Genomic DNA, 284,133 nt, shown 5'->3' on the forward strand with positions numbered 1-284,133 from the left:
AGATGACGTATAAATCAGGTTCAGAGTCACATATACATTAAACATGAATATGATTAGGCCTACACATTACCATGAATTTAAATTCTAAGCATGCAGACAGGTTACATGCTCTAAATAGTTAATATTGATACACTATGATGCTTGCAAATGAGACCGTGAAACAATAATAATATTACAAAAATGATTAGTTAGATAAATATTGCAAAAATTGGTACCTGAAGGCCATCTTTCAATCGGGTTGCCGCATAAACGGTTCCAAAGCCTCCTTGACCCAGCTGAGTGCCGATTTCATAGCTCTCTGAATTGATTTCTGTGAAAAGATAAAGAAGAGACATAAAATGTCAAGCAGTGATCTAAAACTATTAAAAAATAGTTATTCTAATATTACTAAATTGAATATGTGTGCCTTTAAATAAATAATTTGCTTTAAACTGGCTTTAATATGCACTTCGTTTAGTGTGACAAAGTGTTTCAGGTTATATTAGGATTATGATAGCAAACTTACCGATAATTTTCAAATTATTATTCTGCAGCTGGTTGGACTGAGGTGAAACTGAGGTGTCCTCTGTCTCACAGACTGGAGCTTGGGGGACAGCAGCATTACGGCCGGGCTCAGCACAGAATACAGCCGGAGGAGCGTCATCCGCACTGCCGAGCTCAGAATAGAATTTGGATGGAGGGGCCTCATCCTCACTTTCAGGCTCGGCATGGAACTACAACCCGGGGCCTCACAGACTGTAGTTTTTTGGGCAACAGAACAATCAGTTGTAGGACAGACAACCGGAGGGGCCTCATCTATGCTTTTGGGCTCAGCATAGAATTCAACCAGAGGGGCCTCATCCTGACTGTCGGACTCAGCATAGAATTCAGCCGGAGGAACAACATCCTCACTGTCGGGCTCAACATAGAATTCAGCTGGAGGGGCAACATCCTCACTGTCGGATGTGGCATAGACCGCAGCTTGGGAAAAATCAACACAGACAGTTTCGGGGACGTCAACACTACAGTCCGGCGCGACACAGACTGTAGTCTTTGGGACGTCAACAGTACAATCGGTTGTGGGACAGACAGTTTTGGGGACGTCGACACTACAGTCCGGCGTGACACAGACTGTAGTTTTTCGGACGTCAACGGAATAATCGGTTGTCGGGTCGACAGTTTTGGGGACGTCGACACTACAGTCCGGCGCGACACAGACTGTAGTTTTTGGGACGTCATCAGTACAATCAGATGTGGGACAGACAGTTTCGGGGACGTCAACACTACAGTCCGGCGCGACACAGACTGTAGTTTTTGGGACGTCAACAGTACAATCAGATGTGGGACAGACAGTTTTGGGGACGTCGACACTACAGTCCGGCGTGACACAGACTGCAGTTTTTCGGACGTCAACATTACTATCGGTTGTGGGGTAGACAGTTTTGGGGACGTCAACACTACAGTCCGACGTGACACAGACTGCAGTTTTCGGGACGTCAACAGTACAATCGGTTGTAGGGCAGATAGTTTCGGGGACGTCAACACTACAGTCGGGCGTGACACAGACTGTATTTTTTGGGAAGTCATTGACTCCACACTCAACAGCTGCATGGACTGGAACTTGAGGGACGTCGACACTCAAGTCAGATGCAACATGGGCTGGAGTTTGAAGGGAGTCATCCTTAAATTTAGACATAACACCGTTGAGAGCATGCAGAACGTCAGCTCTCCATTCTGACAAATCACCAAGGATGACGTTGTCACTCCAGTCATCACTGGAGTGACTGGTGATTGGTTCTTCCGGTGATGAGTCGACAAGCGGGTCACCATCGTCGACTTCTCGACCTAAACGGGGAAATGACAAGAACCGAAAAATTAAATTATTCAAATAACAGTTATTAAATATTGCAACCATATTATGGACACTCATTTTACTGCACCACCTACTGAACTATTCAAGTTATTATACTGATTTTTTTATTTCAGTTGTTGGTCAATGTGCATATACAATGTATGCGTTGTTCTATTGTTTTTTGTTTATACCGCAAGCAAAGATATGTGTAGACAGCCCCTATATTAAGTTTCATTAACTTATACTGACTTGTATTGTTTAAATATTGTGTGACTAAGTTACATCTTGACATCTTCCTTTCAGCTATTAAATTAGTTATCATGTCATTACATTGAAATTAAAAGCAAAATCGACTTGTAAGGAATTAAATATTAGTTTCTGTGTGAATGTATTTATTCATGAAAATCTGTTATTTCATGCGTATGTTGTTTTGTGTTGTGTTCAGTTACAGTTTCAGTTATAAAAGTGAACTTGAGCTGTGCCCCTAAATTCTTGAGTGTGTCTCCAAAAAATCATTTGACATAAAATATAGAAAGCTGTGACATATTTATTTATTTATTTATTTTTTATTTTTTTCATAACATGGACATCTCATTTACCGTCAGAATCACTCTGGTCCACTTTTCCATCTTGACCTGAGTGGGTGTTGTTGTTTTTCCTCCTCTCCCTCTGAATTAGGGCAATTACTCCGAGTAAAGTAAACAGCACCATTTCTAATAACTACCGTAGACTGCAATATGAGAAAAGGTTAAAAACACCAAAATGAGCAAAGTTAGAAACAACAAAACGAGCAACTAACTTCAAGCAATCTAGCAACGGTTATGCGCAGCGAGCGTAAGTTCGACGTTATAATCCAATTAACTGCCATTCCACTGTTGCTATGGCGCCCGTTGGTTAGCTGATTAGGCCGTTGTGCGTGGTGGGCGGGGCTTCAGCGTGGTCAATTAAAAACTCGTAGCTTACGTCTTTTGCTGTGCTTGTAGGAAGAGCAGAAATAAAACAGATTCATTTAGGAAATTATCATAAAATGCTGTTTGTTTGGTTTATAATTTATTTGTTATTATTCCACCGATGTTCGTCGTTTACAGGTAAAAACGCTCTAATATTGGCATGTATTTTGCTGTGAATGTAAGTCGTTGTGATTCAAAAATGAATTAACGCTTATTTTACTTATCGCTAGCACTTTTATTCTCATTAAAACACCTGATATGACCATTTATTCTTTAATAAGTCTATTTAAGAGTACTTAATTTAAGCTTCATTAAGCTCTTTTTCGTTTTTTTGCAGTGTTATAATTGTTTCTGATCTAATGATTATATTTAGCTTGTTCATTCGTTGAAGATCATACAAAAACATTCATATTGTCATTTGTCTATTTATAACAAAATTGTTATTTGTCTATTTCATTTGTCTATAACAGCATTGTCCTAGTTTTGAAGTACTGTGTTGTTGTTTTCACTGTCAAACAGCACATATATCTGAATCTGTGCAGATGTATTGACTGACATGTACAGTTGCATGTAATGTTAGTATAGACAACATATAATAAATGTGAGTTTAAATGTAATAATAATGATTTTTATAAAGTCTAAATACAAAAGAATTATAAAATGAGTACAGTAATCCAATGAGAGATCCTTGGCTGCCATCTTGTGGCTATAATTGCAAAAAAGTGTTTTTAACCTTCATGCCCATTGAAGTGTCAAATTTTGCATGCTTGTTTAGAATCACGTGATGCATTTTAATGAGTTTTACATAGTTTTGAGTTTTCCTCACACTAGATCAAGTAGTGTTTTTAAATGACCCTGTTACAAAACCAGTCAAAAGTTTTTGAACACTAAGATTATTTATGTTTTTTTTTAAAGTCGCTCTTCTGCTCGCCAAGCCTGCAATTGTTTGATCCAAAGTATAATTTTGAATTTTTTTTTTTTTTGCTATTTAACTGTTTTCTATGTGAATATATTTTAAAATGTAATTTATTCCTGTGAAAAGCTAAATTTTCAGCATCATTACTCCAGTGTTCAGTGTCACATGATCCTTCAGAAATCATTCTCTGATGATTTCAAGAAACAATTATTATTATTATTATTATTATTGTTGTTGTTGTTGTTGTTGTTGTTGTTGTTAATGTTGTTGTTGTCAATATTTAAAACATTTGATTTGATTTTTTCAGGATTCTTTGATGAACAGAAAAGATCCAAAGATCAGTATTTATCCGAAATAAAAAGCTTTTGTGACATTATGCACTATAGCATTTTTTTTAGAAAAAGAAATGATAGAAATTAATACTTGTTTTTTTAGCAAGGATGCTTAAAAATTGATCAGAAGTGATGATAAAGACATTTATAATGTTACAAAAGATATCTATTTCAGATAAATGCTGTCCTTCTGAACTTACTATTCATCAAAGAATCCTGAAAAATTCTACTCAGCTGTTTTAACTTAATAATAATAATAATAATAATAATAATAATAATATGATAATAATAATTGTTTTTTGAGCAGCAAATCAGAACATTAGAATGTTTTCTGAAGGATCATGTGACTGGAGTAATGATGCTAAAAATTCAGCTTTGAAATCAGAGGAATAAATTACATTTTTAAATATATTCATATAAAAAAGTGTTATTTTAAATAGTAAAAATATTAGAAAAGGAAAAATTGTACTGTTTTTGCTGTACTTTCGATCAAATAAATGCAGGCTTGGTGTACTGTGCAAACACTTTTGACTGGGAGCAGATATCTGTCCAAATTCAAAGGTTTCTGAGTTAAAAACCTATGACTAGTTCGCCAAAGTGCTTTTTTTGTTTGTTTGTTTGTTTGTTTATTTGGGGTCATTTACCATAGAAATACTGTGTTGATTTAAGCCTTTTTAACTGGTATAGTCCCACCAATGGTCCGATCTTCATAAAACTTTGCATCACCTAGTGCTCTCCTAGTTTCGTTGTGAGCCAAAGATTCCATCAATATGAGACAATAGAATGGTTTAGGAGTTATAAGCAATTACGTACTTTTGATCGCTATAGAGTCTCTGTTAGGCCAATTGGGCCGAGCCTTGGTGACGTTGTAGACTGAGTGAGTAGACTCCATTTCAAGTCTCTGGGACGTACGGTTTGGTCCTTTTAGATGGAGAATGCTGATCCTTGGCCTTTCTAACAATTACAATAGGGTTTCAGCGCTACGCACTTGAACCCCTAGTGAAAAAGTTCTAGAAAAGGCCTTTAAAAAAGGCTGCATGTGTTCATCAGAGAAGAAAAAGACCACTTTTTGCACTTTCAAGTCATGTATCACGGAAAGAGTTTTTTTAAACCTTTGGTAGTGAAATAGCTCTAATTATGGGCCGATCTCCATAAAAGTTTGCATGCTTCTTTAAATTCATATGGCGCATATACTCACCTAATTTTGTTAAGTTCTGTGTAAAGCAGGCAATTTTTTCAGTCATTTAAATTTAATTTTCCATAGGAAAAAATGTGCTACATGTGCTCACCTAGTTTCATCAAGCTTTGAGTTTAGGATTTTAGGATTTATAGGCTTTTGGATACAGTAGATCATGACCATATTGTTAAATGGTCCTGTTATAACTGTCCAAATGCAGTTTTTGTGTGTGTGATAATTATTTACCTAGAGAGTCTAGAAAGTTGTGCTGCAGTGGTTTTATTGTATAAAAAGGAACTCAAACTTCATTGGCCGATGGCAGCCATATTTTTTGAGATACACAAATCTCCTCATAGACACTTGTGACACATTGGACAAAGACACGGCATTTTAATTTTCAAACAGATCAGACTGACAGGTGAATAGTTATAGCTGTTTTCACTGTTTTTTTTTTCCATGTTATAGCCACCAAGTGGTTAAACGCATTTTTTCCGCATTGAGCTTCATGTTCCAGGTTTGGCAAAAATGTCTCTTTCCGTTCAAGAGTTATAGACATTTTAGTAAAAGCAGAGTTATGAATTACATTGCCTTGCAAAAGTATTCATACCCCCTTCATTTTTTTCACGTTATGTTAAACTTGGGTTAAACTGCTTTAAATTACTTTTTTCCCACATCAGTCTACACTCCATACACCATAATGACAAAGCAAAAAACAGATTTGTGACAACTTTGTAAATTTATTAAAAATAAAGCTTACATTGCATAAGTATTCATACTCTTAACTCAGTACTTAGTTTAGACGGTAGCAAGTTTATTTATATAGAACATTTCATACACAATGGTAATTTAAAGTGTTGTACATAAAAGAAATTAAAACAATCATAAAAATAATCACAACAATAAAAACAGGAATCATTTAAAATTATTTAAAAATTGATTTAAAATGAATTAAAACAGTTAAGAATAAAAATGATCATATATAAAATATAGTGCAATCAGTTCGGACGTAGCACAGTGCTCTTCAGTAAACGCACAACTAAACAGATGAGTTTTGAGTCTGGATTTAATTGTGGCTGATGTTTTAGCACATTTGATCTCTTCTGGAAGCTGATTCCAATTGCGGGCAGCGTAATAGCTAAAAGCAGATTCCCCTTGTTCTGTGTGAACCCTTGGTATTTCTAATAGACAAGATGAGTGTTTGAGATTAAAAAGTATTTAAATTGTATTATTTTTATGAAAATAACAGATCGTTACGCTAGATAAGACCCTTCTTCCACGGCTTCCTTTACAACCGCATTTGGGATCATTTGAAGCCGCATTTAAACTGCATTTTGGAAGTTCAAACTCTGGACACCATATCAGTCCATTATATGGAGAAAAATTTTGAAATGTTTCCCTCAAAAAACATCATTTCTTTACGGCTAAAGAAAGAAAGACATGAACATCTTGAATGACAAGGGGGTGAGTACATTATCTGTACATTTTTGTTCTGGAAGTGAACTTCTACTTTAAGGGTGAGCTTTCCTTCTACTGACGAGAATTGTTTCTCACAGTCTGAGGTGCCTTTAGGTGCTTTGTTGCAAATTTGAAGTGTGTTTTCATGTGTCTTCACTAAGGAGAGGATTGAGTTTGGCCACACCATAAAGCCCAGATTGGTGGAGGACCATAAGTGTGCTTCGCCTCTTCAGCTCCTGGGTTTCTGCAGCTTTTATGAGGGTAAATTTAAGACTTTAAGACCTTTTTAAGACCAACTAAAGAAAATTTAAGGGGAAAAAAAAAAAAACAAAGGTAAAAAATACAGCAGTATGTTCCCTAAGTATAGTTTGAGTTTTACTTTCACTTTCAAATTAGCAGCAATTCAACGTCTAGCAATTGTTTGTTTTTAGTTCGTTTGAATTTTCCCTCTTTTCCTTGCTTTCCTTCTGTAAAAGGGCAGTGTACATTTTATTTACACTTTCAAAGTAGTGGCAATTCGGCATCAAGCAGTTGTTTGTTTTTAGTTTGAGTTTTCCCTCTTTTCTTCACTTTCCTTCCGTTTTAGTAGCTTGTAAACAGGGCCGCTGCTGCCCAAATTGGTGCCCTAAGCAGAACTTAATTGTTGTGACCCTCCCTCATTATGGTCAAAAAAAACAAAAAACAACAAAAAAACACACCTATTATACAGGGTCAAAACAGAACTTTAATAACATATAAAAGTAAATGAATGAATTGCAATTAAATTAAACACATATACAATTTCATATTAATGAACTTAGAAGTAGTATACAGAACTATATAGTAAACTATAGAAATATATAATAATCTATATAATAGAACTAAAGTAAAAACCCTTACAAAATAAGGCTACCACCTTTTTCAGTGTACTCTGATAAATTTGTGAAAAATAAACTTAATGAACCCGACTCACACAGGTGTAATCTGTTCTAAGATGAGATATAAATCTGAAAAGTGTGCAGCAAATTTAAACATTTTATGACTACTGAATCCAACTGTCACAGGTATAATAATAATAATCCTATGTGTTAATCACTTCAGACTTTATGGTAGACAAAGAAAGTGTGGATAGTCTTTTTAGAGTCATTGTTGTCCTCAGCTCATTCTTCATTTACTTATATTTAATTTGCAAAATAATTTTTGAACGTATTACTGCTTTCAAAGAGAGGTGTAAAAAGTGCATGGTCTTGTTTTCAATTACTTATACTGTGCGTAACACATTTATTAGACCATTACCCATTGTAAGTTTTGTGCCACAGCTGCCCTAAACCAAAGCTATGTTTGTTTCTGTAATGATTAGATCTTTCGTCACAGTAGTGTTTTGAATGCTAAAATACAATTAGCTGTTGTTGGGACTGAACAGATATCTGAAAAGATAGGTTGCACAAAAGTTTAATCAAAAGCAAGTCTTTGGGAACAACTAGAAACTATTTGGAAGCCAGTAACAATGGAGACTGTGGAAAAGTGCATAAAAATTATGCTAGCAAGAATGCATGGTTTTATCAAGGCCAAAGGAGGCCATACAAAATAAAAATCAAACATTTATTTATTTCTATTTTTTTATTTATTATTATTTCTATATCTATATTTCTCGGTTCTATATGATGGTTTTGTTGTTATCAGTTCAATCTTTTGGCGCCGAATTGCCGCTAATTCTCAGTGAAAGTAAAATGTGCATTTACACATTTAGAATGCACAGGCATTTACAAGTTATTTAAAAGATTTGTTTCCTTTTACAGTCCGAAGTCTGCATGGTTATACTAGGAGTTTTGCGCCCATACATGTCAAGGGATGAGCGCCCCCTGCTGATCGGCATAAAACCAGCACCAGCATCACACTAAGCCTTCTCTAATTGATCTCCCATCAACAGACCAGGCAGGGGCCTGCTCAGCTTTACTGAGAAACCAGACTCCAGCTACTGCAGGCAAAGGACATGCTTTTGCTCTGGGCCTTTGAATACGGCTGCTCTTATAAAGGGGTAGCGCATCCTAGGCCAAGTTGATTACATATATGTCAGTGAATGAGCACCCCCTGCTGGTCGGCCAAACTGGCCCCAGCAGCATGCTAGGTCTTCTCATATTGGTCAGCCACCCAAGATCAGACCAGGCTCTGGTGTCCTTAGCTTTTAGTGAGGAACCAGACTCTGTCTACTGCATGCAAAGACATACTTGCTATCTGTAACTTCATAAAGCTGCTCCAACAGAGGGGTAGAGCATGCTGACAAGCTCAATACCTGCTGTCAGGGTGCGCTACCATCCTTAACACTAGGCCAAGATGATTATTAAGGTGGTGATTAAGGACAACAGTTTGTCAGGAAGCCAGTATGTTTCCTCACCTGAAGGATGCTCCTTCTTACAAGGACTGTGTGCTCGTTTGATCAAAAGGTCGTTTCATTTTACAGTCTGAAGTCCGCATGGTTATACTAGGAATTTTGCGCCCATAAATGTCAGGGGATGAGCGCCCCCTGCTGATCGGCAAAAAAACCAGCACCAGCAGCACCCTAAGACTTGTCTAATTGGTCTCCCATCCAAGGACAGACTAGGCAAGGCCTGCTTAGCTTTACTGAGAAACCAGACTCTGGCTACCAAAGGCAAAGGACATATTTTTACACTGGTCCCTTGAAAACAGCTGCTCTAATAGAGGGGTAGCGCATCCTGATGCCTCAATATGGCCGTCAGGATGCGCTACCATCTTAAACAATAGGCCAAGTTGATTGCGTACTTTTCAGTGAATGAGCGGCCCCTGCTGGTCGGCCAGCAGCATGCTAGGTCTTCTCGTATTGGTCAGCCACCCAAGATCAGACCAGGCTCTGGTCTCCTTATCTTTTAGTGAGGAACCAGACTCTGGCTACTGCATGCAAAAGACATGCTTGCTGTTGGTACCTTAATAAAGCTTCTCCAACAGAGGGGTAGAGCATGCTGACAAGCTCAATACCCACCATCAGGATGCGCTACCATCCTTAACACTAGGCCAAGTTGATTATTAAGGTGGTGATTAAGGACAACAGTTAGTCAGGAAGCCAGTTTATTTCCTCACCTGAAGGATGCTCCTTCTTAAAAGGACCGTTTGTCCTTTTGTCGCTTGATCGCAAAAGTCTTTAGTCTGTATGGTTATACTAGGAATTTTGCACCCATAATTGTAGGGGATGAGCGCCCCTGCTAATCGGCATAAAAACAGCACTAACAGCACCCTAAGCCTTCTCTAATCGATCTCCCATCCAAGGACAGACCAGGTATGGGCCTGCTCAGCTTTACTGAGAAACCAGACTCTGGCTACTGCAGACAAAGGACATGCTCTTGCTTTGGGCCCTTGAATACAGCTGCTCTAATAGAGGGGTAGCGCATCCTGATAGCCTCAATATGGCCATCAGTTAGTTAAATTAAGGACATGCATCAGAAAATTGGGAATGTTAGACAATAAATATATATAACAGCTTCACCGTAAACTGTTTTTGCAGTATTGTCTTATATCAATGTCTGTTAAAGCCTGACTGTAAACAAAAAGTGTTGATGTAAAAAATAGCCACTGTCTCCAAAATTATTTATTCAGTTATGACAGACACAGCAATGCATCATGTTCTGTAAGATCATCGCGTTTGTAGTGTGTTCCAGGGAATTAAAACGTACAATATAATACGATATAATGTAGAGTGACTTTTCTCACTTTTTCGTGTCACACACTACTTCCCTGCAGTCATTGCGCTCGTTTATTTCGACTTTGACGTCTCTTTCGTTGTCATTCTGTCTGATTCTGTGCTGTTGTCCAGTTGGCATTTTCACTCCAATATGGCGGCCGCGCTACCGAAGCTCCACCTAGTGGCTATTACCAAAAAAGCATCAGAGTTTGGCCTCTTGGTATTCTATACTCTTTTTTGATTCTACTGTCAAATAATTTCTATGCTAGGTGATTGGTCCGTTTTGCGTAGTGGGCGGGGCTTCTGTGTATTCGATTAATAACTCATAGCCTTGGAGCGTTTTATGTATTTATTTATTTAGGAAATCATCATTAAAATGCTGTCTACTTGGTGAATAAATGCTTTGTTATTATTCCGCGTGGATTTAAGTAGTTTATAGATTAAAGTGGTGTAATATTGGCTGTATTTTGCTAAGTTAGCTAAATGTAAATTGTTGTGAGCATGAATTAGGGCGCATTTTATTGATCGCTAGGACTTTTATTCTCATTAAAACATCAGATATGACTATTCATTCCTTAATATGTGTAACTTAGGGTATTTACTTAAAGCTTTATTTAAGCTCTTTGTCATTTTAGAAGTGTTATAAATGTTTCTGTGATCTAATGATCATATCTAGCTTGTTCATTCGTGGAAGACAATAACATTCATATTGTTGTCTGCCCATTAACAACAGTATTGTCACTGTTATAGTTATTTTAAAGTACAGTATTATTGTTTTCACTGTCAAACAGCACATACATCTTAATCTGTCCAGATGTATTGACAGGTAATTACAGTAAAACAGCTGCCAAACTGCATTAGCAATGCTGTAAGGCTGCATAATGATCAGAATAATCGTCCGATTACTCATTTATCAAAATAATCCTAAGTGACAGCCCTAATATATATGTATGTGTGTTAACATATGATATATCTGGGGTGTAAAAGGTGTGCCTACCTATTTTTAAAGTTGCATTTCGATAAGTGTTTATAATTAGCTGTATAAAAAAAGTCTAAATAATATCCCATTTAAAAACGAAGTAAGCCTCTTTGTATATGAATTAAATGTTTTTGTGCAGTTATTAATGGAATGCAGTAAATAAATGACTTTTACTGATATTCCATTAATTAATGATTATTTTGACCTTTTTTTTTTTTTTTTTTTAAAGATCTGCTTTCATACTTTGGAACAAAATTACCATTTAATATTTGATTTCACTGGAATTGCTAAGAGATGGCATCCATAAACATTTTTCATGTTTAAAGCACAGTAGTCAACTTCTGTATTAACTATTAGATGTTTCCAAATGAATCAGATGCTTCCAAATAAAATTATTAGTAGTATAAACTTTTACATGAACTTGCAATGCCATGGGTAGTATAGGATTTAAACATTTAAAATAAAAAAATCTGTAAAAAGAAGCAAGCCAGCTGTCTCAATTTGTTTTTAATAAAACTGCAAAACAGTCAGATTTACAGTACAATCTCAATTATTGAGACAGTACACAGATTGCATAAAAACCCAAAGTTTTAGAGCAAGCCTCCAAACTTTTCTGCAGCCATTTGCAACATTGCTCAAAACACTTACTAACAGAATGATAGCTGGCTGAGACTGTGATTAAAAAAAAAAAAGATGATTACAAAAATAACACATTCCCTTTATTATAGCCTGACCTTTTTTTTTGTTGTTTTTGTTTTTTTACACACATCAGATCCTGTTTCTTTTGCCGCATTATCTGAAAAGATGTCTTCAACATGTACAACAAAGACAGGCAGCATTATTATGAAACAAACATAAGTCAAGATTTAATCGTAAATTTCCAATTGAATTCCAAATACTAAATCAAAGGAAGTGTTAAAATAAAAATTCATTGCAACTCTTTTATCATGTTACCTTGTTATCAAACTTCATCTGCAGAAATGTCATCATAACGTAAATCACTGAAGATTCACAGAAAATAAATTGAAATGCAGAGGAGTTGGGATAATCGTAAACATCATATATCTTAAAAATCAAAAAAATAATGCCAAATTGATAGCATAACTTAAGCACGGTGCACTGGAAATGACAAGCTCGCCGCTATTCTTCACTAAAGCATAAAACACGCGTTTCATTTCATGAAGCTAGTTTACCATTAAAACTGGAGACATAAAAGGGGAAAGCCCTATTGCACTCTGCTCTGTCATGATTACAAATATGTAATAACATTAAAATACATGTGACAAAAATAAACAACAAAAACATGGCTGTAAACCAGATCTGTTAGGACTGGCCAAATATATGCACAACTGGTCCAGGAATGATGGCTTGAGGGGTTTGAGAATACTTGTTGGTTCGAGTGTGTCATAGACAGTGGATATCAAACACCCAGTTTGTTGGCCTGTGTCAGCACCACCTTCAGGACGGGCATGAAAGCGGACGTCTCGCTGAAGTTGCTGTTGCTCACGATGTGTGTGTGGATGTTCAGTCCGTCGGTGTAGGAGCGGCACTCGATGCTGCGGGCCATATTGTGAAGACCGCCGACAATAGCTGGAGACAGCTGGAGAGAAGAAAACACGTCTGAGTTTGCCAATCATTTAAACACCAGTTTTTACCGTGGAATAACTGCTGGATGAAATGAAGTGCTCGTTAATAGTAAAACACTCACTGTTTGTTCTCTCAGCTTGTCATAGAGATACTCCATCCTCTTATGAGCATCATCAAGCTTCCTCTTGGTTTGCTGTTAGGATGAGAAACAAACTTGGTTATTTGGAATGTTAGGAATTTGAAACAGAATACAGACCGAAGTTGCAAGAGATTATTAAAGGGGTCATCGGATGCTAAGTTCACTTTTTCATGTTGTTTGAACATTAATGTGTGTTGGCAGTGTATGTACAAATCTACCCTATAATGATAAAAATACATGCAGTGGTTTTTAATTAATCTGTAAAAATAATATCCCCTTTTTTCAAATCAAGCCGTTCTCAGATGCCTGTCGTTTTTGTATGAATCTTTGCAATCGCCTTTCCTTATAACGTGGTAGTTAGGAAGTTTAGCGGCTAAACGCAGCTACATGCGGCTAATGTAAACAAGATCGTCACTCCACAGAGAGAAGAGACGGGCAGGCGAGCAGAACTTTTGCATTTAAAGGAACAACCCCTTAAAATGAGATGATTTTTGCTGAGCTGATTTTGACAAGGTAAAAAGGGTGTTGTTTTACAAAACCATTGAGAATTTTTAATCAATGTATATTAGAGACTTTTCATTAAGACCCTAAAGAATCATATCAACTTGTGGAAAATGGGCATCCGATGACCCCTTTAAAACAAGTAGTACTACTAGTAGTAGCATTTATTATGGGTGGTAACTTGTAGGTCAATACACTTTTGAAAAGGAGCTTGAATAAATAAGTTTTTCTATTGGTAAAATTAATCTCAAATTAGCATTGGCTGAAATTTGACTATTTTGAGATAATGGTATCTTTAGTCAATAGATAATGTGAAGTATTTGTAAACAATGTAACTCAGGAAAGCCATTAAACATCCATAGCTTATATGTTAGCTAAAAAATATAACTCTAGAGACACATTTTGCTAAATATATGCGCTGCATCAGTGTTGCCAAGTCTGCGGTTTTCCCACAATTTTGCTTTCCTGCGAGTTGATTATTAATTATTTCTTAAGAGAAACAGCAAGTGAATTTAATAGTTTGGTTTCTGTTGCTAGTTTTAACTTCTATTATAGTAAAGTATCAGCTCACTGGATTCCCTGTATATTTTTTACTGTTGTAGTTAAGATTTTTTGACGTGCACTGTACTGGATATTTAGTTAATTGAATCGCTATTGAATTTCGATCATAATCGAATCAAGAGCTTATGAATTAGAATCGAACGGATTTGTGCAATGTGTCAATACCAAGCCCTAATGTAAAAAGTTTTGCAAATTGCAATAAATTGCATGTATTTTATGGAACATTTGTAAATGAAAAATTTTTTTAAAATAAAATAAATAAGAGCCAATACAGCAAGGATTTTTTTTTAGTTTTTCTTTGTTTGTTTTTTAAAATAATTAATACTTTTATTCAGCAAGGACAGTAAATTATTTTTTTTATATAACTGTGTGTGTGTGTGTGTATATATATATATATATATATATATATATATATTTATTTATTTATTTATTTAATATAATTAATTATATATTTAATTATATTTTTAATTATATTTGCTGAATAAAAGTATTAATTATTCATGATTTTTTTATTTTAAAACCAATTATTCATTATTTCTTTCTTTCTTTTTTTTCTTTTTTAGCACTTTTAAAGCCTGGCATTAGTTTACTGTTTAAAACGGAAACAAGTAAAGTCAACGTTATCTGCTTCCAATAACTAATAATGACATGCATATCTGTTTTTTTTAGCTTTGGGAGAGCAAGAAATCATAAAATAAGTAATTGCTTTAATTAGTGTCATTTCATTGTACACAAACCGGGTCTGAAGCAGCAGCCAAGCATTTTTGGATCAGTCCCTCAAAAGTGGTCTTCAGCACCATGTGCTCCTCAGGGATTGGCTTCTTAGTGATCTTCTCAGTCGGTATGGACTGAAGTGGCTAAGGGACACGGCAGTAGAAAGTAAAACTCAAAGCGCACAACCACAAAATTTATCTTTAAAGGTTTTTAACTGAACATCAACTAATACCTTTATGACATCTCCAATTGGAGCTCCGGGTGCACCCTCCATGTTGACTTGAGGCATGTTGGGGTTTCTGCCCGGGGGTCCCAGTGGCTGCTGCTGGATGGGGGTGAAGGTGGCTGGACCCACAGGCTGATCTGGAACCTGTTGTTGCGGTTGAAGGGTCTGCATGGTCTGGGGAGCAGGGACCTGAGGCTCTCCTAGAGGGGCCATGATGGGTGCTGTAATGGGTGCTGGTGGAGTGAAGTGTTCTGGCATCTGGAGACAGGACGTTTTTATGAAAATCAAGCCTAATCCATGGATATTATGAGAAAGCAGATGATCTTCAAACTCACCTTCTTCTTTTTGGGAGCTCTGTTGAGTGTGGGAGGATCGTTCCAGCCGTTCTGAGGTCCTGCAGAGAAACAGAAGAGTTCAGCTCATTTCAATTTCGATTGGTGGAACTGCACAATCCAACCTGCTGGACCTCTAAGAGGTTCAAGTCCACTTCCAGAACAAAAATGTACAGATAATGTACTCACCTCCTTGTCATCCAAAATGTTCATGTTTTTCTTTCATCAGTCGTAAAGAAATTTTGTTTTTTGAGAAAAACTTTTCAGGAATGTTCTCCATATAGTGGACTTCAATGGTGCCCACAAGTTTGAACATCCAAAATGCAGTTTAAATGCAAAGTTTAATGCTTCAAAGGGCTCCAAACAATCCCAGCCAAGCAAGAAGGGTCTTATCTAGCAAAACGATTGGTCATTTTCTAGGGAAAAAAAAAAAAATAGGGTAGGTAGAAAAACTCCCATCTCATTTTCTCCCTAAACTTCAAAATTGTCCTACGTCGCTGTTTTACCTTTTTGTTGTAAAGGGCGTTTGACCTTCTTTGTGCGTTACTTTGTAAACACTGGGTCGGTACTTATGCAAAATTCCATACTTTTCCAGACTCAAATTTTCAAACCCAAATAAATGGCTCATACAGCACTATTTTCAGCTTTATATTTGGCATATAGTACAGTCGTCTGTAAATATTTTTTATTTTTTTCAGGGTTTTTTCTTAGATTTTCTTGAAGTGACAACATACAGAGGCCCTAAAATAAAATAATAATAATAATAGTAATAAATACTTTTGCATACACACAAGAAACTTTTTTGTGCCCTCAAGAAACTACTTTTGCATGTTTGAGCAGTACAGTTTCTAGTTTTATATAACATATTTCCTTTGTGCATCACTGCCATCTTACTACGAATAAAGTGTGAGCGTGGATGCACATGAATTAACAGGGATTTGGCTTTCCTTGTGGTAGTACCTCTAATATCAAGGCCTAATGTCCAATTTAGCACATCCTCCACGGCGGTGGAAAAACCATGACATGGGCTGATGGGATAATATGGCTGTGTGTTTTATCCTATTTACCAAGTTCAAAGGTCTAAAAAAAAGGGTTCAAATTTTGGCTTTCGTTAGGGCAGTATGTCATATTTCAAGGCCTCAGGTCTCTTTAACGCATACTCTGTGGCAGCCAGTGCATTGTCCTTATGCTAAGTTAAATGGTTTCTTAAGCACACAAAGAAGCCTGTATATCTTTTTTATTTTAGCAAAGGTCCTTAAGGCTATGTGATACAGTGCTAAGAATATCATGAAAAGAAACAAAATATTTGCAAACTGAAAAAGTGCACCTTGAATTCATTTAGTCATGCTTGACAATCACTAAAGTAAGGCTGAAACGATTCCTCGAGTAACTCGAATACAAAAAAATCAATTATTTGCCTGTTTTTGCTCTATTTCGCCAACAAATAACTATTGCAAACACAGCCACAGCACTGTTTTGCGTCTTTGAGCAACATGACGGTGTTTCGTTCTTGAATGAATCACGCGTTAAATGCAACGACTCACTTACTTAACAGTGACTTGCTGACACCTATTGGCGGTTTTGATTTTATATTTAAAGTATCTTCATTTTAAAAATACATGTAAATATCAGTATTCAATTTTTTGTTTGAAAATAACAAAATATTATGTATGCATATTTAACTGCAAGATAAATGCATTCATGCCCCTCTGAGCTGAATTAAATAGTGGGTAGATAGGCCTACATCTAAATGCCTCAATTTCTTGATTTATGCCTTCGTTTTAGGTTGTAATGTTTAGCTTTTTCTAAAGTAATGTGAAACTGATTTTTGTATTTTGATTTAGGGTTAGGGTTAGTTTTCATGGTTATTATTGTATGCCATTTCAGCAATAAAAATGTTAATTTTTCTAAAAAGGAAACAAATTAGTTGTTTGTTTTAAGAGAACCATCTTATTTTCTCATGTATATTTAATTATGCTCTTTAATAAAGAAAAATGACTTCTTATTCGATTACTCGATTAATCAATGGAATATTCGTCAGAATACTCAATTACTAAAATTATCAATCGCTACAGCCCTACACTAAAGAATCACTAAAACGCTGCCATGAAAATACACTTTGTATGATAAACCTACTTTCATTAAATTCATTTTCTATAATAAAAAACTAAATAGTGCATTAACTAAATAATGCAATTACAGCATTTGCATTTTTAAAGTTCAAAATCACGGGCACCATTGAAGTCTACAATATGGAGAAAAATCCTGAAATGTTTTCCCTAAAAAAAACAATTTCTTTATGACTGAAGAACAAAAGACTTGAACATCTTGGATGACAGGGGGGTGAGTACATTATCTGTAAATTTTTGTTCTGCAAGTGGACTTCTCCTTTAATGCCATCAAATTGGACATCAGTTTAACTCTCACAATGATAGCTCTTATTGAATATAACATCATGCTGATTGTAAGTAGGTTCTTAATCACAACTATTGCAGGACTCAACAGTTAAAAGATTTGTTCTGCATGCACCATTAAACACGAAAACAATCAATTATCCTGTACAAACAAAATACAAAATATTTTCAAGTTAATACAGCCACAGAGACGTTTACCACACTAAACATGCAACTGCAGAGCAAAATGATCACTTATGTCCTTGAATCTATTTTCAGCCAATACTTGATTATTATATATCTAAATGAGCGATTATGCATTTTAGAATTATGTCAGAAAAACAAAACAATCACTGCATAAAATTCTTGTTAAATCTCACTGATTTGTGATATGTCATTTATTAATAATCCAAAATGGACAATTGCAGTCCTTCATGTTAAGACTGTTGTAACTTTATAAATTCACCTTCCAAACACCAGGCAAAGTCTTGATTTAATCCTCCTGTAAATACACAAGGTAGCTGACACATAACCTGTCCATCAACTTATTTTAAGCATCATGGGTTTTTTAGATTAAAGCTAAAATTAACTTATGTAATAAACATGTAATAAACAGCACCAGTTCACCACTGGTAATAATTTTTAACTGTGTGTACAACTCAACTGATTACCAATATGTTTATGTTTACTAGTTCAAAAATAAACCTGCAAACAGCCAATCAGAGCTTGTTTAAATAAGTCTGTGACCATACACTCTAAAAAAACAAAAAATGCTGGGTTATTTTTTAAATCCAAATGCTGGGTTCAGCCCGTTGGGTAATTTTAATGGGTTATTTTGAATATTTTTTACCCAGCTGCTGGGTTATTTTTTTTTAACCCACATGCTGGGTTCAACTTCTTGGTTCATTATACTGGGTTATTTTTAATATTATTTACCCAAGTGCTGGGTAGCTTTTCTGTAACTAAGTTGCTGGGTTATTTTTTGTACTCAACTGCTGAGTTAAGGCTGTGTCTGACAAAACAACCCAGCTGCTGTGTTACAGTCAGAGCACAGGCTTTTTGAGTCCTCTACAGGAGAGAGCGCTTCTCAGTGCTGCCAATTTGCACTTCTTCAGCAAAAAAAAAAAGGTTTGTGTGTATGTATGTATGTATATATATATATATATATATATATATATATATACATACATATACACACATACACATATACATACATATATATATATATATATATATATATACACACACACACACATACACACATATACATACATATATATATATATATATATATATATATATATATATATACACACACACACACACATATATATATATATATGATTTTTCTGTCAAATATATTTATATATATATTTATGATTTTTTCTGTCAAAATTTGGTTATTACATTTTGAATTATTATTCTGTAACATCTTGTTTATCATCTCTGAAAAAATCTCAGCTAAATTCACGTTTAGTGCAGAAAAATAGCCATTTATTGCAGCAAGTAGAAATGACTGTCTTTCTCCTATGCTAAGAATGCACTGCGGAGGTGCTTTCCCTTAACACCACAAAAACAGTTAACCTATCAAAAAAAAACCCACGTAACATATTTAGTAAAGGTGTACCAATTCACATTCTCCGCCAGTCCTGTGTAAACTACAATACGCAGTTTTTTATTTATTTATTAATATTGTGAAATGGTGGAGCGCAACAGTGCAGTCTGAAGTACTGCAGCTGCTCACTTAAGCGATTTTACTCGTCTCAATCTGCTCAGTCTTGGTGATGTCAGTGCCCTAAACAATGTTTTAATGGACTATTTCACATCCAGAGATGAAGGATCGAATGATAAAGTTACTAAAGAGGAGGAGTCCGGTGACAGTCTGTTTTATGCACAGTGTGTGCACAGTTGTGCTGCAACTGTTTTTTTCTTTTTTCTCAAAATTCCATTCCTGAAAATAATCGCTATCAGCTGAATTCAGATAGCCATAACTTTAGTTACGTTCAAGCAAAAGACGAAATAAAAACAGTTTTGGGAAGGGCTTGAACAGCTTGAACCAGCTGTCATATGATATCAAAACCTTCAAAAAATGTCACCATGTGTTGGGTTTTCCTAGATCGTATCACATTTTATTTTATTTATAAAGTCTTTACTGTGCTGTAAATTGTATTATTTTACGCAACACAACATAAGGACAAGATGTCAGTCAGCTGCATCAGCTGTGGTTGTTTCGCAGGATGGAAATGTCTTTTACCTTGCATAAAAAAAATGGATTTTATTCATTATTGTACTGAGTTTAATCTTAAAGTATGTTCTCTAATGTCAGTACTGTTTGTTTATGGGCAGTTTTTGGAGTCAGTCACGGCATCTTTCAGCTACAAGTGAAACGTGAGGCCACGGTTTGAAGTTCACAGTTAACCCGGCAAACAGCAGCCCTTCACCAACACATCGGCACAAGAATTAGCGCTATTTCGGTAAAAAGCGATTACAGGGAAAGGTTGAATGCACTAAAAATAAAATTCTACTTTTAAATGTTCCCTTTTTTATGTCTAAAATGCTTAAATGTATTAAAGGAGTTTAAATGTATGTAATATTGTAAAGTATGCTGTGTTTCCCCAAATAAATTCATTGTGTCTTGTATTTTGTCCATGTGTTCATACTTAATAATAAATGTTCATCTTTCGATTATTGCTCTTTCCTCTAGTAATTCTGTGTGTGTTTTATAAGTTCCATTCCATTCTAAACCAGCAATATAATCATTTTTAAACAATAGTTGATAGTTGAAAATAACCCAGCTGAGTCAAAATAACCCAGCATGTGTTCTGTCCAATATTTACCCAGCGCTGGGTTGCCAAATAACCGGCATTTTTCAGAGTGTACCTGCAACAACTGCTATAATGAGCAAGAACTACTATCTATAATATACACGTCAAAAGTTTAAAAAATGTAAAATGTTTCATGTTTTTGAAAAAAGTCTCTTACACTATATTATAATATTGTGAAATATTATTACAATTTAAAATGTTTTCTATGTGAATGTGTTAAAATAACTTATTTCTGTGATCAAAGCTGAATTTTCAGCATCATTACTTCAGTCTTCAGTATCGCATGATCCTTCAGAAATCATTCTAATATATTGATTTACTAGAAATGTTGAAAATAGTTGTGGTGCTTAATATTTTTATAATCTGTGATACTTTATAATCTGTGATTCAGCAGACTAGAGTGATTTCTTTATGATCATGTGACACTTAAGACTGGAGTAATGATGCTGAAAATTCAGCTTTGACTCATAGGAATAAATTCTGTTTTAGAATATATTCAAATAGAAAAGTCTTACTTTAAACTGTAATATTTCACAAAATTACTGATGTTGTTTTTTTGTTTGCTGAGCAAAAAAGGCTTTTGACCAATAATGTTTTTAAAATATATGAAACTCTTGATGATATTCTTCAGTCACGGCTTATGTGTGTGCAGACCTGTTCTCTGGGAGGCTGGAATCAGTGCGGGATCATTCTGAGTACCTGGAGCTCTGGCGACTGGAGGAGGAAGATAAGCCGTGGGCGACCCCGGCCCACCATGCTGGAAAGACATGCCAGAAGAGAGGGCTGGAGAGGAAAAAGGCTGACCTCCCTGAGGAGGCCCAGAAATCACAGCTGGCTGAGAGGAGGCAGGATGCATGAACTGCGGAGGATAGACAGCAGCTGCGGAAGAGGAGGAGGAGAGTGGAGGAGGAAGAGGAGAGGCTGTAGAAGAAGAGTATGAAAGAGGCTGATAGATGCCAGGAGTCCCGGCGGCAGGTGTGAACTGCTGGACAGGATGATAGTCTGAAGATCGTGAGGAGAGGAGACAACATTTATAGAGTTATTTCACATTACCGCCAGTTATGAGCATGCAATTATTAATAAACAGCTCTAGAGAAATAATCTTTAACTGGTATGAATACATACTGAGCACTACGTTCATGCAAAGATTATACAACAGCCAGCATCCATACAGAACATCATGCATTGCTTAAGTTTAAACTTGTAGGTGAACTCTGTTTGAAACCAAACAGAACTGAAAAATAACAAGAGTGTCGCCTGCCTGTGCAAATCTAGCTGTTGTAGGTGAGTTATGATGTGTTTTTAATGGATTTCAACTTTTTTTTTTTTTTTGCACCCTCAGATTTTCAAATAGTTGTATCTCAGTCAAATATTGTCCTATCCTAACCATACATTAATGGAAAGCGTATTTATTCAGCTTTCAGATGATGCATAAACCTCAGTTTCAAAAAATTGACTGGTTTTGTGGTCCAGGCTCACATATTTGACAAGTGATAGGAGAAAGCATTTTAATGTGTCACCATTAAACTCATTTGGGGAGATGAAACAAAACTTTTTTAATGTTTAGTGCTATGAATGAGGAACACAGTCATGATTTCTGTGATCATACACTTACTCTGGTACTGCTGGGAGTACATGAACGGATTGGAGGCAGGAACGGACCCACTCGCTGGAGCCTGAAGGCCAAAGGCTGGAGGTGTGGACTCCACCTGAGGACAGAAGGACACAAATGTGTTTAGACTGACTTCTGACACGTTATGTGTTGAGGGGAACAAAGCGAGATCCAGCCTGAGAGATGTGCAAAACTACATCTGTTTATATTTAATGTTAATGTTATCGCACTAGTGCTACACTATCACTCAAATATCTGATTTTATTCAAGTCTCTTCTGCTCACCAAGGCTGCAGTTATTTGGTCAAAAATAGAGTAAAAACTGTAATATTGTGAAATATTATTACAATTTAAAATAGTTGTTTTCTATGTGAATCTATAGTAAAATGTAATTTATTCCTCCAGTGATGTAAAGCTGAATTTAAAGAGTTCATTTGATTTACTGATTTACACGCTTTTGAATGAATCACGTGAGTCAATGATTCAGAAACCCATTCACAAAAGACAGTCACTTGCCTCTGAATGAATCTGCCGTTCGAACGAATCGGTTGAATCAATGACTAAATGACTCACAGTCATTTGCTGCCACCTACTGGTGGTTTGATTTATATTTAAAAGTATCATTGCATTTCTTATTTGCATGTTTAAAATTTTTTTTAAAACTAATCTTATAAAATTATTTATGCATTTGAAATTTTGCAGTGTAAATGCATTTATAGACAATATCTGTAACTTTGTTCAGGGAAATTGTAATGTTTAATAAATTTTTATTATGTAAATATATATATTATAAATATACAAAGCCACAATTTTTTGCATTGAAAAAATTTTATATTTGTATATGCTCTTAATTATAGTTCTTAGAAAGAAATTGGCAAAAATCAGTATCCGCAGGTAAAAAAAATAAAAAGGAAACTGCAATTGGTGCATCTCTAAAATATCTAAAATATCATAAGTCTAATTTATTGCTGTAACGCAAAACTGAATTTTAGCATCATTACTCCAGTCTTCAGTGTCACAAGATCCTTCAGTAATCATTATAATATGTTGTTTAAGAAACATTTCTGATTATTATCAATGTTGAAAACAGTTGTGCTGCCCAATATTTGTGGAAATGATGATAAATTTTGTTTTTAGGATAGTATGATGAATAGAAAATTCAAAAGAACAGATTTACTTCAAAAAGAAATCTTCTGCAACATTATAAATGTCTTTACTGTCACTTCTGACATTTTATTACTGACCCCAAACTTCTGAACAATAGTGTACATATTATATTATATTATATTATTATAGTATCATTATTATGCAAAATGCATATATAGTATTTACATGGAGATCCCAAAAAACTAGTGCCTTTTGTTATGAATTACACATGGCATATGTTGATTCTGACACACAGATGTTCAACATTTCTAAAGTCTAACGATACAAGACATTAACTAAGACAAAACAGGATACTCTGACATCTGACTCAGGCTTTGTGGAGTACAGAACAAAACAGCTTAAGCATAAGTAATCATGTAAACAGATGTGAAGAGTTGTAAAATTATTGTACTTGGAGGGAGACAAAAAACAACTCTTGAGAAGCTGTCCAGCTGCTAATGAAATGCACTGTGTAGTTTAGGACAAAAGACAAACATGCAGGACACAGTCTGGGGTTTAAAGGTTGGATGGGGTGTGTGTCATGTTGTAATCCTCGCACAACTGCACTGCGTCGGGACAACGTAAGAGATTTGATTGTAATCATCAGTGATATTAGGAACTTATTAGATACATAAACAATGGCGTTATATCATACCACAGGAGCAAGTGAGACTGTTTGCAGACACAGAGAGTGATGGGCATTCAGTGGTACCGTATTTTACAGAATATAAATAGTTTTATCATTTGTATCTTTAAGCGCACAAAATGTGCAAAATGCACATATTTGGATTTATGCAGAATGAGAGATGAACATGAGCCTAAGTTTATTTATATATTGATTTCAGTTTCTGTTTCACTTTAAATAAATTTGTTTTGGCTTGACGTTTATAAGAAGTGTTTTTTATAATGAACGCCACTTATGTGTTTTATACACTTGCATTTTAGTTTCTTTCACTCCACAACAAATCCTTCGGATTTAACAGCACTAAATCCAGAACTGGAAAAATATATGTTTCGTGTTTACAGTGTTCGATGTTTGTCAGTATTTTACAATATTTCTGAATGTAATCATAAAATGCGATTTATACACAAATGCAACTTGGTTTTTTGTTCATTTGTTTACAAGTTTGACCTGGTGCAACTAACTTTCCGGAAAATACGGTAGGTGAAAGTCCACATTAGATAACATAAAAAGATGTGATATGAAAGAAATTGATTATTTGTGTGACAAAACAAACATCTGCATTAATGTATAAATAAAGAGAAGCCACAGAAAACAAGAAACCTTCACACCTGCAAACTCTAGACTGATGGAAAAGAAGCTCAATTATATAAAATAACATTCTTAATACTCTTTAAATTCTTCTAAAAATTATTGGAACTTATTGGAATCAGACAGTTTTGATATTACAAAAGAAATAGTTTTTAGAAAATAAACTGGTTTTAAAAAAACTCTTAACTCATTTATTTGCTAAAAAAACAAAAACAAAACAGTGATATTGTGTAATATTATTGCAATTTAAATAATGACTTTCTATTTTAATCAGAGATGCACCGATCGACTGGCCAGGGACTGGAATTAGCCGGTTTTCCACATGAACGGCCCGGACCAGTTCATATTATAATAGGCCGATATAATTTGGGTACGCAGCACTGCACGACCAAGATTGCAATGTGACACTGATTTTATACAATAGTAGTTCAATAAGCAAACCGTTAAAATTAAGTGACTTACATTTTAGACACAATATTGACTATTTTTGCTCAATTTCGCTGACGAAAATAGCTCCAATCAAAGCCACAGCAGAACTGCTGCGTCTACTGTGTTCGTTACACATGAAAAGCAAATGAATCCACGCTTTTGAATGAATCAAGCAAGTTAATGATTCAAAACTCCATTCACAAAAGACAGTTACTTGCCTCATTTCTAAATGAATCTGCCGTTTGAACGAAATCGGTTGAATGAATGAATAAATGACCCACAGTCATTTGCTGCCACCTACTGGTGGTTCGGTTTCATATTTAAAAGTATCATTGTATTTTCCCCAACATTTATTTGAATACATTTAAAAAATTTGAAATATTTGAAAAAATTGAAAACATTAATCTTATAAAATCATTTATGCATTTGAAATGTTGCAGTGTAAATGCATTTATAGAGAATATCTGTAATTGTTTAATCAATTTTTATTATGAAATTTGTTTTTGCATTGAAAAAAATTTGTTTGTATATGCTCTCAATTATAGTTCTTAGTAAGAATATCAGAATTTGTAAAAAAAAAAATCAGTATCGACAGGTCACACACAAAAAATAAATAAATAAATAAATAAGGATTTGACAAGAAAATTGCAATCAGTGCATCTCTAATTTTAATATACTTTTAAGTCTAATTTATTGCTGTAACACAAAGCTGAATTTTCAGCATCATTACTCCAGTCTTCAGTGTCCCATGATCCTTCAGAAATCATTCTAATATGCTGATTTATTGCCAATGTTTTTTTTTATACCTGTGATTCTTTGATGAACATAATGTTAATCAACATTTATTTAAAATAGAAATCTTTTGTAACAATATACACTACCGTTCAAAAGTTTAGAGTCAGTCAATTCTTTTCTTTTCCTTTTTTTTTGAATGCAGTTAATACTTTTATTGAGCAAGAATGTATTAAACTGATTGATTAAGTTATAGTAAAGACTTAAACTGTGAGGAAAGATTTTTATTTTGAATAACTGCTGTTCTTCTAAACTTTTTATTCATCAAACAATCCTGAAAAAGCAGCAAAAACTGTTTCCAACACTGACAATAAATCAGCATATTAGAATGATTTTTGAAGGATCACGTGACGCTGAAGACTGGAGTAATGATGCTGAAAATTCAGCTTTGATCACAGCGATAAATTATGTTTTAAAATATATTAGAAAACAGTTATTTTAAATTGCAATATTTCACAATATTGCTGTATTTTTGATTAAATAAATGCAAACTTGATAAACATAAGTGCCTTACGTTAAAATTCTTACGGATCCTAAACTTTTGAACAGCAGTGTGTAAATATAGAGACGAGTTTGCAGGTATGAGTCTTGTTCCTCAGATTAGAAAAGCAAACAAAATGTGACTTAAACACACTGATAATGAAAGTCACTGGAGTAAACTACAAAAGACACATTCTTGATTAGACCCAAATCCAGCTCACATGGAGCAAACCCCACTAGAAATCAATCAATCAAAAAAACCACAAAATTTAAAATATGTTATTAAATGAGCAGTTTAAAGAGGTTTTGCTCATGCGGTATGTGACGTTTGTATCTGTCAGTGTGAGCAGCGCGGCACAGCTCTGTCTGTCTGTACCTGCGGGTCAGCGGCAGGCACTAGCGGGCGAGGGACACTGGGCAGAGCTGTAGGGGTTTGGTTACTCCAGGACGTGACAGTAGTGGCGGATCTACCCTGAACACAACACAAACACAAACACACGCTGGTATCGGCCGCCGCGCGGCCACTGGTGAGTCAAATAATGTACCCGCGGGTTTTATTCCGCCGTGTGTGGGCGTATCTGGTACCTGTTGGTAATACTGAGGAGGCGCGGCGGGCTGCGCGGGGACCTGTGGAGGTTGAGGTTGTGCGTATGTCTGCGCTGGTACAGCGGCGGGAAGCGTCTGGCGCATGTTTTGCATTCCAGTCACTGCTCCAGGCTGCCTGGCTGCTGCTGCTGACCCAGAGCTCTGCTCAGACGATCACGCAACTGCTGCACAGCAACCTACAGAACAATAAAATTCATTAAACTCACAGAGCTGACATTATACCTAACAGACACAACTAAAAATCGCAAAAAGCAACAAAAAAATAGATTGTGCATGAGAGATTTTGTTTGTGAGACACTATTCAATATGTGATTTAAATAAAATTCAGGAATTTTCATTATTGTTGTCATTAAAATTAATTTACTAATAGATGATTAGTTAGCATTAATATAGCAAAACACAGGCAACCTATTTTAATTATTAATAAATAATTAATAAATGACAGCTAATTACTAATACATAATTAATACTTATTTATTTTTTATTTTATTTTAATAATAAATATATTTAGGAAGTGCACCTGTATTTGTTTCTGACCATTTAAACATTTTCAGTCCAAAATATTTATGAATGTAACAGTGATTTTTAAAATGATTTAATTATATAATTTTTGAGCATGCCATTAGATGAGTTTTGAATCTATTACCTGAAGCCGTCAAGTTGAACTGATTAATGGAAATAAATCAAACTTTCTCAATCTGTAACTATTTCTTATAGCTCTCAAACTGCAAGACAAACATCACAAAATTAAAACAAAAACAAAACAAAACAAAAAAAAAAAAACATTTTTTTTAGGAAATTGAATAGCCTCATAAAAATGCATTAAAATCATGCAACATTGATTAATTTTATAATATACTCTACGCTACTGTAATATTTATTTATATTTTAAATTAGCTTTTATTTAAATATTTTTATTTTAATTTCAGTTTAACTTTTAATTATTTTATGTGCTTTTAAATTTTTAATTAATTTTTTTAAAGCTATATAGCTTTGATTTTTCTTTCAGTTTTAGCTTTAGTAATTTTAGCAATTTAACTTAAACTACATTTACTTGAATTTTTAAATATTAGTTTTTCATTTAATATTTATATTTTGTTTTATTTCAGCTCTATTCAAATTAACAAAAAAAGTTTTTTTAATCATTTTAGTTGTAGTTTTAGTTAAGAATAACAACACTGACCCAACCAGAAAAAATTTGAAATCCTTGTTTTAGCACAATAACTGCATGTTGCACATTGTTTTCCAGGATGCATCAGGACACATTAGTATTTACCCAACAAATACAGCCACACGTGCAATCAGATCATTTTAGACCACGTTTACACCTGTTTTTAGTGCTGACCACTTATGCGAAAAATAATACCAGGTGTGACTGAGGTCATTATCATTTGATATAGAGTTTAAATATGTTTATTTATAATTAAACAGATAATTTGTAAAGCAACAGTAGTTCACCATCTGGTAAACTTTTCTTGTGCGATCCCCTACATCACAGTTTGTGATGGTCACCTGTTGAGTGTTGGTGGGCAGGTAGGATATGGCCGTCTGTAAGCTGCCCTGTGATGCCAGCAGACTGGCGTACTGATTCATCTTCTCTGCCAGCAGTGCACCCATATCAGGAGGAACACCACCCTGAGCTTTCACCACAGCTCTCTGCAGGACCACCACCTTCTCAACCAGCTCCTACAAACACACATTTGAAAATAGTCACAAACAAGCTCAATAAAAAACATGATGGACTGCAGTCTTGGAGCAGTGGTCTGCTGGAGTCCCGTCTCACCTGCAATGACAGCGGGCTGCAGGAGTCCTGAGCTTTGGCCCAGTAGGCGACCAGCTGCTCTACTGTGCCTGCGCAGATGTAGCAGAGACAGGCCTGAGCCTGCAGTGCCGCTTCCTCAGCAGCCTCCAGCCTGGAGCCCAGCAGACCTGCACAAAATAAATCAGACATTCACATTCAATCAAACATTAACACTAGGCTTGGGAGGATTACTTAAAAAATGTATTCTGTTACAGTTACAAATTACTTGATGAAAAAAGTATTCAGTAATGTAATCCAAGCACCACAATATGAAAGCAACTCCGTGATTAGTCGTAAATCTCCATCACCTGCTGTCAGATGGAACTGCATATACTACAAAGAGCCGTAGTTCACTGGCAAGTTACGCAATATCGCGTTCATCATCGCAGGCAGTACATCTCCGATAATGGACGCGATATTGCGCAGCTTGTCAGCGAACTACCGCTCTGTGTACCGAGTGCCGCTCCATCTGACTGCACGTGATTGAAATTTACGACTAATCATGGAACAAGCATTACTGACGAGATGTGCATGATAATCGCATCGGATTATTTGCACAGCCTTAATGGCATGTAGTTGTAACTATACTGTAACTATATGTTCTGCTCATACAAAACGAGAATACAACAGAAAAACAAAAATGTTTCCACAACAGAAAAAGATTAAATGTGCATTCAGACTGTTCATTCTTGTCGTCAATTATTCCTTACTTAAAGTGCTCCTATTATGCCTTTTCAAATATGACCTTTCTTGCAGTGTGTCATGTAGCTGTATGTGAACATAAACGTTCTACGTCGCCCGCCCACAAACAGTAAAATTTCCATGTGGTTTACGTCATGTCGAGAAGACGCTGTATCCTACGCTGTGAGAGTAAAACTGTTTTCTATTCACTTCCAAAAGATGAATCTGTATTTATATTACATACATAGTTGTGTATGTAATGTTGTGTAACAACCCCGCACATGTCTTGCTAACCGGTTAAATCACACTTCTGTAGTTCTGTTGTTCAGCTGTGGACCCGCTGTAGTCTAAAAACTTGTGATTGATGCAGCTTGACTGTCTGTCTGTCTCATTAGTTGGAGTAATGACAAAGGATGGTGCACAAAGTGGCTTTCACACCGAATTCGGAAACCCATTCATTTCAATTGCTTGCACCGCACGAGGACAGCTTGCTTCTGTGTCGACCAAAGCGCACGCGCAGTGGACAGCACCCGCCACGCTCAAAGTGCGAACTAGTTGAACTATTGCGGCCCAGTGCAGCGCTTTCCACGATCGGTGTGAAAGCCGCCTTAATGCATTATACAATGTTGCCGTTTACAACACAGAGGTGTACCCGGTTCGCTTACATAAGCCGATTGGCAGCACTTTCCACAGTAGTCTGTGCTAACCTGTCGATCAGCCACTTCAACTGTTTCATTGTCAGACTCCGGCTCGAATTGGTATGGTAAAAATCAATGCCATCTTTTCTATGTACTGACAAGTATCCAGAGATGTCAATCAGTTATGGCAAAGGGGGCTCATGGAAAGGAGGGGTTTGGAGAGACTGATTCTTCGAACTGCTTCGCACGAGTCGTTTACGAATCATTTAGAAATGAGGTAAAATTAAATCTATTTTTGGAGAAAACTAAAGTGTTTTTTGACGTTGCACACATGTAAACCTGTTTTAGGAGACTCATAAAGCAATATTAGCAACCTTTAAAATGGCATAATAGGAGCACTTTAAATAAAAACAAAAAAACAAAAAAACATTGTAATCCTGAAAGTATTCCTGTTGTTTTTTTTACAAAATGTAACTGTAATCTAACTACTTTTTTGCGTTTTTTGACATAACTGTAACGAATTACAGTTACCTGATTACGTTTCCTGCATGTATTCAATTACTCCCAAAACCTGATTAATACCTACCCTCAATGTGCCTGTACCTTGACCTAAATATTTAAATGGTGTAATCAAAAACATGGCTGGACAATATAGCAAGCAAAAATATATATTGTAATATTTTTCAATCTTGACAACATTCAACATATATAATTTGATATTAATGTATTTGCTCTGAAATGACCTAGTATATAATACTTAACACAATAAAATAACAGTCATTGTTTTCTTTGTTTTTAACCCGTGTAACCTTGTGTTCTATTTCAAAACCACAACAAAAACTACTAGCCCAACTAATATTAACATCAAACATTATTAAATACAAGTAAACAGTTATAAAAAATAAGAACAAATAACACATTATAGCACAGATAAATACAACAGTCAAATTAAATAGTGCTTTACATTTTTTCTGGAAGGTCTAACAGCAGACAAACTGCATAGTCTTCACTGTATAAATTATAGTGTGTTAAAGTTATTCAGTCAAGAGCAGTGACTGATTTTCTTATTTTTGGTTGTATGATTAACATTAATGACACAGACAGCAGCAGGTTTATTAGGCTGCTGTCACTTTAAGACCAAATGCACCGACCCAATATGCTGACACACATCTGATTTCTTTCTGAACTGTTTATGTTCCCTTGCCAAAACAAAATAATTTTGTGTGTATCTGTCAATTCAAGAGCAAAAAGATGTGAAAGAGAACTTAATTTGGCACTCGGCTCTCTCTGCATGCTTTGATTTGTGCACACAGAAAACACAAGTACCGAATTGAATGATAAACTTGATCAGACCAGTGACAATTCTGTCAACTGTCTAGAGCGCCTTTAACATTGGTAACAGGCCATTGGGCAATCCTTATTGCTAAGCCCTGATACTATATAATTGTTCAATATTATCGATTCAATATTCATAGATTCTGGATACACAACTCACCACACAGTGAGGAGAACTCCTCTGGCTTGGCGTAAGTCATTACTGCAGCCAGAGCTTCCTTCCAGTTCTGCAGGTCACATGTCTCCAAAATGTCCAACCAGTCCTTCATCACCACGGCACTAATGAGCTAAAACAGAAGGACAGATCTCTCATTTATAATAACTCTTATAACAGAGGACACAGTAAATGGCAACACATTAGAAGCATGCCTACTGTGGTACTACATAACCTCACCTTGGAGATTTTGCTCTGAGTTTTGCTGAAGTATTTTTTCTGAGTCTTTGCCAGAAGCTCAGGTCCGCCAGCAATAGCCAGGATGATGCCGTCAGCCATCCGGTTATCATGCAGACAGAGGTTAACAGCAGCTTCATAATCACCAGTCAGCAGTGCTTGTGTGATCAGCCCATCAATATCTGAAAGATGAAGTACGCATGAAATTTTTAGTAAACATTCCTTTAGAGGAACTTGACTCCCAATTTTCAACTTTTGTTATATCAGTGAAGGTTCCTATGTGATGAGCATCCAAAAGGAAACTTGCCCTGGCTAACTTTGAGGTTAACGGTGTCTGAAGTAGGGGCTGGAGTAATGTCTGTGTTGGACGTCTCCTCAGCAGCAGGTTCTTCATCTTCAAAAGGAATCTCATCGAGGTCTGATGTCTCCGTGGCAGGCGGTTCTGCTTCTTCCTCTACAGGGCTTTTCTTCTCAACCTTGATAATAAAAATACATATATATTAATGACAGTGAAAAACTTTTATTTAAAATTTTTTATTTAAAAAAAGCAAAAACTCAAACGCAAACAAAACTAAAAGCAACAAACCAACAACTGCCTATTTGCAAACACTCAGACAATAAGAACACTAATAACCAGAGTAAGAAATTTCTTGGATTAAAATGTTGCCATGCCATATACAGATTGCTTTCAAACTTATTTACATGCCATTTTTAAATTATTAGATAAAAATACAGTCGTTTGTACTAGGGGTGTCCCCTAATAGTCGACTAGAGAAGAGGCACGGTCGACTAAAATTTTATTAGTCGCTTAGTTGCAGAAAAAAAAAAAATCTACAAGAAGTGGCAAGTCACGCAGTCGATGACAGATTGTTAACAGCTGGTCTGAGTGGTAATGTAGTACACTGGGCAGGACATCCAAATGCTCACCTATCATTTATCGACCTCAAATATGGCTTTTCATCTGAAAAATGGCTGCTCAATCTAATGATAACCTAAAAAAATGTTCGCTATTGAATTGTCTGTGTGGAGTGTGGAAGCTGAACAGTAGCGCTCTCACTTCATGTGCGGTCAATTGCACTTAAAATACCTCGTCATTTCTAGTCATGCAGATAAAAGTAATACATCTTTTGTATCTGTAAAGACTCTACATTTATTTGTATGCATTCACAACAACAACAAAACTTTGCGCTTTTGTAAAATAATTAAAGCAAACAGGATGCACTTTTCTGCCATTTCGGTCTCTGTGAAATTAAATGCGAAACTTCAAAACTCTGTGAAATCTCTGCCTTTAAATGAACCATTTCATTTAGAAAACAAATATTCTCAGATTACATAATCTGTATGAAAAATGCATAAAGGTGCATCCACTATTGCGGAGATGTCATCCTGCAACTTCATCTCTTAAGGCGAAAACAAAGAAAGCACTAGTGTATCAATAAATTATTATAACGTTAATGCAGTCTCCATGCATTCATAATTATTATATCTGTGGCAAGCTTTTCTGTGTGCGCTTGAGCGCTTATTAGGCTATGTAGGCAGTTAAAGACTCATTATGATTTATATGGTTTATTAACAAACGTGTGACTAATAGTCAACTAATGCTTAAAATAAACAACTAGTCGACCAGAAAAATCTTTAGTTGAGGACAGCCCTAGTTTTTACCACCCATTTATATGTGTCCCAACCTTCAACACAAAACATTCCATTCAAACAGGCCTGTTTGTTGTAGTTATGCTTTTTCTTGCCTCATTTAAAAAATGTTCACCAGGGTATCCATAATTTCTCAGAAACACAACTAAAATGCCTTTATTCTGGTGTTTCAAACTATTTATAAAATGCATGATGTTCATGTCTTGTAAAACTGTAAGCAAAAACTCTAATATGTCCAGAAGTGCATTTATTTTTAAGTTTTCCAACTGCCTAAATGCATGTTCTACTGGAAGATTGAGTTATGACATTCTGATTACGAATTACATGGCCAATTAAAAAAATTATAAAAATAATAATTAAACACATGCAGGACTTCTACAACTATTTATTAAGCTTAAGCACCATTCCTTTCTTACAACTGACTGCAAGAAATGTTTAATGAAAAAAAAAAACTTGTAAAGCTAATTTAAAAAAGTGTTAAGCTAATGACACCTATGTGGAGCAATGGGAAAACAACAAAACATAATGATCCTACAATGCTCAAATGACTACATTTGTTAGTCATCTAATAGCCGGTTTAATAAAATCATGCTGGTTCTCTGTTGTGTACACAACAATTCCCAAGGTGGTTGAAAAAGTGCATGCATTTTACCACAAGACTATGCCTACTACATTTCAAGGCTTGGTTAAGGTTAGTCGCAACACTCAAATCTACCACAAAAAGCTACCATGCCAGCATTCCTGTGTGAGATTTCAGAAAGTAGTTTAATTTTCCCTCTATATTTTTCTCCCTCTGTCATGTCCAGTTTAATTAACTCAAGTCCAATAATATTTTACTTAGTTATGAGGTAATTCTATCACACAGGGATGCAGCAACAGGAGGTTCTAACTGGCCAGGGTGAAGGTACCTCATCCAGTGTTGTTTCCTCTTTAGCCCTGGATTTATTTGGGTCACCACTACCAGAAACCTCCTCTGGCTGGCAATCACTGGTATTCAGAAGATCAGAAACAGGATGTTGTGTCGTCAAATCAGATTCTGGTGCAGGTGGTTGGGAGTCAGCTAGAGCTTGCAAGCACATGGCTTCTCGAGGTAAGATATCTGGAGAAAGGCCAAGAGTGGCCAGCGGCTGAGAGCTACATGGTGGCATCACATAAGATTCTGGCTGTTGTAAATCAACAGTGCCTTCTTGTACAGACTCAGAAGGTCCAGCTGGTAAAGGTAGCACTGGTTCAGAATGCATTGCACTGGACGCTTGGTTCTTAAGTGGCACAGGCTGCTGAAACTCAACTGGTGGTTGAGGAAGAGACTCTTCTGGCACCACTGCAGCAGTAGATTCAGCTGGTAACAGTAGATCTGAAGATCCCAGGTGACAAGTTGAAGGAGCGAAAAGTTGCACAGACTCTGACTTCACTTGAGGTGTGAGGATCATATGACCAGAAGAATCAACCTGTGATGTGATATCAGCAGGAAAAGCAATGTCCACTGGAGGAGTCTGGACAAAGGAGTAGGTGAGATCGACTGGAGGTGTCGGGTCAAAGAAGGTGGTGAGATCTACTGGAGGGGTGAAGTCCACTGAGGGCTGTGATTGAGATTTCTGGGTTGTGAGTTCAAGCAAAGGTTCGTGCACAGAATGAAGGTTTAACTCAAGGTTTGAAGGATTTTTTGGCTCGAGCTGAGGATGAGCCGGCACACCAGTGGGTTTAGTTTCAAGGACTAGTTCAGGCTTAGAATCAGGGTCAGGCACTCGGTTTGACACAGGAGCGGGATGATGGTGAGGTATGAGTGAAAGCTTCACACACAACAGTCAGGATAAGATGGAAAGCAAGCAGTGAAAAATTAAGCAAACAAAATTATAACAAGAAGTGATGCCAATATGAAAAGCCAATAAAGTCAATGACCTTTGGAAACCTCTGCCACTGGTTCACAGATTTCTATCCACCTTATTTTTGCGTAAGAGTGGGCACAGCCATTTGTACATTTTATGGGTCTGGCTTCCAGGCTCATCTGTGTCCAGCTCGTTTTGCTGCTTGATATAGCAAACTGGTGTGTCTTACCATATTATTTTAATGTATTATCTGAATTATGAACACACTGGTTTGTAGTGCAAACAGTTTTACGGTTTACTGCATGTTGTTATTCTTCTCGTTATTTCCCTACAGCAACTAATGAGGTCTTGCCCATAGGCTTACATCTGAGTTGAAAAATAAAGTCTACTCAAAGTCTACTGTCCCTGTGGTTGTATTCCTTGTGAGACACAATAACTGTTTTTCTGAAATGAGCCACCCTTAATGACATATTCAGCTGACAAAGGCAACCTCCAAAAGGACATGAGACACAGCTATAGTACTGTTAAAAGTTATATCAGTAGCATTAACAGGGCGCTGAAGACAGCCTTTCTGTCTTAAAGGTGCAATAGGAGACCTTGGCAAATGCTAACTTAAGCCTGATAGCACTGAAAACAAACGTCCCACCCTAGTCCACCAAGACTAAACCTATACTCATTCTATTTACATTTATAAAGATTTTACAATCTATCCCTAGAGTTGTCATGACTGGCTACATTTACATGCAACCAAGTAATCAGTTTGTAATTGGACTGACGGCTCAATCAGAGTGAAAAACCTTCATGTAAACACCTTAATCGATCCGACTGAGCTGGATCGGAATGAAATTTAGATTGGATTGAAGTGGGTGGTTTATTCCTGTTCTAATACAATTGAGTGTCCATGTAAATACTCGATCGGAGTGTAGGAGAGAGGTTATTATGTGCAAACAGTGAGAAACTCTATATTTGTGCAGTGAACGCATGTAAAAAATTCTACTCTGATTTGAAGCTTGTGACATATAAACGCGCACATCAACCCGATCACTTCATTTAGCGTTCATTTAAACACCACATTCAGATTCATCAATCTGAATGAATTCAGTCTGACTGAACCAAAAATTGTGCATGTAAACGTAGCCACATCATATTTATGTAATTCTTAGAGTGCATATGAAAATGATAATGGTCAGCTAAACATTACCGGTTCTGACTGCCTGGCTACCAAGCAACTGTAAGGGGTCAGGGTGCAGGTTGCAAGCTTTTATCTGTTTGCCGAGTCACAAAATGTTGTTCAGCCTAGATCAGTTACTAGGCTTCTACAGAAATTGGCCAATTATGCACTGAATGACTGCAGAATTCAAGGGTTGATTTCGAGGTAGTTGTTAGCACAACTATTTATTCCACTTTCTTTGGTTTATTGATTAGAGAAAAAGTTAAGCTGCTGAAACTTTTAATTGTGCAAGTTTCTTCTCCTCAAAAAAGTTTCTTTTCACTTCCCCTTGCTTAGAGGGAAGCTAGTGAAACAGAAAAGTTTGTGTTGTTGTCTTGTTTTGTATAACGAATTAAAGCATTAGAACCAAGGACGCGTCTTCTTGCTTAGTTTTACAAAAAAAAAACATTACAAAGGCTCAAAATGAATGCAGAGGTTGCCTGTACGAGATCAAAATAGAAAGGTTTAACATTATCTAAAACACAATGACTGGTGCACTTACCACATCGGCCTCATCAGATTTGCAGTTCCTTTCTAACGCTGATGCAATCTGAAAACCACAAGCAAAACTAATCAAGTCCTATACACTAAAACACATAAGCAGATATTCACAATACAAACTATGAACTGTGAATACAAATTATGAATTATGAAATTCATAACTAGGGATGTTCATTTTGGTTATTTTTCCTAACTGACAGCTAATATTTGTTAACCGATTATTAACCGGTAACTAACAAGATTATTTTAAATTAGAATTTAATTATTTTAGAAAGTATAAGTGTCTGTGACCTTTTAAAAAAACCAAAATTTGTTTTCTGCGCAAAAAGCAGCAAACAACAGAACATGATAATTCACATGGACACGTCACATCACGCACCTACAGTGCTTCTGCAAATGGAGAAAAACATAATAAAGTTAGGCTATATATAATGAATGAATAGGCCTATATGATAAATATTTTTACTTGGTTAACAAAACGAAAAAAAACCTGTGCAACAAGTTGCTAGTGGTATGCAGAGTTTTGGTTCATTTTTGTGCTGCGTGAAAGGAAGATGGCTGAAAATGGCATCCTATTTTTCTTTATTTTTACAAAAGCACAAAGACTTGTTTTTATTGTGAATGTACACAAATACAAAGAAACCATTTACAGTTTTGATTATCTGTATGACTAGAAAGAGCTGTTTCCACTGTTAGAAAGAAAAATAAAATCAAGTGATTGCACCGGCACCGCATGCGCGCACACACAGTTAAGCATTGCTACCTTGACAATGCAGCCTTTCCATTACCATAATAAAATACAGGTAGCTAAACATATGGGGAGAGAGAAAAAAAATAAATAAATAAATAAATAAATCAATCACACTGCTTAATCACTATTAACATACTGCCATGATATTATGCCAAACAATTTGTTTTATGTACATATTAGAATGTGAGTGAAGTTCAAAACCAGGTTTGCATAATAAATAATGTTTTGGCATTCAAATATGCATTTTGAATACAGAAACAATTGGATGTGTGTCATATGAGAGACCCAACGTTAGTTTCAGTTTCGATTTAACCTAAATAAATTTGTTTTGGCTTGTCTATGTTTATATAGCCTGTTTATCTTCTTATATTTTTCATTCTTGTTCTTTTCTGAATAATGTTGAATTGAAAAGATTTTTTTGTGGAGTAAGGGGAACTAAAATAGCCTAGCCTATGTTCATAGTGTTTGTAAACATATTATGTCGGCATCAGGTCTATTTATGAATGTAATAATAAAATAAATCTTAACATTATAGAAAATGTTTGAGAGAAAAAATAAATAAATTGCGTAGGCCTATAACATTAAGTTTCCATTAAATGACCTTTTAAACTTTTAACTGATTGTAATAATTGGTCAAAATTCTTTGTCGGTTAACCAGTTAAAATGAGCATCCCTACTGTGAACACACAGAAATACCTTTAGGGCGAGCTCTTCCTTCTTGTATCCCAAAAGGTCCAAATATTTCCCTCGTGCATCTTCTTCAAAATTCACCTGAGCACATAAATTGGTTACAAGTTCAATAAAGATTTGATTGAGTAATACAAGTATGCCGACTTATAAACTATTCTAGCGTCCCACCTTCAGAAAAGACCAAACGGTCTTTTCAAATTCACTCTGAGCAGCTTCAATCTTGGTTTGGCAGTACTCAAGGAAATTTCCTGCAGTGAGTGTCGCCTGAAGTTGGTTCGATCGATCAAGGAAATCAGTTTCTGTCACAACCTGACTGATATGAACGACATGGGCAGCAGTCTGCTGCGGCTGTTGGGCTGCTGGCTTAATGTTGTCCAAAGTGACTAGTTTCCCACCAAACTGTTCACAAAAAGAGAAAAGCTGATTAAGAACATGCACACTATTTTTAAGGTGTCTGCCAGATCTGTGGAAACTTACAGCGAAAGATGCTCCAACTGGTCTACGGATCCATTTGGGGGGTTTCTTCAGAGGTGTGACGGTGCTCTGGGTCGTGACGGTCTGAGGCAGCTGTAAAGGCGGCAGTGTTTTGCCCGTGCCAAAAGGATCCATATTTCCAAATGAACTACTTAACTGTTGAACCAAAAAACATCAGGAGCAACCGTGAGAAGGTCAGCGTTCAATGTTTAAGCTTACGAGAAAGTCAGCTTGCACTAAGAGCTCATTCGTACCTGTTCAGCCTGTAAAGTAATGGTGTTATCATTGCTTCCTCCCATAACGGAGTAAATGCTGATATGGCCATCAAAGGCAGCAGCAGAAAGCACAGCTGGGTTTCTGGGACACCACTGGATGTCAAAACACCACTGAGTACTGGTTGGCAGCTCATACAGGACCTGATTGAAAAGACATCACGTTACACCTCATAAAATTTTAGTGGCGCCACATATATTCATCACATGACTAAACTCTCACCTCAGCCGTGTTGGGGTTCCAGCACAGGATCCGGTTATCTTTCCCACAGCTCAGGAGCAGCTCTGGATCTGCTTCACTCCAGGCTATGGCTAAGACACCTCTGAAAGCACACATACAGACTGATGAGGATACAGAAAGACAGAGTGTCTGCTGATTAGCTGATGAAATGTTCATATCTACCTTGTGTGGCTCTCCAGCACTTTGAGAGGGGAGGTGGCAAAACGCAAGTCCCACATTTGGATGACGGGCATTCGGTCATCTTCAGACGCCAGAACCAACTGAGTGGCCACCTCCGGGTTCCAGGACAGACCAGAGCAATGCATCTAAAACACAACACAAACACGATCAACATCACATGCATCATGAACACTTACATGCAACACAGTATCAGACAGTAATAATGAGACAGGACTACAGCTGATGTCAAAAGTTTACATCCTTATTTCAGAATCTGCAAAATGTTACTTATTTTAACAAAATAAGAAGGATCATACAAAATGCATGTTATTTTTTTTTTCTTTAGTATGGACCTGAATAAGATATTTGACATAGAATACATTGACATAGTCCACAAGAGAAAATAATAGTTGAATTTATAAAAATGACCCTGTTCAAAAGTTTACATCCCCCTTGATTCTTAATACTGTGTTGTTACCATCTTTTCACACTGAGGACAACTGAGGGACTCATATGCAACTATTACAGAAGGTTCAAACACTCACTGATGCTCCAGAAGGAAAAACGATGCATTAAGAGCCAAGGGGGTGAAAACTTTTTGAATTTGAAGATCAGGGTAAATTTAACTTATGTCTTCTGGGAAACATTCTGTAGCTTCTGAAGGGCAATACTAAATGAAAAAAAATAGATATGATATTTAGACAAAATTAAAAAAAAAAACAAACAAACAAACAAACAAACAAAAAAAAAAATCTCCATTCCGTTCAAAAGTTTTCATCCCTGGCTGTTAATGCATCATGTTTCCTTCTGTAACATCAGTGAGTGTTTGAACCTTCTGAAATAGTTGCATATGAGTCCCTCAGTTGTCCTCAGTGTGAAAAGATGGATGTCAAAATCACACAGTGATTGTTGGAAAGGGTTCAAATGTGCTGAAAAACCAAAGAATTTGTGGGACCTGAAGGATTTTTCTGAAGAACAGCAGCAGTTTAACTGTTCAGGACAAACAAGGGACTCATGAACAACTATCACTAAACAAAAACAAAAAAAAGAAAAACAGCTGTGAATCATTCAGGAAACAACACAGTATTAAGAATCACATGTATGTAAACGTTTTATAAATTCAACTATTATTTTCTCTTGTGGACTATATGTATACATCTTTTATTTGATTATCTTATTCAGGTCAGTACTAAATAAACAAACGAAACGCAATTTGTATGATCCCTCTTATTTTGGTAAAATAATTAACATTTTGCAGATTCTGAAAGGGGGATGTGAACTTTTGACCTCAACTGTACTTCAATACACAAGCATACCCAGGCACTAATTAACTGTCAAGCAATTAAAATTTTTCATTTAATTAATTACACAGTGTGGTGATTAATTAATTAACTGCAAACTAATCATACAACACAAATTTTTATGTATTTCTTTTATGAATGTAAAATGCATTTTTTTATTCACACAATGAAAGTCAGTGGCAACCAAAATAGTTTGGTTATCATCAGTCTTCAAAATAAGTCATTGAGTCATTCATTCGTTCAGTTTGCTCAAACGGCTGATTCATTCAGGAATGAAGTAAAGTCTCTGTATGAATGGGCCATTAAAACACTGGTTCACCTGATTCATTCAGAAATGAATCACAGATGTGTGTTTCTCAGAGATGCATAAGTTCTGCTGTGGCTTCACAGGTCATATTTTTGTTGAAAATTGAGCTAAAATATTATGCTGCTTATCAACTGTATGAAATGTAAGATGACCTAAGCATTAAATGCATTAACACTTTTTAATTTGCTTAATAATATGATATTTTGTCATTAGTAAAGTATACCAAATTATTATGTATTAAAGTTAAATGTTGTTATTTGGAAAACATAGTAAAATCAAAGCAAAGATGAATAACTGCACAAACCCTATTGCTGTGATCGCTGACTTTGATGATCAGGTCGTTTTTTCTCAGATCCCAGACTGAAGCTTTTCCGCTGGGACTGGCCGAGGCCAGGATGTGCTGCACTTGTTTGTTCCACGCCACACAGCTGATGTCCTCTAGGGGCTAAAGGCAACAGCAAAGTCAAAACTAGACAAGAGTGATAGGCGGTTGTTTACTGTCTCAGGACAGGAGCACAGCCCCAAGTCGATCCCTTGATATATGGGCTCCTTTTTCAAATCTATGGGATTTTTGGACGGTTTTTCCATCCACCAGGCAAAAATCTGCTTAGAAAAGCAAATTTGCTCTCAGCCTTTCTCCTCCAGGGACCCCTATTGCTCACAATAATATTGAAAGTGGACAATATTCTTTTCTCTTTGATTTACAGAAACTAATATGCACACTGATTAAAATAAGAAACTAAAGCAATAATAATTAAAATGAAATACGTTTCAGAATTCCAGAAGTTTTAAGATCTTAATGTCCTTCAGTGATCTCATTATGAATTTATGTGACTTTTTCAGTCATTTGTGACTCTGGACAAAAAAATAAAGGATTTTTTACTCACAATATCTACCTGATAAAATAGTTTAGAGCTTGGCGTAACTGGAAAAACTTATATTCAATATAAAAATACCCATGACGTTTTAAAATTTCACAATTTTCCAGAGCCAATAATCACTTTTAAAATTAGGCTTAAATCTTGGTTTTCCAAGATGTGGTAACCTAGTTTTTTAAAAAAAAAAAAAAAAAAGTTGCTGGAAAGTGTGAATTTTACTAAGAAATATCCTGATTTTTAGTTACATTTTAGCTCATTTTAATGCATGTTTTATCCTATTTTTAATTATTTTAAGTCATCTTGTCCCCCATTTGGTTGCAACTGTGATAGTGATGCAAAGACAATGCATTTGCTGTTTATCAGAAAGGAAGAACAAAACTAGACCTCTTTCTTGAGTGCATATAAGATTTTACCTGTGTTTTGGGTCCTGGCGTCATTGGGGAGCTCAAGCTGTTCAAATCCCAAATGTAGATTTCTGACTCATTTCCCCCAGAGGCCACAAGGTTTGTCTTAAAAAAAAACAAAAAAAAAACAAATGTAATGTACACTGATTATAACTTCACTTACTCTCATGGAAAAATTGTAATTGTAATTCTTGATTTGGGTATTTACCTGAAACGAGTTGACGTCGAGAGCTCTAACTGGTCCTGTATGTTTCTCGCTCTGAGAAATGATCACTTCACTGTCTCCAGCAATGATTTTGGAGGCGTCATAGAGGATGATGTTGCCGTTCTCTCCTCCAGCGATGAGGAGACCCGATGGCAAACTCTGGTCTTCAATGCCATGTGGACCCCAGACTAGTTTGTGGTATCTAGAAACACAACAGAAAGGTTACCACTGGGGTTCAAAACGAACACTTAAGTACAAGATGAGAGCTAATGTAACAGAAAGCTAAAGAAAACATCTGCTTTGATGATGCCATAATAATCTGCCATGATGCATCATACTGTTGCTGAAAGAACAAAGCTCTGTTTTCTGATTTGGATGAGAGAACTGTCTGTAAATGACCAGCACATAATGTAAGCAAACGCAGTACCTGTGTGGAGAAGAAAAAGAACCACATGACTTCATGGCTAAAGAAGGATCAGCCAGATCCAATTCAAAGATCTCCAGTGATGCATTGGTGCTGAAGGTGGCATCGAGCTGCTGGGCCGACGTTCCTAGAAAAATAATCATTTTTCAGACAAATTAGACAAAACAGACCTCAGTCAGGGTGGCGCCATATTTAATATTTGACAGAAACGAAACAGTGGCTGTGAGGGAATAATGTACAGTGCGTTCAGTGGATTTAATTCAGTGAAAACAAAAACAAAAAAAATGTTTATAAAATCTCCGTAAAACTGTTTTGAAGTAAGTTGTTAAAGTGATTTTATAAAGTGTGTGCAACTGTAAAGACTAAGTCTGTCTCTCACAGCCTTGTTTTCATCCGTGTTAAATTCAGCACGACGTCTAACCTGACTAAGGTCTATAATTAGACTTTTCCCCCCCAGACTTTTGACCAATGACTTTTCTAGTTGCTTCTGATTACTGTTTTTACTCAAACTGATTCACTAATAAATCATATTAGACTGACTTGTGAACCAGTTTGACAAACTCATTTAAAAGAACTGACCACAAAAGCAATATCAGGAAAATTTTAAATAAAAAAAAAAAAAAAATACTCTTTACTAGTAATAACTCTGAAACCATTATACTTGATTAATTATTACTCATATTTTCATTATCATTTCTGACTGTTCATTAACTACTAATCTACTAAGCATTTCATGATATTGTAAAAACATGTCCATTCTCACTGCTTAGCCAGTGCAAGTGAAATTTCTCACATTAACTGTACTGTGCATTTGTCTGGATGATTGAATTCGCTGACTGATGGCAGTTACCTGCTGCAAGATAGATGGGGTGCTGCTGCGCTGGACTCCAGGCCTGGATGGCTGTTCGGTTAATTTCTTTTAGCTTCATCCTATGATTAAAAAAAAGATACATATGTTATGCATTGATATGCATAGACCACACTATGATTATTTTAATAAATGACACTTGTCATCAATGTCCAAACTATGTTTAGGTATGGCAATTAATAAAGTTTTGTTTAAGTTAGTACATTGTACATCTCAATCAATCTACCTATCCAATAATAATTCTTATGACAATAAACACAGGATATATTTAACACTAGTGCAACAGCAGCTGAGACTTTTCCAACAGAAATAATATTACGCTACTAACTAATTTAAGACATAATACCTACAGCTATACAGTTTGCAAGATGTTGCACAATTAATAATGTTGAGAATGAATTAGAATTTCATAATAAACATATAACACACATAAGAAGAGACCAGATGTTTACAACAGATATGTTTTAGCGACTGAAATGTGAAAAGTGTCCAGGTAGTGTCCATTTAAAACAGATAATAATGTAGCAGAGAGGCTAATGCAGCGATCTACAGAGGGATTTTCTTAGTTTCAAAAGTGTTTACCTTTTCTTGTCGCGCTTCCAGCGGTCACACACAGACTCATCCACGCACAAACACGAGCGTTAGAGTGAATAACAGAATAACTTTATGAAATCCGTGGGTTTGTGTGCTGCTGTGTGAGGTTTGTCCCGGCTGCAGATGGACACAATTCCACGTCCCCACTGCTGTCCATCAACGTGGCACAAGAAGCCCCGCCCACTGACGTGACGACTTCCGGCAGCAACTCCCTCCCCCCTCAGGCGACAAAATCCGGCGGAAGAGCGCTGTGTTGTGTAAGTGTGTGTTTTGGTTTTTGTGGCGCATGTGTGTGTTTGCTCTTTTCAGATCTCAGTTAGTGAGCTTTTATCAGCTTTGAATATCCGTTAGCGACTGTTTGTGTACGTAATATTTACTGCATGAAATCATATTGTCTGCGGACACATTATTTTCCTTTACAGTCAGTATTATGACAGTACTGTGGTACAATGATGCATCAAATGTTAATACCACAGTACTATTATTTACCACGGTTATTTAAACCATACTCGAGGTGCTTTACAGGTTACAATACGTGTCTGAACAAACAAGATAGTTTGTGTGGTAGCGCAGTGCAGAAGTGACAGAATACAAAGAACTAGAGCAAAAAACATTATTATATTGTGATAGTAAAGGTAGAAGTGAAATTGCTGTTAACTGATAAACAAAATGCTTTTTGCTTTTGTACTTTAGTGCATTTAAAAAGTGTTAAGTTTGCTAAAAAATAAACATTTGCTAAATGTTTACTCACCCCCAGGCCATCAAAGTTCTAGTTGAGTTTGTTTCTTCATCAAATTTGTAGAAATGTAGCATTCCAATCACTTGCTCACCATTGGGTCATCTGCAGTAAATGGGTGCCGTCAGAATGAGTGTTCAAGCAGCTGATAAAAACATCACGATAATCCACACGTCTCGAAAAGCTGCGTGTTTGCAATAAACAGATTTTAATGGTGGATTTGTTTCTAACAAACACTAGTTTAGAGCATTGATTCTCAACCATTCCATCTAAAGATGATCTTTATAAATAAATAAACTCATAAATGTGATGTTAATGTTGGACAACTTCAATTTTTTATATATATATATATTTTTGGGCTTTTGTGCCCTTAATGGACAAGACAGTAGAGGGTGACAGAAAAGTACTGGGCAGAGAGAGAGAGAGAGGGGAGCAGGATCGGCAAAGGTCCTCGAGGTGGGAATCGAACTCGGGTCGCCGCAAGCATGTGCGCTATATGTCGGTGCACTAACCACAAGGCTGTTGGTGCCAACAGAATTGTTAATGTTTTTGTTCAGCATTTTCATTACTAACAATGAATTAAAGTCATGTAAACAGAATTTAAGTTATTTTAATGACTTACTGAGGCCCCCTGCACATTTGCTGAGGGGCCCTACTAGTGGCCCCTGGTCCACTGGTTGAGAGAAAATACAGTCTCTGACTTTACAGAACATTGAAATGCATGAATTGTATTGTATCAAGCAATAAATAAATAATAAGATAAGAAAAACTAACATTTTAATTACATTTAATGTTATTTATTGTGTATATAATACTGTTATCAGCCAAGTAATCAGCTAACATTTAGCAGAATAATTTATCCAGTGGAAATCCAGTTTATGCAATATGGGAGAGCATTTGTTACTGCTGTAGACAATCCTTCTTGACAAATATGGAGACTATAGATACTTTCTGTATCAAAAGAGAATGTGTTATATTTGAAGATATTCATGAACAGTCTGTGAAATTTGTCTTTAGAATTTGACAGAATTGTGTAGTACTAGCATAACTTGACATTATTTGAATTTTGAGATATTTTCTTCTTGGTTGTGTACCATTTTTATGTCAAGTAAATATGAGTTCTTATATCTTCAGAAGCTAAAACAAAATTGTTTCTTCTTTCAGAGTACAAATCCTGGACCAGAGATTGTCAAACTACATCACTCTATCCACTGCTGATAGATGGAAAGTAGACTGTAGAGGTTGAGTCGGGTAGGAGGAGCCGGTGGGTACGTTGAGACACCTGGGCATCTGAGTATTGGTTTGTCACGTGACCAAACAATCTTGAAGTGCACATCATATCCTGCTGTCTGTAAATGAGAGAAACACTAGAAAAAAATTGGTAAGTGTGTTTTTATTTTAATTTTATTTATTTGTATTTCTTGGATTTATAATTTTTTATTTTATTATTTTTATTTTAGCAAATTTATTTAGCTCTAAAATCATATAGTGCAGTCCTGAGACCATATTTTGAAATATGTACAACAAAGTTGTTATAACTGAAAATTAATATATGAAGACACTTTTTCAATATGTGACCCCGGATCACAAAACCAGTCGTAAGGGTCTTTTTTTTTTTCAGAATTGAGATTTATACATCATATAAAAGCTGAATAAATAAGCATTTCATTGATGTACAGTTTGGACAATATTTGGTTGAGATACAACAATTTAAATCAGGAATCTGAGGTTGCAAAAAAATCAAAGTATTGAGAAAATCACCTTTAAAGTTCTTCAAATAATGTTCTTAACAATGTATATTACTAATCAAAAATTAAGTTTTCATCCATTTACAGTAGGAATTTTACAAAATATCTTTATGGAACATGATCTTTACTTAATTTCCTAATGATTTTTGCCATAAAAGAATCAATAATTTTGACCCATACAGTGTATTTTAAGCTATTGCTACAAATATACCCCAGTGACTTAAGACTGGTTTTGTGGTCCAGGGTCACATATGTGTAAGAAAATTGTATTAAATTTAATAATTGTGAAATAGAAGCATTTTCTATAGTGATTTTTTTTAATGCTTTGATAAACTCTTATGTTCACCAAGGCTGTATTTATTGGATAGAAAATACAGTAAAAACAGTAACATTGTGAAATAAATTTTATTGTAATATATTTTCAAATATTTTTTTTATATTTTTACAGTTGAGGTCAAAAGTTTACATACACCTTGAATCTGCAAAATGTTAATTATTTTACCAAAATAAAAGGAATCATACAAAATGCATGCTATTTTTTATTTAGTACTGACTGAATAAGATATTTCACATAAAAGATGTTCACATATAGTCCACAAGAGAAAATAATAGTTGAAGTTATAAAAATTACCCTGTTTAAAAGTTTACATACACTTGATTCTTAATACTGTGTAGTTTTTTTTGTTTAGTGATAGTTGTTCATGAGTTTCTTGTTTGTCCCGAACAGTTAAACTGCTGCTGTTCTTCAGAAAAGTCTTTCAGGTCCCACAAATTCTTTGTTTTTTTTGTATTTGAACCCTTTCCAACAATGACTGTATGATTTTGAGATCCATCTTTTCACACGGAGGGACTCAACTATTACAGAAGGTGCTCCAGAAGGAAAAACAATGCATGAAGAGCCGGGGGGGTGAAAACTTTTTGAAGGGTAAAGGTCAGGGTAAATTTAACTTATTTTGTCTTCTAGGAAACATGTAAGTATCTTCTGTAGCTTCTGAAGGGCAGCACTAAATGAAAAAAAAACATGATATCTAGGCAAAATAAGAAAAATGTGCACATCTTCATTTTGTTCAAAAGTTTTCACCCCCCGGCTCTTAATGAATTGTGTTTCCTTCTGGAGCATCAGTGAGCGTTTGAACCTTCTGTAATAGTTGCATATGAGTCCCTCAGTGTCCTCAGTGTGAAAAGATGGATCTCAGAATCATACCGTCTTTGCTGGAAAGGGTTCACATACACAAAAATGCTGAAAAAACTAAAACTAAAAAAGAATTTGTGGGACCTGAAGGATTTTTCTGAAGAACAGCATACCGTTTCAGGACAAACTGAACAACAAAAAAAACACAGCTGTGGATTATTCAGGTAACAATACAGTATTAAGAATCAAGCATATGTAAACTTTTGAACAGGGTCATTTTAATAAATGTAACTATTATTTTCTCTTGTGGACTATATGTAAACATCTTTTATGTGAAATGTCTTTTTCAGGTCAGTACTAAATAAAAAATAACATGCATTTTGCATGATCCCTCTTAATTTGGTAAACAACATTTTGCAGATTCTGCAAGGTGTATGTAAACTTTTGACCTGAACTGTAATTTATTGCTGTGATCAAAGCTGAATTTTCAGCATCATTACTCCAGTGTCACATGATCCTTCAGAGATCATTTTAATATGCTGATTTAATGCTCAAGAAACATTTCCGATTATTATCAATGTTGAAAACAGTTGTCCTGCTTCAAAAAACTGATACTTTTTAAAGAATTCTCTTTATAAAAAGTTCAAAAGCACAGTATAATGTAACAATATATATGTCTTCACTGTCACTTTTAAGCAATTTAATGTATCCTTGCTGTTGTCAAACATCACAGGAAAGCGATCATGCCTCGGAACTATATTCGTAAAACGGACTGGGGTTCAGTAACCTATGAGGAGCTGGAGAAAGCATTCGTTGAAGTCAAGCGTGGGAAATCTATCAGAACAGTGGCTAAAGAAAGAAAGATCGGCAGGTCCACCCTGCAGCGGTACATGAAGAAGGCAGAAGAAAAAAGAGAGAAAACCGTCGGGTACAGAGGAACGGCAGAAGCCAGGAGGATCTTGTCGGAGGAGTTAGAGGAGGAGCTTGCAGAAAACATTCGGATGCTGGCTGAACGCCTGCACGGCCTCACTCCAAAGAAATGCAGAGAAATCGCATTTGAATTTGCACAGAAGAACAACATTCCCGTCCCCAACAACTGGGGAGAGCAGAGGTTAGCAGGTAGGTTGTGTTGCGACACTGTGATTCAGTAATTCGACTGACAGCTCTTGTGTTGCTAACTTGAATTTTAATTCCCGTAGGTCGAGATTGGCTCAGTAGTTTCATCGCCCGCCACAATCTCTACAGCCACATAACTGAAGCCACATCTTTGGGAGGCCATGGACAGGTGAAAGAGCTACTGTAGCATATTTGACTGAATCAATAACTAAATTAGAAACAACTGTAGTGGAAATGCATTGGTGGGAGATTTAGAAACATATTTACGTGTGCTACAATTTGTCTGCATTTTCTAGGTCATCAGTTTCAGTCTCATCAACCAGGATGAAATCAAGCAAGAAATCAAAGAGGAGAGCGACGTTCCTGTCTCGATTCATCACACTTCAGAGGAGGAGAGCACTGAAATTTGTGATTCAGACCGAGAAATTTTAGATACTGACTTATTTCTGACATGATATTAAATGAAGCACAAAAAAAGACATTTTGGTGCTTACTTTAGGGGTGTTTTTAAGAAAATAAGTACTTTAAAATTGCTTTAAATGAGGTCACGCATTAAATTAGCATCATTATTCAAAATTCTGTTCATGCTGTTACTTATATAAATCATTCAGCTGTTTTCTTTCTCAAGATAATACAACAGAATTGTTTCATTTAAAATATGTATTCATATATGTATTTATTTATTTGTATATTCCCATAGCTTAACTACTAGAGCATGGCACTTCCGACGCCAAGGTTATGGATAAACCTTCAACCCAATATCGATCGTCTCTATTTCTTTAGATCTGTCTTATATCTAAATTGTACTGTACATAAAATTGTGTTAGAACATTAAATATGGTACGTTCAGAAAGTATTCAGACCTTTTATTTGGTCACAATTTACATATTTTTTTACATCAGTATACACTGTATATACACTCCATAACGACCGATCAAAAACCAAGTTTGTGACAACCTTTAAAATGTATATTAAAAAAAAAAACTGAACAACTTCTCTTTCTTGATCAGTAATGGTCTGGTCCAATTATGAAATTGGGTTGATGTTCTGTGATGTGACAGATCTAATAATCTAATAATCTTGATGTAATAACCATGGACTTCCCATGAAACACATCATCTTGATGCCAGTATATGTATCTGTACAATCCTAATACATGCCTCCATTTCAATGGTACCTTCACATATTCCAGTCACCAATGCTGTTTGCTCTATTGCACTCCCATACCATGACAGTCATTTCCACATTCCATCATCTTTTTGACTATCTGAGATGAGCTCTGGCCCAGAGAACCCCATGGCATCGCTGTATATAATTGATGTATAGCTTTCTGCTAGAGCACTGCGCATTTTGTAGGTCTCTCATATCTGAAACACCCATTTCAGGTCTTGCTGTCTCTAATGAGCTGATCAGTTGAATCAGGTGTGATAGATGAGGGAGACAGAAAATGTGCAGTGTTGGGGATGCTCACAGGACCTGTTTGAAAACCACTGTGCTAGAGTAACAGAAATTCAAGTTGCATTTATTGATGCAGCTGCAGAATGACAGCAGTTTTCTGAAGTACTCCTGAGCCCATGTGGCTATATTTAACACCACAGCATGGCGGTTTCTTATGCAATGCCATCTGAGGGCTCAGAGGTCATGCACATTCACCTGGGGTGTCTTGCCTTGCCCTTCAGACTGACATTTTTCTGGATTGCCTGAATCTTTTCATAATATTATTTTTGGTAGTTGGTGAAAGACCTAAATTCTTTGTGATTATCTATTAAGAAATTTGATTTTTTTTATTTGTTTTTTACTTTAGTCATGAAATCTGGCAAGGAGACATGATCCAACTTCACTTGCAGAGACTGAAATGCTCCTTTTATACATAATCATGATATCCTCACCTATTTCCATTTCACCTGCTTACTGTGAACTGTTTCAAAACAGTTTAATTAGGAAATTCTGAAACCTTTATTTTGCCTCTGTCCCAACTTTTTTGCAGTTTGTTGCAGCTATGAAAATTGAATCAATTTGGTTATATTTACAAAATAAAATTAAAAGTTGGCCACTGAAAATATTGGATTTTTTTTTCTTTGTACTTTAGTCAATTAAATAAAGGTTAAAGAGAGTGAACAGAAAACATATTCTTGCAGTTATGGCATTTCACAAAACGTCCCATTTTTTTCTGGAATTGGGGTTGTATTTCAAACTACATTTCACTAAATAAAACCAATAAAGTATTCTCTCAAATGCTTGTTTTGAATAATTAGTGGCGATGAAGAAGTATGCTACTACATTTAGTATATTTATACTACTAATGATGTTTATTGCTGTGGTCAAATTGCTACTTACAGTCATATAACTGGTACATAATTCATGATAAACTGTGCAGTTTTAATCATGAGTTTGCTTCTTCATGAGATTTGGAGAAATGTAGCATTACATCATTTGCTCACCAGTGGATCCTCTGCAGTGAATGGGTGCCGTCAGAATGAGAGTCCAAACAGCTGATAAAAACATCACAATAATCCACAAGTAATCCACACCACTCCAATACATCAATCATTAATCATTAATCAGTTTTTAACTTTTAAACCATTGTTTCTGGCTAAAACACAAGTCCTTTGTCTGTAACACTGCTTTATCAAGTAAAAAAGTTTTGCTCATATAAATCAGGAGAGAAATATGCACAGACTAAGCACTGTTTAAAAGCCAATACAGTCCAAAACACCTCTCAACAAATACGTGGGTGGATTTTGATGTGAAAGACAACAGGAGATTGACTTTTTTAATGGAGAAAGCATTATTACGAAGTCATACTTTGACCAGAAGCAAGAGTTTAAAGTTAAAATGCTTTAATTAAGGATTTGTTTCTTACAAAAGCACAGCTTTTGGCTTTTCAGGATGTTAATTGATGGACTGGAGTGGTGTGGATTACTTGTGGATTATTGTGATGTTGTTATCAGACATCAGACGATTACAAAGAATAGTTCGGACTGCCGAGAGGATTATTGGTGCTCCCCTGCCCACCATCCAAGAACTGTATTCATCCAGTGTGAGGAAAAGAGCTCAGAAAATCACTCTGGATCCCTCACATCCAAGTCATCATCTCTTTGAACTTTTACCATCTGGCTGGCGGTACAGAGCCCCAAACACCAGGACAACCAGGCACAAGAACAGTTTTTTCCCCCAGGCAATTCTCGTTATGAACAGTTAAATGTTCCCCCCATTGTGCAATAACTTTTATTTATTAGTTACCACCCCCATCCTAGCGCATCCCTGCATCTCTACCTCTTTCTATCCTATCCTATCCTATTCTATTCTGTTCTGTTCTATTCTATTCTATAGCACAACTGTACATACCACTTATTTATTTATTTCTCAATTTATTTTTCTATTTTTTGTCTATTTATATTTACATATGTGTATTTTATTCTCATCCTATGTTTATTGTCTGTATGTTGTTGCTGTCTCTGTGTACTGGAAGCTAATGACACTAAAACAAATTCCTAGTATGCGCAAGCATACTTGGCAATAAAAAAAGATTCTGATTCTGATCAGCTGTTTGGACTCTCATTCTGACGGCACCCATTCACTGCAGAAGATCCATTGGTGAGCAAGTGCCGCAGTGCTGGATTTCTCCAAATCTGATGAACTCATCTACATCTTGGATGACCTGAGAGTGAGTGCATTTTCAGTAAATGTTTCCTTTAGTGATTCATTGTGATAACTGGACAAATAGGAAAGTAAGGTCGCCTTCAACAGAACACCAGGGTTGGTTAATCTGTTGCATTGTTCTGTATTGACGCATAGGCGGCGCTGTTTCTTCGTTTTTTGTGTGGGAAGCGCACAGTGGGAGTGTTCCGTCTCATTCAAGGGGTTTCCTTCTCCAGCGCTGCTGTCATTTACAACAGGAAAAGACACAAAGGAAGATCACTGATGAAGGTGTAAAGCTTACCGCATGTCAGAGCTGGATGTGCGCTGGACTGCGTTCATTCCGCTGGAGGATCGTCTCATCGGATGTCTGGCGCAGGTGGATCATTTACCGCATTGATCAGCTGAGCCTCGAAAATCAGCATCAGCATCCGTCGGTAAGACAACTCTTCATATAAATCATTCATATCAATACAGCAGCTCACATTAATGAACTTCATGACACGTCTCAGTCAACTGTTTTATTAATAAGCACGAATAAGTCAAGAAACCACTTTTTCCCCTGCCAATAGATTTTTCTTTTTAATTATATGTTAGCCTAACTGGCTTCATGAGAGCAATGCAGCAGTTTTTTCAGAATCTTTGAAGGATTGTGGCTTTTTCTTTTACACTGTCGTAGACACATTACAAGGTGATATGTGAAGACATAACGTCAGTGCAGTTCTGTTATGTATCACCTACCAGATACCTGTTTTGTGGTATAGTATGCTGTACAGGCGAATGCCGGGAACATCGTGATCTATACTGTCACATCATGGCACAAGACCCAGCCTTACAGAAATGCTGTGCAAACTGTTGAATACCAGCACATTTTTAGGAAGTACTTTACATTCATTCTGTTTTGACTTGCCTTTATTAGCAAGGCAAAATCAGATGAGTCACTTACTGTCATGAAAATGGGAAAGTCTTTGCATTGCACTGCATACGCCCATGTCAAATGGAATTCATTAAATAATACTTCCCACTCTTTATTCTGATTGGATGTTCGTAAAATGCAAATCAGCGCACAATGCTGACTGAATATTTAGTATTAATGCGGAAAGTGTTGTTGCTTGGCAACTATAAACAGACAATAGTTAATATGAATTTGTTTAATTATTCATATGTGACCCTGGATCACAAAACCAGTCATAAGGGTTGGTTTTTTAAAATTGAGATCTTACCATTGACGTGTGGCTTGTTAAGATAGGACACTATTTGGCTGAGATACAACTGTTTAAAATCGTGAATCTTAGTGTGCAAAAAATAAAAATACTGAGAAAATCGTCTTTACAGTTGTCCACAGTTGCATATTACTAATCAAAAAGTAACTTTTTTTAGATTTGTGTTTGGCGTTTTTGTGCCTTTATTTAGATAGGACAGCGTAGGTAAGACAAGAAGCGAAGTGGAGGAGAGAGAAGGGGGGTGGGATCGGGAAGGATCCACGAGCCGGGATTCGAACTCGGGACGCCCGAAGCGCAGTAGCGCTATATGTCGGTGCGCTAACCACGAGGCTATTGGGGCCGACAGACAATTAAATTTTGATGTATTTATGGCAGGAAATTAGCAAAATATCTTCATGAAACATGATCTTTATTTAATGTCCTAATGATTTGTGGCATAAAAGAAAAATCGATCATTTTGACCCATACTGTGTTTGTTTGTCTATTGCTACAAATATATCTATGCTATGTATGAATGGTTTTGTGGTCCAGGGTGTCATATTACATTTATTTATGTGTTACTAATTATTAATTAAATGATTCATTGAGCATTGGTGTCTTTTATCATGTTGTGATTTATTTATTTATTTATTTTACAACACATAGCATTTTCTTTTTTATCTGAAGTATAGTCTATGACATACAGAATCTGTATTTTGTAAATACATGTCGTTGATCTTACTGTGAACAGTTTTTAACCTCATGGTTTTTTATCAAAATGTCATATCTTGATTTAACACTGAAACTGTAGACTTCTGTCTGAGAATTGAGTCTGGGTTTATAACAGAGAACTGCTACAAATGACTATGGGTAATTATGGTTAGGTAAAACTAAAACCAAAAGCATAAAAAAACCTAACTGAAAAAAAAAAAGTTAACTGAAATAAAATAAAATAATAAATAATGCACTTGTTTTATTTCAGCTAGCTGTCAAGGCAAATTCTCATTTTAATTTAGTTCAGCTTGAAGTACAAAAACTAAATAAACAAGAATGAATGAAGAAAATGACAAAAGAAGTATAAGACGTTTTATATAGAACATGTATTTAATATAAAAACACACAAGACAATTACTAAAATTAAAATTCAAGTGAAAACAGAAAATCTATAAATAAAATCTAATTAAAAATGTATTATAAATCATACTACACTTCTTCCTTAATGACATGTAACTACACCATCTGACTGAAAATACCGTCTTTCTCCATTGATGGCAGTTCAAAAATGTCTGTGTGTTGTGATAACATAATATTTTTTTTGCACACATTTAAATGTGATTTAAATTGCAGTCAGAGACAGGGTCGTTTCTGCACACTGCAGATCAAGATGTAGGTCAGGCCTGTCTGTCTGTGAGGCAGTTTGCAGAACAGAGAGAACTGAACTGTACAAAATCAAAATCATGCTGCTGCTACCTGATCCCCTCTAAAGCGGCACGCTTAGATTGCACTGTGCATACATATTCAAATTGTGGTATATGTTGATGTTTCAGACTGCAGATCTTTTTTTCAAAGATTACTTTTTGATTAAACAGCAATAATATAATGAATAGACAATGTTGCATTTAATAACTGAGATTTTATGATCTCACAAGCTGTTGGGAAGTTTTAATGGACTCTTATGAGAGTCAGTTTAGATAATATAACCACATGGTTCATTCATTAATGCAAAACTCTATTGATTAAGAGCTCAAATTATACACTGATGGACTGCTACAGTTTTAGTAAAAGTAAAAGTAGTAGTCTTGAATTAATAAAAATGAAAGAATTTGAAAACATCACCTCCAATAAAAAGATCACTACAACTTTGAAGAGAGGTCTTAATTTGGTCATTTGTACCATCATAACAGTCATTGACCACAACTGTCAATTTCTTCTGTGAAACTAAGTAACAAAATGTAACACTTTAAGTCAAGAATGCATTCTTTTAAAACCTTCAGGACCCTCCAAAAGTCTGCTGTTTAAAAAAGCAAAACAAAACAACATAAAACAACACAAAGCACAGAAAAGCAAAACAAATTGACATGAAACAACATGGAAAAGCAACGTACAACAACGTAAAGCAACACAAAGCAAGGCAACAAAATAAAAATAAAAAAACCAACACAAGGCACAGCAAAACAAAAGAACATAAAACAATACAAAGCAAAAGGAAGCAAAACAACATAAAACATCACACAGAAAAGCAAAACAAAATGACATGAAACAGCAAGGAAAACATAAAACAACAAAATAAAAATAAAACAACACAAAGCACAGCAAAACAAAATAACAAAACAATATAAAGCAAAGAAGAGAAAATCAAAACAATGTAAAACAACACATAGCAAAACAAAAAAACAAAACAGAAAAGCAAAACAAAATGACATGAAACAACATGGAAACGCAAACTAGAACAACATAAAGCAACACAGAGCAAGGCAGCAAAATAAAAATAAATAAAACAACACAAAGCGGAGCAAAACAAAAGAGCATAAAACAGTACAAAGCAAAGGAAAGCTAAACAAAACAATGTAAAACAGAGCAAAGAAACAACATGAAGCACAGGAAAACAAAACAACATTAAACAACACAAAACAAAGACAAACAAAACATAAAACACTTGACAAACATTTAAATGAGCCATTTTGCTGTGTTGGCTGAGCAAAAAATCAGTAAAAAATCAGTCAATTTTTTTTTATTTTTCCAGTCTGACCAAAGATTTTGTTGTTTTAGAGATTACATGCCTGTGACATGCCTCATGAAAAAATGTCATTAAATGTGTTTCACTTGCATTCAGTGAAGCATAAAGAATAAACAAATCTTTTTAAGAAACTATCCTGTCCTCTGGAACGAAGAAAAAGTGTAAAGCGCTGGATGCTTTTATTGCTAAAGAACATGACGCCTGGTCTGTTTCAATCTTCTGTACATCTACCAGTCAATCTGATAACAGCAGCTTCAGGCATGTTTGACAGCCGCTACATTTGCATTGCCTTTTCATCGTCCCTTTAAGTGTTTATTGTCAGAATCAGATCAGATCAGAATATAAAGTCACCATGTTTTTTGTAATCATCCCTTTGGTCACAGTGCAGTGGGGAGGCAGATATCATCTTTGCCCTGCGGCGTGACACGCGAGACATGCAGTCATGAAAGTAGTTTAGTCAGCAGACACTCATATCACAGCTGGGCAGAAAGAAAGGAAACGACCTTCATCTAAACACCTCAGTGAAACGTAGGTTGCAAAACAACACCTCACTGTTTAAAGCTTCAAGAAACTTTAAGACACTACTGACATGACACTACTGTCAGGATTTACTGAAAACACACAACTGCATATGCATTTATAGAAGTTCCCCTTTCAGATGCAAAAATTTGCAAAATCATGCAAAAACTATGTGACATGGCTGTGAGAGCTCATTTTCGCTGCTCTAGATTGTGTTAATCATTATGGAAATGATCCGGCTGCGTGTGTGGTCTTTAATTTCCTCATTGTCAGTAGATCAACCACAGAACAACCACTCCCATTGGGCTTTAATGGGATTGTGGTCTCATTGACCCTGTTTAGTAGCCTAAATCAAGTCCATAATCATACTGTTCAATCAGTATTGTAACATTATTGACGTTATGTTTATACTGTATAGCCAGAAGAGAACTGGATCCCCAGTGTAGCCTAAGGATGTTTTTTCTCCATTATCCAACATCAAATGGACTTTTTCATTTATTGCCACAGTCGTCTTTGGTTTTCACACCCGGGGACTAAAGATAAGTGATATGGCATGATTTTCTATCAACTTCTTGATGAAACTGCTTAGGGGTGAGTGATGTAACCACAATAATTTTAATCATAACAGTGATACACATCACCTAATAGTAATTTGGACTAAAAATGGGTCTGTCACTACACCAAAATGTATGAACCTTGAATGGTTGATCGTCTATATAATCGGAAATTGTAGACTATTGAGCACTATTAAACATTAAAGCACTATTAGCTTCATCTGCATTTTAGCTTATTACAGTATTTCAAGGAGAAGTCCACTTCCAAAATTCACTTAAAATACACTTCCAGATTCACATATAATATGCTCACCCCATTGTCATCCAAGATGTTCATGTGTTTCTTTCTTCAGTCATAAATAAATTATGCTTTTTGAGGAAAACATTTCAGGATTTTTCTCCATATAGTGGAGTTCTATGGTGCCCCGAGTTTGAACTTCCAAAATGTAGTTTTAATGCGGCTTCAAACGATCACAAAAGTGGTTGTAAATGATCCCAGCCGAGGAAGAAGGGTCTTATCTAGTGAAAAGACTGGTTATTTTCATTTAAAAAAAATACAATTTAAATGCTTTTTAATCTCAAACGCTCGTCTTGTCTTGCTCTCCATGAACTCAGTTAGGGTATGTCGAAAAACTCCAATAGTATTTTCTCCCTCAACTTCAAAATTCATTTCAAAATCATCCTACATCGCTGCAGAAGTACCGACACAGTCTTTGCAAAGTGAACATGCAAAGAAGATCAAACACCCTTAACAAAAAAGGTAAAACAGCGATATAGGACGATTTTGAAGTTGAGGGGGAACATGAGATGGGAGTTTTTCGACATACACTAACTGTCACGAACCGGAAAAAAAAACAGTCCTGGCAGAGTAAGACAAGACGAGCATTTGACATTAAAAAGTATTTACATACAAAAGTAAAAAGTATGAATTGTATTATTTTTATTAAAGTAACTGATCGTTTTACTAGATAAGACCCTTCTTCCTTGGGTGGGATCATTTGAAGCTGCATCTAAACTACATTTTGGAAGTTCAAAATCGGGGCACCATATCAGTCCATTATATGGAGAAAAATCCTGAAATGTTTTCCTTAAAAACATAATTACTTTACAACTGAAGAAAGAAAGACATGAACATCTTGGATGACAAGGGGGTGAGTACATTATATTGAATCTTTGTTTTGGAAGTGGACTTCTCCTTTAACTTAATATTACATTGTCTTGGCTTAACTTGAGACCTTTGTGAATAAGTCTTGACAAAACTCTTGTATTTAAAAGTTACTCCAGTCTTCAGTGTCACATGATCCTTCAGAAGTTATTCTAATATTCTGATTTGCTGCTCAAGAAATACTTATGAATGTTGTGTCATGCTGCTTATTATTTTTGTGGACATGCATATATCTTGTCACAAATATTTGGTGAATAGAAAGGTCAAACGAACTGAATTTATTTGAAATCTATTTATTTTTCTAACAATATAAATATTTTTATTGTCACTTTTGATAAATTTAATGTGTCCTTGCTTGATATTATTATTATGTTTTTGAGTGTCTATTTACACTAAGTGCAAATAGCACGCCTTGTTGGCAGAGGCTATTTACACTAACTCCGCTCACCAACGTGTGATTGGACTAGTCAACACTACAAGAAGAGACAAGTGTCAGACATCAGCTCCAGTGGCGTGGATAGTTAAGTATGTGTTGTAATCTTTTCGATGCGATCGACCCGGGTTTGAATCTGCCTTTTGGCAAACTCTTTTCTTTCTTTTCAAATCTCATATAATTTCAGAAAGGCATTTATTTTCAATAAAAATGAAGGAAATAATCAAAAAGTATTGGTGAAGGGAGGACTTATTGTCCCAGTAAGGCAGAATCCATTTAATAATTTGAATTAAAATTATAATTTACACTCAATACACTACTGAGTTGCAGATAATTGCTTCTATTTGCAATAATTGCATTTAAATTCTATTTTCACTTAGTGCAAATAGCTGCTGCTTTATTATTCTTTTCGGTAACACTTTATTTTAAGGACTAGTTCTTACTGTTAACTAGTTGCTTATTAGCATGCATATTACTAACATATTGGCAGTTCATTAGTACTTATAAAGCACATATTAATGCCTTATTCCGCATGAGAATATTTTAGATCTCTTAATCCACTCCATACCCAAACTTAACTACCCTACTAATTAATAGACCAATTCGGTGTTTACAAATAGCGATGATGTTTTTGTGGGTGGAGCCTATCTGGTGGCAGAAAATGACTGTTTTAATGTAGCTGTGGAATAAAAGAATAAAAAAAGGTAATTTTGAGTTTATATTTCGAAATTCGGACTTTTTTCTCACAATTCCAAGACTATATCTCACAATTCTAAGAAAAATCAACTTCTTGATAGAGAATGAACTTCTTCATTCTCTCTTTTCCGAATCATGAGTTTATGAGTCCCACACTTATGGCTTTTTTTCCTCAGAATTTATAAACTCGAGTTAAATCGAGTTATAAAGTCCGAACTAGGAGATATAAACTTGCATATGTGAGATAAAACAGGTAAATGTTATTTAAAATGTAATAGTTTAAATAGTACTTCATGCTGTAACTGTTGGACTAATGCAATGTGTCCCCTTTGAACCGCATATGTGAATATTATGTAGACTTATTGTTTAAATCAAACTTGTTCTTTAAAAGTAGCATAATCATAGCAGGTTTTACCCATTAGTCTGTCTGTTTAAACGTCTGCATTTAGTTTCAAATGGTATTTTTGAAGACAGTATCCAATACAATGATTTGCATTCTGATTCTGACATCCAAAGGCACTGCAATGCATTTTTTCTTTTATTGCATGATTTTTCCTGTTTCCCTCCACTCATTACCAGTGTTTTTTTGCCACCACAATGTGCTGCAAGCGCAAGTGACGTAACATTGACGCCTACTCCAAATTTGTCCATAAGCTGCAAATTAGGGAGTTTACTGAGGCAAAAGTCATAGTTTGTAGTTAGTTAATCGTGAGAATTGTTCCCTAAACTAAAATGTGACTTTTTTTTTGTTTTAAATCTTATTGATCACAAACTCTTGAATGGGAATGGGACATCAATGCCCTGGCAAACAGTACAAAATATTTTACAACTATTAACTGAAACCTGCTCTTCATAATTTTTTAGTAAGTGGGCTTTTGCCTGTTTCATTGCACTGCCTTGCTCTGTTCTTATCTCTTCAGTCATCTGAGATTTATGAGTTACAGCAAAGCTCTTGTGGAGATAAGTGAAGAAGTGCTTTCAAATGCTTTTTTATGCTTTTCTTCTTGCCTGCATCTGCACAAGGGCAGCTCTGATATCTCGGACAGCTTCAGCTTCAAGTTGTTGATGAAGTGTTGCTTTTGTGATTATTTGGATCTTGATTGCACTAGCAGGATTTAGTTGACAAATGCCAACAGCTTGGATTAAATCCACAGACAAATCCTGGTGGAACTTTAGTGAACCCAAGACCAGTTAACAAATTAGTCAGTGTATTAGGCTGAAAGCCACTCAGTTTGTACCTGTTGGTTAAGTGTTAGTAGAATTTCATCCACGGTTCTGTCATTATTTATTTACCTCCACAATAAAACAAAGTGAAGTTTTTCTTGATTTTTTTTCAAGTGGAATGTTTAAAAGAATCTATTTATATAAAAATCATAAAAGTTCTCAATTTGTGTTCTACAAACTATGGGAACACAGGTTGATAGAATGACATAAATAACTGTAAGCTTTTATAAGAGCATTGTACTTTTTCACTCTAGCTCTTCATCATATGATCCAAGAGCAAACCAAATAATCTTTATTTGGTGCTAAGCACAGAAATCTGGTCAAGTACTGAGTGATTGCACCATTGTTGTTCAGGACAAAACAAGAGTGTATTCTTGGATTGTTTTAATACCAAGACTGTGAAATCGCATTTTTCCGCTCAAACCGTTGCATTTCGGTGTGAGTTACAGCACACCGTTAAGATGCGTGTTTGTAGTCAACGTTGCAGAATGCTCAGGAACGTCCTAATCTAATCTAGCCTCCATATGTTTCTCTTTAAGGGATCCTCCCATGCTTAAGACCTCTTGACTGTGCGATGGTCAGAAATTCCTTGCATAATTGTATCTTGGCACCTGTCCCTGAGTGTTTGTGGCATTGCAGCTTTAATTCAGTTTTGGCCTTTGCAGAACAACCAAACATACTTTCATTCATTAAGTTATAGAGAGTCTTGCAGTGATTGAATTGATGTAAATTATATTAAACAATGTGGGATATTCGGTGGTTGTTTTCTAAAAGCAAGCATCACTGCAGCATGAAAAACATGCCTCTACATTGCATTTTGAGAAGTGTTTTGACAAAAACACCAACAGCTTTTTTTTTTTTCCTTTTTCACACAAATTATGATTACAGAGCAGATTATGAATTAATAAAGACTTATTTTTTAAAGGTTTCTTGCACAAGACTATGTTATGACCTGAAAACACTTTTATCACAATGCATGATTTGTAAACGAATACGTTTTGATGTTTCCATCACATAAACAGTCTTATCTAAAAAAGTAAAATTGCTGGGTAGCACACCTGGTACGCCATTGAGTTTGTGAGGCAGGGCGCTCAGGTACACGTTTCGTGAAAAACCAGTTGCAATAAAAGAGCTTAAAGACTTGTACAAGCAAGATAAAATGGCATGGTTGCTTCAGGAAAGACGACAGAATTTTTAAAGACAGAATTAAACTTGCAGTGCCACTCACCAGACATTTTATCTCCAAATTTTCCAAAATACATACAACAAATAACATTATTAAATGTTGCCTGATGCATATTATATTATGTTTTGGATAAAACTGAACATGCTTTTAGTGCAACCCAATGGAAATTTCGAAACATACAAGAAACAGCATAAAATCATTTTGCTGTAATGTCGCCACATGCACTTTTTCCACATATATTTCTTGTGCAATACTATGTTATGACCTCAAAACACTTTTATCACAGTGCGTGATTTGTAAATGAATACATTTTCAGCTCCGTACATATGGCTTATCTAAAAAAGTAAAATTGCTTGGTAGCGCACCTAGTACGGCATTGAGTTTGTGATGCAAGGCACTTGGAAACGAGTCTTGTGAAACATGAGTTGTGCTAAAATAACTTGTAGAAGCAAGATAAAATGCCATGGTTGCTTCAGGAAATCTGTTTTTATCAGATGTTTGCCTTTGTTATGAGATTTTTAATACAGCATTAAACCTCTAAAATACACAGAACAAATAGCATTAAATTTTGCCTGATTCATATTAAAATATGTTTTGTATAAAACTGAACATGCTTTTAGTGCAACCCAGTGGAAATTTTGAAACATACAAGAAGCAGCATAAAATCATTTTGCTGAAATGTCGCCACAGGCACGTTTTTTGTTAGAGGAAGTACCTGAGACTCATCTACAGACCAAAAGTACCAAAGAAACTAAGAGCTCTTTTCACATTAGTAGGTAACCATAGAGCAACAACAGCACAATAAACTTGCTGTGTGAAGATGCATCAAGCAATATCAAATGAGATTCAAGAACTGTGGCAGATTTCAATTTTGGGGAAACCATAAGTGAATGTGAACTGAACCTGAAGTTTTTTTCCACATATACATTTCTTGCACAATACTATGTTATGTTATGTTATGTTATGTATCTAAAAAAGTAAAATTGCTTAGTAGCACACCTGGTACGCTAATGAGTTTGTGATGCAGGGCGCTCAGGTACACGTTTCGTGAAACACGAGTTGCGATAAAAGAGCTTAAAGACTTGTACAAGCAAGATGAAATACCATGGTTGCTTCAGGAAATCTGTTTTTATCACATTTGCTTTTGTTATGAGAATTGTGAAGACAGAATTAAACTTGCAGTACCACTCACCAGACATGATCTCATTTTAAGACTTGTAGAAGCAAGGTAAAATGGCATGGTTTTGTTTTGTTTTGTTTTATCACGTTGCTTTTGTTATGAGATTTTCAATACAGCATTTAACTTATAGTGCCACTCACCAGACATTTCATTTCCAAACTTCTAAAATGCATACAACATATAACATCATTGAATTTTGCCTGATTCATATTATATTATGTTTTGGATAAAACTGAACATGCTTTTAGTACAACCCAATGGAAATTTTGAAACATACAAGAAGCAGCATAAAATCATTTTGCTGAAATGTTGCCACCAGCACGTTTTTTGTTAGAGGAGGTACCTGAGACTCATCTACAGACCAAAAGTACCAAAGAAACTAAGAGATCTTTTCACATTAGTAAGTAATCATAGAGCAACAACAGCACTTGCTGTGTGAAGATGCATCAAGCAATATTAATTCAGATTCAAGAACTGTGGCAGATTTCATTTTAGGGGAAACCAAAAGTCAATGTGAACTAAACCTAAAGTCTTTTTTCACATATATATTTCTTGCACAATACTATGTTATGACCTCAAAACGCTTTTATCACAGTGCATAATTTGTAAACGAATACATTTTGACGTCTCCATCACATAACCAGCTCCATACGTATGACTTATCTTAAAAAGTAAAATTGCTCGGTAGCGCACCTGGTACGCCATTGAGTTTTTGATGCAAGGTGTTCGGATACGAGTCTTTTAAACATGAGTTGCGCTTAAAGAACTTGTCTTGTAGAAGCAAGATAAAATAGCATGGTTGCTTCAGGAAATCTGTTTTTATCTTATGTTTTGCTTTTTAAGATTTTCAATACAGCATTAAACTTATAGTGCCACTCACCAGACATTTCATTTCTGAACAACAAATAACATTACTAAATGTTGCCTGGTTCATCTTATATTATATTGTTTTTTGGATAAAACTGAACATGCTTTTAGTGCAACCCATTGGAAATTTCAAAACATTTTTGCTGAAATGTCGCCATGGACACATTTTTTTTGTTAGAGGAGACTCATCTACGGACCAAAAATATCATAGACACTAATGGCTCTTTTCACATTAGTAAGTAACCATAGAGCAACAACTGCACAATAAACTTGCTGTGTGAAGATACATCAAGCAATATAAAATGAGATTGAAGAACTGTGGCAGATTTCATTTTTGGGGAAACCATAAGTGAATGTGAACTGAACCTGAGGCTTTTTTCCACATAATGTCTCTTCTGCAGCTGAGCAGCTCTGTAAAGCATATCACTGATGTTATTTCAATCACTTTCATGAAGTTCAGATATTTCCTCCTGTTCATTACAAACACATGATGTGTGTGCGTTTTACATTAGCTCCAGACAGAGTTTGTGGACTAAAAGTGGTTCAGACACTGGCGTCTAGAGACCCACACTTGTCACTTTGACAATTATGAATTTGCAACTTGTCAAACAAATGAGTTAAAAGTTTACAGTATTTTGCCAATTTGGTCTATGTGCACTGTACTTGAAGTACAATGAGTCACTGTGTCACTATTTTGAAGAAAAAGTCAAAATAGTAGTTCAAAGTTTATACTAAAGTCAAATAAACAGTGAGGTAAATAATAACAGGATTCTAATTTTTTTGGTGAACTAGATCTTTAAGTTGGACTTTCATTGAGAGTATCAGAACAGGGTTGTCTTTCATTCAGAACTGAATTGAGAATACTTCCAAATTCATTTACTGAGTTTTGTAATTAGGGCCAGAGCACCGGTGCACTGTAAGTTCAGTCAACTCAAATAAGTTTAGTCAACTTGAAATGTTAAGTTGTACTAAGTGATATTTGAGTTCATTCAACTTAAAATTTTTAAGGCAGCTGGGTAACAAGCCCAGCTTTTAAGTTTAACAAACCAATTTTTTTGTTTAGTCAACTCAAATATCTAAGTTGTCACTTAGTACAATTTAACATTTCAAGTTGACTAAACTTATTTGAGTTGACTGAACTTTAAATTTTAAGGCAGCAGGGTAACAAATTATTTTAAGTTGGCTCAACAAATTGTTTTCTTCTCCAAAATTAAATTTTTAAACATGCTCAAAAACTCAAAAATATGGGTTTAAGAAGTGGGTGTGGCAAAAATGGCTCAATAGTGCCACCTATAAAATTTCTAAGAAATACCCCTTGAGCTACATTTCACATACATGTATGAAATTCGGTGGACACATGTAACACACCAACACCTACCAAAAAGTCCCGGTACAAAATCCGAAACCCAACAGGAAGTCTGTTATTTTGAATTTTCTCTGCAAGTTTTGTGCCGTTTTTCCCATTTTCAGGCATTGTATTGTAACAAACTCCTCCTAGAGATTTAAACATATCAACACCAGATTTGTTCAGTGTAATCTAACAAACTTTGTGACGTTAAATTGTGAAGATCTTAAGTTTTCGCTGAAGGGCGTGTACGTGGTGGCCTGACAAACTTTGATGTTTTGCCATGAAACAGGAAGTTGTTAGAATTCAGGCATACAATGTCAGATCTGCACCAAAATTCACATGTTTGATGAGAGTCTTGTCCTGAACACATGCCCATGCCTATATTTATAGTAATAGCGCCACCTGCTGACAACAGGAAGTGGAATATTTTATTCTCTAACGAACTCATCTAGAGATTTAATGACATCAACATTATATTTGGTCAGTCTAATCTAAAGGCCTTTGTGATGTGAAAAAAGATCTTGAGTTTTCATTAAAGGGCGTGTCTGTGGCAGCCTGACAAAGTTTGATGTTTCACCAGGTAAAAGGAAGTTGTAATAACTCAGCCATTCAGTGTCTGATCTACCCCAAACTTAAGAGTCCTGGCCTGAACACATCTAAAGGCTGATATTCTGTTACAATCATAGCGCCACCTGCTGGCAACAGGAAATGACTTGTTTTACACTAACTTGCAATGCAATGTCCAATCTGCACTACACTTCACATTTGGTAAGAGTTCTGGCCTGAACACATCTAAAGGCCAAAATTCAGTGATAATCATAGCGCCACCTGGTGGCAACAGGATATGTCATGTTTTACGCTAACTCAAACATACCAACTTACCAACATACCAATCTGCGCCAAACTTCATGGCTTGAAAACATCTACATGCCAATATTCAGTCATAGCGCCACCGGCTGGCAGCAGGAATTTTGGCACATATAAATGACTTTGACATATTCCTCCTATATTTACCACTTTAAATGCATATTGCTCACCATTTGCTGTTTTCCTAAAGCCACCTGGTGGTGGTGAGCCCATGTGTGAGGGCCCTTTCAACGCTTAATTATTATTTTTATTTTAAAAACTCTTGGTGTTCAAATCTTAAATTCTAAATTTTGTCCATTCCTGTCAGGCAGAAAGGAAGAAAGTCAGTCAATGTGACTAGAGAGGTGATCTTTGATGTAATTTGATTCAGAAAGTCACAATCTATCTAATGTATTTCCTACGTTCTCAGCAACAGTGTAGGAACACAAAGACAGGGCGGGTCTGGCTTACTAAAAATGCCTGCTTTGAGATGCCAACAGAAGTAGCATAAGCAAGTATAGTACCCGAATATCAGGAGCAGCTCAGTGTCTTTGGCTCTTTGTAGATGAATCAGAGGGACTGTCTGAAACCATGTCATTGTCAATCAGCGTGCATCCTGTTTTCAGTTGCTGTGCGCGAGAACGATCAACTTTTATGCATGTGATGATGTGTCCCGTGAGCTTGTGACACATGGGTGGTTTCTTAAAGCTCATTCTGGGATTTTGTACTTGGCCATTAAATTTATCTGAAGTGATCTGCACCTCCATACTTTTCAGTAACTAGAAATGTAAATAATTAATTTTAAAAAATGGGAGCAAATACTAAAACCGTTTCTATGTTTGTGGTCAGAGCTGTGCTAGACAAAAGTGAAGTGAACCTGCAATAGAGACTGAAACTGATACTGCAGTTTCGGTCTGTCTCGTGGACATGTTGGATCTCTGTCAATCACGAGCAAGTTATGATGCATTGCAATGTGATAAAGTGCATGTCATTTTGTTATATCATAAGGTAGTTTCTGAAACCAAGTTGTAGTGTGAAATGATGATGATTTAAGATGTTTTATAACGTCCTAAATATATAGTACACTAATAACCTTTTCTCAGGACATTAAGTGTAATTACTAAAAATAAGAAGAAAAGCTACTTCCCTGATAGCTCTGGAGGGTATAATGGTTAGAAGGAATGTAAGATATTTCTCCACAAGCCAAAAATGGCAAATTGTGCCTAGGCAGACAGTGATGGCTTTATTAAGCAACTGGTCAATCGTCAGTAGTATCTGGGTCATTGCCTTAAGGAGAGATGAGACATTGATATTGCCTTTGCCAGCTGGCTGTAATGGCAGTATAAGGCAGGCTTTGTTAACACTTTCTTTGCGAAGGGAAATGAACCCTCTACCAGTGGTGCAGACATATCGTGCCAGACTTGGTGACATTTGTGGTCAAACACATCCTTTCTTGCACACTGCAAGGTGTAGCACTCTGCATCGGATATCTCAAGTCAGATAGTTGCATTGATCTTAAAACAACATCATCTCTCTAGTATAATAAAAATAAAATGTGCATTTTCACCTCAACTATATGCACTATATGTGACCACCAAGGTCATGGTTGAAAACCAAGGGAATTCATTCATCGAATGCAAGGTTTACAACTTTGCCCAATGCATAAATGTATTAATTAATTAATAGTATATTAATATTAATTTATATAATTAGTATTAACATGCAAATCTACTGCCAGAGCCTTAAAGGGGAAGCACTGCTTTGTTATGCTGCATGAAAGGAATGGAAAAAATCATGGTCATGCAAATCTTAATGACTGGAAATCTCATGTGACTGGGAGAGTTAAGATAAGAAACCATGTTTGTTTGAAAGGTTTTCTAAAACTTGAAGTGGACCAGCTAATGGGTCTTCAGAGGTCTGTAACTATGTAGTCTTGTGATCTGGATCTCAAAAGGAGGTCTACTGGATACTGAGGAAGAGCATGATGTCATAAGAATGTGCCGCTGGCACTGTGCAGAGAAACATTCGTAAATACAGTATCTCACAAAAGTGAGTAAACCCCTCACATTTCAGCAACGTTTTTAGTATGTCTTCTTAAGGAACCATACTATAGAAATCAAACTTAGTAGTCAATGTGCAGCTTGTATAGCAGTGTATATTTACTGTCCCCTGAAAATAACTCAACATACAGCCATTATTGTCAAAATAGCTGGCAACAGAAATGAGTACACCCTAAGTGATAAAAGCATTATGTCATTTAACCACGCAAAGCCACATGTCCTATTAATAAAGTTCATGTTTTTGTCTGCTTGACAGGACCATACAAAGTTGTGTATCTTGTATTAGAGCAGTTAAAATTTGGTGCTTTAAGTACAGTTTTCTCATACTGACCACTGGATGTTCAACAAGGCACCTCATGGCAAAGAACTCTGAAGATTTGATAATTAGAATTGTTGCTCTCCACAGAGATGGCCTAGGCTATAAAAGGGTTACAGGACTGTGGCCAGGGTCATACAGAGGTTTTCCAAGACGGGTTGAGAAAATTGTATCTCTCCTACAGTCAAGCATGGTGGTGGTAGCATCATGGTCTGGGGTTCATTGATGGAAACATGGATTCCATTATGTACTGTACATTTCTGAAGCAGAACATGATGCCTTCCCTTCAGAAACTGGGCCGAACGGCAGTTTTCCAACATGATAATGACCCCAAACACACCACCAAGATGACAGTTGCCTTGCTGAGGAAGGTGCAGGTGAAAGCGATCTGACCTGAACCCTGTTGAGCACCTATGGGGCATCCTCAAGCGGCACTATGTGTCTAACATCCAGCAGCTCCATGATGTCAGTATAGAGGATTTGAAGAGGATCCCAGCAACAACCTGTGCAGCTGTGGTGAATTCCATGCCCAGGATGATTAAGGCAGTGCTAGATAACAGTGGTGCTAGCACAAAATATTGACACTTTGGACACAGTTTTGGCAAATTCACTTAGGGTGTACTCACTTTTGTTGCCAGCTGTTTTGACAATAATGGCTGTATGTTGAGTTATTTTCAGGGAACAGTAAATATACACTGCTATACAAGCTGCACATTGACTACTCTAAAATATATCCAAGTTTCATTTCTATGGTATTGTCCCTTGAGAAGATACTAAAATGATTGCTGAAATGTGAGGGGTGTACTCACTTTTGTGAGATACTGTGTTTCAACAGTGTTATTATGAAATCATACCTATGTCCCAGGTTCTTATGTGTAAATAAGGGAGGCATACAAAATGTGCAGATCTATGCATCCCAAGAAACAGAGTTAAGGACCACTGATAGACTCATGTGACTGAAAGGATGACGTGACTGAGAATGTGTATTTATTCAGGGATCTCAGGAGGCTCGCACCAATGTGTTCCCATTGAGTTCATCCAATCATGTAACAAAATAAATGCAACAAAGCAGTGCCTAATCTGGTATACAAATCAGTTCAACAAGACTTCTGAAACGATGGTCATCAGCAGGCAAGATGAAATTTTTGCAAGTTTACAAGTCAAGATTCAAGTGCTTTCAGGAGGCTGCACCATTTCCACCAATCTTTTATTAGTTTTGAGCTACTTTTTTGCTACCCAGGCTAATTGGAAATACACGGCTCTACCCACATTTCTGCATAACGTACAAATACGTACAAATCTACTGCAGTGTCCAGTTGAAATGAACACTAGAGGCAATAAAACTTGGACAACTTTTATTGCTTTTCACTTGCATTAGTGCAAATTAACCCAAAGGGTAGGTGCTATGACCAAAATGTTATGTTGCCTGGTAGGAATCATTTTATATCAGAGTACAATGTGTGTACAAAAGTTTGAGGTAGGTAAAATTTTAAGTATTTTTGAAAGAAGTATCTTAGGCTCACCAAGGCTGCATCTTTTTGTTTAAAACTGCAGTTAAAACAGTAAATTTGTGCATGTATTATAATTATAATTGAAAACAGTTAATCGTTTTTTGAAAACTGAGTTTAAAGTTCTGCATAACGTACAAATATGTACAAATCGCTGCAGTGTCCAGTTAAAATGAACACTAGAGGCAATAAAACTTGGACAACTTTTATTCCTTTTCAAACAAAGTATGATTTACAGGGCAGTTTCGATTAAGAAAGCCATTCACACAATTCCCTGCACAATATTATGTAATAATGACTTCAAACAATTTTAAGATGCTCAGAAATTTGAAAAACTTTTTCATTTTAGTGTCATAAATACAGAGGCACATTCATTTCACTTTCAAAAAATGTAAAAGATCCTTTACAGTGCAAAAGTAAAGTAGTGCATTGCTTTCCATAAAAACTAGCTAAGTAATGCAATCAGTTACTTGTTTTTCATGGAGTAATGCGATATTGTAATGCATTACTTTTAAAAGTGGAGCAGAGTTTATCAGAGTTTTATATACTCTGAATATGAATTCTCCAGCCCATCCAGATACACTATACTTCAAACTACAGCTCTACTGTTTATTGATTACTTTCAGTAAGACTTTGCATACATATGATTCAGAATATTAGAGCCAGATTCATTTTGACTGAGCAAAATTCTGAATGAATTCCAGTTTTACAGTCAAGTGGATTTAGTGAATCAAAGTCCCTGAGAAAGAGCTGAGTAAAAATGGAGCCGGTACTTATACCGAGTCAGAGCAGGGGGTGAAAGAACAAGGTAGCTTTTTTCCCGTGTCAGATATTTAGAAGTAATCTCTGAATGGAGTGAATGTAAAGAAAAGAGACTGCTCAGGCTGCATTTGGCAGCATTGGCAAAAAAGGGCTGAAGCGTGTGCAGATGGCCAGTGGGTTTGTGGGTCTGTATAATCAAACACTGTACTGTCACAGAGTTTCCCTTTAGTATAAATGAACATACACTGTCTTATTGAGGTAGTACTGCACCCATATAAACACTTAACAGAGACATCCTATGTCCACAAACTGTCCTGGAATAGAAAGTTTTTAACAAATCAAGACTGTTTGCTAGAATATATATTTCTAATATGTATATTACATGCAAGTTATTTGGAACAGAGTTGGAAGTGCACTTCTGTGTAGATAAATGTGATGGTTTGAGGAATGCCTTCTTTTTTGTTTACTGACGTTACGGAAATCGCAAACAAACTGCTGATGGCTGGAATTTCCTGTTAAAATCAAACCTGACAGCTTTGAATTGGAATTATTTTAGGCGTTATATTCAGTGGATGTTATACAGTCATTTAACAGGAATCAGGTATTTTGCATGAGGGGGAAAAAAGTTGCCGAAGCAGATTTCACCCCTGTTCAAGTTAGTCACGTGAATTCACTGCATTGAGTAACAGAAAGCGTCTGGAAAGTGACTTCCGTGTGAGAAATGCTTCATGCATCGCTGAACTATTGACAATAGACAAGGGACTTTTTTTGTGCATGAAATTTCACACAAATGTGACTACACCTTCTGACGAGAAAAATCTTCTGTAATGTACATTTAATATTAAATAACAGCAAATTTTTTATTTCACATAAAAGATGTTCACATATAGTCCACAAGAGAAAATAATAGTTGAATTTATAAAAATGACCCTGTTCAAAAGTTTGATTCTGTAATACCGTGTTGTTCCTGAATGATCCACAGCTGTGTTTTTTTGTTTAGTGATAGTTGTTCATGAGTCCCTTGTTTGTCCTGAACAGTTAAACTGCTGCTGTTCTTCACAAAAATCCTTCAGGTCCCACAAATTATTTGGTTTTTCAGCATTTTTGTTTATTTTAACCCTTTCCAACAATGACTCTATGATTTTGAGATCTTTTTCACGCTGAGGTCAACTGAGGGACTCACTGATGCTCCAGAAGGAAACACAATGCATTAAGAGACGGGGGTGAAACTTTTTGAATTTGAAGATCAGGTAAATGTGTCTTCTGGGAAACATGAAAGTATCTTCTGTAGCTTCTGAATGGCAGTGCTAAATTAAAAAAAATATATATTATATTTAGGCAAAATAAGAAAAAAATCTTCATTCTGTTTTCACCCCTGGTTCTTAATACATTGTTTTTTTCCTTCTGGAGCATCAGTGAGTGTTTGAACCTTCTGAAATAGTTGCATATGAGTCCCTCAGTGTGAAAAGATGGATCTCAAAATCACACAGTCATTGTTGGAAAGAGTTCAAATACACAGAAATGCTGAAAAAACAAAGAATTTGTGGGACCTGAAGGATTTTTGTGAAGAACAGCAGCAGTTTAACTGTTCAAGACAAACAAGGGACTCATGAACAACTATCAAAAAACAAAACAAAACATCATTCAGTTAACAACACAGTATTAAGAATCAAGGGGATGTAAATTTTGAACGGGGTCATTTTTATGAATAATTTATTTATAAATAATGTATTTATGTTATTTTCTCTTGTGGACTATAAGTAAACATCTTTTATGTGAAATATCATATTCAGGTCAGTGCTAAATAAACAATAACATGCATTTTGTATGATCCTTCTTATTTTGGTAAAATAATTAACATTTTGCAGATTCTTGCAAAGTGTATGGAAACTTTTGACCTCAACTGTATATTTGATTGCCAGGAAATTGCCAAAATAAAAGCTATATGGTTTAACAATTAAGAAAAGGATTAAACTAAAAAATAAATTAAGAAACTAGAATGTGAATATTGATATTGTAGTTTGACAGTGCTATAAAATATGTGTTCTTTATTTTTATTAAATACAGTTTTTTAGCTGTTTTGTAGTGGTGTATTTTCTAAATCAATTGGTTTTTAGCAGATTTTAACAGGTTTTAGCATTTTTAACTGTATTTCACTAAATAAAGAGATGTTTTAGCTGGTTTAAGAGATTTTTTAAAAAACTGGTTTTAGGATGTTTTTTAGCTGTTTTTTGTTTGTTTGTTTGTTTGTTTGTTTAATCAGCTGGTTTTATTTATTTATTTTTATTTTTTTATTTTTTTGCTAAATGTAGTGGTTTTAGCTGTTTTATTTTTTAGCTTTTATTTTCTTTCTTTTTTTCCCTAAATGAACTTTTTCCCTAATTCAGCTGGTTTTAGCTGGTTTTTAGCTTTTAAAACTACTAAATTAAAACTTAACTATTTCAAACTGAAGACCTTCAAAATTCAAGCTTTTAAAACTACTTAAAACTTTCTGGCTAGGCTTTTCCAACCTAACTTAAAGTTTGTCTAGTTTTACGGTACAATATTGGTAGTATTATTTCAATATATTTCTTAGTTTGTTTCATATTTTTATTTAATTATAATAGTAATTACAAAAAATTCTAAATCTTACAAAATTCTAATATTTAATAGTTTCATTTCATTGAATGGGTCAAAAGCAGTGGGGACGTGGCCTATGAAAACTCAAGTGGAAAGAGATTCACTGCCTTTAAATTTAAGATGTTTGAGTAAGTTTTAGTAAGTAAGTAAATAAATAAATAAATGACACCCGATTTTTCCCCCAGATTTTTCGGCCGTCTAGTGATAATAAATTGTTGCAGAAAAACAAAATATGACAATGTTGGTTTTTAAATGCTGGTTTTCTGTTTTATGAGGACATTTTATAGATGTAATGGTTTTCTGTACAAACTGTATTTTTTATCCACTTACCTTAACGCTACCCCTCACAGGAAACTTTCTGCAGTTTTAGATTTTCAAAACAGTTCATTCTATATGATTTATAAGCTGTTTCCTCATGGGGACCAAAAAATGTCCCCACAAGGTCAAAATGTCCTGGTAATCCTATCTCTGTAAGCACATTTAGTCCTCATAACATAGTGAATACAAGGTACACACACACCCCTCGCCACCATCACCACTACCTCAACTAGTGGCTACCCTGGCAACAAGTCCAATGATAAAGGAATTGAAAGCCAGTGTTCAACAACAAGACAGCGAGACAATCGTCCCGTGTCATGCATTAGTTAATGAGCTTGGAAAAGGGCAGCTGGGGTTTCCCTCTCTGAAAAGAACATTTATATTTCCACTTCTCCAATCAGCCTTTTTTGCTGAGTTGCATTTCCTCATGTTACATATCCATCTCATGTTCTGTTCCCGCTCTATGCCAGTATTCCAGCATTGGTGAGTCTAAACTGTGCTCTGGAATTAATCGAGCACATGAAGGCATGTCCTAATGCTCTTATGTGATACACTGAACAGGATTATGGATTGTTGGCGTTTTCGTCACTAGTTTTCTTGTAAGCCAGTACACTGCATTGCTTACGTAAGCCGCATTCAGTAGGAGCGCGCCGCTTCGGTGGGAGGATGGTGCTTACATAAAAGCCTCCACGGCAGTGGGACGGAGGGGGCGGGGCTTCGAGCTCAGGAGCGTGTGGGGGGGAGAGTCAGTGATGCAGTGAATGAATGCCACTTGCCCGCTGATCCGTAACTGAGTGAGGGACAAAGGCCTCCTGGAGAGCGGAGCGCAGCCGGAGCTCACAGCTCCTCAGCCTTGGGATAAACGCTGAGGCTGCAGCTCGCCTCTCCTCTCACTTCATCACTGCAGCCAGTTGAGGATGGTGAGTAAACTCTTTTTAGAGATTGTGAATTGGGGAATTGCTGCATTGGTGTGTGATTTACGCGTTTGGTTGAGGCCGGTTCATGATGTGGTCTAGTAGAATCAGTCTAATGAGGTATCGCTGATCGTGATGATGATGATGATTTTCTGAGTTATAAAATGCTTTCACTTGCATTAATGCAAATAAGTGTAGGTGCTATGATCAAAATGTTATATTGTCTGGTAGGAATTGTTTTATATCAGAGTAAAATGTGTGTACAAAATTCTTGATTTTAAAATATTTTTGAAAGAAGTATCTTAGGCTCACCAAGGCTGCGTCTATTTGTTCAAAACTGCTTTTAAAACAGTACATTTGTGCATGTATTATAATTATAATTATAATTAAAAACAGTTAATCATTTTTGGCAAACTGAGTTTAAAGTTCAAAAAACAGCATTTATTTGAAATCAAAATCCTTTTGTAACATAAATGTCTTTACTGTCACTTTTGATCAATTGAATGCATTCTTTCTGGATATACACTACAAATCAAACGTATTTGATCCGAAGTACAGCAAAAACAGCAAAATTTTTAAATTTTAAAAATTTAAAAATGCAATAAAATTTTGTTTAAAATGACTGATTTCTATTTGAATATATTTTAAAATGTAATTTTCAAAACTGAATTTTACCAGTCACATGATCCTTCAGAAATTATTCTAATATTCTGATTTGCTGCTCAAAAACATTTTTTATTATTATGATGTTGAAAACATTAGAATTTCTTCAGGTTTCTTTGCAGAATATAAATCTTTTGTAACATTAAAGCATCTTTGCTAAATAAGTTTCTATAAATTCTTTCACAAAAAAGGGGGAGAAATGTTACTGACTCCAAGCTTTCGAATGGTATAGTTTATGATGTTTCAAAAGCTTTTTATTTCAGATAAATGCTGATCTTTGGGTCTTTCTATTCATCAAAGAGTCCTGAAAGTCCTGTTTTAAATATTGATAACAATCATAAATGTTTTTAAAACAGCAAATCAGCATATTATTATGAAGGATCATGTGAAACTGAAGATTGGAGTAATGATGCTGAAAATTCAGAAAAATTACATTTTAACATATATTCAAATAGAAAACAGTTATTTTAAATAGTAAAAATATTTCAAATTTTTACTGTTTTTGCTGTACTTTGGATCAAATAAATGCAGGCTTGATGAGCGGAAGAGACTTCTTTGAAAAACATTAAAAATCTTACTGTTCAAAAACTTTTGACTGGTAGTGTAAGTACTGATTTCCCCAAAAACTGACCCCAAAAATTTAAATTTGTATATATTGATATAATTATTTTTATTGGCAGTTTAATAAAAAAATGTTTAATGAATAACAACACTGGAAAAAAATGGTGTGGAAACAAATTTCACTCAAAAATTGCTAGTAAATTTCACAAAAAATACAAAGAATTAGCAACACATTGAATTTGAACACATTGAACACTGAACTGAAATAATATTTTCTTTATTTAAAACTTAAGAAACTCATTTTACAGTGCATGTGGTATTATCTGCATTTAGAAGATCCAGCGAATAAAACAAATGAAACATATTTTTTATTTTTCTCTTTTATTTTAAACTTGATGGCTGCAAACCAAAAGATGCGTAACCAGTCTAGCATCAGTGTAAAAACAGCTTAGTCTTACATTATGTAACACTTGAGTTCAGAACAAAAGATTGCTATTAATATTATATAATCGATAGTTTGGACTCTAAATTCTGACTGAATGATCTGCCTTCGAACCTGTGTAAATAACACAAAGCAGTCCGTTGGTTACAATTTATTGCAGTGTGGTATGGTGAAATCTGTCCCACCTGCCATTTCTGTCATTGCGTGGCATATATCCTGGGAACAGGTCTTGATTTTATTGTGAAGGGTCTTCCTCTGACCCCTCACACAGGGGCCTTTCTTGTGCTGACAGTCTCTTTCAATGGGCCGGCTGCTCTTTGTGGCTCACCGCTAATGGAGTGTTTTCTGTGTGCATCACATCCTGTCATCCTACCCAGGAATATTCTTCCTTAGAAATCCTTCGTTCCTAAAGGGGGAATTGGACATGCATTTGCTGGTGTTTCATGTATTGTTCACTCATTAAGGTTCACATTTCCATGGATGTGTTGAGCTCAAAGTTTTTTCTTCCTAAAGAAATATTAAATCAGAATTGGAGTTGTGTTTGTTTGCTTAGAGGTAATCTACACCCGAAAGTTCACTGGAGTCGCTTTAACTTTAGCACATATTCATGTTTAAAATGTAATCATCTTCTTCCGAGTGCAAAAATCATGTTGCGTGAGTGTTTATGTTGTGCAACATTTCTTATACGTCTTTTGAGGTGCTTTAGTTCAGTCGCAGCATGTGGCGGATATAGTTCAGTCTGAAATGATTTCACATCCTGTCAACTTTTAGATCTTTACTTGATTAAGCCAGGATGAATAGAGAGTGTGGAGAAACTAGACACTGTCACATCAATAAAGGAATCAAAGCGTATTGAAATGCACGGATAATTTTAGCAGCGGAAGACGCTGCACAGAGACCAGCTCTGTTCCAAGGTTCATTTCCATAGACATTTGGCTCATATCTTTGAGCACTAAGTGTTCTCAGCACAGGATGCACCAGCATGTGTCCGCCACCTTGCCTACAATCATATGAATAGCACATTTTCAGTCAAACGTATAAAGCATGCATTACCAGCATTTTGGTGTTCTGTCCAAATAATTCATTTTATTAAAAGAGCCGTATAGATTAAAAGACAAACAAGGCTGTGTGACATATGGCATTGTGATGCAGAGTGCCTAAAACAGTTTGAGACTGTTGGTTTACCATTGGTTTTACTAGAGGAAAAGCTGCTGCAAAACAACCTAATATTAAAAATAAAGCTTCCAGAAGTGTATTTTCACATTGATGTCACTGAAGAACTGGGTTTGAATCAGTTCTTAAAACAACCATTCATTTCTAAGTGTGAAGAACATTTGAATAATTAAAAAACCCTTTTTCCAAAAGCACCATTCGTGCATGTATATATCAAAATTAACATTAAAGGAATAGTTTACCTAAAAATGAAAATCATGTCTTCATTTACTCACTCTCACTTGACGGCACCCATTGACTTCCATAGTATGGAAAAAATTACAGTGGAAGTCAATGGCTACCATCGACGGTTTGGTTAACCAACATTCTTCAAAATATCTTCTTTTGTGTTCAACTGAAGAAAGAAACTGGGTTTGGAACGAGTGGAGGGAGAGTAAATGATGACAGAATTTTAATTTTTGGGTGAATGACCCCTTTAATATGGTAAAAGACACCAATGCTCTACATTTGTTATTAATAATAATTACAACACATCATTTTCCACCAAGTATCTGACCACAGAGCTTGGGGATATGACCACAATGTAATATCACTATGTAAGTCAGTTTATCATGGTAAATACGACAGTAATTATTACTAAATTATACTATATTATCATGGCATTTGTTAGGTGACATTAGTTAACTACTTTAGTTAGGATTAACTAAGAATGAACAATACTTTTACTGCATTTATTAATTTTAATTTCAGCATTTACTAATGAATTATTAAAATCACAAGTTGTGTTTGTTAACATTAGTTAATGACTGTGAACTAACATGAACAAACAATTACAAAATATGAATAAATACTGTAATAAATGTATCGCTCATTGTTCATTCATGTTAGCTGATACAAGGCGAGACACTGCAGGTGAAAAGGGTAAAAAAATTAAGTAATAGTTATCGCCTTACTCAGTTGATTGATTACAATGGTAATTGTAAATATTTTTTGTATTACAAGTTTTCTAAAATCTTAGGTTTAAATATGCAAATGAGGCATTTTTTATGAAATTTGTGCTAATTTGCACACATTTCTAGTACAAAAATACAGTAAGTTTCACAAGTATTATAATTATTTTTTATTTATTTATTTATTTATTTATTTATTTTTTACATATTAGAGTCAAACGTTTTTACAGAGGGAATTTTGGGTATCTCATTTTTATCACTCCATAATTCAGAAAGTACCAAAAACAGAAAACAATATATTTTTCCCAAATTTGGTGGGAATAAAATATTTTATATAATTAAGCAAATTATATATGAACAAATCCCTCTGTAAAAACCTTTAGGATATAGACAGGAATAAATATGTAAAGTTTGGTGTGTGTAAGTGCTACTGAAGCGGAGATTTATGGCTCAATGTAGGAGAAAAAACTAATTTTAAGAAAACAGCCATTAAAAATATGTATTGTAATTGAAATCTGTTGACACAAATAGATAAAGTGCTAATAAAATAAACTTTTGAATGTTTTCTTTCCACTAGTCTGAAAAAAACACCATTAAATAACATTAACTAACGGAACCTTATTGTAAAGTGTTACCCTTATTATATTTTAAATTTAAAGAAAATATGGCTAATATTATAATAAACATATTGTTTTTGCCTGTTTTCGTAGCCATATGGCAATGTCTGTGCCTGTTGATAATCCAGTGAGTTAAATCTTTTATTTAATTGAAAGGCATTTTCAGTCATTTTAGTTAGTAAGGTAGTTGTTAAATTTAAGTGTGTGGTAAGATTAAGTGATTTAAAATATTTGACCCTGGACCACAAAACTAGTCGTAAGTAGCACGGGTATATTTATAGCAATAGCCAGTCAAAATGATCGATTTGTCTTTAATTCCAAAAATCATTATGATATTATGTAAAGATCATGTTCCATGAAGATATTTTGTACATTTCCTACCAGAGGTCATAAAGATACATGCAAAAAGTGCAATAATGTGCAAAGGTGCAAAACGTTTTCAAGACAAAGCTCTTCGGTAGCTCGTCACTTTAATGAAGCGTCACATTCTATATCAGACTTGGACTTTATGGTAATAGAACATATACCACAGTCTCGAAAGGGGTGGTGACAAGGAACGCTGTCTTTTACAAAAAGAGCGCAAATGGATTTTTGATTTGAGATCTTTATATCCTCTTGAACTGTTTTCTGTAAAAATTATATAAACATTTTTGTATGGATTAATTATGGATCTATGTGTACGTTTGGATGGATTTATATATGTTTTATGTATTTTTTGATGTTGAGGATTTTAAGACAAATTTTAAAAAATTTTAAGACATTGGATATATATGTGGTGTGTTTTGTGCCTGCGCGCATATTATGATGTCCGCGGTAATACTGATTTAATGTGGTGCACGTGTGCACCAATTCATGTGGCACTGAGGAAGAGCTTTGTCTCGAAAACGTTTTGCACCTTTGCACATTTAGTGCACTTTTTGCACGTATCTTTATGACCTTTGATGCAGCATTTAATAAAGATTTTTTGAAGAGTTATAAGCCTGGTATACGACCGTGTGCGGATCTTAATTGTTTGATTGCTCCATGTTTTTTTGGATCTACGCACCGGACCAACTTGGGTTTTAGATTTTGGACATTTGGTGCGACTTTGTACATTTCCTACCATAAATTTATCAAAACTTAATTTTTGATTAGTAATATGCATTGCTAAGAACTTCACGTGGACAACTTTAAAGGTGATTTTCTCAATATTTTGATTTTTTTGCACCTTCAGATTCCAGATTTTCAAATAGTTGTATCTCGGCCAAATATTGTTCTATGATGATGTATATGATGATGTATGAATCTCAATTTAAAAAAATGGACCATTATGACCATTGTTTTGTGGCCCAGGGTTACATATGGTCAGTCAGAATAAGATACTAATATGTGCTTTATAAGTACTAATAAACAGCCAATAAACTAATGCAAACTAATATAATAATATGCAAGTAGTTAGTAGTGGGAATTGGTCTTAGAAAAAAACTGTTACCGAATAATACATGTAATTGTTAGTGAATTATATAATATATGATATAACCCACAAACTAATGTTTATAGTACTAATAGCCTGTAGTTCCTCTGTGAATTTGCTTTTCACTGCACTGCTGCAAGAATTCAGCAGATCTATTTCCTGTGTCACTTGGACAAGTACTTTAGTTGCTAAAAGGTAGCAACTGATTGTACTTGCACGTGCTTTTGGTCTTAGTATTTGTGCTCGTGCTCATGAATGGATTGGTAATAGTGCAGAAGAGTTGAGCTGAAGGACCGTGGTCTGTGTTTGTGCTTTTTCTGAGTGCTGTGAGGCGGATTAATGAGCGCAGACATGGACTCTGGACTCTAATGACTCCAACACCACCAGTAGAGTTTGAGATCCAATGTGGTCCTCGGTCTATACTGCTGTTAACATCAGCTTTAATGCATCATCAAGAACAAAGCACTCACAGTCTCGCAGGACGATCTTTACTGGATTTTCCAGAAGGTGCAAAGCTACTAATTTCTGTGTTTTGAGTGGGCAGTGTCAGGTTTAATCAGGTTTCTATTGTGAGTAGAGATGTGGCTACACTCAACTTTTAAAATAACGTTTCAGGTCAGAATGACCCGAACAGAGGTTTAAAGTAAACCTCATTTTGTTTTCAGTGGCTTCAGCACATTTTTGGACACTGCCTTAATAAAATATCAAAGCATGAAGTTTGAAAGAATAACATAAAATGGTGCACCTGCATGCATTAGCACTTCACAAAGAGATGTTTTTGGACTTTAAAGTGACAAAACAATAGAAAAAGTGTTAAATAATAAGACAAAATGAACTAAACCTGTGCTTATTCTTATTCTTAGCCTTCTTGCCTAATAGTGCATATTAGTGTAATTACACGGTAATAAACATCAATGCTAGTTCATTTCTCTTTAGGAACATGCAGTCTTAATGCTTAATTATTATTTAGTGTATGACGAGTAGGAAACACTAGTTAACTAGCAAGTGTTCATACCTCATCTTTCCAGATGGAGACATTACACCTTGGACTATCGTCTAATACACAGATGACATATCTAATGTATGTATGTATGTATGTATGTATTTAGACTTTTATTTGGCTTGCTTTCTTAATTTAATTATTTTTTCACTTATTATATAGGGTACAACGGGGCTAGAAAGAAAAAAATGTGCTGTTCACTGTGCTTAAAATATATAAGTGCAAAAAATATATATGTTTTTATTGAACACTTATGGAGCAACAGATTTTGTGTGACAATAAATCATACAAGTTGTTTATTTTGTTTTAAATTCTTGTAAATGAATGAGGTGGGAAGGGAGGCCTTTTACCCCACACTCATCACTACCCCTTTTACCCCAAGCTCATCAGCATGCGGTAAAAGGCACACAGTATTGATACAAATACTTTACTTTACAAATACTTTAGCTAAAATAATGTTTTTTTTTCATGTCTAAGTTAATGCTTGTTCAAAACAATCACTTTAGCAAGGTTTGTACTATTTTCTGCGTATTTTGAAAAATAAAAGAACTCATTTTTTCAAGTTTAAAGTTGTCTTGAGAAAGCTTAAACAGGAAGTGAGAAAAGGTTTTGAAAGCTAGAAGTTAAAACAATTCAGTTTGAAGTAGTTTGAAGTTTAAAGTTGTTTTAAAGATGATAGATAGATAGATAGATAGATAGATAGATAGATAGATAGCATGTTGCTAGCATGTTTCTAGCATGATTAGCATGTCACTAGCATGCTTCTAGCATGACTAGCATATTGTTAGCATGTTTCTAACAGCATGTTTCTAGTAAGTTACTAGCCTGTTGCTAGCATGTTTCTAACACGAATAGCATGTCGCTAGCATGTTTAGCATGTTGTTAACATGTTACAAGCATGTTGTTAGCATGATTAGCATCTCACTAGTCTAGCATGATTAGCATTGTTATCATGTTTCTAACATGAATAACATGTTTCTACCATGTTTTTTAGCATGATTAGCATGTTGTTACCATGTTTCTAACACAATTAGCATGTTTCTAGCATGATTAACAAGATACTAGCATGTTGTTAGCATGATTAACATCTCACTAGTCTAGCATGATTAGCATTGTTAGCATGTTTCTAACATGATTAACATGTTTCTACCATGTTTTTAGCATGATTAGCATGCTGTTACCATGTTTTTAACATGATTAGCATGTTTCTGGCGTGATTAACAAGATACTAGCATGTTGTTAGCATGATTAGCATCTCACTAGTCTAGCATGATTAGCATTGTTATCATGTTTCTAACATGATTAACATGTTTCTACCATGTTTTTTAACATGATTAGCAGGCTGTTACCATGTTTCTAACATGATTAACATGTTTCTGGCGTGATTAACAAGATACTAGCATGTTGTTAGTATGATTAGCATCTCACTAGTCTAGCATGATTAGCATTGTTAGCATGTTTCTAACATGATTAACATGTTTCTACCATGTTTTTTAGCATGATTAGCATGTTGTTACCATGTTTCTAACACAATTAGCATGTTTCTAGCATGATTAACAAGATACTAGCATGTTGTTAGCATGATTAGCATCTCACTAGTCTAGCATGGTTAGCATTGTTAGCATGTTTCTAACATGATTAACATGTTTCTACCATGTTTTGTAGCATGATTTGCAGGCTGTTACCATGTTTCTAACACAGTTAGCATGTTTCTAGCATGATTAACAAGATACTAGCATGTTGTTAGCATGATTAGCATCTCACTAGTCTAGCATGATTAGCATTGTTAGCATGTTTCTAACATGATTAACATGTTTCTACCATGTGTTTTAGCATGATTTGCAGGCTGTTACCATGTTTCTAACATGATTAGCATGTTTCTGGCGTGATTAACAAGATACTAGCATGTTGTTAGCATGATTAGCATCTCACTAGTCTAGCATGATTAGCATTGTTAGCATGTTTCTAACATGATTAACATGTTTCTACCATGTTTTTTAGCATGATTAGCATATTGTTAGCATGTTTCTAGCACGACTAGCATGTTGTTAGCATGTTTCTAGCATGATTAACATGTTGTTAACAAGTTTCTAACATGATTAGCATGTTTCTAGCATGATTAGCATGTTGTTAGCATGTTTCTAACAGTTTATGCTGGTTTATGCTGGTCATGTTGCTGGTCAAGGACCAGCATAAACCAGCATCAGAACATACCTACCAGCATATGCTGTTTTTTTCACCAGGGACCGTTCTGAATACGCAGCACAGCTTACTATGTACTTTACCTTTGATTTGATAATTGTTATATATCACTATTTTGGTTATATTTCAATAACTTGTGTAGCCTCATGTGTCTGTTCTAATGTTCCCCGTTAGGTAAGCGCTGGTGTAAATAATCTGACAGCGTCTTCTTGTGTCCTGCAGGTCTGAGTGTTTGCTAAGTGGACTGAGCCATAAACAGGCTTCCTGTCTGGATCTCTGCCACCGCTCTCTTCCTGATCTTCTTTCCCTGGATCCTGACCAAGTCCGGCACCTCAGGCTGAAGAACTCCACCGACATCCCAGACCGGAGCTTTGAAACGTGAGACTCGTGCCCCGTCCAGAAGCGCCAGAGCCCTCAGGGCCCACGGGCACAGCGGCACTTTAGGACTGTCTGCTAGTCATGAGTGAATTCTGGTTGTGCTTCAACTGCTGTATCGCCGAGCAGCCGCAGCCGGTAAGAGGAACAGTGCACGTTCATCGCCTCCAGGCATCAAACCACAGAAACTAGGAAGAAATCACTTTGTTTTCATTAATCACCTGCTCATGTCTGTTCCTGTTCCCCTGCTGGGTTCCCAGTTGCCGTTTCATTAAAAACAGCCATTTTCTACATCTGTTTAGACTTTTCTATATACTTTTTTCCTTCAAGCCCAATTGCAATGTTAGTTAGGATTTCTTCCATTAACATTTGACTAGATTTTGGCCTAATTTATATTACATGTCTTGTGCATTATAAAACTAAGCATTTTCTACAATGTAGTTTTGGTCGCCATACAACACATGTAGTTCTGCAACATTTTTCCAGACAATGTAACAATGTACAGTACATACACAGTAAGTGTACTGTATTATACTTTCTATGCAAGTACATAGTAGTTAATATAAAATGGGTCCCTGTTTTCCTTCCTCAATATTTTTATAATGCACTTATAAATATTTTGTCTGTATAGACGTGATGTGGCTAACGTCTGTTAATAGTTATAGTTCTGGGGTGATTGTTTGACTAGTTAGCTGCTCGTAAAGCTGTTTTAGTTTAGTTTCAGTAGACGTTATGAAACACAGGGAAGTTAGTTTTGCATTTTGAACATAATCCTCTTTAAGAATAATCAGTCTCACACTGAATCTACACCTGCAGAACAATGTGGAAAGCTCAGTCAATTTCAGTGAAATTTGTAAGCAAAATAAGACAAAATAGGATCAGAAACAGTAGTAGCTGAGTGCGTGTTCATGCGCATCGTTGTAACAGCACATATTTTAGCACACACACATCTGATTTATGCTCATCTACAAGCATGTGTGTTTGATGAGTCTGTTATCCTTGGCTGGAGTCTCAGCTCTGCATGGATGTGAATAATTTTGCCCTTTTTGCCCCAGCCATTTTTAATCATCACACATTCTGTAAGATGTCGGCTGTCACAACACATTATGTCAGAGTTTGTCTCTGCTCAGTTAATAAGGCTGACGAGATTTATAATAATAAAATACATCAGCCCCAACAGACACCTTCACATAACCAAAAAAGGGTTTACTGATATGACGTGGTGTGAGGAGGTCTGGTTTCACTGTCAGCCAAGTTTAACCTGGGTACACTTTGTATTCAGGGTTTGCGGTTGTTTAGAATTATTAGATTAATTCATTACTTGGGTTTGTTAGTAATGGTTGTGTAGTTTGTTGTTTGAAAATCTAGACTAGTGTGCAAAAGGTACTGTAGTATCAATTAATTCATTTTCTTGATACAAACATTCAAACTCTGCTAATACAACTACACTGATTTTGAAAGATAAGTAGTAATAATTACTTGTGTTGGTTGCTCATTAATCGAATAGCCTCAGGATGATCTGTATAATGTTGTGTAAAACAAGCAAATTCGCAATGAACTGGCAGTGAAAAACAACAAAATATCTCTCAAAAATGATATTTATTAATATATTCAATGATATGCATATCAACACCACAGACTTTTATTAAGGCTTTAAGCCAGTGTTAATCATTCACTGACGTCTCTCTTTGATGAAACACTTAATAGCTGGTGTTAAAGAATGTGTGGATGTTGTTATTCAAAGGCGTTTATATTGTTGAACGACACTGAATAAAGGCTGACCAGCGTGAAATGCCGTGAGGAGGGTCGTTTCATTAGATGAAAGTCAGTATGGATCTTCTGAAGAACGTGAAACAGGCTAAAGCGGATTTAGTTAAATCAAAATTTGTGTTTCGGTCACATGAACTCAGAAGCAGTTGATATGTTGAATAGTTTGGTTTTGAGTTGTATAAGCTGAGAGATTTGCCACCTTTGGCCTTTTTAAAGCTAAAGCATGCAAGGAATTCTGGAGACTTGTGTTATTATAAGCACTTATGAAGTTTAACCAATCGGTGGTTGAAATGTGTGCCCACATTGTCCACTGTATAAAATGTACACCAGGTTTGGTTGCTGCCTTAAAGGGGTCACCGGATGCAAAACTCACTTTCACATGTTGTTTGAACATAAATGTGTGTTGGGAGTGTGTGTAGACAAACACCCTATAATGATAAAAATCCATCCAGTGGTATTTTTTTAAACTTTATAAGTCATATCCCTTTTTCAAATTGAGACATTCTCAGCATCTTGGCTGTGTGGCGTCACACCAACGAGGGCCGCTCCCAGGATAGTTGATTGACATGACCGTCTTACCTTAGACCCGCCCTAAATGAGCTGAATGAGCTGTAACAGTCCAACCGCCATTGTTTCAATGCCGGTGCAGGTGAAGACAAGAATATCTCAGATTGAGCGATTGAGGTGTTTTGTTGTTGGATGTAGTAATGAACATAGTGGTCATCATTTACTCCCGACATCTGAGCCGCTGAAGATGCAGCAGAGGATTAACGTTACTTTCGTTTTTAAAGGAAAATGCACCTGACGATTTACATGAATGCGTCTATGTTCACGCAAATCATTTGTGATGCAGCTTCACCTACAGCAGAAGTGAGTGTAGGGGTTTTTTTATGCATCTTTTCAAATTGCCTTTTTTCTAATAATGTGGTAGTTAGGTTTTATGGCTTAATGTGGCTAAAGTATACAGTATGGCTCGTCTCGTCACCCCACAGAACAAAGGGGCGGGATGAGCAGAGCTCATTAGCATTTAAAGGAACATGCAACAGAATGGCTGGCTCTAAAAAGGGCTAATTTTGACAAGGTAAAAAGGGTGTTTTTTTACACTACCAATGAGAAATTTTAACCAAAGTATGTTATAGACTTCTCATTAAGACCCTAAAGAATCATATCAACTTCTGGAAAATGGGCATCCGATGACCCCTTTAAATGAATTATAATCAAATTGGCTGTGCAAGTCATTTAAACTCATTTGTAAGTCATTTAAAGAGAATTACAGTCATGTTAAAACTGAAACAGCCAATATAATTAGCATATAGACTGTTTATTAGTACTTAAAGAAGTGATGACATGGATTTTTTAAAATATTTTAATATATTCCTTGAGGTTTACATACAGTTTTTTTGCACAACCCCCCTTCCCCCACCCCCTTGTTAGTGATCGGCCTCTGTTATGACTGGCTAATGTCATTGCATAGGAAACAGTATCAATGCCCTGATGCCATTGCATGTGAGTGTTTTGACACATAATTAAAAAAAACAGTAATTTCCAGACAAAGCATTATGAAATAATTTACCTACCGTTTGTGATGCAGCTGCAGTCAGATCTAGTACCGCTTCATCTTTCAACAAACGTTTCTTTGTGAACTCTCCATGACACTGTGCCTTGTTTACAAAACATAATGCTGCGATAAATCCTCAGACATGATCTGGGATGCCATTACAAATAAACGATCCACCTGTTCCTTACGCTGGGATCCTTTGGATATCTGTACAAAAACATGAACGAGCTGTTTAAACCAAACGCGTCAAAGCAAACATTTTTTCACTCCGTTTGTCCGACAGACTCAAGCGCGTGGACTGTGTCAGAAATCCAGCACGCATCTGTATACTGTATCCAGTGTAGACAAGACAGCAGCAGTGATTGTAATTTCTATTTTGCTTTTGCTTTTGACGCAGCAGTCGCATTCAGCGTCTCAGCTGTTAAGAAAATGAATGCCAGTGGGCGGGGCCTATTGTAAGATGGTGACTATTCGTCAATGTCTTGATCTGGAGGCTGTGTTTATGCAAATGTTTGTTCCCAGGTGACGTCACCTTGCACCTAGAATCCAAACAGCCATCTGCTGTTTTTTTGGAAAAGGAAATTGCTCAGTTGAATTTGTGAGAAAATCTGCCTGCACGCATTTGTGAGAAAATCAAGCCAAGTTTCGTCATAAAAAGGCAACTGAGTCTCACAGTTGTAATAAACAATAAATATATTTGTCTATACCGCTGCATTTTCTCTCAAATATAGTTTTATATTTGCAAATCACTTTGCGTTTGTTTGAAAGTCACATTTTTCTTTGCAAATCAGATTGTGTTTATTTGCAAAATACTGGATTTGTTTGATGAATATTGGCACAAAATTCACTCCATACATGACCCCTTTAAAAATCACATATAAATGGCTTATTTTGCATGATCTAATTTTAGATGGCTTAATCTGTTCTATACCTAAACTTAGCAACTACCTTACTAATAATATGCAGCAAATTAGCAGTTTACTGAAGCAAAAACTAATAGTTAATAGTTAATGGAAAATTGGACCATAATATAAAATGTGACTGACTTAATTTTCCAAATACTTGATGGAGCCACTTTAGGTAGGTCTTTTCAGTACTTGCTTTACATAAATGAATAACAACATTAGTGCACAAGATTTCTGCTGAACTTGAGAAGTCGCAATAAGGGCGGCTGATCTTAAATCAGTGTGTAATTTAAGAAGATGGGTGCTTATTCAATTAGGTCACATTTTCCCCAGAGCAAAGAGGCTGTGTCCTAATTATGAGCTGTCATCTGTCCTGTGATGAGTGCTGAAACCTTCACCATGAGAAAAGAGGATCTGTAAACACCCCCTGCTCAAACAGCAGCAACAGCATCATACGAACAGAACCTCACTGGAAACACATACATTAAACTCCAAAATACAGTAAAACAGTGATATTGAAAAATATTATTACAATTTAAAATAACAGTTTCTATCATAATATTAGTAATATAAGTAATTTATTCCTGTGATGCAAAGCTTCATTTTTAGCATCGTTACTCAGTCTCTAAAAAGTCCCTAAGAAGTCTCTGTTTAATGATCACATTATGGGATTTTTCTCTGCTGTACACATGATGCTGTCATACTGAGTGAGAAACACTGTGGCCCAACAACTTCCAGTTTGCATACATCCATAGAAAACAATGTGTTTAAAGGAGAAGTCCACTTCCAGAGCAACAGTTTACAAATAATTTACTTACCCCGTTGTCATCCAAGATGTTCATGTCTTTCTGTCTTCGGTTGTAAAGAAATTATGTTTTTTGAGGAAAACATTTCAGGATTTTTCTCCATATAATGGACTTCATTGGTGCCCAGATTTTGAACTTTCAAAATGTAGTTTAAATGCAGCTTCACAGGCTCTAAATGATCCCAGCCGAGAAAGAAGGGTCTTACCTAGTGAAGCAATCGGTCATTGTTTTCGAAAAATAAAAATTTGTATACTTTTTAAGCACAAAAGCTCGTGTAGCACAGGCTCTGGGATGCGCGTTCATGAATGATTTGTTCATTTTGAATGAATCTTTAATGTGACTCGGGAAGAACGAGTCGTCTCAGGGAGTGATTCGTTCAGTCGCGCATGTGCAACATCCTATTAGGTTCTGTACTGGAATTAGTTCACCTGTTTCCAGTCTTCGGGTTTTTCGAGTCGTTTGTTCATCTTATGGGGCTGTCACGTGATGCTGATTTTGCTAAAATGAACGAAATGACTCGAAAAAAGATTTGTTCATTTTGCTGAATGAGACTCGAAGGACCGAGTTGGTAAAATGATTCGAACTTCCCATCACTACTACGAATCATGTCTTCGAATCACCACAAGTTCATCGTCTGTGTACTCAGGCTCAAAAATGTATGTCGAAAAACTCCATGTTAATTTCTCCTACAACTTCAGAATCGTCCGACATCGTTGTACCTTTTTGTTTGTAAACACCGTTTGACTTACTTGCGCTTTCTAAGTCTTTGCGCGTTCGCTTTGTAAACACTGGGTCTGTAGTTCCGTGTGACCTTTCGACATGATTCAATAGTACGTGAACGCGCATCCCAGAGCCTGTGCTACACAAGCTTTTGTGCTTAAAAAGTTTTTTTATTTTCCGAAAAAAAATGACCGATCGTTTCGCTAGATAAGACTCTTCTTCCTCGGCTGGGACTGTTTATTGTACATTTTGGAAGTTTAGTCCATTATATGGAGAAAAATGCTAAAATGTTTTCCTCAAAAACCATAATTTCTTCACGACTGAAGACAAAAAGACATGAACATCTTGGATGACAAGGGGGTGAGTACATTATTTGTGAATTGTTGTTCTGGAAGTGGACTTCTCCTTTAAATGATAGGATGCTCTGTGTCATCCACCAGATGTGTGCATATTGCCCATCCACTTTAGAGTCGTAGAATTTGGCCTAAAGAACGTATTTAAGAAAGGCAGAATTAGTATAATGCCTACCTTCTGCTTTGGTGCATGTCAATGATGTATTAAAATGCTGCCTAAGTTGGCAGATCACTGCATTTTGGAGCAGACACTTAATGTCCAAATGCACTATTTAGCCTTCACTGAGTTAAAAATGTGTGATAAAAAGGGAAGGCGCTTAATCGTTGACCTTTATCTGCTGTGTGGTTCCTCACAGCTGACTGGCTGTTTGTAGCGGTGTTGTGAAATTGCAGTAATAAGAGGTTTTGTCTATTATATTGATTTCTGCTGACAGATCCTGAGGGCCACATGCTGCGCTCCCAACAACTCGCATGATCCAAAACTATTAGGACAGTAAATACAACCACAGTTTAATGGTTAATCGGATAGATTTAAAATCCAGTGATTTGGAGTAAAAGGCCACTTATTGTTTTGTTCTGAAATATTAAAAATGAGAAATAATTTGTTTCGCATCAGATGCACATGGGTCAAAGACGTTAAGATGTCCACATCAAAAGAAATTTACAAAAGTGATTTTATGTCCATAGAGAGCACATTAAATGCAAGTAAAGTGTCTACTTTTTAAGGTTTTAAATAAGGTTTTGGAGAATAAAAAAAAAAAGGTTGGTTCAAAAAATGTAATAATGTTACATTGTCATTCAGTGTAACAATATTTATGTAAAAATTCAAACAACATGCTTATTCTGTACATATTAAAATATATAAAAGAATAAGGGAGCATATTAAATTTTATTGTGTTTTAAATTAGTAGAAAATTCTTACTGACCAATAGGCAAAACCTAGGATAGTGGCAAATTTTAAAAATGTAGAATTACAACTAAGTAGTATTTGAGGGTGAAAGTCATAAATTTGGGGTGAAATGTGCCTGACAAGATTGTTACACTGAATGTGTAGTGGGTGTCTTCTGTAAACTAGGGGAAAATGTATGATATTTATTTTTTGCTCAGAAAAACAAAAACAAAAATGCAATTATATTAAACAGAAAACTTTTTCTTTTTTTTTTTTTGAAAAACATTTAATAGTGTAAATATTTTGTTATTATTTGTTATTATCAGAAATTATTATTATTACACAGAATGACATTTTAGTGGGTGTCTTCTGTAAATTAGGGGAAAATGTATGATATTTATTTTTTGCTCAAAAAAACAAAAACAAAAATACAATTAAATTAAACAGAAAACTTTTACACTTAAAGCAGTTTAAAGCAATTTAAAGCAGTATTACACTTTTTTGTCTTTGACCCACATGCTTGTTACTGTCATTTTACTTTTCATTTGTAGTCAGCTGAATGTTCAGTTCTTGAGTTATTTGACATAATATGTTGCTACTTTTCGTTAGTCACTGTAGGAAAGTTGCATAAAAATTGTTAAAGCCTTTTAATGACACATTATTTTGGTTATTTGGTGACAGCTGAGCGTGAGAACTGGCCTAGTACTGAGACTTTTACAATGAATAAATCCAGTGTGGCCTGTTGTGATTTATTTTCATGGTATTTAAGAGCAATGTTCTTCTTTTGAAGCCATTCGTGAGAATATTTAGCTAACACAGGACACAGCATTGGTGATGGTCACCGAGAGCATCATAAATATATTTGTATATAAAGCATTAACCGAATTTTGATGCACTACTTTTAAATCTGAATGAATGTGAATTTAGCTTTGCTAAACATTGTTAATGAATAATAAATTAAGTTTGAGTCTATTGTGTGAGTTCAGAAGACGTAATATAGTGCATGATGAGATACATGGACATTCTTTACATTTTTCAAATGTCAAAAATGTATACAGGCTTGGCAAAAAAAGTCTCATAAATTACATTTTTGGTTTCCTTACAAATCCACCGTTTGTTTGTGTAGAGTAACATTAACATGTGGCGACAACGTTGATGTTAAACAGTGTTTTCTACATCTGTAGCTCTGCAGGTTTCTTCAATGCAGAAGCGGTGAACTGTGAAATGCCTTCTCTGTCACTGTCCAGTTGTCATAGCAACTGCAATATGTCATGTCTGATTTGATACTGAGTAACAGAAGAGTGAAGGTTTCTGTTGACGTCTGGCACATTAACAGCAATCATTGACTCTTAATCTGTTTAGTGAATGAGCCACAGCCAAGGAAGGATTCCCCCTTAATGTTTTATTGACCAAGAAGTGTTTAAACATATAACCATGCTTTAAAGGGGTGCTATTATGCTTTTTCTATTTTCGAATTTTAGTCAGTGTGTGGTATGTGTCTTTGGGCATAAAAAAAACTACAAAAAATCTAAAACTCCGCTATTAGGGAGATATTTCGTTTTTAAAAAATCTCTTTTCAAGAACAACGAACGGCTCCTTTGGACTAATGCGTTTGTTTTCCTGATGTTATGATGTCACAACACGGCCATTAGAATATCATTAAATTAAATCCCGCCTACGGAAATTCAGATGGTTGGGGGATTAGTCTAACTTTAGTGATGCGCGGAGAACCACTTCTGAGACGCTTCAACGAGCCACAGCGCAGGTATAAACACAAGCATTGACTAGAATGGACGCAATCTGCTCCGGTGGTGTGTAGTAAAAGATTTATTCATCATACAGTGTAGTTAGCTTCACTTATAACACGAGTGTTATTTTAAAATGCATAAACTTGCACTAGAATAGTCTATGTTAATGTTAGGCTGCTTTTAGTCTTATGCTGGAGCTGGTTTCAGGCAATGAAACTAAGTATGTAAATAATTAAATACATTAGCATGATAATATCATGTATCAGCGATCTGGCAGGCTGACGATAGGACCCAACACTACTGTAGCACATTATGTACTCGCCCTCCATGCATCCTAGGTGTATATGACTTCCTTCTTTTAGACAAATGCAATCAGAGTTGTATAAAAATTTATCCTGGCATTCCCAAGCTTTAGAACAGAATAGACAAGTATTTCTGTTCATCAGACCAAAACAAGTCCAATAAAGTGCATCCATCCATAATAAAAAGTGCCTCACACGGCTCCAGGGGTCAATAAAGGCCTCCTGTAGTGAATCAATGTGTTTTTGGAAGAAAAATATCCATATTTAAAATGTAAGAATCACTTTAATCTAGCTTGCTCTAACAGTTGTACACGGAACTTGCTTCTTTGACAGGGGCGTGTCAGTACTGAAACACCGTCTAAGCTGTTCACCAATCACAACACAGTGGGGCAGCTAACCAATCACAACACATTTAGTTTTTCGGAAGGCGGACCTTCATTAAACCCAGAACTAATCGAGACATTTGTGCCAGGCTGGGAGAATGCTATTGTAATAATTAATAATAAATTATGTGAAAAATAATGTGTTTCTAAAACCACCAAGCAAAAAAGCATGTTCTTGTGTGCATTGATGAGGTTGTTGTGAGACCATGTGGCAAATATGTAGCATCCTATTCAAACATGTATCAGTGAATAATGCTGCCGGTAGAGCGTTTAGAGTACTGCATTCTGAACTCAGTGGCGTTTGATGCATTTATTAAGTCAAAACTCATTTTCTATTTCTGTTTTTTTTTTTTCAGTTTACATTCTTTGATAAATTTTAAGCATAGGGCTGAAAATGATCTTCTCAAACTAAAATGGTTGCTATTCCTGAAACCTTTGATACTGATGGCTGTTGCTGGTTTCTTTTGAAATGTTCTAATGAAATCTGAAAGTTTTCTGCCCCTCCATTGAAAGTCCAGATAACCAAAACTTTCAAGCTATATAAACATAATTTATATGAATCTAACCATTTGTTCCAAGTGTTCTGAAGAGATTTAATCACTTTATATGATGATTTAAAAAGTGCTTATTTAACACTTAAAACAGAGCAAATGAGGTTTTGGTGATATGAACTTTCATTGGAGGGTCAGAAATCTTATAAGCATCTTTGATTTGTGTTTCAAAGATGAACAAAAGTCATAGAACGACATGAGTGTGAATAAATGATTGAACCGTTTTTGATCACACTTTATTTTAAGGTCCAATTGTTGCTATTAACAAACCATTAACTATGACTTTTGGCTTAATAAACTCCTAATATGCTGCCTATTAATAGTTAGTAAGATAGTTGCAACGTTTAGGTATGGGGTATGATTAGGGATGTAGAATATGATCATGCAGCATAAACAGTAATAAAAAAGCCAGTATTTTAAAAATAGGCATGCTAATAAACAGCTAGTTAATAGTGTTACCCAGTTTTTATTTTTGTGCCTAACTAACCCTTTAATGTAAATCTATATAGAGTACAAGAACATTAAATGACTGTTGAAATTCAGATGTGTATTGAGCTATGTTTGTTTTTTTGTTCTGCAGAAGAGGCGGAGACGTATAGATCGGAGTATGATCGGCGAGCCAACCAATTTTGTTCACACGGCCCATGTAGGCTCTGGAGATCTCTTCACTGGCATGAACTCTGTAAGTAAAGCTAATGTTCGATCCAGAATCACATCTCACTGTAATTCAGGGCCATTATTTCTCTAGCAGTGTGGTTTCACATGTTAAATCATCTTGACACTTAAAATGCAATTATGCATTAAAGCCTCTAAAAATTTCAGGCTTTGCCACACTTCATGCCCTAGTACTAGAGAAAGGTTAGAAAAGTAGTTCATACATACACTAAATTCTGATTCTTCTGAAGCCCTATGCAGGCTTAGATTTAAGACTTGGATTAGTTGGTGACCTCCATCCACACTACACAACAGAAAACACGTCACATGCCCATTCATGATGAGCATGATGTTATTGTTTACGCTGTTGTCAAGGATGTGCAGAGCGAATGAGGATGTGCAAACCATCGCTTTGGTCTGTTTACGCTGAAATGCATCTTTGGAATTTTTAAACTCTAACAGGGTCTGCAGCGTTTTCAAATGTCTTAGTATTTGAGGGTCGAAATGCCAGAGTAGTGTAAACGACAGGTGTAGGGGAGCGTGGGGTAAGATGAGCCAGTGGGTAAGTTGACCCACCCCGTGTATCTTGGCAACCGTACACTTTTACTGTCATGTGACCATGTATTTTGGAATCACCCATCATTTCTGCCAGACTGTGAAAAGGAGAGACACATGGGAGGAGTAGAAGACACGCATTTACTTTAAAAACTGTTTTTGTCTTGTCAACGTAAAATTTTTGGATAACAGATGTACTGGCTGTTACATCAAAGCAAATTTATCCAGGTCTAAAAATATTAATGATGCATATAGGTGATTTAGCAACATATAAAACCATTTTTTCCAAAAAGCAAGCTATGGGGCAACATGAGCCAAATGCTGTGGGGTAAGTTGAGCCAGCACTTTAACTTACCCCACCATAAGGCACTAAAGTTAAGTTAAATCTCCAAAGTATAAACTGGCATTTTAATGTGATATTAGACAACTGGTTTAGCTGATCACATACAATAGTCAACATTGTCAGCATTTTGACACTGCAGTAAAGCTATCATGCCAAGAATCTTTTGACTAAAGCGTTTATTAGTTTCAGTGACATTTATTCCTTCATTCTAATTCAGATTTTATTCAATTTTACTCAACAAACTCTCTGTTTAGTCTGTTTTTGGGAAGGTTAAAACTTTGGTGTTCAACATATTGTTTCAGAAATGCAAACAATTAAAGGCTCAAAATGAAACTTCATTTGATTGGTTTTATTTTAAGATAGCTTCAAGAATAGAAATATGACTGTTTGTAAAATTAAATTTGATTATTAATTTAGTTTTTAAAAGAGTTCATTTACAATATCACATGGGTTTGAATCAGATTCAGTTAGACGGTCAGTTTTCACCCAGATGGTTCATCTTACCCACTGACTTGGGTCAACTTACCCCTAACCTGGGGCAAATTAAGCCACAGAAACACTTTTTTATAAGAAGCCATATTTTTAGGACCCTTTGTCATAGATGCATTCAGATCATTTAAAACGATAGGAAATTAAAAATGGCTCATCACACCCCACTCTCCCCTAACTGTAGCAAAAGTTATGTACATTTTCAAAAGAAACATACATTTACACAAATGACCACCAAAAACAACTTTCAAACACCATCTTTATTTTTTATCTCAACTGTCATGAAATTAAATATTGAGTATTCACTGTGTTTTTTCCAAGCGGCCCAGTTGTTGAGTGAGTTGTAGAATTATATGAGTGTACTTGATAATGTCCACTATGATTTCGGACACCGCTAAGTGGCTGCCCCTCAAATAGTGCACTAAATAAAGCTATAAGGATTGATTTTAGACTCAGTCCTAGACATCTCTAGTGTGCATACTAATTGGCTGTAAAACAGTCTGAGCTGATTTGTTGTTGTCATATAAACTGTGTCCAGGTGAACTCAATTCAGAACCAAATGCAGTCAAAAGGAGGCTATGTAGGAGAGGCCATGTCTGTTAACGTACAGATGCAGCTGGTGGATACAAAAGCGGGATAATTCGTGTTGTTGGAAGGGGTGAGTAAACCGCTCTTTACTTTCGACTGTTTGTGGGCTGCAATGACATCATTTGTGACCCTGGAGCACAAAACCAGTCTTAAGTAGCAGGGGTATATTTGTAGCAATAGCCAACAATACATTGTATGGGTCAAAATGATTGATTTTTCTTTTATGCCAAAAATCATTAGGATATTAAGTAAAGATCATGTTCCATGAAGATATTTTGTTAATTTCCTACCGTAAATATATAAAAACTTAATTTTTGATTAGTAATATGTATTGCTACGAACTTCATTTGGACAACTTTAAAGGTGATTTTCTCAGTATATTGTCCTATCCTAACAAACCATACATCAATGGAAGTGTATACATCTCAATTTCAAAAAAGTGGCCCTTATGACTGGATTTGTGGTCCAGGGTCACATATCTGCTGTAATGTTAAGTTGCATATAATTGTGGCTTGGTGTGGTTTAGTGCTTAAAGATCTAAAGGTTGTATGTTCAAACCCTCCGTGAGCTGATTCATAAGCTATAATCAGTATAATCATATCCTTAAGTAAGACACTTAGCCTCTAGGCAGACTTTCTGTGTTGTTAATTTAGATAAGTGCTTTAGTTTTTAATGCATTAGTGTCCATCATGCTTTGAGATGATATCTTTGTGTGTTTTTGAATTGGTTTTTGGTTAAATGCCTGAAATAAGGTCCGTGGTTAACACAAGCTCAGGATATTTTCATGTTTTAGTCTGATATAAAAAAAACCCAAAAAAACACTAGTAATACCATTAACATTTTTCAGCCAAAAGGCTAGTGGGTAACAGTTTATTTTATGGTTTCTTAAAGGAGAAGTCCACTTTTCTGAGGAAAGAATTTCAGGATGTTTCTGCATATAATGGACTTCATTGGTGCCTCGATTTTGAACTTCCAAAATGTAGTTTAATGCAGCTTCAAAGGCTCTAAACGATCCCAGCCGAGGAAGAAGGGTCTTATCTAGCGAAAGGATCCGTCATTTTTTTCGAAAAATAAAAATTTGTATACTTTTTAAGCACAAAAGCTCGTGTAGCACTAGCTCTGGGATGCGCGTCCACGACGCTGCATACTATGAAATCAGGGCACCATATCAGTCCATTATATGGAGAAAAATGCTAAAATGTTTTCCTCAAAAACCGTAATTTCTTTACGACTGAAGACAGAAAGACATGAACATCTTGGATGACAAGGGGGTGAGCACATTATCTGTGAATTGTTGTTCTGGAAGTGGACTTCTCCTTTAACAAGTTGCTTGTTAGCATGCATATTACTAGAATATTAGCCATTTATTAGTACTAATTAAGCACATATTAATGCCTCATTCTACATGACCTTATTCTGCATCCCTAATCCTACCCAGTACCTGAACTTAACGGCTACCTTACTAACTATTAATAAGCAGCAAATTAGAAATTTATTGAGGGAAAAGTCATAGTTAATAGTGAGTAAGTGTTCCCTATTTTAAAGTGTTACTGGCTATTGTAAACAAATTAATGAAAGAGGGAACATTTGTGTTACAGATGGTGTTTAATTGAAGGTCTTCGTACAAAAAAAGGGATGTCTGCATTAACTAAAGCTTTTTTACATGAAAAAGGTGCAAATCAAGGTCTACAGGAATCACTGGCTCATTCCCATGAATAAAATACTGAGTGATAATAAAAAAAATGTTTTATGGTTGATGAAATGTTGAAATGTTGAGAAAACACTTCTTAAAAGTGAAATGATTTTTGTAAATCCAGTGGTCAAATGTTGTGTGTTTAGTCAGAATTAATTATGAATTATGAAATTGTATTATGAAAAAGTAACTGTAGTCTGATTACTTTTTATTTTATTATTATTATTTTAAAATGTAATATGTGACCCTGGATCACAAAACCAATCATAAGAGTTGAGATTGAGATTTATACATCATCTGATGTATTTGGCAGGGATACAACCATTTAAAAATCAAGAATCTGAAGGTGCAAAAAAATCTAAATATTGAAAAAATCACCTTTAAAGTTGTCCAAATAAAGTTCTTAGCAATGCATATTACTAATCAAAAATTAAGTTTTGATATATTTATGGTAGAAAATGTACAAAATATTTTCATCTTTACTTAATATCCTAATGATTTTTGGCATAAAAGAAAAATCGATCATTTTGACCCATACAATGTATTGTTGGCTATTGCTGCAAATATACCCCAACGACTTAAGACTGGTTTTGTGCTCCAGGGTCACATAAAATCTAATTACAAATACTTTTTGGAGTCTGATTATGTAATCCAGATCACATGTAATCAGTTACTACACAGCACTCTTTACATCACATACAGAGAGCACAGCTAGCACCCCCTTGTGGTGAGACAGAAAAATCAGCACTAAACATCATTAAACACTTACAGGGCATGACACTGTTACAGTTTTTAAAGATGGTTGTCAGAGGCATTAAAGGAGAAGTCCACTTCCAAAACAAAGATTGACAGATAATGTACTCACCCCCTTGTCATTCAAGATGTTCATGTCTTTCTTTCTTCAGTAAAGAAATTATGTTTTTTGAGGAAAACATTTCTGCATTTTTCTCCATATAATGGACTTCATTGGTGCCAAGATTTTGAGCTTCCAAAATGTAGTTTAAATGCAGCTTCAAAGGCTCTAAATGATCCCAGCCGAGGAAGAAAGGTCTTATTTAGCAAAACGATCGGCATTCCATGTTAAAATTCAATGTTATGAATAAAAATAATACAATTTATATACTTTTTTAATGCCAAACGCTCGTCTTGACTTTCTCTGCCTGAACTGTTTTGTTCCAGTTCATGACAGTTAGTGTATATTAATTGTATTATTGCCAATTATAAATTGTATTATTTTTATGAAAATAACCGATCGTTTCACTAGATAAGACTCTTCTTCCTCGGCTGGGATCTTTTACAACCGCATTTGGGATTGTTTGAAGCTGCATTTAAAAGGCCGCATTAAAACATTTTGGAAGTTCAAACTTTTATGTTAACCATTTATAAACCATATATATGGTGAAAAATGCAGAAATGTTTCCCTCAAAAAACATAATTTCTTTACGACTGAAGAAAGAAAGACATGAACATCTTGGATGACAAGGGGGTGAGTACATTATATACTGCCCTCCAAAAGTAAGAAACGACAATCAATTGTTGAAGCTATTAAGGTGTGCTGACCCAAAAATCCTTTAAAAACCTGGGCCAAGTTTAAAGCAGTAACCAAGCATCACAGCTGGAAAAGGGGCATGTCTGACTTTGACATGTATATGTTGCCATTATTATGTAATCAAAATGAAAATTATTACTGCTGCTCTTCAATGATAATGTCAACTTACTTTAAAATGATAAGGATTTATGCTGATATCGTCCAAAGCCACACTTCGCCAGGGGTGTTTCCAAACTTTTGGAGGGCAGTGTATGTGAATCTTTGCTTTGGAAGTGGACTTCTCCTTTAATCATGTTCAGTCATCTACTCAGACTCAAACGTTCCTCGTTGTGACCTTAAATATTGAAAGAGTTGGAAGTTTTACAGCAGCGTTCAGCTTCTTTGTGTGAAGTTAATCTGTGTGATATTTTCCACAGGGTCCCGTGATGTGCTATTTCTACTCTCTGGTTCCCGCTCTCCGCGTGCCCTCGGCAGCAACTTTTCACCTCATTCTTACCCAGCAAACACATGGACAGTTGTGCACTCCATGGTACAGAGGACGTCCTGCCCGTCGGACAGCAGGATCCCGCAGCGCTTCAGTGTCGTGTCCGTTACTGCTTCATCGCATGCCCCTCGACGCCCACCAGCCCAGAGTGCAAAGTGTGTCCCTGCTTTCTTCTGTGGTTTGCCGTAAACTCTTTTATCATGCGCATTTGTGGGTCTGGAACCAATACAAACAGTTGTTTTGGGTTGGTTCTCTTCTGTTTGCTCATTTCGGCATGAAAAGACTGCTTTTCATTTTCGATTTAACGATCGGCGCGGAGCCGACGACAATGTTTGTATGAGAAAGTGACTGGTTGCAGTCATGCGGTGCCAAACTGCTCAGTGCAATGGAATGACGAGAAGTACTTTGTGTTTTTAACGTGAGCACAACAAATGCCATTTTTAAGGAAATGTGATTGTTACTTTGCTGTTTACAATGTTTGCATTTCCTGTTTTCATTGTCATGATTTTTCTAATTAGCATAATCACTGATGTTGAAAGGCATGAGTGGCGTTTCACCCTCTGCTGTCTGCTGTGTCAATGTACGTCCGTAACTTGATGTAAAGCAACTAAAGCTATAGATAGTGTACAGATAAAGTGTATAAAACGATTTTGATTAGTTCTAGTGCTCTTTATCGACGTAGCTACAATTACAAGGGCATTTCAATAAATAAGGTAACGAGAACTGTGATGTGAGTACATTTACTCAGGTAACATGGCCACAAAACAGCGTCCAGTTTGAAGATGGACTCATTGAGATGCACAAGAAGATCCTATTTCTGCATGTAAAAGCATGGAGCCTCTAAAAGGACATAGTGATGGAAAACATGAGATGGGAGGAAGAAATTATGTCAATGCTTTTGCATTCCCCTGAAAAACTTTGTGCATCTTTACATCTTGCATGCTTTTGGTTGCAAAAGTATTGCATTCCCCCCAAAAACATAGAAATAAAGTTTTTTCCCTCTACACTGTAAAAAAAAAAAAAATGTGGCTTCAACTTAAAATAATTTGTTACCTGGCTGCCTTAAAATTTTAAGTTTAGTCAACTCAAATAAATTTAGTTAACTTGAAATGTTAAAACTACTTAGATAGAAGTAACAAATTATTTTAAGTTGAAGCCACTATTTTTTTTTTTACAGTGTACACTGTAAAAAATAAAAAACAGCTTAAATCAGCTTAAAATAATTTGTTACCCTGCTGCCTTAAAATCAACTAAAATAAGCTTAGTCAACTTGAAATGTTAAGTTGTACTAAGTAACAACTTAGATATTTGTGTTTGCTAAACTTAACAGATGGGTAAGTAACCCAGCTGCCTTAAAATTTTAAGTTGATTCAACTCAAATATCTAATTTGCCACTTTAACATTTCAAGTTGAATAAACTTTTTTTGAGTTGACTGAACTTAAAATTTTAAGGCAGCCAGGTTACAAATTATTTTAAGTTGATTCAACAAATTGTTTTTTACAGTGTAGAGGGAAAAAACTTTATTTCTATGTTTGTTTGAGGAATGCAATACTTTTGCAACCAAAAGCATGCAAAATGCAAAAGTGAAACTTTCGGGCGAATGCAATACTTTTGTGAGCAAATATAGATTTTCTTAGGTGAATGCAAAAAATATTGAAGTAATTTTGCCCTCCATATCTTTTTTTTTTTTTACATCACCATATTTCCTTAGGGGCTGTGTAGTAAAAGATCTAATGCCAGCTGAAATTTATTGCCTGCTTGTAGAGATCGTCCACTTGATCCAACCAAAATATACTGGAAATATTAAATGGGTACCTTATTTACTGAAAGGCCTTTCCTGAAAGTCGCAGACTGATTTCTGGGTCCATTCCTCTCTCTTGCCTACAGCTATAGTTTTATGATGACATACAGTATATTTTCTTGTATATTTTAAATGTGTTGAATCTCATGAAACCTGTCAAGAACAAGTTCTGATTATATTTAAGTCTCCAAAAAGAAAAAAGAAAATATTTTGCATATATTTAATAAGACCGTTTTTAGGACTATTAATATTTGTGCATTGTGTTCATAATTGAGTAACCTCAACACACTTCTCATAAAAACCTGATTTAAATAAGAGAAAAAACTTGCATATTTACAAGTGTGCATAAAATAAGAAATGAAAGTGATGAACTAATGCACATGCATATATGAACTTGACCTAGACATTTTTTGTGAGATTCATCTCTTGAGCAGTTTAATTAGATTTTCAGCTAATTTCAGCCGGTTGTGGGTTATTATACAGTCAACACTCCTATTCTTCACTCAGGTCAAGATAAAAATGACTAAAGTCTTCTGAAACCTCATTAAATCCGATATTGCCAATGCTATGACAAAAGCAAACTTTTTACAGTATTGTCACACAAACAGTTAAAAACTGTATATTTGAGTATATTAGTTCCCTTCATTTTCAACCCAGTGTGGTGAGGTTTATGAATTTTCATAAAGGGTAAAATCCTTTTAGCTGTTTGGTATTTTGTGCTATTTTAAAAAGGCCTGCTGTGTCATTGTGAATATTTGCCAGATGAAAATGTAGAATCTTAAAATACTGGCTTTGACAAAGTCAAAAATGACTTGTATTTGATAATGCAAGTCAGTTCCCATGTAGGTTTTAACATGGAATGCTAAATGTATCCGTGCATCGGTCCCTGTTAACTGTCGTCTCTTCTCAAGTGCTTTATGTTTGTAAATACTGTATCTGCACTCTGTTTGCCACCATACTCCCTTAAATTATTTCCCCTGTTTTGCTACTGTTGTGTTTTGTTGTTTGTTTTGCTGGCGTGTCCATCATAGGGTGACTACACACGGGTCACAGAGCTCTGTCAGTCCATTTTCAATGTGGATGGTACGATTATGGTTGTAGAATTAAAACCAGAAGGTATGTAAATGTGACATGCATCACATGACCAAATGTTTTTAACGTTTGCTGCAACTCTGTCTTAAATTTACTGTAATTCTGCTTGATTTTAAACTAAACCGGGTCTTGACACACCTTCAAAATACATCTTGTTCAGAGGTTTCTCTTGTGTAACCCTAAGCCATCAGCCATTTTGGCTCTTTTTTTAATAATTTAAAGTGACAGCTCACCCAAAAAAGAGTGTTCCAAGCCTGTATGAGTTAACAAGTGACAAAAGAAGATATTTTGAAAAATGTGTGTAACCAAACAGTTGCTGGTAGCCACTGACTTCCATAGTATGGAAACAAAATACTATGGAAGTCAATGGCAGCACACATTTTCAAAATATTGTCATTTTTGGGTGAACTGTCCCTTTAAGGCATTGTTCATGAAAGATGAGCATAATAAATGTCTTATGTAAACTGAATTTCTCATGTAGATTGTTGCTACAGACATTCGCTGTGTTTGTGTTTCATGAATGAGGCTTATATCGTGTACTAGATTGAAACGCTGGTAGAAATCAGAGCGGATATGTGACGTTGTGATGATGAAGACATTGACAAGCCCATTTAGTTAGACTTGTGGTTTTTATTTGAATGCAATATTATTTAACGTGTGGCCAAAGTGTTGTCAACCAACATGCAATACATGACAATAAATCTACTCTCTGCCTTTGTTTTACTACGGATGGATTTCAGCATCAGGGAAACAAGCTCAGCTTTGTTGATGTCAGACTCATTTTTTTGCTACCCATGTTATTTTACATTGTGTCAGCTGGTCGATTATCCAATGTGTTCTGTCGAAATAAATATTTTTTACATGCAAACATGCTTGAATGAAGTTGTGCTCATTTTTACAAAATATTTAAGAAATGTTTATGTAATTGGGTATAAAATCAAATGTACATGTTAATATGGAGAATAATATTATTAAATGTGGACAAAAGTAAAACCAAAGTTTATCCAAATCTCAAAGGGATTTATCAAAAAAGCACATATTAATCTGCGTTTTTTCCAACAGGAAAGGCTACCAAAAAATAAATAAATCAATAAAAAATTGTTGTTAAGCATGTTTAGAAGTAAGACTTAGGAATAAATTAACGGTATTAAGAACTGTCTGAAAATCTTAAATGACAGCTGACAGTTTTCACACTATTATAATGCATTTAAAAAGTCTCATCAAGGCTGCATGCATTTATTTATTGTAGGCTACAGTAAATACAGTAAAAACAGTAATAATGTGAAATATTATTACAGTTTAAAACAAATGTTTTCTATGTGAATATATATTAAAATGTAATTTATTCCTGTGATCAAAGCTGAACTTTCAGCATCTTTACTCCAGTCTTCAGTGTCACATGATCCTTCAGAAATCATTATGATATGCTGATTTAATGTTTAAAATCATAAATAAAATGAATAATAAAAAAACATTACTGACCCCAGACTTTTTAAAGGTAATGTGCATATAGAGCTGGGTATACACAAATTATAAACCATTACTGATTACAAATTACAGGACAAAAAAATTGTAGTCAGTAACATAATCTGTTACATTACACATTTTAGGTAATATAATCAGACTACTTTTAGATTACTTCTAGATTACTTTTGACCTGACTTGTTTATTACATCGATTTAAACAGGATAATCTTGTACCATAATGATGTAAAAATACAAAGAGTGAGAAAATATGTATTTCTTTCATTGTAACCTGAAGTGCGTTAAATATTAATTTACATCAAGGTTTCCCAAACGGGGGTTTGTAAAGAATATGCAGGGGGTTTTTAAGTTTGATGAAAGGCTAACAAATAATTAAATCATAAAAATATAAAATAAAAATACATAATTTTAAAATAACAATCAATATGTCACACCTACTGAAAAAGATTAAATATTTTATGTTTACCTGCACACCATATGACCATTAACCAATGTCAGAGAACCGTGAACATGCAAATAATGTGATATTTAATTACTAAAATATTTATTTTAAAATCTCAGGGGTACTTAAAGAGGATTGACCACCCCTTTAAAGTAAATATATTGGGTGAAAGAGGTTCAGAATTTCTGCGAAATAAGAAACAACAGGAATTTGTACATTTTAATGAGTTTGAAAGACAAAAGCTGCCTCGCCGTTGCGCTCCGGCGTCCCGTGTTCGAATCCCGACTCGAGGACCTTTCCTGATCCCGCCCCCTTCTGTCTCTCCCACTTCGCTTCCCGTCACCTCTAATCTGTCCTGTCATAACAAAAAAGCAAAAAATAAAAAACCTGTGAGTGGTAATACAAATAAAAATGAATGTGTAGTGTCTCAGAAAGTTGCTGTAAGTCTTGTTCACAGACAATAATCAGTCCACTAGATGTCAGACTCACACAGTGAGTGACCAGAAAATCTGCTTTGTTTAATGCAATTAAGGTAGTGAAGCTAAGACGAACTGTTCGACAAACAAACATATTGAGCCTAGACATGTACAGTTTGTGAACGTACTCAGTTTCTATGTTTGGAAGTATTTCTCTGTCGTTTGTGTGCAGTGATATGAACAATGTTATACAATGCTCTTCAGAAGTTTGGGGGAGGGGTTATTATACGACTTCAGTTTTAACTTCAATTAATTATAAGATTTATTTATTTATTAATGAATGAAAGAAAGAATGAAAATATAAATATAAATATAAATATAAATATAAATATAAATATAAATATAAATGAAAATGTATTAATTTATACATATAAAAAAAAAAAAACACACGCACGCAAAAAACTGCAATGACGCTGATCTCCACGCGATGGCGCGTCATATTAATGAGGAAGACGCACACGGTCATGTGACTCAGTCAAAATGGCGTCGGGGCAACAGTGGGTGTTGGTGGAGATGGTGCAAGCTTTTTACGAGGTAATTACAACTTTCTTCTTTTGTTTATTAATTTTCCAATTTGTAGAAATATCGACAGGCGTTGTCGCGTTTATTCATTTAAACAGCACCGGTCTGTGTGCTAGTATTTGGCTTTATTTCACATATAATCTCAAGTGTCCTCATAATAATGTAACTCCAGGAAGTGAACAGTATTAAACACGAGTGTCAGTCACACAGGTGAGGCTCACTCACCTAAATATATACATTTACCACAGTAATCACAGTTTCCGTCAAAATACTATTAGCTATAAGTAATACTTAAGACTTTATTACCGTTGTTGTACAGTTGTGATAGTAATACGTATTCTCCTTTAAACTGTAAGACGCAGAATCAGTCTTTAATTTCGAGGCTGATTCCAAGTTATTTTATTAAGAACAACTGTAGTAATATTTTGGTGTAAATCAGTAAAAATGTTTTTTTTATTGGCTGTGTGCTGTTTATACTTAACGCTGGAGCTTCATTTATTTTATTTTTGTTTGTTAAAGTGAGTCATTAAACTGTGACCAAACCTTTATGATGTATTTTTATGTCTGTGGAAAGCCTATATTAATTGTTTGTGAGAGAGTAAAGATTTATATGAGAAATAAAGCAATAAGTCGGAACATAACAAACATAACTGTCAGTGCTCTGTTACAATCTCTGCATTGCACAACTTATATGAAACAGTGCAGCTGCTTCATTATAAGAGACTAATAAATAAAGACACTAATAATGGTCAGCTTTATTAATATTAGTAAGTATAATAAATTCTCTTACCAAGTCAGCACCCATAGATGTCATATAAGGAGTGCTTCATCTGGAAAGCATTGCTTGTTAATTATGGTGTACAGACATCTGAAAAACATTGTTTCTGCTAAATGTCCTTTTAGCATTGTAGAGATAAATATTTTAGAGTGTTGCTCATCTACGATACACCTTCCAGTTAAAAACACAGAATGTGCAGAAGTTTGTTTTACAGTAGTGTTGTGATTTTCTCTCCTAGGCACCAGCATATCATTTGATTTTAGAAGGTATCCTCATTTTATGGATTATCAGACTGCTGTTTTCCAAAACATATAAACTTCAGGACAGATCAGACCTCACAGAAAAGGTGAGCGATCCATTACGCACATTACATATCACTCATGTATAATTTTAGTCATTTATAATGTTAACTGAAGGATTTCCCTTAATATTTCTGTGGCTATTTGGCACTCACGTAGCCTTAATCTACACTCCCTTTCAAATAGTTTTTAATGTGTTTGAAAAAAGAATACAGTAAAATCAGTAATATTGTGAAATATTATTATAATTTCAAATAGATGTTTTCTATGTGAATATATCGTCAAATTTAATTTATTCATGTGATCAAAGCTGCATTTTCAGCATCAATACCCCAGTCTTCAGTGTTAAAAACATTCTGCTGCTTTATATTTTTGTAAAAACTTTGATACTTTTTGTTTTTTAAGTTTTTCTGTGACATTTTTCCATAAGGTCCCAGTGGTTATTATTAGTTAATGCATTGACTAAACAATGAGCAATGCATTTGTTACGGTACTCAGTTAATAATAGATACGATTCTTCAAATAATATTAACAGAAACAACTTTTAATGTTGAAATTAACACCAACTAAGATTAATAAACGCTTCATTGTTAGTTCATGCTCACTGATGTAGTTAATGTTAACACATACAACAAATAGAAAGTGTTCATGCTTTTTCTTCATGCCCTTTATTTGTGTATATTTCAGGAGAAAGAGGAGTTGATTGAAGAGTGGCAGCCCGAGCCGCTGGTTCCCCCCATATCAAAAGACCATCCTTCCCTTAATTATGATGTGGTCACAGGGTACGTCTTGTGCGCTGTTTCTCTATGCAATCAACAACTGGAGACAAGTTCTTATTTGACACACTGTTCAAATCAACAGCTCTGTCTGCTGCGTATGGTATAATAATTGCTGTGTGCTGTGGAAATGATACTGACTGAATGCTGTGTTTTTCTTTTACAGGCCTCCAAGCCACAAAATCATTGTAAATGGAAAAGAGTGCATTAACTTTGCCTCATTTAACTTCCTGGGTCTGCTTGACAACGAGCGTGTAAAGGTTTGTAACATTATGAGCACAAACTCTAAGTGCTTTTCCATTCTTCACATTAGCATACATCACAGCTGCTCATGATTGTAATGTGCAGTTTGCTCTTTAATGCTCAATACAGCTTGATGAATAAAAATATCTCTGGTGGATTTTATTTGGAAGGTGTAATTTAAAATGGCAATACCAACTGTAAAACTGTATTTTTATTATTATTATTTTTTTTAATATTCACTAAGGCTGCATTTGTTTGATTAAAAACAGCAATATTATGAAATATTATTACAATTTAAAATAAGTGCTTTCTATGTAATTATATTTTAAAATGTAATTTATTTCTGTGAGTCAAAGCTGAATTTTCAGCATCATTACTCCAGTCTTCAGTATCACATGATCCTTCAGAAATCATTCTAATATGGTGATTATGCATAAAATATATTTTTGTGAAATAATAATTAGAATTTAATATTTCACTGTAATTTTTGATCAATTTAATGCATTCTTGCTTAATTAAAAAACAACAAATTACTAATGGTAGATAATTCATCTGTTGTTTAGTTTCAAAGTGTTCAGCTAATATTATGGCACAGAAGCAATTAGAATTTATTCTTTTTTGTTGAATTAAAAAACTTATGTTTTTTTGTTCAAGACCTTAAAGTACTACTATCGTCATATCCTCTTAACAAAATGTAATAATTATTCTACTTCCAAAGCAGCTTAAGTTTTTAGTTTTTGCCACTAAGCATGGTGCAAGCAACGCCAAGGTTGTGGGTTCAATTCCCCGAGAGTGTATAAACTGATAAAATGCATGCCTTTGCCAAATGCTAAAATATAAATGTAAATATGTACCCTGGCACTGTTGTATACCACTTAAACCAGATGCCTTTAAGTCAACATGGAATGGTTTTTCTCTATTTTACTTTCGTAATGTGACATTAACATTAAAAACATATGTTTTTATGGGAATATGGACTTTTATTGGAACATGTATTAAGCCAATGTTGATTTCAGAGTAACTTGAAGAGGCGTGTAAAATTAAATCAATTTTTCCAGAATAAAGATGTTGATATTCATGCTCATTATGGAATTCTGTTTCTGATTAAAATCTTTCCGTACATTAACAGCATCGTTCATTTGTTTTCAGTCGAAGGCTTTGTCGTCACTAAAAAAATACGGTGTGGGAACGTGTGGACCAAGAGGCTTCTACGGGACCTTCGGTTGGTGGATTTATCATCTCGTGTATTTGTCTTACGTTACGGCGTCAGTTTACAGCATTGAAATGTTTCACAGATGTTCATCTGGAGTTGGAAGAACGACTGGCAAAGTTCATGAGAACAGAGGAGGCCATCATCTACTCGTACGGCTTCGCCACCATCGCCAGCGCCATTCCAGCGTACTCCAAGAGAGGAGACATCATCTTTGTGTAAGATCCCGCTGAATCCCAATAGCCTTTCGCTTGATAAAGCGTTCTGATTTTCTGTCTCTTGTTTTCTCAGCGACGAGGCAGCGTGTTTCTCCATTCAGAAAGGCCTGCAGGCTTCACGCAGCTTCATCAAATACTTTAAACACAATGATATGGAGGATCTAGAGCGGCTGTTGAAGGAGCAAGAGATTGAAGATCAGAAGGTGAGGAGGGCTTTGACCAGCTGACACTGGTGGCATGAAGAGAAATTCAATAAACACAACATGAATATACATAAATATTTTCTACAACATAATGTGCATTATCTAATAATACACACCTGATTTTAAGGTAACGGTTAATTTTACAGTGTTCTTGTTAAACGTTACGTTTACTAACTACTATATAATATTAATATAGTAAACAGTAAATTGTGCATAAGTACAAGCAACAAACCCTAATCCTAACCAGTGCTGGGGCTGTAATGCATTACAATATTGCGTTACTTCCTAGAAAAGTAACTAATTATGTTTCTTAGTTACTTTTTATGGAAATTAATGCTTTGCATTACTTTTGTGTTACTTTTAAAATCTAGACAGGGTTTGCTTGTTTGTTTTTAATATAAAAAGTTCTATTTTTAGCAAATGTAAAAGCTCTTTCACACCAGATTGAAATTAATAAACCTCAGGCTGAAGGAAAAGTAAATTCACATCTGTACAGTAGAACGCAGGAGAAGAAAGTTCAACACTCTTCAGCATTAAAAAAAAACAATGAAGCACAAATGTTAGTTAATCTAAAGTAGGGATGCTAAATTTAACTGGTTAAACATTAACTGATAAAGAATTTTGACCGATTAATACAATCAGTTAAATAGTTTAAAAGGTCATTTATTTATTTTTCTTCAGTAATTTAATCAAAATATTTTAAAACATTTGTTGGAGTTTTTAAAAAAAAAAAAAATAATAATAATAAAATAGCATTTTTGAGATAAAAAAAAAGATAAATCGTGTATAACGTGAACAGTCACATTTTATTATTAAATTCACAAATAAACCTGATGCTGACACGAAATGTTTACAAACACTATAAATTTTAAAAAAAGCTATTTTATTTCCCCTCACTCCACAAAAAAATCCTTTCAATTTAGCAGTATTCAGAAAAGAACAAGAATGAAAAATATAAAAGCTAGTCTATCTAAACAACAAGCCAAAACACTTTTATTTAGGTTAAACTGAAACTCTCATATGACACAAATCCAAATGTTTCCATATTCGAGATGTATTTGAATGCCTAAATATTATTTATGTAAACCTGGTTTTGTACCTTACTCCACATAATATCCACATAAAACAAATTGTTTGGCATAATATCACAGCAGTAGATTAAGCAGTGTGAATTTTTTTTCTCCATATGTTTGGCTGACTATTTTATTATGATGATGGAAAGGCTGCATTGTCAAGTTAGCAATGCTTAACTGTGTGGCGCCGGCACAATCACTTTTTTTTTTTCTTCTAACAGTGGAAATGATTCCTCCTAGTCATACAGATAATTAAAACTGTAAATGGTTTGCTTTTGTTTGTGTACATTCACAATAAAAACAAATCGTTGTGCTTTTGTAAAATAAAGAAAAATAGGATGCCGCTTTCAGCCGTCTTCCTTTTGCACAGCACAAAAATGAACCAAAACTCTGCATACAGATCTACTTGTTGCACAGTTTTTGTTTTGTTTTGTTAATTAAGTAAAAATATTTATCGTATAGGCCTGTTCATTCATTATATATAGCCTAGCTTTATTATGATTTTCTCCATTCGCAGAAGTGCTGCAGGTGTGTGATGTGATGTGTCCGTGTAAATCCTCATGTTCTGTTGTTTGCTGTTCTTTGTGCATGTAAAATTAATCCCTGGAAAACAAATTTTGAATTTTGGTATTTTTAATGGGTCACAGACACTTATATTTTTCTAATTTAATGAAATTCAAATTTAAAATAAACATATCGGTTAACAGTTAATAATTGGTTAATGAGCACCGGCTGTCAGTTAGGAAAAATAACCGAAATGAACATCCCTAATCTAAAGTCATTTTTCTTATTAGTATGGTTAAACTGGATCAGCAGCAGAGACATTGGTTAATGAAATGGGATTAAATACATAAAGGATGTTTGTGTTATTTAACATTTAATTATTGTAGGTTTGCGTCATATTCTGAGTTTGCATTTCCCTTTTTAAATTCATTTTGATGAAGACTGAATCTGGGTCTTTTTTTGCAAGTGAGATGAGTAAATGCATGTTTCTTTCAACATGGGGACAGGAGACTAGTCAGTCAATAAATGGGAAAAGAAAGTTACTGGCGTTACTTATTTGAAAAAGTAACTCCGATATTTTAATGTAAATTAAAAAGTAATGCATTACTTTACTAGTTACTTGAAACAAGTAATCTAATTACGTAAATTGTGTTACTTGTAATGCGTTACCCTCAACACTGATCCTAACCCCTTAGTAAGTTTATTTGGTGACAGTTTAAGACCAATTCTCACTGTTAACCAGTTGTTTATTAGGATTCATATTGCTAACATATTGGCTGTTTATTAGTACTCATAAAGCACATATTAATGTCTTATTCTGCATGACCATATTTTAGATCTCTTAATCCACTTCATACCTAAACCAACTACCTTACTAACTATTAATAAGCAGCAAATTAGGAGTTTATTGAGGGGAAAAGTCATAGTTAATAGTTAGAACTAAGGAGTGACCATATGTTTTGTTAATTAATATTACTCAGTACTTACTTGTGTATTTTTGTACATTGCAGAAGTGGAATATTAAAATGTTGGGATTTGACTACAGTGAAAAGTGACTTTTTCAGTTTTTTCTGTTTTCTCTATCCGTTTGGCCTTTTTGTCAACAGACATGTTTTTAAATTAGAGAAAATTGTTCCTTTTTGATGCAAATTTACAAGAACAAACTCTACTTCTTTAGTAAAACATGCACAGATGAATAAAAGTACAATATTATTTATTAAGTGCCTTTTTTTATTTCTCCACTCTAACAGCCACTCAAAAGACTTTAGCAACTGTCTATGATTCACTCAGAACACATAATAGAAAAAGTACATTGTTTTTTGAGTGCAGCAGCTGTTTGTTGTTTTACTATACATGCATGCACGCTCGTTCATTCATTGTTGTTATTTTTATGTATTTTTCCTTAGAATCCACGTAAGGCGAGAGTAATCAGGCGGTTCATTGTGGTTGAGGGACTCTATATCAACACTGCAGATATCTGTCCACTACCTGAACTGGTAAGACAACTTTTCTGTAGTTTTTCTTTTTAGGAAATTTTTTTAGTTTTATTTAACTAACCCTAAATTGGCAGTTTACAGAGATAATTGATGCCTCAAATTATGAGACAGATGTTATTATTTTTCAGAAAGATATGATTTCCATCTTTTAGAAAATAAAAACTTCCATAGAACTGCATATCAACCACCAAGAACACATTGAAAACATTGAAAACTATAGTTTTACGTTTACATTTAAAATACTGCTGTTGCTACATTGCACTTGGTTTATTTTTCACATGGACTGATGTTTTTAATGGGTGTATTATCTATTTCAGTTGAAACTGAAGTACAAATATAAAGTGCGCATCTTTCTGGAGGAGAGCATGTCTTTTGGAGTGCTTGGAGAACACGGAAGAGGAGTCACAGAGCATTTTGGGGTCAACGTATGTAATGCCTAGAATATCAATTTCTCCACAATTTCAAGTACTCAGGTGTAAAATAATGGCTCAGCAAAAATTGCATGTCTGTTTTAATTTCAGATTGATGATATTGACCTCATCAGTGCCAACATGGAGAACGCGGTGGCGTCCATCGGAGGTTTCTGCTGTGGACGATCATTCGTTATTGATCATCAGGTATGACTACAAAAGAACAATAACTGATTGCACCATCATGCATACTTCACATAATTGCCAGTTCTTAAAGGGAATATTCAGTGTAATGTTTCATGCAACTCTGCAAGTCTAAATGTCCAAGATTGCCCAACATGAATGCAATTTACACTACATTTTGAGATTTCTTTGTTGACACTCAGTGGCAACTTCACCTTTATGAAGTAGAAGATATTATGTAGGAATAGCTAGAAAGCATAATTTCTAGCTTCAACCTAATTTCTATTTCTTTCATCTTGCTGTCTGCCTTTCCACAGACAGTCGTTTTGACTCATTGTGTATACTGGTGAATAAGAGATGTATTTACAGCAAATACTGGCAGCTGAAAATAACCTGGAATATTCGTTAATCTTAATATTTGATGTCGGGTTTGTCTTTGTAGTCAGTAAGCAAAGGATTTTCTTAGTCTGTGTATAATGTGTGTGCAGTCCTGAAAGGTTTGGCTTTCTGGTTATTGTTTAAACGATCAAAGGGCGTTTCTTTTGATGTATATTTCTGTACATATGGTTTCTATATTCTGAAGATAAAACTCTAATTATATGCATATGCGTTTTTAAATCTGGACATAAGAGCACAATTATCCTCATGTAACCTGTAGTCACTGAAATGTGATCCAGATTTCTGGAAAAGCAGAAGCTCTTGCATCTGTAATCCTGTTTGTTAAATAACAGTTTCTTCAGACTACCTAAAGTTTGGTAATCAACCGCAATCCTCTATGTCTTCATTTTAATTGAGTTACTGTATGATGCATTATAGCATCCTCTTTATATATGAGTTTTGATAGCACTGTAATATGTCATTGATTCTTTCCCTTTCCTATTTGACTTTCATATAACATCGCTTGCGAATCACACGGATCATATCAGATTCATTCTTCCCTTTAATGACGTGAAGGAAGTGAATCCACACGCTCTATTTAAATGCGTGTGGAGCGTCCATAATCCGAGCCGCTTGTGCAGCGTTTGCAGATTTTCATAGTTGCATTCGCTGATGAGAAAACAGTTGCTCTAGGAAACTTCATAATCAAAATAAAAGTCTTGAAATACTGTATAATAAGCATAGCAGCAAGCAGCAATTACAAAACCAACTTCAGCAATTTCAACTTCATTTGAAATTAATGTCAAAGACTTGTATAAATGTAACATTGTACCAAAATAAAAAGGTTTTTTTTTTCCCCCTCAATCACTGGTCCCAAACTGCTCTAGTACTCTAAAAGTATTTTTAATATGCCAGTAGATTAATGGCCTTGTTTTTTGTTTGGCACTAACGCAGTCAATTTGGTTTTTTAGATTTTTATGCAAATAATGTCAGAAACATTCTAAGACTGACCTGTTTCCATTGACTGGATCAGATTTTAATCTTTGACAATCAGAAAGGAGCACAAACCTAATGACTGAGTCACTCCACAACACACAACTGGCAAATCACGACTGGACAAATTCTGCCATTTCGTCACACAGTCATTCTTATATTAATTATATAATTTTCATGCATTAGGGAGCGGCTGTTGTATGCCAAGTGTTTAAATATCTTTTGAATGAGCGGCTGTTCACTTTCACTTTCAATTTAGTGATCACACACACTCTGTATAAAGGGAGCACATCTTACAAGATCAGATATGAGCACGTTATCCGCTGAGCAGCAAATCCCCCAGCGTTATTTGTCAGTCATCTTTCCTAACTCTTGTCTTGACCCATGAACAGTTAAATCTGATTCCCGCAGCTTGTCTTGGATGCAGGGTTTGCCAAATCCACAATTTTTGCATGGAATTGGGCTCATTTTAAACTGTAGCTAAGGGTTGATTTTTCTCCTGTAGGTTAAATGTTTGAAATATTGAATAAATTACATTTGACCGAAATGCTTGTATTGATACATGTTACATTCTACCTGTGATAAAACTGTGCGAGATGTTACGTTTTGTGATGGCCAGTGGTAGGAAGCCTTTTAGCTGTGTTTATAATCAGTCTGCACAAGGGTGAATGTAAAATACACATTTTAGGTATGAAAATGAAATATTTTCAGTTTTGATGTGGGATATGGTCATTGTGCTACTTTGGGGGGCTTTTTAATTATAGTGATTAAGACGACAAAGAATGACTTGCCAGAGATCCAAAGGACCATCACTTGGTCAGGTGCAGAGCCAAATATTCTTCAGTTTTTTGCAAAACAGAAACGACAAATAGAATATCAGATCTCTGTCATATGACCAAAAATGAATGCAAAAAAGCTTTTTTGCGTAGTTGTATTTGACACATGAAACCTGTATCAATGTATCTTACATTCTAAGGTCACACAGTGTAACCTTGCTCTCACTTGAAATGTGTCCCCACATTAAATCCTTGAATTTGAGGGTATTGAACCTGGAAAGTCCTTGAAAGGTCCTTGAATTTGAAGTTAACCAAGGTGTGGGAACCCAAATGTTAGTTAATGTATTAACTAAATTCTTAGTTCATGTTACCTTTTGTAGTTAACTAATGAACCTTATTGGAGGGTTTACCATATTTTCTTTTGTGAACTGATTGAATGTGTTTTTTATGTTTTCAGCGTCTGTCAGGTCAGGGTTACTGTTTCTCAGCGTCTCTTCCACCCATGCTGGCCGCTGCTGCTATTGAAGCCCTCAACATCATGGAGGAAGATCCAGGTAACAACATTTACATTTATTTTCTACACGTAGAATATGATTATCCCCCCCCCCCTTTAATATAAATGATGGAGTGTTTCAGCTGACTGAATTGGCTGGATTTTAAAGAGACTGACTGATAATCAGCTGATCCAAACCATATGCTGCGAACGCTCAGACATACTTTCGTATAGAAAATGGACATCATTTTTATTGGCTGAGCAAACACTACTGTTAGAGTTACATTTAGTTAAGTCGGTTGGTTAAACCTCTAATCCTATATACAATCAGACTTTTGCTTGGCGGACGTTAAAAGGGCTGAAAACCATGCCATATCAAGGGACTAGAATATCCTTCACCATTTTGACTTGAGCCAAAAGCAACCGTCGTAACAACTGTAGGAAAAATGTAAGTGTTTTCTAGTCATGGTCATATTAGGTAAAAATGGTAATAATTTCTTATCCTGTAATTGTGAATGACTGGAAAAGTCATTGAAATCAATTCACAATGCAGTACTTCAGTATTGAGGAGTGTCACAGTGAACGTTCCAGCACAGCATCAGCAGAATCAGTTGTTTGTTTGTGAGCTCATCAGTGGTGTTTGACATGAATGAATGTTGTGAGACAGTGGTCAGACTGGTTCAACACAAAGGTGACACTTCTCCTCAGAGGAGATGTGGTTCAGATGGCTCTCTCAGTGGGAGTTCAGTGGAGGTCAGTTGATTCCAGCACATCACATTAGTGTGTGTGGATTCAACACCAGCCTCACTCACGCAAACATCGACTCATTATCAACTGAGCCTGGATCTTTAGTTCTCTTTTACATATTTTGAAGCAGAAAACATGCTCTATGCAAACAAAACACAAATGTGCTAAAATTCTGATATTCTTTGATTACTATGATCATATCTAGTGGTCAGTCGATATGTGTTTTTTTTTTTTTTTTTTTTTTTTTTTTTGGCTTATACCAAATTGTAGAGCTGGGTGTTCAATGTAAAGCTGATATATGTGACATCATACCAAATTAAAGGGTTACTCCACCCCAAAATGAAAATTTTGTCATTAATCACTTGCCCTCAATGTCGTTCCAAACCCGTAAAAGCCTTGTTTGTCTTCGGAACACAATTTAAGATATTTTGACTGCCAGGTAAATACCACTGTCAAGACCCAGAAAATCATGAAAGGCATCAAAAATAGTCCATCTGCCATCAGTTGTTCAATCTGAATTTTATAAAGCGACAAGAATACTTTTTGTAAGCAACAAAAAAAAAAAAAAAAGGTTTTTATTCAACAATTTGTCTCCTCCGTGTCAGTGTAGCGTCATTTTGGAGAATATCCACTGGACACAAACAGCGTACGCTGTTCTGTGTCAGTCACACCACACGGATACGTTTTCTTCATATATGTACGCTTTGATTTGAACGAACACAGCGTATCCTGCTACACAGTTTGTGTCCGGCAGATACTCTCCAAAATGACGCTATGCTGATACGGAGGAGGCGAATTGTTAAATAAAAACGTTTTTTTTTTTTTTTGTTTGTTTGTTTTTTTTTCGCTTACAAAAAGTATTCTTGTCGCTTCATAAAATTCAGATTGATCCACTGGTGGCAGATGGACTATTTTCGATGCCTTTCATGCTTTTCTGCATCTTGACAGTGGTATTTACCTGGCAGTCAATGGGACAGTCACAGACTTCCCGGTTTTCATCCAAAATATCTTAAATTGTGTTCCTCAGACGAACGAAGCCTTTACAGGTTTGGAACGACATGGGGGTAAGTGATTAATGACAACATTTTCATTTTGGGGTGGAGGAACCCTTTAAGTTTAAAATGAATTTATTTTACATAATGTTTTCAAAATAATAATAATAAATAATTTAAGAAAAAAACATTTTTAGAAAAAAAAAAATCTGTAAATTAAACAAATTTATTCCCTAGATATCTTAAAAAATAAGAGTCATGCCTAAGACACTTATCAGTCAAATAGAAAAACATATAATTAAAATAATGCCAATTATTGTCCAATATAGGCGAGGGGCCAGATTTACTTGCACCGTCTTTTGGCGTTAAAATAGTACTGTCAGGATTTACTAAAGATGAGCAGTGAAGAATTAGTGCTAAAAAGGCATGGACACAGTTATATTTTGCGCCTGAAAATATTTATGGGTGGAGAGTATTAAAATGAATCACGCAACGGGCTTTACTAATGTTTGCGCTCGTCAAATTACTGGTATTTGCGCCATTATTTAACACCCAAAAAAAAGCAGGTGGTAATTTGTGCTGCTCTCAGTTGATTGCACTGGTCATGGAAATGATCTGGCTGCGTCTGTTCCTTAATGTGTGCATTAACAGTAAATCACACGCAGAAGTTTCTCCTTCCATCAGTGCTTTTATGGAATTGTGCTCTCTTGTGTTTAGTAAATCTGGCCCTCAGTACTTAAGAGGGTGATTTTCTGTGAATTTCTGTGCCATGTTTCAGATGAGTGATGATACTAGTTAACACTGCAGCATCTTGTACTTGCGTTCCTGTCTGAATCTTTTAAAATTCAGCAGCAATGAAATTTAGTTTAATTACAGTATGTGCATTCACTTTCTTGTGCAGAGCATGTTTTGGGCAAAACTTCACATTAATTGGAATTTTTTTTGTTTTCTCTCACAGGCATTTTCAGGGTCTTACAGGACAAGTGCAAACACGTCCACAAAGCACTACAAGGGCAAGTCCAATTTACCTCCTTTTTCCATGAAAATGAAAAATCAGTGTTATATCAAAATCAATGTTATGTGAGTTAATGTGAGTAATAGTAATAACCTACATGCCAAATGTCTTGTGTCAATGAATTAGAATACAGCGGTTGAATCTTCATTGTGCTGGCTGGTTATTTATTATGCAAAGCAGGACTGATGATTTCACTGGTATTTTTTTGCAGGACTCCAGGGCTGAAGGTGGTCGGAGAGCCTTTTGCTCCTGCCCTCCATCTGCAGCTGGAAAACAGCACAGGATCCAGAACAAATGACCTGAAGCTTCTCCGAGCGATTGTCGATTACGTACGTCAATCCAACAGATCACAGATAACAAATAATTTGTCTTAGTGTGGTTATCATGCCATAGGCATGAATATACACTGCCATTCAAAAGTTTTGGATCAGTAAGATTTTAAATGTTTTTAAAGAAGTTTCTTATGCTCATCAAGGCTGCATTTATTCGATCAAAATCCTAAAAAAACTGTAATATTGTGATATATTATTTTAATGTAAAATAACTGTTTTCTATGTGAATATGTTAAAATGTACTTTATTCCTGTGATGCAAAGCTGAATTTTCAGCATCATTACTCCAGTCTTCAGTGTCACATGATCCTTCAGAAATCATTTTGATATGCTGATTTATTATCAGTGGTAAAAACAGTTGTGCTGCTTAATGTTTTGTTGGAACGTGTTTTTTTTTCAGGATTCTTTGATGAATAAAAAGTTAAAAAGAATGGCATTAAAAAAAAAAATAGAACATTTTTATAACTACCTTTTAAAAATTTGTGGTCACTAAATTTTTATTCTTCCTTTTTTTTGAAAGAAATTAATACTTTTATTCACCAAGGATGTGTTAAACTGATAAAAAGTGATAGTATAGATTACATTGTTAGAAGGGATTTCTATTTTAAATAATGCTGTTCTTTTTAACTTATTCATCAAAGAATCCTGAAAAAAGAATCACAGGTTCCAAAAATATTAAGCAGTTTCCAACTTTGATAATAAAAGTAATAAATCAGCATATTATAATGATTTCTGAACGATCATGTGATTAGTATTAATGCTGAAAATTCAGCTTTGCATCACAGAAATAAATTATATTTTAAAATATATTAAAATAGAAAACCATTATTTTAAACTTTTTCTGGATTTTTGATCAAGTAAATGCAGCCTTGATGAGCAGAAAAGAATTCTTTAAAAAAACATAAAAAATCCTACTGATCCCAAACGTTTGAACAGCAGCGTATTACTAATGTAATAATATTAACATAAACATTTATATAAATGTTTTGCAACCCATTTTGCTTTTGTAATATGAAGTATTTACTAGTTCGAAAAATATAGGCAAAAACTTTCATCACATCAATTTCATAAATTGGGAAGTTAACTGGATCATGAAAAGTGAACATTAGATATCAAAATGAAGCTACATTGCTGTTTAAAAGTTTTGGTTTTTCAATAAAACAATACTACTTAAAACATGAAACTAGTGAAAATGAAATGAAAAGATCACTGTATTAAATTTAGACCTGCTCACGTTAAATCATATTTTATTTTTACACATTTTTACAGCGTTGTGTATTATAACCAATCACACACGACTCCGTTTAGTTTAATATGCAGTGTCCAATTAGAGGTGTTCAGAATAGTCAATGCTGAAACCTGGAGTTTTGTTCGGACTGAAACTCGCAAATTCCCTCATCATAAGTAACAAAGTGCAGATGTACGAAATGTAAGAGATTTATTTATCATACAGTGTATGGGACAGCTTCATTTATTATAAGAGGAGTTATGAGTGCTTAAACACTAGCTAGACTAGAGTGCGTTCTTTCACTGCGTGATTCTATTTCAGTCTAATAAAATGCATTTTCAAAAAAATGCTTTTTTTTTTTGCAAAAACCATAAATGTGATATTGATTTTATACAACAGTTCAATGAACTAGAAGTTAATATTAAGAGACTTACGTTTTAAAAACCATATTGCCTATTTTTGCTCTATTTTGCCAACAAAAATCATTCCAAGCAACAGCACTGTTTTGCGTCTCTAAACAACATGATGGTGTTTTGTTCCTGAATGAATCAAGTGTTTAAATGATTCAGTTCAATCGCAATGACTCACTTACTAACAGTGACTTGCTGACACCTACTGGTGTTTTTAATTCCACATTTAAATTGCCTTTTCATTTTTTTTTAAATAATTTCAAATATCAGCATTCAGCATTATAGCAAATGCTGTGTAAGTACTTAGAAAATAATCTCTTATTTTTGGTCTTTCCTGCAGAGTTTGGACAGACAGATCGCACTCACTTTGGCTCGATACCTGGAAAAAGAAGAGCGTTTTCTTCCACCACCAAGGTGATTAGCTATAAAATATTTAGTCAATAAACCTCCATGAAAGCATGTTTTGCAGTATAATTGATGTTTATGAACATCTGTGTCCTCAGCATCAGAGTAGTTGTGACTGTTGAACAGACGCAGGAGGAAATCGAGAAAGCGGCGCAGTGCATTCAAGAAGCAGCTTTGAAGATCCTAAAATGAGGACTGATCATCTTCAACACATAAAGCTTTAATGTGTCATTGACGTGAAAGTGAGAGCCATCCTACCTGATGGTTCTGTGACCTTTGACCCTGAAGACTTAATCTGTGCCCACAAAAGGACGAATACACTGATTGAACCTGTTTGTATTATATTTATGTTTTCCATACCTGGTGTACAGAATGTTGATTATTTTAGTCTTCATTTCACATTGAAATAAATGCAGCGCTGGTTCTTCACGCTGTTTGCAGTTGGTGTGCACCATCAAACCTATTTATGTTTGTTCAACACCTTGAATAATGGGAGATCTTGACTAATCAACAATAAATATGCCATAAATACAGAATAATTATTTTATATATAAAATCATTTTTTATATACACTAATATTTACATTACTTTGTTACCTTTGACCAAAGAGAGCTTCTGTACCACACATTCTTTGTTGTTCCGTTCATTCTGAATGATGCGGTTATTCTTATTTCGACTCTTTTGGTAACTCAATGCATTGTGAGTGTACTGGGTCAAGAGCATATGCTTGCACATACTTGGCAGAGATATCAAATATGATCTGGTTTAGATTCTGTGATTGTCATTGTATCAAAACATAACTTTGTTTTCAAACAAATTTCAAGAATAAAACACACTTCAGTCTTTAAATAGCACTGTTTCATTGTTTTTATAGTCTTTTTAATCTCCAAGAAGGATTTGCCTACCGAATCATATTTGAAACCTGTTGCACACTACATGTCTTCTGTTGTCAAAGGACTCTTAGTCAACCTTCGGCTTATGGTTCACATCTTTTTGCTGTAAAAACTGAATTCGATGAAGTAAATATGAAAGTATTTTTTATGTTGTGTTGTTCAAAATATTTCAAGATTGAAGGATTGAAGCAACTTAATTATTCATATTTTTTTTTCTCCATTGTAATGCATTATATGTTTTGAAAATACAAAGCTTTGATAATAAACTAAGCATTCAGATATTTTACTAAAAGAATATTATTGGGAGATATTAAGTGATGACTGATATTTATATGCATTTTATGTAAGTATCCACGATGTTGTTATAAAGATCTCATTACATTACAAGCTGCAGTATCTTAGTTTCATCTTACTTTTTGGCAATTTCAGGCCTTTAAATATTGTCTATAAAATAAGCCATAAAATCCTGATATGTCAAAAAAACACTATCAGTCAAAAGTTTTTGAACCGTAAGATTTTTAAGGTAAATCTGCTCACCAAGCCTGCATTTATTTGATCTAAAGTACAGCAAAAACAGTAAAAATGTGAAATATTTTTACTGTTTAAAATAAATGTTTTCTATTTGAACAGACTTTAAAATGTAATTTATTTCTGTGATTTCAAAGCTGAATTTTTAGCATCATTACTCCAGTCACATGATCCTCAATCAATCTAATATTCTGATTTGCTGCTCAAAAAACATTTATTATTATTTTTATTATTACTACTACTAATTATTATGTTGAAAACAGCTGAGTAGATTTTTGTCAGGTGTCTTTAATAAATCAAAAGTTCATTAAAACAGCAATTATCTGAAATAGAAATATTTTGTAACATTATAAGTATCTTTATCATCACTTTTGATCAATTTAAAGCATCCGTGCTAAACAAAAGTATTAATTTCTATAATTTCTTTTCCCCAGCAGGTGTCGTGTTTTTTCCAGGTTATCAAAACTCTAATTTCATTTCCAATCACTAATCCTACTATGGCAAGAAATTCCTACCTTTCTTCTTGTAGCGTCGTGACACGTGACCTCTTTAATATTCATTAGCCAATCAACGCGTGCGTTCTAGCAAATCAAGCGGGCCCGCTGATTGAGCGTCCCGAATATTCATGAGCTGCGCCTTTGCGGTAGTAGGATTCGCAAATTCGCTTCCCTCCCTTGGGAAGGATCCGTCCTACGTCACGAGGAGCTGGAGTTACTCGTTCACTTTTCTATTAGGAGACTTTTGGGACACTTGAGCGGGATCAGCGGCGCTCGACGAACACCTTTCGAACGAGCGGGATGAAACGCGTTATTCTTTTGCAAACGAACCATCAAAAAGAGTTTCATTCACTGCACACTTGAGACAAAACGCGCTTTGTTCACACGCACAAACTCACTTATCACTTGAGGAGAAATTTGGAAGTTGTATCGCACTGATTCCTGAATCCAGCTGCATCAGAGGAATGTTCCCTGTAAGGATGTACACACTAAGGATTACGCCTAGAAGTCATCTTTTGCTGATATCCGTCCTCCTCACAACATTTGCACGCACAGGTAAGAGTTTCTTACGTTTGTTATCCATTTTTTCCTCCTCTGAGTTTTCCTGAAGCGTTTTTTGTGATGTGAACGCGCTTCCAATAGCTTTTTTAGTAAGAATTTTATTTGTTTATGTATTTGTTTGTTTGTTTTTATTATTTCAAGAGTGTTTTTGCTGTCCAACAAGCTTTAAACATCAAGTTTATTCAAACCATCCAATCACAGAAACTTTTAATTGAAGTTGACGTCAGGTTTTGAGGACATTGAGGTAAATTTTGCATTCCAGAAAAATGTGAGATGGCCCATATGTCATATCACCTACCTATGAATATGAGTTTTATATTTCTGCTAAATTAATGAACTCATCATCAGCAGATCTATTTTATTTTACGCACTGCACCTTCGAGCTGTTCCTGGTTTAACACTTGAAATCAAGTTCAATCAGTGTTACACCAGAGCCATCGGGGTTGTTTGTTGAAATTGGCTGTTGATAATCAGATGCATATTTTGGGAGTGATTTCTTGTTAATTCATTTCCCTCCCTGTAGGGAGGAGGGTGACAGATGTTGAAATTTCCTGTTTTGAATTTGCGCTCTTTTTTGGCCGTTTGGCTGGAGTTTAAAGGGGGATGGGACGTCCCTGGTGTCTCCTACCAACTTTATCACCCTGTGCTAAAGCTTTGTGACCAGCACTTGAGATTGTGGGCCTGCAACAGTGGAAGAGTTGAGCTCATTGATTAGGCGCTCGTGCACGAACAGCACCACGTGACTGATTCTTGTTTATCAGCCTAGCGACGTTTGTTGGTCTGCAAGTGTTTCAGTACGAACGCAACTTTTACCTCAGTTGCAGTGTATGGACGGCTTAGGGTCGTTCACACAGAACGCGTTTTGCGTTAGTAAACGCGAGAACCAGGACAGTGCAATAAAACACCAGGTTTATCGATGTGTTTTTAATTGTTTACTATTATTTTACGCCGCCGGTTTCTAATGGGAACGGTTAAAAGGGGGCGTGGTCTACGTGGTTACGCACGACGCGTTCTTACGTTTTTTTATTTAAAATTTGGTTGTACACATGGACAAACTGTTAAAACAAATACCATAATAAAATAAAAAATAGAAGCAAAACAATGTTTAAAAATATTAACATTTCAGTTTTTTTAAATCTTGTTTTTAGATACTATTTAACTTCTGCCTTCAAAACTGACTATCTGTGCTTGTAATGCACATTGTTTCAAATCAGAATTACAGAAAATCATTATTTTGATGTTTATAATTTCTTATTATCTTCATGCTTAATAGTCACATTTAGCAGACTAGAGCTGGGCGATACTGTATTTTAAGTTTTGCAGCAATAAAAGCAATTATGCACTTGGAATTTCCCATATAGTTAATGTTATCGCTTTACATGCTATGTATATGCAGATGAAGTTGGACAAACTTAAATATTTATGTTGATAGAAAAAGCAGGTAGCAGGGTTATTATTTAATAGTTAACTAAAACTGTAACTAAATTACTTGAAGAAAACTATATATAAAAAACCAAAAAACTTTGTATTTATGCTAATGTGAATGTCTGTCTGTCTGTACCTCTCTTGCTCTCTCTCTCTATATATATGTGTATAAATATATATATATATATAAAACTAACTAAATATGTAACTTAAATGACAAAAACAAAAATTAATTACAAAATTAAAAACAAAAATTAATTAACAATTAATTTAAAAACAGAAAAAATTCTGAAAAATAAATAAAATAAAATAAAATAAAGTAATTTGAAAAACAAATATGTGACCAGTCGTAAGGTCAGTTTTTTGAAACTGAGATTTATACATCTTATGAAAGCTGAATAAATAAGCTTTCCATTGATGTGTGGTTTGTTAGGATAGGACAATATTTGGCCAAAATAAAATTATTTGAAACTCTGGAATCTGAGGGTGCAAAAATAAATAAATAGATCAAAATATTGATTAAATCGCCTTTAAAGTTGTCCAAATGAAGTTCTTAGCAATGCATATTACTAATCAAAAATTGAGTTTTGGTATGCAGTAGTCAAAATCTGAAGAGGTTAAACAAAGTTGTCAGACAAAAAAGGGTATTGTTTTGGTTTTAGGATAACTTTGATGAAAAGGTTTTGGTCCGCTTCAAACATTGACATGTATATATTGATATTTATAGAAGGAAATGTGCAAAATATCTTCATGGGACATGATCTTTGCTTATTATCCTAATGATTTTTGGCATAAAAGACAAATCTATAATTTTGACCCATACAAAGTATTTTTGGCTACTGCTACTTAAGACTGTTTTTGTGGTCAAGGGTCACAAATATATAAAATAAAACTGATATAAGCAAAGTGTCAGTGTTCAATATGAAAACATGTCACTCCCTAATGAAAAAATTAAATATTTAAAAAATAAATAAACCCAGCTAAGCTGGTTGGCTGATCTTAGCTGGTTTAAGATGGAAGTAACTGGTTTTAGCTGGCCTCCCAGATGGTCATAACCCCTCTAAAACCAGCTTTGACCAGAGTGGGACACCAGTTTGAACCACCCAACCAGTTGAGCTTCATTCTGTTGGGACTTCATTGCTCATCTTCAGTCTTGATGGGGGTGGCTGCATTTCTGCCTGTCCGCAGGAGGTTCAGCTCCTCTGACTCACACTTTCAACCATCAAAAAGGTGCTGGAGATCTTCAACAAGCACATTGACATGGTAATTGATTCACTTGCTAATAAGAGTCCCTGAAGCCACAGACAACTGAATCAGCTTCAAACAATGCAGAGCCTTGACTGAGCAGTGGCCTTGTGTTTTGAAATAGTCAAGTCTTTATTTGCAGATCCTTCACCTTAATGCCTCCTCCTTTGAGCTTAATGCATGCTCCTTTGAGCCATTTGCATATTTACACTTTTGAGTTTTTGGAAGTTAATGCTGAATGAATGTGTTAATCATTAAAAAACAAAAGGGGTTGGTGTAAGGCTGTTCTCTGCATCAAGGGGGTTTCAAAGCAATTTGATGACCCAGGCCCCCTCAAAATATCATGATGCCCTTCCTAAAATATAATTATTATTATTTATTTTTGCATTGCAATTAATGCAATTAATTAATGAATTAATTTTTTATATTTAGCAATATATTAGATTGTTTTCTTGAATATATATACTTTTAGATGTATGTCTCAAACAAAGTAGTCCTGACTCAAAGAAAGCAGTTTGTCCAGCAGAGATAGCCGGTTTGCCTTGATTTTTTGAAACAAAGGGACTCATGGTTAGTTGTCCTGTTTTATGACTGTCTGTCTGTCGACCCCCGTCGGCAGCGCTGCTGTGAAATGAGCTGTATGGAGAGGAGCTGGACATGGTTGTAGAGTTACTCAGAGTTCAGTCAGTTAATCCAGTGTTGACCAGGGCAAGAGGAAAATCTTCAAAGCGGCCCATCATAAAAAAGAGCGCAGTAAGGCAGCTGATCCTTTAATACTTTGGAAAGAGCCAATATAGCCATGGGAAAAACCTCGTCAATTAGTGTCTGAAAAAATACCCAGGTTGTAGGCCTTGATGTTAGTCATTGCGGTTGTGCAGTGTTTCTGTAACCTTAATTAAACACACGTACCTGTTCTGTAATATTTACAAAGTATTTATTTTAAAAAAGGTCTACCATAAACACACTTTGGGATCAGTAAGAATTTGAAAGATGTTTCTTCTGCTCACCAACACTGTATTTATTTGCTCATAAATACAGTAAAAAATTATAATATTGTGAAAATGATTACAGTTTAAAAATATATGTAAGTTTATAATTTAATTTTATAAAAATATTTTAATATATTGTAAAATGGAATTTATTCATTAATTTTCAGCATCATTACTGCAGTCTTCAGTGTTCTCTGGAAATACTGTGTTTTTTCAGGCTTTTTCGTGACAGGAAACTTTAAAAGAGCAGCATTTATTTGGATTTTTATATGTTTTTAGTCACCCTAGATCAATTTAATGCTTCCCTGCTAAATAAAAGTATTAATTCCTTAAAACAAAAAAAGCTTGCTGAATTTGAGCGCAGTGTAAACTTGAAAATACTTAAAAGTTAAAACCGTATTCTAATGAATTTTTGTTTGATGTTTTATTAGAGAAAGAACAAATGAGGAAACAAATACTTCTAAATATTTCTTAATATACTTACACTACCTGTCAAAAGTTTTTGAACAGTAAGATTTTTAATATATTTTTTTAAAGAAGTCTCTTCTGCTCACCAAGCCTGCATTTATTTGATCCAAAGTACAGCAAAAACAGTACAATTTTGAAATATTTTTACTATTTTAAATAACTGCTTACTATTTAAATAAATTTTAAAATGTAATTTATTCTTGTGATCAAAGCTGAGTTTTCAGCATCATTACTCCAGTCTTCATGATCCTTTAGAAATCATTCTAATATACTGATTTGCTGCTCAAGAAACATTTATTATCATTATAATTATTATTATTATTATTTAAAACAGTTGACTATATTTTTTTCAGGATTCTTTGATGAATAGAAAGATCCAAAGATCAATATTTATCTGAAATAAAAAGCTTTAATTCAAAAGCTTGGAGTCAGTATACTATTTTTTATTTTTATTTTATTTTATTTTATTTTATTATTTATTTTTATTTATTTTTTATTTTATTTTTTGGGAGAGAAATTAATACATTTATTTAACAAGGATGCTTTAATTTAATCAAAAGTGATCATAAAGACATGTATAATGTTACAAAATATTTCTGTTTCAGATAAATGCTGTTCTTCTTAATTTTCTATTCATCAAAGATACCTGAAAAAAATCTACTCAGTTGTTTTCAACATAATAATAATAATAAATGTGTTTTGAGCAGCAAATCAGAATATTAGAATAATTTCTAGGGCTGTCAAATGATTAATCGCAATTCTTTGCATACAAAATAAAAGTTTGAGTTTGCCTAATATCTGTGTGTGTACTATGTGTAATTATTATGTGTATATAAATACACACAAATTAATGTATATATTTAAGAGAAATATGTTATTTATATACAAAATGTTTTTATTTGTATATAATATAAATTATAAAAAAATAGCAATAAATGCATATACTTGTAAATATTTCTTAAATATATACATGAATGTGTTTGTATTTATATATACATAATTACACACAGTACACACACATATATTAGACAAACTCAAACTTTTATTTTATATGTGATTAATCGTTTTTAATCTTACTGTTCAAAAGCTTTTGACTGGTAGTGGCTGATATACTTTGGTTATGATTTACTGTATGTCATGCACCTTAAAGATTTATACCGTATATTATATAACTGACCAGTAAAAATGGCCAGATCACGACTTGTATAAAAACTTGGGGATCCATTTTACAGTAATTGCAAGATGGCAACAAATGTGGAAAACTAGAATGGAAATGAGTTTTGGTGGAGTGATGAATGCACAACACACGATTGACGCAGTGGAGCTGATTCAGTGCAGCATCAGCCACAGCAGATGAAAACGCTTTCGCTGCTGTCCATAGAAAGAGACATCAGAAAGAGGAAATATGTCGTGGACTGCCAAGCCAGTTAAGAGCGCTGTGGTCCGTGGTCGTGCTTGTGGAATGGAAATGTTTTTGTAACATTATTGAACCCTCGCATCCCTAATCCAAAGCATCTCTAATCAAAACATAGCAACAGAGGTCGGCACCAGCGGGCCGCATTGTCCGTCCTGAAGCGGGCGAGGTGTGTGGAGGGGCCGATGGAGGAAAACGGCACCGCTGTGGATCGTGAGCCCATGCAGGCTAAAGATCTCAGCAGTGCGTCATCAGGAAACCCGATCCATGTGGAGCGATGAAAACATTTAATGGTAGAATGATGCTGGAAATAAAGCAGTGCTGACGGATGAAATCACAGCGGATGAACACGCTCTTACAGACAGACTGGGTTTTGTTCAAAAGATTGGGCTAGAAAAAAAGAGGAATGATTAGTTTTGAAATTTTCATTTGTTAAAGAATCCTGAAAAATAAAATGTACATTAAGCAGCACAACTGTTTTCAACAATGATAATAATCAGAAATGTTTCTTGAGCAGCAAATCAGAATATTAGAATGATTTCTGAAGGATCATGTGACTGGAGTAATGATGCTAAAAATTCAGCTTTGCATCACAGAAATAAATTACATTTTAAAACAGAAAAGAGTTATTTTAAATAGTAAAAATATTTCCCAATTTTACTGTATTTGCTGTATATGGATCAAATAAATGCTTGCTGAGCAGAAGAGATTCTTTAAAAAAACATCAATTGCATTAATGCAATGCAATATTAAGTTCTTTGAAATATAATGAAGTTGGAAACTTATTGCAAAGAGGTTGTTAGCTTTGTATAAAGCATAAAAACATGAGTTTTTTTTTTTTTTTTTTTTTTTTTGTTAAAGAGCATGACTTCATGGTACACTTCACATTGGTGCTCTTAGCAGCATGAAAACAAAACTTGCCTCTTGATTCAGGTCAGCGCCACACACGAACCAGACGTTTATGGCTTTTCCTGTGTAATCTTTAACATATATTAGTCCACTCTTCCTCCTTTCTCGGTCACATTAATCTAACTGCTTGATCGACCTATAATGCTTGTGTTTTAGGCATTAACCTTGAATGCAATTTGAAAATGAATTGCCCATGAGCCATTGATTGATACTGATTATTTACCCAGATTAAATCAAGATTATTTTTCAGTGCTAATTTCATGCATTTTGATTTAATGTGTATGAAAATATGACTAAGCAGTTTGCCGTTCTCCTAATTTTGCTGAGTCAGATTTTTGGCATTTGAAGTGTATTCTGGATTTAACTGCTTACATAGACAAGAAGTGGCTCTCTGTGGATTAGAACATAAGAAGGAAAAAAAAAATATATACATATACATACATACATATACATACATACATATACATACATATATATATATATATATATATATAATTTAAAAAAAAAAACCCACATATATATATATATATATATATAACACATTTAGGTAAATGTATTGTTAGTGCTACAATAATAATACATTACTGCAATATATAGATATATTTATAGATAAAGGGGCATTCATAACAACCTGGACAAGTTTAAACACATCTTTGTTTTCCAAAGTTGTGTCCCAGTTGGCCAATTAGATCAAAAGTAATCAGACCAGATCTAACAATTATAAATAATAATATTTATAAAATACTGTTTCCACCTTTGAAAATAATATAATAATAATAAAAGGTAATTTTTTTTTTATCTCACATTTCTGACCTCACATCTCACAATTCTGGGGAAAAAAAGTTAAAAAAAAAAAAAGCCAAGATGTGTTTTATATATATTACCGGTCACATTTTTTAAAATATTTTTTAATGAAGTCTCTTCTTCTCACCAGGTCTGCATTTATTTGATCTAAAGTACAGCAAAAGCAGTAATATTGTGAAATATTTTTGCAATTTAAAATAAGTGCTTTCTATTTGAATATATTTTAAAATGTAAATTATTCCTGTGATTTTAGAGCTGAATTTTCAGCATCATTACTCCAGTCTTCAGTGTCACATGATCCTTCAGATCCTTCATGTATATATATATATGTGTCACAAACATATATATATATATATATATATATATATATATATATATATATATATATATATATATATATATATATAATTTTTTAACATAAATTTATATATTATATAGTATAATATAATATATTATTTTTTATACAGAATTTTTTTCAGGTTTTTTTGATGAATAGAAAGTTCATAAGAAATAAGAACAGCAATTATCTGAAACAGAAATCTTTTGTAACATAATAAATGTCTTTATCATCATGTTTAATCAATTTAAAGCATCTTTACTAAATAAAAGTATTAATGTCTATAATTTCTTTCCAAAAAAATATATATATATAGTGACTCTAAGCTTTTGAATGGTATAGTGTATCAAGTTCAAGTTGCTTTATTGGCATGACATTTGTGTTACAGTATTGCCAAAGCACAGAAAATAATTACACCCTCAACGCAATAGAGGAGACAATAAAATGAATAATAAATGAGAGAAAATAAATAAATACATACATACATACTACATACTATAAAAATACAAAGCAACAGTAGACAGTATTTCTAATATTGATTATAATAATTACAAATACACAATGAAGAACATGTCAAATAAAGCAAACAAATACAATGAATTAACCATTTCGTATGGTGTGTATGGCGTATACATATTTTGCAGCTAGTTTAGTACCATGTTTCAAAAGCTTTTTTTCAGATAAATGCTAATCTTTAGATCTTTCTACTCATCAAAGAATCCTTAAAAAATGTTCTCAACCTTTTTAAATATTTAAAATAATAATAAATCAAATAAATGTTTCTTGAGCAGCAAATCATCATATTATAATGATTTCTGAAGGATCATGTGACACTGAACACTGGAGTAATGATGCTGAAAATTCAGCTTTGATCACAAAAATAAATTACATTTTAAAATATATTCACATAGAAAGCAGTTATTTTAAATTGTAAAAATATTTCACAATTTTACTGTTTTTGCTGTACTTTGGATCAAATAAATGCAGACTTGGTGAGCAGAAGAGACTTCTTTAAAAAACATTAAAAAGTCTTACTGTTCAAAAACTTTTTTTGACTGGTAGTGTATGAGTTTTTTTTAGAATTGCGAAAAAACAAATTACCTTTATTTTTTTTTTTATATATATTCTTGTCAGAAACAGGTTTCCATAGATAGTGGTCTCAAGCTCGTTCAAAATGTCCTTTATTTTGTTCCGTTCCTTTATTTTTGTGGCCATCGGTGGACTATATATCTGCTGAGATTTTTTGTCAGGCGGTGTGATAAACCGCCTCGCCGCCGTGTGCCAAACATGTCCTGAGATTATTCTTTCCAAGCGCCTGTAGTTGGACGTCTGAAGTCGGTGGAATTTGTGCGACTCCCACACCTATGATTTCCTTTGACAGTTTAAGAACCCTGATTCATCCAAACGCCACATTAAACCAACAAGGTGACATTTTTCCACAGGCCACCCAGAGGTAGATCAGGAATAAACTTTAACGTCGAGCAGAGCCTTAGTACTTCAGCACTAATCTCTCCTTGGAGGAGAACGACATTAATGTGGTTGCCTTCTGTTGGAAAATTGGCCTGCGTCTCTGTCTGTGGTGCCACTCTGCTGCTTATTTAGGAGTTATTTTTTTCCCCCTTTGCATGACAGATAAAAATAGACAAATCAGACAAAGCCTAAAATGCTTATTCATGCTTATACGTATTCATACGGCAGCATCGAAATGTGGTTTTCATTAGAGATACTAGCTCAACCAGATGCTTTTGAGGAAGACTGGAGCAGAAGGCCATGCAATTTTAATTTTTTTTTTTTTTTTTTAATATTTTGTCTAAAGGTTCCATAAACTGTTTATTACCAAAAAAAAATTAAATAAATAAAATGTAATGGGTTGGTGTGATCTTTGACATAGAAATCTTTTCAGGTTTAGTTGGTACATTATCAAAGTAAAGAACGAAGGAGCTCTGAGCCGCTTCACTCAGTAACTGTTTAAGTGCAAGTTCTGGCAGGAACTTCTGTCGGTGCTTTGGACATTTGAGTCTGAGGAATGAAACTGTACCTGTAAAACATCAGCGTGTTTTATTTAGTCCACAATCGACCAAACATATTTCATTAGGTGTGAATCCTGCTGGGCGAAGCACAGCGAAAAGCAGCTGTGCGCCTCCATAAATACCACTTGATGTGTTTAGATGAGGAAATGGCCGATCCTCTAGCTGATGTGTTTTCAGAAACTGTAAGAAACTGCCTTTAATCTAGTGTAAGATGTTAATCAACAGTACTTGTTTGTGCATGAGCATTGTGTGTGTGTGTGTGTGTGTGTGTGTGTGTGTGTGTGTGTGTGTGTGTGTGTGTGTGTGTGTGTGTGTGTGTGTGTGTGTGTGTGTGTGTGTGTGTGTGTGTGTGTGTGTGTGTGTGTGTGTGTGTGTGTGTGTGTGTGTGTGTGTGTGTGTGCGCCTACAGGCCATGTTGGCAGTCTTTTCCAAGGAGAACGAGGGTCAGAAAGCTGTGTGCTTAAAGGAAGGGTTGTGGGTGTAACTTGCCAATATGGATAAAAGGGAGATTGTAGAATGAAAAAAATGACTTTGAAAATATGACTTTGATCAAACGTCCACTCAACTAGATGTCCAAATCAAGACATTTAAAGGGGTGGTTCGAAAAACTCATTATTTTTCACATAATTTACATTATTACAATACCTTTCTCTCCAGCCTGGCACAAATGGCTCGATTAGTTCTGGGTTTAATGAAGGCCCACCTTCCGAAAAACTAAATGTGTTGTGATTGGCCACTGCGTTGTGATTGGCAAACAGCTTAGACGGTGTTTCAGTACTGACACGCCCCTTGACAAAGAAGCAAGTTCTGTGTACAACTGGTAGCGCAAGCTAGATTAAAGTGATTCTTATGTTTTAAATATGGATATTTGTCTTACAAAAATGCGTCGATTCGCTATAGGAGGCCTTTATTGACCCCCGGAGCTGTGTGAGGCACTTTTTATTATGGATGGATGCACTTTATTGGACTTGTTTTGGACTGATGAAACACTCGTCTATGTCGTTCTAAAGCTTGGGAGTGACAGGATATATTTTAATATAACTCTGATTGCATTTGTCTAAAAGAAGGAAGTCATATACACTAGGGATGCAACAATACAGTTAGTCCACGGTTCAATACGTACCTCGGTTTTTAAGCACGGTTTTCGGTTCGGTTTGGTTCTGGTATCTTACCACTTCAGTGTGTTTTTTTATTTATTTTTTATTTATTTATTTTTTTGTTAAAAATTAACAAAATACTCCTGTAAACCTCTGTACACTGGAAAAAGCGTGGTTTAGTATATATCTGCTTAGTTTTTCTTTTGAGAGAGAGGTATTATTTTTTTCAATTTTTACGCAAAATAGGGTGGGTTTCATTCATACTGGACCCCAGAAGGCGCCCTCGTGCAAAAAAACACATAATGCGCCAAAGAAGTAGCGCTGATGACGTTCCGTTCTAGCTTCTCTAATGAAAGCATCGCTATTGCTGTGACTGATTAAAAACAAGATATAACGTTAAATGTTTTGAATGACGAAATGTAAGGACAATAAACACTCGTCTGCAATAATGTTTTATCTGTGTTCTTTAAGCCATCTCGTGTATTTTCATAAGCCATTGCTAATCGACATACATAGAATATGAGTATAGAATTTATTGTCTGCCTCATTCTGTGATAAGAATCCACATCAGATCACATAAGGAAATCATTTTAAACACTCGACTGATGTTGTGAATTTAAAAACAAGTCATAATGTTTAAAAACTTAATTTATAATGTATAAAAACTTTTGTTTTTATAACTCTTTTGTTGGACAACAGGTTTAGAAAGACTTATCATTGCATGTCATTATAATGGAAGATGCTCTGCGTGTGTTGCTTTTTCAGATATAAGTGGGGAAGCGTTTTCTCATTTCAGCACGCAAAATCACGGGCACACATACAGATATAATACAGAGATATAAAACAAGAAAGTTATTTAAATGCAAAACCGGAAAACCCCAATTCAAAAGCGCGTATTGAACCATGGAGGTCGTACCGAACGGTTCGATATTATATTGAGTATTGTGACATCCCTAATAAACATCTAGGATGCATGGAGAGTGAGTAAATAATGCGCTACAGTAGTGTTGGGTCCTGTTGTCAACCTGCCAGATTGCCGATACATGATATTATCGTGCTAATGTATTTTATTTACATATTTAGTTTCATTGCCCGAAACCAGCTGCAGCATAAGGCTAAAAGCAGCCTAACATTATCAGAGAACATCATCACTGATCAGCCTAGAGACGTCTGTGGCGTGTCACGGCTCCGACACGGCCACTCTAGTCAATGCTTGTGATTGTACCCGCCACGCTGTGGCTCGTTGAAGTGGTTCTCCGCGCTGCATCGCTACAGTTCGGCTAATCTCCCACCTCGTCCCTACACACCCCCAACCATTCGAATTTCCGTAGGCAGGATTTATTTTAATGATATTCTAATGGGCCGCGTTGTGACATCATAACATCCAGAACACAAACATTGTAGTCCAAAGGAGCCGTTCATTGTAGTTCTTTTTAAAAACGAAATATCTCCCTTTGAGATATTGTAGCTTTGTAGGTCTTTTTTTATGCCCAAACATAATAGCACCCTGTTAACATTTCTGATGCCAACCTGAACTGTGAATCTATGAATCAAGTAAAGAACCTAAAAAGATTTCCATGTTAAATATGGTAGAACACACTCATTTATTACTCAGTAGTTATGAACCAATGGCAGTTTAATTGTATGTAAAGAAATAGTTGACCCAAAGTGAAAATTAGCCAATAATGTGCTCATCCTCAGCACATATAAGATGTAGATGAGTTTGTTTCTTCATCAGATTTGGAGAAATGTAGCACTGCATCACTTGCTCACCAATGGGTCCTCTGCAGTGAATGGGTGCCGTCAGAATGAAAGTCTAAACAGCTTCATAAAAATGAATGTGCGCTGAAACTTTGGCTTTTCAGACCTGCTGCATATTTGATTTCCAAAATATATGCAAGTCATTGTTCTGTTTATACAACCATAAAAAATATGATGGGTAATGATACAATGGAGCAGGATTAGCCAAGGCCTCAGTATACTTCAGGGTAAGTAATTCAAACTAAATATTTGAGTTTAATTCACCCAAAAATGAACAATTATTGAAAGATTACTTGCCCTCAGGCCATCCAAGATGTAGATGAGTTTTGGAGAAATGTAGCTCACCAATGGATCCTCTGCAGTGAATGGGTGCCGTCAGAATGAGAGTCCAAACAGCTGATAAAAACATCACAATAATCCACAAGTAATCCACACCAATCCAGTCAATCAGTTAACATCTTGAGAAGACAAAAGCTGCATGTTTGTAACAAACACACCCATCATTGAGACGTTTTTAGATTCAAATGCTCACTTCTAGGAAAATTATGTGTTCATAATCCATAATAATACTCCATCTCCTGTTGTCTCTCACATCAAAATCCACTCACATATTTAGGGCCCTGTGATTTTACAGCAACCCATCAAAATGAAAGTTTGGTTTACTGCTACTACTAATAAATTATTAAAAATTAATTTAAGGAATAGTAACACAATATTTTTTTTCCCATGTTTTAATTTTAATAGTATTAGAATTGTTCGCCAAAAACAGTTTTTTTTTTCATTTGATTAAAAGATAAATTAAATGACTGTTTTATGTCTTCATTTGATAACCAGAAAAATTAAAATACACAAAACAGAATTTCTGAGAAAGGGAAAAATATATAGGGCTATTGTAATAAAAGGTTGTTTTTATGCATTCATAAAAAAAATTTCATAGGGCTCTAAAAATGTTTTTTGTTGTTGTTGTTGTTAAACCTTTAATATGTTGTTAAATTGTATAAGTTTCATGATTTGAAGTAATTAGAAGTAATTCGTTTTTTGAATAATACAATTTTTAGGACTTTTTAACTACATTAAAAAGAAGTCCAGAAAAATTAAAAAGAAAAAACAGAATTTGGAAAAAAAAACAAAACAAAACGGAATTTGGGAAAAATTAAAACGGAATTTGGGAAAAGATAAAACTGATTTCATAGGGCTCTATATACTTGATCTGTGCATATTTCTCTCCTGATTCAGTCTTGACCATTTTTACTGGATTATGGACTAAAAACGTTGTTTGTTTGCTACAAACATGCGGCTTTTGGTACACGAGATGTTAACTGATGGACTGGGGCGGTGTGGATGTTTTTATCAGCTGTTTGGACTCTCATTCTGACGGCACCCATTCACTGCAGACAATCCACTGGTGAGCAAGTGATGTAATGCTGCATTTTTTTTTCCAAATCTGATGAAGAAATAAACTCATCTACATCTTGGATGGCCTGACGTTAAGGACATTTTCAATAATTTTTCATTTTTGGATGAACAGTGCCTTTTTCCAGAAGTTTTGATTAAAAGAAAAACCTCCAAAACCCCTTTGTTTTCACCAGATTTAGTTTGAAATATTTAGTTTGAAGTATACTGAGGCCTTGACTAATGCACTAATGGGTGAAATCTCATTTTATCCATAATCCTGCTCCATTTTATCATTACTTATGATTTTTCATGGTTGTATAAACACAGAACAGTGACTTGCATTTACTTTAAAATGATCAAATACGCACTAGGTCTAACTGAAAGCAAAAGTTTCAGCGCATTGTAAGAGTTTCATAGTGCAAAAACGTTCATTTTTATGAATGACACTTAAATAAGACACTTATAAATCCTGTAGATCTTTCATACTAACAGGAATTACGAAACGTCCTTCTCTCGACCTCTCCCACAGAAAAAGAGACAAACGTCTAGCTCGCCTTTCCAGATAATGTTTACGTTTGTAATCCTTACGCCTTCATCAATCAAGGATCTGTAAAGAAGCTTGCATCGAAGCTGCTGGAGATATTAAATGTATCATGGCCGTCAGCCAGCGATAGATCAGGCCTACAGTCATGTGTGTTCATCACCATCCGTCAGCGCTACGCGAGGCCTGATTCACGTCTGCGGCGGCAGGTGTTCACGGCGGATCGCTGCATTCCATCAGGTGACGGAGCCGACAGATACTGATCCTGAGGCCTTTCAAATGAGATAAGCCAAGAAACTAATAACCCAAAGGCATGTTGTGCTGGCTTCACACTGCCAGGAAGGAATTTATTTAAAATGCATTCTGCTCATAATCCGCACTGACAGGAGACGCGCAAATATTCTAGCCCATGCGCTCATGCTGGCGGATGTATATTCGTTGTGGTTAATATTTATTTGTTGATTTGGTAAATACAGATTAAATTACCAGCATAAGAAAATTAAGGAAAATACCCACACTGACGCAAAGATATTTCATTCTATGGAAGCCGTTTCTTCCACTGAATAAAAAATAAAAAGGTAATTCTGACTTTTTTTCTCAGAATTGATTCAGTTAATATTCCACAAATCTGAGAGAGTCATTTTTGCAACTTTCTTTTCCCCCTCAGAATTGAGTGATGCAAACTCACAATTATGAGAAATAATTGTAAATTTTGAACACAATTTTTTTTCTTTAATTTACTTTTGTTTTGTTTTTTTAAATTAAGTATAATTTTAAATTAAGTGGTGGAAATGTCCTTTTATATCAACCCCCCAAAAATGTAAAAAAAAAAAAATCCAAATAAAATATATAAAATGTATAAAAAAAAAAGTCAAGCATTTTTTTTTTTCTTTTTGACTTCTCAGAATTGTGAGTTTTTGTCAAAATTCTGATTTAAGAAATACTCAGAAAAAACAGAATTGTGAGATAAAGTCGCAAACTTTTTTTAAATTTTTTTTTAAATCAATTATTAATTACAAATTTTTAATTCAGTGGTGGAAATGTGCTTCCCTATCAATCCCCCAAAATGTTAAATGTATATATAAACGTACATTTTTTTTTTTGCAAAAAGTCAGAATTGGAAAAAAAAGTCACAATTACCCTTTCTGACTTTTTTGACTTTTCAGAATTGAGTTTTTGTCCAATTTGTACAGTTTGTAAAACCATTTATTTCTTTTATTTATTTATTAAAATAATTTTTTGTGTGTGTATTTAGTGGTGAAAATGTGCTTCCATATCAACCTCCAAAAATGTAAAAAAAATAAAAAATAAGAATAAGAATAATGTAAAAATATAAAAATATATAAACTTAATTTTTTTTCTTTAATTTACTTTTTAAAAAATGTATATGTGTGTGTATGTATATAGATCATAATAAAATTACGTAGAATTTTAAATTTTACGTATTTTTATTATTTATTATTAAAAAAAAATTTTTTTTATTTATTTAATTTATTTTATACAGTCAAATGTAACAAATATAAATGGTAGATATTTTCTTCCAAGTTTTTTTAATTCAGAAATTCTGTAAATTGGTAGACATTGTACACTGGTTGGCTACAAATTCTACAAATGAAAAACGATTAATTTCAGTGTAGTTTATATTCTTAGTCTTACAGACACATTACAGCTGTTTTTTGTCAATTGATGTAACTGAAATAAATTTGTTTCTTATGTAAGTTTGAGGAAGAGTGTACGGTTTTTACATGTGGCACAGTGATGTGATTGTTCCAGTCATTCCACTCTTTTTTTATTTTATTTTATTTTTTTCTTTCTCTCTGCAGTTGTCTGAAAGCAACATTGTGCCATTGATTTTGATTAATACCTGCTCTGATAGAGATGGAAGTGTGTTTTCAGCAAACTGCTGTTTCATGTTGAGCTGCTGAGATGCCGGGCTCTTTAATGATACACTAGGAAACGCTCAGAAATCTGTTTTTAATTTGCCTCATAAACAGTCACAGGACATTGCCTCATGTTTAATACCGCATACTTCCCCAAGTATGTAACGGTCTACCATCGCCTGCCTCTTGGATTGGGATGTATATTTTCTTGGACTGTGGCCTCGTTTTTTTGCTTTGTCTTCAAGGTAAACCTCGCGTTGTTTTGATTGTCGTCTGTCTTGAAAACAGCTGTAGGAAAAAGAGGCAAAACCTTTTCTTTGAGCTGTTTTTGCTCAGACTCTTAATAGAGTTGTCATTTCAAATGCACTGCACAACAAAACAGAGTTTCAAATGAAAAGAGTGAGATTTTTTTTAGATAAGCTTTAAATGTTTGCTCTGAATGAGCTGCATAGACCGTAATCCCTAATGTTTGGGCCGTAGGATATGTTTGTTTTCAATATTCAGAAGAGAAAGGACTTTCAAAATAATAAGCGTGAAGGGAACAGGTTGTGTCGGAGGCTGAGTGGCTTTCGGGGAGCCGTGGAAAGTGTGTGCGTGTTTATATATATATATATGTATATGTGTGTGTGTATGTCAGTCAGATCTCAGCAGTGTGGCAACATCACCCATCTTATTAGGTGAGAAACAATTGGAAATAATTACACCTATTTTATTAGTAATATTTCTGTGTTTAATGTTTCTTCATGTTGTAAAACTTTAATATGTCATGACTGGGTAGTGAAAGGAGCATTTCATAAAAGAATGCAGGCAGGTGATCGGCGGGGATCAAACGTAAGAGGGATTTATGCTGGAAAGGAAAGTTATTTTTGAGGTTATTACATTCTGATGAAAGACTAAGACTACCTTTTTTTTTTTTTTTTTTTTTTTTTTTTTTTGAAATAATGTGCACAAATGAAATCGCACACACACAGAACATAATGTAAGTTTTGCTTTCATGATGACTTAAGACAAAACTGTAATAACTAAGAAATTTGACACTAAGAAATTTTTACACCAACCAGGTTTAAAAGCCATTGTTGCATGTGTTATATATTATGTATTATATATATTTATTAGACCTGTCAGTCGATTAAAATTTTAAATCTAATTAACGATGTGTCGATTAATTAATCTAATTAATTGCAAAATAAATTTGACTGTGAAAATACCCACAAAATATTATTTAAAGCTGTTTTTGTGTTGAAGGAACACAAAACACAACACAACAGAGTTGCAATGCTGCGGGCGCCCCCTTCTGGATTGAGGGTGAATTGCCTGTATTCGTTGTAAGGCCTCGTGCACCGAACTGAGATGCCCATAATGTGACGGTTCGGTACTTATACATGTATCGTTACACCCCTAATATATTTATATTTATTTATTTATATATGAAATGATACTCTAAATAAGAAACTTAATCTGCCAGCAGGTGGTGGTAAATGTATTTGAGTCATTCATTCATTTGATTCGTTCAAACAGCTGATTCATTCAGGAATGAAGTAAAGGCTCTCTTTACTAATGGGGCTTTGGATCACTGATTCATACAATTCGTTCAAAACGTGGATTCATTTAGAATCTAAACACCGCTGTGTTGGTTGGAGACACGAAAATTCTGCTATGGCTTCAAAGGTAATATGTTCTCTGCAAAACACACAATATAATGTTTAAAATATAACAATATCTACTTATTTACTGAACTTTTGTATAGTTCCTGATGGATCAGGACAAAATTAGCACTGGTGTCATTTTGCTCCTGCTGCCTGTGTGATACGTGATACATAAAAATATGAGACCAAACACATACGGGGCATTTTTTTTGCACCAGTATCTTGAATTTTAGGTCATAACTGCATTAATGTATGAAATATAAGATGATGTACAGGTCTGAGGGCGGGCCCAGCGTGTAAATGCATTAAAATAATGTAATTGCATTATTTTTCATAACTAATTGGCACGTTAAACTGACAGCCCTAATATTTATACATTAAGGAGGCGTGATATTTTTGATTTATTGATTCAGTTTCATGCATGTTACTTTTTCTTGCAGTTGCGTTTCATTGCATGCATTTGTTAGAGGTGTTATTTTTATTTTTTAAGCCTTCGCACCGAACTCCTGCCTAATTTACAGATATGATCTTAAATTCACAGCCTGGTTTTGATGGACGGTGCTGTTAACTCAGGCATTGGGGTAAAATTACCATCTGTAAGATACCTTGATAATAAGGTTGATGCTTTAGATGTCTCTTGATTGCATCTGAGTTTGTGTTTGGAGGAAAATACCAACAGTGTGCAGACAAGCCCAGATTATCTAATGATTATTATCTGAAAGAAAAAAATTGGTGTTGCTGTGCCGTTGTTGTGTGTGTGTGCGTGTGTGTGTGTGTGTGTGTACTTGTTTTTGCTACATTGTGGGGACCAAATGTCCCCACAAGGATAGTAAAACCTGAAATTTTTGACATTGTGGGGACTGGCTTGAGGTCCCCATGGGTACAAAAGCTTATAAATCATACAGAATGAGTTTTTTTGAGAAAGTAAAAATGCAGACAGTTTTCTGTAAGGGTTAGGTTTAGGGGTAGGGTTAGGGTAAGGAGATAGAAAATACAGTGTGGACAGTATACAAACCATTGCACCTATGGAGAGTCCCCACAAGGATAATAAACCAGACGTGTGTGTGTGTGTGTGTGTGTGTGTGTGTGTATATATATTTTTTTTTAATTAATTAATTTTTTTAAAGAAATTAATACTTTTATTCAGCCACATGTGTTAAATTAATGAAAACTGACAGTAAATACATTTTTATAATGTTTTTACATTTAATTTTCTTAATTTGTTTCATAACAAATTTTTAACATAATCAGAAATGTTTCTTGAGCATATTAGAATAATTTCTGAAGGATATGATGCTGAAAATTTGCATCACAGAAAAAAATTACATTTTAAAATATATTCACATAATAAACAGTTATTTGAATTTAAAATAATATTTCACAATATTACTGTTTAGACTGTATTTTTCATCACCTTTAACAAGTATAATGGACTTCTTTCAAAAACATAAAAAAATGTATGACCTCAGACTTTATAAAGGTAGTATAATTTGGTCATTTTATTTTACTTTATTTTATTTATTTATTTATTTTTATTTTTTTTTTTTTTTGGAGTCTTCAGTTTCTGCCTTCTGATCACTCAGAAAATGAATAGCACTCAACTAGTCACAAAATTTGAGGTATCATTCATGTCCACAGCACAAATAGTGCAAGACAAGTTCTAGCAAAATTTCCAAATTAGAAGTCAAAGTTGTTTCATACCCTTATCTTGCATTTGCACTAGCACAGGCACCACTAATGAGTACCTTTAAGAAAGCAAAGCGATGTTGGTCATTTTATCAGTAAGATGGCCTCAAACGTTTGGGCCTTAATGGAACCCAGGCAGTGAAACTAGATGTGCCTCTATTTATTGAAAGTGTACACAATGACATCTGCGTTTCATTTCTCCCCCTGTGCAATCATTCATGGCTTATGTTATGAGCTCTCTCTCGCTCACTTTCTCTTTTGTGTGTTTGATGTCGTGATGTTTACAGTTCCCTTCTCTCTGATTGAAATCAGCACAAACACACACAAATGCACACATCTCCCCCGAAACGCTCCCAGGCTGGAGTTTAAACCTAAAGATTGCTGGTCAGCCGTTGTAAATGGATCTTTTTGCCCGGTCTAGACACATAAGCCGCCTCACACCGTGTTCTTTGAGCACAGTCGGAGGGTTTACCATATTAATAAAGACCAGATGATGCCGGTCGGTCGGTCCGCGTGAGAGCCCGTATGTAGGTTTGGCAAAGGCTCTGACTGCCCGTCCCAGGCCAAACGCAGTGACTCATGTTTGATGTTAAAAAGAATATATCACCCAAAAAATAGGGAATATCATCCTGTCGTCATTCTGACTTCAGCATTATTTTCTTTATTGAATAAATTCTGGATGTACAAGCTGTTATTTTCCATTCAGCAAAAGTGGATGATGGTTTATCCTGCCAAGCTCTAAGTCTTCAAAACAGTAGTTGTTTTTGATGAATAGAGCAACATTTAACAATATTTGTATCTTGAGCTCTTAAAGGGATAGTTCACCCAAAAATGAAAATACAGCTTGGAAGAGACAGAACTTTTTGTATTTTTTTTTTTTTTAATAATAATTAAAAAAAATTAATAATATGCCAAAATGTGTGTTTTTTTTTTTGTTTTTTTTTTAGAAATTCCAGATTTGCAAATAGTTGTATCTAGGCCAACTATTGTCCTAACAAACCACATCAACTAAAAACTTGTTTATTCAAATAAATCAGCTTTTTTATGATGTATAAATCTCAATGTCAAAAAATTGATTCTTCTGACTAGTTTTATGGTCAAATTAAAAAATGGCACATTAAGATGCATCATGCCTTTTTATTGTGTCTTTGACACCAAACGCCATGGTTCTTCTGCTGTTAAAAAAAGTTTAGGGTTGGTAAGACTTTTTAAAAATGTTTTTAAAAGTATTTTTACCAAGGCTTCATTTATTTGCTCAAAAATGCATTAAAAACACTAATATTGTGAAATATTATTAATTTAAAGGTGAAGTCCACTTCCAGAACAACAATTTACAAATAATTTTCTCACCCCCTTGTCATCCAAGATGTTCATGTCTTTCTGTCTTCAGTCGTGAAGAAATTATGGTTTTTTAGGAAAACATTTCAGGATTTTTCTCCATATAATGGACTTCATTGGTGCCTCGATTTTGAACTTCCAAAATGTAGTTTAAATGCAGCTTCAAAGGCTCTAAACGATCCCAGTCGAGGAAGAAGTGTCTTATCTAGTGAAACCATCTGTAATTTTTACCTGAAAATAAAATGTTTTATACTTTTTAAGCACGTGTAGCACAGGCTCTGGTATGTGCATTCACGATGCTACATACTATTGAATCACGTCGAAAGGTCACGTGGAACTACAGACCCATTGTTTACAAAGCGAATGCGCAAAGACTTGCAAGTAAGTCAAACGCTGTTTACAAACAAAAAGGTACAACAATGTCAGACGATTCTGAAGTTGTAGGAGAAAGTAAGATGGAGTTTTTCATCATACTCTACCTTTTTGAGCCGGAGTACACAGACGATGAACTTAGACGTGATTCGTAGTAGTGATGGGAAGTTCGGATCATTTTACCGACTTGGACCTTTGAGTCTTGTTCAGCAAAATGAACGAATCTTTTTTTGAGTCATTTCATTCATTTTAGCAAAATATAATTAAAATGTTACGTGTTACTTCCCTAACACATCTACTGCTTACACAAATGTTGATCACAACACAAACAAGGCAAAACTATAATGCTATAAGACACAGAAAAGATTCATTCATTGTTTACCTGGGTCTTTAGTCTATGATTAGCTCACTTCACCTCTTATCTGACAAGTTTTTGGGTTTGAGTCGTTCATTCATCACGTGACTCAAAACCTGAAGACTCGAAACAGGTGAACTAATTCCAGTACAGAACCTAATAGGATGTTGCGCATGCGCGACTGAACGAATCACTCCCCCGAGACGACTCGTTCTTCCCGAGTCACATTAAAGATTCATTCAAAATGAACTAGTCGTTCAAGAACGACCCATCACACTAATTCGTGGGATCGTGGACGCGCATCCCAGAGCCTGTGCTTAAAAAGTATACACATTTTTATTTTTCAAAAAAAAAAAAAGACATCGTTTCACTAGATAAGTCCCTTCTTCCTCGGCTGGGATCGTTTAGAGCCTTTGAAGCTGCATTTAAACTACATTTTGGAAGTTAAATATCGGGGCACCGATCAAATCCATTATATGGTGAAAAATCCTGAAATGTTTTCCTCAAAAACCATAATTTCTTAACGACTGAAGACAGAAAGACATGAACTTCTTGGATGGCAAGGAGGTGATGAAATTATTTGTAAATTGTTGTTCTGGAAGTGAACTTCTCCTTTAAAGGAATAGTTCACCCTAAAAAGACAGTTTTGTTATCGTTTACTCACCCTCAAGTTGCTCCAAAGCTGTAGGAGTTTCTTTCTTCTGTTGAACACAAACGAAAATATTTTGAAGAATGTGTGTAACCAAACAGTTGCTGGTAGCCATTGACTTTCACAGTATTTTGTTTCCATATTATGGAAGTCAACGGGGACCAGAAACTGTATGGTTACCCACATGCTTGAAAATATCTTTTTTCATATTCAACAAAAGAAAGTAACTCAAAAAGGTTTTAGTGTGAGTAAATGAGGACAGAAATCCAAGTCATCCCCTTTTTGAACTTTTGCCATCTAGTCGATGCTACAGAGCCACAAATACCAGGACAGCCAGACAGAAGAACCCCCCCTCCCATTTTGCAATAAAAATGTATGCAATAACCTTTTAGTTATTTATTACCACCTACATCCCAGTACATCCCGGCATCTTTCTCTTCTGTTCTTTTTCTATCATCTGTAGCACAACTGTATATACAATTTATTTATTTTCTTAAAACTTACATTGCAATTTTTGTCTATTTATATTTACATATGTGTATTTTATTCTCGTCTTATTTTTATTTTCTGTGTGTTGTCGTTGTCTCTGTGCACTGGAAGCCTGTGACACTAAAATAAATTCCTTGTATGACGCAAGCATACTTGGCAATAAAGCTGTTTCTGATTCTGATGCAACCTTGAAAAACTGTCTAATAGTGCGTTTCATGGATTCCCGACCGTGAAATTTGCCACTTCCGGTATTTTGCTAGTTATTTTATACGGGCAAATTGCAGTTTTTTTTTTTTTTTTTTTTTTTTTTTTTTTTTTTTTTTTTTTTTTAATAATCAAGTGCTTAATCGAGGAATCGTGACAGCCCTACTGTCCCCCAAACTTTAAAAAATGCAAATCGCCACCCACTTTTGTTGAATGGAAGGCGGCTTTGACATTCTGCGTAATGTTGATTTTGTTTTGTGTTGTTTTTTGTATCATGTTGTTTGAGTTCTGGTTCTGTTGATGTTTCGATGTCTTGCTCTTTTCGAGACTTTGACAACAAGCAGAGCTGCTGCTTATATGAATGTTCTTTTTAAGTGGAAAGCCCTCATCTGATCAGGATCATGATACAGGAATGTGTACTAATGTGGATGATAAGCCACATCAAACTGAGCGAGGTTTTTGCCCTGATCCAAGTAAGCTATGTAGAGGCTTCAAGCCTTTATAAGTGTCTACCCACAGTAACCCTTTATTATCATTATCAGACAATCATCCCGTTCATGAGAATAGGACGGTGGCAATAAAAACAGAGTCTGTTTGCGTCAGACAGCGACTCCGGCTGGCTAATTACAGGCTTGTCTTTGTGCAGATCTTCATCTCAGAGCTTTGTAAAAGCATTAGTGTACAGTCATGGTGACTCAGATAGCAAAGAACCTCATTATTCCCCCTCCTCATTTCCTGTGCCAAGGTTTCACCTCGCTTTTGCTCTTTCAGCACTCTGTGTGTGTTATACACACCTGTCCACGCTATGTTAATGAAAGCTAATAGTTTCGTGTCTTGTAGACACTGTGTGAGGTTATCTATGTACTAGTGTATTCCAAAAGTTGACTAAAATAACTTATGCTGTTACAAACAATTTCTATTTTAAATAAATGCTGTTCTTTTTTTAACGTTTTATTCATCAAATAATCCTGAAAAAGTATCACAGGTTCCAAAAAAAATATTAAGCAGCATATTAGAATGATTTCTGAAGGATCATGTGACACTGAAGACTGAATTAATGATACTGAAAATTCAGCTTTGCGTCACAGGAATCAATTTGATTTTAAAGTATATTAAAATAGAAAACCACAATTTTAAATTGCAATAATATTTCACAATATTACTGTTTTATCTGTATTTTTTTTTAATCAAATAAACAGCCTTGATGAGCAGAAAAGATGTCTTTAAAAAAACATTAAAAATCGTACGGATCCCAAAACTTTTTTTTTTGTGGTGAAGTAAAATCACTTTTGATTTTGCATTATTTTGAAAACGATTATTTTTAATTTATTTAATTATTTAATTAATTAATGTGTGTTTATTTAAAACCTTGTCACAAACCTATACACACTATACAGTTCAAGATTTTTTTTTTTATTGTTGTTGTTTCATAAGAAGTTTCTTCTGTCCACCAAAACTGCATTTATTTAATAAAAAAATACAGTAAAATGTATGCAAAGCTGAATTTTCAGCATCATTACGCCAATCTTCGGTCAGAAATTAGTTCAATATGCTGCTTTGCTGCTCAAGACACATTTTCCAGTTATCTTATTTTTTTCCAGAATTTTTTTTATTAAAAAAATTAAATCAAACAGCATTTTTTGGAAAGAAATTCTAACATCATAAATGTCTTTGCTGTCACTTTTTTTAAATTTGTACAGTTTAATGCATCCTTGCCTAATACAAAATTTAAATTAAAATCTCTAAAACTCTTACAGCCCCCAAGCATGCATTACATACATTTATGCATTTGGCAGGCAGTGTTCTCCAGATCATTCACTGTTGTTTAAATGACCCATGACCTGTTTGAAGAAAAATGGTTTAAACTGTGTGCCTTACATGCAGTCTTGTACAGAAATCCATTTACATAAATCCAGGCAAATATACGAGATGACATTCCATCTTTCTCTTGCAAAAACAGCAGTACTCAACAGCTGAGCCTCTTAATGTGATTGCTTAACAGCAACGAGTGCATTTCTTAAACGTGGTTTAGTCTTTCAACAGAAATCTCCACGTTCAAGACAAATTGATCGTTCTTGTCTTGGCCCACTCAACGAGCATCATGCTATCCAAGACGCTCCGAGGTGAATATAACGTCTGAGGTGCACATTTCTTTGGCGGCGGAACAGGAATAAGAGGTTCACGGATCCTCGAATGATTTTTCCAGACTCTGTTAGTTTTCTGCTCTCCAGGACATCTGATGTCTGCTGGTTTAATCGTTCAGGGTGTTAACGGAGAGCTGCACTTCACACATGATAAATTGTGCCGCTCATTCGGAGAGCACGGGTCCAAAGGGACTCCCTGGCTCTCGCTCGTCTCCATTTCCGACTCCGTTTTTATACAGCAGCCCGCAACTATATTGACTTCTTGCACTTTCTGTGCCCCTTCTTCCTAAAATAACACATTTCGAGTTTCTCGCTTCACCTCACGCGATGTTTTTGTTCCGACATCATTTTTCCACTACTCGATATTATGTCTGTCCATGCACTTTTTACATTTCCCAAAATAAACCCTTTATTATGGAGGGATTTTGGAGTAGTTGACTCTGCAGATCTATGATCTGCTCACTTGCAGAGAGAGATTGCCGTGGATTTTAAAAATCTGGTTTCAGCAATTTTTCCTTGGTTTTACACAGTTGCTGGTTGTCAGAGATTTGGAAGTTTTTATCAGTATGACTGGAAAAAAAAAAAAAGTAAAACCGTTACCACCAAAATGTGAATCAGCTGAGCTGTTTTCAACACTGATAATAATCATACATGTTTCTTGAGCAGCAAATCAGAATATTATAATGATTTCTGAAGATCATGTGACACTGGAGTAATGATGCTGAAAATTCAGCTTTGATCACAGAAATAAATTACGTTTTAATATGTATTGAAACAGAAAAAAGTTATTTGAATTTGTAAAAATATTACACAGTTTTACTGTTTCTACTGTATTTCTAATCAAATAAATGCAGCCTTAGCATAGGATAGGAGAGCATAGGAGACTTCTTTCAAAAACATTAACAAATCTTTCAGACCCTGACAGGGCTCTACGCTTACTTTTCTTTTTAGGAGCACAGTCAACATTTCAGGAGCACCTTCTAATCAATAATCAATAAATCTGATAAAAAATTAGCCTTCACGCTATGAGGTGATTTACAGTAGAATTTTGTTTTTACCTTTGTAATGGCATTTTTCTGATTTTATTAAAAGTATGTCATCTTATGTAAAAAAAAAAAAACAAACAAAAAAAATCAGTATTAACAATATTAATTAGTACGAGAGAGGTGGCACAGAAGAACTCAAAAGTGGCTTGTAGGTGTATTTTCATGTGTTTAATGAGGCTCAGAGGTGGCGAGAGTGCAATAAAATCCATACATTTATGTTGAGATTAATGTTTTAAATATAAAATTGTGAATATAGAAATAATAAATGATTTAAGTAACTGGAAAGATACTTAAAAAATTAAGCTAAAACTGCCAGTAGGTGGCGCCAAGTCACTGGTTTAATTACTGAATCATTCATTCATTTGATTTGTTCGAACAACTGATTCATTCAGGAATAAAGCAAGCGACTCTCTGTATGAATGGGAAATTGAATCATTGACTTATGGCTCAGTTGTGACTTGTTTCAAACTATTTTTGATGATGAAATAGGGCAAAATCACGCAATAGTGTTATAGTCAGACAATGTAAGTCACTTAATATTAACTTCCTGTTTATTTAACTGTTGTATTAAATCAATATCTCATTTACAAACTCTCTTAAAAATCGTTAAAAGCTGTCACTCATCTTAGTTCATCACGATCTCACAAAGTTCCACTATAATCAACGAAGATCTCTACACTGCACAGTCAATCTCAACACTTTGTTTTTGAAAGGATTGGTGAGATATGTCTGATACATTACTCAACATTGCAAAAACACTTTTGAAGCTCCCCTCAGCACAAACACAAATATGCCGATGGGGTCGGTCGCACTGCTGCTCCTAAATATTTTTTTTAATAGTCGCACGCAGTAGTTTTCAGTCGCAAATGCAACTGAAATGGTCGCATTGTAGAGCCCTGCCTGAAGCATTTATTCGTCTTAGGTGAATGGAAATTTGACTGAAAAGATATCGCACTAAGCTGCCGCTTTGTTGTACTACAGTCTGTTATTATGGTCAAAGCGAACTAAAGTGGACTCTTCTTGTTGGCACTTGAGTTGGATTGGTTACACAGTCACTGTCACGGACACTTCAGGATGTAAGACACTCAGAAACTGGACTGAATGAATGATTAAAGAGCTCCATTATCAGCGTTTCCAAATACAGTCCTCCTCACTTTCTGTGCTTAGATTGTAGACACCCAATACCTTTCTATTGTGTTTCCCAAGAGACATGTCTAGTTTCCTCTAAACTTCAGTCAGCTCAGGACGTCCCTTGCAGGGGATTCAGCCTTGATTAATTACATGCAGATGCCAAATTCTATTACTAATATTGTTTTGAATGGCATAATCAAATAGGCAATGTGATGTTGATTTTTTTTTTTTTTTTAATGACTTATTATTACTGTAACTAATGTAGTTAATGTAAACACACTTTACATCAACTACATTAGTTGACATGAACTAACAATGAAATGAAATGAAAAATGCTTCTGGAACATTTATTAATCTTAGTCAAGGTTCATTTTAACATTTGCTAATACATGATTAAAATCAAAGGTTTTAAAATGTTATTTAATGGACCTGAGCCAAAATGTCTTTATTAATTAACATTAACTTACAATTAATATATTTTGCAGTATTTATTAATCTTTATTAATGTTACACCTGGAACTTATTTAATCAGTTAATGTTCTATTTTTTTTTTTTTTTTTTATGGATCAATGCACTTTTTTTTTCAGTTATAATCAGAGCCAGATGACTTATGCGAGTAGACTAGTTTTGAGTAGCCGTTGGGTAGAGTTTGTTGTAACAACCTGGCAACCCTAGCATGCACATTTACATAGAACAATAATATAGTGCTCCAATCCGTTCTTAAGACTGTTGGTATTTCGTGGGCAGGTGGAAATTATTCTTATGTGTTACCCACTGATGTAGATCAGTAACAAGGAGAAGAATTGAAAAATAACGACTCGTTAAGGCGATTCTGAGTCGACTCTTTCTTTTGACAGACAATATCCTTGTATATAGCTATGTTACAAACTGCAAAAAAATTTTTTTTGAAAACCCATATGGACTTGCTCTTTAAGTAAATGTGCGTTACATCTCAAAAAGTACTTGTTTAAATGCCCTCGGAACCCATCTGATTCTTAGCGGCAGCCATGCTGGATTCATCGTGTTTAGTCTCTGCATTTAGTGTTTAGTGCTTTATGTACATGTCATTTTGCCAGCTTTTAACTGGTCCTGAAGCGTATTGGGAGTTTGACAGAAGCAGGATGGATTCAAACATTCCTTCCAGCACAAGAGTTGTGTTGTTCCCTTACAGTCCTCATGAATTTGGAGGAGCTCCGTGCGTGTAATGAGACACAGATCAGAGCAGATGTTGACGTGGGGTTTCTGAGGAGCTCCTCGCAGACAGAGCTCTTGTCCTGAGGGCCGCTGCTCTGTCTACGTGCGCTTTAACATCCTGACAAAATATGCTTCCTCCTCATGAAAGAACTTTCAGTTCTGTCACCGAACCATGAAATCGGTTTTACTTTTGCTGTGCTAGACATTATGCTGGTGTATTAAGATAATCTAATGACTTGTGTATCTAGATGAATGTACTAAATTAATTATTTTTTCATTATCGTCAGATGATAAAATGTGAAAATCTAGCCCATTCTGATCCTGTCCACACCTGTGGCAATTAGTCTAATCGAATGCAGGTGTGAGGCATAAGCCAGTATGTAATCCCTCCCACTTTATTTCCTGAGTGCAGTGATTGGCTGCCTCCGCTGTGAAGTAACACAAGGCAGCTGTGCTCTTTGTCCAGCTTGCCAGCCTGCAAACAATTTGACGTCTGTGACCGCCGGGAGTCCTCGCTCAGAGCGTGTAGAAGTTAAGCTGCTGGGAAGCTCGGAAAACACAGGGAATCGGTCTGAATCCCCACAGGAAAACACGAGAGCATGCTGAATATCCTGTTTCACTCTAACAGGAGGTGCTGTGGAATGAACGTACAAACCCGTTGATTTATACTCGGGAGTTTTTGAAGGTGTATTTTGCTGCATGGTTATTGTATTCTGGTTATTGTATTCTGGTTATTGTATTATGGTTATTGTATTCTTACTGTGCAAGTTCATAATTAAAATCTTTTGAAAAGTGAGAATAAGTTCTGCCGTATGACTTATATGAAGTAGAAAGTTGACGAGTGGTACTAGTGATGACATCAGCGATTCCCAGGAGGAGGGGCCTCTGATATCATTGGTTGTAGGTTTGTGGTGGGCGTGGCTTGTAGTACTGCAGGATGCAGTCAGATACACTTGAGCAGAGCTTCCAAACACTAAAAAAAAGACTACTCTGGGGTAAAAAAAGCTAAGTTTTTGCATATTAATTTGACCTTGTTGCACAGTAATTTGTGTTTCTGGTTTTCCCTGGGTCACTGTTACTCTTTGTGTAACCTGAAGGCGTTGGTTGTTGTGCAGGTTTGTAGAAAGTATGTCTCGTGGGTGGAGTTTAGCAGCTGTAAGTTCTGGCAGCCCTCGCTGAGTTCGCACCCGGTAAAAAGGCCACAGTAAATCAGATGGGCCCCAGCGCACCGTATTGTAGGTCTCCATGCAGATTTATTCTGATCCCTTATTTCCTACAGAGTGTCATGGTGTCTGCATTTGAAGTTGTTATTAGACAGACGCACCTGGGCTGTCAGAGAGATAAGGACAAGACATCTGTATCTCTAACTGAAGGCAACCTTGGGGATGGAGAGTAAGATAATTGAATTGAGGTCATTTTAGGGTGAATTAAAAAAAAAAAAAAAAATCCATCCGTTACTTTATATTGTACACTGCGTGTTTATGTTGATTTTCTGTAATTAAAAATGACACATACACCATTTTATATCACCCATTCACTGCTATGCTTGTAAGAGCCTAAACATTTTTTTTACTGTAACGCTGATTATGTTCGTCTGAAAGAAGAAAGTCATATGCACCTTGGATGGCTTGAAGGTGAGTAAATCAGGTGGTAATTTTCATTCTCGGGTGAACTATCCCTTTAAAATTTTAAGTGAATGGAATAGAAATATGCATTAAAGCTAAACACTTCAAAAACACCAATGTTGTGCAACATAATTATTTTATCCTACACTTACAAAGCTTCAATAATAAAGTTGTAGATAAAGAACCACTTCCTCAAAAAATACAGCATTAAACACTTGAAAATAGTTTCAAATATTAGGTTAGTTTATATTACATATTTAATCAGTATCATTAACTAGTGTTATTTGACTAAATTGGTTCCTAACAGAAAGGCTTGTAATAGGAGTCAAATGGTGTAACCGGTTACACTACTTGACATTTGAATTTAAAATCAAATTTGACAGGCATTATCATGGACACCTATGCAAGTACATGGCCTTGTTGGGACATTTCAAATGAAAATTTTAAAGTTAATACTCATTTTTATAATATTAATGAATTATCAATGTATTCCTGAGGTCATGCCATTTGACATGTATACATAAGAATATGCAGCAGCAGTTAGCTCACCAGAGGTCATCTATATAGGTTGATATAATTTCCTGTCACATGATCTTCATGATCTTCATTCAAAATATTAACAAAATGGCTCTTTGAATGTTGGTTACACCACCTTGACACTTCAGGAATTTGACTTAACTCACATAATTAATTATAATATTCAGAACAATGGTGCTCCATTTACTTTTATTTACTATTAAATAGTAATAATGTAAGATTATGCCACACTAGCTGATCTGTTTTTTTTTTTTTTTTTTTTTTTTTGAGAATTTCACCTTTTTTAAACAAGATCAATTATTTGGTACTAAGTTTTTACGGTTACACCACATTGACTTTTTTGCAATCATCCCCCAAATATTATTTCAAAATTCATTAAAACCAGAAAAATTAGAGTTGGTCCACGAAAAAGAGAATGTATGCAATTATTGTGCACATTTATTTTGAAATTTTGAAATTGAAGTTAAATCATATGGACACAAAAAAAATTATCACGTCATATATATATATATATATATATATATATATATATATTTTTTTTTATATTATTATTTTTTTTTAATCACCCTAAAATGACCTCAATTCAGTTAGTTAATTTTAGCTGCCACGTGTTACACACACACATATAATATGAATATATATGAATTTAATCGTTCAGATTTTGGACAGTCAGGATCTGTGTTCAGAACCCAAATTCTGAACCCAAACCAAAACCTTTTGTCTGTATAAAGCAGTAAAACAGGGAGGCAAATAAAATAATTAAGAAGCATATTTTAGGGCTGCAAAAAATGAATCAATTAAATCAATAGTCATCAATAATGTACTTGGAAACAAATATATTGTTTAATCGCTGCATTGAGTGAACATTGAGTGATTTTACAGCAGTTAATAATGCATTTCTGAGTACAAAATGTATATGGACAACTGCATAGGACACAGAGAGCTGCTATAGGAAATGCGCACCAAAAAGTAGTCTTAAACGTGACAATGCATCATATTAAGTGCATAACTTGCATTTTATGCTTTTATCCTTGTCTATAAAATGTTAGAAAGTTACACAAGTGTTTCCATTTTGCATGAAGGCTCATTCTGACAGCAAGTGAGTCTCCATTAAACTTCACAGACTTTACTGAATGAGCACATATGCATCAAATAGACAGATTACAGTAATTCTGAATAAAATGTTACCTTTTGCCCCTAAAATATTTATCATTAGACATGTAAATGCAAGTTTCAAATTCAACATAATTAGGACTGTTTAATGGAGTATAAATTTTAAATGTGTGCTCTTCGTACTAGTTAACAATTAGATGGTGTGTTTGTTTTTCCTTTATTCTTTATTAATTTTAAATTAGTCATTTTAACTTGTACTTTCATATAGTAAGCTATTAAATGTAAATTTTAACCCCTTTTTTGCACATATTGTTTAATTGCACATAGCATACATAGATGCATTTGTTTTTTTTTTTTTTCCACTGTCTTCAAATTGCACATTGTTTGGAGGATGTGGAATAACAATTTTGATAAATGAATTAAAAAAAAAAAAAAAAAAAATAAATATATATATATATATATATATATATATATATATATATATATATATATATATATATATATATATATATATATATATATATATATATATATATATATATATATATATATAATCTGATTATTGAAATAATCTAAGAAATAATTGACCAATTAATTTATGTAAATGTTAATTGTAGCCCAACATATATTTGAGATGACACTCTCTCTCTCTCTCTCTCTCTCTCTCTCTCTCTCTCTCTCTGAAAACAGACATCTGATTGTTTAATAGACACAGTAGTTGCCACGTTAGTTAGGTTTGATCCATTATTACCTGAAAGCTTGATTGCAGACAAGTGTTAATCCTATAAACACTTTGTTTATTGCATGACCTTTAGAATGGCTTGTTGGGCATCTGATTAATACTGTGATTTAATGCAGGTTTTATATTTTAAATGTAAAATGGTGTCCAGATGTCTTGTGGAGAAGAAGCAGAGGCTTATGCATTTGAGTGTGTGCACATGAATGATCAATGGAACAGGATTCAGTCCACAGGAAGTTACGGTTCATTTATCTGCAAGCCTGAACATTCACCCTACTTTTACTTGATTGATGCACGTTGCTGGCCTTATAGGGCATGACCAATCAATGCATGTTATTTCAAGTAAATACAATGTCTGTTTTCAGATTATAATTATAATGTAATAACCTTGTGCACCTCTGAAACCATTTTTCATCAGATGTCACAAATCCCTCTTACTTTTCCCTCCAAACACCTGGCTCTATTCTGGAATGTAACACCCACTTTTCTAAACATGAAAGCATGACGCTAACCATTTTCTGCACTGAGATTATTCACAGTTTCCACAAAGTTGACTGCCAAATTTCAGAATCCAAACAATTAATCAGTTTAGCTTCCAAAAAAAGACATCATCGCTGTATGATATTTCAGATCAAGAGAAATGCATGTTTTTGCACCAAGCGTTCAGACCTTTTTTTTTCTATGATTATTATTCTAATTAGACATGCTTTTTGAATCTTAAAGAGTAAACCATTAAAACAAAATCAAAACAGAAACAGAATCAACTGGAAAAAGAAACCAGTGTTGGGAGTAATACATTACAATCAGATTACATTTTTTAAGTAACTAAAGTAATGCATTACCTTTTAATTTACTAGTTACTTTGTTTTCCCATTAACTGACTGCTCTCCTGTTCTTTTGTTGAGAGAAAACGGTAGTAAGTGCAGAGGCGTTTGTGTGCACTGTGTAAACATGATGATTACTGTAGTTGTAGACTAAATGTCTCCAATCCTGCTCCTGGAGGGACACTGTCCTATAGAGTTTGGCTCCAGCCACAATTAGACACACCTGAACCAGCTAATCAAGGTCTTAAGCATACTAGAAACGTCCAAGCAGGTGTGTTGAGGCAAGTTGGAGCTGAACTCTGCAGGATACCAGCCTTCCAGAACCGAGTTTGGACCCCTGCTCTAGACTAAATGTAAAAATGCATTTATTCGTCTCACTTGAACAAAAACAGATTCAGTATTCCTGAAAATAAATAAAAACTGTGAAATGCAAACAGAATATTTTGCAAACATGGAATAATTTAATGTTACATTTTTTATTTTTATTTATTGCTGAAATAAGAGTTTTGTGATTTAATATATTTTTGTTTGCCAGCCCAAATCAACTCAAGTAATGCAATTAGTAATTTTTAGGGAGTAACGCAATATTGTAATGCATTACTTATAAAAGTAAGTTTTCGCCAACACTGCTCAAAAAAACACCAGAAATAATTCAAACTTAAAATTGAGGGAAAAAGGTTTTAATGTGAAGAGGCCTATGGTTTATGGTTTCACCCCAACAGTGTGTTCATCAGAACCACAGCCTTGAGCACAGTGTCCCAAACATATGACATTTTCCCTCATTCCTCATTTTCATCTCAGTCCCCCCCCTCTCCTCTCCACTTGTTTCCTGTTTGTCTTCAAATTGTCCTGTCTAAAGAAAGCCAGAAATAACCTATTGTTCACTGTCTCCCAGATTTCCACTTTGCAGCAAACACTAAACATGCAAGAATGAAGAGTTTTCCTACGATAACACAGAATCACCAATTTCATAGATGAAATATAGCTGCAAGCAGCAATTAAGGGGCCAGGGAACAAAAAAAAAGTCATTCAGACCAGAGCTTCAGACCAACTGTAACAATGAGTGGTTAAAGACATTCATTAGTAATACAACATAATTGTTTTTTTTCCTTTTGAGCAATAGGTGGCACTGTAACCATCAAACAGCATCAAATTATGATGAGGTCAGTGTGAAATGACAATGGCAAAAAGTTTACTGTCAATATTCGGGTTGTCATGCTGCACTGAGAAACGTTTGGACAAACCATTCAAAAGTTATAATGAAAAGTTGCCATTTTTCATATCTCTGGACCAGTAGGTGGCGCTGTGCCAAAATTCTGCTTGTAGCCTCAGGTGATAGTTATGATGACACGTACCAAGTTTGGTCCAAATACGCAGAAGTATTGTAGAGATATCCAATCGCATCCAATTTGGCATGCTCTTTATTAAATTTGTTTGTCTGTTATTCAAAAACGATCGGGTTTATCAAAAAAGCTGTTGATGACTCTTTGCAAACATGGTCTGAAGAAGATCTGCACCAATTTTGGTGAAAATCAGATTAACTGTTTAGGATGAGTTAAAAAAAGTAGGTTTTTGAATAATTCAAAATTGCAAAAAATCTTGACCCAGAGAAATTTAAAGGGACATTTCAAGAGTTCACCAGTTTCTTTTTAATGAAATCCGAGAGCTTTCTGATCCTGCTTAGACAGTGATGCAACTGGCATGTTCATTGTTAAAATAGTCCATGTGACATCAGTGGTTCAGCCGTAATTTTACAAAGCTGCGAGAATACAATTTCAGTGAACAAAGGTCTTATGGGTTTGGTATGAGGGTAGTTTATGACAGAATTTTCATTTTTTTGGAACTGTTCCTTTAAGAGCATAAAGAAGACCACTGATGCAGTTAGTAGTTCTATGAGGCAGGATTTTGAACCAGTGGGATTTCAGAATGGACTGGACTTCCAAGCAATTTGGTTCCTTAATATAAAAACATGTGTAGGCTAAATAAATCTTAATTCTGTCATACCTTCACTTGCAAACAATCTGATGCTTGTTTTTGATCATTCAGTCTCTAAATATCTAATTGGAAAACGCTATTTAATGGTATATTCAGACAAGGCCATCACTGTGAGGCTTTGCTAAAAGGTGTTGACCTTGGCATATTTCTGCCGGCTACTTTTTTAATCTGTAATATTGCAAGGCAGAAACAGCAGCAGCTTTTGGCACGTCCTGGCGTTTGAGATTGACTCATAATCCTGAGCACACTGATCCGTTTGGCCTGTGTTTATGTAGAGAAACCGTAAACTTTACATGAGGTGCTGAAATATGCACCGTCGAAGCCCTCTAAGCTGGGAGAGGCGTGCTTTATCAAAACAACAGGGCAAAGAAGAAAACCTAAGCACTGGCCGACCACAGAGCTCTGTGTATATGGAAACTCAAGTCATGATGATATTATAGGTGGAGAATAACGAGGGTCCCAGGACGGTTTATACCAGTTCTGGGTGTTATCGTCAAAGTCCCGCGAGGCAGTAGAGGACGCACATCAGCAGTGATGGATTTATCACACTAGTGTGTGTGTGGTCTGCTCTGAACAAAAGTGCACTGGGTCACGTCTTCTGTCCATATTTGGGAACCGCTTTCAATAAAAGCTTCGGGTGGGTTGTGACCCAGTAATAAGCTAATGGACAAAGAGTTGCTGAGATTAAAGTCTGCTCTCGGTTCATATTGCATTGCATTCTGCTCAGCCAAAATAAAACCTTGATGCTTAAATGCTTGAAAATGAAGAAATAAATTGTTGTATTGGAATATAAGTTGAATTTTAAAAAGTCACAATCATGCAGTCCTACTATTCAGTGCTATATTAATACATTTTCCTGAGTGACAGGGCATTTTTGTTTACTTTTGTTAAATAAACAGTTTTGGCCCTGTGAATCGCCACTTGATGTTCTGCGTAAATCACGGTCCTGAGAAGCAGCGGTTTATATCCCGCACCAACAATTTATTTGCCTAAGTCGGGGTGTTATTTAGGCCAAAAGGCTCTCATTGTGCCTGAAAGTAAATGGTGCTTTGTTAAGGGTCGTTAACAGTGCTTTGACATGAAGGAAGGTGAGGGCTGACAAACAACAAAGAGACATACAGAGAGGGAAAGTGGGGGAGATCCAGAAAGAAAACAGCTTGAGTGAGGATAAGGATGCCAGTAGATGGGCCAGTCAGATGCCGTCAGTCTCAAAAGGCTCTTTCATGAACGCAGTCAGTGATTTCAAGAGTGTTGCTCTTAAACTCATGCCTTTCTAACTTTCGATTCAAAGAGTTAATATAGAGAAAGAACATTTGTCATTTATTCGCTTGATCAACGTTTCTGGAACACTGCTCTGGTTTTGGCCATTAGGAATAAGAGTGGGATTGTACCATGGCACAGTGATGGTTATATTGAATAGGAGTGAGCAGTATGACCAAAACCTTATGTGTTAAGTAGCACAGGTATATTTGCAGCAATAGCCAACAATACATTGTAACACTGTATGGGTCAAAATGATCAATTTTTCTTTTATGCCAAAAATCATTAGGATATCAAGTAAAGATCATGTTCCATGAAGATATTTTGTTAATTTCCTACTATAAATACATCAAAACTTAACTTAATTTTTGGTTAGTAATATGCATTTCTAACAACTTTTGTATGACTTTTTAAAGCCGATGTTTTTGCACCCTCAAATTTTTAAATAGTTATATTTTGGCCAAATATTGTCCTATCTTAACAAACCATACACCAATGGAAAGCTTGCTTATTCAGAACAATTAAAAAAAAATTACCCTTATGACTGGTTTTGTGATCCAGGGTCACATATTTGTATGATTAGTTTAGAAAAAATGGCAACTTTTATTTCTGAGTGAGTTTTGCATAAATTTCCATTTGTAAATTTAAAATGCTTGTTATCCCAAAAACCATCTAACCACAATTTGGATTTGAACAACATAATTTGTGCATTAAATCCACTGTGAACTGGAGAACTTTTAGCAAATTTGTGAATTTCACTTCATGCCGTCAATCTCACAATACCAACATTTTACCAAAAAATGTTTCTTGAGCAGCAAATCAGCATATTAAAATGATTTCTGAAGAATCATGTGACACTGAAGACTGTAGAAATTATGCTGAAATTCAGCTTTGATCACAGCAATCAATTACATTATATAATATATTCAAATAAAAAATTTTTTTTAGATTGTAATAATATTCACTATTAACTTTGTTAGCACAGCAGACTGGTACAATAGTGAACGCCCCAATATTATTGTTTTTAGCTGGGAATTAAAAAAAAAAAAAAAACAATATTTGCAAGTTATATCACTTATATATTTAAGGGTTCTCTTTTTATGTGGAACTTGCGCAAACCAAAAGATTTCTGAAATTAAAAAGTGTCATGTTTTAGAACAGAGTTTAATGCAGAATTGATTAAAGCGTACATGAGGATCTGTACACAGTTTGAATGACTGAGAATGAATGAATGCTGTAGACCTGTTGTTTGCTGGTTTGGGCTCTTTTAAGTTTAATTGCGGTTGTTCACAGACAGTAAAGACTTCCTCTGGTGGCTTCTAAACCGTAAATGCTTCCCCTGAGCCGGTCCTGATTTTTGTTTTTCATTCGTAATTCAGTAACTTTCGGTCAGAAGTGTGGTCTGTGGAGTTCCAATGGAGTCGGGATAAAATCAAAGGAAATTGGACTTATCTGATCTTCGTCTGGGGGCCATTAAAAGGATATGAGCGAGAGAGGGATATGAAAAGAGCTGAAGAGCACGCTGGGGGTTGGGAACCTGTATAACACAGCATTTATAATGCTCGCCTCACTATTTTTCATAGTGCGATGCAGCGTCATTTTCTTTTCGTCTTGACTTTGTGTAAGTGCAACTAATCCGTAGCATTAAAGAGAAGAAACTCTCTCACCCAGACACGGTATGTGAAAGGTCAGGAAAAAGAGCTGCTCTGTCTGTGAGCCTTGCGTCTCTTCATAAGAGGCTGTTTGTTTTGGGTTCCTCTAAACCTCCCTGTGGTATGTGGAGTGCCCTGCTGGTGTGTCCACGCTCGTACGTCTACAAGCGCTCACTACACTTTTATTCCCGGCCAAAAGCTAAAGCCACCGACAAGTCAAGATGCAATTTTGTTTACCCTTAAAGTTTATTCTAATTCAACTGAAGGTGGTATTTGCCCTAAAAGGATTTTTAGAGAAAACTTGTCACCCTTGTACTTGACATGCTTCCTAAGTGGATTTAAGTCATTTTAGCAACTTAAGCTCATTGGAAAAATGTGCCTCAACCTACATTTACACAGAACTCTAAAAACGTATGTGCAGAACAATAGTGGCATTAAAACAACTTGTGAAATTGATTTCAGAGCTAGATTCTCCATAAATAAAGATTTATTTTCCTATGGTATGACCTCAAAACACTTTATCATAGTGTTAAATGAACACATTTTAATTAGAGCTGTGAGTTTTAACACGTAATCTTAATTAATTAGTTGTGAAAAAATAATGCAATTAAAATATATTAATGCAGTTGACGCACTGGCCCAGACCTGTACATCATCTTCATACAGTTGACTGTTGACAAATATGGTGCAGGGCAACATCTCCATAACTGTAGTTATGCCCTAAAATTCAAGATATTGGTGCAAAAAATGCCCCTGTGTTTTTTTTTATATATATATATATATATATAATCAGCAGGAGCAATATGACACGAGTGCAGTTTTTGTCCCAATCTATCACAAGCTTGAATAAGAAGTTGATATTGCTATATTTTAAACACAATATTATGTGTTTTTGCTCAATTTTGCAGAGAACATATTACTTTTGAAGCCACAGCAGATTTGTTGTGTGTCTCAGAGCAACACAGCGGCGTTTAGTTTCTGGATGAATCTGCGTTTTGAATCATGTGAATCATGAATCATGTGAATCAATGATTCAAAAGCCCATTCATAAAGACAGCTATTTGCTTAATTCTTGAATGAATCAGCTGTTTGAATGAATCAAATGAATAAATGAATGACTCAAAGACATTTACTGTCACCTGCTGGCAGATTTTGTTTCTTGAGTATCATTTCATAAAAAAAAAAAAAAAAAAATATATATATATATATTTTTTTTTTTGTATTCTTATATATATATATATATATAAGAATACAACAAAAAAAAACATTAAAGGGGTAGTTAACCAAAAAAGTTAAATTCTGTCATTTACTCACCCTCATGTCATTTCAAACCTTTTGTGGAACATGAAAGAAGGTATTTTGAAGACTGTTGGTAACAAAGCTCTTTTGGTTATCAATGACTTTCATTGTACAAATAAAAAATACTGAGATTTTTCTCAAATTATGATCTTTTATGTTCCATAGTGTGCGTTAGGCCATTGGAGCCTAAATGTTTGTGTAATAAATTCTATGTTGAATCAAATATTTCTTTCGAAAACTATAATTTGTAATTTCTACTTGATACTTTCTCATTTAACACAAAAATAGCTTTAAATAATCTTTTGTGGGTGTTTTCATGGTCTAATTTATTTTGTGATTAATTAAATTCATTGAAACATCATGTAATTAATTTGATTCAAAATTGTAATCGACTGACAGCCCTAATTTTAATGTTTGAACACATAACCAGCTCCATATGTATGGCTTTGTGGTATAGTAAACTTGCTCAGTAGCGTACCCGGTGCAGCGTTGCTCTTGCAATGAAAAGCACACCATATTAAAGGGGTCATCGGATGCTAAGTTCACTTTTTCATGTTGTTTGTACATTAATGTGTGTTGTCAGTGTATGTACAAATCTACCCTATAATGATAAAAATCCATGCAGTGGTTTTTAATTAATCTGTAAAAATAATATTCCCTTTTCAAATCGAGTCATTCTCAGATGCCTGTCTTTGTGGCGTCACACCAACAGAGGCCGCTCCCACAATAGTTGATTGACATGAGCGTCTTACCTCAGATCAGCTAACCAGTCCGACCTCCATTGTTTGGATGCCGGAGCAGGGATGTAAGTTAGACAAGAATATCTCAGATTGAGCGATTGAGGTGTTGTGTTGCTGGATGTAATAATTAACATAGGGTCGTCATTTACTCCCGACATCTGAGCCGCTAAAGATGCAGTGGATTACATTTGTTTGTGAAGGGAATGCACCTCCTGATCTACATATATCCGTCTATGTTCGTGCGAACAGTGTTGGGGAGTAACTAGTTACATGTAATGGAATTATGTAATTTAATTACAAAATAAATGTAATTGTAATTAGTTACAGTTACTGAGAAAAAATGTGTAATTAAATTACAGTTACTTTTAAAAAATGCCAGTGATTACAAAGGGGGTTACATCTGAATTTTTTCACACACCCACCCCCACTTACAGATTTAATTGACTTCTTTCATAAATTGCATTGACTGCTCTAAAATGAGACACCAATGTTTTAGGAGTTTAGGACACAGAATAGGACACATGCTTATTCGATAACTGTTTTATTTCCTATTTGGGTTTATGCATAAACTTTATTTTTTAAGATTGCTTGATTCTGATTGGTCAGTCATGACATTCCAAGGTATGTTATTCCCCAATAACAACTGGTAGGCGCTAATAACTCAGACTCATTCGGGGCAACTTAAGTCAGTGATATATGCTTGATAATTTTTCTTGGCGGAAGCTTTGTGTTTACTTAGCTAATAAAATATTAAAGCGTAATTCAATATTGTGTGGACAATTTCTTAATTGTGTCGACACTTACAGAGCATGCACAGTCGGCAATGCGCTAAAGCTGTAATTGGCGCTAAAATACGAGTGTGTATTTTGTCAATTAGCAAAATAGGTAAGTACATGACTGTTTTCCTTTTGGTTTAGGGCCAGTTTCTTAATTGTGCCATCCTGGTATCGTGGACTCCCTCTATTGTTTCATACAAACACAGCTGCTGCCATTTATTTTTTTTTTTACACTGTAATGGATTATAAGATAACTAATAAACTAGTACTACTTCCTTAATTATTTATGTGGTGAAATGTTGTGTAAGAAAACTGGTATGACTGCACTGTATCCCTAAAGTGTCTAGTTTGAACTTGCCATTTGCTAGCAACTGATTTCTTCATGGAAGCTTTGCGTTCAAATATTTCAACTCAGATCAGTGTTTCGTGTCTAATTATTTTGACACGAAACATCTAAATAACATCTAAAAATCTTACTTCTTATAATCTTAATTCAAGTGATGAAGGATTTTGAAAGTCTGACAGTAATCAGTGTTGAGTGCTACTGTAAGGTTAACTCTGCCTGGTTTAAATGTTTCAAAATGATTAACAGTTGAAAATATTAGAAATTTAGAAAAGTAATCAAAAAGTAATTAAAAGTAATAAGTTACATTACTTTTATAAAGTAATTGAAAAGTTACACTACTTATTACATTTTAAATCAAGTAACTTGTAATCTGTAACCTATTACATTTCCAAAGTAACTTTCCAAACGCTGCGCACGAATCATTCGTGATCCAGCTTCACTTACAGCAGAAGTGAGTATAAGGTTTTTTTCTTATGAATCTTTGCAATCGTCTTTCCTAATAATGTGCTAGTTAAAAAGTTTAGCGGCTAAAGTAAACAGGCTTGTCACTCCACAGAGAGAAGAGAGGGGCGGGGCGAGCAGAGCTCATTTATATTTAAAGGAGCAATCCCTCAGAATGGGATGATTTTTGCAGAGCTCATTTTGACAAGGTAAAAAGGGTGTTGCTTTACACAAACATTGAGAAATTTTAACCAAAGTATATTACAGACTTAAAGAAAGACATTAAGAAAGACATTAAGAAAGAATCATATCAACTTGTGGAAAATGGGCATCCGATGACCCCTTTAAAAGAGCTCAGAAACTTGCAAGCAAGCTAAAATAACACGGTTATCAGCAAATGTTTTTTTTTCTCATGTTTGCTCTTGTTAACACTATTGGGTGTGTTTGGCATACATTTTGTGCCATGTTATTTTCAAAAGCACTAACCTTTTTAACATCACTCACCAGATTTTTCATTTCCAAACTGACGCAATACATACAACAGCCAACATCATAAATCCTTGCCAGATTCGTGTTAATCTGTTTTGGATAAAACTGAACGCACTCACAGGGCATTTCACTGTGAAAGTGTTGCAGATCGTGCAAGAAGCAACATAATATTAATGTCACCAGAGTTGAGTTTTTCTGGCACGTTGGGTTGAATTTAAAAGTGAACATTAAGTTTAGTCTGTCTGTCATGAAATATATGAACTCTGATGGAGACTAGCGCTCTTATTTGGGACAAATCATTATCATTGATTTAAATCTGACATGAAGGGAAACAGATTTCTGGAGTTGTGTGAAGAGCTTCCTGGCTTTGTGAAGTGGGGTCAGAGTTTTATTAATGAGCACTGAGGTTGTACGCCGGATATTGTCAAGCCACTATACAGAACATGTTTGAGTTACGAAAGGAAAGCCCTTGTTTTCCCACATCTGCTGAGCACATGGCACTGATGCTTGAGAGACAGAGAAAACAATTTTTTTTTTCTTTTTTTTTATTATAGCATAGTGTTATAGTAATGCTTTACAGAACAGTACTTTATATGTGTGTTTGAAGTATTATATCTTTTCTGGCTTGATGAACAAACAGCATATTGAGCATTGTGCTTCCTTCATCAAAAACATGATTGGCCTTTTAAACTGTTAAGTCGTACCTTTTGAGAGTTTGCACTTCCCCATTTGTGTGGCGGTGTTGTGGGTACTTGGTTTGCCGTTGTCATTTGTAAATGTGTTGAATGAGATTGCCGACAAAGATTTGTGGCTTCTGTCTGGCTTTTCACACACACAAAAAGTCTGTAGCATAATCTAATAATTGCTGCAATTACATACAAAAAAAGCCTAGCTTATTTTTTAGTACCTTAATATGAATTACATCATATCATGAATTTAATTTACTTCAATCTTTGGGATTTGATAGATAAGTGATCGTAAACTTGTTTGTGGTTAGATTCTCTGATTAAAGAAGATTAAAGATATTTAATGGCATAATTAAATATATAATTAGGTTTGTACCATTAGACTAACAAGACTAGAACACGTTCATTTAAGTAAGTAATGTTTTGTTCGACTAACAAAACTAACAAATCCTTCTCTGTATTTAAAAAAAAAACACAAAAAAAAAAACAAAAAACAATTTTAACATTTGTAGTCCCATGTAAAGCATGCTGGGAAATCTGATGTCCAATTAGTCATGTCAACAAAACTATATTTATATTTGTCATCCTTTCCTATCAAAATGCTTATGGATGCGAAAATGCAGAAAATTGAACCTGCGCCGAATTATTATTTTTTTTTTTAATTTTTTTTTTTTTATAATGGCTGAAAGTTTCAGAGACAGTGTGTGAATGTGATTGACACAATGTGAGGTCGTATTTATTTTTTAACGTGCAAAAATTTCGGACAGTAATTTCGGACGCAGTGTGCAAAGACCTTTTATTTACAATTTTTAGTGTTTTAAAAACAATAAGATTAAGTTTTGACTAGGGTTGCAAAGGGGTGGAAAATTTCCTGTAAATTTCTGTAAACTTTTCAAAAATTCCTAGAATATTTTTAAAAAAAGTTTCCAAAATTTCTGGAATGTTTCTGAAATTTACTGAAAATTAGCTCATTTTAAATTAAGTTAATTGAACAACCTGTAAAATCATTTTTTTGAGTGTTGTCTAGACATCGTATTGAATCAGTCTGGGTCTTCCTGGATGTTTGGCTGCTTCAGGTCTGTTTGCAGATGGTTTTACTCTTGTACCTTCTGAGGACTATTATTTACGACGTGAGGATAAACTTCATATCAGATCATTTATTTTTTGCAATGTAAATGGAGCATTTGTTCTGGTCTTCATCATCTCTTCGTTTGTTTTCTAGACGAAAAATGATACTTGTGTCCAAGCGCCAAGAAGAAGTACAAGACCAAACTATTTAAATCTCCGTGCCTCTGAGAGCTGCTTTGGCCATTTCTCAAACCAGAATATTAATGGTTGTTTAGCAATGATTTGTAACTATTAACCAATGAGCTGTTGGCTCGTAACCACTGGAATAACCCTAAAATATGAAAACCGAAGTTATGACGTGGAGGAAACTTCACGAAGTACATAAAAGTTCGTGGAGGTCTGGAATTATTTGCTGAATCAAAACACTGCAGCGTTTGATTTAAAAAAAAAAAAAAAGTGTTTGAAAATGAGGGCAACAGAGACAGAGGTACTTGAGGAAATGAGCTACTCACCCCATGAAGCGTTCAAACAAGGCAGCCACATTGGTAAAATTTAAAACTGATCATTTGAAGCGATAGTTTTTAACATATATAGGGCCCTATGTAGGGCTGCACGATTAATCGCACGATATTGTGAGGCGCGCTTAGTCGATGAAGCCGGTACTTTGATTAGTAGTAAAGCTCCATCACGTGCGTTCAGCTGGAGCGTAAATCACTGACAAGCTACGCCAAATCGCGCTCATAATCAAATGCAGATCCCGATGAACGCACGTGATGGAGCTTTACTACTAATCAAAGTACCGGCTTCACTGACTAAGCGCGCCTCACAATATCGTGCGATTAATCGTGCAGCCCTAGCCCTATGAATCCAGTCATAAAAACGGAATTTACTGAATAACATGGAATGTCACGGAATTGGTCAAAGTTTAAATTAATTAATTAAAAGTAGGTCATTACACTTAAATCAAACCGCAATATGGACTAGTATCTGTAAATATTACACCACAAAAATACAATTTAAATGTGAATCCTGAATGTTCTGTGTGTCTCTGTTTTAATGAATGGAGCAGACGAACGGTTTTGTTTACTGCACACACTGAAGCGCGCATGACGCTCGCGGTGATTTCAGCGTCTGTCGTCTCACTAAATGAGGACATAAATACATTAACAATACCTGCTGAGAGTCACTTCATGAACATTTGACCGTTCCATTTTAGGAAAACTAGCATTATATCATATGCACACAGAAATGTAAAGGTAGACACAAAATAAAAGCCTGTTTTAACTTAATCTTACTATTACTGCTACTACTAAAATGAAACAAACGTTATTTTATTAGGTTATAATTACACTTCATCCATGTTTTTCATCCAAATTACATTTCTTCCATGTTTTAATTTTAATAGTAAATTCCCCTTTGTTTGCCAAAAAAAGTTTGCTTAGTTTCAATAATTAAAAGAATGAAATTAATGTTTTATGCCTTCATTTGATAACCAGAACATTTTAAGTAAAAAAGGGTAAAAAAAACTTTCATAAGGCTATTTTAAGAATAAATATAAATAAAGTGTGTATTTAAACAACTGGACGTGCTAAAACACAGAATTCGATAATAATAAAACATATGGTGAGAAAAAAATAAAACATTTCATAGGGCCCTAAACGTGCCATTTTTGTTAAACCTTTATTGAATTGATGTGAAATTGTATGTTTTATGATTTTAATTAATTAGACATGCTCTTTGATTAATAAAATTAAACTTACCATTAAAAAAAATTAAAATGGAAAAAAATGGAATCCATAAAAATAAAAAAAAAATAAAACGGAATTTGGGAAAAAATAAAACGGATTTTATAGGGCCCTACCTGATGTACAAAACTGATAAGAAAAACTAAAAAGAAACTATATTAAAAACATTATCAAATTAAAAGAATTGAACGCAGGGAATTCTGGAAATGTCAATTTATGGTTATCAACTAAATGTTACTTTTTCACTACCAAAAATGGTATGCTACTGTAAAATTACATGCAATGTCCAATACAGTTTTTTTACGGTTTCTTATCATTTAACAGGTTTTTACTGTAGCATTTGTACAGTTTTTTTTTTTTTTTTTTTTTTTTTTTTTTTTTTTGTAGTTTGATACAAATATCTTTTTTTTTTTGTGTAACTAAAAGCAATTTTACACCTGTACAATGGTGTAATGCACATTTTAGCTGCTCTGCCAATATAATTGCAATTTTACAGGCTTCTAGAGTTCAATGATTGTGTTTCCTTAAACATTTCGATTTATTTTGTGAAATGTGACCCTGGACCAAGTCGCTGGTGTATATTTGTAGCAATAGCCAAAAATACATTGTATGGGTCAAAATTATTGATTTTTGTTTTTTTAACCCTTATGACTGGTTTTGTGGTCCAGGGTCACAAATATGGAATTTTTGTAAGACAAAGACAAGTGTCTTCAGTTAAATTAATATATGCAGTGGTTTCAGACATGCAAACCAAAGCTAAATCAGCTTTTTATCACTGGACTGTTATGAGCTGCTCCATAGAAATTGTTTCTGTTCAGAGTTGCTCTTGTTACTGCTGAATACTGTACGAGTTTAGTGTGAACTGGCCTTTAGCCACAGGTTTTTACAACCCAACTGTTTTCAGGCAGAGCACCAGTACAGCATTTGGAAATTCACTTATTTGGCCTGATTTCTTCTCACTTGAAGTTGATTATCTAATTACAGGCCAAGTGTATGAAATCCACAGCGGTTTACACGAAACCACAGAAAACAAACCATAAATTCAGAGAAAGAAGAACAATGCACAGTAAGCACATGCACCGGGTGATTTAGCAGATTGATGAGGTGCATGATGTACATGTTCCACAGGCTAGCTTTTTTTGGTTAGTTTTAAAGACTGGTTAATACAGGATTCAAAACTGTTCTCAAAACCAATATCTAGTTGAGTTTTCAAAGGTTCATTTTGATACTCTGCACTAATGAGGTCTCTCTGTTTTTTTTTCTGGCTCTGGTTTCTGGTTATCTGGTGTCATTAGAGGGCTCTAAAGCCCAGCGCTCCCTGAGGCTCCTCCTCACCGTCTAAGACGAACGACTCGACCATTTCCTGTCCACAACACATAAGCACTAATACATCAAACCTGTCAGGTTTTCTTGTGTTTGCGTCACGTTTCTTGTTTTGAATCTTGTTCTCTGTATTGTTTATGATGTCAGGTCTTTTTGTAGTTTTGTTCATGGCTTTTCTATTCACTTTCCCTAATTGTGTTTAGGTGTTTCTTGTTTTCCCTTGATTAGTCATGTTTTTAGACCTGTGTTCACCAAAGTCCTTGGTCAATTATTGTTTGTGTTCATGGGCTGCGTGCTGTTTCCCAGGTTTCTCTGCCAAACATGCTAAAGCTGGAGGTTGTCGTAATAACTGGACCTGACTGAAATAGTCTGGCTATTGAAACTAGATGAGATGCTTTATTATAATCTCAAATTGTCATATTTCTGACAACAGTTGTTTTATCTGGAAAATGTACTTTTTTGTTGTGTGTAACAGTTTGTTTTATCTACCAAATTAACTTTGGTATTTGTCTAAAAGCACTTGTTTTCAGAGAGTCAGATTATGGCAGATGAATGATTGTCAACAATCTTTAAATTTACTCTCTTCTAATGGAAACCCCTTTAGTTTTTGCTATATTAGGACATTCAAGACTGTTCTCTGATTGTAATATGTGACCCTGAACCACAAAAACAGGGTCAGTTTTTTGAAACTGAGATTTATACATCATCTAAAAGCTGAATAAAGCTTTCTATTAATGTGTGGTTTGTTAGGATAGGACAATATTAGTTACAACTATTTGAAAATCTGGATTCTGAGGGTGCAAAAAATCTAAATATAGAGAAAATCACATTTAAAGTTGTTCAAATGAAGTTTTTACCAATGCATAATACTAATCAAAAATTAAGTTTAGATATATTTAAAGTAGAAAATTTACAAAATATATTCATGGAACATGATCTTTACTGAATATCCTAATGATTTTTGGCATAAAAGGAAAATTAAGAATTTTGACCCATACAATGTATTTTTGGCTATTGCTACAAATATACATTTAATATGCTACTTAAGACTAGTTTTGTGGTCCAGGGTCACATATACTGTCTTGTGCTAATCTATGCCTCTGCTTGTTTAAATGAGAAAAGTGAGTTTTGTCAATCAGTTTATTTGGTACTGACGCCAGTCACTAATTTAGTTCAGACGTTTTGTAAATAACAACACTGCTAGTCTGTTTTAGTACAGATGCTGGACGATCCACAAATCTTTCATCTTCACCTGTAAAAATCCATCATAAAATTAGGATTTATGGCATGGTTACAGATTCCCATAGGTTGTATTATAACAGTTTTGCCCCAGTAGTACAATGTATGAAAATAATTTTATAAAATATAATAAAGAAGTCCACTTCCAGAACAACAATTTATAAATAATTTACTCACCCCCTTGTCATCCAAGATGTTCATGTCTTTCTGTCTTCAGTCGTAAAGAAATTGTTTTTTGAGGAAAACATTTCAGGATTTTTCTCCATATAATGGACTTCATTGGTGCCAAGATTTTGAGCTTCCAAAATAAACAATCGGTCATTTTTTCGGAAAATAAAAAAAACTGTATACTTTTTAAAGTCCCCATGTAGTCAAATTTTTTTATCCCTTAAACCTAATCTTTGATAATCAGAATTACACATTTTAAATGTTTTTTTTTTTTTCCCAATTTTCTCATGCTTAAATGTAACTCTACCCCACTTGCCTCATTTACTATACGTGGATCTATAAATCTATGCAAATTAGCCCCGCCCTCACGCAGTCACACCAGCCAAAGCCCACTGATCCACTAACTGAACTGTAGTAAACGCAATATATAGCGAAACACGGACTGATAATGAATGATAAAACTATGTTTTTACTAGTGAACAACTACAGTAGATACTGTAACCTTTGTTGATTAATGGACTGGCACATGGTTTGTCTAAAAGCATATTAAAAACACCACATAAACAAACTTTAAGCACAAAAGCTTGTGTAGCACAGGCTCTGGGATGCGCGTTCACGACGCTACGTACTATTGAATCACGTCGAAAGGTCACGTGCAACGACAGACCCAGTGTTTACAAAGCGAACGCGCAAAGACTAAGGAAGTGCAAGTAAGTCTAACGCTGTTTACAAACGAAAAGGTACAACAATGTCGGACGATTCTGTAGTTGTAGAAGAAATGAGATGGAGTTTTTCACCATACTCTACCTTTTTGAGCCGGACTACACAAATGATGAACTTAGACGTGATTCGTAGCGTCGTGGACGCGCATCCCAGAGCCTGTGCTACATAAACTATGTGCTCAAAGTATACAAATGTTTATTTTTCGAAAAAAATGACGGGTCGTTTCGCTAGATAAGACCCTTCTTCCTCGGCTGGGATCATTTAGAGCCTTTGAAGCTGCATCTAAACTACATTTTGGAAGTTCAAAATCGGGGCACCAAAGAAGTCCATTATATGGAGAAAAATCCTGAAATCCTGTAATTTCTTTACAACTGAAGACAAAGACTTGAACATCTTGGATGACAAGGGCGTGAGTAAATTATTTGTAAATTGTTGTTCTGGAAGTGAACTTCTTTCAAACACATGCAAATCATGCAAAATGTTCCTCGAGTGTTATTAGGATGCATAAAATGCCAGCCTAAGATTAAAATAAACATGCATTGCATCTTGCAACTTCGCAGTTTAATTTCTCCCAAAGGCAGGATGTTTTTACTCTGCTAAAGTGGTGAAGAAACTGCATTGGAAGCAGCACAAATACCACGGAAAGCTGTGTTTACACCATTGTTTCCTAGGGAGCTCTGATTTTGCAATGAGGGAGCCATAATCGCTCCTAACTACATGAATGTGTATCTTTAACTACACATTGTCACATAAACATCCAGTGAGTCGTCTTGGCCAGTTCATTAAATGAAAGGACTCTCGTAAGAGTGTGTATAGTACAAATGAGCTATTCTGTCCACATCATGAGTTGTGATAACGCAAGCAAAAATAAATGCAACAAGTGTATTTTTAGCACTCGTAATTTCTGGAGAGAAATAGCGCAGATGCTGGACGAGGATGAACGTTTTTAGTGCGCTTGTGTTGCCTACATGCGTTTGTGCACACTATCAAATGGAGTAAGCTGTGAAAGGCTGTTTGTTTGAATGTGCATGTATGCACTAAAAAGAAAAAAATCAAAGTATACTATGAAAGTATACGCCTGTTTCATATAGAGCTTGTTAGAACCTCCATGTTAGTAAAACATTCCTGGGAACACTTTGAAATTTTGCCTTGCGCGTAGTTAATCATGTAAAAGCGAAACAGACGTACACAAGCATGCACAGTCTTCCAGAACAGGGATATTGTGGCTTCTCAGCAAGTTCTGAAAGACGTTCTCAGACAACAAAAGCTCAGAACAAAAGGTTTATTAGCACTGCTGGATGCACATGAAAAGACATCGTTTTGAAACGCTGGTTTCCGCATCTGTTTGAGCACTTGTGTGGGAGTTGTGAAGCTCTGTCCCCAGAGGCGTGTAGTTTGCTATTGACAGGCTGGAGGTGATGAAAACCAGAAGACGTCTCAATAAAGCCTCCACGGTTAACTCAGACCTGCTCAAGCAAGTCCAGCAATGCACGACCTCACGTAACATCCTCCTGTTTATCCTTCGCTGCCGTTAATGAACAGGTGGCATTCATCTCTTTATGAGCTCTAAATGACTTTCTTACACAATAAGGCATCTGTATGTTTTGGTTATGTTCTACAGCACTACATGACCAAAAGTATGTGCACCCCCTTCTATTCAAGTGAATTATTATTATTATTTTTTTTTTTAATTATTATTATTTTTTTTTTTTTTTTATTATTTATTACTCTACTTATATTTTTTATTTGATTTATTACTGTGCTTTAAGTGACAAGTGAATTTTTCTGCCAACCAACAATTTAAGCAATTTTTTAAAATGTATTTTGTGTTTTCATTTATTTTTTATTTCATTACTCTAAGTGGCAAACATGTTTTTTGTCAACCAACAATTTTAGCACAATTTTTAAAATTATTTTTTTTGGTTTAATTTAATTTAATTTAATTTTAGTTTATTTCTTATTCTACTTTAAGTGGCGAGTGAATTTTCTGCCAGCCAACAATTTTAGCACATTTTTATTTCATTTTATTTATTTATTTTATTATTTATTTTTATTACTAAAATAATTACTGTTTTAATATATTTTTATTTCATTACTCTAAGTGACAAACATGTTTTTTGTCAACCAACAATTTTAGCACAATTTTTAAAATGATTTTTTTAGTTTAATTTAATTTTATTTATTACTCTACTTTAAGTGGCAAGTGAATTTTCTGCCAATCAACAATTTTAGCACATTTTTATTTATTTTATTTTATTTTATTTTATTTTATTTTATAATTTACCACCCCTTTCTAATCATCTAATGACTGTGACTACTCCACAATTTTACACTACTACACACAATTTTAGAGCAATTATTATTTTATTTATATTTTTTTATTTCATTTTATTTATTTATTTTATTTTATTTATTTTATATTATTTTAAGTGACAAACATGTTTTTTGTTAACTATTTTATTTTATTTTATTTTATTTTATTTTATTTTATTTTATTTTATTTTATTTTATTTTATTTTTTTATTTTATTTTATTTTATTTTATTTTATTTTATTTTATTACTCTACTTTAAGTGGCAAGTGAGCTTTCTGCCAACCAACAATTTTAGCACAGTTGTTGATTTTTATTTTATTTTATTTATTTTATTTTTATTTTATTTTTTAGCACCCCCTTCTAATCATCTAATTACAGCTACTACACAATTTGAGCATTTATTTTTTTTATTGTATTGTATTTTATTTTATTTTATTTTATTTTATTTTAATATATTTTAATTTATTTTTTTTGACAAACATGTTTTTTTTTTCCTGCCAACAATTGTAGCACCATTTTTTATTTTTTATTTTTTTAGTTGAATTTAATTTAATTTAATTTATTACTCTACTTTAAGTGGCAATTTAATTTTTTGCCAACCAACAATTTTAGCACAGTTTTAGATTTTTATTTTGTTATTTTTATTTTATTTTAATGTATTTTAATTTTTTATTTTATTTTATTACTCTAAGTGACAAACCAACAATTTTAGCACAGTTTTAGATTTTATTATATTTTATTTTATTTTATAATTTACCACTCCCTTCTAACCATCTAATTACTGCTACTACTTCAGTATTTTTTTTAGAGACAAATCTTGTTTGTGGTATTGTTTACCCCAAAAAGTTAAAATTCTGAACCACTGCAAAACGTGCCTGTACCAATGTTATAAAAATGTGCATTTTAGCGCCACTCGTTGGACATTTCACATCGAAACTGCACGTTTCACAGCAGTTATCGCCACAAGCATGTATTTCCAGTGAGCCTGGCTTGTTTATAGTGGAAAAACGTACTTCAGGCTGTTATAAACTGATCTCCACAGAAAAAAGATTGTTTGTTTAAGATTTCTTCTTTTAAAGGATGGTTCTTCCATGGCACCGCTGTGTAAAGCCACCTATGGAGAGCAGAGTGTTTGTCTTTGAGGATGGCACACTGAACAGTGCGACTCAATGGCCACCTCATGTGAATGGAATTTATTGCTTGGCTCTAATAGCAGGATGGTTTCTAAAATAAACTATTATGTTGGCAGGAGCTCCACAAATCTGGTCTGTAACATGTCTGATGAAGCGCTCTGTAGGTTTCTTTCGCCGAGCTCTCTGCAAAATATTACCCACTGCCCCATTTTGGGTGATTTTGCCAACGTCATAACAGTCACATGTGCGTGGCAGAGTTATAGACTTTGGAGACGGCTCTCCGGGGTGGAAAGTTTAAGTTATCCTCGTGTCAGCGGATGTAAATTGCAGCATGTCGTTTGACACGAGCCAGCGAGGTGGGCTGTAACGGCCTGACGTTTTGTTAATGTGAGTTTTGTCAGATTTCCAGCTGGAGCACTACATGCTACACACACTAGTCGTTCCTGAATGTGAGAGCACCGGGTATAGTCAAGCTGACACAGAGTCATGTTTACATTTTATTTTATTTTATTTTATTATTTGATTTATTACTCTTAAGTGGCAAGCACTTTTTTTTTTTTTTTTTTTTTTTTTTTTTTTTTTTTTTTACATTTTTATTTTATTTAATTTTATTTATCACTCTACTTCAAGTGACAAGTGAGTTTTTCTGCCAGTCAGCAATTTTAGCATAATTTTAGATTTATTTTTTTAATTATTATTTTTATTTATTACTGTTCTGTAAGTGACAAGCACATTTTTCTGCCAACTAACAATTTTAGCACAATTTTTAGATTTTTTTTTTTTTTTTATGTATTATTTTATTTTATTTTATTTATTCTATTTTATTATTATTTTATTTATTACTCTTAAGTGGCAAGCACATTTTTTGCCAACCATCAATTTGGGCACAATTTTACATTTTATTTTGAATTTAATTGAATTTTTATTTTATTTGTAATTTTATTTATCACTCTACTTTAAGTGACGTGAGTTTTTCTACCAAACAAATTTGTTTTTTTTACATTGTTTTATTTATTACTTTAATTTAAAAACAATTTCAGATTTTTTTTCTTTTAATTTTTTCTTTTTTTTTATTTATTACTCTAAGTGTACAACAATTTTAGCACAATTTTTATTTTATTTTATTTTATTTTATTTTATTTTATTTTATTACTCTAAATGACAAACACATTTTTTGCCAGCGAACAATTTGAGCACAATTACAGATTTTATTTTTTAATGTAATTTAATTTAATTTAATTTAACTTAACTTAACTTAACTTAACTTAACTTAACTTAACTTAACTTAACTTAACTTAGCTTAGCTTAGCTTAGCTTAACTTAATTTATTACTCCGCTTTAATTGGCAAGTATTTTTCTGCCAACCAACGGTTTTAGCACAATTTTAGATTTTTTAATTTTATTTTTAATTTATAACTCTACTTTAATTTTAGCAGTTTCAGATTCTTTTTTATTTTAATGTTTTCTTTTCTTTTTTTTCTTTTTTTTTTTTGCTTTAAGTGGCAAGTGAATTTGTCTGCCAACCAACAACTTTAGCACAGTTTTAGATTTTTTTAAATGTTTTTTTTATTTTTTATTGTATTATTTTATTTATTACTCTAAGTAACAAGGACATTTTTAGCCAACCAACAGTTTTAGTTGTTTTACATTTTATTTTTTTAAATGTAATTTCTTTTCATTTCATTTTTATTTTTATTTCATTTCAATTATTTTATTTTTTTATTTTATTCTACTTTGTGTGACAAGTGCATTACTCTGCCAACCAACAATTTTAGCTTCATTCATTCATTCATTCATTTACATTGACTTATGCCCTGCTTATTATATTTATGGCATGAAATCAGAATCAGTTGTTGGTAAGAAATCAATTTCTTTGAGTTGAGAAAGCTGTATTAAGAAGAGTTTTTTTAACACTGAAATTTAAAAAAATGACACATTTATTTTTGTCCATTTTCAAACATTTCTCTGTAATCACACACTTTAACTTAGATGTAAACTTGCACATGTCAGACTTTGGATATTATATATATATATATAATTATTTGAAATGTCCACTGTATACAGGCTTACAGAGCTGAATTAGTTTGAACTTCAGCAGCCGACTGCATCTTTATTCCATAGAGTTCAGTGCACTGACCAGTGCTGTGGTCTTAATTACGTGATCACTTTTACACTATGCTCCTCATTTTAAGTGACCTATTACACTTTATATATTTAGTCTTGTTATGACTACCAGCATTCCTGCAGATAAACACGGTGCCCAGAGGGAGTTTATGTCTGTGGAGAGAGCTGTTATTATCCCATCATTTGTGTGGAAGATCTGAGCAAAGCTCATACGCTGCCATGTAATTACACTTTTGCCCTGAAAAATACACTACTCTCATGGAATCACACTCTCTCCTGTCCTGAGTTTGTAGTGTGAGCGACCGTTTCATGTTCTTCCCTTGTTTAGTGGCAAACGTTCGATTTCCTAGTCTGGACTGGACGTATGACATTTCATATACAGCTATGGCTTTGCATCAGATAGCTGGGTGAATGGAAACATCTCTCCTAAAATTACATCTGTTTCCATGTAAATATTTTTGGCACCTTTCTTCAGTATGAAGGTTATTATCCCCGTTGAATTGATTTAGAGATCAAAATTTGCCAGCGTTAGATTTTATGTCAGATTTGGAGTCTGTACATCTGGCAGTGTCTCCTGAGATTCTCCGAATGCTGCAGGCCTTGGATGGGTCGAACTACAAACAAATGTTTGCTCTTACCATCCCGTTTGAAGTCTGTTTCCAATGGCCTGGCCAACACTGACTTTACTGCAAGGGTGGTCCTCAAGTCTTTGCATCAAAAACAGATTTGACTGATTGATTTTATATGTAAGAAGCTGAACACTCTTGTGTTTTTGTGTAACTGAATACCTGGATTTGTTTTGGGTATTTCTTGTTTGCTACTGAAGGACAGATCACTTAAAACAGTTGCTGGATTATATATTTTAGGCAGTCTCCAGGAATGAGTCCGGCTTTTAGACTATTTTGCACCTATTGTATCTGGTGGCGTCGTCTTCCGTTTCTTACGCTCTGGAAGTCAATGGCAACGCATAGAACCGCTTGCGGGAAAGTTATGACATTTGGCACAAAGATAGATGACAGTGTCAGCATTGAACATACCAAGATTGAAGTCTCTAACTCAAACTCTCTAGCGCCACCACTTGTCCAAACGTCCACTTTATTCATGCTAATAACTTTTGATCCTTAAGGTCTAGAAGGAAAATTCTTTTTGTCCTCTGATTCCTTGGCTCATGCCGAGTCGAATCGTAAGGTTTAGTGTTTTCGCTATTTCTAAGTTCATAAAACCTACTTTTCCAAAATCGTCCTAGACGGTTTGTCTGATCTTCACCAAAATTGGCTCAGATCATCTTCAGACCATGCCAGAAAATAGTTCTGGAATTCAAGTTGACTAGTGAAACCGTTCTCGTATAACTCACAAATGAATTCTACGAGAAGCACATAAAAATGGATGTGAGGCTATATCTCTGCAACGGTTTGGCTTATTGAGACCAAACTTGGTGTGTGTAATAACAAGCATGACCTGAGGCTACCTGCGGTGTTTTAACACAGTGCCACATAGTGGTCAGGAGATATGAAAAATTTCTATTTTTGCTTATAACTTGTGAATGGTTTGGCCAAAAATCACAAAACTCTTTAGTCTCTTTAGATTCGGTGCATCACGCAGAGTCAAACCATACCCGATTTTCCCACATTAGCCATTTTGGGCATCGCCCATGTAGAATTTGGTCATAAAATGTCATTTTACGAGTGCATTGACGTATCGTTATGAAACTTGGTATGGGTCTTCAACACCATGCCCTGACAGTGCTTAAAAAGTTTGGGGGCAGCGCCACCTTGTGTCCAAAAGTTATAATTTCAAAAAATGCTAGTAACATTTGATTAAATTGGCCTGTTGTAATGAAATCGATATGTTCCTTGGGTCATGCCGAGAAAATCGATACCGATTATGCCAAAATTGGCCGAACTTCCTGTCCACCATTTTGATTGTTGCAACGGTTCAGCCTATCGAGACCAAACTTGGTGTATGTTGTAATGAGAATAACCTGAGGCTACCTGCAATGTTTCAACACAGTACCACATAGTGGTCAGGAGATATGAAAAATTGCTATTTTTTCTTAACTTGTGAAAGGTTTGGCCAAAATCACAAAACTCTTTAGTCTCTTTAGATTCGGTGCATCATGCAGAGTCAAACCATTTTGTCATAAAATGTCATTTTATGAACGCATTGACGTATCGTTATGAAACTTGTTATGGGTCTTTAACACCATGCCCTGACAGTGCTCAAAAAGTTTGGGGGCAAAGTTTAAATTGGCCTGTTGTAATGAAATTGGATCATGCAGAGAATACTGATACCAATTATGCCAAAATTGGCAAAACTTCCTGTCTGCCATTTTGATTAATGTTAAAAACCTACTTTTTCTAACTCCTCCTAGACCGTTTTACTGATTTTCACCAAATTTGAGTGTTTGCTGGCAAAAAGTTATGAATTTCGTGCCAAAATGCAAAACGGTTTAACGCAACAAATTTGTTGGAAAAATTCCAAACTGTATCTGAGGCTGTATCTCTGCAAAGCTTTGACACAATGACACCAAATTTTGTACCTCAAACTGACCACGCCATATCAGTTTGGTAACAGCGCCACCTATTGGCCAAGAATAATAAACCATGAATTAACCATTAATTATTACATTTACAAAAACAGTAATAACTTTTGATTTCATCAGACTTTTATAATAAAACTAAATGTTCTTTGGGTCGTGCCAAGAACATAGATACCAATTATGCCATAGTTGGTCAAACTTCCTGTCCGATTGATTTATGTTGAAAACCTACTTTTTCGAACTCCTCCTCAACCATTGCTCCGATTTTCACCAAAATTGGGTCAGATCATCTTCAGACTTCGCTGACAAAAAGTTATGGATTTTGTGTTGATGGACGAAACCGTTTTTGTACAACGACATCCATGATGCCAAAATGACTCTGAGGCTGTATCTGTGCAACGTTTTGACATATGTACACCAAACTTTGTGTGTGTCATTGTCACCTCACACAGAACACACCACATCAATTTCATAACAGTGCCACCTATTGGTCAAAAGTGATAACCCATTAAATTAATTGCTAGTGGTTGTTTTTATGATTTTTTTTTTTTCTTTTGCCCGTTTTGACCTAAAATCATCTTCAAATGGCATCAGTTACTCATTGCTTCAGTTGCTCTGATGCTTGCTACCTTGCTTGCTTAGTGTTTGGCCCCATAATTGCTGCTTGCGGCTATATTTCTATCTGCAACCAGCAATCCTGACCACTTTTATTAAATATTACACCAAAATCTCCCAGGTTGCTACTCAGTTTGTATATGGTGGGATGTATTGCGGTTTAGAGGATGGATAGATGGATGGATGGTTGGGTGGATACATTTGCAGGGCTTGATTTGATGATGTCACATGATTGGATGATGTTGTGTTGAGCTTTAATGAATTGACGGCATTGGTGACTGTTCCATATTAGCTGCCAATTTCGAACAATGCAGGCTTTGATCTGCGTCTCTGATCTTTTTTAACACTATTGGGACAAATGAATTTCAAACTGATGAGCCACTGCTGGCCTCACTAACCATATCAACCAGCTGTTCTGTAACTGGATCTAAGGAAACTTGTTTTGGGGTTTTTTTATTCTCTAAAAGAGTCATAAAGGAAACAAACTGTTCAGGAATGTTGCAGCGCTCCTTTCACCAGGTCATTGATTATGAGGCCTGTGCTTGTCAGGAACCACCAGGAGCTGTTTTTCATGCTTGTCACCTCATGCTAAGTTAAGTACATCTGCAGATGTGCTGGTGAACCAGGTCTGAAGTGGATCGTCTTGGGGTCTTTTTTGCAGATCCACGATTGCAGGCCAGAACTGACGATTGAGCGATTGAAAACGAATGAAGAAATAAAGCCAGGAATGTGCACAGTCAGACCTGAATCAGCCAGAATCCTTCTTTCGAAGTTAAAACAGCTTCTCATTTGTGACCCTGGACCACAAAACCAGTCATAAGGGTCAATTTTTTAAAACTGAGATTTATAGATTATCTGAAAGCTGAATGGATTTGTTAGGATATGACAATATTTGGCTGAGATGCAACAATTTGAAAATCTGGAATCGGAAGGGTGCAAAAAAAAAATCAAAATATTGAGAAAATCACCTTTAAAGTTTACAGTAGGAAATTTACAAAATATCTTTATGGGACATGTACTTTACTTAATATCCTGATGATTTTTGGCATAAAACAAAAATCAATAATTTTGACCCATACAGTGTATTGTTGGCTATTGCTGCAAATATACCCGTGCTACTTAAGACTGCTACTTAATGGTTTTGTGGTTCAGGGTCATATTTATGGTCAGGTCCAGTGCTGGATAGTAACTGATTACATATAATCTGGATTACATAATCAGATTTCACATAGTATGTACTTGTAATTACATTATGAGTATTTTAAAATGTAATGTTATCAGACTTAGCATTTATTGATTATATATTATTCACACAAAAGCTAAATTATTAAATTATTCATCATTTATTGATTCTCCCTAATCGTTTTCCTTTCAAAAATAGTCTACAACTAATATACACTATCAGTCAAAAGTTTAATGATTTCTAATGTTTTTTGAGTCTCTTATTTGATTCAAAGTACAGCAAAAACTGTAAAATTTTGAAATATTTTTACTATTTAAAATAAGTATTTTCTATTTGAATATATTTTAAAATGCAATTTATTCTTGTGATTTCAAAGCTGAATTTTATCATCATTACTCCAGTCACATGATCCTTTATGATTTATTATTATTATTATTATTATTTTTATTATTATGTTGAAAACAGCTGAGTAGAATTTTTTTCAAGTTTGTTTGATGAATAGGAAGTTCAGAAGAACAGCATTTATGTGAAACAAAGATCTTTTGTAACATTATAAATGTTTTTATCTTCACTTTTGATCAATTTAAAGAATCCTTGCTAAATAAAATTATTAATTTCTATCATTTCAAAAAATGTATACTGACTCCAAGCATTTGAATGGTATAGTGTATAATGTTACAAAAACTTTATTTCAGATAAATGTTGATCTTTGTCTCTTGCTCTCTTGTCATTCATTAAAAATCCTGAAAAAACAAAAAAAGTGTTTCCTGAACAGCAAATCAAAATAATAGAATGATTTCTGAAGGATCATGTGACTGGGGAAAATTCAGCTTGGAAACCATAGGAATAAATTACATTTTAAAATATATTCAAATAGAAAACAGTTATTTTATATAGTAAAAATATTTCACAATTTTACTGCTTTTGCTGAACCTTGGATCAAATTAATGCAGGCTTGATGAGCGGAAGAGACTTCTTTAAAAACATTAAAAATCTTACTGTTCAAAAACTTTTGACTGGTTGTGTAAATTCAAAGAGTTTTGCAGTTTAGTTGATATTCACCAGTCAGATGGCTATAATTACACAGAAAATCAAAAAGCCACACAGCATTTAATAACTGGATTTGCACCTTATGATGTTAATAATGAATAGAATATATTTTCTTTCTCTTTGTATATTTATATCAGTATGGTAAGATTATCCTATTTAAATCAATGTGATTAAATGAGTTGGGTCAAAAGTAATCTAAAAGTAATCTGATTATATTACCTAAAATGTGTAAAGGATTACGTTATTAACTATAATTTGTCATGTAATTTCGAATGAGTAATTACAGTTTGTAAGTAATCTGCCCAGCACTGGCCAGAGCCTAAACAAAACATCTCATCCGTGGAAGAGAATGCAATGTTCTTCTCAATTTGCTTCATGGGAATCTACAATTTACCTAAATGGATTCTGAGCGGTGTTGTTTTTCCTAGTGAGTTCAGCCTCTCCAACGTTTCTCCCCTTTATCCCGCTCCTTTATTTTATGAATCTGGCAACCCGTTCCTGACTAAACGGTTCTCCAGAGGACAAGATGGAGTGTTAACAAGCTTCTACATTCTCAGCCTGGCCGAGGGTGTGCTGCCCCCATCCTGGAGCCGGACTCTCCCACGGGGGGCGGCTCGGCGTACTGCAGCCATCGCGCTGTTTGCCATCACCTCTTTACGAGCGCTCCGAGCGGCCTGCTTGCCGACAGTTGCCAGGCGAGTAACTCGCTGAAAAAGGAGAATCCGCTGTGAAAGGTGGTGATTCAGAGGCTTGAGTGCTCGCAGGCACCCTGAGCCAAAATAATTAGATCAGCGTCTTTTCCCAGGTCTCCACACTGGCCCTTTTGTTGGCCAAACTCCAGTGTGGTGGCAGCAGCCTGCTGATTACTGCTGCGGGCCGTTAGCGCGAGGGGTGAAGGTTCAGTCCTAAGTAGAAGTGACTTGGGAACTGATAAGATGCAAGATCACAGACGATACAAGAAATTACGGAAGAAAAGCGTTTACAAACATGACTCAGAGTGCTGAACTCCTGTCAAGACGGTTCTTTTTTCCTCTTTATTTTTTAAATAGATAAAAATGTTAAAAAATATATAGGAAAAAAGTAAAAATAATGTTGCAAGCAGTGAAGCTGAATGAAATATGTTTTTGAAACAGAATATATATTTAGTTTAGGGGATGGACTTAAATTATATAGAGGGCAAAATATCTTTTTAAATGATTAAAAAAATAAAAATAAATAAATAATAAAAAATATACAAACAATGGCCAAAAAATATATTAGTAGAAAATGTATTTTAAAACACATTTCCACAAAAAAAAAGCAAATATATATTCTTATTTTTATTTTATTTAAATATTTTTTTTTAATTGCAAAATTTAATTTTTGGAAAGTTTTATATTATGATTGTTGATGGAGTCCATTCAAATTGTCCTGTTTGCGCACATTATAGACAACAAATCAAGTGTTTCTTCAGATGTCACATGCGAATGTCACACACACTACTGTTTATTGACAATCACTTTTAAAAGCTTTGTAATATTTAGATTGTTGTAGAATGCACAACAAGTGATGATGAGCAGTTCTTCACATTAGATGAGAGCAAATTTAAGTGAGCAAAACCAGATACAGAAAATTTGTGAACAATAAGCCTATCAGCTTGCTGTTTATTTGTCAGTCAGTGTGCATGTAAATTTCCTTGTTTTCCAGACGAATAACATATGCTTTTTAATCTCGGTTTGCTTCCACAACTCCTTGCCAAAATCAGCCTACTTACTCGCATTGTTTTGCCTTTGGCATTTCCAAGACCAGAAATACTTTTGCACGTGATTTGAGAGCGGAAACACCTGTTCATGGCTTAGAGGTGCTAAACTACATATGTTTTTAATTTTTTTTTTTTTTTAATTAGACACAACAGTAATTGTGGTGCTACAGAAATGGCAAATGGGACTTAGCTTTTCACATAATCTACTGACTTAAGAAATTATATTACACAAGTGTGCTTAATTTGTATTGACTTAATGACTTAAGACCCATTAATAGCAAGAACATTAACTAGATTAGCATCCACACCAATGAACAATAACGCTCTGACCCTCATCAATTCATAGCTGAATGAAGAGATATCAAGTACAATATGGTGTACCACAAGGCTCAGTACTAGGACCGTTGCTTTTCACGGTTTGTGCAATGGAAAGATTCCACAGATGTTAAAATTTCTTCATGAAACCACAGAATCCAATAAAGAACCTTCATGTTTGAGAGTGTAGAGTTTGTAATTTATAAAGAGGCACGGTGTGATCATCTGGTTTGCTTGCATTTTACTTTTTTTTTTTTTTTTTTTTTTTTTTTGCGTTTAAACATTTTTAATTGAGCAGGAGTTATGCTTGCTGTGGCGCCAGAGGATACCATTAATAATCCACAAATGGGTGCATGTAATATGTGTTGAATCACAAAGCATCCTCTGCTTTTCCGTGACTCACGCCTTTGGATTGTGCATTAGTTTCAGGCGCTGGAATGTTTAAGATATTTCATATGCGAATTAAACTTCTCAACCACAAGAGAAATGTGTCTGTAACCCTAGTGTACGTGGGTTCTGCCATAGCCTCGGCGGCTCTGAAAGACGCCATCTGTGTGTGTTATGGCAGATAATCCTTCAACAGGCAGTGAGGCGGCATAAAATAAACCTACAGAACCAATGTTTGATTAGCAAAATCACCAACTTCATCAAGATCCTCCTAATCTTTGCCGTTCTTTGTTTTAGCACAGACGAATGTTAAATAATCAGTGTATATTTTGCATGAATAGTTGGCTGGCGTTTTTTGGAGGGCCGATCTGATTCGTGTTGTGCTGTATTACCAGTGTACTTTAGTAAGTTTGGAGTAAAATCTGATGTCTTCCATGTGGTGTGCTTGTTAGGACTGTGCAGATGAGTCCTAATCACTCACTAATGCTTCAGCTGGCAGCGCGTTATGGAATATTACTTAAATCCAGCACTTTGTAATTATGTGGAAGACCTGGACCAGCTGTTTATAGCATGTCAAATGCGGTTTTTCGACACGCACGTTCCCGCCTTACTTTTATTCGAGGATAATTTGCCTATTATGAAAGAAAAAAACAATTTAATTTATTGGAACCGATGAAGCGAAGAAATAATTGCAACATCATACATAAATTATGCCTCGTATGTAATGGTTCTCACGCTGTTTTCAGTCTCAGAAGGAAATCATTCCACACTGTTAAACAAGGATGTAATTTGCCCTTAACCACATACAGTGAGCTTGTTAAACACCGGCCCAGTTTGCATCTGATGATTATATAAAAACTCCTCTCATGTTGTCTGTGTGATTAACTAAATTTAGGGTATTTATGGAGCATCTCCGCAACCACACTGTCAACAGTCATGTGTTTTATGATAAATGAGATGCACTTTTTGGAGCATATGATGGACCAACTAAACGCTGTTTTAGATCAAACATTCATGGTTGAAGTTGCCTCAGGTTGCTTTTTTCTTGCATTACAATTAATGGTAATTTTCCAGTGAAGAGAGCTATAAGTGTAATATTTTCTTTCTTTGCTGTTTGTGCAAAAAAATTTTTAAGAAGACAAAAAAAATTGATTAGAAATATGTGTCTTTTGTAATCATTTTGGTTTCATCTGTGAAAAATGATCAATTTCAGCCTTTTTTTTCTGGGTTGTATCACACTGATGTTCAACAGAGACTTTTGAATTGTGACAGTGTGAATTGCGTGTTTATATATTTTTATAAATGACTTGTTTAACCTGTGCTTAAATTGTAATATGTGACCCTGGACCACAAAACCAGTCATAAGGGTCAATTTTTTTGAAAGATTGAATGAATAAATAAAGCTTTCCATTGATGTATGGTTTGTTAGGATAGGACAATATTTGAAAGGGTGCAAAAAATCAAAATGTTGAGAAAATCGTCTTTAAGGTTGTCCAAATGAAGTTCATATGCATATTACTAATCAAAAATTAAGTTTTGATATATTTACTGTAGGAAATGTACATAATATCTTGGAACATGATCTTTGGCATAAAAGAAAAATTGATAATTTTGACCCATACAATGGTTTTGTGGTCCAGGGTCACACGTGAGTTTACTGCTGCTGTTGTTGTACATTTGTGTTGCATATACTCTAGAATTACAAATATTCAGTTTTACAATTTTAACCAATGCTAAAGTTGAGTTATGCCGTCATACGGAAGAAACTGGCAGATTAATTTGATAAGAGCACGTCTAACATGTTAGTCTTTGTTTGTTTTAGCACAGGTCTTTGCTAATAGCATACTAACAGTCTCCTGTCTGTTCTGCAGTGGCTGACGTGAATCTGTCGGACTCTGGAGAGATCGAGGCTATAGCTGAGGCCCAAAGTGGAGGACTGCCAACAGCTGAAGGTACAGAAACACAAGATCTGATTAAACTATATCCAGAAAACATCATGTATGTGCAAGCATTTACTCTAGGTTTCTTATTGGCCATTCACACAGAACACGTCTTTAGAGCAAGTCTAAATGTGAGACGCAGCACTCAGGAATGGTGGTTTTTTTTTTCCTGCGCAGTGCAGAATTCCACCATGTTGCCGTCAAATATAAAAGTTGCCGTGCCAACCTGCTACTGTAAACAAAACATGGCAATGCTTGACCCGCCTCTGTGGTCTTCTGACTGGTCCATTGTTTTAGAACTGATACTGATGAGCGACACTGCGTGTAAAAGTTTAAGCTCCGTTAACTTGACACAGCATTTTGAATGTGCCACTCACGTTTGAGATGCTGCAAACAACACGAGTACAATAGTCATACACGTCAGTATAGCGTCGACTACACAAGCAATAGTATGTTTTTAATGGGAAAGTGTTAGCAGGATTAAAGACTAAATAACCAACATGAGAAAATTATGTCGGTTAGAGGTTCTTATGAATTTCAGTGTCAATTACTTTTTGATTAATTGTCCAGCCCTAAATTATCATGCAGTTTAAATTTAATAACCATTGGCATTTTATCACAATTTTACAAACCACCAATTTGGAAAATTCTGGTATACTGGTAACACTTAATTTTAACCGCCTGGGATCGGCAAAGATGCCGATGGGAGCACTTGCATATTTTTCAGATAACAGCAAAATCAACTTAAACTGCTCCTTCATTTTTGATTGGACTCATAAAAGTAATACATCATTTGAATCTGTATAGGGTTTGCTTTTACTACTTTTACTTTTGTGTACACTCACAGTATCAACAAAACATTGTGCTTTCGTAAAATAAAGAAAATAAACAGGGTGCGCTTTTAGTCATCTCAATTGCGCCACATATCTTTTCGAAACGCCTCACTAAAATAAACTGAAACTCAGCGAGTACATGACACACAGACATGAGAGATGTAGCTATAAAAAGCTTCATATTTTACTTGAAAATATTTTACTTTTAGATGAAGTAACTCAAATATTCTCTCATAAAGTAAGTAACGTATGAAACGATGAAACCTCTGCATCCTCAAGCTACTATCAAATGTACATTTCTAAGAGACAAAAAATTATTGTCATCCTTATCAGACAACCCAAACATGTTTCTTGATTTGAAACAATATAACTCATTAGAATATGCAGAAATTAATTTTTCTATTTAGATATTTATTTTGTTAAGGAAAATGAATGGTCTGGTTTCTACAACTTTCACTTTGGACCCAAAATCTGACTTTAAACTTCAAAGCAAAAAAGGTTTGACATTTATCGTGATAATTATCAATATCGACTTGATATTTTTTTGCCCATATCGCCCAGCCCTACATTTTATAAGAAAAAACTGTTTCGGTTTCTACTGAACTAAATGTGCTTCTTCATGTTTCTTCATAATAATGTGTGAAATTTACTGGCAGTTTCTGAGTGAAACTGTTTCAAAGCAAATCCTACAGCAAATTCTTTTCAGTGCAGTTAGAAGAAATCATCTGAAAGTGATTCCAACAATATTCTCCTTCTGTGTCATTATCGTTATGGTTTTGGGTTGGACTTCCCTATTCTAATATTATTAGAATCTTTATTAAAACTTTATAGTTTGAGTCATCATCCCAGGTGGGAACGGGTCTTTATTTTGTTATTTTAGGCTTGCATGCTGAGCTGAAGATCTTCCCCTCTGCTGAAGCTCTGAATCTGCTTCTCCATTACAAACTATAGTGTCATGTTCAGTTACGATACACACGAGAACCAGTGTGTTTAGGTGTTAGTGACATTTATTAATTCACAAAATGGAAAAAAAAAAAAAAAAAATAGATGAATAACTGCATGATAGGTGTTGACGATAAGGTTTGGGTCTGCTATGTGGCCTGCTATGTCAGTCAGGAGCGCGTCTGCAATTCTGCTTTCAGTGTGCATAAATCAAGAGTTTCAGGAAAAGCCACCACTTTGCTCTGGCAGGCCTGTTTAATAGCAGCTCCCAATATGAGCGCTGCAGAGACTATTTGTGTTGGCCGCGGGACCAAGGGGTCTGGGGACGAGAGGAAGCCGTAATAGTTTTCAGGAGAGTGAATGAACGTATGAAGGGCAGTGTTTCTAAACCATGCATTACCAATATGAACTTGAAGCAAGAGAAAAGCTCAAAGCAGCTGTGAAGCACATTAGTAAGCAAAATGTAGACAAAACAGTCAAAACGTGAGTAATTTTACCTAACCTGGTGCATGATAAAGCGTCATTCAATAAATCACGTCTCCATGTTCAAAACCAGTTTTGACATTCAATGGTGTTTTGCAACGAGACCGGCTAGTTGGCTTCACCCATGTAAATCCATAGATATGTAAAGCTATATGCCCTGTGTGTGGCTATACGCAAGCCGTCTGCCATATTGAAATGTCAAAGCTGGTCTGTGAACACTCAATAGCAAGTTGCCGGTGCATCTGCACTGAAACTATAATTATATGCATGTATGAATATCTGTATTTTATTTAGACTTCAGAAGATGCTTTTGCTAAACAAACACAATACAACAAGACCAAAGGCGTTAGCTAAAAAAAGCATTTAAAATTTAGTTTAAAAACCTGTAATATTGAGTTAATATGTATTAAAAACACAAACCAACACAAACCTGTGAAAGTTTATCCAGTATCTTCAGGAATTTTAATTTGGGTGTTTTTTACAATTAGATGCTGCGCAATGTTGTCGCATCTTAAAACTCGTTGATTTTTTTTTTTTTTTTTTTTTTTTTTTTTTAAGTGATGACATATAGACCGTTGCAAGATGGCAGATGCGTCGATATCTCAAAAACAACAGAAAACACAAAATGCTTTGAGATTTCCAACTCTAAAGTGGAGCGAATTGCAACTGTCAAACATTTATTACAATAATCAGCAACATTAAATCTGAAATGTTCCAATACATTAACAATTAACTGTCACTGACACACAGAGAGCAGTTATTATGTTTAGGTATGAAACAGCTTCATAAACAGTCTTTTCAACCATGTATTGTTTGGATATAAACACTGATATCTATAGGTGCGTTTTCATTAACAATCCTAGCCGAGGAAGAAGGGTCTTATCTAGATAAACGATTGGTTATTTTCATAAAAATAATACAATTTATATACTTTTAAATCTCACACGCTCGTCTTGTCTTACTCTTCCCGGCTCCCATCTCTTGTTCTCTCTCAACTTCAAAATCATCCTGTATCGCTGTTTTGCTTTTTTTGTTAAGGCTGTTTGATCTTCTTTGCATGTTGCATTGTTGCTTTGTAAAGACTGGGTCAGTATTTCTGCAGTGATGTAGGATGATTTTTCCCAGATGAGTTTTTCAACATACTCTGTCTTGAACCAGAATATACAGAGTTCAGGGAGAACAAGACAAGACGAGCATTTGAGATTAAAAAGTATTTAAATTTTTTATTTTTTTTTATTCAAATAACTGATCGTTTCGCTAGATAAGACCCTTCTTCCTCGGCTGGGATCGTTTACAACCTCATTTGTGATCGTTTGAAGCTGCATTTAAACTGCATTTTGGAAGTTCAAGCTCGGGGCACCATATCAGTCCATTATATGGAGAAAAATCCTGAAATGTTTTTCTCAAAAAACACAATTTCTTTACGACTGAAGAAAGAAAGACATGAACGTCTTGTATGACAAGGGAGTGAGTACATTATCTGTAAATTGTTGTTCTGGAAGTGGACTTCTCCTTTAAAATGGGCTAGAAATGGGCTAAAAAAATCACTTATAGAGCCAACAGCAGTAATCAAATGATAAACATTTACTATTAAGCAAGAACACCCATGGACAAAAATATAAGACAAACTGAATGTATTTAGTTAAACACAGCATAATTTACAATATTGCATACCATTAAACTCGTTTAACATTTAAAAGTGGCATTTTAATTTAAGTGTATTCAACTGTTCTCTGTAATCACTTTTCACAGAAATAGCGCTAATTCTCGTGCCGATGTGTCACCAAACTCTGAGCCGGTGATGAGCTGCTGTTTGCCTGGGGAACTACGAACTTCAGACCACTGCCTCGCATTTCACTCATAGCTAAAAGATGCCATGACCGACTCCAAAACCTCCCCATAAGCAAACAGTACAGACATTAGAGAACATATTTTAACATCAAATTAAATTTAACTCAGTACTATAATGAATAAAATCCATTTATTTTATGCAAGGCAAAAGGCCTTCATGTGAAACAAACAGTCGCTGCTGACGCAGCTGACTGACAACTTGTATGTTGCGTTGCATAAAGTAATCTAATTTACAGCAGAGTAACGACTTTATAAATGAAATAAAATGTATGCAAACCTTTATTTTGCTGAAGATGTGCACCAAATCAGCAGCACTGAGTACCGCTGTAGAGGACGCAAAAAGCCAGCGCTCTGACTGTGACCCAGCCGTTGGGTTAAAAAAAAAAAAATTACAAATAACCCAATAAAATTACCTAACAAGCTGATTTGGGTTAAAAAATAAAGAAGTTATAAAAAAACATTTTAACAACCATAGACTAAAAGTTTGATAGATGGATCACATTATTAAAACAATGATGATTGTGATGCATTGCATTATTTTTATCCACCTTAAAATATAACTCTTGAAATCTTCTAGAAAAAGTTTTTTTTAGCATTTAGTGTTGTGTTTCAAGGCTAGAGGTTGGTTATATGGTGAGTAATAGTGGCTTGTCAGCAGTTTATGTGTTGTTTATCGTTCCAATCATGGCCGCCCACAAGTAGTCAAACCCACTTAACCTCGCCCTGCCAGCTGCTCTTGCCAAACCTGGGCTACAGAGTTTTAAAGTATAGTTTTTTGTACTTGTATTTTTTTTATTAAGAGCTATTGCATGACTTCAGTTCTGAATCGAAGGACAAAGCTAATTTGGTCCACTGTTTTACCTCAGCTTGCCCTTATTCTTTCCTGTGCTTTGGCAAAGTGAAGCGACAAGTACGTGTTGGCTTATTTGAGTGGGTGCAGCTTTATACTTTGTCTTTTTTGCTCTTTCAGTTGCACTGGCATCCATGCATGAGTATTAATGGACTTGTGCAATATTAATTTCACATTCTGCATGTTCTAGCATGCTAACTTCACCTGACTATAAGTCTAGCCGCAGACAGTCGCGCAGCAGTAGTTCTCGGTGTCGGTGTTGTCGGTGTGGCTCATTGATGTTGAAGACGTTCATGTACAGTAGTGTCTCTCTAATTATGTCACGTCTTCAGAGCGTCAGCTGAGCATGATCACAACACCATCGCTCATGTTTCTACAGTGATTACAGATAGCGTAGGGCCTGTAACAGCTTGTCTTTACCCCGGTGAGGGTGCATGGACTCTTGTGTTTTCACAGCTCCACTTTCTCAATCATTCACACTTTGGCTGTGCAACACAATTGGGCCTTTCATGCCTCAGTTTCTTCTCCAGTCTTCTGTGATGTGATGCAGATCTTGTCAGCGCTGCCTCATTTTGATGGTGTTCATTTGTCTTTGTGCTGTTTCTGCCTTTTCCTGTCGTCTTTTGTTGACTGTTGATTTTGTCTGGTGCTAGGGATTATGATGGTTTCATGTTGTTCCCAACTGAATGCTGTGTTACAGTTGTCTTAAGCCCAAAGTATACTTTTGGTTTTTATGTATACTGTATGGTATACATACTGTGTACAGTAAATTTAGCCATCAGTACAGTACATATGTAATGTATGTGTTAAGTCATCTTTATTTATGTAGCGCTTTATACAATACAGATTGTGTCAAAGCAGCTTTACAGTATTAAACAGAAAAATAGTGTGTCGATAATGCTAAAGGACAATAGTGAACGCTCAATTTTCAGTTAAAGGGCTCCTATTATGCTTTTTTACAAAGTCTTGATTTTGTTTTGGGGTTGTACTAGAACATGCTTTCATGCTTGGTGGTTCAAAAAAACGCATTATTTTTAACATAATTTATATTATTACAGTACATTTTTCCCAGCCTGGCACAAATGGATCAATTAGTTCCGGGTTTGATGAAGGCCCGCCTTCCGAAACACACAATGTGTTGTGATTGGTTAGCTGTCCCACTGTGTTGTGATTGGCCAACAGCTTAGATGGTGTTTCAGTACTGACACGCCCCTGTCAAAGAAGCAAGTTCTGTGTACAACTGTTAGAGCAAGCTAGATTAAAGTGATTCTTGTGTTTTAAATATGGGTATTTTCCTTACAAAAACACATCGATTCGCTACAGGAGGCCTTTATTAACCCCCCCGGAGCCGTGTGAGGCACTTTTTATTATGGATGGAGGCACTTTATTGGACTTGTTTTGGACTGATGAAGAGAAACTAACACTACAGTAGTGTTGAGTCCTTTTGTCAGCCTGCGAGATCGCCAATACATGATAATATCATGCTAATTTATTTACATTCACTCGCGTTATAAGTGAAGCTAACGTTATCTACACTGTATCATGAATAAATCTCTTTTATCGCACGTCCGCGACGCGCTACGGCTCCGACGCGGCAACCGGAGTAGATCGCGGCTTCGCCATGTGTTTCGATGCCCCGTACTGCACAAGTCTGCGGCTCGTTACAGCTCTGAAGCAGCCACTCTAGTCAATACTTGTGTTTATACCCGACGCGCTGCATCGCTAAAGTTCGGCTAATCTCCCACCTCGTCCCTACCCTCCCTCCAACAATTTTAATTGTTGAATTGTTAGAAATTCTAATTTCCGTGTGCGGGATTTATTTTAATGATATTCTAATGGACCGCGTTGTGACATCATTGCATGTGGAAAACAAACACTGTAGTCCAAAGGAGCCGTTCATTGTAGTTCTTGAAAAGGGATTTTTTTATTATAATTTTGTATTAAATTATTTGTTTAATTATTTTTAATCCATGTTTTAGTTCTGCTGTGCAAAATATAATTTGACTAAAGAAAATGCAATGTTTTGTTGTTGATTTATGATTTTATTTGATTACTTTTAAAAAGATGTTATGTTTTATGGATTAATTTCATCACTTTTTTAATGATAAATTTATCCAGAAATAATAAAATGGAAAACACAAAATTTAGGATGCCTTAAATTAAAACGTTCCTTAAACTGTGGAGTTTAAATATAAACGAACAAGTTATATTTACATTTATTTTCAGTATTCTCTGTGTAATGTTGCATATTGATATCAAATGATATGGGTAAAAAATATTGTGGTACTATTTTTGGTTATATCGCAGAGCCTTAGCTCCACAGTTTGTCCAGTGGCTTGGCCTGTTATTTCAGTCTCAGAAGAAACAAATGAGACTGAACAACAACAAACTACTGGAGACGAAACAACAATAGATGTCTGTGTTTGATGAGTGTTTGTGTGAGACATACACACAACTTTAAGACATTTTATAAATTGTAAAAGAGAAAAAGCACTGGATGAAGATGAAACTTTGTTGGGCATGCGTGTAAACTGCTTGCGATTGCACACGTGTTTGGCTCTGCTCATTCACTATTTGTGTAAAAACCAAGTGTGCTTTGGACTTGATGACAAACGCTAGACAAAGCCTCTTGTTGTAGCCAGCTAACACATTTCACACTTGTTTGAAATTGATGCGAGTGACCAGTTTCTAGGATTTTTTAGGATTGCAGCTACAGGCAGTAGAAGAATGTAATTAACATGCACCTTGTTGTGATTAGTTAAGTAAAATGAACACCAGCACAACAGAAAATATTTAAACATGCGACTTTGTGCCTTGTAGCGTGCGCCTGGATTCAGCTCTTGCAGTCATTCAAGCGTAAGTCGGACAACTTGGCAACAGCGTGTCAACCCATTTAAGGCTACATACCACCCTTATGATGGCTGTGGGTTGTGGAGATATGATCTCAGATCAGGTTGAAGAGCGCAGGGGATTTCATGTCTGCTCGATAAGGCTGAGGTCTGGCTCTCGTGCGCCTGTACGGCTGTGTTTATTTGAGCTCCGTCTGGCTCTTTGCATACTATGAGCTCACACTTCGCAGGCTGAGCCTAGCCAGGCCCAACGCCTCTTCTCTTTGCACTCTTTCTGTCACTTTCTCTGGTTTCCGATCATGCAGTCCTGTTGCATTTCTCACCTCCGCACCATCGCGTCATCTCTCATGTCTGTGTGAAGAGTGGAGACCACAGACTCAAAACACTGGGGCCAGACACTGTTTTAAAACTAAAAAACAACAATGCATTGTCAATATAATCAGCATAAATGCATTCCGAAATATATCACATTGAAGATGCTTTATTTTTTTTTAAATGTCTGTAACATCATTGTGAATCCTGCTTTGAAAGAAAATTCAAGTGTTTTATTGGAGCTAACATGGAGCTGTTTGAGGAGGATGTTATGTCTCTGAAGTTTGGGCAGCTCTGCTCTACCTAATATGAGTACAGTTTTTTTTGTTCTTGGTTTGTTTGCTACATTGCAGAGGTCGGCAAATCATAGATTTGCCAAAACAAACAAATCCCCTCCTGAGACGTTTCTTTCATCCGCAGTTGTCAGGATGGGACCACTCAACGGAAGATGTTTGTTTTGATCTGAAGCTGGAGTTACTTAATCCAGATGTGCTTTCCCAGAGTTGAGTAATTCTGCCGTCAGACTCAGGGGTCAGTGCTGTGGCAGTTTGACCTTGACCAGTCAGCTTGTGTTTATCTTGTCCTATTTGAAAATGAGACAAAAACTAGAACACAAAAAATGTGTACAAACAAGTGATGCAACAAAAGCAGCTCCAGAGAATTGTAATGTTAATCAATGATGTTAAGCAGTTTTGCATGAGTCAGTGTTTTAAAAGAGCTCATAGAGCAAGTATGTAAACAGGACTAGCATTTCAATAAGAAAAGAGACAAGTAGTGTCGAAGATCCTCTTGTTTGTGAGAACGGTTTTCTTGCGCCACAGATTCAGGATCTGCCAACTAAGTTGGATGTTACTAGTTTGAAAACATCACATTAGCACATTAGAAGTAACAATCAAGGGTTTCAGAGGAGCATTGGTTGGCCATGTTACTTTAAAGGGGTCATCGGATGCAAAGTTCACTTTTTCATGTTGTTTGAACATTAATGTGTGTTGGTAGTGTATGTACACATCTACCCTATAATGATAAAAATCCATGCAGTGGTTTTTAATTAATCTGTAAAAATAATATCCCCTTTTTCAAATCAAACCATTCTCAGATGCCTGTCGGTGTGGCATCACAGCAACAGAGGACACTCCCACGATAGTTGATTAACATGAGCGTTTTACCTCAGATCAGCTGTAACAATCTGACCTCCACTGTTTTGGTGCTGGAGCAGGGATGTAAGTTAGACAAGAATATCTCAGATTGAGTGATTGAGGTGTTGTGTTGCTGGATGCAATAATGAACATCGTCATTTACTTCCGACATCTGAGCCGCTGAAGATGCAGTGGATTACATTTGTTTGTGAAGGGAATGCACCTCCTGATCTACATATATCCGTCTATGTTCGCGCAAATCATTCATGATCCAGCTTCACTTACAGCAGAAGTGAGTATAAGGGTTTTTTTTAATGAATATTAGCGATCGTCTTTCCTAATAATGTGCTAGTTAGCACGTTTAGCGGCTAAATGCGGCTAAAGTAAACAGGCTCGTCACTCCACAGAGAGAAGAGAGGGGCGGGGCGAGCAGAGCTCATTAACATTTAAAGCAGCCTCGTCCAGAATGAGATGATTTTTGCAGAGCTGATTTTGACAAGGTAAAAAGGGTGTTGTTTTACACAACCGTTGAGAATTTTTAATCAAAATATATTAGAGACTTTTTATGAAGACCCTAAAGAATCATATCAACTTGTGGAAAATGGGCATCCGATGACCCTTTAAAAAAGTAATTCTAGTTACTAGTTACTTCTAACAAATAGTAACTGAGTTACATCATTATAAAAGTAACTAATCACCAGGGAAAGTAACTATTTGTGTTATATAAAAAAAAAGTTAAAGTATGTCAAATAACTTGGATGCCGCCCATATTAAATATGTTAAATGAATAAAACATTGTACACTAATCTACACTGTTTTAATGTTGCTGTGGGACAATAGCTATGTTTCTATCCAAAAATGTGAATTTAACTTATGTGCAAAACTGGAACATTGCATAAAACTAGGGCTGTCAAATGATTAATCGTGATTAATCACATACAAAATAAAAGTTAACCTAATATGTGTGTGAGAAATATGTTATGTACAAAATATTTGTATTTATATATAATATAAACTCTAGAAAAATTGTAATAAATGCATATACTTTCTTAAATATGTACATGAATGTGCTTGTATTTATATATACGTAATGATTATACACAGTACATGTACATATATTAGGCAAGCTCAAACTTTTATTTTGTGTGCGATTAATCGTTGTATGCGATTAATCATTTGCCAGCACTACATAAAACATTTGTGCATAAAGCACCGTTTCCATCCAACGAGACAAAGAGAACAACATTGGTAATACCGGTATCACCGGGGGGAGAGGTTGTTGGGTAGTTTGTAGAGTTTTCCCTCTTTTTCAAGCTTTTCTTCGCTTTTAAATGCCTGTGCACATTTTACTTTCACTTTCGAATTATTTCGGCGTCAATTGATTGATTCGACAACAACAAAACAGTTGGACAGACTCACTTATATTAAACATAGAATGATTAATTTATTAGCAAAACAAATAAAAATACACCATGGTGTAGGCCTAATGTACAATAACTGTTAAATAACTTCCACAAAGTTCAGTTATTAAAAAAATTGTGAAAATCACGGTGGAACCAAATAAATAATAATCTTCTATGAACTCTGATCTTCAGTTCTTACTTTCTGTTGGATTCAAGTCAGGTGATTGGCTGGGCCATTCTAGCAGCTTTATTTTCTTTTTCTGAAACCAACTGAGAGTTTCCTTGGCTGTGTTTGGGATCATTGTCTTGCTGAAATGTCCACCCTTGTTTTATCTTCATCATCCTGGTACTGTAGGTGTTGGGACTGAACCAGCTAATATTAATTTCCACTGACAAGGGGCAGGATTGCTTTCTAATTGAAGATTTTATTTGCAAAAACATAACAGATTTTTTAATTTATTTTCAGAAATCATGTTTTTTTTTTTTTTTTGTGCATTACAAGTAATATCAATCAAACTGCAGTTGGGTTGTTTTAAGTAATAATAACTTAAACACTTACAGGTAACTTACAAAATTAAAGTTCATTGAAAGTATGTTTTTATATATATATATTAAAAGTTTTTGGCAAAAGCAGGTAAGTCCATATTTCATGTTTCAGAAACACTCATTTTATCTTTGTAATCTCATCAGCTAACAATTTAGATTCCTGACAAACGTTGTTATTGTGATCATGGATAAATATACACATATCTATGGCTGTGATCATAGACTGTGGTTGTGATTACACAAAGTTTACCCTCACCATTGTAATGCGCTGCTTTTGCAAGGTTCCGTGAAAACGTTTAATCTTTTATTTTCCTTTTATGCCCTGAAGAAGATATCACGGGTTCATCAAGTTTGTCGAAATTATCCATCCTCAATCGCTTTTAGTCAGCTCTGACGAAAACTCCTCTCAGCTAGCACGTCTTTTCAAAGTGACTGGCAGCCTTGTCATCTGACCTGAATACAGCACACTAATTCGCTAAAATAGACTTATTGGCTTCTGTTCATAAACAACAAGGGCGCTTGTCAGCTTCTGCCTTGAAAGTGGACGAGACTGATGACAACACGATGCGATGTGCCGCTTCAGTGAGCTCAATTATAGCAACGCCACATTTTATTGCCAGTAACTATAATGACGTTGTAACAGGGAAACGGTAAATCGTTTGATTACTCGTTAAGTAACGCCATTATTCCCATCACTGCTGAGGAGTAACAATAAGACACCACAATTGTAACCACTGTTGGGGGTAACGCATTACAACTAATGCATGTAATCAGATTACTTTTTTAAAGTAACTATTAAAGTAATGCATTACTTTTCTAATTTACAATGAAATATCTATGTTACTTTTTCAAGTAAGTAATGCCAGTTTCTTTGTTTTCCCATTTATTGATTGACAGTTCTCCTGTCCCCATGTTGAGAGAAATCGGGAGTAAGTGCAGAGCTGTTGTGTGCTGTGTGAACAAAATTACTGTAGTTCTAAACTAAATGTCACCATGTATTTACAGGAGTCAGTACTCCTCAAAATGAATAAAAAGTCAAATGCAAAGTCAAAATATGACAAACCTGCGATTAATTAGATTTGTTAACACAAAGCTTTATGTATTCAATTTTATAATCCAGTTTTATTAACCAGTGTCTGCTGCTAACCTTCAATGATCAAATTCATCCATACTTATAAGCAAAAATTACTTTAGCTAAACATAACATTTGTGTTTCTTTTTTTTTGTATTTTTGTCGAACTTTCTTCTCTTGCATCCTATTCTTCATGCAATCCAGAATATCAGCACATTTGTTGGAGCTTTTTGAATTTACATTTCCTTCAGCCTGAGGCTTATTCATTCACTTTTGGTGTGAAAGGGCTTTTTTTATATTAAAAACAAACAAGCAAACCCAGCCCAGATGAGAAATGGTAATGCAGTTGTAATATAATGTCATTAGTTACTTTTTGTGACGTGTTTTTGGTTGTGTAGTGTGGACAGAGATTGTTTGTGAAACGCCAGTGTAGATGAGGATTGTTTTCATTTTAAAATGCTGTTTTAAAACAAAAACACACTAGTGTACACAGGGCCTAACGGCGTCTGCAGCGGGTGTGCGCTTCAAAAATAATAAGTGTTTATTGTGATATAACTTGTTTTATTTGTCTGAAAAACCATTGTCAACTAAGTTACCCACTAGAAAACCCCTCCTCAGAAAGGAATGGTTTGTCCCATTCTCACATAATTTGCACAGTATGATGATATTTCCTCTAGAAGCACATTGATGAAACACTAGAAGTGATGTTCTCTCTCTTTGGATTGGTCCACTGTTTTGGAACTGACATTGAGCGGCGCTGCATGTGTTAACTTGACACAGCGTCTTACATTACTTACATTGTTTTTATTGGTAAAGTATTAACAGGATTAAAAAATAAATAAATAACCGACTTGGGAAAATGGCGTTGGTTTAGTGGTTCTGAATTTCAGTTTTGATTACTTTCCGAATAATCGTCCAGCCCTAACCCTAAATGATAAATGATTCAGTGACTTTGAACAAATTGGTTGAGTAAATGATTCAGTGACTCATTTATAAACACTGCAGTTTCACAGCAGACTGAGAGCAGTGTTTTCTTTAACTCAGCTGCTCTGAGACCCAAAAACACTGTTATCATGAGCTGTTTCCTTGAAAGTAAACACTTTGCATTGCAAATGCACTTATTTATTTATAGCAGCCTTTCAATTTGATAATCGCATTAAGCTGTCACAATTAAAATTTGTAATGTTTAGTCCTAGTTTTAATACATTCTAAAAAAGCTTTAGTATTGGCTTCCATTCAGTTTTTTCTTTGCAATGTTGAGTCCTGATGTGTGCAGAAACCCACACATCAGTAAAACCTTTAAATGGTTTAACTGTCTCAAGGTAGTATCCGTCACAGCCCTCTCAGCACAGATGGGGGGGTTGATTTCTTCTCAAGCCTGGATTGATGCTCAGGGTCCTCACCTTTGACCCCTCTAACAGCCTTCCTTGCCCTTTTCCCTCAGGTTACTTCCTGGAGTTTGTGGAGCCGCCAAACAATATAACTATAGTGCAGGGCCAGACGGCCACTTTACACTGCAAAGTGGCGGGCTACCCGCGGCCCAGCATCCGCTGGCTTAAGAACGACGCCCCTGTGGTGCAGGAGCAGGGCCGAATCTCCATCCGCAAGACAGAGGCGGGATCCAAGCTCCGCATTCAAGACCTGGACACCACCGACACCGGATACTACCAGTGTGTGGCTTCAAACTCCATCAAAGTCATTTCGGCTACTGGAGTGCTCTATGTGCGACTGGGGAGTGGAGGTAAATAAATGCTTTTTTTAATTAATTTTAATTCTCTGTTGAACACTTCTAAACTATGATCCAACATTACATCTGAAGCTAAATATTTTCTGAAAATTGGAAAGGTCAAGACAAATTATATAAAATCTAATTTTAGCAATTAAGCAAATTAAGCAATAAATGATGTAATCAAATAAAATGAATGACTTGTTTTTGTGAATTATGTTTATGTGTGTATATGTGTGTGTATATATATATAGTGTGTATATATATATATATATATATATATATATATATATATAAGAAAATGTTTCTTAAGGATCAAATCAATATATTATAATGATTTCTGAAGGATCATGTGACATTGAAGACTGAAGCTGAAAATTCAGCTTTGATCACAGGAATAAATTACTTTTTACAATATATTGAAATAGAGAACAGATTTTCTAAATTGCACTTATAAATGGAATTTATAACAGCTAAGGGATGAAGCGGAGTGCCTAAAACCCCCTTAGCTCTTATAAATTCACTGTAAACCAAGGCTTCACAGGGCTTATTGCTATTATAAAACAGTAATTCCATTTACATAGTAAGGTCACAAAATAAAAGAGCAAATAAAGTGTAATGATATTAATAAAACATTATTCTTCCGCCAAACAATGTAGTTCCTCAGAAACAGTTGTGGTTGCAACAAAGTGGTTGCTAAGCAACACACAGATGTAAACAAAGGTGGATTATGTTTGTAGAGTAATTTACAACAGTTTAGAACGCGGCTCAACCAATCAGAATCAAGGACCGGAACTATCAGTTTAATAATTTGTGTTCTCTGTCCAGCGGCTTTTCTGATTGGTTGAGCTGTACTCAGAATTATGGGTAGTGTAGTTCTTCAGGAATTTGGCTACTAAATAATGAAAAATTATTCTGAAATCACATTGACTTATGGCTTAAGCATATTTCATTCTTCAGCTTTGTAGGTCTCTCTTGAAAGCTTTATACGCTGTCGTTAAAAATCAATTTCTCTATGGAGAAAACGGATGGGATTTTGACTTCCAGAACCCTGCTGTTGCACTCTACAGGAAGACGGCACAAATTTCCGTTCACTTCTGTCATGCCAAGATTTGCTGGCCAAGTTTGTGTTTTTAATGCATAGTTGTTTTTGGAAATGATTGGTGTCACATGAAACCCAGCTCAATTAAATATACCTGTGTGGCATCCCAGTATAAACTCCTCTCAGACTTTTGTAACATTTTAGTTTCTTTCTCTATCATAGCTCTTTGCTGTTCACCTATTTTTGCTTGTTTGGGGAGTCAACTGATTTACAGACGGGCTAAAGCGGCAGTGTTTTACAACCATATGCGCCAAATCTCACCCTGGCATCCCTGTATATTTATAGGAAAGCAGTGGCATAAATCTCAGCGTTTCTGCATTAGGTCTCTACTTAAGAAACAGCTTCCCACTGTTTCCTTCTGGGGGAAAAAAAAATCCCTTTTATGTGCGTACGGTAAATTCTCCACAAGGAGCGTGTCCGATGAGAAATACATTATGCTTTTGACAGGTTTAGGAGCTCGCTTGCGCCGTGCCTCCTGCTCCTCTGAAAAGTCGTCTTGGCGTAATAACATCGCAGCCTCCCTTGAACTGAAACGGCAAATTAGGGTTTGTGAAAACAGCTGCTCCCGAAGGGAAGATCATGTTAAGACGCTTGTCTGTAATTCCTCCTATCTGTGTTTTACAGGACAATCTCCGGCCCATGGAGGAGAGGATTCGTAAGTACTGCTTTTGTCAGTTTGTCTCTGTGTGTGTTCGCATTTTCTCTGCTGCTTGTTTGTTTCTGTAAATGTTTCATCATTTCTAAACAGTAACTTGTTTATTCCAACCCATTGACCTCAAAAACACACTCACAAAAGAGTCAGGCCTCTGATTCGGTCACATTGTTTAAAGAGCTGAGTCACTGCGTTTCATCTTAAAAAGCCCAGATCATTTTGTTATTATGTGCACTGTAGCTTTTAAAGATTATCTTATTGTTTTAATCGCGTTTAGTGTAAAGCTCTGAAATCTACATATTTTCTCAGACTCTTTTTCTATTTGCTCTGCCCTGTTGCTACCTCAACATAAAACTTGATTTGTGGAAATAAAGCAGGAGCTGCTTTTCCAAAAAAGAACAAAAACGCAGAACTGTATCCTGGCTTGAAGCAGTATATCTGAGTTAACTTCCTTAAGAGCCGAAGAGAGAGCTGGCAGGCACCTTCGGTTGGGGAAGTTTTGTGGCAGGTCCTCATGTTTCCTTTTCCAGGTTAAATAAATGGTACAGTGTCTGTGGGGATGTTTTCGGGGCAGAGCTCTTGTTAATAGGATTCAGCCTTCATACTGTCAATACTGTAGAGCCGTGCTTTAACGGTGCGGTCACGTTTTTGTTGAGTGGTGAATTTTTGTGGCCAGATCCAGTCATTTCAATAAGAAATTACAAAATCTGGAAATACGTGTGAGGGTGAAAGATTAGTTGACTGCATTAACTGACGGAAATCTGCTCGGTTTAATGACTTCTGTGCGAGATGTGATTTTTATATCCCTACACTATTAACAGTGGACTTCTTCCCTGTTAAGTTTCGCCAAAGTCTTGCTAATGTGACCACATCTCTTCAGTAAGGTTCAGTAAATGGAGTTGGACATTGGCGAGATCGAGGAAAACTAAAAAAATAAATAAAAGTAGTCCAACGCATATTTGTGTCAAGTCTTGTGACAGAACAGGAGGAAAAGAATATTTATATAAGAACATTTTTGTTCGTCCTTCAAAGATTGGCCTCACATTTGCAAAACTAAAATACAATATAGGAAAACTGACACTTTTATTTTAAAATTAAAAAGACATGAAATTATCACTTATTACCAGTAGATGGATGGAGAAAAGCACTTACAGGTAAAATAAATATTGAACACGTCACCATTTCCGAAGGTGCTGTTGACTTGAAATTTTCACCAGATGTCGATAACAACCCAAGTTATCCATACATACTAATAAAACAAAACCAAATAAGTTTAGAAATTAAGTTATGTGTAATAAAATGGAATGACACACGGATTGAACACATGAAGAAAGGGAGGTGCAAAAAGGCATGGAAAGCCAAGACACCAGCTGAAATCCATCAGTAATTAGAAAGCAATGGAAATTAATATTAGCTGGTTCAGTCCCAACACCTACAGTATGATTAAGATAAAACAAGGGTGGACATTTCAGCAAGACAGTGATCCCAAACACAGCCAAGGAAACTCTCAGTTGGTTTCAGAAAAAGAAAATAAAGCTGCTAGAATGGCCCAGCAAATCACCTGACTTGAATCCAATAGAAAATAAGAACTAAAGATCAGAGTTCACAAAAGAGGCTAACTGATCCTTCAAGATTTGAAGACTCTGTGGAAGAATGGGCCAAAATCACACCTGAGCAATGCATGACTAGTTTCTTTATATAGGAGTGTCTTGAAGCTGTCAAAGGCTTTTCTACGAAGTATTAAATAAATTTCAGTAGTTCAATACTTTTTCTCCTTGTCATTCCATTTTATTAAACATTACTTTAATTCTGAAATTATTTGTTTTGTTTTGTTTGTATGTATGGATTGCAATTCATGCAATCATTCTGATATATAATTTAAATATAATTTTGCGCATCAGGAAGCCGCTATCATATGCGGAGTATTTAAATATCTTTTGAATGAGCGGCTGTTCACTTTCACTTTCAATTTCCCGATCACACGCATGATGTATAAAGGGAGCACATATTACAAGATCAGATATTCGACAGCAAATCCTCCAGCATGATTTGTCAGTCATCTCTCCTTAATCTTGACCCATTAGTTAAAACTGATTCAGCAGCTTGTGTTGGATGCAGGGTTGCCAAATCCGCATTTTTTTTTTTTTTTTGTACGGAATTGGGCTGATTTTAAAGTGTTGCGAAGGGCTGATTTTCTCCTGTGGGTTAAATGTTTGAAATATTGCATAAATTACATTTGACTGATATGCTTGTATTGAAACAATGTGCATTCTACCTGTGATAAAACTATGCAAGATGTTAAGTTTTGTGATGGCCACTGGTAGGAAGCATTTTAGCTGTGTTTATGATCGATCTGCACAAGGGTGAATGTAAAATACACATTTTAGGAATTTAGGAATTTAAATGTTTTGAGTTTTGATATGGGATATGGTCAATGCGCTACTTTGGGGGCTTTTAACCCCCCTCAATACCCCAAATATTAAGTCCTTGAATTTGAGGGTATTGGACCTGGAAAGTTCTTGAAAGTTCCTTGAATTTGAAGTTGACCAAGGTGTGGGAACCCTGTTAATTATCTCAGATCGGTCATTGTTTTCAACAGAAATGCCTATTGGCTACAAAACTAAAGTTTGCAAAACAGCACATTTGCAGCCGTTGAGCTCATGTTAAACGAATATAACAGTACGGATTGCTTAAATTTACTTGCTTGTCTCTTTTATTAAACAATTACAAATTATATGTTTACACATAGTAATATAACTCCATAAATCCTGCAATACAATTATATTACTTTGCATTGACTTGGCCAAGCAGATAGCAAGCAAGATATGGCAGTCGCCACACCACGCAATACCCAACTGACGCCCCTGAGCACATGGGACAATCTGCTACACTCATATGGGTTTGGAACCACACGAGGGCGATTAAGATCCTGTTTACAACTAGTATTGAAATGCATTTCAGATGAGCCTTCTGTTATCAAACCCATGTTACACAGATCTAATTTCTGAGAAATAAATAAAGATTGAACACGATAAGGAGAGCAGCTAGAATTTCCACAATAATTTGTGTTTTGGTACAGCATAGTGACGTTTAAATTGTGGTTGTGGTGCACTTTTTTTTAAACTTTTCCCAGAATGATAATGTGTTCGGGATGCATTCAGCATGCATGAGCATTTATGCATCACATGCAGTGTGGTCTCAGAATGTGTCATTTTGGTGATCTGATCACAAAAACTTTTAGATACTACTTTCACTTCTATTTAGCACTTGCTACAAAATATGCATGTTAATGTTGGGTGGAAATGGGGTCTTGTTGTCTTGTTTCCTCTGGGTATTGAGTTGAGATGAGAGCTGAAGTCATGAAGATGAAGATGTGTGGGCCATGAGCAGGCAGAAGTAGTTTGGCAGTAAAATTTGCAGTGTTTGTCGTCCTTCAGTTCCCAGTACTGCATATGTAACTCTCAGCTAGACAACACGTCCTCTGTTCCTGTCCAGCGCTTGGATCCACACTCTAGTGAAGTGAGGTTCAGCAAACACCTTGACATTAACCTCCGTGTTAACTTCTCTTGCTGCACTGACGGGTTCAAAATAGATGTTTGTTTTCTTTTCCATCAGGAATACAATGTTTGTCCACATGTTAAACATGCTAAAAATATTTAAATGTAAGGAGAACATACCATGTTGTGCTAAAAAGTGTGTTTTTCTTTGAAGTTGCTTTTGAAGGTCCCAGATTGCATTTGTTTTGAGGGATGGCGAGGAAAATTTGTGGTTAGAGTCATTGAAGAAAGCTGTTCTCCAAGTACAAGAGCATTGAGAAATTGTATAACCACATGTAGACGTATTTGATAACGACAGAGTATTGTTTTTGTCTGCATAAATGCTTACAGATGAGCATGAGAAACACAAATCTCCATTTGTGTTGTTTACAGCTTGACAGCCTCATTGTTTTTCAGCACTGATGAATGTGTGAGGTGCGTCACAGTGTTTTTTGAGAGGACAAATTTCCATGCAAAACTAATATTCAGTTCTTGTAAACTTTGAACGGATATCAGGGAAAGAATGCTTTGCATCTATTTTATGCAATATTTTCAACAAAAAAGTAGGAAGTAAATCTGAATCTTGTTAGGCTTGAGTCCTCAGACATTAGCTTGAGAGAAAATTCCTTGCTCAATCCAAACTGCAGTGAAATTGTAACCATATGTGATATTGAGGCTGGTCGTAGCAAACGTTTGGGGCATTGATAGTTGCGCTGGCAAAATGCCACAGTTAGGAGCAAAATCAAACGTGAATAGTGCAAAATTCCTTCTGAGAGCAGTTATTTTAAACAGCTTCACACTACGTCTATTCACAGGTTTCATAGGAGTGTTCGGAGCAGCGGGGTGTGATTTATAACCGTTTGAAAAAACACTGATTAGGGCTCTACTAAAACGTCAGACCCAAAGGCTGATGAGTGAAATATGATTTGCTGCAGGGCTCTGGACAGACGTGTTTCCCGTGCTGTTTGTTTCTGATCATGTTACACATGGGCGAGGGTAGGACGTTTTCAGAAATTATGTTTGTACTTCAGTAATTTAGTAAGATATATAAAAGCAAACATTGTTTACTGTTTTTCTGGATTGGTAACAGATCAGCTCTTTTTGCAGTGGATTCAAATGCAGCCTAAATGAATGTAGCCATTTTTACCTTAAATGTGCAAGGCTTCTGGTATCATTTGCTTCCAGTTATTTGCAAGCATATAAAGTACCATGTTATCATATTCATTTATTACCATAAACACTATGTTTTGTAGCAGAAATATTTCACTTTGTTATTTTTAGAGTTATTTACCAATCCGTAAGGCATAGAGACTTGACATTTGGTAGAATGGTAGTACTCACACCATCTACAATGTCACCAAATCTCGCCCCAATCCGCCTGACGGGGGCGCTACAGCGATCCAAAGTATGAAATGGCTTATAACTCTCAAACCATTAGTCACAGGCTTAAGTGTCATATATTGTTGGAAGTTTTTTGGCCAATTGAAACCAAACCAAAAATTTTACTTTCAACTCACCATTGCAAAGGGATGCCAAAACTTTCAAAAGGGGCATGCCTACTTTTACTAAAATGGCTATAACTTTTGAACCGAATGAGATATATTGGCCAAACTCACAACTTGTATGTAAGAGCTAAATCTGAGGTCACAAAAGTCTTTGAGCTTGGCAACTTGGTGGTGCTATAAGAGGGGGAAAAATTAAAAATGGCTATAACTATGTAACCATTTGTCCAATTAACATGAAAATTGGTATGTACAGTCTTTGTCCTAAGTGCCACAAGTGTCTGTAAGGACATTTGTGTATCTTAAAAAACATTCCCGCCATCGGCCATTGAATTTTGAGCACCAATTAGACAAGGCTGACAGAGGCTGATCGAAACTAAACTCAGTGGGCACCATTTTGACTCTTTAAAAAATGGTGTATGGGCTTGTTAAGTGGTGACATAATGCGTCCAACAAACGCACCAGCGAATGCTGTTTCTGGATCCAAGCCCCGACTCATTTCACTTGAGAATCCCATCTCAGCAGATTTAGGGTGTACACTACAGTCTCCGTGCTCACAGTGTCCCAAACACAAATAATTTTATATATATTTATTTATATCTGTATTTTCATTGTCTGACTGTCTAGGATTTCGGTATGGAGTTAAAGGGTAGTTTTATATCACATTGTGAGTGTATAATTAGTACTGTTTGTTGTTTTCTCATGTCATCTGATAGAGCGTTTGGACTGGAAGTCACGGAGTTAACGTGTGATGTCAAATATGAATTTTGAAAGACGTCTGCCACTAGGGGGCAACGTCACATTTTTCAAGAGTGCAAACAATTGTATACTGCCCAGTTTTTCACACATATGCACAATATTCATATAGACCTCCTCATGCCGAACAAAAACTCTAGAATCACTGCAGTCAGCCAAGTCGTTTGTTAAATAATTGAGAATATGTTAATAACCTACTTTTGCTGCAAATGGCGCTATAACAGGCTTCAAAAATGCCTGTTATATAATCCCCATCAGCATATTTGTGTTTGTGCTAAGGGGAGCTTCAAAGGTTTCTACATGTTTTTGCAACATTGAGTAATGTATCACAGACATATCACCAATCCTTTTATAAACAAAGTGTAGAGAGAGTGTAAACAAGAGATTCACTGTGCAGTGCAGAGACCTTTGTTGATTATAGTGGAACTTTGTGAGATCATGATGAACTAAGATGAGTGACCGCTTTTAATTTTTAAGGGAGTTTGTAAATGAGATATTGATTTAATACAACAGTTAAATAAACAAGAAGTTAATAGTAAGTGACTTACATTCTGACTATAACACTATTTCCTGATTTTGCTCTATTTCATCATCAAAAATAGTTTGAAACAAGTCACAACTGAGCCGCTGCGCATCTCCATTCAAACACAGAAGTGTTTCGTTTATGAATGAACGTGCGTTTTTAAACGAATCTAGTGAGTCAATGATTCAATTTCCCATTCATACAGAGAGTCACTTGATTTATTCCTGAATGAATCAACCGTTCGAAAGAATCAAATGAATGAATGATTCAGAAGTCAGTGACTTGCCGCCACCTACTGGCAGATTTGGTTTCATTTTTAAATCGTCTTTTCAGTTATTTAAATCATTTAATATTTCTGTATTCAAAATTTTAAATTTAAAACATTTATCACAATGTGAATTTATGAATTTGATTGCACTCATGCCATCTGTGAGCCTCATTAAACATATGAAAATGCACCTACAAGCCACTTTTGAGTTTTTCTGTGCCAATTCTGTAATTGCAAATTAATTTTTTAATACTGATTTAATTTTATTAGTAACTTATTCTACTTGTTCTTATTCTGTTGTTTTAATTAGAAATTTTAAAACGCTTGTAAAAAAATTTTTTTTTTTTTTTTTTAATTTGACAAAAGAAAAATAATAAATGTAATAATGTAATAATGTAAATGAATATTTTGGCCAGTATATGTGTGGTATATTTTTATGTTTAGACTAGGGGTGCCCAAACTTGGTCCTGGAGTGCCAGTGTCTTGCAGAGTTTAGCTCCAACTTGCCTCAGCACACCTGCCTGGAAGTTTTGGAAATCTCTAGTTTTCCTAGTAAGACCCTTATTAGCTGGTTCAGGTGTGTTTGATTAGGGTTGGAGCTAAACTCTGCAGGACACCAGTCCTCCCTGGTCTAGAGTATCTAACGTCATACTCTTAGTTTTAACCACGAGAGTATGTGTTCGTTCCAGATCCATCACTTACAAGGTTTCATTTCGGTTCTGACGCTGCCTTAGAAGGGAGACAGGAGACACGGTTTGGATCCGAGCCTGACTCCGTATCGTATTTTAGCTCTGGAAATCTCTGCTGTTGTGGGTTGTCAGTTCATTGTGAGACTAAAACAAATGTGTCTGTTGTGGAGACCAAAAAAAAAAAAACTTCTTCAAGGCATCAAGTTAGGAAAGTTCAGAGTCCAATTCCAGCCAGTTCCTGAGTCATCACATAAAGCCATTTGTGTTTGGCCAGAACAGACCACTTTCATCCAGTTGGTAACTGCATAAACAGCAGAGATGGATATCCTGAGCAGCAAATACTAGTGATTTTGGTCACTTCACATTCATACTATAATGAGAGAAACAGCAAAGCCCAAAGGTAGCGTAATAAACAACCATTGAAACTTCTTCAAAAGTGCTCCAATCATAACACTCAAACCGCAGTCCGCCGTGAATACGCTTCTGTATCGCTTTGGCTCAACGCGAGCACCTACATTTCATAACTCCGAGAACAAGAGGTCATGAGATATGGAGAGAGTCCCTCAATGCTCATTACTGTGGTCTCTCTGCTGAAGCCAGCAGGATATTCGTTTTGCATTAGAAAGGTTACAAATTGGTCAGTCTAGATGACAATATCATACACAACTCGCATCCTTGAAAATCGATTAACAAGTTCAAATTACGACATGCGCTAAATATAAATAATACAAAATGAGTGTTGAAAGGTCATAAACACATGGTGTTTTGATATGTAATATGGTGTTTGACGTTCGAAACTACTTAAAATTGCCCTTTGTGGGCCTGTACAATGTAGCACTGTGTTTCAGGTGAGTTATCATCTTGTTCATCACTGTCTGTCATTTTCTTTTCTCAGGACGCATGAGAAGGGCTTCTGCCAGCCGTACCGAGGCATTGCTTGCGCTCGATTCATAGGGAACAGGAGCATCTATGTGGAGTCTCTGCAGATGCAGGGAGAAAGTGAAAACCGCATCACTGGTGAGCACTGCTGTCCTGAAACCACTGCTGGGAACAAAAGCAGTTTATTAGCACATAAGCTACCAATCAAATGTTTTTAAACAGTGAGATTTTTAATGTCTTTAAAGAAGTCTCTTCTGCTCACCGAGCCTGCATTTATTTGATCCAAAATACAGAAAAAACAGTAAAAATTGTAAATATACTTTACTTACTGCTTTCTATTTGAATATATTTTTAAATGTAATTTATTTAATCTGTCAAAGCTGAATTTTTAACATCATTACTCCAGTCACATGATCCTTCAGAAAATGTTGAAAACAGCTGAGTAGATTTTTTTCAGGTTTCTTTGATAAATAGAAAGTTCGGCAGAACAGCATTTATTTGAAATAGTAATCTTTTGTAACATCATAAATGTCTTTATCATCACTTTTTGTCAATTTAAAGCATCCTTGCTAAATAAGTGTTCATTTCTATAATTTCTTTCCCAAACGAAGAAAATTATACCGACTCCAAGCTTTTAAATGGTATAGTGTATAATGTTACAAAAGCTTTTTATTTTAGATAAATGCTGATCTTTTGATCTTTATATTCATCAAAGAATCCTGAAATCCTTTTTACTTAACTGTTTTAAATATTTATAATAATAATAATAATAATAATAATAAATGTTTCTTGAGCAGCAAATCAGCATATTAGAATGATTTCTGAAGGATCATGTGACACTGAAGACTGGAGTAATGATGCTGAAAATTCAGCTTTAATCACAGAAATAAATTACATTTTAAAATGTACTTAAAATAGAAAGCAGTTATTTTAAATGCTAAAATATTTCACAATATTAATGTTTTTTGCTGTATTTTGGATCAAATAAATGCAGGCTTGGTGACCAGAAGAGACTGAAAAATCTTATTGTTCAAAAACTTTTGACTGGTAGTGTATATGCTTGTTTTTTTTTTTTTTTTTTTTTTTTTTTTTTTTTGTCTTTGATGTTCACCAAAGCTGCGTTTATTTGATCCAAAATACAGTAAAACTAATATTGAGAAATTCTACTGCTATTTAAAATTATTTTCTATTTGAATAAATTGTAGAATGTAATTTATTCCTGTGATCGAAGCTGAATTTTCACCATATTCAGTGTCACATGATTCTAATATTCTAATTAATTGATTATTGGTGTTCAGTTTTTCTTATCATCAGTGTTGAAAACAGTTGCTGCTTAATATTTGAGATACATTTTTTAAGATTCTTTTAAAAATTCAAAAGAACTGCATCTAATCGAAATCTAATTATTTTGTAACATTTTAAATAGAATTAAAATATAAATTGTTTCTTTTGGAGCCACAATATTTTTTTTAACATTGATAATTAAAAATATTTCTTGAGTATTAATTGAGGATATTAGAATGATTACTGAAAGATCATGTGACACTAAAGACTGGAGTAATGATGCTGAAAATTCAGCTTTGAGCACAGGAATAAATTACATTTTAAAATATATTCACAAAGAAAACAGCTTTTTCAAATTGTAATAATATTTTACAGTTTTACAGTAGTTTTAATTAAGCAAATGTAGACTTGGTGAGCAGAGGAGACTTCATTCTTCATTAGTGTGAAGAACAAGGTTCTACATTAAACTGTCAATGCCAGTAGAGAGTGCAGTGTATCATGATCATAGATACACCGCACATTCATCTTTTATCATCATTCATCATCTTGTGTTGTTCTCCAGCTGCGTTCACCATGATTGGCACCTCTACCCAGCTATCAGACCAGTGCTCTGAATTTGCCATCCCGTCCTTCTGCTATTACGTCTTCCCGTTATGCGAGGAGGGCACCAGAGGTCCACGACAGCGCCAGCTCTGCCGTGACGAGTGCGAGGCTTTAGAGAACGACTTGTGCAATGCGGAGTACACCATCGCACGCTCCAACCCTCTCATCCTCATGCAGCTCGAGCTGCCCGTGTGCAACCTGCTTCCCCACCCTGGCTCGCCCGAAGCTGCCAGCTGCATTCGCATCGGCCTGCCACCGCAATGTAGGTTCACATGACTGGACTCGAAACCGTAAAATAGGGTTTAAGAGCCGAGGAGGGCTCGAGGATTTAATAAGCATGTAATTGGTTCCCAAGCACCCTCAATGAACAGCAGCAATTAAAGCGAGAGGGCCCTCTAGTGGTGCATCTCAAATTTCTTGACGCTGCATTACTATAAATGATTGTTAACTCAGACACACAAATGTTTTTTACATAATGTTTTGAGAAACACCTACTAATGCCTAATTCTTGTTAAAGATTCACCCCCAAATCACAGCTGTTACAACGGAAGCGGCGCCAACTATAAAGGCACGGTCAGCGTCACGAAATCAGGCTACCAGTGCCAGCCGTGGAGTGCACAGTATCCACACAATCATCATCTGATGCCGACAGAGTATCCTGAACTCAGAGGGGGCCACAATTTCTGCAGGAACCCCGGAGGGCAAATGGAGAGCCCTTGGTGTTTCACGTTGGACCCTAATGTTCGAGTGGACATGTGTGACATTCAACCCTGCAGTGAGTAGAACTGCTTCATGACCCTCATGATGGACGAAAAAGTAACTGTTTCTGTTTTGTTTTTGTTGTTCTAAATTGTGTTTTTTTTGCCCTCAGAGCCTCCAGAGAAGATGAAAAAGGAGATACTGTACATCTTAATCCCCAGTATAGCCACCCCTCTTGTTATTGCCTGCTTATTCTTCTTGATCTGCATGTGTCGCAACAAACAAAAGGAGTCTGCTGACACCCCTACTCGCCGACAACTCACTGCCTCACCGAGTCAAGAAATGGAGCTGCCTCTGCTTAACCAGCACAAGCATCAGGTAATCTTCCGTTGTTTCAGCTTTTCAGGTTTAATTAGTTGCATTCAAAATCGTGCAATTGCATTTTTTGCTTTCACAGCTCAGTTTGAACCCAACTGAACAGAACATCATAAATTAGTAATAGCTTAACTTTTTTTTTTTTTTTTTTTTTTTTTTTAAGTAAAATCTTGCATCTGATTAGTAAGTAAATGAGTGAATGCAGCGGAATTTCAGTTTTAAATATTTATTACCATGTTATTACTACATTTTTTTTTGTATTAATGAAAATGTTGAAAAAATCTTTGAAATTGTAATGCAAAAGAATTTTTTTAATTAAATAATTTTATGAAACTTATAAGAATATAATTTGAGAAGTTGCAGTATTAATTTAATGATTTAAAACAATTACAGGTTCTAATTTCATAATTTAATTCCTTTGTTCTTAAGTTATGACTGCTCAAATATAGTCCAAATGTAATTTAAATTTAATTCTTAAATGTTTTAAAGTAACGAAAATATTTTAATTTACGAATTCATTTCATCTACCTAAACTTTCACGTTAGAATGAAAAATATATTCTTTTTTTCTGCAGTGATTCAATAATAGGTGTGAATATACGTATTTGTGACCCTGGACCACAAAACCATAAGTAGGACAGGTATATTTGTAGCAATAGTCAACAATACATTGGTCAAAATTACTTATTTTTCTTCTGTGTAAATTTCCTACTGTAAATATATTAAAACTTAAACTTTTTGATTAGTAATATGCATTGCTAAGAACTTCAGAGAAGAAAAGGTAATTTTCTCAATATTTAGATTTTTTTGCACCCTCAGATTCTCAAATTGTTGCATCTCTGCCAAATTTTGTCCTATCTTAACAAAAATCAATGAAAAGCTAATGTATTCAGCTTCCAGATGACGTCAGTTTCAAAAGATTGACCCTTATGACTGGTTTTGTGCCATTTATTCACTAAATCCAGTCCCAAATGTGTGTGAGATATGGAAACAGGGAAAAATACATTTTGTTAAACCATTTTTGATACTATTTTTGATCTAACTCATAAATGTAAAAAAAGGCATAACATCATGTGTGAAACCTTAGAAACCTTTTTTTTAAAACATTATCTCTTAAAAACTAAAAAATAAATAGTGTATCTTAATTTGCATATTTTGGTTCCCGCACTACAGCTGCAGTCACACTCGCATGTGAAATTTCTACAGAAGCTGTAACGGTCGTGAAATGACATCACACTCTGCAGCATTTTTTAAAAAACTTAAATTTACCACATAACAAAAGTAATACATCTAAAATATAAAAACATACCATCTACTCCACTTTCCTGCAGTGCTGCAGTTTTAAATTTATGTTCTTTTACTTAGCTGTGGAGTATTGATCTGCTGTTGGTCATACGGTTTCACGTGATACCAATTCACGGATCAGAGTTCACCAAGCTTGAACTTTGGATTGCAGCGAAATGCGAAACATTTTGCATGAGCTTCCGTTTCCGATCTGATGCATTTGTATGCGTATGAATGGAAGTCAATGGAATGAAAAGTGCAGTGTCAGCACACCTTTTGCATTTTTAGAAAGTATGAATCCAGGGCCTAAAATTAACACTGCGAGTGCAAGTGCATGTCGAGTATATGTAACCGTGTCAGTCGCCAGTTGTCGAGTAAAGCTTTTATGAATTATAACATTGCAATGTAGTGAGAACAACAGTCAGTTTTTAAAGAGATTTGCTGTTTCTGATGTAAGTGAATTACATAATTTTGTCCGAAGACAAAATCATCATGACTGGTTAGCTGTTTTGTCATAAGCGACAAGAGCGAATCAACTAATAGGATACAAACGGGCTGATAAGGTCAGAGCAGTGTGATGTGCAGCTTGTCCCTAGACAAGGTTCATTTTTGCTGTGCTGAATGCGCTGAATTAAAGTGACAGCTCATTGTTTGTGCTAAATATGTACATGGATTGACACGAAAATGTAGTAATTACACCATAACTGCCTGTTTTAAAGAAGTCCACTACCAGAACAACGATTCACAAATAATTTACTCACCCCCTTGTCATCCAAGATGTTCATGTCTTTCTGTCTTCGACCGTGAAGAAATTGTTTTTTGAGGAAAACATTTCAGGATTTTTCTCCATATAATGGACTTCATTGGTGCCCCGGGTAGTTTAAATGCGGCTTCAAAGGGCTCTAAACGATCCCAGCCGAGGAAGAATGGTCTTACCTAGTGAAACGATCTGTCATTTTTTTCAGAAAATAACATTTTTTGTACTTTTTAAGCACAAAAGCTGGTGTAGCACAGGTTCTGGGATGCGCGTTCACGTACTATTGAATCACATCGAAAGGGAACGTAGGTGGAACTACAGACCCAGTGTTTACAAAGCGAACGCACAAAGACTAAGAAAGTGTAAGTAAGTCAAACGCTGTTTACAAACAAAAAGGTACAACGATGTCGGATGATTCTGACGTTGTAGGAGAAAATGAGATGGAGCTTTTCGCCAGACAGTGAACTTAGACGTGATTCGTAGTAGTGATGGGAAGTTCGGATCATTTTACCGACTCGTACCTTTGAGTCTCGTTCAGCAAAATGAACGAATCTTTTTTCGAGTCATTTCATTCATCTTAGCAAAATATAATTAAAATGTTACATGTTACTTCCCTAACACATCTACTGCTTACAGAAATGTTGATCACACTACAAACAAGACAAAACTATAATGCTATAAGAGGCAGAAAAGATTAATTCATTGTTTACCTGGGTCTCTAGTCTATGATTAGCTCACCTCACCTCTTATCTGACAAGTTTTCGAGTTTGAGTCGTTCGTTCGTAACATGACAGCCCCATAAGATGAACCAATGACTCGAAAAACCCGAAGACTCAAAACAGGTGAACTAATTCCAGTACAGAATCTAATAGGATGTTGCACATGTGCGACTGAACGAATCACTCCCCGAAGACGACTCCCCGAGTCACATTAAAGATTTGTTCAAAATGAACGAATCATTCAAGAACAACCCATCACTAATTCATAGCATCATGAACTCGCATCCCAGAGCCTGTGCTACACGAGCTTTTGTGCTTAAAAAGTATATACATTTTTTTTTTTTTTTTAAAAATGACAGATTGTTTCGCTAAATAAGACCGTTCTTCCACGGCTGGGATCATTTAGAGCCCTTTGAAGCTGCATTTAATCTACATTTTGGAAGTTCAAAATCGGGGCACCAATGACGTCCATTATATGGAGAAAAATCCTGAAATGTTTTCCTCAAAAAACATAATTTCTGTACGACTGAAGACAGAAAGATGTGAACATCTTGGATGACGATGGGGTGAGTAAATTATTTGTAAATTGTTGTTCTGGAAGTGGACTTCTCCTTCAAGTGCCTCACGTCACTGGCCATTGGCAGATGTGGCAAAAAGTTAGTTTTAGGCTCTGTATTAATCTCTTCTAGGTTAAAATAGACCTTAACGCGAATTACATTTTGTCATTATATCAGATGTTTAATTGCATTTTGCATTTTGAACTTGAACGATGGCTTACTGTCTTTTATTTCTAGGGAAAGCTACGAGAACTCAACCTTTCTGCAGTTCGATTCATGGAAGAGCTTGGAGAGGACCGTTTCGGAAAAGTCTACAAGGGTCATCTCTATGGTACAGCTCCAGGTGAACAGACCCAAGTAGTAGCCATAAAGACCGTCAAAGACAAAGACGAGGGACCTCTAAGGGAAGAGTTCCGGCACGAGGCCATGCTCCGGTCTCGCTTGCAGCACCCCAACATCGTCTGCCTTTTGGGTGTGATAACCAAAGAACAGCCCATGAGCATGATCTTCAGCTATTCGGGGCACGGTGACCTCCACGAGTTCCTGGTCATGCGATCCCCACATTCAGACGTGGGCAGCTCTGATGATGACAAAACGGTCAAATCCACTCTGGAACAAGCAGACTTCCTACACATTGTCACGCAGATAGCAGCCGGGATGGAGTATCTTTCCAGCCACCACGTTGTACACAAAGATCTAGCTGCTCGGAACATCCTGGTGTGCGACAAGCTCAACGTGAAGATCCTGGACCTTGGGTTGTTCCGTGAGGTCTATTCGGCCGACTACTACAAGCTAATGAGCACCAGTCCCTTCCCAATCCGCTGGATGTCCCCGGAAGCCATATTGTACGGGAAGTTCTCCACCGATTCAGACATCTGGTCCTACGGCGTGGTTCTGTGGGAGATATTCAGCTATGGCCTTCAGCCGTACTGCGGCTATTCCAACCAGGATGTGATTGAGATGGTACGCAACAGACAAGTCCTTTCCTGCCCAGATGACTGTCCAGCCTGGATCTACACGCTGATGCTAGAGTGCTGGAACGAGTTCCCCGCGAGAAGGCCACGGTTCAAAGACATTCATGCACGCTTGCGCACTTGGGAGAGCTTGTCCAACTACAACAGCTCGGCGCAAACCTCAGGAGCGAGCAACACCACTCAAACCAGCTCCCTCAGCACAAGCCCGGTCAGCAACATCAGCAATGCCCGCTACGTCAGCCCCAAAAAGTCTTCCCCCTTTCCTCAACCTCAGTTTGTGTCCATGAAGGGCCAGATGCGCCCAATGGTGCCGCCCCAGCTCTACATCCCAGTCAACGGCTACCAGCCGATGCCGGCGTATCCGTACATGCAGAACTTCTACCCCATGCAGATCCCCATGCAGATGCCTCCACAGCAGTTGCACCCACAGTTGGTCGCCAAGGCTGGATCGCATCACAGCGGCAGCGGCTCCACCAGCACCGGCTATGTGACCACCGCACCCTCCAACGGATCTGGCACGGATAAGGCCGCCCTTATGAATGAAGACCTAAAGGCGACAGAAGAGGATTTCGCGGACGGAGCTTCTCAAAGTGGCATGCACAACGAGGACCTTTCTGTTCCAGAGACAGAGCTCCTCGGGGACAATGACAGCCCGCAGATAGAGGACAATGATATCAACTTGGAAGCGTAGACGATCTTTTAGATCGGTTAGATGAGAAGACTCATTCTTCGAAACTTGTACAGGTTTAAAAAGTGAAGGGAAGCCAGTGAATGACACATGGACGTAGTGTTATTTATGGGTTTTTTGTTTTAGCCGCAGCCAGTGGTGGATAAACACATCGTGCTGTTGGAGATATTTTTATAAGAACTGTCAGCTTCACCCATGAGCTGCAATTTTTATAGTCTATGATGAAGAATCAAGCTTTTCAGCAGATATCTTGTTGGTTTGGTTGTTTTTAATCACGTTGCAAAGCTATTCAGAAGAATGCATGTTCTTACTGTTGCTGTGCAACATGAAACATCATTTCAAGCATTTTGTGGGTACCATTCATTAACCACTTCACAGTTGGCGGTGTCATTGAGAACAAGTCATTAATTGAGCCTTTAGGCTTTGCATTATTAAATGTATTTCTTGCTTGAGGGCTTTGGTAAAGGATGTGCATGATGAAATCTCATCATGAATCGAGACATGGATGCTAACCCCAAGCCATTTGTTCTTTTTTTAGAAGTTGCTTTTATAAAACCCATTGTAAAGATGTGTAATTTATGCCATTGATTTTCGAAGATTTGTAACTGGTTTGTAACGTCTCATTTTTGTTTAGCCAGTAGTATTACTTTAAACTCATACCAACCAGAAACTTGCTTTCTACCAGATGTTATTAACAAACATTAACCGTATATGCTGTTCATACAGGCACGTGGACAATCCAATAAAGTAATACATAACATGATATTACTTGTGGGGTTTCCTCAAGTTGTAGAAAAGAAACATTTTACTGATATTGTAATTAAAATAGCACAATCGTATATTTTATATGACTCATTTTGTGTACTTTGTGAAAACTGAGTGAGTGATGTGCGCTGGTTCATGTTAACCAATGACTGTAAAGTAGGTGTTCTTATCTCCCAAAAAAGGCGGGACCAAAGTAATAACTGATATATTCTCTACTTTTTTGGCAAATAATTTACACATGCATACAGAAACTGATACTTACACACGTTTGCCTGCTGAGATGTCGACAGGTGCTTGTTGCTCCACGCATGATGAGCTGGCTAGCATCAGCGTTTTACGGAATGCCTACCAGTTTTACGCCGTGCCAAGCCTCCGCGCAAACAGCGGAACGCGTCGGAAACGACAGTTCACGCCTGATGAGCAGAAAGACAGTAATTACTGGCTCAAACGGACTCGTAATAATGAAGCAGCGAAGAGGTCTCGCCAGCGCAAGCGGATGGAGGAACATCTTCTGGAGACGCGCGCCGTCGAGCTTCAGCGGGAAAACGATAAATTAAAGGCTGCGCTCTCCGCAGTTCATCATCACAGCACGGCGCAAAATACTCCAATCGATGCTGCTTTTGGGTTCCCTCTCGGACTGCCAAACGACGGCTATCCGCGCAGTTTAGCCGTTCCATTGCGTAGTCTGCCTCATTGCCCGTTTTCTGGCTGTTGCGAATCAACATGTCCTCAAACAAATCATTTTAGCTCCGTTTTCGATTTGGCACCGTACCCTGTGCTGAAAAGCTCTGACAGCACTACGAAATCCCCGCGCATCAGTTTATTGGATGGTTATCATCCAATGGGCAGGTACGGTCATGGAACCAATACATGCACCAGCGGACCTTATATGAGGAATATAAGTTTTGCGAATGGAAATGATCCGCCAGAAGCGATCTACAGAAACGCATTGGTCAGCCTGACACACATTCCCCGCTGTTGTAATGTTTCCAAAACATTGCCATCCGATATGGCACAGAATTACGCACGGCAGCCTGGAGCGATCGGGGCCGCGCATGAAGGTGAAATGCAAACAAATGCAACTTGCCAACAACAAACAACCACGCAGTCGGTTCTGCTGCCGCACAAACTGCGCTACAAAGTTGGTAACGCAAGGTTTGCATCCACTAACTCTCCATCTTAATGAAAACCAAGAAAGGCAGACCAGACGTTTATGCTCGTTTTTTTTTCTCATCACAGGTGTGTTGTCATAAAGACTGTCATTTTTACTGCATTTGTTTAATTGCTCACATTAAAGTAAAAATCACTTACCTTGCACTGTGAATTTTTAGTTGTAATACCTCTTAAATAAAGGGTATTGTTTATGCACAAGTGAGTGATTTGTACGTGTTATGCTTTGAACATTGCATCCTTCAAATTGCCTATAAAATGTTATGAGAGAAAAGTCGGTGTGTTTGTTTATTGGTGTAGGCTTATGTTTTGTGTAGTCTGTGTGCACTTGAACAAATGTCAGTGCGTTTGAAAGGTTTCTTATTCCACGGGATGGCGCACTCGTACGCGTCTTGTTTAATGTAGGTCATCTTGGGCGCCACGTTGTGCAACTCCTTTAGTTTTAGGTTACATCACATTCACACCTGTTATATCATATCGACCATTAGACAACTATAAATCATGTTACATGCGCTGACAATTTCATAACACGCGTATGTATCAAAATAGTTTTAGTTGTTGGGGGAAATCTTAAGGCGGTCGTTGAGATGATGCTGAGGAAAATCACAAATTGGAACTGATTAAACACCAGCGCGGTCGTCTCCTTTAAAACAGGTAACTTAACGCATAACACCATTTATGAAAGGCTGTTTCAAAAGGAGCCATTCTGCTGTAAACTTTTCCCTATTTCTCTGAATGCCACTAGGTGGCTTAATTTCTTTCAAACAGAAGATGTCACTGTTAATATTTTGGTAACAGCTGCATGCACGTCATCCAAATTTGAAGTAATTAAAATTATAGGGGTGATAGTTCGAATAATCGCGATATAATTAGGGTTTGTTCATTTCTATATTAAGATTATGACAGTTATTATAATGATACTTGTTCTGCTGATACATACCACAACAATAATAATAATAAACATTGTATAGTCATGATTAATTAGTGCTGTCAAACGATTAATCGCGATTAATCACATCCAAAATAAGAAATGTTTGTTTACACAATTTGTGTGTGTGTACTGTGTAAATACTAACATACAGTATGTATTTTGAAAACATTTACATGTATATATTTACATTCATATATTTATATATAAATATATCTAAGATGTAAACAACATTTTTCTTATATAGATGCGTGTCTACTTATATATGCATAATAAATAAATATGTAAACAAAAACTTATTTTAGATGTGATTAATCGTTTGACAGCACTAATATTTATGTAATGTTTGACATTTAGAAATTTCTAGATACTCTAGATCTGGTGGCAGGGTAGAAAGAAAAAAAAAAAACCCAAAGTTTTACTGTAAGCATTTTCAATCTAAAGGTAGCCGACAAGGTTTTCCTCAACTATATTTCGGACTCCCCACTGTGTTATGCACATTACTGTTCATTCTTATGGAGTCAATATTGCTTATGTGAAACAGACTACTATTAATGAGGAGCCCTTCATTGGCTCAAATCGGAAGATGCTGTATTTGGATTGGTCGTGAGATGTGCCAGTCAATGGACGCTGCCAATACACTTGTATAGTGACCTACTAACACAGATCCATGAGGCAGCAGTCACTCCGACAGGAAAACGCACAGGAGAAACACAAGTATTATTTCCAGATGGGATTTTATTACTGCTGATGAAACACTTCTGGTCGCTTTGAATGTTTTCGTATACATTATTTATCCCGGACCTCCATCTATTTGGACTTTTGCTTATTAAAGAGGTAACTGCTTTCTTCTTTTACCGTGAGGCTTACATGAAACGGATTGGGCTCGTTTGGGGTGCTTCAACCGGTAGCCGGTATGTGGGCTACAGCAGATTAATACAGTAAGGCAACTTTTAACGCGGACTATTTTCAATACGTGCGCCATACTTAACATCGTATCATCATATTTTAGTGTTTACCCTAAACGCGTATGGATTATTGTTACTTACGCGGTGCTATAGTTTGTATCACACATTACTAGTATGATATTTTTGAATATCAAAACATAATAGCGGCATTGGGAGACGGGCTGGCACAGTGACCCACTATTCATGTGGGTGGGTGTATCAGGCTCTCGGGTCAATGCTAAATAAATTTAGACCTTATGCAATTGGATATATTTGATATTAAAATGATATCATACAGATTGGTGGTTTTAAGTAGGTTTTACATGCGTACTGAATGTTGCAGTTGCTTTAACGGTAGGCTAAATGTTAATAATACCTAAACGTGTAATTTCCCTCTTAAAAACGCGTGTTTGCATTTATTGTGTAACAGTGACTGATCATCTTACAGTCCTTGCACAACAACGGAAGCTGGGACACTTGTGACAAAAAAACGAGATGTTGTTTTATCCTCAGCGATAGCTGTTATTTATTCTCACCATCTGTAAAAACCCATATCTTGAATTTATCGCTAAGGTTCATGTTTGACGCGCACAGATTAGACTGTCCTGAGCGTCTCAGTCGGGATGGGGTGAATGCATGGAATGCATTAAAGGCCTGTCAAATAACAACACAACAAGGGTATGGTGTGTGTATGCCTTTGCATTAGATGTAGCATTTTAGACCCGATATTAGTGTCAACTTATCACGCAACGCCAGCTAACTTTGTCACAGCCATCTTTTTATTATTCCTTGGAGACGCAGCCATGGTTGAATCCCAAAAGCATAACGCTCGCGCAAAATACAGTATCTGTTTCACTTTGACAAATAACGTGCTGGCTTAAACAAACACAGAGTAGAAACAGCACAGGCCGTTTCCTTATTTGTCGCGTTTCGAGATGTTTCAAACGCATTTTTCTAGCGGCCTTTTATTGATTAATTTGTCTCTGTTCAGCCACGTGTGATGCTGGCTGGTCGCATTCCTTTGTTCCCTGCGCTGTAGTCTGCGCCTTTACTGGAGCCTAAGTTCAAGCCTGGCTGTGTTTACACTCTGTTAATAGTGTTATGATCGACCGCACTACTAAGTTACTACGGAAAACTTACGTTTATGGTTTAGATGAGGCAATTCCAACTGTTTGATCTGCACGTTAAAGGTCATTGTCAGTTTCTTCAAAATTGTCTCATGCAACGCTGAGAACTAATTCAAGTATCTTCGAAAGGCTTTCCAGATTTTAATATAATCACGACCACATTATAAATGCTCTTTGCATTGGAAAGCTTGGGCTGTTGCATTTGTCTAAGAACGCGACCCGCCTCAAAAATGGTGACATAATGGGGCAGAGCATAATTTTTAGATTACTGTACGTTTTAATAGTCACGTTTCCACTTACGTGACATCACGACGTAAAACTTTTATGTTTCCTGTCTGGCTTTTTAAAAATAGAAGCATTGTGCACAGTTACTTTTCTTTCTTCGCTAAAAATAATGTTTTCCGATGATAATATTTCAGCAGTCACGTCCTGTGTGTTTTCTATCAGCTGTTTATGATCAGAAGTAGAGATGCCAGACCGCGAATGAATCACTCTGATCTAATCGGTCAAACAGATTTGCAAAAACATCTGAAATTGTCGGCGATTCATTCTCAGGTCACTGACACAGTGGTTTATAAGACAGAAAATAAAGATTCCTGAATGAGGTTGATATTTACATAGAATCCATTGTAGGAAACAAAACTTGCAAATGTCCTCTATCAATTGTGAGCTTGATTGAGGTGCCTAATGTGTCTGTTTTTATCTCACCAGATCCATTACAAAATTCTCTGGAACTGGCTTTACAAAGAGGACACATGACTTCTTCTATGACGAGATGTTTACCTAAACCCAGAGTCAACTAATGAGCTTATGCAGTCTTGATGACCACATTGTGTAATATGCAAGCCATTAAGAAGGAGCCCTCATGCACTGGGCCCTACAGTGGAGAGGATGCCTTGGTGCTGGCGGTGGCTTTGCAAGGGACAGACAGGGACCTGATGAACCACAAGCTGTCCACCCTGCCCTTCAAGACCAAGTCCTCCACCTGTCGCAGAAAGCGCGAGTTCATACCGGACGAGAAGAAAGACAGCCTATATTGGGAAAGAAGGCGCAAGAACAACGAGGCAGCCAAGCGCTCAAGAGAAAAGCGGAGGATCAATGATATGGTTCTGGAGAACAAGCTCATGGCCCTCGGGGAGGAGAACGCATCGCTGAAAGCCGAGCTTCTGTCGCTTAAACTCAGGTTTGGCTTAGTGAGCTCAGCAGCTTACGCTCAGGAGGTGCAGAAAATTTCTAGTTCCACTGCTGCACTCTATCAGGACTTTATCCCACCCAGTGCCGCCAAGGGTTCCTACCCAAGTGAGCTGGAGCCAGCGCGTTTAACCAGCAGCCACATATCGGTCATCAAGCACTCACCTCACAGCGCCTTGTCCGATGGGTCCGACTCAAGTATGGTGACCCAGGGGAGCCCACTTATAAATATATCCCGAACCCCTGACGGCATCAAACAGGAACCCCTGGAAACCAGCAGATACGCCAAAGATAGAGCAAGTCCGTATGAACTGTACAGGAACTACCTTAGTAGCCCTTTCCCCGGGAGCTACTCCCAGCCGTCGCCGTTCTTGCAACTCACCAGATCGTCTAGCAATTCGCCACGAACATCTGACGGGGATGACGGGGCTGTAAGCAAGTCCTCGGATGGAGAGGACGAACAGCAGGTCCCGAAGGGTCCGGTTCCACCCAGGGCGGATTCACAGAGCGTGATTGTGTCGACCCTCAAAGTGCCAGATGCCAGTGCCTCAGCTTTGCCCCACAAGTTGAGGATCAAAGCCCGGGCCATTCAGATCAAAGTGGAGGCTATTGATCCCGACTATGAATCATCTGGCAAGTCCTCCTTTCCAGTTGGCATGTCTGCAAGTCGATGCTACCAAATGAGTCAGTTCGTTTCACCCGAGTACATTCAGTCGTCTCTTAGCCCCATGTCCTTCCAGATGACCGATGCTCAAGACTGGAGTCAGCAGCCGAAGGAATGGCACAAAGATCACCAGGAAGAACCAACTAACTGCAGACAACGGCACTGTCCAGACTCACCGAGGCCTACGCCTAACAAGCCTATCAACTCTGAATCTGAGAACTTGTACTTGAAACAGGGCATCGCTGATCTGTCGGCAGAAGTGGCCACCTTGAAAAGACTGATTACAAAACAGCATGGGTCTGTTATTGAGTCCACGAAAAGCACTACTGAAATTGACTCGTTATGAAAAGGATGTTTCAGAAACTGAGTTTCCTCTATTTGCACAACGCCTGTTTTCCACTGTGTTCGCTACTGCACTGTGCGGTCGTTATGGTGTCAAAGAGCTGCACTTCATTGAGAAGAATGGTGTTTTGTGCACTTACTGTTGTAGTTTGGCGTGTCTTCTTGATGACTCCATTTGTAGCCCCAAAATTTGGGCTACTGTTAATGTTATCTCAAAATTTATTGTACATTGTATGTTCTCTTTTGTTTACAATAAATGCAAGCACTGAAACACTTGAGTCATTTCCCCTTTTCTCACTCATTTAGAAGAGATCAACCATTTAATAACATTTGAATATTTAGTACATTTTCTGAGGAACTACCTAAAAGTGTCACACTTGGCAACTCTAGCTATTAATATAACAGATATTACAGATATACTATCATTTACTGAATGCATAATGTCTTATAAGAACCTTAATCATCTCATGAATAATTGTAATAACAGATATAATACATTATAATGGCTACCTATTTGTGGTTATAACTTTTTAAAGTATGATGATTTGTGAACACACAATGAACACAATATTTGCGCTTAAGCCACAAAGGATTATAGTTATTATTTTATAGTTATCATGTATTATAAGGCTTATGTCTTGATAGTTATTACATTTTATGAGTGGACATTTACTGTAAAGGTTTAAATACAAAGCCTTCATTTAAATATCCAAAAGACTTTATAATGTAATCATAATAAGTCTTCTTTTAAACAGAATATTTCATGAATGGGTTATATTGCACATTTGCTGTATTTATACTATTGACACAGCTATATTGCATTGTTCAGATGTAAAAGTGCTAGCATGAGTCAAACTAGCACATAGGCTAATTTACATTAGCCTCATTGGAAATACTCAGATTTGAACAACCACCCCAACTGCTGTTAGGATTTGGTAAAATAACATGTCGATCTTAAACAATGTCAACATGTAAGCCTCATAACTATTATACATTATGCATATATTATAATACGTTAAGAATATCATTATAATGCATTACAGATACAGACTTCATAGAAAGTTTTACCTAAATCTTTTTAGTGTATGATGACATTTTGCTATTAAAACATGGAAAATCAATGACCTTTCGATAGCCTAAACTGGTTATGCAGAGAACTACTGTGCTTACAACATTCACAATACTGAGGGTAAGCTGTTGTTAAGTCATCAGTGAGGCTTGAAATGACATTTATAGTGGTGGATCTCAACTGGTTTTGCTTCAGGAAGCCATATTTACTTGAAAATTAGAAATGTAATTATTACAATTGACTGCACAAATTATTAACAAAGGCTGAATAGGGGAACAGACAGGTTTTTTTTATTCTAAATGTCTCTTCCATGGTTTGTTGGTATAAACAGCTGTAAACAGCTGATAAAATACACTGGTATACAGTCAAGCCAAAAATTATTCAGACATCAGATATAATTTATATTTTTTTACTCGTGGGTGCAGGACACTTTAGTTCATTTATGTAAGTGAGGATAACAATATAAATATATACCCAAAACTGGGTATAATGTGTGACGCTGGACCACAAAACCAGTCTTAAGTCACTGGGGTATATTTGTAGCAATAGCCAAAAATACATTGTATGGGTCAAAATTATCATTTTTTGTTTTATGCCAGAAGTCATTAGGATATTAAGTAAAGATCATGTTCCATGAAGATATTTGGTCAAATTCCTACTGTAAATATATTAAGACTTAATTTATGATTAGTAATATGCATTGATAAGAACTTCATTTGACAACTTTAAAGGTGATTTTCTCAATATTTTGATTTATTTTGAACCCTCAGATTCCAGATTTCAAATAGTTGTATCTCTGCCAAATATTTCTATTGTAGCAAACCATACATCAATGAAAAGCTTATTTATTCAGCCTTCAGATGATTTATAAATCTCAATTTGTACAAATTGACCCTTATGACTGGTTTTGTGGTCCAGGGTCACATATGTAATATACAGTGGAATATCCAATAAGACTGATCAAAATTTGGGGCCGAAATTTGATTTGACACTGCGACCCGACCATGTTTAGTTACAAACCTTTCTATCAAAGTTGTCTGAGGACATTATCAAGATGAATTTTTTCTAACACAGTTTAACTCTTGAGTTCTTGTCATATTTTATGACTGTTTTCTAAACTATAGCAAACAAACTGATAATGTGAGAAATGTTAAATAAATTTTGGTTTGACTGTAGATGCAAACTATGTTTTTCTTTGCTGAGGGCGAACCTGTAACACTCTCTGAGTTAATTCTCGTTAATCTTACATGAATTTGCTATTTTTTTCCATAATGAGGAAACTTTTAAACTTTAAATACTATATACTTGACATTGTGTAGGCTACTATGAATGTTGCTGGCTCTTGTGAGGAATCATAACCCAAAATGCTAGTTCCTCAGGATAAAAGCGTCTGCTAAATAAATAAAGCTAAATGTTATTGACAAATGGCGTACGTATCTTTATAAATGTACCATATAAACTGCATATGCCATGTATTTTACCTAAGGATCTGTATGATGAAGTTCATGACGTCTTGTCAAATCCGGCTCTTCTTATTTCGTAAGAGAAATCCCGCCGCCGCAGAGACAGCGCGGTCACGTGACCCGAAAACGACGTCACTCACGGTTCAGAGTTGAAAGTCAAGGAAAGCAGAAGTATGGCGTCTTTAGTGAGGTGCAGAGTGCTGGTTCAGCCTTTTCGATCTCAAATAAACATTATCAGCGGCGTGTTCAGATCGGACAGTGTTTTGCATACATTTCTAAACAAGAGAGCGCATTGTGCGCGTCACGCTTTCAACGGACGTGTCCGACTGTACAGCTCCGACGTTAAGTCTGGAGATGACCTTATCGTTAGATACTTGGACGGTGATGACTCAGGTAGAGCACAAGATACGGTGATTGATCACAGTTTGTGTATCGGATTCTTGTGTTGCGGGTTCATTTGCATTCCAGACACGTACCAGATGTGCAGCCTCTCTCATAATGCCCCATTATTGAACAGTTTCAGTGCCCTGTTACTGCAACAGCCTGTCATTTGTTTTTAATAAATGCCTGAGATTAAGAATCCCCTGAATACCCTGATTATTATTAAATCTTCCTAACTTTTTATACATGCAATGGTTTGTTTTAGTTGTCATGTTACTGATTATGATTTTTCATGTTTTTTTCTTGCAACTTGTTAACTATTTTAGCACAACTGTTCTTGTGTTTTTAGGGATTGTTGTTTTGGGGATTAATCGGCCTCAAGCTAAAAACGCCATCAGCAAAAACCTTGTTACGATGGTGAGTATTTTTAGTGTTACTTGTCAAAATTTAATAGTTGATCGCTATTGGCTACTTCATACCTAACCTTTTTTTTAAGGGCCATGATGACATCTTTTTTTAATTAACCGGAGTACTCTTACCCCCGGTTTCACAGACAAGGCTTAAAGGAGAAGTCCACTTCCAGAACAACAATTTACAGATAATGTACTCACCCCCTTGTCATCGAAAGATGTTCATGTCTTTCTGTCCTCAGTCGTAAAGAAATTATGTTTTTTGAGAAAAACATTTCATGATTTTTCTCCATATAATGGACTGATATGGTGCCCTGAGTTTGAACTATCAAAATGCAGTTTAAATGTGGCATCGAACGATCACAAATACGGTTGTAAAAGATCCCAGCAGAGAAAGAAGGGTCTTATCTAGTGAAACGATCGGTTATTTTCATAAAAATAATACAATTTATATACTTTTTAATGTCAAACGCTTGTCTTGTTTTGCTCTCCCTTTTTTCTGGTTCATGACAGTTAGTGTATGTCGAAAAACTCCCATCTCATGTTCTTTCTCAACTTCAAAATCATCCTATATCACTGTTTTACATTTTTGTTAAGGGTGTTTGGTCTTTTCATGTTCACTTTGCAAAGGGTCTGTACTTCTGCAGCGATGTAGGATGATTTTGAAATGATTTTTGAAGTTGAGCGAGAAAATACTTCGACATACTCTAACTGTCTTGAGCCAGAATACACAGAGTTCAGGCAGAGCAAGACAAGACGAGCGTTTGACATTAAAAAGTATTTAAATTGTATTTTTTTAATGAAAATAACTGATTGTTGAGAAAATGAGAAAATTGCCTTTAAAGTTGTCCAAATGAAGTTCTTAGCAATGCATATTAGTAATCAAAAATTAAGTTTTAATATATTTATAGTAGGAATTTTACTAAATATCTTCATGGAACATGATCTTTACTTAATTTCCTAATGATTTAAATTGTATTTTTAATGAAAATAACTGACTGATTGTTTCGCTAGATAAAACTCTGAAAAATCCTGAAATGTTTCCCTCAAAAAACAATTTCTTTACGACGGAAGAAAGAAAGACATGAACATCTTGGATGACAAAGGGGTGAGTACATTATATGTACATTTTTGTTCTGGAAGCCTAGTCCTAGAATGCAAGTCTGAGCTGTTTCACCTGAAAAACTTGCACTGATCTTAAAATATATCAGTGCCTTTGTTTGGTCTCAAGATGCACACCAGTAATGTGTCTAAGCACGTTTATAAAAAATACTTAAATGTCCTAATTCAGTTATAGCATAATCCTGGTTTAGTCTGAATTTTGTCTGTGAAACCAGACCTTAGTACTTTAGAATTGCCTGTATACTCTAAAACAGATGTTTTGACTAATAAAACAGTTTGCACCAATCTTTTTGAGTTATGACTACTTCTAATAAAATTGCTCAACCATCTTGAAATAACTTAAGAAGGCACTCGATTTGTAGCATAAGCACATTTTTAAAAAGGATTACTCAAAAACATATGTTGTTAACCAGTCAATCTTATAATTTTTTTCCAGTCCGCATAGCATGTTAAAACAGATGGTTATTAGTTCATAACTGTTTTATTTCATATTTGTTTTTTTCTGATTTTGTGGTGGCTGTGCTTTAAAATTAAATTATTGTCGTCTTAATTCAGGCGATGAAGTTTAAATGTTTGAAAAAGTTTGAAATTTAAATTAAAAGAAAGTAATCAAATGTAATCAGTTACATTACTATAATAAAGTAATTGAAATAGTTACACTACTTATTACATTTTAAATAGGGTTATTTGTAATCTGTAAGCTATTACATTTCCAAAGTAACCTTTCCAGCACTGGTTAAATGTGACTACTTTAATGTAGCCACCCATAACTTAAACCAGAAACACTACTCTACAGCACAATGGTAACCACAAAAACTTCAGCATAACAGAAATGCGTTTAAATGTCAAGCATAGCAGCATTAAACACTGACAGGTTACTAAACATACTTCATTTAAATATTTGTTCTCCAGTGCTATGCAAAGCATGCTGTGAAATCCACTGCCCTATATATATATATATACACACACACACACACACACACAATGTAATGATGTAATGAGTTGTGTTGACATGATAATGTTTGCAGCTAAATGTTTAGTTAAATCAATAAATTAATTTTTAACTTGAAGCCATTTGTTTAAGTTGTGTTAACAGGTGTTAGAACTTGATTGGTTAACACATTAGAACTATGTAATGCCCCCCTTTTTTATGATTTGTTTTGTTTTTGCTAGATGTCAGAAGCTGTCGAGTCACTGAAGATGGACAACCAAGTGCGTACTGTAATATTATGCAGTATGGTGCCTGGAATATTCTGTGCAGGTATTTAGCTGCTGATGCAAGTTGTATACAACTTCAGGATTTGACTGGATTGTAGGGTTTACACTAACATCCAACTGTATTGTGGATGTGATATTATTGGTTACGCACAGTTTTGGTTAAGTCAAGAGAAGTTGGGTACATTGGTGGATAAAGTGGTTACTTTTTTGCTGAAAGACTGAAAACAAACATGACCTTCAGAAAATAATGAATTGTGAAACATACATAATTAAGACGTAGTGACAATGAACTTCATACCATTTTTCCACCTTATTTTTAAATGCAGAACTAAGTCTATTGGCGAGACTTCCGGTATATTAGCCACTGTAGGGAAATAACGAGAAGAATAACAATGTGCATTAAACGGTAAAACTGGTATCACTGCAAACCTTCATACTTATGATAATACATTAAAATAAGAAGGCAGCAAAACGACCTGTTTTGTACAGCTAAAAATAGCTGGACGTAGATGAGACCGGAAGCCAGACCCCATAAAATTTACAAATGGCTGCACCCGCTCTTACGGAAAAAAAAGATGGACACAAATGTAAATGTGTGACGGCAAAAATAATAGTACATGTGAAGTTTCATCTGCTGCATACACAAAGTTTGGTGAAAACTGACTTGAATCGAGTTTGCATAGCAACAAGACATACGTGACCCTGGACCACAAAACCAGTCATAAGGGTCAATTTTTCGAAATTGAGATTTATACATCAGCTGAAAGCTGAACAAATAAGCTTTCAATTGATGTTTGGTTTGTTGGGATAGGACAATATTTGGCCGAGATACAACTATTTGAATATATGGAATGAGGGTTCAAAAAAATCTAAATAATGAGAAAATTGCCTTTAAAGTTGTCCAAATGAAGTTCTTAGCAATGCATATTAGTAATCAAAAATTAAGTTTTAATATATTTACAGTAGGCATTTTACTAAATAACGTCTTGGAATATGATCTTTACTTGATTTCCTAATGATTTTTGGCATAAAAGAAAAATCAATAATTTTGACCCATACAATGTATTTTTAGCTATTGCTACAAATATACTCCAGCGACTTAAGACTTAAGACATTGTGTGCTTTTTGAACATACAAAAAGCACACAAATGTAGAATCAAATTTAAAATGGTTTTTATGTTCCGTTTTATGTGAAATTTGCTAAAAATGCTTATTTAAAAATTTATTTATTTAAAACGTTAATGGGATAATAGTAAATACATTTTTTGGTTTATAAATGTAAAATTTTCCAGCACATGTCCATGAGTCACCAGATCATCTCATTAAATCTAATCAGTTGTTTCCAGTTGTTTATGACATGCTTTGTTTTCAGTTGGAAATCATACAAAATACTTATTACTGCATTGTAGTCAGTTCAAAATCCAAGTAAACTTGGCTTTAAATTTGACTAATGTCTTTGAAGGCAAAGCAATGTACCAAACAATCCCCATGTGGTTTCTGTTTGACTATTTCCAGCGTTTTCTGTCTCTGCATTAAAAATGGGCTGTTTTATGGTGTCTTTCATAACAACACAACTTTACATCAACATGTTTGTCTGAACAGGCGCAGACTTAAAAGAAAGAGCAAAGATGCAGCAGAGTGAAGTGGGACCATTTGTTACTAAAGCAAGAACACTAATAACAGAACTTGGTAAGTTAAACTACTGAAAGCATATTTCAAACTTGGATATTTCTGAAATGTATTTGATATTTCCAGTTATTTAACCAAACAGCTAATATTGCTAGGTTAACACCTTGAGAGAATTCAATACACAGACTCATTTTGCTCAGGGTCATTTTGTAATTGTAAAATGTAAATACCAGTAGCAGAGATCATGGATTATGTTTGGAAGAGTTCATTTAAATGAATAAACTGGTAATGTAGTTTACATCTTATTAGCTATCATTACTTGTTATTACAGCTCCATTATTTCAGCCAGTGGAAACCTTGCACTCTAGATATCAGCTCAGTCATTAAAAAACAAACAGCTGAATTCTAATTAGAAATTCATTTAAGGCATTTTGATGAAATGTTTTTAGGTACTCTTCCCATGCCAACGATTGCAGCCATTGACGGGGCAGCTCTTGGAGGAGGTCTTGAAATGGCTCTTGCCTGTGACATCAGAGTGGCAGGTAAAACATGTGGTTCATCTCATGAATTTATATAAACAAACTCTAGCTTTACACAATTCAATATGCATGATTTTTATTATAGCCACATGTTTTCAATGTAAATCCAAATGTGACCCTGTAACACACAACCAGTCAAAAGGGCAGTTTTTTAAAATTGAGATGTATACATCATCTGAAAGCTGAATAAATAAGATATGGTTAGGACAGGACAGTATTTGGTTGAATTACTTGAAAATCTGGAATCAGAGGATTCCAAAAAATCTAAATTTTGGGAAAATCGCCTTTAAATTTGTCCAAATGAAGTTCTTAGCAATGCATATTACTAATCAAACATTTAAAAAAATCAAAGTTTCAATATATTTACAGTAGGAAATTTACTTAATATATTCATGGAACGTGATATGTATATCCTCTTAATATTCTAATGATGTTTGGCATAACAGAAATCAATCATTTTGACCCATACAATGTATTGCCGGCTGTTGCTACTTACGTCTAGTTTTGTGGTCTAGGGTCACATATTGGAGATCCTCAAGCTTAGTCCTGGTCTAAACTTCACTGGTTGGTGTTGTAGTTCAGCTCCACTGGAAATCAGGACTTTAATGATTTAATAAATCAATCTCGGTTTACTCAATGAAGTTTCTCTTCGTATCTGAGCATCTCTTAAGTGAATTAGCATTTCTTCATTACGCCGTCAGATAGCAGATGGCTTCTTTCATGCATTCTCCTCTCACACCCAGATTTAGATTTAGGAAATCTGTGCATGATGCTATAACAGGTCTCCTGCACTTCTTAGAATGCATTTTCACACCATATGTTTTCACACAAGGCACCTTTTTTTAAAATGTGGATATTTTAGGTCTTTATTCAGAATAACTGCACAGTGAGAAGTTGTGTGTCTGTAAAAATGTAGAAATAAACTCCCTGCTCTTGTGTATTTTGACTGGCGTGATAGCTAAATATAACAGTTCATATTTAATGCGCAAAAAAAAACATTGTTTGTGGAATTTAATTATTACATTTATGCATGTGGAAGGTGCTTTTTTTCCTAAAACAAATGAAACTACTTTCACTTGTTTTTCAGTTTTTTTATCAGTATGCACTGTTGTTGTTCCATTTTACAAGAAAATAGCTAATTATCACTAAAGTGTTATTTATAAAATAAAATGTCTTTTAATTGGACCACTGTTAGCATGAGTGTATTATTTCTTACATTGTATGCATCATAAACCTGTTTGCTTGATTTAAAATGTGTGATTTCTGACATTATTCATATTTTGCAGGGTGTTTTGAGATTTATCTCTCTGAAAACAAATAGGCTAACTGATTCTCCACACTTCGACCTATTTTACAGCTATCTCTGCTAAGATGGGACTAGTTGAGACTAAATTAGCCATCATCCCAGGCGCTGGTAAGTGCCTCTGTCTATATTTGTAATTACTTCTGAATTCTTCTGAAAGTGAAGAATTGTGTGATCAGTTGTCTTCTAGGTTGTTTTGGCAGTGGTTTGAACCAAAGGGGAGATGCAAATGCAAAACAGCTGCAAAACTAAAGTGTGAAAAATTATGAGTGCTGTGATCTTGCTGCAAATGAATATGCTAAAATGTTTTTAAAATACATTTATTTCATGCTAAGTATAATATAAAATACATTTACATATTATTTACTTTATTTAAAAATACCCTGCAATTGTACTTTTAGTATACTAAACTAGTATATTTAAAGTCTGCTAAATTGGATCAACTAAATTTGTACTTAATGCACTTTAATTGTGCAGAAGTAGTGCTAAAGTCCAACTAAAGATATACTAAAGTATATGTGATTGTGCTGTGGAACTACTGCAAGTATACTTTAGGTACACTTTAAATATTTTGCATTTAAAAACTGATATCATTTAAAGATCATACAATCCTCATCAATAGTGACATTGAAACATACTTTAGGCTCAATATGAAGAAATGTGCATTGTGCACAAGTAGTACTCCAAATAAAGTTTAATTACAATTTTTATATCAGTAAGTCTCAAGCGATGTCAATAAATATGTTAGATAGACTTAGATAGACTTAAACTATACTTTGTGTAAAATAGATGCATTTTAAATTAGTTTTTTACTAGGGCAGAATTACCTATTTAGAGATTCTTAGTTTGCTGTCACTTGATCATGTAGACAGCAAGTCATGCAAGCATTAAAATAAATTTAGTTTGTGTTAAGTAGTGCTGTCAAACGATTAATTCTAAAATTAGAATAGAAGCAGAACAGTAAAAATTTCCAGTGTGTATGTGATTTTCAAACTGTTGCAGCACTGCATAGTGTGAGTTTTGTAATACAATTCAACAGTGTATTAGAATTCTATACTATTAAAAATGTAGACAAAGAATGTGGATGCTTTGTGGTTGTCTTAATGGAACCTGTCTATTAATGTGACGAACCACACCTCTGGTTACACCCCGTTTCATTTATTCACATTATTTTTTGCGAGAAGGTTGTCAGTTGTTTGCATATGTCTCAAAATCAAACCAAATGTCCAACTACTTATGTGGCCACTGTGGCTTGTAGGATAAAGGGCTGTTCTGCAACAGACAGATTTGATATTGTTACAGTTTGTTGGACAAAGACAAAACCAGTGCTGTGTTTCCCAGTTCCTTATCTAGAACATGTGGTTGAGTTGGAAAGTATCTGGGTTTCAGTATATAATGTCAGTCCAGACATCCAGTGAGGTTATCACTTAAGGCTTGACTTGCAGCCAGAGGGTTTCTGTCTTCAGGATGAAAATAGGTCACCAAAGCTTTGGCACCCACCCAACCAGTCAAAGCTTTATTCAGCAGGCTGAGAGACCCTGGAAAAACAGCGCGAAGACGTCAGCACAAGACATTTCTTTGGTTCGGTGTTGTGCTGTGCCCTTGAACCAATTTGTTTGACCGGTTATCTGAAGATGTGAACTTTGCATTTGATCTCTGTGAACATCTATTTCTACACTTTCTAAATTCAACTCTTTATAAATCCAGCAAGGTCAAAACCCATTGAATGAAAGCTTATGACCAAAAACCAAAAAAAATAAATAACCTAAAAGTTGTCTGCAATAGAGGAGATGATTTTTAGTGAATGACCATCAGCCTTTGTACAATATTGCTTGTGAGGCTTATGGACTACTTTTTTGCTTCTTTTATTGTGTTTTGTGTGTGTATATAAGTTTTGGACCTGTGGTAGATGCTACACATCATTGTATGGAAAAAGGGCCATTAAGTGTACGATGGTAAAACTTTAATTTCTGGTTGAATTACTTCTGGTCTGAAGTGGTTTCACTAGCCACAGTCTGCTTTACTGAGTCAGGGCATGTTCCTTTTAGCGCTCTGTTGATAATGTGTAACGCTCGTTTGCTACTCCAAAGATAATTATTTAATTGACTCCCTGATTACCAAAGAGTGCTTGATTGGTAGCTTTTGGAAAATTACAAGCCTGCAGCGGATATTGCAGTTTTTCAGTCTTGAGTTGTTTGAGTAGTGTTTGATAAATCAACATTTCCCGTTGGTGGTATCGAATTAAGTGTATATGGGAGCGTAGCCTGTGGCTGACTTAATCATGCCAGCCTTTTCAGCTCATTTCCAATGACTCAGCACATAGTGGGGTCAGAATAGCAAGGAATATTCACACCATGGACTGACAAATCACATGGCCACATGCCTTTAGCACACATCAGTATGCCAATGGGGAAGGGCAAGGGTGACCAGAGTTTGGGCCTTCCTTTTTGCGATTTTGTTGGTCATAACAAACATTAACTGCTTTGAAATACTTCTACAAGTGAAGATATTTATACCATGGTTTGTACACCAATCAGGCATAACATTATGACCACCTTCCTTACATATTGTGTTGGTTCCGCTTGCCAAAACGGCTTTGACCCATCGACGCATGGACATGGACTTTAGGATGAAGTCTGTGGAGAGTTTAAGAGATGAGATGCCTGATGCTCACATGTCCACTGTTGGCATTTTCGGCGGTGTACAGGGGTCAGCATGGGCACCCTGACTGGTCTGCGGCTATGCAGCCCTATTTCATGTACGATTGGTCATTTTCATTAAAAAATACAATTTAAATACTTTTAAATCTCAAATGCCCGTCTTGTCTTTCTCTCCCTGAACTCTGTGTATTCTGGTTCAAGACAGAGTATGTCGAAAAACTCCAATCGTATTTTCTCCCTCAACTTCAAAAATAATTTCAGAATCATCCTACATCGCTGCAGAAGTACCGACACAGTCTGTGCAAAGTGAACATGCAAAGAAGATCAAACACCCTTAAGGTAAAAAAAGGTAAAAAAGGTAAAACAGCGATATAGGATGATTTTGAAGTTGAGGGAGAACATGAGATGGGAGTTTTTCGACATACACTAACTGTCATGAACTGGAAAAACACAGAAGTTGGGAATAGCAAGACAAGACGTTTCGCTAGATAAGATTGGCATCTGAATTGAATTGGATTGGCATCTGGGGAATTTGGAGGCCAAGTCAACACCTCAAAGTCGTTGTGCTCCTCAAACCATTCCTGAACCATTTTTGCTTTGTGGCTGGGCACATTATCCTGCTGAAAGAGGCCACAGCCACCAAGGAATAAGGGTGTGCATGGTCTGCAACAATGCTTAGGTGGGTTGTACGTGTCAAAATAACATCCACATGGATGGGAGGACCCAAGGTTTCCCAACAGAACATTACCTAAATCATCATATTGCCTCTGCAGGCTTGCCTTCTTCCTAAAGTGCATCCTGGTACCATGTGTTCCGGCCATGCAAGTAATGTAAAAGAAAACGTGACTCATCAGACCAGGCCACCTTCTTCGCTCTGTGGTGTAGTTCTGATGCTCACGTGCCCACTGTTGGCGGACAGGGGTCAGCATTGACCCTGACTGGTCTACAACTATGCAGCTCCATACACAACAAACTGCAATGCACTGTGTATGCTGACACGTTTCCATCAGAACCAGCATCAACTTGTAGCAATTTAAGTTACAGTAGCTTGTCTGTTGGATTGGACCACACGGGCTAGCCTTCGCTCCCATCGTGCATCAGTGAGCCTTGGCTGCCCATGACCCTGTCGCTGTATCTATGACCACTTTTGATAAAAACTGACCACTGCAGATGAGGAACACCCCACAAGAGCTGCAGTTTTGGAGATGCTCTGACCTAGTCATCTAGCCATCACAATTTGGCCCTTGTCAAACTCGCTCAAATCCTCGCACTTGCCCATTTTTCCTGTTTCATCAACTTTAAGAACAAAATGTTCACTTGTTGCCTAATATATCCCACCCGCTAACAGGTGCCGTGATGAAGAGATAATCAGTGTTATTCACTTCACCTGTCAGTGCTCATAATGTTATTCTTGATCGGTGTATATCCATGCAGCTGTCAGTGCCAGAACTGTTTCTTTACACATGAGAATAACTAAGGAAATTGGGCAACAATTGAATTTGAAGAATGGTGGTAACCACTCAGTTTTGGTGACCATTGACTTCCATTTGCATAGGCTAATAAAACACTGAGATGCTCTCAGAGCTCTCTTTCTAACAGGTTGTGATATTCCCTGATGTTACATTCAGTCTGTTAAAGTATTAAAAGGTAAAGTCTGCGCTCTTGGCTTGAAGTACCATTCAGATCTTCTCTGAGGGGTAAACTGCCATTCCAGCTCTAGTGTATGAGGCACAGGACAGAGTTAGCTTCAGCACTTGACTTTACAACCTCTTTGGCCCTTATGAAGTGAAATATGAAGTTTGGGTTATGTGGGGAATTGTCTACTGTGATATGGCATCAAGGGCAATGTTGTTGCAGCTGAATGATTTATGTTGACCGTTCAGATTTATATAAGGGAACAAGAATTTGTAGGACTTCAATTGTATCTCTGCTCTAGTCTGCATCACAAGTACCAGGTGGGCTACCAAGCAAGCTTATTATGTCATAAATACTATTATATACTATTAAAAATGTAGACAAAGAATGTGGATGCTTAGTGGTTGTTTTAATGGAACCTGTCTATTAATGTGACGAACCACACCTCTGGTTACACCTGTTTGAACTGGGGAACTGACTTCTTTTATTCACATAATTAAACAGTTGTTTGCAGGTGTCACTGCATTAGATAACAAAATCAAACCAAATGTCTAAATACTAAAGGGGTAACTGTGGCTCATAAGATAAGGACTATTCTGCAACAGACAGATTTGATATGGTTACGATTTGCTAGATGAAGACAAAACCATTGGCATGTTTTCCAGTTCCTTATCTAGGTACATGTGGTTGAGTTGGAAAGTATCTGGGTTTCAGTATATAATGTCAGTCCAGACAGCAGTGAGGTTATCACTCAAGGCTTGACTTGAAGCCAGAGGGTTTCTACTGAAGATTCACTTTCTGGGTTATTTGGCAACCCAGCGCTGGGTAAATATTGGATAGAACACATGCTGGGTTGTTTTGACCCAGCTTGTTGGCTTTTATACATTTTAACCCATTTGCTGGGTTGTTTTTGACGTAATGCTGGGTCAGTTAACCTGTCAAAGGTTTTTCAGTTGAAATGGGACAAGAACAGTTCATATACAATATTTTTTATTCAAAAATTATTTAAATGATTTATTTAAAATCATAAAATCTTTAAAAACATTCGGAAAACTTAAAAACATAAACATAATTTGTATGAAAGGGAATAGACATTATTGCACTCTAAAAAATGCTGGGTTAAAAACAGCCTAACTTGGGTTATTTGGCAACCCAGCGCTGAGTAAATATTGTTTTGTCTGTTTTTACCCAGCTGGTTGGGTTAAATGTTTTTACCAGGCATGCTGGGTTGTTTTAAGTCAACTATTGTTTAAAAATGATTATATTACTGGCTTAAAATGGACTGGAACTTATAAAGAACACACACAGAATTACTAGAGGCAACAGCAATAATCAAAAGATGAACATTTATTATTAAGCAAGAACACATGGACAAAATACAAGACAAATTGAATTTATCATTTAAACTTGTTTAACAAGCATTTTAGACATTAAAAAATGTAACATTTGAAAGTAGCATTTTAATTTTAGTGTATTCAACCATTCTCTGTAATCAGCTAATTCTCGTGCCGGTGTGTCACCGAAATCTGAGCCGGTGAAGAGCTGCTGTTTACCGAAGTAACTGCGAACTTCAGACCGTGGCCTCACGTTTCACTCGTAGCTGAAAGATGCTGTGACCGACTCCAAAACCTGCCCAAAAACAAACAGTAATGACATTAGAGAACATATTTTAACATCAAATTAAATTAAACTCAGTACTATCACGAATGAACAGGCTCAACTCAGCAGTTGTGCAGAATAAAATGACCCGGCAACTTAGTTACAGAAAAACTACCCAGCACCTGGGTAAAAAATATTAAAAATAACGTAACGTAACATAATGTAATGACCCAACAAATTAAACCCAACAGTTGGGTTAAAAAAATAACCCAGCGTTTTTTAGAGTGTGGCGTTTTACTCCGATGTTTGTTTGAACCGGGAACTGCGGTAAATTATATTTATAGGTATGTTTCAAAGAGTTTAGTTGAAATGTAAGTTGAGGCACATATTTCCAGTGAGCCTAGGTTGAATTTGTAGGGATGACTATTTTGCTCATCCCCCCCATTTGCATGTGCAGTTTGCAGTTTGCAGTCAACACTGCAATGCACAACAGTGGTTACTTTGCAGATGAATATATGGTGTCACAATCACAATCCATCTTAGTTGTGTGGTTTCATAATGATTTGTCACCTCTGCTACTCTCTTGCAAATGCAATAAAAAATTTAAATAATTAAAAAACCCATTTGCACTGCCATATAAGGACTTTTCTAGACCATGGTTTAAAGGAAAGCATATTTGTATAACCTGATTCAGTAGAGCAACACTTTACACGTCTATGGACGTTTTTGGAACCACTGTCAATTTTGAAATTTGACCATAGATAGAACAAGGGATGGATGGATATTACAGTTTTTTTTCAAGTCGTTGCACCCAAAATCTTTACTTGTCACACAGTTTCTGAAACCTGAAACTCAAACACCAGAACCACACACCAAATCTGTAAAACCATACACTAATTCTCAGACTTTGACTCAGTTTTCAGTTTCACTTTTTGCAAAACATAACATAAAATTCTCTATTAAACACACAAAAATCTAACCAAGTATCTTGATTCCCTTTTTCAAACACAACCAATGAAAATTGCTTTACTTAACACCAACCAATCATGGTTTAGATTAGGTCCTTGAATATGCTTTGGAATAATCACCTTTTTCAAAATTATGTTTGGTTTCTGTCCAACTACACATGGTTGATGTACACTACCAGTCAAACATTTTTGAACAGTAAGATTTTTCTTGTTTTTTAAAAAATTCTCTTCTGCTCATAAACCCTGCATATATGTGATCCAAAATACAGCAATTTTTATTATTATTATTATTATTATTATAAATGTTTAAAACAGTTGGGTAATTTTTTTTCAGAATTCTTTAGTAAATAGAAAAATCCAAAGATCAGCATTTATCTGAAATAAAAAGCTTTTGTCACATAATACACTGTACCATTCAAAAGCTTAGTCATTTTAATTTTGTATTTATTTATTTATTTATTTATTTATTCATTGTTTTTTGTTTTTGTTTTGTTTTTTTTTGCTAAATACTTTTATTTAGCAAGGATGCTTTAAATTAATCAAAAGTGATGCTAAAGACATTTATAATGTTACAAAAGGTTTGTGTTTCAGATAAATGCTGTTCTTACGAACTTTCTATTCATCAAAGAAACCTGAAAAAATTCTACTTAGCTGTTTTCAACATAATAATAATAATACTTTTTTGTTTGTTTGTTTTTTTAGCAGCAGCAAATCAGAATATTAGAATGATTTCTGAAGGATCATGTGACTGGAGTAATGATGCTAAAAATTCAGCTTTGAAATCACAGGAATAAATTACATTTTAAAATATATTCAAATAGAAAACAGTTATTTTAAATAGTAAAAATATTTCTAAATTTTACTGTTTTTGCTGTACTTTGGATCAAACAAATGCAGGCTTTGTGAGCAGAAAATACTTCTTTAAAAAAAACATTAAACATTTAAAAACTTTTGAGTGATAATGTATTTATTTTTTTCATACTGTGTCAAATGAAAAAAAAAAAAAATTGGTTTTAATCTTGCTTTCGTTTACCGTAAATGTTTCAACATCTCTCTGGCAATTACTGTGTAAAATGATGATTTAATAGCTGAAGTGTTTAAATTACCATGCTGTGCTTTTTTAGCTTTTTAGACTGTGTGCATTGTCTCTCTTTATCCTCATGTCACTGAAGTTGTTTTAAGACTAAAACCAGCCTAATTATACTAGAATTTTCTTAAGACTAGTTAATCGGTTGTTGATGTGTTGCCTGAATAGCTAGTTGATTCTGAAAATGTAGTTTTCCACATCCTTATAAGTGGATATTAATGGGACGGTTCATCCAAAAATGAAAATTGTCATCTTTTACTCACTTTCAATTCGTTCCAAGCCTGTATGAGTTTACTAAAGAAGATATTTTGAAGAATGTCAATTGTTTGATTACCAGTATTATTCAGAATATCTTCTATTGTGTTCAGCAGGAGAAAGAAACTCATACTGGTTTGGAACAACATGAGAGTGAGTAAATAATGGCAGAATGTTCATTTATGGACGAACTGTCCCTTTAAGTAGTTCCAGGAACTGATAAACATATCTATCAGCAGTAGAGAAATATCTAAAGCTCCTTGCTGATTAACTCTACGGTAGGTGAAGTGTTTGCTTGTAATGAACGAGTATGAGTGTGTTAATGACCGATCCACTGACCCACTTCTCAGTATCTCAATATGCTTTGGTTGCCCTGGCCCAGATTCTTTAAGGACTGCTGCTCGGGGTTTCAGATTGAGTCGTATCTGTTTATCAGTGGTTCACACATTATCAAAACAAACATGAAATCACGTGGAGGTTAAAACACCACTCTTTTCTTCAAGGTCTAATTATTTAACTTTAGTTAATGCACCAACTCACAATATTATTCTTTCAGATGAACTTCCTTTAAATCATAATTCACAAAATCCATTTGCAGCCATACTGTGGGAAGATCACTTCAGTGGTTTATTTTCATACGTCTTCATACTTCCTGTCCTGTGCTGGGAGCGAGTGTGTTTCGTGTGCAATGAGGAGGAACACAAGGTCAGCCCCTGCTGGTAGTATATAGGCCTTCTATAACAGGAGAGACATTTGAGACGTGTGTTTGTGAACCACATGACATCACCGACACACCTTTTAAATAGTGCAAAATGTAGTGATACCAGATAAATGGGGTGGAGTGTTACGGTAGATGTTTTGTATGTGCTTGTTCACGTTTTTCTTATGGTGTTGAAAGACACACTTGAATCATATCTTTTGCATTTGAAGAGTTTGTGAGGCGTTGCACAATTAAAGTAGTTAAATAAGAATGTGTGCATAATGTCAGTCAAGAAGTACATATTGTGTAACCGTATGTTTTTACAGTAAATATAGGTGAATATTTGCTTGCAAACATTGGGCCTCATTTATTAAACACAAGCAGAATTAATTGCTATGTAAACAGCTCAGTTGTGACATTGAACTAACTAAATGTAGCAGTTTATATAGGAATAAGAGCACAAAATGAGTTTTGTTTTATGACCCATAATGTGCATAAACAAAGAAATTAGTTCCTTTTCAGAATTAAGGCCATTGTTATGAGCTCAAAGTAAAACAAAAACTGTGATTCAATCATCCTAAAATGTTCGCATTATTTCAAAGTAGAAGAACAATCACTTCACTATTTCTGTCTTGTCGATGCATTTTCAGTCTCTATGCCCTGTTACATTGGTCAAGATTAGATTAAAGGCTGCTGAGATTGTGTAGCCCTTCCAGGAACTCCAGCACATGTTTGACTGTGACGCTTTTTCTTGACGGTCGCTCCGGTTTCTTGGAATGCAATGTGTAAGATTTACCAGCCTCTGCTGCTGATTTCAAAACAACCCTGAGCTAACCTCTGTCACACTCTTTGGCCTCCGTCTTTCCTTAGCGTGTTGACACAGTTTCTGGTAATCATCTTTTTTTTTTTAGGTGGTATTGTTGTAAATGCGCTGTATTAAGGCAAAGGCCGCTTTCTCACTAGCCAGGACTGCTGTGATGCAAGGATTTCCCTGAATTTCTTGCGAAATCTCTACCGCATAACAAAGTGTTGTTTGTCAAATCAGTCTTAGAAAATAGACTCATACTTGGAACAACAGATTTATATTTGTTTGTTGGGAACAGTTGATGGCTAATGAAATGAGAGGATTGCAAACAAGTTAAATTGGCCTTATCGTTACATTTGCATATGGGTGGTTGACAAATGATTATAAAAGACCATTTTTGAAGAAAAAATGCATATGTTTATGTAGTGTGAAGTCTGATCTTTAAGAAAATATAAAGGGTCCCTAACTTCGTAAATTCTTTTGTGTTTTTGTTTTGTTTTGTTTTGTTTTTTTTACATTTTTACTGAACTGTACCATAAATGTGTCATATGGTGTAACATAGCAAAAATTAAGGGGGAAAAAAAGCTCTTAGTAATATATAAATAGCATGAGAGAGATTTATCTTCTTTTTTAGACACTCATTTTTATATAGTGTTATTTATTTAATATGAAATTATAATTAACATCATTTTTCTCCATGACTTGTTGAACAATTGTGAAGTCTGATCTTTGAGAAAATATGAAGGGTCAGCAACTTTGTCAATTCTTGTATTTTTTTTTTTTTTTTTTCCAATTGAACTTTACCATAAATTTGTCATATGATGCAACATAGCAAAAATTAAGGGGAAGAAAAGCTCTTAGTAATATATAAATAGCATGAGAGAGATTTATCTTCATTGTTAGACACTCACTTTCATATAGTGTTATTTATTTAATAAAATTATAATTAATATCATTTTTTCCACATAACTTGTTGGACAATTTTGAGACAAACTTTGACAACAGGACAAACTTTGCTGTTATCTGCTCAAAAATGCTGAAAATTATACCATTATATACCAAGATGAGTGATGATCATATCTCCCCTATTACAAAACTCAACTTTAAGATATTTTGAGATAAAAACAAATCTGTGGTTCTTTTTATGTGTGTCACACCATAGGACATTACATCACACTGAAGGACAGAAATGCTAGTTATTAAAGTATTTCTATTTAATTTTGAACATGTCAAATGAGAAGAAGGGTTTAATTTTGATACAAACAATATCAACATATTTTTTTAAACAAACAATAATTTTCATCAACAAAATTCAGTTTCTTAGGCACTTCGGTATGTTACTAAAACTCTTTTAGCCTCTCACTGCAGGAGTGGCACAGCTAAATATGATTGATATTTTTAAAACTATATTTCTACTCTTTTAAGACATCATTTTGATTCTGTTTACTTTCTTTATCGTTCTCTTAGGATCTCCTCCCTTCTGGTGGATCCCTGTTGATTTTCTGTCTATATTTCTGTGTCCTCTCTCTTCCACTAATTTCTGTCCTTCAATTCTTTCTGTTTTAAAAACAAAGAATAACATTTTATACTTATTTTATACATGACACTTTATAACAGTACAGAAACAAGTTTTCTGCAAAATCATCAGAAAATAGTTTAATTAATGTAATTATTGCTTTTAAGAACAATAAAAATGATCAAAGAATAAAAAGGAGTTAAACATCTTATTTAATTATTTAAAATGCTTTTTAAAGAGACCTTGTCCTCCGCTGTGACATCTTTGTTCTGTGGTGTGACAGTACAGGCGTCACACCGGAGGACATTTTCTGTCCCACCATTGGACGTTTCAGCCTTTGTGTCCATTAATGACCTTGCTATACCGAGCTAACCTGTCATTAGCAGTTAGCAAGACACATTTGCATAATTTTCCATGACTATGTAGTTTATCATACATTTTTTAATCAGAAAATATGATTTAGGGGTGTCACACCAAATGACAACAGAACGTAATGCTTTTGTAGTGGTTCCAAAAAAGTGAAATATTTGAACAGTTCTGAGACACAAATTGAACAATGCTTGACAAAGGGCTTCAGTAACATGATCATGAATGGGGATCTTCAACTAATTAAAGTTTTCTTTGTAACTGGCTGATTTAGAATCAGGATATGGAGTCACACCAGAGGACATGGTTTTCAGAGGCAAAATGTGTCAAGTTCCTATGCTTTCAGAAATGTATGGATGAAAAAAGATGATTGCCATTTACTAAAGTAGACATTTATGCCGGAGACATGTATTAACATTTTTATGCTTTTCTTTTTCATTTATAAAAGTTGTAATTTATTGAACCATGCTTGAGACAGTCACACCATAGGACAATTTTGAGATTTGGCTCAAAAGTTTAAATTCTAGTTAATTCTAGTTAATTTAGTTGATTTAATTCAGGGACAAAAATTGACCATGTGCACATGTCATGGGTTTCACAGGGGGCTTTAGTAATGTGATCATGAATGGGGATCTTGAACTAATTAAAGGTTTCTGTAATTGGGCGATTTAAAATCAGGATATGGAGTCACACCAGAGGACATGGTTTTCAGAAACAAAAAGTGTCAAGTTCCTATGCTTTCAGAAATATATGGATGGGGAAAAAAAACACTTATGCCGGAGGTATTTATTAACATTTTTATGCTTTTCTTTTTAATTTATAAAAGTTGTAATTTCCCTTCACATGAATTTCAACCAAACAATCTTTGGACTCGATTTCACAACTCCTACTTACTGTAAACAATATGGCTCTAATTTGGCTCAAAAAATTCACAATCAAATAACACTGCAGCAGTGAAAATGCCATGTCACGTCAACAACTCATAATTTGCATATTGTTTACAGTAAGTAGGAGTTGTAAAATCGAGTCCAAAGATTGTTTGATTGAAATTCATGTGAAGGGAACTTGTCTGTGCCATAAGTATGTAGTTTAACATACTTTTTTTTTTTTATTAAAAAATATGATTTAGGGGTGTCACACCAAAGGACAACAAAACGTAACACGTTTGTAGTGGTTCCAAAAAGTGAAATATTTGAACAGTTCTGAAACAAAAATTGAACAATGCTTGACAAAGGGCTTCAGTAACATGATCATGAATGGGGATCTTCAACTAATTAAAGTTTTCTCTGTATCTGGCTGATTTAGAATCAGGATATGGAGTCACACCAGAGGACATGGTTTTCAGAGAAAAAATGTGTCAGGTTCTTATGCTTTCACAAATGTATGGGAAAAAAAAAAAAAAAAAAAAGATTGCCATTCACTAAAATAGACACTTATGCCGGAGGTATTTATTAATTTTCTTTTTAATTTAGAAAAGTTGTAATTTATTAAACCATGCTTGAGACAGTCACACCACAGTCACACCAGTTTTTAAAAAAAAATTTAACAATCAAATAACACTGCAGCTTTAATAACAACAGGTCCATGTAGGACAAAGAAATGTTCAACGATTTACTGCATTTGAAATAATGACAATAATAATTATATTTATTTTTATCTTGTGGGACAGTGAAAATGCCATGTCACGTCAACAACTCATAATTTGCATATTGTTTACAGTAAGTAGAAGTTGTAAAATCGAGTCCAAAGATTGTTTGATTGAATTCATGTGAAGGGAACTTGTCTGTGCCGTAAGTATCATGCCAAAACAGCAATTTCTAAAGAAAGCCATAATTTTAGTAGTGGCACCAAAAAAACAATTGCACCAAACAATTTTAAATGTCACCCTCATGTTTTTCAAAACCTGTTGGTTGTTTTGTTTACTGATTTAGAATCAGGATATGGAGTCACACCAGAGGACATGGTTTTCAGAGGCAAAATGTTTCAAGTTCCTATGCTTTCAGAAATATATGGATTAAAAAAGATGATTGCAATTTACTAAAATAGACACATATGCCGGAGACATGTATTAACATTTTTATGCTTTTCTTTTTCATTTATAAAAGTTGTAATTTTTTTAACCATGCTTGAGACAGTCACACCATAGGACAAATTTGAGATTTGGCTCAAAAATGTTACACTCTAATAACAGTGCAGCTTTAATGACAACAGGTCCATGTAGAACAAAGAAATGTTTTTGACGATTTACTGCATTTGAAATAACGACAACATTAATTAAATTCATTTTTACTTTGTGGGACAGTGAAAATGCCATGTCACGTCAACAACCCATATTTGCATATTGTATTTTAACCTGTCATTAGCAGTTAGCAAGACACATTTGCATAATTTTCCATAACTGTATAGTTCAACATACATTTTTTAAATCAAAAAATATAATTTCGGGGTGTCACACCAAATGACAACACAACGTAACACTTTTGTAGTGGTTCCAAAAATGTGAAATATTTGAACAATTCTGGGACAAAAATCGACCATATGCACATGTCACGGGCTTCACAGGAGGCTTTAGTAATGTGATCATGAATGGGGATCTTCAACTAATTAAAGTTTTCTCTGTAATTGGTAATTGATTTAAAATCAGGATATGGCGTCACACCAGAGGACATGGTTTTCAGAGACAAAATGTGTCAAGTTCCTATGCTTTCAGAAATATATAGATGAAAAAAATTATCGCAATTTACTGAAATAGACACTTGTACAATTATGCCACAGGCATTTATTAACTTTTTTTGTGCTTTTCTTTATAATTTAGAAATGTTGTAATTTATTGAACCATGCTTGAGACAGTCACACCATAGGACAATTTTGAGATTTGGCTCAAAAAATTCAAAATCGAGTAACACAGCAGCTTTAATAACAACAGGTCCATGTAGGACAAAGAAATGTTCAACGATTTACTGCATTTGAAATGATGACAATAATAATTCTATTTATTTTTATCTCGTGGGACAGTGAAAATGCCATGTCACGTCAACAACCCATATTTGCATATTGTTTACAGTAAGTAGGAGTTGTGAAATCGAGTCCAAAGATTGTTTGATTGAAATTCATGTGAAGGGAACTTGTCCTTGCCAGAAGTATCATGCCAAAACAGCAATTTCTAAAGAAAGGAATTATGATTCAGAGAGTATAAATGCAGATAGGCATTGAAATGTGATAAATCCACCATCATTTCAGTAGTGGCACCAAAAAACCAATTGCAAGAAAAACAATTTTAAATATCACTCTCATGTTTTTCAAAACCTGTTTGTTGTTTTGTTTATTATGAACTGGCTAATGAAACATGAGGATTGCAGTCAGATTAAAACATGTCTTATTGCTCATGGTTGTGATTATATATTGTGGTTTTCTGTATGTGCAGTGTAAAAGTCAGTCACTCTTACAAAGAGGCTGGAATATTTGCACTGCTGTCCAGGAGCACTTGGACAAAAATATAGTCAAACTGGAAAGTCAGTCAGGCGGTGCGGCTGTGCCCTAGATTTATAAACACTATGATTTATTCATGTGTCTTTTTTGCCAGAGAGAGGGTGGCAGTTGCCCGTGGAGGGCTGGGAACTGCTTTATTAGCGAGCACTTATGCAACACGTCCCTGCGCTTTCATGTGTAAACATATTTCACCAAAGAGCTTGAGTAAGAGTTGTGCAACTGAGTCAAAAGATGGCCTGATTATGTGAATTCGTGTGAAGGGGACCTAGAAGTTGTGGTAACATGCCAAAACAGCACATTTCCAAAGAAGAGATTCATGATTGAATGATCATAAATGGAGATAGATATAAATGGAGGCTTGTGGTTTTTAATTTGAGAGTTAAAGCTGTTATGATTTCTACAGTGGCACCAAATGGATTTGCAAAAGTGTTTACACTCCTCAGGAAATCAACCTATAAATGACTCTTAATCAGGGGTGCACAATAGTTTTTTTTCAGACTGGTTCTCATGAAAGCACCTGGAGATTTGGTTTTGTGCTCACACTGCATAGTGTGACCCATTAAACATGCTAACATCTCTAAATATAATAATAAATATTTATAATTTATTGCATTATAAATCATTACTTATTACTACTATTATACACTATTATATTAAAATTTTAAAAGTTTTAATATCAATTTTTATTTATATTAAAACTTTAATTAAAAAATTAAAAGTGAATATTAACATTATTTCATAGTACACAAAAAACTGTGCTAATATTTCTATTTTTCTTCTATTTTTCATTTTTTCTCTCTCTCTCTTTTTTATTTTTATATGAATTTTCAGCATTTATTTTGGCAGGTAGCCGGCCGGTAAGTATATGCTCTGCTGGTTTTAGTGCTGCTGAGTGAAGTGTGTCAGCGAATCAAATTTCATAGTTTTGTGTTTTGCTCTGAAACCCGCAGTGTATAGGCGAGATATATGCTTTTTAGTTCAGATGGAAATCATAGTTAGTTGATCCAAAAAGTTGATTGTGCATTAACAGCTCTCAAACATGACGGTACGCAAATAAGGAATCTAAACTTATTTACCTGTCACTTTTTTTTTTTTCCCCCAACAGACTTCCTATGAAATCTGTTTTATTTTTTCCCAAATTTTTTTTTTTTTTTTTTAATTTTTCTGTATTCAGTTTTTTTTCTTCTGTTTAATTAAATCTAGACTCTGTTTAATGGTTAAATTAAACCAAATATTAATCAAAGCATGTCCAATTCTTTGAAATCATGAAATTTACACAGTTTAACACCAGTTTAAGTTTAACAACAAAATAATAATTTTAAGGTCCTATGAAATATGTTTAATTTTTTTAGTTTTTCTGTACTTTTTTAATTCTGTACTTTCCATTAATTTTCTGGATTACATTTTAATGGTTTCATTGAACTGTAGGCTCTGTTTAATGGTTAAATAAAAAAAATAAAAAAATAATCAAAGCATGTCCAGTTCATTGAAATCATGAAACTTACACAGTTTGACACCAATGTGTTAAAGGTTTACCAAAAAATTAATTTTAAGGCGAGTACATATTTTTTTTATTTATTTTTTTATTTTTTTTTTTTTTTACCAAAATCTGTATTTTCCATTAATGTTCTGGATTCCATTTTAATGGTTATATTAAATTTCAATTATCAAAACATGTCTAATTAATTTTTTTAAATAATTAATTTATGATTATTTAATTAATTTATCTATTTTCATAAATACTCTGTTTTCTGTGTAAATAATTTTTATGGTAAATATTTCTTTTTAAAAAATCATGTTTTAATAACAATTTTATTATTAGAAGGACTATCATTACATTAAGTCATATATTTCTATCACAGTTTCTTCAAGTTAAACCAAACATTTATTTTGAAGGGTTGCTGTGAAGACCTTTGAGTTTCTGTTTGTATATGACATGACGATAGTTTTTCTCAAAACAAACTGTAAAATGCTCATGAAGTGAGTAATTCCAGAGATTGTTTATTTGTGACCCTGGACCACAAAACCAGTCTTATGTTTTGCATGAGTATTTTTGTAGCAATAGCCAAAAAACATCGGATGGGTCAAATTTATCGATTTTTCTTTTATGTCAAAAATCATTAGGATATTAATTAAAGATCATGTTCCATGAAGATATTTTGTAAATTTCCAACTGTAAATATATCAAAACTTAGTTCTTGATTAGTAATATGCATTGCTATGAACTTCATTTGGACAAATTTAAAGCTGATTTTCTCAGTATTTTTATTTTTTATTTTATTTTATTTAATTTTTTTTTTGCACCATCAGATTCCAGATTTTCAAATAGTTGTATCTCGGGCAAATATTGTCCTATTTACACTTATAACTGGTTTTGTGGTCCAGGGTCACATTTGTTCATGTACTTATACTGTATATTGAGATGGCAGAGGCTGAAAACACCGGAAGTGCCATAAAAGCTCATTAATTTAGTCCCCCTCATGTTTATCCAAACCTATGTTGTGGTGTTTTCTTTAGTGTTCAAACAGCTATTTTCCATACAACAATCCATGTCCATGAATCCATGAAAACACAAATAAATAAATCTATAGAAAGAACCATAAAGTTATTCTATTTGACCTCAGTCTGCATTCCATGTCTTGTGTAGCCAGACGATAATGTGAGGAACAGACTGAAACTTAAATCATCCACAGAACCACAGAAACCTTCTCCATTTTAGGTTACAGACTGTATCTTTTACATACTGTGTCTCTTACTCTCTGACTTTGCAACTGTGCTCACTTATGCCACATAAGGAAACCAGTTTTGAGCCGGTGGCATTTTTTAATTGGAATGCAGATGGGCTTATCATTATTTGTGTGAAGAACAGAATGTAATTAATCGGAAGACACACACACATAAAATGTTCTTATTATGTGCCAGATATCATTTGATCTGCATTTAAATGTGATCTAACGATGTTAAACTTGACAACCCTGCTCATCGTGAACTACTGTATGAAAAAGATCAGCGTAAATATTCAAGCATCTAATTTCTATGAGAAAAAAATGACAGCATACAGGTTTTAATTTGTAAATATTTACAGTAAATACTGACAGAATCTTTAGTTTTGCGTCAGCTGTTTTTTAAAGAGACATATACATAACATAAGTATTTATAACCTTAAAAAATATGTTTTGCCTAAAACTTTAGTACATAAAATTTTCCTTCTTAATACTTGGCATGCCTCGAGTAGCTGAACCGGTAAATTGTTTTGAACATATTTCCTAAATATCAATGAAGTTCATTTCCTGGTGTTAAATAGATAAGATTGTCGCTATTGTTTAAAAACATTATAGCCCTTTTATACTTATGAGGTTAAACAGGTTCAGGTTCTCAAACATCGACACACACCTTGTGCCTTCATTTGTCTCTTTATTCTGCTGTGTTGAATACAAAATGATTAGGACAATTTTCCCCATCTTTGTTGAATTGCATTGCTTTGGCCATAATTACATCCATTTCTGTACGTGTTGACGATGACCTTAAGTACCCTTTGAATTGCACGTTTTTAAGGTTAATCCAAAGTAAATAAATGCTCATAGGAACAAGGGTGCAACCGAGAAATTGTGCCAATCATTTATACGACCCAGTCTAAAGACTCATCATAAAACAATTAGCTTTGTTTTGTAGTTTTCTGGGGTGTTTCTAACGCTCAGCCTCTTCTGTGAGTCAATATCGTGCTGAAACAGGTCATGAGTGTTTGTCTTCCAACGTGACTCTTTCAGTGAATGACCAACACCTTTGAAAGTCCATATGGAGAGGTTGAGTTGCAGTCTTTTGCTGCTATTGTGGGAAACACTTTATTTTAAGGACCAGTTCTCACTATTAAATAGCTTGCATATTAATGGCTGGTTATTAGTACTTAGAAAACACATACAGTTCAAATCAAAAGTTTACATACACCTTGCAGAATCTGCAAATGTTAATTATTTTACCAAAATAAGAGGGATCATACAAAATGCATGGTATTGTTTATTTAGCACTGACCTGAATAAGATATTTCACATACAAGATGTTTACATCTAGTCCACAAGAGAAAATAATAGTTGAATTTATACAAATGACCCTGTTCAAAACTTTCCATGTGTTCCTGAATGATCCACAGCTGTGTTTTAGTGTATTTTAGTGATAGTTGTTCATGAGTCCCTTGTTTGAACAGTTAAACTGCTGCTGTTCTTCACAAAAATCCTTCAGGTCCCACAAATTCTTTGGTTTTCCAGCATTTTGTGTGTTTGAACCCTTTCCAGCAATGACTGTCTGATTTTGAGATCCATCTTTTCACACTGAGGACACTGAGGGACTCATATGCAACTATTACAGAAGGTTCAAACACTCACTGATGCTCCAGAAGGAAACACAATGCATTAAGAGCTGGGAGGTGAAAACTTTTGAACAGAATGAAGATGTGCAAATTTTTCCTGTTTTGCCTAAATATCATGTTTTTTTAGCACTGCCCTTCAGAAGCTACAGAAGATACTTAAATGTTTCCCTGAAGACAAAATAAATTCAAGAAGTTTTTATAAGGGTCAAGTTTTCGAAATTGAGATTTATACATCATCAGAAAGCTGAATATATCAGCTTTCCATTGATATATGGTAGAACAACATTTGGCCGAGATGCAACCATTTCAGTATATGGAATCTGAGGGTGCAAAAAAATCAAAATATTGAGAAAATCACCTTTAAAGTTGTCTAGATGAAGTTCTTAGCAATGCATATTACTAATCAAAAATTAAGTTTTGATTTATTTACGGTAGGAATTTAACAAAATATCTTCATGGAACATAATCTTTACTTAATTTCCTAATGATTTGGCATAAAAGAAAAATCAATAGTTTTAAGTGTATTTTTGGCTATTACTACAAATATACCCCAGCGACTTAAAACTGGTTTTGTGGTCCAGGGTCACATATGTAAATGTCTTTATGTGAAATATCTTATTCAGGTCAGTACTAAACAAAAAATAGCATGCATTTTGTATGGCCCCTCTTATTTTGGTAAAACAATTAACATTTTGCAGATTCTGCAAGGTGTATGTAAACTTTTGACCTCGACTGAATTAATGTCTTATTCTGCATGAGCATATTTTAGATCCCTTAATCCACCCGATGTCTAAACTTAACAACTACCAACTATTAATAATCAGCAAATTAGTAATTTATTGAGGAAGTGAATAGGATTTAAAACACGTATTGAGCATTAATCATCTCAGAAATACAAGTGGCTGAATCAGACAGTTAATGTGACGTCTCCTTCCCCTTTCTACACACATACATTTTCCTAGTCAGTTTCTCATCAGAACTGACCTGTGCTCAAATGAGGAGTTCTGAGGACACTTTAAATATGTTTGTTATGGTTTATGTTCAAAGCTGCATATCAGAATGATTTCTGAAGGATCATGTGACACTAGCGTAACGATGCTGAAATTTCAGCTTTGGTTCACAGGAATAACATCCAAATCACAGATTTATATAACATGTCTAATAAAATACCTGGCTGTTTGCATCTTATTATAGGGGGAACTCAACGTCTGCCACGAACTGTAGGAGTGTCTGTAGCTAAAGAGCTGATTTTTGCGGCACGAGCGCTGAACGGTGACGAAGCCAAGAGTCTCGGCCTAGTGAATCACGCTGTGGAGCAGAATAAGAGTGGAGATGCAGCGTATCTGCGAGCTCTGGATCTGGCCCGTGAAATCATCCCTCAGGTATAAACAGCTGTGCTGGTTCATTCAGTGAACAGTTTCTTTGTGTATGTTGTTCTAATGAAGCTTTGATTGTTCTCTTTCAGGGGCCAATAGCAATTAGAATGGCAAAGCTAGCCATCAACCAGGGAATAGAGGTAAGATTGCATAGTCATCTGGTCAAAAATTAAGAGTTATTTTCTTGTGCTGAGGCCATTTCACACAACCTACCTCAAGTGACTTGAATCTTACTGTAGAGTTTGAATGAATTGCCATTGGCGTCACAAAAAAAAGTGATCTCCTCTATTTGAAAAAATGTTTATTTTCATGTTGTGCTGTCCGAAAGCAAACATATCAGAACAGACATACTGTGATACATAAGATAAACCGCCGTGCTGTATTATACCTACTGTACGTCTTTCATTTCTCATCATGTAAAAGCTCACCAGTGAAAGTGTTTGTACGTGAAGTCATGTGCAGCTGTCATCCGAGATACCAAAGAAAGTCTGCTTCATGACATTACCTTGACCCCAGAGGTCGGCCTGTCAACACTGTGGGTCCCTAAGGCCACAGGTCACCTAGGAAGTGACCTAACAGAGCAGAGACCTCCTCAGCTTTTCTGTTGAAGTCATTAAATGAGGAAAATGCCAACGTAGGCACATTGTAAAAATGTGCGTCTACCTGCATTTTTGCAAAAATCCAAAAACACATCTGTACATACAGTAACACTTCTTCCTATTAAGTAGCATACGTATTACTAGTATACTGGATGTTCATTAGTACTTATAAAGTACATATTATGATCATAATTTAGATTTAATCTTAAAGGGGTCATCGGATGCCCATTTTCCACAAGTTGATATGATTCTTTAGGGTCTTAACGAAAAGTCTCTAATATACTTTGATTAAAAATTCTCAATGGTTGTGTAAAACAACACCCTTTTTACCTTGTCAAAATCAGCTCAGCAAAAATCATCTCATTCTAAGGGGTTGTTCCTTTAAATGCAAATGAGCTCTGCTCGCCTGCCCGTCTCTTCTCTCTGTGGAGTGACAGTCTTGTTTACTTTAGCTGCATTTAGCCGCGTTTAGCCACTAAACTTCCTAACTACCACGTTATAAGGAAAGACAATCGCAAAGATTCATTAAAAACCCTTATACTCACTTCTGCTGTAAGTGAAGCTGGACCATGCATGATTCGCGCGAACATAGACGGATATATGTAGATCGGGAGGCGCATTCCCTTCACAAACAAATGTAATCCACTGCATCTTCAGCGCCTCAGATGTCGGAAGTAAATGACGACCCTATGTTCATTATTACATCCAGCAACACAACACCTCAATCACTCAATCTGAGATATTCTTGTCTAACTTACATCCCTGCTCCAGCATCAAAACAAGGAAAGTTACTGGACTGTTACAGCTGGTCTGGGGTAAAACGCTCATGTCAATCAACTATCGTGGGAGCGGCCTCTGTTGGTGTGACGCCACACCGACAGGCATCTGAGAACGGCTCGATTTGAAAAAGGGGATATTATTTTTACAGATTAATTAAAAAACACTGCATGGATTTTTATCATTATAGGGTAGATTTGTACATACACTGACAACACACATTAATGTTCAAACAACATGAAAAAGTGAACTTAGCATCCGATGACCCCTTTAACAACTACCTTACTAACTATTTTTAATGATTTTTAAGGGAGTTTATAAATGGGATATTGATTTAATACAACAGTTAAATAAACAAGAAGTTAATATTAAGTGACTTACATTGTCTGACTATAACACTATTGCCTGATTTTGTCATCAAAAATAGTTTGAAACAAGTCACACCTGAGCCGCTGCGCATCTCCATTCAAACACAGCGGTGTTTCGTTTATAAATGTAAAATGTGTGTTTTTTTACATTTAATGTGCAGCACTGATGTAAACAAAAAAAAAAGTAGCCTACTGAACCATACTTTGTAAATGAATAAGAATATTAATATTAATTATATACAGTGTTGGGGAAAGTTACTTTTAAAAGTAATGTATTACAATATTGAGTTACTCCCTAAAAAAGTAACTAGTTGCGTTACTTAGTTACTTTTTATGGAAAGTAATGCGTTACTTTACTTTTGCGTTACTTTTTAAATCTGTGCAAGGCTTGTTTGTTTTTAATATAAAAATATGGCAAATGTAAAAGTCTTTTCACACCAAAAGCCTCAGGCATTGAGAAAAGTGAATTCACGTCTGTACAGTAGACCACAGAAGAAAAAAATATCAACTCTTCAGCAATAAAAAAAGAAAAACTAATGTTAGATTATCTTGAGTCATTTTTGCTTATTAGTATGGCTGAATTGGATCATTGAAGGTCAGCAGCAAAGACATCGGTTAATAAAATGGTATTAAATGCATAAAAGATTTTTGTATTATTTAACATATTTAATTATTGCAGGTTTGCATCATATTCTGAGTTGAATTTCAGAGTTTTTATTCATTTCGAGCAATACTCAATCTGTTTTTTGTGAGTGAGATGAATTAATGCATGTTTATATTTATTCTAGTACTAACATCTTACTCCCGATTCCTCTCAACATGGGAACAGGAGAGCTTTTAATTAATAAATGGGGGAAAAAGTAACTAGCGTTACTTATTTGAAAAAAGTAACTCAGATATTTTCTTGTCAATTAAAAAGTAATGTGTTACTTTACTAGTTACTTGGGAAAAGTAATAATATTACGTAACTTGCGTTACTTGTAATGCGTTACCCCCAACACTGATTATATATTGATCATAACAGTTAGTTTATTGTTCATTAATGTTAACAAAAGCAACTAAACTTTTTAAAATATATCAGTAAATGCTGAAATTTACACACTCTAACAAGGAACAATACTTCTATTCTACAGCTTTTATCAGTCTTAATGTTACAAATGGACTCATATTGTAAAGTGTTACAATTACATCAACAATCAAGCTAAAGATGGCCATCTTTAAATATCTACACAAAGGCCACAGCATTGAAATTGCATACATATGGATATCGTGTAGTTTCACAATTTAACTGCTTCTATTCTAGAACATTTGTGGTCATCTAATCAAAATATAAAAATATGTTAGTCACACAACGGGCAAAAGTGCAGCGCAGTGTCTAGAAGACCTCGCAGCTATCCGATATCACACAAATTGGACGCGTTGCGTTCAATTCAAGCAGCGGTCTGCAAGACTTTATTTGACCACCAAACGGGCAAAAGTATACTGCTGTCCTTTCTCCACTAATGCAGCATCTAGTCAACAAATACATCGCTTTGTAATGACATGAAAACATGCACTACAGTATACTGTACACACCGTTTCGTTGTCAATGTTTTAAATTGACAATGATTTAAAAGTGTTTTGAAGTGTCAGATGTCTAAACAAACGGCACCTGCTGTCAGTGATTTCCGCCACTAGAGGCCGCTCTCATGCTGTATAACAAAGACTATAGGGTATTTCGCTGTATAATGACGACCATCTCAGCCGCCCCAACAACGGACCCAACCCGGAAAAATCTGTTGGCATGGATTTTTGCCGATAATCTATAGTTCCGCCAATCAACTATCGGTGCCGATTAATCGGCAAAACCGATACATCGGTCGACACTATTATTTAGGTTCAGGGTCAGGTTTAGTGTAAGTTATGAGCTGCCGCGATACATACAACAACCAGATTCACAATAATCTGTTCACCTGACATTTTGCTTTGAAAGAGTAACTAAACATGCCACATAAAGCAATAAAATCATTCTGCTGAAATACTGCCATTTCCAATGTTTGAAGATTCTTCACTAAGACGCAAAATAGCTTGTTTGTGTCTGACCTTTTTTAGAAGAGCGGTAGTTGAATAGAGAAGGAGTTCTATTGAACCTCTAATGCCGAAGGATATTTACTTAAAATTCAGTTCTTTTTCTAATAAAGAGTTCATCTATGTTTTTGTGAAATGCCAAGGTCAGCTGCAAAAGTAGTTCTCCGTTTCTCTGTTGTCACGTGGAGCTTTTGCACGTTTATTGGATGGTTCATTCCTGCAAGGCCACAAGGAGAAAAGAAAGTGTTTGTATACACATACAACATCATTTCAGACTTAAGTTCTCCAGCGGCTAATGCAGTAATTGTGGTTCATATAAACAGTCTGCATGACGCAAGACTAGCGTATGTTGTTGTTCATTTATTCCAGGTGGATTTGAAGACCGGATTAGCTATTGAAGAGGCATGTTATGCTCAGGTATGTTTACATAATGAACATTTGCATTTATGTGAGAATCAAACTAGTTTTGGTATATGAAATATTGTGCTTATATTGTTGGGTTGGCTTCTAGATATAAAAACCTATTCATTTTCAACACTGAGTAATATATTTAACAATAAACCTTTCAAATTTACTCGAGTTTGAGTCCCACCCTGATCCTGTTTCCCTCTCTCCTTTCCTATTGCTTCCTGTTTGTTCCTATAGTGTCCTGCCAAAATGCCTAAAATATAAGTATATAAAAAGAATGCCTGAAAATCAGGCTGTTTATCAGCCATTTCGAGTGTTAACATAATGCTCCTCATGAAGAGAGCGAACGCTGGCCTAGATCACTCAGGAAGCCACTATATTTAGCCCTTAAGAAGCACAGCTTCAGCGTTCCACTGATATATACGACTCTGTTGTCTCCTAGGTGATCCCAACCAAAGACAGGCTGGAAGGTTTGCAGGCATTCAAAGAGAAGCGTCCTCCTCGCTTTAAGGGCGAGTAACAGTGGCCTGACCAGCCCAATTACAAGCAGCTGCCTTCTGAATCTCATTGGCGAGTCTCGTTAAGAATGTCGCATACCTGAAATTTTTGGAGCGCTGCCGGGCTCCTGGGGGCCCGATGATGGTAAGGGATGGTAGGGATTTGAGCTTAAATGTTTGAAGAGTCTGAAAGATGAAAGCTATTGTGGATCAACTTCTTTTTGCATGCTGTGTCCTGTTGTTGTCAATTTTGAACTTTTTTCCCTTTTGGTTGTATGTTTGTTACTTAATATAAACAGTCTTTGATTGTTAAAATAATATAGTATGCATTACAAATGAACACAAAATGGAAAGTTTTACTATATATATACATTATACTCTTCTCTGAAGAGCATGCAACCCAAACTAAATCTGGTTGGGTAAGTTGATTCCAGGAATCAGCACTGATGTTATGCGTCATGCGTCACGTAAACGTGCATAAATGTAATCCGGTCAACACCCATCCAGATTTTGCCCTGAGGGTGATGTTTTTAGAAAAATTGTTGTAATGAACATTTGTAATTTATGCAATAAAGCCTTAAAACGTATCCCTACTCAATCTCATTCAACAACTGTTTAAAATGGAAAAACTCCAAGATAATACTGTTTAGTGTCGGAATATGTGACCCGGGGCCACAAAACCAGTCTTAAAGGTGAAGTCCACTTCCAGAACAACAATTCACAAATAATTTACTCACCCCCTTGTCATCCAAGATGTTCATGTCTTTCTGTCTTCAGTCGTAAAGAAATTATGGTTTTTGAGGAAAACGTTTCAGGATTTTTCTCCATATAATGGACTTCATTGGTGCCCTGATTTTGAACTTTCAAATGTAGTTTAAATGCAGCTTCAAAGGCTCTAAACGATCCCAGCCGAGGAAGAAGGGTTTTATCTAGTGAAATTATCAGTCATTTTTTCGGACAATAAAAATGTGTATACTTTTTAAGCACAAAAGCTCATGTAGCTCGTGTTTTCTTGGCTCAAGTTCGGATCATTTTACCGACTCTCGTTCAGCAAAATTAATGAATCTTTTTTTGAGTCATTTCGTTCATTTTAGCAAAATATAATTAAAATGTTGTTAAAATGTAAAACGTGTCAAGAACGACCCATTACTAATTCGTAGCATCGTGAACACGCATCCCAGAGCCTGTGCTACACGAGCTTTTGTGCTTAAAAAATATACAATTTAAAAAAAAAAAAAATGACGCGTCGTTTCGCTAGATAAGACCCTTCTTCTTCAGCTGGGATCATTTAGAGCCCTTTGAAGCTGCATTTAAACTGTATTTTGGAAGTTCAAAATCGGGGCACCAATGAAGTCTGGAGAAAAATCCTGAAATGTTTGAACAGAAAGACATGAACATCTTGGATGACAATGGGGTGAGAAAATTATCTGTAAATAGTTGTTCTGGAGTTGCATGGGTATATTTGTAGCAAAAGCCAAATTTATTGATTTTTCTTTTATGCCAAAAATCATTAGGATATTAAGTAAAGATCATTTCCCACCATAAATGTATCAAAACTTAATTTTTGGTGAGTAATATGCATTGCTAAGAACTTCATTTGGACAAGTTTAAAGGTGATTTTTGTCAGTGTTTGGATTTTTTTTTTTTTTTTTTTTTTTTTTTTGCACCCTCAGATTCCAGATAGTTGTATCTCGGCCGAATATTGTCCTGTCCTAACAAACCCATGCATCAATGGAAAGCTTATTTATTCAGCTTCCAGATGATCTATAAATCTCAATTTCGAATAAACTCACCCTTATGACTGGTTTTGTGTTCCATGGTCACGTAAACATTATCTCACTTCCTCCGGTGAGTATTGCCTTCAGGTATTTACTCAAGTTATCTTACAGCACATCCTGCTCTTCATACGTTCAATATCAGGCAGTAAAATAATTATAGATTCTATCACTGGCATAAAAACAGCTTTATTCGTGCTAATGTTCAAAACAAGGAAGCATATAACAAAAAAAAATTACTGATCAGAAGTGAAAGTAAAGACCTGTACATTGTTACAAATTTCTTTTGAACTTTGGATTCAAAAATGTATCGGTTTCCACAAATAAGAAATGTGTTTTTATATAAAACAGTGACTATCATGCTTCAAAAGGCCACCAGAAACACTGCAGATACATGATGCAATATATGTGACTTTGCTTGGACGCCGTTAAACAGTGTAAATATTATCAAAGGCTACCTTTCGCAATTATTCTGCAACACTGGCACAGAGAACGTGAGTCACACCTAAGAAGAGCTCCATTCCCAGAAGCTTTGCAATCATTTCTCTGATCTACATTGTTACTGGAAGCGATAAAGCAGTTAAAATCTCTCGAAAATCATGTTTGGCAGAAACAAGCCTTATTTAGCTTCAGGGCTTTATTTAGTTCTCAAAAAATGTTAATTGCCAGCATAATAGAATATTGCAGATGGGTGAAGGGTGGGTGGTGGTTTTACAGTCTTTGTTATTTGAGCTTCAGCTGCAAAAGAGGAAAAAACCCAGACTGTTGCAAGAGCTGCTGTGTCAGCCGACAGGAACGCTGCCCCAGGGGCTCATGGGGGATTGTTTCACCCACACTATACTGCTGCTGCATTCTGAGAACTGATGTAATGATGTAATGCTTATCTAATATACACACAGCAGGAAAGCACATGACTGCCGTCGCACATCTGACCCTGGAAAATATGTTCAGCTTTTACTCGTGTCAGCTTTAATTCTGATGTTATTTGGACTGTTTTATATTCTTATTTTTGGCATCTTCAGCATCTGTTCTAGCAAAATGTAGCATCAATTGCTCATTATAATTCATATTACTAGCTTATTGGATATTTACTAGTACTTATAAAGCACATATGTGACCCTGGACCACAAAATCAGTCATAAGGGTACATTTTTTTTGAAGTCATCTATATCATACAACATCTGAAAGCTAATAAATAAGCTTTCCATTGATGAATGGTTTGTTAGGATAGGAATTAGATTGAAAATCTGCAATCTGAGGGTGCAAAAAAATCTAAATATTGAGAAAATCACCTTTGAAGTTGTCTAAATGAAGCTTTTAGCAATGCATATTACTAATCAGAAATTACGTTTTGATATATTTACGGTAGGAAATTTACAAAATATCTTAATGGAACTTGCTTAACATTTTAGTAATTTTTGGCATAAAAGAAAAATCAGTTATTTTGACCCATACAGTGTATTTTTGGCTTTTGCTACAAATATACCGGTGCTACTTAAGAAGTCACATATTAATGTTTTATCATTCATTGCTTGCTTGACCGTATTTTAGATCCCTTAATCCACGCTTACCAGATTTTAAGTTTATTAAAGCTAAAGTCATAATTAATAGTTAATAGTGAAAATTGGTCCCTATTACATTACTTTTTTATAATATTTTTAAAATATTTTTTTCCTTGTCTTTTTACACTTAGATGTTGAGCAATCAAGAATAACTTAATAAATCGAAAACATAAACACGTGAAAAGGATCTGAAAGCCTGAGTAGGTATTGTAATTATTAGTCACGTAATTATTTCCAGTCCTATTGTATTAGTAATACAGAAATGAATTCTGAAGTATTGAGCAGGAAATGGCATGCATACTTGTGTATTCAAAGGTTTTTGGGAGGTTTGTCTTAAAGCCTTCATTTCTAGAGTTCCTTCTTCTAGCCTGTTTTGTCTTTGATGACAGCATTGCAACATGTGGTGGCGGCGCAGGAATTTGAACCACATCCACATCTTAGACTGCTTCGGCCCGCATTCCTGTCTGCTCAATGAAGCCTTTATTCCAATGGTTTAACACGTAGCATGTCTTCACATGCGCTTCAGCTATCAATTCCTCATTATATTCACCCTCCTGAAATGGTCCAGAGCACCACACCTGTGTCGGCCGCAAGAATTTGCACTGGGCTCATCCTTGATGACAGATCTCAGATCATTCGACTTAACAGCCGACAACTGCCTGGGTCTTTCAGCAAAGACTGGGCGCCTTTCAAAATTGGATTTGGAATGCTTTTTAAATTCCTGTTTAGTTCCTAGTAGCAAACAGGAATGTGTCATTCAAATTTAAATGTAAAAAGAACTCGTTTGAAATTCAAATAGAACACATTTTTAATTCATTGTTTCTTTTCAGTATCACGCACTCAACACAAAGAACAAAAAGTGTATTTCTGGAAGCATATATTTATATTCAGTTTATTATATTATAATGAGGTAAATCAATTTTAACATCAGTGGTATATTAAAAACTGAATGATTATTTCAAACCTCATTGCATACTGCAATGTTTAGTCTCTTTTAGTGTCCCACATTGGCTCTTAAATGTAGGACTGTATTTGTACAATATGTAGTTGACCCATTTTTCTGTAATGACTGACTGTTTGGTAAGTGTAATGTGACATTTGTATTTTTTTAGTCTCAGTTGTCAAAACTCATTGCCACATTTTAATTTGAGTACACGTGTATAAAAACGTCATCTTGGACATACTTTGAAGGTGCAGCATTTGCAATGGCCTCACTGCATCGGCTAGTGCTCTGTAAAGCTGCTTTGAAACAATGTGAATTGTGAAAAATGTTAATGTAATTAAGAGGGGAAATATAACTTGTTTTAAAGCATCTGTGTCATTCAAGACTGAAAATTTGCAAATTAGCCACTTTCTGTTGTGCATTCAGCATGTGCAGAAACTAACATGTGATGACAGTGCCGTTTATGTGGTATGTATTTGTGTATCTTAATGACAACATACCATTTGTCTAATCACATGGTTCAAACAGAAATAAGTTTCTCCAGTATAACTCATATGAGCTTCTTCAGGCTCAGTAGCCGCAGTAACGTCTTTTTTTTTTTTCTTGGCTCAAAGCACAAGAATACTATAAATAAAGTGGTGTGATGCAGTGACATTGGCTAGGTGCTGTTCTTCAACCTCAAAGCGTTCAGTACAACAAGCCTGGCATAAAGATAAGTGGAAAGAGAAATGTCATGAGGTTATTTATTTATTAGTTTTTCAGTCATGTGAGGTTTATTATAGGTCACTCTGAAATTGAGTGATACTACCAGAATTGTCACAAATTGCAAAAAAAAAAAAATTCAAATTTACAGGATTGGAATTGTAATAGTGTCAGTTCACCCAAAAATGAAAATTAGAGGATTATTTACTCACCCTCCAGGCATCCTAGGTGTATATGACTTCCTTCTTTTAGATGAATCCAATCGGAGTTATATTAAAATTGTCCTGGCACTTCCAAGCTTTAGAACGGCATAGATGGGTGTTTCTGTTCATCAGTCCAAAACAAGTCTAATAAAGTGCCTGCATTCATAATAAGTGCCTCACACGGCTCCGGGGGGTCAATAAAGGCCTCCTGTAGCCAGTGTTGGGGAAAGTTACTTTTAAAAGTAATGCATTACTTTTTAATATTACGTTACTCCCTAAAAAAGTAACTAATTATGTAAAGTAAAGTAAACTAATGTGTTACGTTACTTTTGAGTTATATTCGCGTTACTTTTTAAATCTGGGCAGGGCTTGCTTGTTTTATTTTAATATAAATAGTTCTATTTTTGCAAATTTAAAAGCCCTGGCTTTCACACCAAAAGTGAAATGAATAAGTCTCAGGCTGAAGGAAAAATAAATTCACGTCGGTACAGTAGAACGCAGGAGAAAAAGGTTTGAAACACTTCAGTAATAAAAAAAACAATAAAGCACAAATGTTAGTTTATTTAAAGTCATTTTTGCTTATTAGTAAATGGTTGGATCATCAAAGGTCAAAGACATTGGTTAATAAAATGGGATTAAATACATAAAGGAAATTTGTGTTATTTAACATATTGTTGCAGGTTTGCATTTCACTGTTAAAATTCATTTTGATGAGTACTGAATCTGTTTTTTTCTGAGTGAGATGAATTAATGTATGTTCACATTTAGTCTAGAACTACAGTAACATCATGTTTACACAATGCACACAACACCTCTGCATTTCCAGTTTCTCTCAACATGGGGACAGGAGACTTATCAGTCAGTAAATGAGAAAACAAAGTAACTGGCATTACTTTTTTGAAAAAGTAAAAAAAAAAAAGTAAAAAGATAATTACTTAATAATAATAAATTAAAAAGTAATGCGTTACTTTACTAGTTACTTGAAACAAGTAATCTGATTCCGTAACTTGCGTTACTTGTAATGCGTTACCCTCAACACTGCCTGTAGCAAATCGATGCATTTTTGTAAAATATCCATATTTAAAACATAAGAATCACTTTAATCTAGCTTGCGCCGACTGGTCGTACACAGAAGCAGCTCCCGGCATATAACGTATGTGGTGTGCATGCGCTACTCAGAGGTAACAAACTTGGACACGCAGGGGAGAGACCATAAGAAAACAATGGTCATGAATTAGAAGGCACAAAACAGAGATTTGTAAAGAAGAATGTCGGAGGATTTCGATACAAACCAAGAGGAGACTGATTTTCTTTTGCTGAAGTAAGGAAACTTTGCTTGCTTTGCTCCTGTAAACCAACGTTGGATTTCACAATGCTCACCGGCACATGCTGGAGCTGCTTCTGTGTACAACATTTAGCACAAGCTAGATTGAAATGATTCGTATGTTTTAAATATGGATATTTTTCTTACAAAAATACATCGATTTGCTACAGGAGGCGTTTATTCACCCCACATAGCCGTGTGAGGCACTTTTAGTATTATGGATGGATGCACTTTATTAGACTTGTTTTGGACTGATGAAGAAACAACCATCTATGCCATTCTAAAGCTCGGAAGTGCCTGGATAATTTTAATATAACTTAGATTGGATTCGTCTGAAAGAAGGAAGTCATATACACCTAGGATGACTGGAGGGCAAGTAAATAATGGGCTAATTCTATTTTAACCCTTTAAGATGCATCTGTCTTTGTTGACACACATGGCTGTGGTAGTTCTGGCCTAAGGGGGAGAGTTATTTCAGTATTATCTCCTTCAAAGAGATAAAATTCTCTTCTTTCATGAAATGAAATTAATCTATGCGAGAATGACTAGTATCAAGCAGTATTTGACCATGTCACAAAGACCTTAAACAGACACAATGATGGGAGGAAAATATGCTACCCAGGCTCATCGGAAATATGTGCCTGTACGGAAAACTCAAAAAAAAAAAAAAAAAAAAAAAAAAAAAAAATACAGTCACTGCTGTTTTTAGTTGACATGAACACTAGAGGCAGTAAAGCTCTGACAACTTTTATTTCCTTTTAACACAAAGTATGCTTTACAGGGCAGTTTTTCAATTAAGAAAGCCTAATTGTCGATATTATGTAATGATTTTTGTACAATTTGTAACATGCTATGAAATTTGAAAACTGATACTATCGATCATTAACATCACATTTCCAGCTTCATATCCCTTCAGTGATTGGCATCATATTTAAAGGACAGGAAAGCTGCTGTGTATTTAGGAGACGTTTATTCCACATTGGCTCATTTACTATGTGGCGTTCCTCAGGGGTCGATTTTGGGACCGCTGGTGGTCTCTCTGTATGTGCTTCCTTTGAGCACCATTTTTCAGTATTTCATATCGGGTTTATGCAGATTATCTTTAGTTTTATTTTCCTGTGAGACTAGATAAAACATGTTCTTTGAAGTACAGTTGCAATCGAAATTATTCAACCCCCCCCAACCCCCCACCCAGAGACTGCAGTACTTTACAAATACAAGCTTTTCTGAAGATCCAGGACTTTATAAAAATTGCATCTATAACAGATTACTGGCATATTAAAAGTGATCATGTCAATATATAATGTAATATTTTTGAGTTTTAGGATTTTTTAATAACACGACTATGTCATAATTATTCAACCCCTATTCAGCATTGCAAAAAAAAGCAAAGGTTATTTGGAAACCAAAGATTATCAGTGATTATCAGTGGGCCAAGATTGCAGTAGAGAGGTGATAGAAGTTTCTAAGCACTTCCAAGTAGTAAAAAATTATTATGTCCATAATTGTCCACTAAAAAATTTTCAGTGCTTTTGCATTCACTTTCTTTCTTTGCGATGCATTGCAACGTTTCGTGGAGGAAACCAGTACTTTCTTAGAAAATGTAAAGTTTCTCAGAGGAATGCAAACATTTTACGAATGAATGCAAAGTTTCTTGGCTGAACACACAAAGTTTGTCAGAACAAATGAAAAATTTCTTGCATTGAAGAATGCACAACTTTTGAGAGAGAATGCAAAGTGAGTAAAATAAAAAGCATTAAAATCTTTTCCTCCTATTCTTTTTTACATCGCCTTTAGAATCTTTAATATGTAGATGCTTATGAAATTCTGAAATGATTCTGAACCTTTCCCCTTTTATGTGCAGTGTTTTCTGGAAGCGATTGAGTTACGTGAAGTCTGTGTCACAGATGCACATTTCTTTTTCTTGTTTTTTTACTTTCAAGGCTTTCTCAACAAATTTTTCTCAGAGCTTTTATGTGCCGCCCATCTATTATCTGAAGTGCACTGGGAACTCTTGGTTTGGTTAAACAATCGTTGGAAGTTGTTAGGGGAAGCTCAGAGTTGCCTCACACACGGGTGGTTTGCGGAGACGGGGGGAAGGCGCATTCAAGGGCCCGAGTCCAAGCCTACGTGCTGAACCGCGCACCTCCCCCTCCACACTGACAACACGGCTAACATTCCTGGATATAAACAGACCTAAAAACATTTGCTCGTTTCCACACATCAGCGGCCTGCGTGAGCATTCGTTTGTCCACACCGATGAGAAAAGTGTTTTGCATAACGTCCAAACGGCGGTGCACGTTTTTTTTAGAAATGCACCAACTTAAAGCAACATTTGATCACCTCACAACCAATGACCAATGGTTGCCGTCAGTCACACAGACAGACAAAATTTGATTTTCTACACGTGTTTGTTTCCATGTATGCGTTCAGGAGTTGGTATCTCCTAAACTCATAAAGTCTGGACCCCCAGCTGTTGCATGGAGAGATGCTTGGAGCCTTGCGTCATGTGTTTGCTTTCTTCTCCTCTCGTTTAAGCATGTGGCCAGCAGTTCATTCCGTGGTCACGCGCACAACGACCGAAGCAGAGCGCGCACATGTGAAGCGAGGCCTGCGTTTGTTTTCCAGAACTTGTGGTGTGACCAAACCTGACGTTGTTTCCTAGTGGTAAAAGCTGGTCACGTAATAAACATTTAACCAAATAAACTTAGGATGAAACTCAGTGAGCATAGTGTAAAGAAGCAGATGTGAGATCTATATATAAATATATATATATGTATATGTATATGTATGTCACTTCTCGTCACACAGTTCAGCTTGTTCCATGATTCATTCAGCTTTTGTAAATGTTCCAGAAAGAAAATGGATCTCTCAGAGAAATTGCTTTTAGTTCCTGGAAGGCCACATGTATTTCCACGTAGGCCAAATTAAACTATAATATTAAAGTCTATTTCCATTGTTAATGGAAACCAGTGCACAGTATGCTTTAATACACAGATAATAATACAAACTGATAATGTGTCACAATGTGACAACTAAAATGTAACAAGAGGTGCACTACAGTTTTTTTGTAGTTAATGTTTTCAGCATAAATGCATTTAATTGCTCAAAATTGACAGTAAAGACATTTATAATTTTGCACAAGATTTTTCTTAAAATAAAATGCTGTTCATTTGAACTTTCTATTCATAATCATAAAATAAATAAATACAAATTGTATCATGGTTTCCACAAAAATATGATGCAGACTGAAACTGTTTTCAGCAGCGACCATGTGACACTGAAGACTGGAGTAATGATGCTGAAAATTCAGCTTTGCATCACCGCAATAAATTACATTTTTCAGTGTATTCACATAGACAACAGCTATTTTAAATTACAATAATATTTCACAATATTACTGTTTTTTCTGTATTTTTGATTAGAACTATACAGCTTTGCTGCCTTAAAGGAGAAGTCCACTTCCAGAACAACAATTCACAAATAATGTACTCACCCTCTTGTCATCCAAGATGTTCATGTCTTTCTGTCTTCAGTCGTAAAGAAATTATGGTTTTTGAGGAAAACATTTCAGGATTTTTCTCCATATAATGGACTTCATTGGACTTGCAGCTTCAAAGGCTCTAAATGATTCCAGCCGAGGAAGAATGGTCTTATCTAGTGAAACAATCTTTCATTTTTTTGGAAAATAAAAATTTGTATACTTTTTAAGCACAAACGCTCATGTAGCACAGGCTCTGGGATGCATGTTCACGTACTACTGAATCACGGCGAAAGGTCACGCGGAACGTAGGTGGAACTACAGACCCAGTGTTTACAAAGCGAACGCACAAAGACTAAGAAAGTGAACGTAAGTCAAATGCTGTTTACCAACAAAAAGGTACAACAATGTCCTCCTCTCAAGTTGTAGGAGAAAATACGATGTAGTTTTTCACCATACTCAGTACACAGACGATGAACTTAGACGTGATTCGTAGTAGTGATGGGAAGTTCGGATCATTTTACTGACTCGGACCTTTGAGTCTCGTTCAGAAAAATAAACGAATCTTTTTAGAGTCATTTAGTTCATTTTAGCAAAATATAATTAAAATGTTACGTGTTACTTCCCTAACACATCTACTGCTTACACAAACGTTGCTCACACTACAAACAAGACAAAACTATAATGCTATAAGAAACAGAAAAGATGAATTCATTGTTTACCTGGGTCTTTAGTCTATGATTAGCTCACCTCACCTCTTATCTGACAAGACGTTCATCACGTGACAGCCCCATAAGATAAACAAACGACTCGAAACAGGTGAACTAATTCCAGTACAGAACCTAATAGGATGTTGCGCATGCGCAACTAAACGAATCACTCCCCAAGACGACTCGTTCTTCCCGAGTCACATTAAAGATTCGTTCAAAATGAAAGAATCGTTCAAAAACGACCCATTCACTAATTCGTAGCATCGTGGACGAACATCCCAGAGCCTGTGCTACACAAGATTTTGTGCTTAAAAAGTAAACAAATTTGTATTTTTTTTTTCGAAAAAAAAAAAAAATGGCCAATCGTTTCACTAGATAAGACCCTTCCTCGGCTGGGATCGTTTAGAGCCTTTGAAGCTGCATTTAAACTACATTTTGGAAGATCAAAATTGGGGCACCAATGAAGTCTGTTATATGGAGAAAATGTTTTCCTCAAAAAACATAATTTCTTTATGACTGAAGACAGAAAGACATGAACATCTTGGATGACAAGAGGGTGACTAAATTATTTGTAAATTGTTGTTCTGGAAGTGGACTTCTTTAAGGGGAGACACTGCAGGCAAAACAGTTTTTTCATGCACCTGTCAAATTTGAGATTTTGGGCTTTTTAGTTTTTCATAAAGTGTTTTTTCAGACTAGTAGAAAGAAAACACCCAAAAGACACTGTTAAGTGTTTCTTTTATAGGAATTTATCTATTTGTGTCAGTACATTTCAATTATAATACATATTTTTAAAGGCCAATTTCCCAAAATGTGTTTTTTCTTCTACAATGAGTCATAAATCTCCACTTTAGTAGCACTTACAAACAGCAAACGTTACATTTGTATTCCTGTCTATATCCTGAAGGTTTTTACAGAGGGATTTGTTCATATAAAACTTGCTTGATTATATACAATATTTTATTCCCCCAAAAATTTCTGTCTGTTCAAAGTATTTTCTGAATTGCGGAGTGACAAAATGAGATACCAAAAATCCCCTCTGTAAAAACATTTGACTCTAATATGTCAAAACAAAAAGAATACAGTGTTCATCCAGTGTTTAGATTTTTTGTACTGGACGTTTATGCAAATTAGCACATATTTCGTTCAGTAATGCCTTATTTGCATATTTAAACCTAACATTTTAGAAAACTTGTAATCCAAAAAGTTTGCAGTTACCAATGTAATCAATCACTTTTGTGATAACCGTTAGTAAATTTTTTACCCTATTCACCTGCAGTGTCTCGCCTTAAAACATTAAAAAGTCCCTAGAAAGACCCTAAACTTTTAAACCATTGTGTGTTTTAGGATCTGTTCCAGATTCTAGTGAGCTACTACATGTTATGGCACATTTTATGTGCTACAGACGCACAATTATGCTGCCTTAAAACTTACGTAACATTCTTTAACCACATTTTAAGACAGCACTGCATGTTTCCTTAAAGGTAAAAGCAATCCTAAGGATTTCCATAAGCTTAGTAAAAAAAAAAAAATGTATCCGAGATGAGAGACAAAGCAAGACAAATTATTATAAAAACAATTTAATCCAAATTAAAAGCATTCCAAATCAGTCACTTATAAGCTTCCATTTCAATCAGGATTCTTCTTTAGAAGGCAACTGCCAGTGTAGGCATTAGACACCAAGGCAGCTCACTAGGTTTTGGAACGGAGCCCGAGCGTTTAGACGGCCGACTCTGAGAAAGGTCGTTCTATGAATGGGGAATCTGGGCCGCCCGAATCCAGCTCTCTCGCTCTGTCTCTCTTCCTGTCTCACCAGTACAGCTGCTCCAGACTCACGTGTTGCTATTCCTAGCCGCACCCAGGAGCTATAAATAGGTGCCTTTCTTTGCGGACCGCTGGAACACGTGCCGTCGGCCTTCAAGGCGAGAGGAGCCAATCAGTGGGAGAAACTGTTGAGTAACTGGAGCCATGTGATTTTATTGTTTTTTTTAGATGGAACTTACCGTCATATTAGTGTTTGTGTCACCAGGCCAGAGCTAAATTGACTGTCCTTCACAGCAAAGCTCTGCTGAGGAATTTTTTGTTTGCCTTTGAATAGCTGGATAAGCTTCCTGTGAGTCTTATCGCAAGTATTTGTACACTTCAGTCACACTGAAATATATCTGAATGCCATAGTATTTGGAAAACTATACTCCATATCCAATCAAGGGGGCATTTAGTTGAAGGACAGATAGCATAGGGTTGGTTAGGTTTACCACAATAAAACAAGATGTAGATGTAGATGAGTTTGTTTCTTCATCAGATTTGGAGAAATGTAGCATTGCATCACTTGCTGTCCAACGGATCGTCTGCAGTGAATGGGTGCCGTCAGAATGAGAGTCCAAACAGCTGATAAAAACATCCACAAATACTCCACACCACTCCAGTCCATCAGTTAACGTCTTGAGAAAACAAAAGCTGCATGTTTGTAAGCAACAAATTCATCATTAAGATGTTTCTAGCCTCCAAACCATTGCTTCCAGCTGAGTCCATAATCCATAATAACACTTCCTCCAGTGAAAAAGTGGTCTGGTATGAATCAGGAGAGAAATCTGCAGAAATCAATCACCGTTTATAAGCCAAAACAGTCCAAGCAGATCTAAACAAATGTATAAAACTGATAGTTCCAGTCCTTGATTCTGATTGGTTGAGCCGCGTTCTAAACTGTTGTGAATTACAAAAATACACCTTTGTTTACGTCTGTGTGTTGCTCGGCAACCACAATCATTTCTGAGGAACTACATTGTTTGGTGGAAGAATAATGTTTTTATTAATATCATTACACTTTATTTATAAGCTCCATGAAGCCGTGGTTTACAGTGAATTTATAACAGCTATTTATAACGCTTCTTGTCATCCCAAACAATGCCTCTTAGCTGTTATAAATTCACTGTAAACCACAGATTGTTGGGGCTTATTGCTTTAATGTACACTTGTATATGTAAGATTTTTAATGTTTTTTTTAAAGAAGTCTCTTCTGCTCACCAAGCTTGCATTTATTTGATCTGATGTACAGCAAAAACCGTAAAATTGTGAAATATTTTTTTACTATGTAAAATAACTGTTCCCATTTCAATATATTTCAAAATGTAATTTATTCCTGTGATTTCAAAGCTCAGTTTTTAGCATCATTACTAGTCACATCTTTTGTAACATCTCGGAGACATCTATTTGACGTCAGCAGATGTATTTATTAGTGTTTGCTCATCTGCAATGCGTCTATAAGATCTTTCCTATCAGATGTCAAGTAGATGTCTGTTAGATGTCTTTAAGATGTTTATGATTTAGAATGTATGTCAAACTGACATCTTACAGACGTCTGTCAGATGTTTGTACACAGCAGATGCTTTCCAGATCAAGAGATCTTTAACAGACATCTTGCAGACGTGCGTGTGCTATCTGGGATTATAAATGTCTTTATCATCACTTTTGATCAGTTTAAAGCATCTTTTCTACATACAAAATAAAAGTATTAATTTCCAGAATTTCCAAAAAAAAAAAAAAAAAAAAAAAGAATTATACTGACTCTGGTTAGTATAATTATACTGATTATACCAGTATCGCTCATAATGTTACAAAAGCTTTTAATTTCAGATAAATGCTGATCTTTGAATTTTTCTAATCATCAAAGAATCCTAAAAAAAAAAATACTCAACTGTTTTAAGTACTGATGATAAAATATTAATAATACATGTTTCTTGAAATGCAAATCAGCATATTAGATTGATTTCTAAAGGATTGTGTGACTGAAGACTGGAGTAGCGATGCTGAAAATTCAGCTTTGGTTGCAGAAATATAAAAATATATTCAAATAGAAAGCAGTTCTTTTAAATAGTAAAAATATTTCAAAATTGTACTGTTTTTGCTGTACTTTGAATCAAATAAATGCATGCTTGGTGAACAGAAGAGACTTCTTTAAAAAACATTAAAAATCTTTTTGACTTTTGACTGGTAGTGTATGTGGATTTTGATGTTATTATGTATTATGGACTCTATATTTTGGTCACAAAGCAACGACTTAAAGTTAAAATGCCTTGAAATCAGTTTTCATTCAGTCTAATTTCTTAATCTAGGTTTTTCATAATATGTCAACTAATGTTAATTTATACTACTTAAAATGTACATTTATTAATATGGATTGTTTCAACCCAACTTTGGGGCAAATATGTGCTAACCCAACTATTGGGTTAAATTTGTCAAATAAAAGTTTAACCCAAAAGTTGGGTTAGTCCATATTTGACCCAAACTGCAATTTTTACAGTGTATGAGTAGATGTTAAAATGAGACATTTTTAAAATATATAACTAGTATATATCTTATTTTTAATATTTGAATATAATAGTTTTGTTTGCCTTGCTGTAATATGTATTTATTGAATTGTTGTTGTATTAAATGACATATTTGTATTTCCTTAATTATTTACTAGGGCTGCACGATTATGACAAAAATCATAATTGTCGATCATTCCCTTGAAATTGTAATTGCGATTATTAATTACGATTATCACAAATTACATTGAATGATGCATTGAATAAACAAAAACAAAGCTAATGAAACAGCTATTTTTTTCATACTTTGAAGCAACTGCATGCAGCATTTTTATATATAGTTTCTTCATTAAAAGCTTCAAAATGTAAAAATTAAAGCAATGAATGACATCTGTAATTGTAATCACAATTAGAAATTTGATTAATTGTGCACCCCCTATTATTTACTGTGCCCCACAGCGTTCTTCAGTATTGTTGATGCTTTATTTTTCTGCTCAATGAAACGGTTTTTGACTGCGATGATGTCATCTGAAGAGAACCCCGCTCCAGCTCAACTTACTTTATGTGCACATGCAACGGATCTCAGTGAAGATGTGTTGCTCGGCAACCGTACGCAGAAGCGAGGAGTGGGAGTGGACGCTGACTGAGCCGAATGACGCAAAACAGCATTTATCATCACCGTGCAGCTCTAAACGAGGAGAGGGCAATACAAGAGCACGCTCAATATTTCTTCTAACCTATTCATGGCGTATAAAGCAATAAACATGTTTAGTGCTGGACAAAGAATACCACCTACATGAATAAAATAACATGTGAGTGTCGTCATAGCAACCTTTGGAAACTTAATCACATCTGTGATGATCTGTAATATCCATTTAAAACTTTAATCGGAGAAAAACAAGGTAATAAAGCGAGGAGTTAATTGCTCAGAAAATGCTCTTGGATTTGTGAATCATATAAATCTGGGTTTGTTGGAAACGTTGTGAAATCTGCCATACTGAAGTAATTTACTTAGTCTCAGTAGTCAGTCATCTCTGAAAGCTTTAATACGTGTACATGGACATCAGTAATCCAGCTATTTACTTTACTCTGAATAAGACAATATAATGATTAAGGTGTTTAGATGAGTTTCTTTTAGAATTGTCCTTTCATGTTCCCGTTTTACACGTTATAGTACAAAGATCGATTAATGGCACACTACGTCCCCACATTACGGATTCTGACGTCCCCTCCAGAATTTCATGTATCAACATACAGTTTATCTCCGTTATGGTGCCATATACAGTTTGGGGTGTTTCGTTTTTAATTTTTCGAAAGCTTCAAGTGCTCTTAGTGGCCCGACTCCCGCCCACTAAGAGCTTCAAAAATGCTCTTCAGAAACCTACGGGTGACGTCACGGACACTACGTCCATATTTTTTACAGTCTATGGTTCTACTGTATTTTGTCGTGTCGTGCCGCGCCGCTCGTGTCCGGTGTAGACACGGTGTTAAGGTAGTCAAAAATTTCTATTTCCATGGTAGATTCTTAATCAGAGTATTATCTTAATCGTGTTAAAATCGTAATATTGTTGTCCATGTAAACGTACTCAATGTGATCATTTCCCTCAAGTAATCTTTAGAGATAAAAGAGTCAAGCAATGTCAAGGTCACATGTTAAATTCCCAGGTATATGTACAGTAATGGATAAAACTATCATTCGTCTCAAATGATATAAAGCAACATCTAAACAGATCACTTTTCTCATAAAGGACACGTAATTGTCTTACCGATTCTGCACGACGGCAGTTTATCAGAACAAAAGAGCTTCTTATGTATGTTTCACGCAGATAACTCATATTCAGGTACATGTGTGAAGCAGTTCACATGCAAACCCGTTCACATTAAGCTGGCATTTTGACCCATTACGCATATGTGGGTTGAAAGTTTGAGTTGTTTTTGTGCCTGCAGCTGCTGGCCTAATTTTAGCTGTGGGTCGATGCCTGAGCTCTGGTCGCTCTGATGTAAGATTGAGCCATCACATTAGTCGCCTATTGTGCTGAATGCAGCTGGAATCGAATGGTGATCCTCTGGCCGCCTTCCAAGCGCCGACACCTAATCCAGTCGGCACTCTGCCTGCATGTATCTGCTCGTTCACGTGGAGCCCTATTGAAGGCCTGTTTATACAGCCACGAGAGGCCATGAGGTTCATTCATGCACCGATACACTCAGCTTCTGTGTCACTGACAGATTCTCACACTCGTATTGTTTGCGGCAGCTGCCTTGCGGTTCGCTCGCCATCAAATCCTAGTTATATTTTGTCCTGATATAGCAGCTACGACTTTCTAGTAAGATGCAGGTACTGCTTTCATAACAATGGCCTAATTAACTTTGAAAACAGTTGAATGTGGTACAGAATATACTAAAATTTGATCAAGCAGAAGATCTTTTCAATTCAAGTCATTTGGGATGGGCGGGAAACAAGACATACTGTCATATCGTGTTGAGCCACACTTATATCTGGCCGAGATGTATCTCTGCATTTTGAGAGTCTGTGGATGGTTGTAACACATGGTACGTTTTAACAACGTCAATTTATCCACTTTGAAATTAGGTGGAGTATGTGGATGGATCCCTAATCATACATGAGGTGAACCCAATTATCTTCCCAAACAGATTAAAAAATAGCCAATGAACATGTGCAGTGCCATATTGACATAAAAAACATGACAGCAGGTGGAAAAAATTGCATGGTATGTGCAGTAATGAATATTTGCCAAATATTTGTGGAAAAAGATATGTAAGGAATAAAAGACAATTATGTTCACACTCAAAAATAAAGGTTCTTTATTGGCGTCAATGGTTTGATGAAGAACCTTGAACATCCATGGAATCTTTCAAATGCTTTCAAAAGGTTCTTTATAGTTGAAAAAGGTTTTTTGGATTTTTTAAAATGTTCTTTGAAATGGTACACTGTAAAACAAATAAATAGTTGAGAAAACTTTAAAAAGCAAGGCAACTTGATGCAGTAAGACTTTTGAGTTCTCTCAACAATAGTTCTTACTTTTTCTCAGTAAAGATACTTTGTTTAGCCAACATAAATTTGTTCATGCAATGCTGAATGCTTATTTCAGTCTTGTCACAGCAAATGAAACAACAGTTACTGTTGTTGAGGTAATTTGTTTTTATATATATTATTTTTTGTTTATTTACAAATGACAGTGAATTGTTATAGAAACCTTAATGGATAACTTAGTCTAATATGTAGGCAACATTGTTTTTAAAACATCTTGCAAGAAGATATCCAGCAAACAGGTGTAAGTGATTGAACTCTAGGCCTCAAAACTCAAGTTGCAATCAACAGATGTTAAAAAGATGAGCTCTTTACATCACAGTGCAACAAATAGCTAACACGAATGACAAAACAACAACCAAAAGTTTAAATTAAGTCAGCAAACAGCAAAACGATAATCCTATAACAGTAACTGCATAATTTATTCATGCTGCAGTGCATGCTGGGATCTCACAAAGCCTTAACATTTCAACAATATGAAATTCTTTGTTTGGACAACTGTGTTTGACTAGTTGGGACAACATTTGGGGCAATTTTGTTGGTCTGACAAGGGTTTATATGTCATTTCAGGAAAAGAGCATTGTTTTAGTATTTGAGACTCAAAATGTTTCGTAAACTGGAAAATATGCATTTGCATTTGTTTTTTTATGTAGGAACTATTCACTGAAAGGTTCTTTGGGGAACTAAAAATGGTTCTTATGGCATCACTGCCAAAACACTCTTTTGGAACCTTTATTTTTAAGAGTGCATGGTTGCTTACATTGACATGCAAGACATGCAAGATTTTTAGAAACATTTCTAAAATGCTGAAATGCCTCATTTTAATGTTGTGATTATAACATTATTTAAGGTTACAACATTATAACATTAAAGCTTCTGGTCTGATCCACGTCCATCTATTTTTAGCTGTGCAAAACAGCTGGCTTGCTACTTGATATTGCAAATTGGTGGGTCTTACCATGTTATTGTAATGTTATCTTAATTATGAGCACACTGGTTTGTAGTGCAAACAGTTTTACTGTTTACTACACGTATTCTTCTCATTTGTCCAGTTTTCTTGATGTGAATTTTTAAATGTGACTAGAAAGTTTCATAAAGGTTCTACAGATTTTATTTTTACCCAAAATGTAACATTATTTTAATATTCAAAGAATGTTAAAATGTCCAGATTTCTTAAATGTTACTTAAACGTTATCTAGATGTTAATTAAAGGTTACAAAAACGTTTCTTAGAACGTTCAGATACAAATAACATCATAAGGACATTCTGAGAATGCTGTTCTCAGAAAAGTAACATCTCAGTAAAAATAACATCATGAGAACATTCCAAGAATGTTGCTGAGAACATTTTCTCTCAGCGTTATGAGAATGTACAGTACATTCCATAAACATTACTTTAAAAACTTTTGTCTTAATATTTATATAACCTAGGCGTGAGAACGTTTCCTTTTAACTGGGAGCCCAGTGCTTAAGTTTTGTATGTGAAATTACATTATCCTCACCTATGCGTTTATTGGTATTAAACTAAAGAACACCTATTTTTCACTTTTCACAATGCTTTGACAAAAAAAAAAAAACACAAATCAAACAGGTGAGTAATATTAAGTTAAGTCTGTTAAGTGTTTAGTTTATAACGCAGCAATGAAAAAACACCGATTTCACCTGACCTGAATTCACAAATCGTGATGAATAAAATGCAATATTATTGTAACCGCGTAAAGAAATTTGAATTTGAAACAGCAAACTATCCCCGGTGACCCGCCAAAGCCTGTCTTGTTTATAAAGGTCAACTGGGGTAAAGCTTACGAAATCGTGCGAACGATTTTTTAAACGCACAGTGGGAATATTGCGTAAGTGTTAAAGTAATCAAGCAAAACGTTGTATGACTGGTTGAACAGTGCAGTTGCAGACTACCAGTTGCATAGCAAGCCTGTAAATCACAAGTCACGACGCAAGGGTCTGGCCGTATCAACTATTTCCAGTGGTTTTATTATTTACAGGTTAGGTTAACTAAGTAACAACTTAGAAGTTATCATAAATAAGTCATCTTGTATTACTTAATAAAGTGTGTGTTGTGAAACAGTTTTGGCCTACAGAAAAAAAAAAAACATCTATCAGTATAGTGGGCTCTCAGAAGAAGGTCACTGCAGAGGAACTTGAGCAGAAAAAGCCAGCTGTTTTATTCTGTTCGTCTGCCCCCTTGTGCTACAGAATGGTATTAATGATTTAGTTTTAATTTTGAAACAAAGCTGGACTACAAGACACAAATCTGTAGTGTATGAGTGCACACATCGTGCTTAGTTTAGAAAGGGTGAGTCATAATTTTAAAGATCATTTTAATATAAATGTATAAAACATTCCGTGACATTTTTTTAAACCTTATATTTCGCGTTTTTATGCCTTTATTTAGTTAGGACAGTGTTGCATAGAAAACAAAGTGGAGAGAGAGAAAAGGGTGGGATCGGATAAGGTCCACGGACCGGGACTCGAACTCGGGACACCCGCAGCGTAACGGCACTACATGTCAGCGTGCTACCCACGAGGCTATTGGCGCTGATTTTTGAAAGTTCTTAATTAAATTTAAGAGCACAGAGCAAAGTTAATGAGACATTAAAGACAAACTGCAATATGTGACCGTGGACCACAAAACCAGCCATAAGGGTCAGTTTTTTGAAATTGAGATTTATACATCATCTGATGTAAGGTTTGTTAGGACAGGGAAATATTTGGCCGAGATCTGGAATCTGAGGGTGCAAAAAAATCGAAATATTGAGAAAATCACCTTTAAAGTTGTCCAAATTAAGTTCTTAGAAATACATATTACTAATCAAAAATTGCGTTTTGTTATATTTACGGTAGGAAAATCACTAAATATCTTCATGAAACATGATTTTTACTTAATATCCTAATGATTTTTGGCATAAAAGAAAAATCAATAATTTTGACCCATACAATGTATTGTTGGCTGATATACCCATGCTACTTAAGACTGGTTTTGTGGTCCAGGGTCACAAATAAGCGAGTAAGACGTTTGAAAAGTTTTAATTTTAGGTTTCTCATGATCCTAAAACTATAACGCCTCATGCCTATTTATTTATGTATTTATCTATTCATTAACTGACTTACCAGAAACCAGCCATTAAGTAATCAGATGTATAAGA

General features: G+C 35.3%; 7 protein-coding genes across 12 annotated transcripts; 6 read left to right on the forward strand and 1 right to left on the reverse strand.

Moving 5' to 3' along the window:
* Nucleotides 1–11,805: 11,805 nt before the first annotated feature.
* On the reverse strand, nt 11,806–44,685 carry sec31a (SEC31 homolog A, COPII coat complex component). The gene is given in 30 exon segments (XM_051120537.1): nt 11,806–12,913; nt 13,022–13,093; nt 14,839–14,958; nt 15,048–15,299; nt 15,377–15,435; nt 18,233–18,268; nt 21,246–21,593; nt 22,207–22,300; nt 26,699–26,794; nt 26,908–27,047; nt 27,050–27,104; nt 28,441–28,614; nt 28,712–28,857; nt 31,544–31,670; nt 31,778–31,956; nt 32,082–32,250; nt 34,333–35,214; nt 36,963–37,010; nt 38,409–38,483; nt 38,571–38,801; nt 38,880–39,032; nt 39,131–39,292; nt 39,372–39,471; nt 39,552–39,694; nt 41,461–41,601; nt 42,448–42,543; nt 42,647–42,845; nt 43,071–43,194; nt 43,918–43,997; nt 44,518–44,685. Coding segments are annotated over 29 exon segments (4,680 nt in total). The 5' UTR covers nt 43,997; nt 44,518–44,685; the 3' UTR covers nt 11,806–12,733.
* Nucleotides 44,686–44,699: 14 nt separating this feature from the next.
* Nucleotides 44,700–50,524, forward strand: zgc:113274 (uncharacterized protein LOC552925 homolog). 4 transcript variants are annotated; one of them, XM_051120565.1, is made up of 5 exons: nt 44,700–44,786; nt 46,430–46,646; nt 48,879–49,264; nt 49,345–49,430; nt 49,558–50,524. In XM_051120565.1, the coding sequence occupies exons 2-5, from the start codon at nt 46,621–46,623 to the stop codon at nt 49,714–49,716; spliced, it is 657 nt and encodes a 218-aa protein (XP_050976522.1). In that variant the 5' UTR covers nt 44,700–44,786; nt 46,430–46,620; the 3' UTR covers nt 49,717–50,524. The 4 variants fall into 4 exon arrangements, with proteins under 4 accessions (XP_050976522.1, XP_050976523.1, XP_050976521.1 ...); XM_051120566.1 differs by lacking the exon at nt 44,700–44,786 and adding an exon at nt 44,801–45,721; XM_051120564.1 differs by lacking the exon at nt 44,700–44,786 and adding an exon at nt 44,801–44,891.
* Nucleotides 50,525–53,100: 2,576 nt separating this feature from the next.
* Nucleotides 53,101–102,820, forward strand: cdc42se2 (CDC42 small effector 2). Of its 2 annotated transcripts, none has more exons than XM_051120572.1 (5): nt 53,101–53,337; nt 84,638–84,928; nt 95,356–95,457; nt 97,355–97,474; nt 101,063–102,820. In XM_051120572.1, the coding sequence occupies exons 2-4, from the start codon at nt 84,875–84,877 to the stop codon at nt 97,454–97,456; spliced, it is 258 nt and encodes an 85-aa protein (XP_050976529.1). In that variant the 5' UTR covers nt 53,101–53,337; nt 84,638–84,874; the 3' UTR covers nt 97,457–97,474; nt 101,063–102,820. The 2 variants fall into 2 exon arrangements, with proteins under 2 accessions (XP_050976529.1, XP_050976530.1); XM_051120573.1 differs by lacking the exon at nt 53,101–53,337 and adding an exon at nt 75,195–75,360.
* Nucleotides 102,821–106,898: 4,078 nt separating this feature from the next.
* On the forward strand, nt 106,899–123,246 carry sptlc1 (serine palmitoyltransferase, long chain base subunit 1). The gene is made up of 15 exons (XM_051120541.1): nt 106,899–106,960; nt 107,965–108,072; nt 108,713–108,807; nt 108,968–109,061; nt 110,194–110,266; nt 110,340–110,472; nt 110,546–110,675; nt 113,659–113,748; nt 114,066–114,173; nt 114,270–114,365; nt 116,946–117,042; nt 119,679–119,733; nt 119,947–120,064; nt 122,045–122,118; nt 122,208–123,246. Exons 1-15 carry the CDS (start codon nt 106,907–106,909, stop codon nt 122,299–122,301), a joined length of 1,419 nt encoding a protein of 472 aa, XP_050976498.1. The 5' UTR covers nt 106,899–106,906; the 3' UTR covers nt 122,302–123,246.
* A 943-nt stretch (nt 123,247–124,189) lies between these two features.
* ror2 (receptor tyrosine kinase-like orphan receptor 2) lies at nt 124,190–221,579 on the forward strand. Of its 2 annotated transcripts, none has more exons than XM_051120538.1 (9): nt 124,190–124,582; nt 189,197–189,277; nt 202,987–203,283; nt 204,995–205,025; nt 213,192–213,313; nt 215,022–215,324; nt 215,580–215,837; nt 215,934–216,139; nt 219,690–221,579. In XM_051120538.1, the coding sequence occupies exons 1-9, from the start codon at nt 124,492–124,494 to the stop codon at nt 221,115–221,117; spliced, it is 2,817 nt and encodes a 938-aa protein (XP_050976495.1). In that variant the 5' UTR covers nt 124,190–124,491; the 3' UTR covers nt 221,118–221,579. The 2 variants fall into 2 exon arrangements, with proteins under 2 accessions (XP_050976495.1, XP_050976496.1); XM_051120539.1 differs by lacking the exon at nt 124,190–124,582 and adding an exon at nt 141,062–141,128.
* A 3,060-nt stretch (nt 221,580–224,639) lies between these two features.
* On the forward strand, nt 224,640–228,521 carry nfil3 (nuclear factor, interleukin 3 regulated). The gene is made up of 2 exons (XM_051120542.1): nt 224,640–224,814; nt 226,763–228,521. The coding sequence occupies exon 2, from the start codon at nt 226,873–226,875 to the stop codon at nt 228,250–228,252; it is 1,380 nt and encodes a 459-aa protein (XP_050976499.1). The 5' UTR covers nt 224,640–224,814; nt 226,763–226,872; the 3' UTR covers nt 228,253–228,521.
* A 2,388-nt stretch (nt 228,522–230,909) lies between these two features.
* Nucleotides 230,910–263,510, forward strand: auh (AU RNA binding protein/enoyl-CoA hydratase). The gene is made up of 10 exons (XM_051120552.1): nt 230,910–231,173; nt 231,511–231,578; nt 233,867–233,954; nt 235,514–235,600; nt 235,990–236,082; nt 237,437–237,493; nt 258,020–258,207; nt 258,291–258,341; nt 262,382–262,429; nt 262,863–263,510. The coding sequence occupies exons 1-10, from the start codon at nt 230,954–230,956 to the stop codon at nt 262,938–262,940; spliced, it is 978 nt and encodes a 325-aa protein (XP_050976509.1). The 5' UTR covers nt 230,910–230,953; the 3' UTR covers nt 262,941–263,510.
* The last annotated feature ends 20,623 nt before the right edge of the window (nt 263,511–284,133 follow it).

The sequence above is a fragment of the Labeo rohita genome, chromosome 10 (assembly GCF_022985175.1).
Source record: "Labeo rohita strain BAU-BD-2019 chromosome 10, IGBB_LRoh.1.0, whole genome shotgun sequence".
NCBI lineage: Eukaryota > Metazoa > Chordata > Actinopteri > Cypriniformes > Cyprinidae > Labeo > Labeo rohita.

What these genes read in the sequence shown, in the direction of transcription:
- zgc:113274 (XM_051120565.1), top strand. Translation starts at nt 46,621, where the DNA reads ATGAGAGAAACACTAGAAAAAAATTG. An exon ending in GAAACACTAGAAAAAAATTG is followed by an intron (nt 46,647 to 48,878) that starts GTAAGTGTGTTT and finishes CAAACATCACAG; the next exon opens with GAAAGCGATCATGCCTCGGA. An exon ending in CTTTGGGAGGCCATGGACAG is followed by an intron (nt 49,431 to 49,557) that starts GTGAAAGAGCTA and finishes TGCATTTTCTAG; the next exon opens with GTCATCAGTTTCAGTCTCAT.
- cdc42se2 (XM_051120572.1), top strand. Translation starts at nt 84,875, where the DNA reads ATGAGTGAATTCTGGTTGTGCTTCAACTGCTGTATCGCCGAGCAGCCG. An exon ending in TCGCCGAGCAGCCGCAGCCG is followed by an intron (nt 84,929 to 95,355) that starts GTAAGAGGAACA and finishes TTTGTTCTGCAG; the next exon opens with AAGAGGCGGAGACGTATAGA. An exon ending in TCTTCACTGGCATGAACTCT is followed by an intron (nt 95,458 to 97,354) that starts GTAAGTAAAGCT and finishes AACTGTGTCCAG; the next exon opens with GTGAACTCAATTCAGAACCA.
- sptlc1 (XM_051120541.1), top strand. Translation starts at nt 106,907, where the DNA reads ATGGCGTCGGGGCAACAGTGGGTGTTGGTGGAGATGGTGCAAGCTTTT. An exon ending in AATTATGATGTGGTCACAGG is followed by an intron (nt 108,808 to 108,967) that starts GTACGTCTTGTG and finishes TTTCTTTTACAG; the next exon opens with GCCTCCAAGCCACAAAATCA. An exon ending in AAGAGATTGAAGATCAGAAG is followed by an intron (nt 110,676 to 113,658) that starts GTGAGGAGGGCT and finishes ATTTTTCCTTAG; the next exon opens with AATCCACGTAAGGCGAGAGT.
- ror2 (XM_051120538.1), top strand. Translation starts at nt 124,492, where the DNA reads ATGTTCCCTGTAAGGATGTACACACTAAGGATTACGCCTAGAAGTCAT. An exon ending in AGGACTGCCAACAGCTGAAG is followed by an intron (nt 189,278 to 202,986) that starts GTACAGAAACAC and finishes CTTTTCCCTCAG; the next exon opens with GTTACTTCCTGGAGTTTGTG. An exon ending in TGTGCGACTGGGGAGTGGAG is followed by an intron (nt 203,284 to 204,994) that starts GTAAATAAATGC and finishes TGTGTTTTACAG; the next exon opens with GACAATCTCCGGCCCATGGA.
- nfil3 (XM_051120542.1), top strand. Translation starts at nt 226,873, where the DNA reads ATGACCACATTGTGTAATATGCAAGCCATTAAGAAGGAGCCCTCATGC.
- auh (XM_051120552.1), top strand. Translation starts at nt 230,954, where the DNA reads ATGGCGTCTTTAGTGAGGTGCAGAGTGCTGGTTCAGCCTTTTCGATCT. An exon ending in GCCTGGAATATTCTGTGCAG is followed by an intron (nt 233,955 to 235,513) that starts GTATTTAGCTGC and finishes TTGTCTGAACAG; the next exon opens with GCGCAGACTTAAAAGAAAGA. An exon ending in CTGTGACATCAGAGTGGCAG is followed by an intron (nt 236,083 to 237,436) that starts GTAAAACATGTG and finishes CCTATTTTACAG; the next exon opens with CTATCTCTGCTAAGATGGGA.